This window comes from Pagrus pagrus (genome assembly GCF_965226575.1).
Source record: "Pagrus pagrus genome assembly, chromosome: 23".
Lineage (NCBI taxonomy): Eukaryota > Metazoa > Chordata > Actinopteri > Spariformes > Sparidae > Pagrus > Pagrus pagrus.
Genome location: NC_140205.1, coordinates 17,458,755 through 17,747,112, shown reverse-complemented (window position 1 = coordinate 17,747,112; position 288,358 = coordinate 17,458,755). Strand labels below are relative to the sequence as shown.

Here is a 288,358-nt window from a genome sequence, read left to right as displayed (position 1 = left end):
ATTTAATCCATTTTAACACATAACAAATCCATTTTGTTGCACATTACATCTATTTATTGAATGTTTCTTTTATAGGGACCAAGTATGGACGAATATCCAATGAGGTTGAGCTTTATAATGAAGGTAACACAACCTTAAAACTCTAAATTATCAAGATTATTAAAGGCAATAATGAACATTGATTCATATTTTCACTTGTGGCTACTATGCAGTTGGCTTTTTATGCTTATTAGGTACTTGAACTTAGCATTTCCAATACAATACATGCCTACTTTGACATAAAGTTGCAATACAGAACTATATAGAATTCAGCCTATTTGCGTCCTCACTGTGTTTGTGAAAATTAATAACATTAAAAGTAGCCTACTTTGATAATAAATAAAACATATAATGGCAGAATATAGCTTGAAAAACAGTAAAGTATATATAATAAAGACTAGTTTTAATTCAGTTTCAGTGTGAGGTAAATCTTGTCGTTCTTTCCTCAGTCACATATATCAGTCAACCCTCAGGCCTGAGCATTAAAATAATGATGTCAGCTCAGAGTCGTTTAATTTAATGGCAAAATAACAACTCGCTAGAACAAGTGCGATACCTTCTGTAGGCTACATATCTTTACAGCTGGAGAATGTAAGTACGGTTAGTGGCCTATAAACAATGATAATCTTAAATATTTTTTAGTCAAAGCCACAGGGAGCCACTGCAGAGGAGGAAAAGATGTTGCTGACCCCCGACCTAAACAGTGATGTATTAACTTAACAGGGCAGTTTTAAAACAATGAGGAACTTGTGAGATGTTATTGCTGTTAGTGTCACAAAGGTGGACCAGGACAATCCGTCAGTCTTCAGACAGTCTTCTTTCCTCATCACTGGTAGACTACTCTCATGGTCATAGCTGCATTTTAGCTGTATACATGTAAATATTTAAATGTATTTATTTGTTTATTTCACAAAGACAATACAGATGAACATTGTCACATAAGGAGACGCAATGGGATAGATGTCATGCATACATATACAGCGTGTATGTACGTATATGTAGAATTTCACAGTTGTGCCTTTATCGATCTCACTTCACTGTGCAGAATGATGTATGTGCAGAATTTGAGACTCATCTGCAGGAGGGAAACTTTCTCTGTTCAGTACGAGACATTTGTGACACCACCACAAGTTTGGAAGCCTATCATGGTCCACTTTGCAATTTGAATAAGTGTGATATGGAAAATCTTCAGTGCATATAAACTGAGAATGGACTTAAATATGACTGATGAAGACGTCATGCATTCAAGTTCTGTCATTAAAAACATTCACATATCGAGGATTTTTTTGTGAAAGAGAAGGATAAGTTGTCATTTTAGGACAATTGTTAATGAGGTAATTGAAATGTCTTCTTTTCAACCAGTGGAGACAAAACATCCAGGTGTTTGTTTAGGTTAAGATTTCTGTTCTGGCCATTTAAGATAATGTTTTATGCAATTTAGTGCATATCGAATTAGAAAGCTTATTCAAACATACAATATCACAAACCTTGTAATACAAAAAATGGTTCCTAAAAACATGGCAAAAATGTTTTTTTCCTGTTGTCTGTTGATGGTATTTTAGGATTTATGGAATTTCCCACTGTAAAAATGTTTGACTCTAGTATGTCAACAAAATCAAACAAGAACTTTGAAACTAGCTTCATCCAATGTTCAGATTTCTGTTTATTTGTGCACTTTTAATTAGATAGTGCCTCATTTGCATTTTTACCCTCTTCACCTGCAGCGTGTTGTTTATAAGTCTTAAAACATGTCTGCAGTGGCTCTTTAAGGCTTGTTTGTATAAGTACATTATTTCATTATTTTACATGCTGATTTAATGTGTAGAATTTGAGTGACAAGAGCCCCTGTAGGCCCTGGTACCAATATGATTACAATGGAGGCTAACAGCCTGTCCTGGCTGCAGTGTGGGGACCGTGACCTTTATGTGAAATCATCATATTTCCGTATTCCCTCGCAGCTTGTGGACAGTTTCTGTATCGCCTCTCTATTAAATGCAGAGGAGGCTGCAGAACAAATCGTTCTCTTCAGAGGACATTGTGGATCATCATCAGCAATTCAGCCCTCGGGCTTTGTGTATAATGCTTTTTTCCTTGCGAACAGAAACTCTTGGAGCTGGAAGTCTTTTGCTAAGCGTGAGTCTCAGAAAGCACTTTCCCAGGAAGAGACACATAACAAACCAGCCCCCTCCACCCTCCACCCTACACATGGAAAATCTGTTCAGATTTAAGTCCAGTGGGAGCAATCATATTAGTATTCCAGTCCAAGGTCAGTCTTATGACCCTTCTGAGACCCTGACTGTCTACCCATGACAGACAGGGGAAAAAAAGAAGTGCTGCTGTCTATGGGAGGTCAACTGACATGCTCAGCAGCAGCACATCAGTGCAGTTAAAGAGGGTTTCAGGTTCACTAAGACTACATCTGAAGCTTGAAACCGCCCGTCTAAATCACTGTCTGACTACCAATAGATAAATAAATGAATGTCATGGGCTTTTATAAAAAAAAAAAGAAAAAATATAAAATAAATTAAAAGCAATGTTGTGAGTTAATAAGTTGTGTAAAATGTCCGTTTGATGGACATGTAAGAGCAAATGTGAATGAGACATACCAAAAATGTAGGATTTGCAAGTGGTTAACACTGTTGCCTCACAGAAAGGATGTTGCGGGTTCAAATCCTGGCTGGGGCAGGATCTTTCTGGGGATTCTCTAGAGGTGATCCACTTCCCCGACCATCAAACACATGTATATCAGGTCACGTCTCCGGTCAGTGCCCTTGACCAAGGCGCTGGCTTAAATGTGGAGTTGGTCCCCAGGCACTATACGTTAGCTGCCTGCTGCTCTTCCAGGATTGGTTAAACTATGCACTAAACATATGCAGAGGACCAATTTCACTGTGTTTTATGATTGCATATGATAAATTAAGCCTCTTCCTTTTTTTTTTCTTGTTTTAAAGTGTATGTCCAAAGACTTTCCCCTGCAGTTTGCTTGAAATATTTGTTTTTTTATATTTAGCAGTCATAATGTAGTAGCCATCATTCATTTTATTATTTAAACATCTGCTCTCCCTTCTGAGACAAGTCTTTAGAGAAATAGATCTTTAAAATTCACATGTGTTTGTCTATTTTCATCACTAGGTGGCAGTTGTGTAAAGGTTGGGGTGTGAGTTCCCTGTTCATGAAACAGATCAGTCTTCTGTCTATAAAACATTCAACATCATTCTAATGATTTCTATACTTTTGATGTAAATATTGACTTTACCTTCCATTTGTTGTCATACAGCGATTCAGGCCATATACACATAATAAACACTGATGCATGTATCTGACTCAACAGCGTCCAAATGTTCACCGTAGGCCTAAAATTCAGTAGTCCAGTACTCTTTCCACAGCACTCTGACTTGTTTTAACAGGAAATGCAAAGGTGTAACTAATGACATTAACAATGACTCCACTTCATTCAAGTTTACAATTTCAGGGCCCTGCCAACGACCCACTCAAATAGAATGCAGCCACCATTAAAGGTATTAACACCTGTGCTATTTATCCAATGAAACGTCCAAATATCTGCAATAATAAATAATGCATTCTTGGTGTCTGGTAGCTGATTCTTGCTTTCTAGGAAGTCACATATTCCATGTTTCCGGCTTGTTTGTAAAGACATAAGAAGCAGAACTAAGTATTTAACAGTGATAATGAATTGGTCATCGCTTGGAATACAAAGCAATAAGCAGCTGAAGAAATTACTTCTCTGACCATCTTAATCAGGGGCACATCACTGATACATTTATCAGAGAAGGAACACAGGATAACCCCAGCAAGTGTGACTGTGTAACACCTTACTTGGGTATAAATGTTGACGATTGGCACTTACTCCTGTACATGAGTAAGAAGCAGCAAGGTAATTACATGGCCTTTTTTTCCCCAGAAGACCATTTGACATGAAATGCACAGGCATAAATAAGATATGAATGATGGCTGAATTCCATTTAGCTGCAGTTTCAGGTTCCTGGTATTGTTTATGCTCCGGTTCCTTGTCATGCTGTCATGACTTACTGGGACAATTGAGTAGAACTGAGTCAGTGTTTTAGTAACAACTGTGTTTTCCTGCTAGGAAAAGTCAAAATGTCTGCAGTGAAGAAGGACTATAGAGGATCTATGGTTTGTGTGCATTGATGTTGTATGGGATGGATGGTAGATATGTTGACAACTTGTGATCAGTCATGCAACCATCTCTCATACAAGATGGGCTCTTTTATACTATGTTATACTCAGAAATTACATTCATTATACTCATAACATTTGAGTGTAATTACACTGAATGACAGACTTCGAGCCGTCCACATTTGTTTGCTTGTCAGGCACTTCTGTATAATTTACTGCAAAGTTGGATACATCAAAGCTTTGAGAAGTTAGTTAGAAGTCAGTTTTCCAGTCGTCGTAATTATGACTTGGAAGTTAACATGAACAGTGGTTGCAAGTAAGAAACTCAATCACCGTAACGCAAATGTGACATGAACATGGCATAAGGCTGAGAAACAACAATCTAGTGACAGTCAAAGTCACATTTTGGTGGACCCTCAATGAATGGTAATGAAGTTTATCCGACATGCTGTTACTGATTAGCAGTGTATCAAGTCAGTGAGGCTGCAGAGGTTGAGGACTGTGTTTGTAGAAGACAACCTGCAGGTCACTGAACTGAAATGTTTAACCTGGACAGACACAGAGTAACCCAATACTGCCATACCAAGAAATGTACAAAAAAAAAAAAGTATGTGTTCTGTTAGCTGTTATATACGTTTGTGTGTGTTTTCTTATTAGTCCACAACAGAACAATATCCAGTTTCAGGGAGCTTAAAGGGGTCAGCTGGCAGGGAGGCAGGCCCGGCAGCTGCAAGACTGGCTGTTTCCTGAAGTATTTATAACAGAAAAGGCTGAAGTGGAGGCTGCCATGGTTTCACTCCACAATGGTAAGGGTGCGGCTGAAACTCTACACAAACCTGTCCTCCATCCCCCTCACGAGACTGGGCAGCCCTGACAAAGTCCCTGAAGAGATAGCTGGGACTCATCTTCCTCATTGTTAGGCTTGTAGGCCGGTGTTGGCTCAGTGATGTTTATATGGAGAATCTGTGGAGGTCAGCATCTTTTACAGTTTCCCCCAAGTATTATATACCTGACAACAAAAAGAAACGAGTTGTGTCTCACCTCATTTTTACAAAAAGGTTTATCTATAGTGTTTTCTGTCCCATATTGTCACAATGCTTTCATTACTTGATTTTTTCATGCTATGCTTTTCTTTTCTTTTCTTTTCACTTTGTTTTTCTAAATGTTGTCTCTTTCTTTATCTTTTCTTTTTCTTTTCTGTTCCACTTCCTTCTCAGCTCGTCCATGGTAGTTGTAACCCTTGACCTGTGTTGAACATGCATCACTTTTAACAACAACAATGTCAAAAAGCTGTGAGTGGCCTGACATCCAACTTAACCGCTGTGTTTTGTTGACATTGGCCTCATAACCAAAAATAACTGCAAGTTTTTTTAAATTGTTTTTTGTTTTTACATCAGACTTTACTTTTTTTTTTATAAAGTGATGCTCTTCCTATTACCACAAATGGAACCTGCACATTTGATGATGAAGGTGACACATACATAAATGAGCATTAAGTATTATTATTACACCAAACATGGAAACATTTCATTTTTCATGTGTAAAATATGTGAACTGTCCACTATGTTGTTCTATTCTGAGCCAGTAAGAGAGGTTAATTAACAGAAATACAAAAGTAACCAGACTTATTTAGGATTTTGGAGGGATGGTGCTGCATAAAAAGTACTGTCAAAAAAGATCATAAATAACAGAGCAGATGAAAATCCATTGTATTTAACAAGGTTTTATAGCTAGGGGCTTTAAGGTCCCAAACACAAGTGATTTATCATTTTCTATCGTGGACTAATGCAACAAGTCATCACGTTCATAGACGATTCTGATAAAGAAAAGAAGTCATATAATATCAAGCTGATAAAACAACGTTTGTGTGTGTATTTAGCTGTTAAATGGTCTCTGAAATAATGTGGGGTTAAAAAGAACACAAGTGAAGGGGACACAAGTGCAGCTATTGTAGTAGAAAGTGGTTGGATTCCTTGTATTTGACCTGTAGGAGGAATAGCAAACTATACATCTACATAAAAACAATGTGAAAAATATAAAAAAGAACAACTTGAACTTTATTATGTGCTTTAAGATGCTCTCACAGCTTTATTTGCACACCTGTATTTTGCTTCTTTGCATCAGTTTTCATCCTTCAGTAAAATGACACCCAGGTGAGCCCGTGACCCCGCCCCCCAGCGGACGGAGCGCTCTGATTGGCCGGTTCGAACACCGCTGGCCACAAACACAGAGCAGCGGAGAACATGAGTAACTCCCGAGAAGTGGAGTACCACCTCAAGACTTCCACAGAGAAAAACGCCTCAAAGCAACGCAAAGTGGCCGGACTTTCTGCTTGAAGACTCTACACCTCTTCAGTGGTGCTGGTAGGTGTGAAACTTTAACTTTATGTCAGAGGGGAACTGACGGGGAGGACGTTTATCCGAAAGTTTTCGCCTGTGTGCGGAGGTTTTCTCCTGGTTTCTCCCCAAAATCCATGAGGGAGCCTCGTGGAGCTGCGACAGCAAACATACTGGAAAAACCGTTATTTTTGTGTACAATGAAGTCAAGCGTGCGTTTAAGTCTCTTTACAATATAAAAGTGTCTTGGAAAGCTGTCAGGAGTTTAAGAATAACACAATATTTGAAGTGTTGTTGAAATTAAGTACGCTATTTTTTAGTTTTTTGCCTGAAACTTCTTCTAACAGCTAGCATGAAGTCTGTCCCAAGTTGCGTTCACGTACACACATCTCTTAATTGTTAAATAAACGATGCACTTTCCTTTTCACACTAGCCGCAGTGATTTTAAATGAGCAGGGTGCAGTTTAAACCTCTTCACGGCCCTGCACTTTCACGCCTCTCACTCTTACATAATGGCAGCTAATTGACATTGACAGGTCCGTGTCTTGTTTGTGTTGAGTGAGAAACACACAGCTTCCAGTCTGCAACCTGCACATTTGTCCTTGATTGGCAGGTGGGAATAAATAGGTAAGAGGATCAGTAGTTTACTGGGAGACGTCCTCATCCTGAGGTGTTGCATGATGATAATGTGATGGTGGGATTAAGTGAGTATTGTGTGTGATGCGTTCAGGTTAGGTGCAGGGTGAGATTCACTCTACTCATGCTGCTGTTTCTGGATCAAAGCGTGCACTGGTGTACCTATTGTGCCAGGACAATAAAGGGGGACACATTAATATTAAGTGTTGTAAATGTGACAGTCCTGGTTTCCTGTTTGAGGAAAAAGGATGAAGTAAAGGCCGGGCAGGTGCTTCCTGCAAAGAGGGTTAACCTTGGGAAAGCCCATTCACACACAGCGCACCTCAGACCCTGCCTGTTGATGAGTTAATGATGGTTATTTTTGTCCTCACAACAAGATCAAGTAAAGTACTTACCCTTGTGATCGCCATTTCCTTTCACTTCTTTATTTTATACGAGCTAATAAGAGACACGGGCGGTGATTCAGAGGTCTGCTTGTGATTATGTCTGTGAATATGTTTTTCCACTGTGATTTGTGGTGCATGTCATTGGATTTTACCATCACAACATTACACAGAATGTGATGTAACTGTAACTCATGACTGGAGAAAAAAGAAGGAGGGTGAATGAGAGCAGGCGTGTCATTATCATTCATACATGCATGCTTGCTGCTCATGAACACTGAACTCGGAGTCCCACAGTTGTATAACTGATCAACACCACATCCAATAATTTCCAACATCTCTATTGATCCTAACATCAATCAGTTGATGGGTAGGCTGACCCTGCTGGTTTGACCTGCTGGGAAATTGACTTGGATCAAATTGCATTAAATTGGAGTCAGTGGCCATCAGTCAGTTGTGCTCCCTGTGTTAAAATGTTACTTAAAGCTGCTCTATGCTCGATCTTTACATTAAAACGCACCTGTGTTATGAACCACAGTCCCATGGTCAAGCTTCACTAATTGAGACACTACTACTACTACTGTCATTAGTCCAAGTAAATCCTGCTGTCAGTCTGGACTCTCTCCAACCACTGAGTCAAAATTAACTTAATCTGTTTATAAAAAGCACTAAGTCAACACTGGTCTGAAAAAGCTGGGCTCACTGGCATCAAATATGTGTTCATTCTTGTATTTAGTGTCTTTTGATACAATCAGAACAAAAAAACTGCTGAATGCTACACTAATAAATATTTTTATATGAACAATAGGACAAAATGAATGAATGCGTGCTATGTGAGCTGAACTGATGTTGGCCATATCAACAATGACACATGTTGTTCGATATGAAAACGTTTTTTTACTATACATAATGCCAAAAAAGATGCTTGGGGGACTTTTGAATTATCAAATTTCCTGTGAAGTTTACTGTTTCAGTTCACTTATTTATTTATACATTCAACTGTAAAATATCCTGCCTCCATTACATATCTTTTTCATAAGTGTTAACCACATATATTTATGAATATGAATATTAACCGATATATCTGTACCAGAATTTTTTATTCCCCAACATCGACAATGTCCCCAAAAATCCAGTATTGGTTTAGCTCATTGTTTGTGTTTTACAGCCCGAGCCAGTTATTTTCCCACAGCAAAAGAGAGCTAACTCAGAGGCTGTTGGGATCACCGCAGAAATGAGATGTTGCACTCTTGATCATTAAAGCAACATAATGTGGAAGTTCGTATTTTGTGCGATTTGGCGTATGTAAGGCTGTGATCCTACCCTCTCACTGAAGTTATAGTGCAGAAACAAGTGATAAGGGGGCGGAGTGGCCGAGACGGAGACACCATTCACCCTATGACAAGACACTGTACCATTTTAAAATGATTTTGAGGGTTTTATTTTAAGGTAAAGTTACATAATGTTGCTAAGTTGACTACTTATGTATGTCTGATTTTGATGGCAAGAAAGTTTACTAAAAGTTTCAAAGCCAATAAATTAGCTACTTCTGAGTCCATGTGACCTTTGTTTACCAGTCAGGACTCCAACTGAAGGTGTCATTATAATGCTGTTGTCCTTTCAGACTGTACAACGATACGTCACATTGCAGGAAATACAGTACCTCACTCTGTTTCAGACAAAGCTGTCACTGCCCAGCTCTCCATGAATGACACACACATAAGTAGCAGCCCCAATTCCAACTATCTTCATAATCACCATCTGCTTGATCTTTGGCATCAGGCCTCGCAGTTTGGGCCTGCCAAGGCTCCTGAAAGAAGTTAAGACCCTACACACACACACACACACACACACACACACACACACACACACACACACACACACACACAATACCAGATGAGACAAAGGAGCTAAATGAGTTAAAAATGCACGTGGGCACATATGGGCTACGGAGCTGCATGTGTGGACACAATAGAGCTGCTAATGAAATCTTGGATTACCCCTCATTTATTTAGGGTACCGTTTACAGGAGGGGAATGGTAAAGGGTGGGGGGTCATGAGTAAGTGTGTGTGTGTGCGTGTGTAAAAAGGGATTTGCCATTCTGTAGGTGGCTGTGTGTAGATGCTGTAAATAGTTGGAAAGTAAGGCTGACATCATGCATTATTTGTAGGTGGAGGTTGGGATGAGTAATATTTTTCCGAAGGAAGATAACTGAGTAATCTGTGTATTCTTATAACACTACAGGCATTATGTGAATGCAGTTCACAGAATTAAAAGCATGATAGTAGGTATAGTAAAATCCCATTTTTGTCATATCCCTTCAGCACTGCAGTTTGAAGGACTGCAAATTTTCCTTTGTTTCCATTTAATCGCACTGTTTTGCTGTTTACGGAGGGTGTGTGTTTTTCACTGAAGATCTAAGGCAGCACAGGTTTCTCCCATCATGTCTTACCACTTATGAGGCTGATTAAGGTGAAAGGTGCCCCAGTTTTTAAATCCTACCCCCCTCCCCACGCACTAACCAGGATTATTATGCGACAAACAAACGTGGCTAATTAGGCTGAGCTCAACGACCCCTCGACCTCTCACATCTTCTTGGCTCTGACCTTCTGGGAAGAGTTGACGGGGCGACGTGGGTGTTTGGGCTACAGAGGCTTATCTGACTGATAAAGCCTGCAACACGGCTAAACTGGGACTTTGAGGTCCAATTTGTGGGAAAACATCCTTAATTATTGCCAGAACTCTGACACAGGCTAACCTTATGACTTTTTTATTACTGAATTTAAAGTATCACACTTGAAATGTTATCAGAAAAGGAAATGGGGATGATTAACCAATGTTGACAATAAAGGAGGTGCCCAGTTGGGCTTGACAAACTATATTTACACTGTTAAGTTTTTAGTAGACATCCATTGTGACAGCCTGGCAGATTTGGCTGTTTGACAGATTTGGCTGTTTGACAGTTTGAAATCAAAAGGTTGCTTCCTGATGCGCCTATTGGTCTCAACAGTTTCACATCCCAGGCCATTAACTTAATGAATGCATGATGTGATGTGCTTCTGTTCGTTATGAAATGGCCATCAGTTACTTTTTGAAATAACAGCTGAGGAAAAATCAACGGTCAAGCTGGTTTGGTCATTTGCTCAGGTATTTCCAACTGCTGGGCCTGTCGGACGCCTGTGCTGCGACTCAAGCAGTGATGTCATTGCAGTTATTTGGCATGTCTGGTCAGCAGTAACAGATCAGAGTGGGCATCCTGCCAGGCCTGCTGCAGCTTAAAGGATGCAGTGCCTGTGTGTTGGTCACTGCTGATTGACACAGTCAACTGACTGCTGACACCATGTAGGCAGGGAATTCAGAAATGAGGAAAAATTGAATGGAACGTGTTTCAAAAATTGGCTCATATCAGGCTTTGCCGTTGGCGCAGAGCTCACAGTCTAGTTGTAGTTTTGCTTTTGATCTATTCAGTAATGTTCTCAGTCAGTAGTCTGAGGAAAATATGTCTTTTAAATACAAACATCCCAGTGCTTATGATGTGTCACCTGACTATACCACACAGCACATTCATTCATACATTTCCCTAAACAGCTCATTGCTCACCATAGAGCAGATTGCGGATCTCGTCTTTTAGCTCCTGGAGCCAATGTTTGGATATTCTCTTGGTCGATTCTGACAAGGATTGTTTATTTAGTTTGCTGCATGCGTAAGGTTTGAAATGAGGTAGGAAATCTCTTGTCAATTCAAAGAAGTTGTGTTCAGTTAGCCTCTAGTAACTTATAGAGCACTGTGAGAAACCATGAAGTTTTATGTGTAGCATCTTCTGCTGAGAGCTTATCATCTACTGGCTTTGTTTCCTTTAGGACTTATTGGATTCAACATATTATCGTGAGTGTTTTGTATTGATTTTAATACAGTGACAATGTGCTGGCCACGAGAGTTTGAGATATTCTGTAACATTCTCCTGAAACTTGTGGTTGTTATTTTACTTGTGGTGCCCTGTACTGGGTTCTTCTTAAAAAACAAACAAAAACAAAAAGCAGTCTAACATTTATTTGAAGATACATTTGGATAAAGACACAGAGCTTTAAAGAAAGCATGTCAGTGGACCGTCTTGTTTTGGGTAAATACATGGCTGATTGTGTTTGATCCAATCTTGTGTGGCAGCTCACATCTAAGGGGCGGTGTGCTGCACACTGAAGCCTCTTTTTTTTACCGACCTGGAATCAGCTTGCATCGGTTCCTCTGCAGGCCAAGGGTTTGAAAGCAGGACATGCCTGATCCTGAGTCAGCACAGAGGGGCTTTGAAATCCAAGAGATGACCCAGTGGCGTGTGGTGAGCTGTGGATTACCATCAACAAATCAAAATGGGATTGGCAGGTGGCTCCCACTCATTCAAGCCTTTAAGATGGACTTTACTCCCACTGTCTCACCTCTGAGGAAAGACCCCTCAAACAAGGACAAGAGGAAGGAGGCCAAGAAATGCTTTAATCCTGCTTGAAAGGGTGACAGTCTTTTACCATGGAAAACCATGATGAGCAGGCTTGTACAGGCCCAGGGGCGACTGAATTGCTTTAGAAAGTAAAGTGTAATTGAAGATGTTGACGTATATTTACTTTTTCATTCTCTTCAACTGAATGAATTTCCCTCTCAACACTGTGAAGCCGGGCCCCATCTGTAATGAAAAAGGGAGGCCGGGCTCCAAATGAACCGCTCCTCCGACAGGGTAATTAAGTCCAGACACAAAGGGCTCAGCAGGAAGGAGTTTAATAGAGAAGGAGTTAGTATTCTCCAGGGAGATGCTGGGTCCAGCAGAACGCATTTGGTCTGCAGGGAAGGGAAAGGACGCAGGAGGTTGACTGGCCTGCAGCCACCTCACACCGCGACTACTGAGGACACACACAAAAAGATATTACTCATTCGTTTCTGTCTGCTTGAGTTATCAAATTAAATGCCAAAAATAGGGCCTCTTTTCACATCTCAAACCTCTCAAATAAGATTGTGTCCAGTAGAATCTTAACTGAGAGGCTTTCAGGTATAAAATATATGATGCTGAAGAAGCAGAGGCAGCTAGATATATGGGGTGAAGAGCCCACTGCCATCGAGAGGGGTGAGACAGGATAAAGCATAAAAATGGGGATAAAGATGCACAGTTTCAGTCAGTGTTTTTTTTTTTTTTTTTTTTTTTTGGCTTTTTCAGCAATCTGACAAGCAATTTTGCCGTATCACTCAGCCTCCCTTACATGCAGAGTGAAAATTTAGACACATTTCCCCTTTTTTAATCTGGTTTTCAATCATTAAGCATTCCTAAGAAAACCACATTCAGGTAAAATGAGTTAAAAGACATCATGAGGCATTGTAAGTGGAATGTTTTTCCACATAAAAGTCCCTTTGGATGACCTCCAGCCTCACAGGTACTGGTTAGGTATAGAGACAAAGCGAAGGAGGGAAAGCTCTGCGGAAAGCACGCCTTTAACACATGCTCCAATTGTGCCAACCTCCAGCGAATTAAATAATGAAATTTAAAAAAAATGTTTTTGGTTCCAGACACGTCCACAAGAAACACCTCCATAGATCCCCGGAGGTCCTTAAAACTGCACTGGCCGACTTTGGTTTTATTTTTAACTCGTGTATACTTTATTCCCCTGACACACACACAATGCGATGTACTGGAAAATCAAAAGGACATCACCGCATGACATTCTGCTTTCAACTCATTACATAATTCGTTCTCATTTCTTTTTTGCACTTATGCACGGGTGCACGCATGCACCACCGGAGTGCCGCGAGCTGCATGCCTGCGCCACGTGCTGTGTGTGTTGTGGTGACGGAGCGGCGAGGAGGTGGATGCGCTCTGCTGTCTGGAATAGCGCTGATCCTCTTAAATGATTACTAGCTGCTACCAGAGCGAGAGGGAGAGAGGCGACCTGCGTTGTAGCATGCGGACAGATGTCTCACCCCCACCCTCAACAACACACACCGCATCTATGTTTAGTTCAGGATACAGGGAAGCTCGGACTAGATCCCTATCCTTTTAATAGACTCCAGGTCTATTATCCCGCTCATTTGTACCTGGACAAAGGCAATTCATTTAATTCATTCAGCACCTTTTCCTGGCAGGAAGTTGATTGTATGTAGAGATCTATAAGAAGACAATGGACCTCTTAATGAGAAGAGTTAGCTAAATAAATTGTGGCAGTTTGGTTATATCAATACATCCCTCCTGATACAGCCAATTCGTAAGTTTTCAGTTGATGATTTTTTTTTTTTTTTTTTTTTTTTAAAGCATCTTAGTAGGTCCATTATGACAAATTGACACTGTCATCATTAAATGAAGTGTGTTTGTTTGCCAATGTATATGGCATACCTACAGGTAGAGCTGCAGCGATAGTCAATTAAAACAGTAGTGGATCTAGGGCTGGGCAAAACGATTATTTTTGTAATCGAATAATTTAGCAAATTTTTTTTCGATGCATCGATTAATCTAACGATTAATTTTTCAATTCGATTCTATTTCGATTCGATTAGCGATTATTTCCCCATAATTTGACCTATAGCAATTTACATATGCTAATTTATGTATCTCAATGAAAAAACACAAATTTCTTCATTCCAATACATTTTTATTGCTCTTAATTACCAAATTCCAAATTAAAATTCAAGTAATGAATAGCAAGCGGCCTCATGTCTTTCAGCACTTTGAGGTGCTGGTGCATAGCCATCGTGCTTTTATGATAGGCCATTTCCATTTTACAAAGCTGACAAACAACAGAGTTGCTCCCTTTTACTGTAAAATAGTCCCATACCTTCGAAATACGTGTTCTTTTTTTTGCTGAGTTCAGCGTCAGCTCCGGAGGTATCAGAGGCGCATTAATGGCGAACCGAACCAGTGTGAACAGATAAGCCGGCGGCACGGAGTGAGGGCGTGTCGGTCTGATGGTGTTCACTGTGTGATAACTAAACAGGTCCAATAATACCGCAGTTATTCATGGATAAGTGTCTGTCAGCCTGTCGGTCCGACCGACTCTTCGTCACATTTCTGGCCGAAAAACAGCATCTGTCCCCGGCAAAAAACTTTTAACTCACCAAGTGTTTGTCACAGTGAAAAAAATCACCGGGACGGTCAGCCCTCCACCGAGACTTCAGTGAACTTTCCCCCAGAAAACAGCCTCCCTCCCCGGGAGTGAAAGAGTCAGACAGCGTCCTGTTTACTGATGGTGATTATTTAATTATGTAATTTAGAGAAAAACGTAACTTTGTCACTTTCCAGGATGTTTGGTGGGTCAGGATCTCATCACAGCACATTATAACAGCATCCATATGATGATAAACAGTCAGCAGGTACATGTTTAGATTAACAGGTGGACACCGGGGAAACACGTTGAAAAAAACCACACGTCATCACCATGACGTGTACCGTCACGCCTCTTTTGGAGCCGCGGCGCCGGCTTTCTGTGTGAATTACACTCTGGTTCGTCTTTTACGTCCGAGCTGCTCGGCTTTGTGTAAACAACCAACGGCGGAGAATTGGCGAACCGCCGCTGCGGCGATAATACGGCGTCTGTGTGAAAAGGGCTACTGGCGTTGCTGCTACTCGCTGCCACCATTTTTTGTTTTGGTCGGTTGACGCGTCGACGTACAGTTTTTGCGTCGACGTATTTTTTGCGTCGACGTAATCGATGACGTCGACGCGTCGCCCCAGCCCTAAGTGGATCGAAAGAAAATTGGGTACAAACTATTTTGTTAATTGATAAATCATTTCAGTCATAAAACATTTGCTGGTTCCAGCGTCTTAAATGTAAGGATTTGTGGCTTTTCTTTATCATTTATGGGTTTTGGACTGTTGGTTGGACAAAAGATGCAATTTAAAGACCTTAGTTTGGGAAATTGCTTGGTATTTTTCACAATTTCTTTCTAACCTGAATTCCCAGTGGAAATGCTACAATCAGTATAGAATCTGAACGTAACAAAGTACCTGAAATCGGCATTGTCTGTAATTGCCAATATGTGTAAAACTGCAAAACTGCTTTCACAAATCTAACATCTGGAAACACCATCTGAGGTTAATGCTGAAAAGGGGTTGAGTTCATTCAATCTGGAAATGACATTTTTCCCTCAGGGGATAAAACCTGCAACAAAGCTTTTTATTTCACTCATAACAAGAAATACAGGTTAGTCAACCCAAACCTGACCGAGGTCTTTTGTGTACCAGGTTTCTGTGCCTCATTACTCAGTTAATCCTAATGTGGCTTTAGAAGCACTGCAATGGCTCACATGTGCACCTGAACAAAAGCTAATGTTTCAGTAATTCTAAAGGGGAATCTGGATTCTGGGAAAGTTTTAAATTCCCACTCTGTCGAGTGAAACCCCAAAAATAACATTGTTCATACGAAGTACAGCTTGTTCATCATGAGCTCGACAATCCACCACGTAAGTTGATCCACAGAGAGGCCAGCTGCATATGTGGCCCCAGTGAAATCAAATAACATAATCATGAAAAACGTCCTAGTCTTCAGGATGCTAAAACTTGTAGGCTGATGGAAACGGGGAGATGGCTGAGGAAATGGCACATTACAGATGGATGTCAGAAGAGTGGCAGCATTGTCGCATGTCTTTTCCCTCAGAAACTGTTGGGGAATGTACGTGGTAGTACTCAGTGTCACAGTGTCGAGCCCTGGCCTTTCCAGTGTGCCACTCCCAAGTTCGACAGCACTATAAAACATGTTTTGTCTTCGCCTCCCCTCTTTGGCTCCGATTCTCTCGCCCTCCTCTGTGCTTGACATTTGACTGTGTGTGGGTGCCTTTGGTCCCTGTAGGGAGCCGCGCTCTCAGGCTCTGCTGAGGCCCCAGATGCACACAACTGGAGTCCAGAGCCAAAGATTTGCCCTTTGTCCTGTGTTGTTTTGTGTGACCCTGCACGAACGCCTGTGTGCTGAAAAGAAGCAGAACCATTCTGGATTGTTTGTCTCCTCTGAAAGCCTAAATGTCGTCGTTCCATCACTTTTTCCTTGTAGTTCTGCTTTGTAGCCTTCGGGACATGGCTTTGAAAGACTTCACTGACCCTTTGAAATCCTCTCAGACAAATCAGGCTTTTCAATGCTGGTCTTTGACCTTTTTTGATCAGCAAATGATATTTCCATCCACTTTTCACTCAGTGCATGTTGAGATTTCATGACTTAATGTAAACGGTTTGATCTGCTGTTCAAAGTATACCATGAATAGAAGAGTTTGCCCACTTGTCTTTGACCGAAGATTGAGGGTACACCAAAGACTTCAGGCTAATTTCAGGGATTTACTCAGTTTTCTGTTTCTCAGTGTTATGCATGATATTGTCTCCCATGACATCTGATGTAATATCTCACACAGTATGTTCCCAAAATGAGACAATTCAGGGATGGCGGGGTAGATTTACTGGTACATACTAGAAATCATCTTCCCTTGCCTTTTAATATATTGCTTCTCAGTCAACCGGCACTGTAGTCGTTAGAGCAGAGCTCGTTGGAACAGCTGTGGAAAACCAACATCTGTGCATCTAAGTCTATCATATGATGTCATGTGTTCTGTTCTTTGTTTTCTTGGAGCTTGCTCTCTCCAAGGCAAATTAGTTGGAACCCTTTCCACATGGATGCAGGTGTCATCTCTTGATAGCTACACCGACATCCACAACCATCGAAAATACTCCAGAGCGAGAACTTCCGCACTTATTGTTTTCCTACTTCCCACCCAAACTTTCTGCTGAGTGCTGGTGTGGATATGGGGGAGTGCTCTGGTAGGACTAGAGGGAGGTGGGGGATGAAAAGGAAGTGGAGGTAACCCCCCACCTCACCTCCCCTATTCCATCTCATTCCATTTCATCGCGTCCTGGTTGGAGTTCCTGGTTTGGCTGTTGGTTTGGAGATGAGAAGGAGTGTGTGTGTGTTATGTGTGTGTGTGTGTGTGTGTGTGTGTGGTTGGGAGGGTGGCAAGCTAACAAAACAATGGAGGCTTTGTGAGAGGGTCCCGCCGTGACAGGATTGTTGGGGGGGAGCAGGGGGGCGGTAAGGGCTTAGCGAAGCGTAGCCACTTCATTAGTCAGGGCTCTCCTTTTGCACCTCCTCCTCCTCCCATCCATCCTCCCTCCCTGTCATGCTCTCGCAGCCTTCCCTTCCCCACTCACTCGTGGAACCACAGAGGCAGGAGCCGCTCTAGCTGGACAAGACCAAGCGTAGCGCAGGGTTTTGAGGAGGATGTGCTTTTGAGGCTGATCGGAGTTGTTCGGTGCAGTTTCCTCGCTCGGTACCATACTGTTTTTGCTCTGAGGTAGGTTGTCTTGTGTTGTCATCTCCCCTGTCCCGTCCTTGGCCGCTGACTTGCATCTTCCCTCCCGCGAACTGCAGTTTTGGTGTCAGATGACCAGACGCAGCACTCTCAGGCCAGCCTTTGATGAAAAACTGAGGTTGTGATGTCTCCTCTGGGGTCATTTCTAGATGTCTTTGTTCCTCGTATAAATTTCATCACTCTGTGCATGATGACATCAGTGGAAAACACCATACGTCCAGAAGTTTTACAAACCCATTTTGGTGTCGAATTTAGGTTTATATGAGGTGGTATTTCTGTGTCCGAGGAGGAAGGCGGGGTGGCAGTGGTGGGGGACTATTGCCTCAGCTGTGTTGACCAAATTATCAGTGTTATTAGGATCTACGTGCTTGTGATTGCTTTCTCCCCCCCCACCCACACTGCCTCTCTTTGTCAAACGCACACCCTAGGGGACAGTTGAGCGTCAGGGTAATCCTTCACATCCTGTGTGGGAAAGGGCAGAGAGGAGCACTCAGACTGTCCCATCACTTCCTCGTGAGAAAGTCTGATGCAGTAAAAATCAAAGAAAAACAACAGCATCCCGGTTGGCTTTCACCCAGAGGGCTGTTCGCAGCATCCTGAGTGCCTGTTTGCCTCTTATATCCGGTTACACTGTCCCATGTAATGTTCTTCCATTACTACTTATCACAACGCAGTGCATCACAGCTACATGGTATTTAACTTTCCCGAATAATTACTAGGACAACCTGCAAAATTTGGATTCATGTCTTGTAAAGTTGATTACGCACTCATTACACAGCGAATTGGAAGAAGACTAAGGGATAAGGTCTTTTTGCAGAGGAATCACTTTGATAGTGAGAGTTGATATATATATTGTACATGAGCCACGTCTGAAATGAGTTTAAAAGACCAAATGAACTTGATGGGATAATCAGGTTATGTCCTAACTGAAGCTTAAAAGTCGCTGTATGGAACCAGTTAAGCCAGCAGGTCATTCACAGGGTTTTCTCATGTGTTTATCTTGTCTCAAACAAATTTATTAAGTTACCAGCATCATTAATCTCTTACTGACCTGACTTTACACTCAGCGCAATTGAGTCAATAGATTGTCTAAATGTCTGAAACCCAGAATACAACAACTAGTGATTTTTAGATGATCATGTGAATCGGTACAATCACAGAGAATTGAACCAATATGAGAAAGGAAAATCATATACTGTTTCTGTGTATATATATTCTTGGTAAATTCATCTTTATCAAAATCTAAATTGTGATATCTAAAATCTACATTTTAGATTTTAATTGATGTCATCCAGCCCGGGGGATTGGATGTTTGTACATGCATTATAATATAAAAGATATTGACTTTACTTGAAATGAGGTGTTAGAGCTAGAGCTGGGCCTGATTAGTTTAGTGTGGCAGCTGGAACAGGCACCTCTAAAACTTCAAAAACATGGTCTTTGGGAAACACTAATCGACTTTTTTTTTACCATTCTCTGGCATTTTGTAGACAAAGAAAGGAATCCGTTAATTGAGAAAACAATCGATTAATCATCAATGAAAATAATAATTAATTGAAGGCCTAGTTGGTTTGTTCATACACAAGCTGAAATCTAAAAAGACCTGTTTGTGGTCTTAGTGGGAGTTACGCGGTTGGGCTATTTCTTGAGAGTCAGTCAGTCAGTCCAGCCACTCAGTGTCTCTGCTGGTTATCTGGCAACTCCAAGGTGATGACAAGACTCCAGCCGCTTCTGGCTGCCTTTACCAAGAAATAGTTACACTGTGTAATTCCCCTGTTTTCCCCTGCTTCTTGCCATTTATAATAAGTACAGCTAATTGCCTCCTGGCTCCACTTAAAGACATGAGAGTTGTATTGATCTTCTGATCTAACTCGAACTGTTAACAGGGAAACAAGCAATTGTTTTTATTTTTTTTATGTCAAAGTATTTTCCTTATAACTTTCCAACTTGCCCGTAATCAGATACCATGTGCATCTTGATAAGCGCTTTTCAGTGACGCAGAGGCGACTGTATTCACACTCTCTGAAATGCAGCGTGACAGAAGTACAACTGACATGTTGATATGATTTCTTTTTCACTCATCTCTCCGTCTTATCTTTCCACAGAATGAAGAAGTGAATCATCTGTGACCGCAGTCATGGCTGTCCAGACTGGCATCCAGGTAGGCTTATCAACCTCAAACAGTATTTGATGTAATTTTCTCGGCCAATTGGGAAATTTGGTCCTCCAGGTTGGTAATCAAGGATTAAGAGATTTCACGAGGCTGTTTGTAGATGTCATTAAAATTGTGTTTCTGGTCCAACCTTTGGAATTTTGGCCCGAGTACTGCCTTTGATTGGTTGCCATTTGGTTAGCTTACACAAAATTGGCAGCTAACTGTGCCATTTTCACAGATCCTGCAGACATTTTAGACCAAAACTATTTAGCAAGTGCAGCTACACATCTGTGCCAAGTTTCAAATCTCAAATTGCTGAAGTGCTGAACCTGACTGTGGGTACTTACTATTTGCACCGACAAATGGTCAGTGAGCACTGTTCTAAGTGCCGGAGCAGTGAGTCACGAAGACTATCTGTGTGCCCAATTGGAGAAAAAGTTCCCAGACTGTGCTATAGTTACTCAGATTAAATAAAGATCTGCAGACATCTGTCTCACACTCAACAGCTGCGGCAAGCCCACCTGTGTTACAGCATGCCGTCTTGTTGTTGTTATGCATGTCTGACGTTCCACTGTTCGGACCCCGAGGAGTTTCTCCGCACATTTTTGAGGGGGAGTGGGTGGAATGTGCTACACTTTTTCCTTTCCCCTCCCAGCAACGAAGTGTCAGCCATCCCAAAACCCAAAACAACAAACGTCTCGTGTTTCAGATTTGTCACATGGCAGCACCTCGTTGAGAAAGGCTTTTCTCTGTCATCTGGTTCGGAAAGTCCTGGCTCTCCCCACCCGCCTTGGACTGCGGATATGCAAAATATGCATCCCAGTGTTGTGCTCATAACATGTGGCAGGAAACCTCCCAGACTGATGCCCATGTGTTGACAAGGATTTGAAAAGCCTCCCCACAGTTGCTGATGAATTGTGGTTGAATGCTTTACCTTCAAACGCACCAGATTACCCCCAGTGATTGTGTTAATTTGAGCGTTTTTTATGTTGAGATTGATTTTATATGATATATTATCTCATTTCCCCAAAATCATAGTTACTGTCTCAAACATGAAAGAAATAACCCTCCATGATTATTTTTTTAATTTTTTTTCTTTCTTCTTTTAGTTTGTTTTGTGCATCTCAATGTCAAAGATCAGAAAAAACAACACTTGTGATGTTTAAACTGGCATCTCTCTCAAGATATAGAGCAAATGGAGCAATAGTCTCATTTGTCTGCTGTGGTTTAAACAAATTTAGTTAATTCATATGTATTTGTAGAACACACTAGACAAAAGAAGTGGATACATTTTTTTTTCTGATATTGCGTGTGATCACAGGCACCCCGTGAGGATATTGATCCATATCAGACTATCATGCTGCTGCAGAGACTGTAACACTGCAGCTACTTCCAGAGCTCAGCTCAGAGCTTCACTGCCCATGTAGAGCACAGTCACATCCGATAACTGGTCACACTCTGACTGCTCCGTTCAACCATGCTGATAATGTATGCACTCATGGAAGTATAAGTGGCATATGTGCACATCTATTAATGCAACAGTAAAACACAACCATTGTAAAAAAATACAGTGTCTGCAGGTTTTGGTTGCATGCTTTGGATATCTGATAAAATCTCAAATCTTTTGTGATGGACACAAATTGTTGCCGTGGGGTGAAAACCATGTCTCTGCGAAGCTGAAAAATCTTGTCTTGTTAGACTGACAGTGTGTTTGAGTTTTGGAATTTCTCAGCATATAATCCTGCAGTTTGAGTTCAAAAATAGAAAGCAGACATGGAGTGACATGGTTCATACAGATGTTCATCAATGAGCAGGCTCAGGTGTTGTCTCCCTGTAGCCTCTATCATGTAGCAGTAGACACTCGCATACACAACATTAATGAATACTTTCATTTGTTAAAACAGTGTTTTATTTCCTTAGTCAAGGAGGGTAAGTTTTTACCTGTGTCCGTTTTGTTAGTTCGTTTGTTGGTTTGTCAGCATGATTACACAAAAACTACTGATGGGATTAGTGCAGTTTTAATAAAACTGTTCGTCAAGTATGCACAGTATATTTTTGTTTTGGTGATTTCTAGTGCAGAAGAAATGGTGCAGCGTTTGTCTTGTTATTGTTCTAAACTACTCTAAACGTGCAGGAGGTTCGGTAGTGTTTGTTTGTAATGAAAAGAAGAAGAACTTGGTAGTTAGCATGAGAGGCAAACCATAGCTGAACAGACATAACATGAGCAAGACCTAAAATAAAGACCTCAACAGGAAGTCCAAAGAAGAGGTCACTGATTGCCCACAGTTAGACAGGCAAGTGAGCAGGTCTAAACTTCCTAATAAATAATAAAATTGCCAGCTCTTTCTAAAATTCCTCATTAAAACCAAGGCTACGTTGGCTGTCTTTCCCAGCTTTACAAAAATCTTGGATGAAAGTGACCAAATAATAGCCCAACCCAGCAGCTCTTATAGTGTTTGAAAAGAGCAGCCTGACCCTGTTAGTTCACACCTCTGGGTTTAGTCATGATCCTGGAAGGTCAATGGTCAACAGCCAGTCCATGGGAAGATTTAAAACACTGGGATAGCATGCAAAGATGGGAAGCAATACTTCACATTTAATTAAGGAATGGAAAAGTGTCTCTGTATCATTTAACTTGATCAAAATTTAACCCGTAGTTCAGGATATAGCTGAATATTTAACAGAGTAAAAACACAGTGAGGTTTTTCATTTCTCTTACTTATTGTTTACAGGCTTCTATATTTTTTTCATTTAAACACTGCATTGTCATCATGATTTCCACATCGCACTTTTCCCTTTCCCTAAACTCTCCCTGCTATTGATTGATTCAGGGAGTTTAGTCACTCTTGCTATAAGTGGCTCTGGATTAGAGCATCAGGTAAATTCCTAATGCATCAACGGTAAACATACGGGCATACACTGCTCTGTACACTGCATTTCTTACCAGGATTACCAACCTACATTCCAGCGCCTAATGGGGACATACGTGGTGAAAGAAAAATGGATTATCTTTCTCGATAATTAGTGCAGTTTTTAGTTTTCAACACAAGTTCGCTTCAAGACCTGAATGCTCCCCGTGACCCTGTATACAGTCAGGTGACGGAGTACGAGGGGGATTATCCCACTGTTCAGTCGTCTTTTCTAATCGGCACATCTTTTACGTAACTTGTAAACCTTACACTACGCTGCCTTATGTTCTAATTAGCTGGACGTAGAGAAAGGCACATATGTTGTTGTGGACGTGGAGAGCACCGCAGGCGGCCAGCCCTTCTGAACTGTTATGTAATGTGTGTGTTCGTACAAGTGTTTTTGAGCATGTGGGTCGGCTCTTCCCTTTTAAAGTGAGGTGACCTTTTCAGAACTGAACATGAGGTGTTTTTGATACTTTCTGCTTTTTTTCATGTGTGTACACGAGCACCACATATTTGTTCCCATTCCCCCTCCCTTGTGGGTTCACAGGTCACCCCCCTATGGGGATGAGTGTGAGGGGGGAAAGAAAGAAAGAACTTCCCCAAATCAAGGACATCCACTTTGGTGTTGATTCTTAACATTTGTTTGCATGTCTCTAATCCAAACAGTGAACTAACACTGTCCTTAAGGGTTCAACCGACAATCACATTACACAGTGAATTTATTAAATTAGTAAGATGAGTCAAAATTGCCTGAAGTCGAATGTTAAAGGGACATGCTGTCCCACATCAAGCTCAGTCTACTTGTCACGAGGGGAACTACTTAGCCATTTAAACTGGTTGTGTAATGTCTTCTGTGGTTCTGAAGAGAGCTTTTACCAAGTTTTACCAAAAAAACAAACCTGATGACATCATCAGGGTTATCTCGGATCGAAGCTGAGACATTTGAATGGAGTTTTGAAAGTCTGAAGAATAAACTGGAGGTGTGAAGTTTGAAATGGAGCTGGGCGATATGTCCATAAAAACTATTGCAATTTTTTTTGTTAGAGCATTATTGTCTGGTCAAGGAGTGCATTTAAAGCATAAGTTCAATTAGAACTCTTATCCAATGACACAACTCCTTATATAAATGTACGTTTATCCTCCATACACACACGCATATCTCCTCAAAAGCGCATAAATGCTAGGACTGGACTGACCAAATAAAATATCACTATTTTTGACCAAATAATGGCATTGCAACAATATTAAAGTGTAACTAAACCCCTAGGTTTTGGCTGAGGTGCATCTGGGCTGGAAATTCAAAAAATGCCTTGATTGTGGGCGGGGCTCCAGGAGCCGTTAAGACAGGTCCAGTCACTCTGTGCAGCCTCCAACAGAACACAGAGGGGCGGGGCGAACAGTGGTGGCTCGTGATGTAAGCTGCCTCCAAAACGTCATCGGCCTCCATCTCAGCCAATAGCAAAATTCGATTGTAATAGCCGGGCTTCAACCCATAGAGGGCAGTCACTCTTACATTTTTACAACAAAATACACCAAATTGAAATATTTTGACTAAAATGTCAAGAGTTGGACCAGAATACATCAACACTACTTCATACCCAAATACATTTGTTTTCATTAGAAAAAAGTGGTTTGGGGGTTAAGTTACACTTTAAAGGAATGACTATTCATAATTTTAAAAAATATGAACCCAATAAGATTTTTGATAATAATCACGATATATGATATCCAAAATCTAAGATGATATATGGTCTCATTTTTATGTAGCCCCTTAAAGTTGAAATGCAGTGTGAAAACACACATGCACAGAAGGTGTTTTTAAAGTGGCATTGAAATGTATGAAAGAAGAGTTTTATCAAACTAAAACATAAACGGTGAACAGTGATTTTTACACCCATTGTAACAGATGTTGCCCAAACAATGTTTGCCATTGTCCTATAAACATTCAGTATCTTGATTTAATGCTTTATTGAAGCTATATCACGCGACTCAGTACATACCCACACACACACACACACACACACACACACACACACACACACACACACACACACACACACACACACACACACACACACAGACAGACACACACACACCGTATTCTTAGCAGTGTTGTTCGGAGGCGCTCAGAGCATCAGCCGAAGTATATTACTGTAAAACAGCAGCCTCTCTGTTCGACTAGCCAGAAGGTTTCCTGTTCGCAGGCCGAACCAACACAATGAAGTCAAGGCCTGAACAAGACTCAGCCTTGTCTTAAGCACAATAACTCCTTCACCACAGTGGAAGCAATGTCCCATTATCGCCCGATGACATGTGATGGATACGAAGATTAAAGGCTGTATCTTAAACAGATGTCAACAAACTGGACAGAGGGAGGGGAGGGGGGTCATCCAGAAGCGAGTTATGTAATGTCTGGACAAGTCGTCATAGTGCACATCTGCTGCTGGTTTCCAGATTACCACTCCTGCAGGCTGAGAACAATGAAAAAGTTAAAAATAAAATGGCCAATAGCCATTTTGTTAATCTGAATTAAATGAATCTTTGAGGAAGAGAAGCTTTTGTACTCTATACTTCATTAAAGCTTGACAACCAAGAGCTTGGTTTACTTTAAAATCAGGTTATTCTACTTGTATGTCAAATAATTTCAGAAATGTAGAAAATCGGGAAACCTAGCACACCGACACTACAAAGGATTATTTCCCGTCTCCTTTCATATCAGAGATGTGGTGAATTGTCAGTGCAGAACTGAAGTATGAGAGAGAAGGGAATGTGAGGGAGGGTGTGACAGTAGAGATGGATATGTTGGGACATCAGTGTCGAGAGCCAAGATCAGCGGCTCGCTCTAGGCTCTGAGCCCCGGACTGTGAACAAGTACTAGACACCCATTTAAGCAGTCAAGTGCAACAGCAGTCAATTGTCTCGGTTTTCCTTTTAACTAAAGAATAACTCAAGAATAAAAAAATGACATGAAATGTCAGATTATCTTCCAGTGGACAATGAAAGACATTACAAAATAAGAAACATGTTGGGTGGTTAGAGATGAAAGCTGAGGATGTGGTTTTCACTATAATGAAGTTGACCACAGTGGTTAACTGGCCGAGTTGGAGCGCAACGGCAGCGTCAGAGCGTGCTGCAACTCCAACAGAGCATAGCAGTGATGTGTGGTGTGACGGCATCCCTGACGCGTCCGCTCTGCATGGATAGGTCAATAAAACTCCTCTGATATTCTCACAGTGCAAGGCTGAATGTTAACTAGAGTATGATAATGTAGTCTTGGCTTGTAGAGAAGGTCGCTGTGGAGAAGCACCCAACCGATATACAAGCAGTCCATAATAAGGTGTGTCCCGTACGCTTAGCTAAACCGGCTATGATGGTAGCTTCTTATTTAATATACAGATATGGATTTTGGTATCAAGCTTGTCATCTGACATGAAACACAAAGAAGGCTAAGAAGTGTTTTCCCCAAAATATTCCTATTCCTTTTGAAGTTGAATGTCTTAAAACCGTGACTGAGGGAGTCGCTCTCGGCTCAGATTAGGCAGATGTCTCAATAAGTGGGCAGCCACACTAATCTGTTACAACATTCTGTCAGGCTTTCAGTTTGTGCGTCTAATCCTTTGACTCATACATGGAGATGAAGTAGACCCTATTAAATCTTTCATCTTTAGAAATCTTGGTGGTTGCTGCTACTTTTTTCTGAGAACAATCAAAATCAAAACTGATTTTGCTTTGTTTTTTGTCCAGAAAAGTTTAACCCCCATTTTATTTCGATCAACATGGACATCAGTAACCTTCCACTTTTCCCTCCTCTCGTCTCCAGGTATGGTTCGGGGAGAAATTCGATGCCCCGTTGCTGAGCCCTAGGAGCCCTCGCAGCCCATTAGCACAGCGGCACGGCCCCGGCCTTGCAGACGTCTTCCAGTATGACCAGTGGCTGGCAGTGCGACATGAGGCCACCCTGGTGCCCATGCAGGAGGATCTGGCCATCTGGCTCACAGGCATGCTGGGTAAGTGATGCTTGTCATCCTAGAAGTACTGTTTTTAGTGGGTTGAACTCATTATTTTTTTTTTTGCCTACTCTGACTGTGCAGTATCATGTTGTTTGGACATATTTCTGGGAAAACGGATGTTAATATTTGGATTACTTTTACTGTATTTAAGTAACGGAGTAAATGTGTTCAAACCTGTGCATCTGTGAATTATCATCGTGAAGTTGCATGCTAACAGTTTGCCCCTCGAGGTTAGGAAAATACCGCAGCACAATTGACACAGGTCTCCCGTGTAATTGGATTTAGTTGCTGCCATTTCCAACTTGTCCTTTGCAAACCGCAGAAACAGGAGTGGAACAAAATCCCTCATTTCGTCCGTCTCCACCATTATACTGACATCTATTGTCCCACATGACACAATGGAGCAGTGAGGAAACTGAAGCTGACTGGAAACTGACTCTATTGTTGACTGGTGAAACCGTTTTCAGAAGCAGACTTCAGTTTTTCTCATGAGGAATGTGGACAGGTACTAAACGCTCAACGTGAGTTATTGGTACCGTGACCACGATGACCTGTATACCACATTTTAGACTTTTTAAACTGTGTTACCCATCTGATAGTCAGTCCTGAGGGGCCGGATGCTGCAGAAACAGGTGGCGTGCAGCGGATAAAGTTTCAAGCCTCGAGGCTCGGCCGTTGTTGAGTGAAAAATAAACTGTTGTGGAGAAATCTTTGTCACTTAGTGTTATAGCTTTTGTGGATTTTGTTCCCAATGCAAATTTGGTTCACATGGCCTTTGTTGAGTTTCCTAAGGCGGTGATTTACAATAAGGGGTCGTGGGAGCGCCATAAGTCCTTGGGGAGTTTATAGGGGTGTCCTCTGTTGAAGTGTTTCTGTAAGGTCCAACAACAAAAGACATTGTAGACAAAAAAAAAACTGCTCAGTGAGTGAAAATGAATTATGTGTTAAATCTGGGCTGTAATTGTATTGTATGATGTACTGGAGATGTGGTTCTGACCTGCAGAGGTGATACTAAGTGGGACAGTATTGAAAAAGTAGGATTATTTGCATTGAGCAGTACGTTTTATTCTGCATCTTTCCACTGTCATTTTTCCAGGAGAGGAGGTGAGAGCAGAGTTTTTCATGGAGGAGCTGAACAACGGCGTGAAGCTCTGCCAACTTATCGGCGTGCTGCAGACCAAGATCGCCCAGAGCTGCCCCTCTGCACTCTGCAAGGTGAGTCAGACAGCACTGATGAAAATAGCTTGGATGATTGTCCAAAGGGCAGCTTTCATGCTCACACATGGGGGGATGTTTGGGGAGAACTGTGCAGGTCACAGTGTGGACTAATCTCTGACTGAAGACCAGTTTTCTGTTAACTCTCGGAAGCTGTCAGGTGGAGTTTTGCCACTATCTACAACATTTTGACAGTATAGATGAAGTTAGTGTTTAAAAGAGATTATTAGCATACATTAAAATCATGCTGTTTACCTTGTACAGAAGATAAGAGCACAGAAGCTCCCATATTCTCACATTTCACATATCCTTTTTTAAAAACGCATGCAAACCTTCACATTGTTTCATGATTATAAATATGCTTCATGAAGTTTATTTTTCCCAACAGTTGTTCCCCACGAGGAAGGTTGCATGTAAGAGGGACGCCTCTCCAGGTTCTTTCTTCGCTCGCGACAACACCGCCAACTTCCTGGCCTGGTGTCGTCACATCGGCGTGGAGGAGACCTACCTCTTTGAATCAGAGGGCCTCGGTAAGAGCTGCAACAGATGTCACTTAAACTATAGACTGCTTTCATTTATTCTGGAGTAAATAAATCATTTTCATCCCCCTGTCTGTTGCTCTCCCCCTGTATCCCAGTCCCTGAGCAGCGGCCATAACTCTGTTAAAATGTGTCTGAGTAAATTTGACCTTTGAGTTTTAGGAAACAAGAACTTTGTTTGATTTTGGCTTATATGACCACGTTATGTACACGTGAGTCTGTTGTAATGCAATAACCCATGGTAACTTATTTAAGTGCTTCTTCTGGTGTTTGGGCAAAGACGGAGTAAGTTTGTCACAATCCTGTCTATTAAACAACCAGACAAAAGTTACGTAACAAAGAGCTTTGGTTATCCAAGCAGAAATTTTCAACCAGGAATGTAAATCTTTTATTCCAGGGTATCGAAGTGCAACAAAGTGTCCAAAAAAACTTTCCTCCACCTGTCTGGAAATAGTATCATGATGAGTTTTCCTGCATGCACTTGGCCACTGTCTATCTACTGGAAAAAACTCTTGCTCTTTTTCCTCTTCAGCTTTTATTTCTTCCAGTTGAGTCGAGAATATGAAACATAAATGTTACCTGTCAGCTGTATTTTCAACAATTAAGGACTGTGTCCTTTTCCGTTTAAATAAGAACCTCAGTAAATGTGAATATAATCTACTCCACACTTTTTGGAGCCAGTGTTGGACTTCATACTGAGGATGTTTACAGTATAAAAAGGACTGCCATTGTAAGCTCATAATAACTTCGCAGAGCTCTGTCGTTTAAGCCTTACTTCTTAATGGTTTAATAGGATCTGTTGTGGAGAGCAATCACCCTGAGTACACCGTATGGGGGATCACTCCATTACAAATAATGGCTCTCCAAAAAACCGGATTGGAGCGATTTAGAAAGAAATCCGTTCGTCTGCCGCTCCAAGAATGGAAACCGATTCTCTAATTCTTCAATATATTTTTGTTTACTGAATATCCTTAAATTACTTTATAGTTGTGCTCTCCAGCCCAAACTTCTGTCCTCTTCTGCACGAATCACCCAGCAACCCCTCAGGGGAAAAACTGACTGAATCGTACGTGCTCATAATGTCACGTTTTGGAATCTAACACGAGAGTTTTGTCACACCTCGTCCCTCCTCTTCTCTTCTCTCTCTAATGAAAGCCGAAGTGGCAGCTGCTTCTTCGGATCATTTATTAATAGTCTGTTAATTGTTGTGTTTCTTTTGCCTCAGTGCTGCACAAGGAGCCTCGGCAAGTTTGTCTCTGTCTGCTGGAGATCGGCCGCATCGTCTTGAAGTAAGTGAACAAAGACGAAGAAGAAACATTGCAACATTTTAGACACAGAGGAGCACATGTAACCTCTGCTGTGTCTCTCAGGTACGGTGTGGAGCCTCCTGTGTTGGTGAAGCTGGAGAAGGAGATCGAGCTGGAGGAGACTCTGCTGATGACAGAGGAGCCGCCTCCAGCCGTTAAGACCTTCAGCGTCTGCTGTCAGCACGGCGGCCTCTACCAGCCCGGGGTGAGTTCTGACTGACAGCGGGAACGTGCTGTTTTTAAACATGAAACTTTCCACCTGGAGGCAGGAAGCGTGGTACAACCAAACAGTAAAACAAACAAAAAAGAACTGCTGAAGCAAAGTGTTGAAGGGCTACAGCTGATCACGTTAGCGGCACATAGGTGGTACATGTGCGACCCAGTTGAAGCAGAGCCAAGACTCTTGCCGCTTCACTGGCGCCCCACAGGGTATGATACATCACCGCCGATCACGTGACGCTCTGCCGGCACGCGGTGACTCGCTGTAGCGAAGATACATGCCGTCATATAGCCATAAGCACACGCGGCAGTGAACTTGCTGTTTTTGTACCAGTGTAAACTCTCCATCTCTCTCAGAGTGCAGAATGTCCTCCTTCAGCTGTGGTTATTAATCATTACTGATGGGCATTGTGTTTCCAACACTGTCAGCGTTTGTTGGGTTTATTCTCCAGTGGGTCAAATGAGGCTCCAACACATAGAGGGTTGGGGGTTTTATTCCCAGAGGAGACAGCAGGGCTAAAAATAACTGAACTCATTGAAGCGGAAGGCCGTTTGGATAAAAGCGTCAACATACTTGCGTTTTCCTTTTCCACATCCAAATAAGCAGGAACTTATTTAAGTTGAGTGCGTCTTCATCGCCTTGTCACTTAAATCTCATTGTAGGATTTCATCATGTCTCGCTGCTTGATTCAGTGGCTGTAATTGGATTATTGCTCACTTATGCAGCAACAAAAACTGGAGGCCCTTAAATATATTGGCTTATTTTCTAGCCAACTGTAAACATTAATGATATCATTCACAAAAGGCACATTTCCACCCAGCAGTCCAGTCTTGTTTATTTCCATTTTCCAGTTTTTTTGTTACCTAAGAACACACGAGTTGTCTTGTTGTCTGTGCCCTGGTGAAGGATTTCTCTTGTTTCGTAAGCAGTCTTGTCCTGAGAGTAAAGTAGCACAGAAGCCCCCTCACACAAGCAATCCTTAGCATAAAACAAGAAACATTAGCATAAAACAAGTAACCTTATAATAAACGTATTATTAGCGTAAGACAAGTATTAGTGTAAAACCAGTAATGTTCGCAAAAAACAAGTAACATTAGTAATAAAACAAGTACCGTTAAGTTACTTGATTTAGGCTAACATTAGTATAAATAATATAGTTGGCATACATTAAAATCCTGCTACTCATCCTGTTTACCCAGTATAGAAGTGAAGAGCACAGAACCTCCCTCTTTCTGGATATTTGTGCTGCCTGCAATATGTACAGGCAAAATACTCAACTTCTCAATAGCTCTCATGAGCTAACAGGACGTCCTTTCATTTATGATATGGGCACAAAAAAAAATCTGTTTTCAACCCCCCACACTTGCTGCCTTGAGTCTTTTCTTAATCAAAGTTTATGTCCTTGCTGTGATAAACAACCAATTACAGAGAAGAAAGACCAGAAGACATTACATTTCCTTCATTGTGTTCTTAATGTAATAAGATTAGCGTAGTTCAGGGTGTAATGAAAACAAGGCTAAAGAGTCCAGTATTGCTGCCAATGAGTCCGCCAATATGGCCGCCTGATGGTCCTCTTTTATCCTTTGTAGGAGCACGGCATGGACGACCCACCCTGCAACTGCTCCAACAGGGTGTCCATTGAGTACCTGTCAGAGGGACGCTACAGGCTGGGAGACAAGACCCTCTTTATTCGGGTGAGTGCTGTGAACACACACACATAGACACTCTCTGCAGTGGCAGCAGACTTGTGTGTTGGCACGATTCACGTCAGTAATCCAGACAATCCAGTCAGTCACTGAGTTGTCCCATTCAGAAGTGGCAGCTCAGTTATGTCACAGCCTTTGAAATGCACTTCATCATGTCAGTGTTTCATTTTCTGTTATTCTGAGACAGAAATTCTTGTTATAGGAGTAAGTCTACGCTCCAGTTCTGCAGAAACACTTCAAATACATAAAAAAGACATTTTTACAATAGAAGAGTAGGGGGGAGTGTTTGGGTACTGGAAGACCAGAATGATCTACACGGTTGACCCTGCAAGTCAGCCATTCTGTTGTTTACGCTGACCTTCGACCAAACAAAAATGCTATTTCCCTGTTGGTGTGTGAAGAAACACACTGTTTTAAAAGCCTTGATGTATGAATTTAAGTATTTTACAAACCTAAATTGAACTCAAAATGTTTCATTCAAACCGAAGAAGCACATCATCATTGAGTCTGTTCAAATAGGCACTGGTTCATTTACTAATACTGCATGAAACCACTACAGTGTGCAGTACAAGCTTAAATACTGTGTTGATATCACATTAAATGTGTGGCAACACCAGCTGCTGCCAGTATGTATGTGTGTGTGTGTGTGTGTGTGTGTGTGTGTGTGTGTGTGTGTGTGAGCTCTGGCAGACATGCAGCGTACAGGATTCTTCACTACATCACTGGAGGTTGTGATTGGACACATGTAAGCTCATTACCCAATCGTGGTGGATTGTGTTAGGCGATTACATCATAATTACACTGCTGTCCACGCCTCAGGACAGACACACTCATATATAGATCCACAGCTGCTATTTCAGGAACTTCCACGAAGGTGTCACTGTTGATTTCTGACTGTTCTTTCATTTAAAGACATTTAAGGGGTTAGGGGCTTTCTTTTTGTATTATTCCAAACTAAATGTATTTTTCATTTGGAGAAAATGTGTTACGAAAAATGATTTTTTTCGCTTCACAGATGCTTCATGGTAAACACGTGATGGTGCGTGTGGGTGGAGGCTGGGACACACTGCGTGGATTCCTGACGAAGTACGACCCTCTGAGAGTGCTGCAGTTCACCACTCTGGAGCAGAAGATCCTGGCCTTTCAGAAAGGCCCCCCCGGCCTGGGAGGACACCATGGCAACCATGCAGCTCCGCCCCCTCCTCCTGACATGGACCCCCTCGCCGCCGTCAACAACCTCATCTCCTCCTCGTCCTCCTCTTCCTCCTCCACCTCATCATCTTCCTCTTCCTCAGGCCCGGCCTGTAAGCCGGTGTCTGTGACCCCTGCAGGTCAGACGTGTCGGTCCTACACCGCCTCCCCGGCCTGCACGCCAACGCTGCCCAGAAAATGTCCTGCCGCAGCACCCAAGAAGCACCTCCAGGGGACACCCTCATCCCCCAGGAAACCCACCCAGCTGCCCCTGCCCATCACCACCAAAGGTTCCTCCTCTCTGCCGTCCACGCCTGTGGGAAACTCCAAACAGTCTCCCAGCCCGACGTATCACGGAGCACACGTCTTTCGCAGAGCTCTGACTCCATCCTCTGCTCCATCACCTACCCCTGCAGATCCAAGCACCACCTCCAAACTGAAGCTCAAACCGTCGCCCCGCGGCCCCGCCTCTCAGCCCAGGAGCCCCGTCTGCCCAGAGCCATCTTCCAAATGCCCCAAACCCTCCAGCCCCTGCACCTCCCCCACCGCTTCCTCTGTGCCTCGCCCCATCACTGCTCCAGTACGGGCCCCCGCCGCTAAAGATGGCCGGCCCCCAACAGGTGGCAGCCAGCGCTCTCGCCTTGCACAGCGCCGCCCGGGCTCCCCAGCCTCACGCCTCCGTCTAGAGGCGGCTAGGAGGGTGCGGACGGCCTCAAAAGCCGCAGTGACGACCTCGAAGTCCACAGTGACGACAACGCCAAGAGCAGCGACAGCATCACCCCAAAGTCGGACCCCAACTCCCAGCTCTCGGACAGCCTCCCCGGGGCTGCCAAAACCCGCCTGCTCCTTGCCAAAGAGCAAAGAGGTTACAGCCAAAGCCAAGGGGCCGGCCCAACCCAAGGCGGCTGCTGCCCCTCCACGCGGGCCTGCTGCTGTCCCCGGGCGGGTCCCGGGGGACAACACAGGCCCTTCCTCTGCCAACAAAGCCAATCAGAAAACACCAGCCACAGCACAGAGAACGGGGCGGAAGCAAGCAGCTCCCACTAACCCCATCAACGGGAAGACAACTCTGAAACCTGTAGCGACTCCAGGACCAGCGCTGGCCCCGCAGAAAACCAGCCCCAACGTCAGAGCGGTTAAGACGGAGCCCAGCGTCAGCAAGAAGATCCCACAATACAAGGGCAAGAGCGGGGACCCTTATTTCGAAATGAACAGTAGGAGGAGGCAGAAGACGTAAGTGGACAGTCTCTGAGGACTTCACCAGAGCCAGCAGGCTGGTCCCACATGGCTTATTACAAACCAGCACTTGTTGGAGCTCAGACTTTCCAAACAAATGAATCATGTCACTAATCCCCATCAGAGAGCTTCTACTTCTGACCTTTCTTCTGTCTTCAGATGTTTTTTGTATGTTATTTAACTTTTGTTTATTTAGATTTTTTTAATCCTAAAGGGTCTAAAGTGTGATGATTTGTATGTCTTGTCTTTGTGGTGATTCAGTGGTCTGTTTTGAGAGGTCAGCTCCACGTACCTGGTTAACACTAAACTTGCACAATGTTTACATTCTCACCTTCGTTACACGTACAGCCGTTACAAATGGTTTGTGTCAACTGACTTTTTAAGAACAAAAGATAGATTTTAGTATAAAACCATGATCAAACACTAACCTCAATGCTTTTTTTGTTTTTTTAGCTCAACACCAGATTACAGGATTTCATGATTTTAGTAAAATGCACTTCATGGCTAAGCAGCTTCAGAGTTCTGTTTTCGCCAACAGCTTACCAAAGTTGTGAAACGTCTGGAGTTCAGTGACACAACTGGAACACAAATGATGGCTTCTGGTTACTTTTTCCTCTCCAGTGAGAACATCCTGTCCACTGGTGGATCGTCACATAGGTCACTGATTTTTTTTTTTTTTGTATAAATGCTATCTAGGTGGAAGGTTCCTGTCAGTGGTGCCGGACAAAGCGCCATCAGGAACGAACCTTCCTGTCGTGTGCCTTCATCAGAAACCCTCTCGTTTCTTGGTGGCATTAGAATGTATTAGATGATCTGGGGGTGGTGGTGGTGGGTGGAGGTCTTATGGTTTTTTTGATATTGAAAATTGCACAGTGTGTACGAGCACTCATGACTTTTGGTTTCTCAGAGAAAAGCCAAGAGTCGCAGATGAACTACTGATCAAACGCCTCTTTTCTTTCGAGCAGAAAAACAGTTGCGGCTCCTCCGGCAGCCAAAATCATTTTAGAGCAGAATCTACTTGGTATAGACTTTGTTTTTATATGGTTTCTAATTTTTCTGTGTATTAAAAATCTAGTTTTCTATGTGGTGTTTGTGTACGTGTGAGTGTGTGCGTGTGTATACAGTATATATATTATCAGTGAGGCTTTTTTCTTGTTTGGCACTTTACAGAAACCGCCGTGTTTGTCAGAATTTGAATGTTGATTACGTCGATTGTGTCTCTTGTTCCAGCTACCTTTTTTTTTGTCTTTTTGATCAATAAATGGACAAGTGTTTTAAAGCTCATCTCGACTCTGTTGCTTTCGTCTTCTCGGACACATTTTTGCTGTTGCACGTTGGCGCTCTTAAAACTGTCTTAGCCTGGATACCAAACAAAGCCCTCGGAGCATTCAGACTGTGGAGAAGGAGTAAGGAGAGCAACACCGGTGCTTGGCAACATGCAGGAGAAATGTAGAAGAATCTGTTATTATGCTATTTAAATTACTGTTTGCTTAGACAGGCAGGGACTGAGTGGAGGAGACGTGATTTAATGTCGGTGAACCACAAGGATGATTTCAGGTATTTTGACTGATGAGATGAGACGTGTATAGACTGAGCATGATCTTAACATGCCCCTCACTAATGTTAGCTTGTTGCATGTGTTGGGGCAGGAAAATGACGTCTCTATTATACATTTGATTGCAAAACTGAATCAATGGACACGACGTGCCAGGGCCAAGGGGTTAAAGTGTAAGCAAGACATAAAATGTCAAATGAAACACATAACTTATATAATAATAATGGGTTTTTAAAGGATAAGATCACCCAAAAATGATAATTCCATCATCTACTCACCCTCCTGCTGAAGGAAAGTTGGGTGAAGTTTCGTAGTCCACGAAACATTTCTGGAGCTTCACAGCAAAACTGTTGCAGCGTTCTCCCAAACAACTGAAGTAGATGGGGACTTCTACAGAAGCCCTAACATGCCAAATTTGATTTGAAAAGATCTTATTTTCACCCTCAATGTGTGTTTGAGCTTCAGACAGAGTGGTTCAGGTGTTCAGGAGAAGTCTGAAATGTTGTATTGCTGCGAAAGTCCAGAGATGTTTTGTCGACCACAAAATTCACCACTCACCTTCAACCATCGGCAGAAGGGTGAGTAGATATGGGCTGAAATTTCATTTTTGGGTGAACTGTTCCTTTAAGGCCTTATTAGCTGCTTATTTAATAATTGTACATTTTAAATAAAGGTTTTTGTTATAAAATGTACTTTTGTGGATATTAAATTTTATTATAACAATGTTATTTTGAGCTGCTGACGTCATAGCAAACAAATAAAATATCTTAGGAATGAAAATTCAACCACCATTTTTGATGCAATATAACCACAGGGGGAAAAAACAAGTGTAACTTTGTTTTAACATCCAGTCCACAGACAGAACAACATGAGTCAATGTTTTTTGCTTTTTTGCAAATGATGTGCAGGACCCTTAATGGAAATGAACTACAGACTTGTGTGACTTTGCTGCCATCTAGTGGCTCTAAACAAACACTGCAACTGCACTGGTGGTCAAAAGTAATAATTTATGTTGGATCATAAAGAGATGGGATGAAAAAAGATGGCCTCTTTTAAACTTATAAAGTCAACTACACAAGCAAAACTCTAAATACATTCTCACGATAAAAAGTAATTTACTTTTAGTCATTGTATGGTGTCACTGTGCTTCTTTTAACAATGCAAACCTACACTCCAGCTCAGTAGAGAGGTCCACAGGGACGATCAGCAGCTTAGATGGAATCAGCTATTGTCAACTGATTAGTATACTGATGCACTGAGCCATTTTAATTAGTCACAAAGGCATTCTGGACACCAAAGCTTATGTCAAAAAATAGTGTTTCTAAGCCTTTTAGAGGCAGCAGTGGAAGAAGTATTCAGATTCTTCACTGTCATGAACCAGCTCTGGGTTCAGACAAAATATGGGAGACCACACCGAGATTTCAATTGATTAACAAAAGGAGTTTATTGTACAAACTAAATAACTATAAACACAAATAAAATAAAGTATGTAGGTCAGTATTATCAATGGTGTTTGAAGTGTATGAGTGTGTGTAAGTGTAGTGCAGTGTAGCAAATAACTCTAACCAAACATAACCAAACAAAAGCCCTGCATGTTGGGAAGGAGAGAGAGACAGAAGGAGCCCTGATGTGGATCAGTTTCAGGTGAGGCATCTCCTCCCGACACGCCTCCTCAATCACCTGCACAGAAATGGGTTAACACACACCAAACCGGACAGGGTCATCACATCACTAAAGTAGAAGTACTAATACCACAGTGTGAAAAACACTACAAGTAAATATGCATTCAAAACCTTACTTAAGTAGAATTATGTAAGTATCACCAGCCGAATGAAGTGCTGTGTTGTTATATGTGATGGTTTTTTATTAATATTACTGCTGCATCAATGTGTATGTGTCATTTTACTGCTGTACATGTTTAAAGTTGAGTTTTAACCACTTGTTGGGTAGTTCATCCACAGAAACGTGTCATATTTATACACAAAGATCATCAGATGTTTGCAGCCCGGCTGTCCTGAGAGAACCACGTATTTGTAAAAAGTCAACCTTTCATGACATCGGGAAAAAAAATAGCTGTTTTCAGCTTTGTGACGATGCATTTTCCAGCTAATCCAAGAGGGCTTTATCAATATTTAGCTGAAGAAGTAGGAGAATTTTGTCAACAAATAAAGGGACAGTTAATCCTTCTGTTTATGTGAAAAAAAAATCCAATTTTAAATCACCAAATTTGGAGATACATGGTTCTCATGGCACAGGAGGGATATGGAAACTTGTAACCTGGAAAAAAACAGTAACTAAAGCTGTTGGACAAATGTAGAGGAGTAAAAAGGAACAATATCTCCCTTTGAGATGTAGTGGAGGAGTAGCTTAAAGTTCCATATAATTTAAGTCCTCACAAAATTAGCCTGACTTTGTACTTAAGAACAGTTCTTGACTAAATGTGCTGCTGATTAGAGGTTAAGACCCTTGTAGGTTTTTTAGGAGGGAAAACAACACAGTAAAAATCCTTAAAGCTGCTACAGTCAATATTTCAAATTAGCAATTGCTCAAATGACCACATCCCCACCGTTCTCTTCAGCTGCAGAGGGTTTTAGCTTCTTTTAGCTTGTTGTTTTGGTTTTAGTGTCCCCCACCCCCCCAACCCTGCTGGTTCGATTCTCCAAGTTTTCCACCTCAACGAGTTACTGGAGGTTTAATGAACATAGATTCAATGAAGATACAGAATAACATTACATTCATTGTGCTTTCTCATATAACTGCTGTGTTTTTAATACCACCAACTCATTTTTTAATTTCAACATTATTAAATAAGTTTTTTTAATGAACACTTTTGGAACACTTGGTATCTTTTTTAGAGGCGAAAATGTTTTTTTAAAGTGCACACATGCAGATAAGTTAAACACAGAATGCTGGACAGGAGCAAAAGTGAAAAATACAAAAAACATTTATCTTTTCATGTGTAAAAAAGATATCGTGTATGGTCAGTGCAGCAAGTCTTGTGTGTGTTTGTGTGTATTAACTGTTCACATTTTAACACGACCCGAGGAAATAACAAGTCAACTGTTCACCTGAAGGCATTTATTAAATATCAAAACATGTTAAATTACAAATACAATTGACCTCATTCTTCAGAGACACTTCTGTTTATAAAAGTCGTGAGGACAGAGAGTTCAGCTCAGTAGCTAAATAAAATACTGACAGACATTTACAGGCCTAAAGACCGAAGTCGAAGGTTTCATCAGTTGTCTCAGTGCAGTGGTCTAAAAGCTGAGTGTGAAACCCTGAGAGAATCATGGCACAGTAGATTAACAGATTAAAACATGATCGATCAGCACCGTTAAAGCCAGACAAATTAAATAATATTAAAATCCAGTGTGCAAATAACAAAAGAGGGCAGACCGGACTGCCGAGTGTAGTCCAGTCAAGAACACACGAGCGAAGAGGAGGTTAAAACATCTGTTGTACAGAGTGAACGCAGAGAAGGCAAACACTTTGTCGTTTTTTTCATATTTTGTGGCTAAAATGTAAAAAATGTGCAATATTGTGTTTAATTACTTGGTCAGTTTTTTGTTTGTTGCTTGTTCTTGACCTTCATCCTCACTTTACTGACCTGCGTGACCCCATCACGACTGAAGCAAAACCTTTAGGGGATAAATGGCACATGTAATCTAAAATGTAAAAACATCACATAAAATTGATCCGTTACATTTTAGTGGAAGTTTAAAATCACTGTCAAAGACACAGTATTTTTAGTCAAGGTCTGGCCTGAGTGTGTAGTTTTGAAACAAAACTACAAAAATATGAATGCTGACACATTTTAGGACAAAATGTCATCAAACATTTTTTTTGTTGCATTTATCGAACTCTCCGCAGATAAAATGCCTCGCTTTGTAAATCATTAGTAGTTTGTGACTTAAGTGCAAACAGTAAAACGAGCAGAAGCAACAGACACCAGAGCGCCGACAGTGTAGTAATTAAAAGACATTCAAAGACGATTCCTTAGTCCTTCTTGACCAGTTTCAGTGATTATAAAATGTCATTTAAGTGTTCAGTAAAAGTGGCGTTCAGGGAAAAACAGTCAGTCTTCATACCAAAACTTTTAATTTTAAAAATCCAAATCCACCTGAAGAGTCAGTGTCAGTGATATAATCCTTCTTAGGTCGTGTGTGCTGTATTTCTGAGATGTTCCAGCACCAGTTATTAAGAACAATATTCCTCCAAGCACCCAAATCTCTGGCTGCCTTGTAACTGAGCCGCCACAGCTCATAAAGGCACCCCAGGGATCTTTTCCCGTCTGGTTCAGAACCCGACTGTAGTTATAATAATCCAACATTAGACAGAGCTGATGAGGGCGCCTGAGGTTACAGGAGCAGAGGTGTGTGTTCTCCGGCCGGCTCCGTCCTCTTGGTGAGCTGCCGCGCTCTCGCCAGGAGGCGGTTGGGCAGCGGGGGGAAGTGGTGGCTCGGGTCGAGGACGTTGGTCTTCCGGCGCTCACGCTCCTGCATCCACATGAGGTACGGGCTGGGCGGGAAGAACGGGCGGGATCGCTCGCGGTAGAGCTGCAGGACGATGCCGCAGACGCCGAGCACCACCCACACTGTGATCATGACGTAGTCTGATGAAGAGAAGGACAGAGGACAAAGACAAGATTGTAAACGTCTGAGTCTGACAGCATCACTGAGATTCTGTTCTCGGCTGTGAAACTCACCTATGGCTTGGAAGGGCACGTCAGTGAACACCGAACTGAAGTTGTTGTTGAGGAAGCGTTTGAGGATGTTCAGCGTGATGTAGGAGAGGCTGGTGTAGATGTAGGCGTTCACGGCCAGAACCACAGCGTAACCGCCGACAATGCCACACGTGATGATGTTTCCCTGTTATCAAAGGAACACAGGGAACATCACTCTCTGATTCTTACTTTTTAGGCATTTAATTGGCTGTGTCATCGCTTAAACACAACATAATAGTACATATTGGCAATTTTATGCAACCTTTTCAAAATAAGACAATATCTTGAATTTTCTGTTCATGTCTGCAATTTTATTTTTCACAATGAATCATGAAAATATTCAAATAAACACTAAGGACAAGTACGGGGGGACTACTTTCAAAGAGCCAGGCTAGCTGTTTCCCTCTGAACCAGTCTACACTAAGCTAAGCTAAGCTAAGCTAATTGTATCCTGGCTTCATATTCACCACACAGACGTGACAGTGGTATCAAACTTCTCAGCGAACTCCCAGCAAAAAAGTGCATTTCTCAAAAGGTCGAACACCTCCTTTCCAAATGATTCATTGTGCTGCCTATTACGGTGTCATTTTAAATATTAACACCAGGTGGCGCCACAGTACAGCACTGCAGTGCTATATGTACAGTAGTGAGTGGGTGGAGGTGTTAAATCTGTTACCTCTCTGGGCCAACGCACAAAGAAGAGTGGAACAGTGATCATGATGCAGCAGAACGTCACCCAGAAAACCACATCTGAACGCCTCAACACATCCAGGTCACCTGAAACCATACACGAAACATACTGAATGCACATTATACATACCAGCATTTATACTTTGACCGTGACTGGCTGTTATCTACAGTAAGAGTTTATTTTTCGTACCGAGAGGAGTGAAGAGGACGGTGGAGGCTATGAGAAAGCCGAGCATCAGTCCAACCACGATGACGCAGGCCATGACCGAACCAAAACGCCACCAGCTCATCACCAGGAGGACCCCGCCCACCACGCCGATCACTGCAGACACGGCCAGACAGACTGCGGAGAGAAAAGCCGGGGGCTCCAGATTCAGACATTTTCTAATTCTGCACACTGTGCCTTTAATCATGCAAACAGACAGACAGCTTTACAACTCACTGTCATAGTTCAGGTCTGTGGTCCGTGTGATCAGCACGAAGAAGAAGAAGGCTGCGAAGCTGAATCCCATGCAAAACAACTCTGCATGACAGAGAGAGGGAATTAAAACGTCAGACATTACAGTTATTAAATCAGGTCTGCGTTGGCGTGATCACTCTAGACAAACATCACTAATGATCCTCATAATTGAGCTGCTGGATGAGGGTGAAACCACATGCTGCAGGATAAAGACTCTTCAGAGGGAAACACACTGTATCATCCTCTGACTCTCAGATCTATAAGATCTACTGGCAGCAGTGGCACATCGCAGTCATGGGTTCAGTTTGGAACAAATACATTTCTGCATCACATGCGAGGGGGACCACATGAGAAGCAGGCCACTGACGCACCCAACAAGTTTCTGAGTTTCATTAGACAAATACTTGTAAATGGAAACATTATCAACTCTCTGTGGTAGTGTGTGAGCACCACACCAGAGCTTTGCTTCAGTCGGGGTCATTTTTATATTTGTATGGAGAGGTCACGACTTGCAAACATGACCTCTGATCCCCACTAATCTATTCTGTTGACCCTAAGTGAACTGGGACTGGAGAAAGCTAAATTTAAACAGAGATATGAATGTTTCTTTAGAGACCTGTCTTAAAAGCTTTAATGTATCATTATGAAGTAAATGGTGATTTCACAATATAATTACCAGTATGATGGCACCATCAGCGTTAACACTGGTTCCCTATAGACCTCGCCTTCACTATACTTAAGCTCAAAATCTCGCAGAAAATGCAGTTGACTGGCGATCCATTCAGGCTGGCAGTCTGGCACCATTTGTATCTATCAAAATGTTTTGTGAATCACACTCACACAGAATAATGAGCTTAAAAACTTACATTTTTTGATTACGCTGCTACCTCCATGATGGAAACAAACTACGCAGAAACATAAACTACACCACCAACAAAGTACAGCTTCAAATCACCAAATTTTGAATTGATTCTGGTTTAGAATCATGAGTGAACTTTGTGGACTCACTAAGATGAAATATTATTGCTACACAGTGGAATATTAATAATTCAAACTACTCACCACATTTGAAGTATCGATGGCCACAGAAGCAGACAAACAGACCTGCCAAACCAGCGATGGTGAAGAAAAGCTTTGTAGATATCTTTCCTGAAAAAAAAAAAAAAAAAACATGTTCAAAGCAAAGTAGCTAAGGGTCAACGCTTTCCTTCCTGCTCTTTCTGAGGGAGGAAGATGTAAAGTATTTAATCTGAGGCCCACACTGCCTACAAGCCACTTCAACCAGCCTTTTATTTAATTTGTTGCTTTTCATGACTACTTCGTTGCTAGTATAATATCCAGAGGAACACAATCAGAGCTCACCGAGTGTATGACAGCCGTCCAGAGTGGATGTAAAGCTGCAGGCGTAGGTGTGGACGGGGACGTAGGAGGCCGAGGTGTTCAGCAAAGGGTCTCTGACGATGATGGAGTAAATAACACCCTGACCTGGGATGGAGTTAAACACCGCCATGCTCATATCTGATGATAACAGCCTCATGACCTGCAGGGAGCCCAAATTGAACGGTGAAGAAGAAGAGTTAGCAGGAAGCTCATCAGCTGTTGTACTTCTAAACACGTTCTTCTTCTTATTGAAGTTTCATATTCATCAGATAAACATCATGGAGCAAATCTCCCCAAGTGAATAATCATGTTCTTTGAGTCTCACCCATTTGCCGTTCGCCATCATGCCCTGGATGTCAGCCACGGTTTGAATCGAAATGAACAAGCTGCGCTCTGATAGGTCGTTCTCAGGCAGGAAGTACTGGTAGACGTCATACTGCAGCCGCCAGTGTGTGTTGGTGTCTGTCGACTGGTCGCAGGCCGGAGGAATTCCTCCCCTGATAGAGAGACAGGACAGGACACAAATCTGTGAAGTTGGCTCTGTGTGTGTTTTACAGAGAGTGAAAGGCTCATGTGCACTTCAGCTTCATGAACAGAAGCTATGGAGATGACAAAAGTCCTGGATTAGATAAACAAATGTATCTTTTATGCACGGAAACTTAATTTCATGATATTAACGTTTAGATGTGATTTAACTCACTGAACAGAGGCAGAGAGAGAAGAGTGTGAGAACAAAAGAGAGTGAGTGGGTGAGGACACTAAAACTGAAACTTGACATAATTTGGTCCTTATGTAATTTAATTCTCTGTCATTCTGTGGTTTAGCAGTGACAGCAGTATTATATGGAAGAGGTGTATTCAGTGCACATGAATCTGCTGTAGGGTTAAAGATAAACCTGCTCACTGACACAGGAGCTCTGCTTTACTTCTGTGTACCACGCAACAATGACACAAACAACCTTAAACATCTAAATCTTTGACTCAACGCTGTACTAATCTGCCTCGTAGACATTTTTGGTCAGTTCCTAGCGCTTTCATACTAACAGGAAATAATACGTGGGGCCGACAAATGTCAAACTGACACACTTCAATCAGAGTGCAGCATCGGAAGACTGCTGCCAGGAGAGACAGATTTCACACCCCCTACACAGCTGGTTTGAACTCTGTCAGAGTCCTTTGTGTGCAACACCGTGGGACATAAGATGTGTCACAAAACTGAACAGCAAGTTTTTGAATATTTATGTGTTGATACCTGAAAATTAACAAATTAAGTGTACTCATAAATAGAAAAATTAAAATGAATACACCTTATACACCATTGTCCCACAATGCATTGCACAAAGGAAATGGAGGCGCTGCATACACATCTTATAGTGGATAAGGGTCAGACAGATCTAGGAACAGCTCAAAAAATAAGCATTCAATCTTTGGAAAAACATTTTGATTTCTTTTCATGTAGTTTGATTACAAACCCCACAGAACCTCAATGGCTTCACTGCTACACAGAGATCTATAGAGCAGCCATTTATCTGAATATGTGACGGGTGCATCGGTGCTTCAGGTGTCTTTACTCTTCTATGACAGTAACCTGAGTTTCTTAGTGTTGTGGACAAGCAAAGACATTTGAGGACGGCAACTTTGGCTTTAGGAAACACTGATCAACATTTTACAAACCAAACAAGTACTTGATTAATCAAGAAAATAATCAACAGATATAGTTTGTTGTATGCCTAAAGACTAAAGAGCATGTGCAGTGGGCTGTATTTTGTCTTATGCACAGAGCATAGTACAAAAAGTTCTTAAAGTACACAACAATTCATTCATACAAAAAAGTTTAACATTCTGATTTCTTCAATTAGTGTTTGTACATTACTTAATACAATTAGAATGTAGTATGGAATCGGCACACTCAAATATCAAGTTTGCCACTTTGTCACCGTGAACATATAGCGGAGGTTTGAATATAAGAAAGCATGGTACTGCAGGTGTGGCCATCAAGTTGACTCTGCACCTGATAATAACTTGGCACCAGTCAGACAGGTCAAACAAGTTGAGTTTTAACTGAAGTGAACTGACTGGAGACAAAAACACAAGTGTTTGTCCAAACCAACGTTGGTAATAAGCGGAAAATGACATTTTCTACATCTTATGCATGCTGGCATTTCCAAAAAGTCAACACAGAGATGGGACACTGTCTGACAACTGGTAGATACCTCAGTTGAGAATAGCTGGTATTCATGGGCAGTGGGTTTCATCATCACATGGCTGTGATACAATCTCTAAAGACATTCGTAGTAGCCAAACCGCACCAGCAATGGTGAAAAAGACTGCTAGCAAACATGCAGAAGCCTTTCATTCCTCAAAAGCATTAACCATTCAGTTAAACTAAACCTGACAGGATGTTTTTATTACTGGAGCTTTAGACTGTGCAGCCACAGTACACACTGGCAGGTAATGGCACGACAGGAACCCTAACCCTAACAAGCGAACCAGTCCTTTGTTTATCTGCCAAAAGACGACTTTGACACATCACAGACATTCTTTAGATAATGAGGCGAGTACTAGCGACCACAGCGGAGGAGGAGGTGGGAAGGCTGTGTGTGTGTGTGTGTGTGTGTGTGTGTGTGTGTGTGTGTGTGTGTGTGTGTGTGTGTGTGTGTGTGTGTGTGAGATCATTTCAAAGCAAATGAACAGTGAGGCGGTTTGTCGACAGGTCGTGCTAGATGAGTTTAACACTGAATATAGTTCAACAAGCTGAACAGGAAGTTGAGCAGAAGATGCCAGCCTGTTTCGTGTGTTACCTCTCATAGCCTATGTTTGCAGGTGCAAAGCGGATTGTGGTCTCGTAGAGGTTGTAGTGAATGTAGACATTTGGGTCAATTTCCAGGTTGAACTCCATGTTACAAGCTCCAGGAACTGGATCTAAAAGAGAACAGATTGGTTATTAGATGCTGTATCAGGTCAACAGAAGACAAAGAAATCCTCCCTCAAGGCTCAGTGGCACCCTACCATGTCAGGAGGACTTATGGTACGGGTGTTTCAACAAACTAGAAAGGCATATGAGCAACCACGCACAGTCAATGCTTGTACTTAGTCATGGTCTGCAACAACTTCCTCAATCAAATCACAATAAACTGAGTTTTTCTAAGCTTGAAAAGTCAGCGTGCTTTGGTTTAGGAAACAGTTGCAACTTCCTCTTATTCTGACTGCTTATGCAAGACTCAGGTTGAGTGAAACCAATCAGAGGAGAAGCACGCACCCTTGGCTTTTAATGGCCTGTCATAAAAAACAAGAAAAGTGTTGAAGAAAAAGTACCGGTGCCAGAGAACGGGAGGATGACCCCCGTGCCCGCCACAGTTTCACCGTCAGGAGAGGACAGGAACAAGGAGAGGGACGCTTGGCCCGGCTGAAGAGCTGACAGGAGCCCAGAGTCCACTGCTGTCAGAGACTGACCCTGGCCTGGCATCTGAAGCAAACACAAATATCACCTCGTCAACAGATGAAAAAAAAAACAGTATGATCACATATTAAAGTCCAAGAAAACAAGACAGAGTATACAGCCATGCTAGCACCTCTGTGAGGCTGTATTTCAGCACAGCTGGTCTTTGAACTAAAAGCTAACACGAGCATTGACATGCACTTCACTCTAGTACAATTGAGACTGATGGGAACGTCCTTCATTTTGTAGGTATTAGGTCATATGAGTTAAGAACAAGTGGAAATTAAGAACAAAGAACTAAATTACACATCACCCATGCATTCAACCTGCACTGAATGTCTGTAACAACGTTAATGGCAATCCATCCAATGATTGTGACATTTTCCACTCAAAACCACAAGTGTCAACCTCACGGTGGCGAAGGCGGAGAAGTCAGGGGATAAAAAAGCCAGTAGGCTTCTTCTTCTGGTGACCACGATTATCTATTCAAAGAATGGCATGTCAACACTTTAAAGTTGACTGATGAACTACTCGCAGCTACGCGTAGTTTAGGTGTTATGACCAGCAAGAGAAGCAACTGTTGATTTAAAAAAAACAACAACTTTAAAAATAGCAGTCATATCAGAACCAGAGAGTATATTTAATTGAAAGTAGGGCAAAGAACAACACTGAAGGCTATTCTCGTTGGCAGAGTCTAGCACTCTTCTACTGTTGATCTGATTGGTTGAAGTTAGCCTGTGACATACAGTGACAGACAGTTTGTTTGTCGAATCACCTGACAAGTATTTTTTTTTGGAAATACCTGCCCTTTTCCAAACAGTTCTCAAAGACGATTTCGTTTTTTTTTTCTTTTACACAGAACCATCTGGAAAGTTAAGTTACTTCAAGTGTAGGCATGTGGCTAAACTCCATGGTGGGACATTAACATAACTTAAATTAGATGATAGATAGAAAGGCAGATATATGAAAGTAAAGACAGTATGGTTACACCGAGACTGAGACAATTCTCTGCCAGCAATAACTTATAAAAACATTTTCTCCTCAGAAAACATTACAACATAGTTGGTTCTTTGTTCTGTGGATTACATGGATTATTAACCAACTGTACTCATTACCTGCTGAGGATGGTGAGTCACTGCAGTCACAGCACGTCGTCAGGGAAATTTGGCTGAGCTTTGGATCAGGCTCATGAGACCGTTTGTGACCAATAATGTCAACAGTCTGTCAACAGTCTGCTGTCTGTGTTCGGAGAGTGACCCCAGTCAGTCACTATAAAATTAGTCCTGTTGTCCTGGACTCATCTTTGAACAAATTATATTACATCTTAATTAATTCTTCCCACAGGCAGAGCAAGTGAGTTCAAATAAGGCCAAGGATTCACAGACAGCTCTACTTTAAGGGATAAGTCAGGTGATATTCAATATTAATAGCAGCAGTGATAGTGTTGCTGCAAATGTTTTCATCTCGTTAGTCTGTGTGTGTCATCATAAATGTCATCATTTTCAAAATGTCTTCATTTTGCCAGGTGTTTGTTTCTCCGGGTTACTTTAAAGGTGTGTAGTTGAGATCATAATAAGGCCAAGTCCGAAGATGGGTGTTGTTGACTCATGAGTACTAAGTACACATGTAATAATGTACTAATGACAACTGAGCAGTCTTGGGTTGCAATGTGAACATGATGACTGGTGACACGGTTGTTGTGATCCAATCCCAAGATGGTCTCTAGTTATTATTGTCAACAAATTCTGTGAAAAGACTGAAAGTAACAAAGAATGTGTGCAACTGAACGCTGATAAATACATTCATGAGCCAGACTGTTGCTTTATTATGATATGGTATTGAGAGTAGACCAAACAATTAGTGGTTTTGTTTTTTTCAGTTGTTGACATTTAGCAAGAACTAAAATAACTACATTAACCTCAAAGGTTCTCAGTCATACAGGTCATGGTAATTCTACGTGCTTCACTTCTCATCCGAGAAGCTTCTTCACTGAAGAACTGAAGAAGCTTCTCGGATGAGAGGTGAAAAGTCTTCAAGAAACTGAAACAAGTCTATGATATATAAGTAATGTGGTATTACATTGCTAAGGAGACTTCTATAAGTAACTAAATCCTGATCAGTAATTATAAAAAAAATGCATTTGTGTGTTCTTGACAGCCAAACACTTAAGTGTGTGAAAAAGTCAACCACATCCTGAACTGATAAACTGCCAGGTCACATGAACTGACTGGCTGACAACAACAGGATGTGCTAGCAAATGGAAAAAATGACCACTCCACTCTGTCTTTGGAGAAAAAAAACAAAAATTTGATCAACGTTCACCATCATTAGGTCAACGGACCATACTGAACACCAAGTGGGCTTTTCCCTTGGAGATGTACATCTTGCTTATGTTGGCATAGACGCTGCTTTTGCCATAGTTCTTCTATCTTAATCTGCCACAACAGTGCACCTGTTGGGGTACCAATACTTCCATCTTCATTATGTTTTCCATGGAAGTATTTTAAATCTTTTTAAATCTCACATATATTTGGTTGCAAAGATTTGTTGCACACTGGAACTAATTTACAACATTAAATAGTTAAGAAATGATGCTTAAGATTGGTGTTGAAGCCAGAATTGTGATATTGTGACAGACAGCAGAGGGCATGACATGCCACATATTTCTCACATATGTTTTGCCACATATATTTTAGTGAGCAAATGCTTAATTGTTGCAGCATCGAGGCACTGTGCCCACATAGTGTGACTCTCAGTCCAACTGCACTTACAATAAGTCCATTGTATGGCACCCATCTTGTTTAGACAGTGGTGGAGAGGGTAGATACTCCATTCGATGTGGTTTCAACTGAATTTATCGAATGCACCACTGAAGAAGAGAAACTTTAATCCACTATAATCACACAGATTTAGAGCTCAATGTGACAATTGATTTGTCACCATCAAGAAACACACAAAACGGTGATTCAACCTAGCACAGGCCTACTGTGGGATCAGTTTATGAATGCATTTGCATGCTGAAATTATGTGGTAGATTTGTCTATTTAATTAAAATCATCTGTAGTAAAGAAAGATGATTTTTATACAAGGGATTTGTTCACCAGAAGGAGAAATGGACAGGCAGCAACAACCACACTGGCCGACAAAATAAATATCAACAAACATTAAAAAAAGGATGTTGTGGTTTACCACTTGAAGTGAAAATGATCAGAAAGACAGAATGATAAAAATAAAAGGGAAAAAGGAAATTAGTGATATAGATAATATAAAGGAAACTAAAGTGTGTAGTATTAACCCGCTTCAGTTTGAAAACACACTTCCTCTCTTCTCTGTGAATTTCCTGTGTAGATCTGCTCCAAGTCAAGTTTTGACATTCAATTGCATCAACAGGCTTTTCTTTTCTGAGCAGACCTTTTCTGCCACTGAGAAACTCACATGGATCTGTTTTCATTTCTCTTGTTTTCTGCTGTTTAACCAGCAAAAATAAGGCTGAACTAAATCAGGCTTGTCTGCCTGTCTGGGCAGTGTGGACCCCGAGCCATCCCCCTGAGACTTCTGGGACTGACGCCAGAAGGTTTTCCCTCAGGGCCGCCCTGTCTGCCACTCATGACCAGTGGACTGTACATCAGCTGACTGCGACTTCTCTCGGTGGGTCAGACGACATCGCTTACAAAGCCTCATTCATTCATCGGAGGTCGAACTAAGCCGGTTCATACAGCATAAAGCATACCTTTAATTACACAGTTTCGTTTTTATTATTTCACGCAGGCACACCAAAGATAGAATCACTCAGTTAACTCTAGCAAATGACTAAGCATTTGTTTTGCTGATTTCACAGAAAATTATACATCTTTAACTCTTACATCAATACGCATTATAAATGTTCAGAAGCCACTTTTAGAGCTGTGTTATCTCTGTACCATGAAGAACACATGATGAAAAGCTTGTATGTTCAGTGCCTGTTTATGAGTATGACGTGAATTGGTGTCAGCCTAAAAAGGTGTAGAAAATGAGTCGTAATGGGTTATCCTAGCTTAGCTGTATGGTATGAACAACGTGACTTGGACTTTTACAGCAGTACGTGCAGTACTGGAGAAATGACTGTTGATGTATGCAAAGAGAGTGGTAACAAGACTAGAAAGGGTGAGCCAGCTCTGCAATTAATACTAAAATCCTTCAGCTTCCACACGAACAAATATTTACCTACGGCAACTCACAGAAATCTGGGGACATGAATTTGAATCTGGGTTGTGACATTCTGTTGCAGCTTCTCAACAGTGCGCATATGACTTTTTTCTCATGTGATATGAGGATAATATTCAGGACTGTCAGTCTATGTGTCCTGTCCAGATAATGGGGGAGAGATATGTCTGTCAGTTGTTTGTCAGAGGTGCTATTGCTGTAGTCGAAGCCGAAAAGTGTAGACAGAATATTCAGACCACACATCAAGATCACTGCTGTAATGCCTGTTTAACGCTGTCTCAAACTGTGAGACAAGTCAGCACTTCCTCACCCTTGTGTAAGAGAGCGTGGCATTGCGGTGCTGCGTGTGGAACTGCAGAGTGATGAAAGTGACATCTGCAGGGATCCTGGACACCACGGCCTGCACCGTCTCATTCTGGGAGACACTCACGTTCTGAAAGGTGCCTGGCAGGAAAATCACCCGGTCTGTGACACAGAGAGAAAAGTAGGACTTATTTTCATAACAGTAAAATCACATGACTTTATTGGTGTAGACTGAGTGCAGTGTGCTGCCTGTAAATCACTTTGCTACAGTGTCACCATAAAGCCAGAGATGGATAGGCTCAGGTAGCATACTGACTATAAATGCTTTTTATTATGGTTGTTATTCTGTGATCACACACATTATAAGCAATTACACTCATACATTTTTGTGCCCACAATCAATATGTTCCTATACTGTACATATATTACTGTTACAACATTACTCACCCTACGGATTACTTAATATTAAGTTAAAGACATTAAATTAGCTTTCCTTTGCTTCAGTTAATCAAGCTTCCTATGAAGAACAACGACTCACTGTCGAGGAAAACATGAGGTAAACTGTAAATTCCCTGACATGACAGGCCACAGACAGTTGGTGCCAAGCCAAGTAGGCAGGCTGAAACCAGGTCAGCAGCCCATCAAGGAGGGGCCTCACAGAAAAGGCTGAATGAAGACGTACGCTCTGTATTGACTAATGAGGTACTACAGTATAGTGAAACGCTGAAGCATGTGATCGCCATGTCAGTGCTGGAAACTAAGTACATTTACTCCAGTACTATACTTAAGTGCAATCTTGTTGTAATTGATGATTCCATTTTATGCTGCTTTCTACATCCACTCCACTACATCTCAGAGGAAAATATTGTACTTTTTACTCAACTGCATTTATTTGACAGCTTTAACGGTGCTAAAGAGATGCCCCGACCTACAGATCATACTCTTCAGAAATTAAGGAACATGCTTGTTTGGTAAAAGCCTAACAAAATCCACATCAGTATTGCCTCCACCAAGGAGGTTATGTTTTCAACCGTGTCCGTTTGTTTGTTTTCTGTTGTTGGTTGGTTTGTCAACAGGATTACACAAAAACTGATGGAGGATGGGTCTCGGCCCAGAATAAATCCCATTAACTTTTTGTGGTGATCCAGATAAAGGGATTTTTTTTTTGGACTTTCTTTGACATGGCGAGAAAGAGTGTTTATCGACTTTTTCATTAATTTCGTATTTAGGCAGCTGGTATCTATGAGTGAGTACAATTTGATGCACAACCTAAATCTGGCGATTTTAAATTATGGTTAAGCAGTTATGTTTAAACTGTGGTTTAAAATTTAGAGTGACAGGCTTTATTTAAATTAAAAGGTGACTGTTGGGCCTTGGCAGAGGTATGCCATTCTAGTTTTTAGATTGTTTTCAGTTAAAATGAAAAGAATTAGTGGGAAATTACCATTCCCACTAAAATCATGACTCTTACCGCCATCACAATATCTATCAGAAAAATCTAGTTATTTAGGTTCAGATTATTAATAGAAAAAACTATCAACAAATAAGCAATGTTGTGTTAAACTTAACATCATCTTTACTAGCTGCAAAATTAAAAGCCATATGTACATTAATACATTCTGAAAGGGGCCGCTCACGTTTTGTCCTGTGTTGTTGGATAGTTGTTACTCTGAGGAAAACAGTTCATATTAGTAAAATTAAAGTAAAATTTGGAGTGCAGGACTTGTAATTGCGTATTACTTCCTGAAGAGAATCTAACAAAATGTCTTCACTGTCAAGACTGCAGTGGGCTGAAATTATTTTACCCGAGTGAACGCTGCTTAAAGTGCAACATGTCGATTTCTCGCCTGTAAAGCTTTTGGCCTTTAAGAGTTTTCAAACACCACCTTCAACTTTTATCTGAGAACCTTTGGACCGGCCACTAACACATATCTTCCCTATCATCTGCTTACATCAATGCTGCTTTTAATGACACTGTAATAATCAATCAACCATTGATCAGTTAACTTAAGTAAGCATTAACGATCCATCTGAGAGGAATGTGTTGGAAAAAAAGCTACGCTTGATTTGCTGTGTAATACCATGACCGCTTCAAATGCCGCAGCAATGATTCGCCAGTTAGATCAGACAAGCACGTGCAGTTTGACGGGGATATTATAAAAAAATCTGGGGCGAGTGGTTTTACAATAACTATGAAACTTACAGTGTCATTGTAAAAAAACTTGTCAGTAGTAAACAACACAGTTGATTCTGAAACATTCACAATGAATGTAACTTTAACAGAAATCTGGAAGATACTTTCCCCCTCTATCATTTGAACAGTCTTTTAGTCCTCAACTCTATCTTTCTGTGAGCATGAACTTTCCTCCCTATTTATTTCTTTGACTTTTCACTCTGATTGATTTCACTGGGCGTGAAACTTTGAGATAGAGTTGATAACTGCTTATATAATTTGATTTCACTCACACATCACTTGCACTGCATTATCTATGACCTTTTTTCAAACATGTATTCTATATTTAAGTATTTTTCCTTGTTATTGAGTCATATAACAGTAAGAGCTATACTGTTTAGATCATATGTATGGACTGGTTATTTTGTATGTTTGCTGCCATGTGAGACATGTGTTTGTGAAAGAAGAATGCCAAGTATGAAAAGTAAAGCTCTATGGGTTTGTTGCAGGACACACGTGCGTCCTGAGACCAGACTGTTTGCAGGTCAGAATCCAGCTCAGGAGTGACCTGCTGCCTGGATTTTCATGACATGTCAACAAGAGGTAAAGTGTGACCCAAAGAGGGTTTACAAGAGGAAGAAAGCATAATCCAGGCTATATAGCTGAGTTTATTTAATCTTTTCATCTCTTTATATCCTTATAGATGCACATACTTAAATAAATTTGTGGCTACGTTAAAGTTATTAATGCTTGTTTGCAGAGTTACGCATGTGAATAACTGATAAATGTTGGCACCTTTAAGAACTGCTCACAGTAAAATAATTTATTTAGTTCCAGTGCAGGGTTTATTGTCCCATGAGGGTCTAGATGCCATTTCTGAGGCTCTTCCTCCCAGACTTATTGAAAATTTGGCGAGAAACCACTGAATACAATCAAATTCAAAATAATTGAATACTACTGACATAAATCATTGGTTACTTGATGCTTGAAGCTCATATGTGATGTGCACATGTGAAACTAAATAAGAGATGGCAAATCATCAAGCCTGCTTGTTATGTTGTCTCAACTTGCTATCGCTGGTAATCAAATATCCAGCAGCAAGTGTTTATTTACTTGGTTTCACTACCTTTTTTTTTCTAGGATCCAGCATTGGTTTTGATTCAAAGGGTCTCAAATGTTTGCAGAAGTAATTACTCTATTAAATTCTTAAAAGAAAAATCTGATTTTTTTATTCTTATATGCTGAATTGCACATAAACCAGTCACCAGTTCATTTAATGCCGCTGTATGTGCATACTGTATTACATGTTTGCAGGAAATTGACCAAAAAAGAATAAAAATGTGTGATAACCTAACAACAGCCCGATATGAATATCACAGTAATAGTATAGGCATTTAAAGTTACAGCTGCACTGTGATGACCCCTACAGCATCACCTTACACACTAATCAATATCCTGTTCATACACATGCAGAAGATAACCCCTTTTCTCAAACCACAACTCTGTATAGCTGAATTTAATTCACTGACATGCATAAACTGGACTAAATACACATTTGAGCCAGAGTCTGTGTGACAAAATTAAATATACAACTGCTAGCTAACGTCAGCTAGCTAGACAACAAGTTGAGCCGAGTGACACTGAAGTGATTTGGTACAGTATACAGTACCAACGAGCCACAAAGCGGCGTTTAGACGACCCTTTCTACAGAGTTAACTAACACACACCCTCTGCCTGTTAGTTTCAAAGACGAGAAAGCTAAAGAATAATGTTGTTTGAGTTGAAAAGATGTTAAATTGCTAACTAGTAACTCACTTTCCACTTGAGCTTCAACTTCACGCAGCAGGAGCAGCAGCAGCAGCAGCGGCAGGCACCGGATCCAACGAGACATTTTCCTCTGCTTCGTTTTATTTCGCGACAACAGGCTTGTATCTGCTGGTCAGTGAGATCATTGGTATCCCCGCAGTCTCCTGTGTTTGGCTAGCAGAGGTCCCTGCAAGGGCAGAAGCGACATGCTTCACTGAACTGAGTGGTTTTCTGGGACACTTTTCTTCCTCCGACCCTCTGCCTGCCTGCCGCCCGCCTGCCGCCCGAACAGCTCAACGATGCTTCCGCGAGAGTCACGCCCTCGTTCCCGCGATAACTCCTCCCGCCAGCTCCAAACACCCACTCCAAATCACCAGCCATTAATAAATAAATATGATGCAAGGTGCTGGTAATTTTCGAGCATAGTCTGGTTGTTTGGATGCCCACTTATAAGTGGTGGGTTATCGAGAATTCATCTATGTACAATCACAACATTACCAATCACAATATTAAAGGGGCACTATATAGTTTTGGAGAAGAACTTCAAACTCAGAGACATTTATATTTCCATGATGGAATCAACAAGCTGTTCTTATTGGAAAATAGGGTCCCCAGAACACTGAAGCTAGAAAGGTGGCAGGGACCGCCAAATATAAACAGTATGAAATAGTGTTGTCCTTTTAGGTCAGTGTCTTTATTCAGTTCACCCAGTCATTAGTTTATTTATTTAGTCTGTTTAGGCATATAAAAAATCAGTCAATGAAGATCTTTCTCTTCTGATTAAAATTCCTTCCCAAAAACTACATAATGCACCTCTAATGTAATTTATCCTGACTAACATTATATCATGTGCACAAATTATTTAAAACAGTTTTAAAATAAGGCTGCCATTCTTGTTTGTTTATATTTACAGAAATGTTGTTGAGCTATTGAAATAGACATGTGGGATGAATGTGTTTCAACACCAGGAACTGGCTTGTTAGTACTCTACAGCAGAAGAGGTAGTTGGATGTTGCAGCACATCCTGCGTATTGGATAATGTTTCTATTCCTGCTTTTCAGCCGCTGAGGACAATGTTACAATAAACACGAACAGTGAAAGTGAGAAGTTCAGTACCCGCACAAGCCACCTAACAGAACTATAAACATGGGGATCTGTGCTGTGTAGGATGTTGAAAAGAAAATTAAATCCATATCAACGAGCCAGAGACAATTTCATGTTTACAGTTTTATTTTACCTCAAGCCCTTCTTTTACCCATTCACACATTAAAACCTTGCAGGCACCACAGACTCATGCATGCTGTCAAAATTAGCAAAATGAACACAAGTACCACCAAAAGAAATGAGAATCACCGGGCAGAGATGCAACTCTGGAGCATCATGCTGTAAATGGTCCAGGAGAAGGTAGAGGATCGTGGGAAAAAATCTCTAGGTTAAAAGTGAAGAGGTATGTGGCAACAGACTGTACACACTGTACACAGTAGTGGCAGCAATAGGGGGGGGACAGAGGTTGGGCGGTCACCATGGGCTATCTAACTTTTTCGTAAGCTGACGTCGGCGCTGGTCAGCAGCGGCGACAGTGACGTGCTCTCTGATGCGTCTTCTCTCTTCAGAATCAGGAAAGCCTCGCGACTGATTCCCAGCAGCTCTCGGAGTCCACTGTTCTCCAGCTACAGAAACAGAAATGTACACACATACATTCAGTTTCAAAATTACCACCACCAAGAAATTATAAGTAATATATATTACTATTAATGTGTTACCACCGGACTATTTATTTAACACTGCATCTGGAATATGTGCATATTGGTGGTCTCAAATCATTTACATCTCCATATTTACCACCAGCATTGCCCATACTTGAAATTATGGTTGCAAAGAGGCTTCTCTATGGTGAGAACTGGGTTTCTTACATAATCATGTTAGTCACAGTCTGTGTTTATCACCTTCTTTCAAGTTACACCGCTGGGAACAGACAACAGATGCAGGTATTCTGAATATTTACCATCTCTGGAACATTTCTGGCATAAATATTCAGAGTTATTATTATTATATGATTATTCAGGAGGATTTTCATACATGCTGATGTTACCAACACATATGCAGAATGAGGGGGCTTGTGTGATTTTAACCTGTGCTGCTTGCAAATGGTATTGGTCAAAACTTTCTCACTACTTCAGGTACTTTCCAATAACTTTTTGACTGCTACTACAGCAATGCTCCCATCCCATCCTGAGTCCTCCAGTTTCCTCAAATGATGAATACAGACTACCGCCATCTGGTGGTATGGAGAGGTATTTCATCTCAAGCAGGTGCAGAACGCTAGTTGTAGTCTTTGTGGTGTGTTCAAGTCAACTTTTTGCAGACATAGTGACATAACAGCTAGCTCTTTAGTGTCGGTGTAATACTGTACCCTTAGGATTTTCCTCCCAAGTTTTGATTTGTCACTTCTGTGCACAGACAAGTGTCTGTACCTTGAACCATAATTTTTGGAGGACAACAAGGGTCTTCTGCATTTGGATTTGTTGGAAGTAGATGTGGAACAAAGCAGGACTTAATCTTTTACCTCTAGTTGCTTAATCCTCTCCTCGTCTTCACACGTCCGCCCCTCGTCCACCTCTATCGCCTTCCTCATCACAGAGGCCATTTCATTGATCTTGTCTATATGTGCTTGCATTTCCTACAAAGATGAAAAACAAATATGTAAACAAAAGGCAGTGGAAGATGTAAAGTGTGTATATACTATATTTAAATAAGAGTCAACTGTGGGCCTCACTGACCGTGGTGTGCTGCTCCTTCAGCTGGGTCACGATGGCTGGGTCGTCCCTCTTGCTAGCCATGAGGAGCCTGAACACCTGCTCCCTGTATTTGGTCATGATGAGCTCTAACGCAGACTGGTGCTCCTCCAACGACGTCCGTAGTTCTGCAGGAAGAGTGAGCACAGGCTTAGTTTGTGCAGGAGACAACACTACATGAAGCTCTTACAAGAATACAAGTCAGCTGCATGTCACACACCACCACATCCCTCTTATTTTACCAAAATACACTATTGGTTCTGGTTGTGACCATCAGAAGTCATCCAACAATAAATTTACATAAAAAAATAAAAAAAATAAAATTATCTGTCTACCTTTGTTTTCCTGCTGAAGCTCTCTGATCTGACGGTTTTCCTGTTGGATTCCCAAGACTAGACTAGAACGGGGACGATGTCGTGCAACCTGGTTCAATGAATCGATCTCCTCCTGGTACTGCCAGCAAGATAAAACAAAACCACATCTCATCACACAACTGAAAGAGTCAACAGCTCAACATCGTAGGAAAAAAGTTGCACTTGAACACACCACAAAGACTACACTGTGTCACATGATGTTGGTGCATTGAAAAATGCATTGAAAAATGCACCAACGTCATGTGACAGTGACACCATACCTGTTTCATGGCATCCACTCGCTTGTTGAGCGATGTTGTCTGTTCGATTAACATCTCAGCAGCGTTGTCATGGTTACGTAGCCTTTCCACCAGCGACTTGGCATCTGCCAGGACTTTCTCTAAGGTACAGTTCATGCCTGGGGAAATACAAGCAACCATTAAAAGAAACAATGAACAATTAATGTCAACAGCATTGTAGTTTTTGTAGAGATTAGTGGGCCCCTTTCTTTATAGGTGGACAATGTTGTCATTTAGAGATGGGGGATATTTTTAGTGCAGCAAATACCAGGTCAGCCCACACACTAAACCATTTAATGCTCTATAAATGATAAAGAGAAATCTTAAAATCGTGACGTAAATGCTGGTTTAATTTGTTTTCTTTTACTCTGTAAAGAAATGAGTGCCTCTGCCTGATGACTGGTACAAAAATCTTTCATAATGTGAATAAAAATAGCCTGAACATGATCAAACAAAGTGGCATTTCATATCATCAAACCTGCCCAGCCCTCACAATCACCATTTACAAGTCTGTACTTTGTATTTTAACCAGGCCTTCAGGTAATAAATCCGGCTAGATGGAGCACATTATGTCCCATCAAGGTTCTCATTACATCACTTACTGACCTCTAGTGAAGAGTGACACTAACAGAAATCCAAGCTCCCAATGTGTATATCTTTAAATTGTGTCCAACTAGACTTACTAAAGAAAACAATACTAACAGTAATTGCTCAGGACAGTGACAGAAATATAGTAAAACACATGCTTTATCAGAACACTAACCAAAAACACCATGTAGTAACTTAGCTCGTTGCTAACCCTACCCTCCCTCTCCTTGTCACACCTTGGATGACAGCTGCTGTGCCAGCTAATTCGCTCAAGCTAACATTACCTTGTTTGTGTAATATTTGAGTACTGATATGCCATATGTATCTCAGGTGTAGTAAACGTAAATACAATTATGCACTCAAAATGTTAAGTCCAGTTATCTGACAAGGAATAAAATGACAGTGCCAGCAGGACAAACACAATTCTGTGCTAACTTATTAGCTGACTTAGCACACCAAAGCTGTCATGCAAATCCACTTACGGCTCATATTACACATATGCTGGTCAAACTGGTCGACTGGCATTCAAAATAGCTCTTTCTTATTAACGTTAGGAAACCATTGAAAATTAAACTGTCTTACCTGGAGAACTCAAGGTGCAAGACATTGCAAGCTTGCAAGCTAGTCCGTTAACTGTTACTTCCTGTTGATGTTTGGTAGCTAACATTAGCTACAGGCTAATTAGTCCCCATCAACAGACAACAAGTGGAAGTTTTGATGCAGCTCAATTTCCTTCCAAAACACAAGAAGATGTCCGTAGATATTAACACGTTGATTATACAATCGTCCGCTATAAAGTCAGTTTCGAGGTGATTAAAAGTGGCTACAGCTAACACTAAACGATAATATGCAGAGCAAAGCTTCCAAACTCCCGTCCAATCCCGCGAGATTGTTTTGATATCAAGCCACTCTCGCGACAACGACGGCGTTATTTTGTTCAATTACAGAAAACATGGCGGACAGGCTAACACAGCTTCAGGACGCTGTCAATTCGGTAAGTGAAATTTAAGAGTTTTTAAACGATAATTACAGAAAAATAACTATGTTTTGACCTTTTATATCAATTGAAGGTGGTAGCTATCGCGAGGCAGTAGTTCTATTCTGTATTACTTGCCAACACTGCTGCATAATGCGTAGCTTACGACCATAGGCCTGTATCTCAACAGCTTGATGTTATTCAGTATAGCACACAGGAACATTTGCGACAGTATACCAGTGTTAAAACATTGGAAAGTCCAGGTCACTCATAGTTACCAACTAGTAAACGGATGGCAGACTAGTAGCATTGAAAGTTAGTGTCCTGCTTGAATGAAAATGTGATCTAAATGTTATTGTTTTGTGTGTCCAGCTAGCAGATCAGTTTTGTAATGCCATCGGGGTCCTCCAGCAATGTGCGCCCCCTGCCTCCTTCAGTAACATCCAGACGGCAATCAACAAAGATCAGCCAGCGAACCCAACAGAAGGTGGTTTATTTGTTTTTTTACTTCTCTTTTTCCTCATTGAACATATATTGGCTCTCAACACTGTCTGGTTCACATTATTGATGTACTTGATCCAACATTGAACTTTAATATTAAATTGATGGGATATTTCCAGGTCCATGATAACACATAATATACTATATCTCAGTCACAGGCCTTATTTGCAACACCCCAGTTTTATATACATCTAAACAATAGGCAGTATTTAACAATATCATAGGCCTGGAGAGAATAGAGGTTTATGAATTTGTTACTGATAGTAAAACTTGATGGATTTTATTATAGGTATGACAACATCCAACCATCCATCCATTGGTATTGGTCAATTTCCTTAGCCTGGTTCCAGACCTCTGAATCAGTGCACACATGTCAGATTTTTTCTGTGATACCCACATTATAATAATGAATAATGAAGGGAAACAAAATGGCAATTCGGTCTTCTTATCTCGCTATCATACCCCAAAAATAAACACATTGATACATCTGTTGTCTACAGTTCACTCTTCTTCCCACACACATCTCTCTTGCTTTATATCTTTTTGCTACTGACTTACAGTAATGACCATACATGATTTGTTAACAGAAGGATTCAACATTTTTATCACCTTGTAGAATATGCCCAGCTCTTTGCAGCCCTGATTGCCAGAACAGCCAAAGATGTGGATGTACTGATAGACTCTCTGCCCAGCGAGGAGTCCACGGCAGCTCTGCAGGTCAGCACATTCACAAGAAACTTTCAGACATGCTTTGACAAGAGGGGACAAACACTCACAAAAGTAGTAGTAGTACTTCTAGCTTTCAGTCAGCAGGGGGAGCCAAGTGAACATTTGCACAGCTGCTTTCTACATTGATAGCTCAAGACTCTAAAAAGGAAAATGATATCTGCTCTGCTGAGGGGTGTAAAGCAAACGACCAGATGATTGCAGTCCATTTTAAGGCAGCTGGTTCTGGAAATGTATTGTAAAAAGCCTAGAGGCTGCTAATATACTCTTGGATTAACATTTTTTAATAACTGATATATAGACACTTATAAATCTGTTTTATTATATACTGCATATGTATGTTCATCTTTGCCACATCACATTGTAACATTTGCAAAATAACTGTATATGCTAAAGTTTAAGGTTTGATAATTTAAGAATTCCTATAAATCAGTGCAGATTCTAATGTTCTTGAAGTGCAAACAATTTTCTGATGAGCTCTGAAATTGAATTTAAAATTCATTTAATTTAATTACTGAATTTGTCTACATTGATAAAAGAAGAAGGAGGATTGAAGCTATTTCAGTGTTTATACCTTTCCTGAAAATAGAAAGTCATATTAGATTAAATTCCAATGATCCCTGTGGGGTGACTGGGTAGAAAATAATGCAAGTGATATGACTGAGTGACCAATGTATATCTGGAATGACTATGAGAATAGATGTATTGCATGTCCATGTATTTTTGAGCACTGATATTTTCACTCAATTTAAAGTTACACCAGCTAGAGTCTTCATCAACATGACTCCAAAATATGTTATTTTAAATATCAGTCTACAGTGATAAGGATGACACTGAATCTCAATGTCATTTCTGGTTTATGTCACTCAAAAGTTAAGAATGAGAACTGCATATGTGCAACACACTTCTGCAAATAACAATTTCAAACACTAAAATCTCAGCAGTGTAGATAAGAGTGGCTCAAAAGAGTTCGATTCTGTCCCTTCGTGAACTTCAGAGCATGAGAGAGGAAAGATCAACATCGTTGCTGCTAGCTCCTCTTAAAATTAGAGGACATGAGGATACTTCCTGTGGGTATTCTCAATTTACTCTTGTACTAAAGAAGCACAAGATGTTTGAAGCTTGTTCCAACATAAAGATAGAAAGGAGTATAGCCATGTTTCCACCACAGGAACTTCCCCATGGGCTAGCAACAGCTATTTTAAAAAAAATCTGCTGCTACAAACTTAGTTTCTTGTTTACTGTGTTTCAACATATCAGCATGGAGTTACAGAAGGAGGCACATGATAGAACAAGACAGCAAAGTCCTGCCTGCGTCGTTGTATAGTCGAGTGTAAAAAACCAGTAAAAACAGCCGTCACTTTTTCACATGTCAGTGGACTAATTCAGCAGAAAGGAACCTTTTAAGTTTCTTTGATAAGTAATTCTTGAGACTCAAAGTCATTGGTACTCTGGAAATCCCGCTCATGTAATGTGCATTGTTACAGCAGCCAAGTGGTGTATGACAGACACAAATGACTGTAAACAGTAGAAGGAGATTCCAAGAGGTTATTGATGGAATAACTGAGAACACAAATGACTCAAATATTAAGTGGGAACTAGAAAAAAAAAACTAGAACCATACTATTACTATTACTAACTAGCTGGTAATGTTCTCTTCATGGTTAGTGCAAGCCATGTAGACGCTGCATAGTTTCTTAAACAAAGAAAAACAAATTGATAAAAGAAATTTATAGTTAAAATTCATAGCTGTGATATGTGACTCAAAAGCCTGACACAATATGGTGTTTGATGACGAGACAACATATGGCATCCAATAAAAAAATGGTGTCACCACAGCCAATTTGGTGTATCCAACTAAAGACAGTTGAGTTGTCATAAAAGGGAAAGCACAGGTGTTGCTCATAACATTAACGATGCCTCTGCTCTGTTTAAGTGTCCCAGTGAGCCATAACAGTTTGACAGTGAGCCAGCACACCTGAAACTGAAGCAGATAAATAGAACTCAGCCATCGTTAATTTGATTGATTACACCTGTGCTTTTACTGCAGCGACATGTCTAAATGTCTTCAGTTCAAAATGCCTGTAAGATTTTTAATACCAACAGTTTTACCACCTTGACACTTCAACAGTATCTTATCCTCATTAACTGAGGTGCTGTAAATTCACAATATATGTCAGTATCTGTCAAGCCTGAATTTGGCAATATAACTTGATTGATATGTAGCGGTGGAGGCAAACATAAAAGAAAATGTAAATGAACCGTGCCAACATCTCCACATTACTGTCGCTTGTAAGCACGACAGACAGATTTACAAGAAATTGAGGATTTATGTGCAGACAGGGAAATGTTAAGCTACAGTGTCAGGAGAGGCTTTTATAACAGGAGTATATAGGAAAGATTCATTCAAATGTAGCTGTGTCAATACAATGTTTAAAGTGAAACTGTCGGCTACGTGGAAACATCCCAGGGGAGACTCTGAGCACACATGTGAATCATTTCCTTAACATCTGTTTGATTTCCATCTTGAGTTGTCAGTTGTCTAGACAGCACAAACAAACAACTGTTGATCAGTAGAGTATAATTCAGTAAAGGAAGTGTAATAGGTTACCTTATTTTCTCACTTTATTCTAGTCGTACGTGGCCAATTTGTTTCAGATTCATGTGCAGAGGTTCATGACTTATTGCCTCTGAAACATTTTAAGGAGGTTTTTTTTTTTTTTTTTTTTTTTTTTTATTACTTAGGGTAACCGTCCTTTAGACCAGGTATATTTTCTTGTTTCTCCATCAACTGTGGCTTAAAGACGGATAAGTTCAGGGGAAAGGGAGTGTCATCAAGTACAGAATGTCCTCTCATAAATGAGTCATTAAAACAAAGGATGTTGCCTGAAGCTTACAATTTGTACTTTTTGCTTTTGTGTTGCTCATTTTAAAGACGGCTTTGTATAAATGAATAAATAATTCCAGCTCAAATTGATCATTTGATGCTGAAAAACACAGAAAATCCCTCAACATGTCATAGTAAATGATTGTGTGCCCTCTCGTCAGGCGGCCAGTCTCCGGCAGCTGGAGGAGGAGAACCACGACGCAGCAGCCCGTCTGGAGGAGGTGGTTTACCGCGGCGATATGTTGCTGGAAAAGATCCAGAGTGCCCTGGCCGACATTGCCCAGTCACAGCTCCGCACCCGCAACGGAGCACCGAGCCAGCCTTCACCAGCCGAGTCCTGACCTGCAACATGCATCATGATGGAGCTCTGGACAATTTTCAGTCATTTCTCTCTCATTTCAACTTTTTTTTTTTTCACTCTCAAACATCAGCTGAAAGCCTCAAAACACACGGAAATATGCTGAGTTTGTTTCTAAAGGAAATGTGAGGTGCCATGCAGTCAGCGAAACATCACTCTGTTGCTTTGTTACAATAATAAAAGATGCCAGTTGGAAAAAGAGTACAAGATCTTCACATACACGCTGTTTTGTGTGTGCGGACGTTTCTGCTGATATAGAAAGTCTGGAAGAATATTACCATAGAGGTTTTCTGTGGTCTGAATGTGAGAATGGTCACCCTGTTTTTTATGTTTATGTACATGCTGTATATTGATTGAGTCTGTTTTTGTAGATATTTATGAATGAGTTGATTGAAATCGATCACTCAAAAAACCTGAGAACACTCAGACTAGTTAACAAAACCGCCTAGCTCACTGCAACTCCATATCTGATGAGTTTTGTTCTTTTTTTCAAATAAAGCTCAAACAATCCTCTTTGGGAGTTCAATTTGTTCAAACTGTAACTTTCCATGGACCAATTTTAAGTATGGGTTAGTTGTTTTCATACATTCTTCAGATTGTTTTCCAATGAAATTAGTATTAGAATTTAGGAATGCATTATCATATTTAATTTAATTATAGCCGATAAATAGAGCTGATAATGCAAAGCCAAAGTGCTTTAGCTGACTTCACAAGTGCAGCATTTACCCACAGTAGGTGGTGGTATGCACCTTTCAAGTTGGTTTGCCAGTTGCCAATAAACACAGAGAGAAAGAGCAACAATAATGCTGTTGTTGCGCTCATCATGTAGAACTGCTGCACCTGTGTAGAGTCACGCAATGTAGAAAAAAATCTCAGCCTTTCTGACCCTCAGATGTGCTTAAACTACAGGTTAGGGAGTTATTTTGAAAATATAAAAAATATGAAATGATCAGTGTTGTGCCATGAGAGGCAGGTAGTTATCGGCACTGGTTTATTAGAAAACAATCAGAAGAACCATTTTTCCCCTTCAGAACATGGAGGATGTTTCTTGTTGCAGTCTGTGCTTGCAAGCTGACTGCAACTGTTCCCCTCTCATCGTACTTATTTGCAGAATGACAATAATCATGCCCAAAATACATGGAATTCATATCATAAACTTTGTCCATCCTCAATCAGAAACATCTGTGGCGCCTTATTGTAAAAAGTGTCACATGATAAATCACAACTTAGCAGGAAATGCAAGCGCTGCAAAATGATCTAATGCATGATGCACTCAGTGCTTTTGTTGAAGTGATCTCATTAATATGACCACACTTCTGCTTTTTAGGGATGGCTGTGACCTTTGAGCTGGTGTTTCATTCTCTTTGTAAACTGGTAATCAGTGACTGGAGGTTTATTTTGCTGTTTTCAGTCATTTGAGACAGGAGCATCAGCTCAACACCTGAAATAGCACATGCTGGCGTTGCTTGGTTAGATCCCCCATAACATGTCAAAAATGTTTTTAGGAACAAAACTGTGATTTGAGTATATTTCCTGACGTTTGAGAGGATTTCATAAGTAAGATAAAAATAGCATGGGGGTGATGACAGTCTGCTGAGGGGTAAAATAGGGAAGAGAGCTGCTGATGACTTAAGAATGTACTTATATGGGAAGTTGGGACTATTCAAAGATTCAGTGTGAGAAATCAGAAGATTCCAGGAGGCAGAGGAGAACAGAAACACATCTGAAACAAAGCCATGGGTTTATTTTGTTCCTTTTTGTGAATCCCTAATACTTAAACTGCATAAACCACCCAAATGAATGTGTTTGTGTGACATCAAAAGCTTGCATAAAGAGAAGAGAAAGACCTTTTTGTATGTAATCGGCCTGAGATGACCTTGGTGGTCACACAGTGATTTACAGAATAGGATAATTTAATAATATCCCGCCAATTAAGTATTTATTTTATGATTTTTTTTATCCGATAAAATTGCTCGCTGCGTACTGCCTCCTCTGATTAGCTGAAAGAATCTTCCTTGTTTACATTTGAGAATCAAACAAAACTCCAGTTACAACATTTACACAGCAGTGGTCATGTGGTGCAGTCTTGATTTCATTAAAAATGTGACTCAGTCTGTTTCAGACTTCACTTTGTGAAGCATAGGCTGCGGGCCAGAGTGTTTACAGCCCAAATCTAAATTTAGGTGCTGTGTCACAGCTCAGTGGGCCCCATTGATGTGAGAAATATAAAAACAGCCTTGTCTGCTGGACACCACACCCAGACGTGTTAGCAGGGTACACCCACCTCTGTGTATGTTGACATCATGGTTCTAACAGTAAAAGCTCTCAGCCCGTCCAAATAAGGAGATTTATGCCGGAGAATCTTCACTGACCAGCCGGAGCTGCTCTCTCTGTGTTTTGATCAACAAAAGTTAGTTGTTGGTGTTATCACTTTTACTACCTGCGTTTTTCAGTAGTCATTGGGCTGATTACAGCATACACCTGTTCTTTGTCCTATAGACCTTTGTTATATGGAAACAAGCGAACAAGGAAATTAAAAATTCCAGATAGGGTGAATACATGTTTAAGTGACTTGCTGGGATGGTGAGAGGAAAAGTCAATTTCCTCTGGAATCTCAACATTGTTATGTTGAAATGGGAAAACATAATCTGCAGTGTCTATTTTAACCAATGGCCACATTAGACTTATTTTTGGCCAGACAAGCTGCAGTCCTTGGCACGCTAATATGATTTTATTTTTATCTCATTATTCTTTGTGGTGTTTTATCTCCTATTTTGTCAATAGGAAAAAGTAGCCCCTGATTACAGTTTTGCTGTTTTATTTGTATAGTAGTGATATTTCAATATAAATCGTTCATATGCATTCTTGGTCAACTATAGCAATTAAAAACCTGCAATTTGTAGTTTTGATCACAATGTGACCTTTTCTTGACCTTACACCTTGTAGTTTATATGGAATTTTACTATTTATGTGAGCATTAACTATTTACTTTACAGTGTTGCTTGTGTAATATAATTCAAAAAAAAAATCACAACAGTATTTTATTTTAGTAAGGGTTTTATCTAAACATAACCACTAAAATTATGCAACAAAGCTTACAAATACTGTAGCTACAGTATATTCTCTCATAGCTACAAATGCTTGCTAGCCAGATGAACCTGCGTCCTGGAACACAATCCTTGTGGGAGGGTTCAGATCTTCTCATTGGCTGGTGCACACGTCATTCTCATGCACATCCCACATATGATTGGCTAGTGGAAACCACAGGCTCTATTCCTCATCGGTGACTGGTTCTTGCTCACGTCACTCAAGTGCTACGCCGTTTGCGTGGCTGGAGCGTCTGATGAGACCGACGGTCCCAGGAAGCATCGCTGCTTATTTCATATTTTATGGCAATAAAGACGGAGGGAGCGCGGAATTTTGAGGTCAAGGGGTAAAAATGAAGACCGCAAAATATTTTCAGATTATTTCAGGTTAGCTCGCTGCCACCGTTGGAGGACTTTTGTTATGATTTCGCATTGATATCGGCGATGTTTACTGTGCAGCCTGATAAGTTCCTCTAAAGGGTGGCCAATAACTGGAGCCTCTAGCCTTCAACTGCCTTAATATTAGGCAGGGAGATACGAAAAAACACACATTATATTTATTTCTTCTGGGTTGTGTGGTGGCGGCAAGCCAATAATTGACTCTGGAGCAGGAAACGGAGGTAGGTGAAAAATATTTCCCTCACTGCTCTTTATTTTTATGCTGTCGGGTTTTTATTTGTGGCTGTCATGGAACCTGCCAGACAGAGACGCTAAGGGAATAACGTTATAGCGGACACATAGCTAGCTAACGCGACACAGCATCAAACCGACCCGATACTCCTATTTGCTGACCTAATATTATTAAAACTTAATTGTATCCCAATAAATTAATATTATCAACCGTCATGTGCCAGGCAGCCGTGACAGCACGGTATCAGATAGTAGAGGTTTGACAGGCTGACAGAAAAAGTTTCAATTTAACGTTATGTGAGTTGTGAAACATTAGCAAGACATGTCACTGATGTGTATGTAGCTTGTTTAATGCTGCGTTCAGGTGCACACCATCACTGCAGGTGAATGTCTGTAATACATAACACTGGATTGAAAGCATATGTAAAGCACTTGCTTTGATATTAGCCATAAAATAAGTTATTTATTTTGTCTACTTTCAATGTGAAATACATGCAACTGCAGATATATTTTTAAAAAACATTTAAAATAATGTCTTTTTTTGGCATTTCTTTCAATTTTAAAGCATGTTCTGAAGTATGTATTAATACTGAAAAAACAAACACTGACTCTGGTGAATAAGGATATATATAATGAACATGTTGGCATATGGCATATAAGATGATAACACATAATGTTAGGGATAGTATTAAATACTTGAAACACACCATATCTTTATCTGAGTGACTTTTCCAATGAAAAATTGTCATTTATCTCATACGCTTTGTGTGTGTGTGTGTGTGTGTGTGTGTGTGTAAGAGAGAGAGAGCGCGCTCACATTTGTGTGTGCCCCATTCCTCTCTCAGGCGTCATGACTGAGCCCTTTCATTCAGGACGGCAAGGGTTTCCTGTCCAGTCACTTACTGTACTTAAAGGGTGGAGTGTGTCTCTGTGCGTTTGAGTGTGTGTCTGTGTGTGTTTGAGTGTGTCTGTGTGTGTTTGAGTGTGTGTGTGTGTGTGTGTGTGTGTGTGTGTGTGTATGTGTCCCTCCATACATACACATTAACTCAGTAGTTTTACACCAAACTGAGGAATCCAACATCTGGGAGAAAAGTCACATTCTGAATCCACTGCTTGGTTTACACGTTGAAATAAAAAACAAAAATTCTTTAAATACTTCTGACTAAATTCCTTTCACCTCTGAGATTTCAAAAGCTGTACAATAAAACCAAAAATATCTACATGGATATGTAACACTACATGTATGTAGGAAATGGCTGTCATTTGACAGCTTCAGTGAGATAAGGCGTCTGAGTTTAGAAACAGATTTTTATTAGTTGTGACCAAATATTTGACTTTATTTGTAGATAACAGGTCGGCCAGATTTTTGCCCCTGTTTTTGGCTGCAGGCTTTAGTCTCCAAACCGTGAGCTTGCTTTTATAAAGCCTTCCTTGTAAGTGCCTGAGTGATGTAGCCCTGTTTGTTTAGCCAGGGGGTGGATCTGGTTAACTTCAAGCCAAACAGAATCCCTCCAGACTTCAGCTAAAAGCCCGGCTGGCTCAGCTGTGAGCTAACAGTCTGACACTTTAATGATGCTTCATTTTCCACCTTGGTGAGGAAACGAGAACCCATCCAGGCCCATGGCTCAAGTCTGCTCATTATTTCCAATGCTCAAGTTCAGCTGCTCACAACAAACTGTATCCGGGGAATTAAAGAAAGAGAAAAAAAAGTAATAATATTGTTGTGATATTATAAGGATTGATTAAATAGCTTAACAAAACTATGATTTTGTCTAAATTGCCATTTTGAAAGATTTGCACAGATCACTAAAAACATTCTGTGATTAAACATTATTAAAGAGGCAATAATCAATAGTTTAACATTATGAATGACTACATGTATATGAAAGAAATGCTACTAGTGACAAAACCACAGGGAGTTACCAGCTGACTATGTGGCTCCAAACAGCTCTGCACTGTTTTGGTTTCGTGGGCCACAACTTTAGTGTTTTGGTTCGCTCTCTCTGCTTTTATGATATTGTTTTTGGCAACAACAGGCATTTACTTTCAGTGAAAATGCTCGCTCAAATTCCACTTAAAAGCTACATAATGGCAAACGGGCAAAGTTAGCAGCTAGCCAGTGAACACAGTTGAGCATTTAGGAGCTAAAGAGGCAGATATTCCATTTAGGAGTTGGTGGAGACCAAAAGCAGAGCTACAAGGAGAGGGAACATTGGACATAAATGCATTGCTAAATAAATGGCAAGCGTTTTCAATATTTGCTTTAGGCAAAAATTAAATTAAAATACAAATGTAGCATCAAAATAATTATTGAAGTTACGGACGCCAGTGCCTGGATAATTTCCCATCTATCTCCATTCAGTCCACATCCGAACATCATTCAGTCTGTAAAGAGTTTTAAAGAGAGACTGAAGTTTAAAGATGTATTAAAGTAAGCACCCAAACAGTGTCTCTGGCCTTCGTGCTGCTCTCCATTGTTCCCTGTTTTCCAGTGCGTTCGTGATGTCGAACTTAACGCACCAGAAAAAACTTGTTCACCTATTTTAAGTGGGTTTATCCACGCTTTAAAATCCTACGTATTTTTTTAATTTTGGTGCAAAATTGTGCAAGAAAAATAAGCCCCTTTCAGAATTGTCAGGAGTGCCTATTTGCCTAATTTTTTTGTGTTGTCTGTGTTGCCCAGCCGTAGTATTCTAGAGTGACGTAAAGGGAAGTGTGAGAAAATAGCCTAATTAAGCGATGTGTTGACGTGTTGTGGGGCTCACAATATGTAAGCTGGCCTTGTAGATTCACAGAGCTGATGCACATCTTCTCAGAAATGTTAATCACATAGGGAATATGTGGGCTATGTGAGACAGAGGTGCTGTGATTAGTCTGCTTGTGCTTTGTGTTTGTTCAAAATTGTAATTTGATTTGTGATCATCAAGTTGAGCTTCCTAGAAGTGTTGTGCTCAGGTAACCCTGTAAGGACCTCAGTAACTCAACACCCTTATTTGCCCGTGTCCCTGCTCTCCACCCAATAGAAACCTCCCAAACCAAGCAGTTTTCAGCAGTGATTCAGTGATTCTCAGAAGTCAGGAAGTGTGTTGTTGTTGTGGGGCGGGACGGAAAGGGACCGGTGACCAGACGAAACATGGCTCCTATCTCTGGTCTGCAGGGCTGTTTAATCTCCGTGTGAGCTAATCACGTCAATCCAAAACCTTCTGATGAAGTCCTGCAGAAATGTTTTGATGATGTACACATCCATCCTCTTCCTCCTTCTCTCTATTATACAATACAGTATGTTCAAAATCTGCTCATGATAATTATATTCTATTATTTCAAGAAGAAGAGGATTAAACTTCTCCTTTTAGTGCTTACTTACTTTTTCCTTGTTTTCAAGTTTCTTTGTTTTTCAAACAACCTCCATCCCACTAGTGTGTTTTTTCTCTTCTGTGCTTTTGATTACACCCACACAAGGGCTACACACCAAATCCAAGAGGTCAATATGTGTCCTTGTAGAGAAAATAGCTTCAAATTGCCTGGGAGGGAACAATGATTTCATAAAAGAGCGCAGGGATTAAAACAAAAGTGTTGCTATGTGATGTGTTGTGCTTGCAAATGAATGATGGACCTCCTCAGGTCACAAGCACATTTCCAGGATTGTTATCATTCAGTTTGGAATATGTCTTCGTCACTTCGATATTATCCGAGATGGTATGAAAATGCAAAGGAATGCCTACAGAGAAAGATCAGTGGCGATTTCACTGATGAGTGCCTGGAATGAAACCCTGCATACCATGAGGCATCCAGCACATGATTCCCTGTCCCTGTTATAGGGTCGTGAGAATATTTTTGTACCAGGGATCTGATTTAGGTACCTCCTGAGGTCAAGGGATCTGTTCCAGAGCTGCACTCATTGAAATGCAAAAATGGATAGCACTTGTTTACCTCGCTCATTGAAGGGAAAAATAAAGCAGAGTTAATGATGCTTTGAATGTGAAAGTTTAAAAGACTTCATTATCCATTATAACACGTAACTCAGGGCAGAAAGACAGATGGTGCAGGGGTAAACTTATCAGCCACCACATTCATTCCATAGCTTACTGTGTTGGTGGGTTCTTGTCATTATTGTGATGCTGATTCCTCCTGCAGCAGCCATTGTTACCATAATTGAAGATTACAGGATAAAGGACCGGACTATAAAGTGGTTCAGCAATGTTTATCAGCGGATCCACCTGAAGTGCTAGTGTTAGAAAGTTGGTAATAGCTAACATTTGAGCAACCTTTTTATATCTCCTCACTGATTTTTACTCCTCCACACATTTGTTAATTTATTATTTAACAGTTCATACAGTAAAGAAGGAGAAAGGAGAAGGCTCTCTTAACTAGCTGGCTTGCTAAAATAGTATAGCAGTAGCACAAGAGTCATAAAGTCGGTGAACGGACTCAGTCATGTCATTTATAGTACACAGAAATATTTAGCTGAAGTTTGCTAACATTAGTCACCGTACGATAGTGGTCATACCAGACCAAGTAAGGCTTCAGCAGCAAAACTTGGGGTTGATCGATATGGCTTTTTCAAGGTCAATACCGATTATTAGAAATCAAGGAGACTGATAACCAATATTTGGAAACGATATATACATTTGCAGTAAAAATTTAAATCTTAGTGTCAAAATTAAGAGCAACTTGTGATGGAATTAAGTACAGTTGACTCAAGTACTGTTCTGAAGTACAATTTTGAGGTACTTTACTTTATACTCTCTCCACTAAAATTGGGACTGGGCTGTGGGCTGTAATCTACAAAAATATTTTCACATACTAGCTCTAAGACAGGGCACTGTGAATTTGGCAAACATCACAAACATGACTGTGCTGCACACACCTCTCTCACAGTGGACACTAAAGTTGACAGCACCTCCTCAATTCATGACTGCTCGCTGTATTTGCAGATGTTAGCTTCAGGTAGTAGGAGTTGTGAAGCAGATTTTATACACAATGTGCGTCTTGTCCAGCTCATGCTTCCCGGCAAGTTCATAAAATCTGAAATGTGGCCAGCTGTCCAAATGTTTGCCCACAATTTAATGCAAGAGAGCAACGTTGCCGTGTAACTTCACAACTCTATCGTCCAGCTGACATTAGTAGGCTTTAATTTTGTGAAAGCTGCAAACTCCCGATTATATTATATTCTGTCGCTGCATCAGTGCAGAATCACTGCAGTGCATCTTAGAGTTGAGGCATTTTCGAACCTTTATTTATTTGTAAGAGGGAGAAGATTTTATTTCGTCTTCCAAAAGTTACACAAGTTCACTTTAGGTCCTCCTAGTGAATCTCCTCACTGGCAGGATAAAATAGTACTGTAGAAGTAGAGAATATTGTTGGTAAAATTCATCAATAGTCAATTAAGATACCACAGTAGAATCAGTGACTGGACTGATGTGCACATTTGTTTTCTTATGATCTCTCACAGGATAGTATGGCCATGACGGGAGGGACTGCAGCTACCCTTCCCATGAGCAACCACACCCGAGAGAGGGTGACTGTGGCCAAGCTGACACTGGAAAACTTCTACAGCACTCTGCTCACCCAGCACGAGGAGCGTGAGATGAGGTGAAACTGCGCGGTGGTTTTATCACCCACATTACCAGCTAACATGACACCACCTTCGTTTGTCTTTATCAGTGATATTCCAGGCCCTGTTGTATGTGTCTATTTAGCAACAGCTACAATTAACACATTTTACTTTACATTTTCCTTCCTGGAGATTGTAATTTTGAATAGTTACCTCATGCAGTACAAGTCTCTCTTCACCTTCACCGCAGAGCAGCCAGTTCCCCTCTGCATGTAAATGCAGCTGCTGTTTAAAGCATCAGCTGACACTCCATCCGCTGCTGCAAAAAGAAACGAGGCAGAGGTGTTTCATCTCAGGTGTGAGCACAACAAAGGCTGTGTCATAAACAGCCTCTTGTGTTCTCACATTACCAACTTAGAGCTTATCTCTACTCCAGGTAACATGGTAAAAGACAGCTGACTCACTGTTTACACCTCTGCGTACAATGACCGGAGATTCATTTATAAGACCTGCATCATTGTAGGACATTCAGTCCCTCCTTGTGTGTTTCCACTCCACTCTGATTTGTATGCCTTTTGAAAGTTTTATTATATGTTGTTGTTGTTTTTTTTGTTTTTTTTATTAATAGGCAGAAGAAGCTGGAGAAGGCCATGGATGATGAGGGTTTACCAGATGAGGAGGTGCTGAACTCTTTGTCTTCTCCTTGCAGAAGAAGGCATTGTTTTCTATTTCATCTCTCTCTTGGACTTCTTCAGATGACTCAATGTTTATGTCTACCCATGTTTTGCAGAAAGTAATGCGCCGCTCGCAGCACGCCCGTAAGGAAACTGAGTTTTTGCGACTGAAGAGGACGCGGCTTGGCTTGGATGACTTTGAGTCTCTTAAAGTTATTGGACGAGGCGCTTTCGGAGAGGTACAGTATAAGAAGAAGCGTACAAGATTGAGCCATTCTAAAGTTTAATAGAAAATACGACAGCTAGTTGTTGTTTATTGACATTCCTTCTAAATGTAACTGCTGTCTCCTTCAGGTGCGTTTGGTGCAGAAAAAAGACACAGGACACATTTACGCCATGAAGATTTTGAGAAAGGCCGACATGCTGGAGAAAGAACAGGTAAAGTATTTTATCAGCACCACAGTTCTCCAGGCTAACTGTTAAAGCTGCTGCATCCATGCGTTTGTACTGTAAGTGTCTTAGGTTGTCTACCGTCTCCCTGCAGGTTGCTCATATCCGGGCAGAGAGGGATATTCTGGTGGAGGCAGACGGCGCCTGGGTGGTCAAGATGTTTTACAGCTTCCAGGACAAGAGGAACCTCTACCTCATTATGGAGTTCCTGCCTGGAGGTTTGCACTCATAACTTAAGATTGAGGCTGTTTACACATGATATTAACATCCCTCTTGTGTGATCTACTCACAAGTGGACAGCTCTCAAGTCTGTCACTTCACACCAGGGAGTCTGGGGACTTTCTCTATAGGCAACAAATGAAGTAGCCTATATTGGTTACTGTTAACACTATTTTTTCAAATTTGACGTTATCGTCCACAAATGTTTTCTTCTTTCATACATTTATTGTAAATAGTGAAATCAGTTGGGACAGTGTTCAAACAGCTGCTAAATGTTGGCAGGTAAGACACACTTTGGACACTGAAGCAGGCAGGCTGGTACAGTGATGCCGTGTATAAATCGAGAAAGACAACTTCATGTTTTGCTTTTGATGCTGAATTTAAAAGAAGGCACGAATAATTTAGAATTACTAAAACTTTATTGAACTGGATACAGGATGAATCTGTGACATAAACCAGTACAAAAATGTTGTGTATCATCAGTTCTAACTTCTGACTTTGTTGCCAGGCGACATGATGACCCTGCTGATGAAGAAGGACACTCTGTCCGAAGAGGCCACGCAGTTCTACATCGCAGAGACGGTCCTGGCCATCGACTCCATCCACCAGCTGGGCTTCATCCACAGAGACATCAAACCAGACAACTTGCTGCTGGACTCCAGGGTGAGACAGATGCACAGAAATATCCCGCCTGTCTCTAAATCCCACAGTGTGGCGTGTGAGTGCGTGGTGGCTTATCAAATGTGTATGTGCTCACAGGGACATGTGAAACTGTCAGATTTTGGCCTGTGTACGGGACTGAAGAAGGCTCATCGCACTGAATTTTATAGGAACCTGACGCACAATCCGCCCAGTGATTTCTGTGAGTTCAAAAACACATTTACAGAAAGACACTGTTTTGATCTTTTGCAAAAACACATACTGTCACTATTTACAGAAAGTACATCACTTGCTTTTCTTTCCTGCATCTTGCAGCTTTTCAAAATATGAACTCCAAGAGGAAAGCAGAAACCTGGAAGAAGAACCGGAGGCAGCTGGTGAGGCTTGGCATTTTACTGAACGTGCATAAGAATCCAGAGAGTAAGAAGGAAAGAGTGTTGATACTGACTGCAACATGTGGGGAAAAGAAAAGAAAAAGTAGCTTCCTTGTTTCTGTAAAGATTAACACAGCAGCCTCTAAATCCTATAATAACTTCATGTGAATTATTAACATGAATGGAGTGTGTTGGCCGCGTCGGTTGTATTGGTTGAGTTGTTTTTAATATACTCTTATCTATAACTCTCACTTTCTATCTCTCTGTGTGACTCAGGCTTATTCTACTGTGGGAACGCCAGACTACATAGCCCCCGAAGTCTTCATGCAGACGGGATACAACAAGCTGTGTGACTGGTGGTCTCTGGGTGTCATCATGTATGAAATGCTCATCGGTAAGACCCACAAAAAAAAAAAAATAAAGTAAACCTGCAACTATCACTCGGCTGTGACAAAATACTTGTTGGCTGTGTTCAGGTTATCCACCATTCTGCTCTGAGACGCCGCAGGAGACATACAGGAAGGTGATGAACTGGAAGGAAACTCTTGTCTTCCCACCTGAAGTCCCCATTTCAGAGAGGGCCAAAGACTTAATATTAAAGTATGTGAAGATGCATTTTTATTTCAGATTTCTCTTTTCATAACCTGCACGGACAGCTGTGTTATCAGTCTGCTGTTGTATATTTCAGGTATTGCACCGATGCTGAGAACAGGGTCGGAGCTGTGAGTGTGGAGGAGATCAAGAGTCATCAGTTTTTTGAATCAGTGGACTGGGAGCACATCAGGTACATGAAGCATAAAGCCCCATGCAGACAGACACCATGCTACAGAAATGTGATGGCAATTTAACACGTTGGTCTCATGTCTGATTAGCGCCCGAGTCACTTATACATAGAAGTCAATATGACAGTCTAAATAGGTCAATAACAACCAGTGATGTTACTCAAGTGCTGTCGGATTAATGTCAAAGCTACAGCAGCACACGGTAAAATATACATAGAGAGAATTAAGCCTGATGAAGATCACTGTAATTCATTTCTTAAGTATCATCGCCTACGCTCAGAGAATCTAAAATCCATTTAATAAACCATTAAACATTGTGAATGTGCTGATTTTACATGGGAGATTTAGCTTATGTCATACCGCTATGACTGCCAAATGCAGTGTGCCAAAAATATGTCTTACTGCTCACGTTTTGCAGGACCCAAGCCAGCATGCTCGTCTGGCTTTACTGACCCACAATCCTCTGTGCGGTGGAGGATGCGTTACATTGACTGAGCTAACGAGAGCACAGACAGATGACAGCTCATTGAAGCTTCAAAATCATTTTACTTTCCTTTTTGTATTTACTTCAAATTTCATGATAAGCCCTAAGGGGCTGAACACACTGCCAGCTGGAGTAGCCAAGCAAGCCTGCAGATACACGTCATCTACAGATTTGTAGTCTTGGTTTTATTATCAGCAACACGTGCGTGGCTCTCTGCAAAAATAGACCTGAACACAACTTGTAGTCATATCGACATCATACCAGCGTTTTACTACAGTTTCAGTGTCTGTATCTGTAGAATATGTCACAGGTATGAAGAAAATACACAAATCTTCCTTTCTTTCCTTCCCTCCCTCCCTTCCCTTTTTTCTCCCTCCCGCTGCTCACTCTTTCAAAGGGGGTAAACGAGAATCCCCTCATTGTATTTATTGATAATTATGAAAGAAAAACTCCTTGTAAAAAGATGCATCAGCAATGCTGTGTGAGCCGCAGCATTTCAGCAATGCAGCCGTCTCACACTAAACACGCAGGATGTGTGTTCCACCCACAAGCCCGACTGAAACTCAATATTTGGGGCCGTTGCTGTTGGCAATATAAGGAAGATATATCAAATATATTGTGCTCATGTTGAGGATTTGGTACTTTCTTGCTTCCTCCTCAACCGTCCATGACCCTTCTCTGTTGCCTCCACAGGGAGCGGCCAGCAGCTATCTCCATTGAAATCAAGAGTATCGACGACACCTCAAACTTTGACGACTTCCCTGAATCAGACATCCTTCAGCCAGGTATGTTCATGAATTATTCTGCTTGCCACACTGCAGGAAAAAAAGCACTGTGTGTCAGATTCAGACAGAGAGTGACAACATATGAGACATGATCAGTAATTAGATTCTCAGCAACAGGGAACTTGTTGTCAAAAGCTCCTTGCTGGTCTCTATTAATATAATCATAGCTTTAAAGGTGATTCTTATTTATATAGTATGAACTGTAGCACCCTCAAGTGGCAATTAGAGTAACACCTCATTTTGTTCTGTGTCTATTAACAGCCAGTGCAACGGAGCCGGACTTCAAATCGAAGGACTGGGTGTTCCTCAACTACACGTACAAACGCTTTGAGGGTCTGACTCAACGAGGCACCATCCCCACATACATGAAGGCAGGGAAGGCCTGACACGCTGCACTGTGGCGACAAAACAGACATTTACGGACACAGGGTCGGGCCGTGGAGCCCCGCTGGTGCTGAAGGCTGCGCTGTCGGCCTCTCAGTCTAAATTTAACCCTCATCACAAGTTATTTAGGTCTGCTCAGCCGCCGCAAGAACCGCCAAGAGCTCGGAAATTAAGGAGCGTTACCGCATTACCTCGGTTGTTTATATCGTATACACGTGCCGTCTTTAGCCATAGCTCTCAGGCCAGCGCACTAACTAGGACACTAAATCAGCATATCTGCATGTTCAGACGGCACATTGCTTCTGGAGAGGATTTTTTTTACTGCCTAAAGGCAACCGTGCGATTGAGGTGGGAAAACAAATCACTGCTTCGACATCTCCACAGCGATAGTTTCTACACTGGTGGCTAAATTAGCTCTGAATAGAATTTTTAATGCTGAAGAAAGCTCTAGAGACCTGTAGTCAGACTCTGAAAGAATAGTGAGTAAGGACGGGTAGCCCTCGCTTGTTCTCACCCCCCTCTGTTATACTCTGTTCATGGATTTTAAAGGAAGGTTCCAGCATGATTTCAAGGGTTTTAGCTCACTTTCTGGTTTATATTGAAGCTTCTGCCAGCTTTGCCTTCTTTAGAAAGAAGGCAAAGCTGGCAGAAGCATCTTGTTTTGGTTTATCTGTTGGCTAACAGAAAGTGGAGCCTGCTGCAACCTCAACCGCTGCTATTCTTTAAGTCAGAAGAGAAAACCACTGGAGATCGTGGTGGTCCAAGTTCTTTGTGGCAAAATGCAAGTTAACAAAATGCTAGTGGGTGCCACTTGAAACTCAGTTAGCATCAGCATTTTCTGAGGCAATGGAAGGAATGTTTATGTGACTGTATTGTAATGCCTAGACTAGGCCTGTTGACACATTTTCAACCATGCTAGCTGTATAGGTCTAGGGATCGCCATGCTAGTCCTCCACTTTGGTCCAGCATGAAATACCATATATATTATAGTTTGGTCAACACTTTGGTCAATGACCAAATAACCTTGAAAACTCATGACTTTCTCATCAGCCTCAGAGGTGTTTTATGTTTATTGATAATTAGCAAATGTTAGCTTGCAGACATGCCAAATAAGAGAGCGGGGGTGGTAAACGTCAAACCTGGTTAACATAAACATGCTGTCTGTGGTTGTTAGTATGCTGATGTAAGCATTTAGCTCAAAGCACTTCTGTGTAACTACAGCCTCATGGAGCTGCTAGCATGACTGTAAAAAATGTAACAATACATTTATATAATTATAATATTCTCGTCTGTAGCTCTGCCACAATCCCCTCCGATATGACAGCCAGGTCATAAGCACATAACGTTAACGTGATATGACACGTTTTGTAGAACTGTACTGCCAACATTTTGATTCAGGTGACTGGTCTGGAATTCTCCCAGTTTTTATCGTAATGGTAGTTTTTGCCTCTTATTCCCAGTGTTGGAGAATGAACTGAACATGTCTAGTTGTTTTCAGATCTAAAACAAAAGGGCAGAAACTCGAATCACGCTGGAACCCTCCTCGAACTCTCATGTTTGTGACTCACAGTGCGACTTTGTGTCAGTGCTGTGGGGCAACTCTTCCTGTGGCACCGCCCAAGTGCTGCTGCTGTTCTCACAGAGGAACAACTTGTTGCCAGGAAACATCTGAATGCAGTTTACCCTGTGCTTGACATCCGTTACTGTGGAGTGTTGCCCATTCACTTATGCCAAACAAAGCGCTGTGAGTGTGTCACTTCCCTTAAGAGCCTGTTGTTTTGTTCAGATCAGTGTGACAGTAATTGATATTTCCCCTGAATTTAATCCTAAGGAGCCCGAAAAGTCAATAGGTTCATTCTTAGATGGACAAAAAAATTGCAAAGTGCCTTTAAAAAAAGCTGATAAACACTTCGCTTGATATTTTAGCAATGTTATCGGAGATTAAACAGAAGGTGATAATTACTAGTAGAAATAATAATAAAGCTGTTTGTAGGAGAAAAGAAGCTAAATGTGAAAAGGAAAAAGGTTAACTTGTGGGGAAGTAACAACTCTGTATGTCTGCAGAGTGATAAAACAGAGGGATGAAACAAAGGCAGTATAAATTGTGAGATCATAAAACAAGGGGCTCATAAAAACTCAAGTCAAACACAATGAACAAAGTGTCTTTGTCAAGTGAAAATGAAAATACGTGGGAAACTAAATGAGAATAGATTAGCATGGTGGATATCTTAGACACACGCATGCTTTTTGTTTTAGAGGGTCTTCACTGTCTGTTAATTTTGAGTTAAGTATCCATTGGATGTATTTAATGTTTTTTTTTTTGCAAGTAACCCTTAAAAAGCTAAAGCCAGGCCTGTCCTTCTCAACAAAACAACCCGTTTAACCATCACGCCTGCTCAGAGTCATGACTAGACACAGTGCTACAAGTAGTTACCAAAGAACTCAACACATATTCAGATGTAGCCGTCGCTTAACTGCACTTAACTCAAAACTACCTTTCCAAGAGAGCTTAACTTGGTTATGGAATAATTTGCCATTTCTATTCCTACACTTGTCAACAAATGAATCTGCGGCAGAGACGCATGTTTCTCAGTTAGGACATCTGTTATGTGTCAAAATGGCAGAAAGAGCTATAAATGTACATACAGGGACAGGAAGTATACTGAGGACTTGGACATATTTGGAAGTTGAGCTGTAGCCATCACAGGGATCCCATGTTAAACTGTGAGTGGTGCTATTCCTCAGGGATTGACAGAGGAAGTGGTCTTGCAGATTGATAAATTACAGTGATGTATTATAATACACCCGCACCTCTTGTTATATTTTATCTCTTTAACTGTAATTCAGTAAAGAGTACTGAAAGAGTAAAGCTCTGGGACTCAAGAGACAAATTTGTAAGAGAATGGTAAGAATTAATGCAGCAGAGACGAAGATATCGTGAATTTTAGTCCCTAAGTATAGCTTAAGATCCAGAAACAGTGAATCCTACACTTCCCATAATGCAACATGATTGCAGCTTTAATTCGACCCTCCCTGTCTACTAAATGCCTATGTCTTTCAAACTCTCCCATTGTAAATAATGCAGGCCTTCTGTAGCTATCTATTATCGCTAAACCCAAGCCGAGATAACCCTAATGACATCACTATGACATCATCAGGGTAATTTCTCCCGACTTTAAAGCGCTCCCTCCAGAGCCACAGAAGAGATCACTCAACTATTTTCACAGGCTGAGTAAACTGAGCTTGATGTGAAAAATCACTGAGTGCCCCTTTAATGCATCACATCAGATATACAACTCTGATTGGCCAGTATTTCCCCCCTGAATAAAAATGTTACAGTATGACTGTAACCCAAATACAAATGGCATCAAAGCTAAAACCAGGATATAGGACAGATGCATGATGGGGGATTGTGTTGATGGCTGCAGATTCCCGGTTTAGTCTAACCCCTGGAACACTCTGACACAACCTGGAAGATGCCAAACTGCTGTAATCAGAGCATCCTGTTTCACAGCCCAACCGTTTTCAATAGTTTCACGACAAACAGGTGTGCGAGTGTGTGTGACCATGTGAGTGCGACTGTTCACGAAGTAGCTACTCAGTGCTTTTTGTTGTGAGGTGATGTGTGACTTTGTTCAATGTCAAATCTCATGTTCTGTGTTGTAATAGAGGAAATATCACCCTTTTTGTTTTCTAGAGTAGATGCACAGGACATGATAAAAGGAGGGTAAATACTGTATTTTGGATCCATACAATTCTATATATGTACGAGATGACTTGAAATCCTTTACTGTGCCACTTTATCTAAAAAGGAGCTAAATTATTTAGATGCCGTTTCTCCATGAGAGTGAGAAGAGTTCAGGAAATGTTTCACTTTTATCACAAGTTAAGCTTGACAATTCATTTCTAATGGGCCAAACCAGCTTATTGACTCAACCCTGTGATTAGTTTCACATAATATTTCATGACTGATGTTTAGAGATGTAACCTCCCTGACTCGGAGAGCAGGGCAAGATGTATTTATTCTTCTAAAGGAGCAAATGACAAAGATAAAGGCAGTCCATTCACATCTAATTAAAATCTAATTTTACACCTAAACAGTCGACTTCTCTGCTTCAGAAACCTAAAGGCCCTGTGACTGAGCAAATAATATGTAATTCCCCCCCCTTGTTAAAGCAAGAATTCACTTGTAAAAGGTTTAAACTCCCCACCGCCCCTCTCCACAGGCCAGGACTATGTTGTGAGGTATTTCTGTGTAACGCTGTGTACATATCGTTGTAGACACTCGAAGGAAACTGTCCGTGGATTGAAGGAAGAGATGCTCATTAATATATTCATTCACGTTGATGAGTTTTTATGTTGATAAAATGCTTAAAATAATAAAATTAAACACTTAAAAGTCTTTTGGCATTGTTTTTTTTTTGTTGAGCAGTTGGATGGGTCCTAAATTAAGACCACATATCCCATTACCACATGGAGGGAGAAGGCCTGAAGAAAAAGCTTAAAGGATACTGACTGAATTTTCAAAAATGAAAAATCAGTCATATATATACCACACTGATGGAAGAGAATGCTGCAATGCTGTTTTGGGCTGAGTGGATAATGACTACATTTTCATTTTTGGGTAAACTCTTCCTTTATGGGTAATTCAATAATCTTGTAGAGCATATCAGTATTATTATAAATGTTTTTTGTTTTTTGTTAGCATGGCATGATGATAGCATTCTGAATTAGAGAGCACAACGTTTGACATTAAAAAGCAGTAACTTTGAATGTGACATGTTGTGGAAGGGATTGATCTTTATCTTGATCGTATCATCGTCATCAGGAATTATACTGATGGAGCGAATACAACTGTAATTCACTGTCCTCTGAGATGGTTTAATCAGCCGTAAGAGTTATGTAATAGTGACTCTAGTTTTTTTTTTCTTAACACATGCATTAGTCATTATTTTGACACCATTACCCAAGTGAGGTGTACAGTACCTAAACATATTTCCTAATTACTTCAGAACAAAAGGAATAAGAAATGTGAGTGCCTATTACAGTAAATTGTAGTGTAGTTTACTGCAGTTTCTAATGATTATACTTACAGCTAATTGTAATATCTCAGGCTTGTGGTAGATGAAATACAGTTACACATGATCATTTTACCTTGTATGAATGTAGGATCTACTGGAATTAATACAATTTACAGTAATACAGTATTATTCAATAAATAAAAGTTTTCAAAAGTCTGTCATTGCAAATACTTGATAAATTGCAGTTTTATCACTTTTTTTATAATCTTGAGGAAATGACCATTGCAGGCTGATTTGATGGTAGTTAGTGACCATTTAATCTTAAAATAAAGCATAAAACAGCGATTTCATGGCAAACATGTTCAATGGTGTGATGATAATCTGATAAGATTAGTGTGATGTATCACTGAATTTGATACAGATGCTTTCATTTCTACTGTTTCCTATCTCCACACTATGGACCTTTGCATTGAATGGGAAAAAATGACAACAAATATAGCCTATAGGAATAAAAAAATGACTAATAAATTGCACGTAAAACTGACATGAGTGTCAAAACTGAGAACATGTTCACTGACTGGTTACAGTATATTTTTTATAAGCAACAGCAGTTCATCCTCCCTTTAAAATGTGGCACAGCTCGTTGCTGTGATTCACCGAGGCCACTAGAGGGAGCTCTTGGATCATATTTGTGTATTTTCAGCTGAGCAGGTTTTTGTGAATGGGTCACAGATAAACAACTGTTGTCATGTGAAAACCTTTATTTTCCTCCCTCCTTGACAGTTGGTGGATAATTCATAACAAATGTTTCTCTGTGGAAGACACGGGACTGTCTGATTCATTGTCATGCAGCTTTAAAACCTGAAAGAATCTGGTTATGAAAACACTGCTGTTTTTCTGTATTCCTAGAACTCAACCTAAGATGTCATCTGACAGGAATAACAACAAATACCTTTGACAATTTTTACACTTTTATGAGTTTGGTGTTAAACATAATCTGTTTGTGTTTTAGAAACATTCATAGGATGCTGATTGGTCTAATTTGTTGCTTAAAATGCTTCTAGAGGCACTGCAGTGAAAGAAATGCTTCCACGCTTTAGCAAAATGTGTGTGTTTAATTGGCCAATAATCTAATTTTTAAATAATAATAATATATAACAATAATCAATTTTTTAAATAATAATAATAATAATAATAATAATAATAATACATTAACCAAATTATTGGCTATAGCATATTAATGATGTGACGTAGCTCGACGTTTTTCCTCTGTAGGACCGGTTGAACTTCCAGGACATGATGACACATGTACTAACTGTGTGTGACAATATGTGAATATTTGTTTTAAAGCTCGGCTGTTAAGAATTATTTTTTATCAGTTTTATTCAAACTTCAGATGTATGTATCTTATTTTACATGCATCGAGGCATCTTCGTGTAGCTGAATATGTTTCCTGCACGCGCTCACGTGTAGGTTACGGTTACAAACATGGTTACGTGCATGAACGGTCAAGAAATCAACTTTCCCCCCCTCCCTCCTCCAGTAAAAGTCTAGCTGTGTTAACCGGGTTTTTTTTAATCCCTTACCTCGATTAAGGAAACCGGGTTTCTGCTTTCCATTAAGAAATCAGGTTACTGCAGAAAGCCGACAACAACCAGGTTACTACGCGCACGTGAACGCACCTGAGGCACAGGTGACAGTGCCATGTCATGACCCTGTTATCACCAGAAACACATCGATAATCATTCCTCTATTACATTTTTATTGACAGGATAGGTACGTACATGCGTCATTTGAAAGTTTACAATAGAGGAAGATGAGGCACAACCTACGTTTACTTTCCAGCTCTTAAAACTGATTTTTCTGGTTCTTAATGCACAATTTGGCACCCAGTATCACCACTGTGTGCCAGAATAAACACGTGGAGTCACGTGAATACCTGGAGTTGAATTTGCACTCAAGTTATGAGTCAATGTACCACAATACAGACCTTCTAAGTTTAATTTGCAGAAAATTAACCTAGGATGGCAAAACCCCTCGTCAGCAGTTTCCAGGTGGTGTCAAACTGACCTAAATTAGAAGAGACTGGGTCTCACACTCCCTCTTTGGCTTATATAAAGTTATATAAAGTTGTTTTTCCTCACGCCCTCACGTTTTTCTTTTAAACATCAGTGATGAAATTAGGGCGTCTGCAATATTCGCTGGCACTGTAGCTGCAATCCAAGCCTCAATCAGCAGCCCGGTGTCCTTGACAGAGAAAAGGGGGAGACATTCTTGTGACATGACTTCAGGCAGAAACAAGTGTTTCCTTCAGGGGAGCCAGGGGGAGGAGCTGACTGGTGGAGGACGGTCACCAAACAGGCAAACATACACACCTGGAGCAGAAAAACGGACCTGCATTGTTGACTCACTGCCCCCCTTTAACCAAACAGATCTGTGCCAGTCTTCCCATGTTGTGTTAAACGTGAAAATCATGTAAAGGGGCGACGTTTAATATGTGTTTTTTCACGCCACAGAAGTGAACACAAAGGAAATAAAATAATGTATTTTAATCTGAAATAATACGTATTGAATGCACGCGAGATAGAAAAAAACAACTTGTGTGGCATTCAATAGAAGCCAGCAAAATAACGGACTTTGGGCTACCGTGAAAAAAAATCCCCAATATTGCTCTGACATACAGCCCATTTATGTTCGTTTTCAGTATATGACATCATATTACCGTGGCCATTATCTTAAATGTCAAAAATAAAACCACTAAAAGCCTGCTTCAAAGTTACTATCTTTGTTTTTCGGGGTTCCTGTACACTTCCAACATTTCCGGGTTGCTGAAGTGCACGGGGACACTACTTTCTCCGCAGACTGCCTTTAAATGGGTTAACGAGCCAACCGTCGCCACGTGACCAGCGCGTTATATAATATATGGGTCAACACGTTTCTCGCTGGCACGTGCAGCCTTCCTTCTTACGTAAAGTCTCGTGCAAAGGTCTCAAATTACACTATGTAGGTGAGGGCCGGAGATCGTCAACATCGGAGACGATGTATCACTTTGAGTTTTTCTAAACTCGGATGAACGAGGGCATCGTGAGAATGATTATCAAACACATTGTATTGTTTTTGTCGTTAGTCACGCAGGCTGTTGTTTGAGACATTCATGAAGTTGAAAACCTGAGTGCTTTAAATAGTTTAAGTAGGCTAGTTTATTGTCACAGGATCCGGACACAAGACAATGTAAAACAGGAAATTAGCTACAGTTTTCTTTCATTTTCCCACATGGGGGCTCTGACAATCTTATAGACCCATGGAGTCACAATTACAGCCTACAATCTCACTATGTTCAATGTAGATTTACCTAAAACACAGAAATATTTCTCCAGTTATTGGCCACCAAAGGTCAGGGCTGAATATGTCGTTAACTACTCATGTAGAAACAATTTAGCACGTTTGAGTAACAAAACATTAATACACTGTATGTAGCCTAGGCTATATAAACTTGTATTTCTGTAAAAATTGACAGGATGGCTTTAAGTAAGCACAGAGAACCTTTCTCCTGTCAGCCGATGGACGTGAAATCAGTCATTATTGGCCGGGTAGTGTAAACATACAAGGGATTTGTCTCAGACCTACATGTAGGCCTGTGAGCTTATGATTCTTGTCTTGGCAAGTGTGGTGTGGAGACTTGAAATCCCCACTGCACATATCCAGAGTGGATTTTACTGTGAAGTAGGAAACATTGTGTGTGCTTTAGTGACACTTTTGAAATGAACACTGTCTGTATATTCAGAGATTCTGGATCAAATTATTGTAATGTGCTTATATGCATTTTTTTTTTTTATAAATACAGGAAATCACACAATGTGTTAATTTCTATATGGTCGTTTTTATGTGGTTGTGCTGGACGTATTCAGTGCCGGGAATAAAGGACAGAGTGAGACTTCCTCCCTATCTCCGCTATGTTTGGGGAAAACCGAGAAAGAAGCAGAGTCAGATCGGTGACGCGCGCACGGCGCTATTTCAGGTCACCAAAACGAGCGTAGCACCGGAGGCATCGCTCCATCACCGCCTTATCACGGCTCGGCTGACTCTGTTTAACATGAATTCAAAATAATTTTGTCAGGGTTGGCACAATCTCATTGCATGTCTCCTGTCAGACCCTCCGATTTTAGACATTAACAGATGCGAGTGACGATTTTCAAGATATGTGATCAGGAATGCAAATGAGAACATTTTGTTCACTGTTCTGAAATGCTTAAAAAAATGAAAAAATGTTTCATGAAATCAAAACGAAAATCCACGAAGAAAAGCATTTAATTTTCACAGCAGATGACCACTTTGAAACATTTTCATATGCTGCGTCCACAAAACATTCAAAGCAGACACGTCACATGCTTATTGTGCTTCATTTCCAGATTACAGGAATGTTGAATCGTGACTGAGACGATCTGAAATGAATGGATGCAGCTGTCCTAGTGACACGCCGTTAAATCTGACATGTAATCCCGAGATGAATGAACCAAAACGGCGACGAAGGAGACAAGTGTGAACTCTTCCCTCGTTTTTTCCGTGATTCCTAAAAGGATGGGTGTTACGCTCTCACCCATCTCTCACGTTTCTACCCCCCTCCTCCCCACCCCACCCCACCCCACCCCGCCTCCCTTATGAAAAAAAAAACTACGGGTGGAGGAGGGTGAGGGAAAAAATGAAGTCAATTATACAACAGCCCGGCTCTCCCTGCAGCTCCCTCCTCTCATCATCTCCTCTGTACTACTACTAGTACAGCTGGTGGCTCCACATGCGCGGCGAAGCCTTCACCGGGCACACCGGCTCCAGTCTGTAGGCATGTCGGCTGGTGGCAATGACGGGACGGCGACCAGGCCAGCAGGTGAGTGCTCTGGGGAGGGTCGCTTGGGGGAGGAGAGCCATTTCTGTGTTAATTGTGTGTAATTCAGCGAGCTGATTTGTTATCAGTTTGTTGCTTTTTTCCCCATCCGTGCTGAAAGAAAAAAAAAAGATCAGAGCGGGTTGAATACTTCCAAAAAGTACCTCTGAACTTCTGTAGTCCATTCATGCGACTAATTAGGATGCAGCTTTGCGGCAGAGAGCGACCTAGCTCGTTAATAGTAAGCTTTACTGTTTTGTGTCAACTTTTTGCCGACGTTAATACGGGCTGACAACACAAGAACCACTTACTTTAGCGACTGTACTGGCCGAACGGAATAAGTACTAGCCTATCCAAAGTAACGCGTTACTATCTTGAGCACCGGTGTCTGAAGCAGCCAGGCACCTGCCTGCCAAACCTACCGGTCGGCAACCGGTCGCACCGACGGAAGCCCGTCCATTCATTATTCCGTAGTACGTGCTCGTCTCCGGCTCGACGCGCGGGGAGGGTGGGGGGGGGCATTGTTCCGTTTCGTGAGGGAATGCTCGAACAAACCTCACGAGACCACGTGACCGTAGCCATGGCGACCATTTCCTCTAATGTTATCAAAATATTTTTCTCTCACTCACCGCGCCGATAAAAGTTCGTTTGACTTGGCCGCCATCTTTGCCCGGCTTGCGAAACCGTTTTGTGATTCGCCTCACCTTCACCAAACCAAACAGCCCCCGGGAGGGCTTAGCGTGTCACGTGACTCCGCGAGGTTCGTCCCGGTAGTCGCTCTCGTGCAGCTTCGTTCAGAAGTGGGTCAGTAGATCAGTGGAGCAGCGCTGTCCCCGCTGAGCAGCAGAGGGCGGTAGTCGCTCCCCGCCGCCCCGACACCGCACCGAGAGGCGCCGCAGCAATGTCATCCGTCGAAACTGTGCGAGGCCGGCGTCACAAAATGAATATCAAACCTCAACCGAACGATAAATAAATAAATATCAGAGGAGTTTTAAAAAGACCAATAAATTATCAGAAAGTTATACTTCTGCCTCACAGCGGTATGTGTTGAAAGATATGACAGAATACAACAGGAAGTTGTAAATCATTACGAGGTGACAAAATGATTTTTAATACTATATGAAAAATAATTCCTCATTTTAAGCGACGCATACATACGATAAAACTATATATAAAATTCTAATATATCTGTAAGACTTTCTTTTAAATATAGTTCAAGTGCTTTAGGGTCAGCATAAATTACCTCTATCGACAAAAAAAACCACTAACGGATATGACTAGACCTTTATTTAGCTGTGAACCTATGTTTTATACTACCTTGATTTTCATTAGTACAGAAGTCGAGTCATGTCAATACTGTTATAAAGGTGTATGTCACAATTAATTAATTAAACCTTCATTAATTAAAAGGAGAAATTATAGTGGAAAAATTCTATGTTAAAAGTACAAATTTGTATTTAAATATTGGGATCAAAACCATATCCCTGCAAAGGTGAAAAAAAAAGAATAATTCCCATTTAATTGTGTGAAGTTATTGTTGCATAAATGTGTAATTTAGCCTGTCAGTTTTATAGCTGAGTAATCTGATCCACTTTGTCATGATGAATGAAGTTGTGGAATGTTGTCGCTCGTAAAATCCTGCAAATGAACCATTACCACACAGCATCTGCAGTTTGTTACTAAGAAGCACCTACTTATTATAGTTTTTTCTGTTTTTTTCAATCACTCTCTCTCTCCTCATGTCTTTCATACTCGCACAGGCATTTTACCAATTACTTTTAATTTGAAAGGCAAAATTTGGGATGCTAATATGTCGACACATTAACTGTTGAAATCTGAAATACATTTTAAAAGGGCAAGGAAGTAAATTATTAAACTGTCAAACAGTCACTGAACACAGTCACTGAAATATTGTGAAGATAAATGGAAAACCTCTATTACATTTTTATATTTTAGTATGTTTTGTGTTGGGCTTGTGGAGGATTTTATGACATTTTAAGTTATTAGTGTTAAAGTTGAGTTGCAAGTTTTGTTTTCTTCTCTACAAGTTTAATTAAAACCCTACCTACCAGTACGTAACGGTGGAAAATTCAGTATTTCCTTTGATATGCTCGCCAACGAAGTAAGAAAATGCCTCACTTAATGAGAATATTCCAATTGCATTATTAAAAAAACAAAACAAACCGAGCTAGCCCATATTTCTCAATAAAACAGGACAATGGATATTTAAACACAACATTTGATGCTTTATAAAGTGTTGGCTGGTCTGATGGCTGCATTTAAAGTGATTTAAGTAGCCTATTTAAATGGAACACAATAAATTCTACTTGGAAGAAAAAGAAAAGAAAAACCTACTAAGTGGCTGGCTTTGCAAACAGTATGTTTCTGTGCTTGCTATTATATCCTTTAACTTTCATAGTCCACATTCATCTTTTTATATTCCTTTTGTGTACTGTATCCGCAGCTCTTGACTGGAAATGGAATTTGAATGTGTTTTGAACCAAACATGTTTTGAACCAAAGTGCACTGTGCCTTTTTGTGAGTTGCAGGAATTGTAGGTCAGTCAACCAGAAATAACCTAGAACATACTGTACTATAACCGTGGGATTTAAGGCTTGCCCGCCTTCCTTGCATCCAGCCATAACCACAATACTTAGCAAACACATACACTAGACTCTGGAATAATGTGACTATCTAGATCTAAATGTCTCAGGTTGATCAGAACACACTGTAAAAACAAAAAAACCCAGCATACTGACCTTAGGCTGAAGACATTTAACTTAATTATATCCTACAACGTGGTTACTCAAAGACCACCTATAGACAATGTCCTCTGAAGAATATGGTCACTATGGATTGTTTTCCCTCTTCCTGTATGCACAAATATATGTCATAAAATTGTTCAGAATTGCTGATGGTCATTTCATTAATCAGCAACCACAAAAACAACATATTCTATAATATTCCAAGCATAACAACATAAACACGAGCAATTAATAAATGCAAAATAAACACCCTTAAATATTCTAATATTAAATCATATCAACAAATAGCTGCTGTTTGTAACTCCAAAGCCAGCAGCCATGGCCAGATTATGAGACAATGGGCCCCAGGGAACAGACATGTAAAAAGGCCCCCAACCCCTCCTACACAAGAACAAGAAATCCAGACAGTGAGTCAGCTAAAATTAGTAGCAGGAACATAGGAATTATAATAGCAGTGGCAGAGGTACTTGTATTTGTAATAGTACTAGCAGTATTGACTGACAGGGGCATGGCCACAGGGGTGGCCTGATTGAAAGTGATTGTTTTGTTGCTCTTTCAGTGACATTTTGTTGGTGAAGCAGATCTCGCGGGTGCTGCTGTTGGCTGAAAAATTGTATTTAGTTGACACTAAAGATTGTGTCCCTTTGTGGTCACTTTACATCTCTTTGTAGATACATTCTGTCTCTTTGTGGTCATTTTTCATGTCCTTGTAGTTATTTTCTGTCTCTTTGTGTTTGTATTGCATATCTCTGCGATTAAAAATGTCTCCTTGTGGTTGTTTTGTGTCTTTTTGTAGTTATTTTCCGTCTCTTTTTTTAGTTTTTTTTGAATCTCTTAATGGTTATTTTGTGTCTCTGTAATTGTTTGTCTTCTCTTTGTAGTTACATTGTGCTTCTTCGAAGTCATTTTGATATATTCGTGGCCATACTGTATCCCTTTGAAGTCGTTTGATTGACCTTCCAATATGAAATGTTGACAGTCATTTAATCACAGTTTTATGGTTCAGAGGCCCTGGGCCTGTACGCCCTCACAGTAATCGTTCATGATGGTGCCAAGCCAACGACCTATCACCTTCCGACACTCTCAGGCTTGGAACCAAGGCTGGCCAATCAGATTCCAGGGGGGTGGGGACAACCCTGGCCACTCCCATGACTCCACCTCTATCTTGCTTGTGGCAGTTAACTAACCGTGGCACCTTAGCTGCTGAATTCAACCAAAGTCAAAAGTTTAAAGCTGCTGATTATAAAATCACTTTTTCAAGAATTAATTATTCACTTTTAGTAGTGCACATGACAGCATTTTAAATGTGGTGATTGGATATTTCCTGCCAAAATGAACATTGTTAATCATAGTCACAGTATTTGCTGACAAAATGCACTAAAAAAAAGTCTACACAACGGAAACGCTATAATGCATTTTGGAAAGGTAACGAATGAAGGTGCAGTGACTACCGAGCAAGCAAGTCACTTTTTACACCCATAGGAACACATAAGTGGTCTGAGCATGGAGCACTAATGGGTTGACAAAACTGCAAAGGGCAATGATCCTGGCACTGTTGATGGACCTTAATAGGTTGGCCTTGAAACTGCCAACCGTGTGGAAAATCAACAAAAGGAATTGCTCTTGTATACTTGAGCACGAGGCTTTGCTAAATAGCTGTGTGAATACAGATTATCCATCCTTTGAAAAACAGTGACAAACGCTAAATATTTGTAGTTTTAAATGATGTTTGGATGATGAAGATTATTAGATTTTACACTTATACATGCAACTGTGTATGTTTGATATAGTCTCTGTCTTGGCCAAGGTATTGATCTAACAAATGGCATCCTGTTTTGGCAACCATACACAGTAGCTACGCTTTTCCATCTTAACATGGGAGAAAAGTTGGACAGTTGCATTTATAGGCCAGTAAAAAAAAACTGACTGAATCAGGTTTTCCTCCAGGATTTCCCTATATTTTGCTGCATTAATTTTACCCTGTACCTTTACAAGCCTTCCAAGGCCTGCTGCTAAGAAGCATCCCACAGCATGATGCTGCCACCACTATGCTTCATGGTGGGGATGGTGTGTTTGTGGTGATGTGCAGGCGTCCGCCAAACAGTGTTTAGTCTGATGGCCAAAAAGCTCTATTTTGCTCTCATCAGACCAAAGAACCTTCTTCAAGTTGACCTTGGAGTCTCCCGCAAGCCTTTGGGTGAACTCTAGTGGAGATTTAATGAGCTTTCTTCAACAGTGGCTTTCTCTTTGTCACTCTGGTGGCCTCCCTCAATAGTCTCCTTCTTGCACGGTCACTCAGTTTGTTAGGACCCTTTTCACAGCAGACATTTTGACTTGTCAAAGCAGGTAAAAGCACAGGTGTGACCAATAATGTTATTGAGGGCACCATTCTATTAAGTGTCCATGAAAGCCATGCCGGTGAGCAAGCATGCACAATACCAGAGCTCTGGACCTAGCTCACCTAAATGGAATGAAGCCATCATTGTCAGACATTCCACCTGTGCTTTTCCTTCTTTGACAATATGTCAATATGTCTGCCATGGAAATGGGCTATTCCTTCCATTTCTTTATGATGGATTAACACGGAGTTGCTGGGAGTGTTCTTTTGTCTTCATGGTCTAATTTGTAGCTAGGAATACTGATTAACCAGTGACCTCCAGACACAGTTGCCTTTAGACTACAATCACTTGAGACACATTCACTGTACTCAGGTGATCTCCATTTCACTTATTGTGAGACTACAAACACCAATTGGCTGGACCTCTGTTGAATTAGGTCAGTCACTTTAAAGGGGGTGAATACTTATTTACATTATATATATTTTTAATTGATTGACGTTACTTTGTTTTGAAATTTGTTTTCACTTTCACATTTTATAGCTTTTTGGTATTTTTTTGGTTTGTACGTTTTTATAGGCACTGTATGTATGAAAAGCTTTTTTGAGTGTGGATAGTTAATAAATTTACTTGTATATAAATTAACTTACCTATGTTATTATTTATGTTAACAATATATAGGAAATAAACCCATATGAACAATACACACATATATACATATCTTTTTTTCTCATCAAAACAGATGTTACTTGAGACCTTAACCTATTTGCAAACCACAAATTTACATAAATACAACATTTTGTAGGTCAGGTCTTTCTCAGAATGGTACGTACGTTATTTTAGAATACGTATGTATGAATTTGTAATTTGTAGAGGGGCATGTTTGCAAATGTTTTTACAGAAACATACGATTTATATCAGTACTAAACCATATAAACTCCTAATTTTGGTAAATTCATTGTTCTTAAATGTTATTGTCTGCCTTGTTTAATGAATAGTGGTTATTGGGTAGAAATTCAAGCTGTACTGAATATTTTGAAAACCATACTCTGGGGTTCGGTTCCAGAATTAATTAAATACAAATCTAAGTTTCATGCCTTCATTAATATTTAATAGTATCCTACTTTCAAAGCAGGAAAAAGCAGTGTTTTTTTCTTTCAAATTAAAAAGTAGTCATATACTATATTTGCACAGGAGTATCTAGATCTTTGCTCTGGCTGCTTAACAAAGACTGTCACTGTAATTTATGCTGTTTGGACACTCTGCTTAACATCCCCTGCTTACCTTTCACAACCTGTCATTGTGTTTTTTTCCATTACTGGGATCTGTGTTCGTGGGAGCATATGAGGACTTGCTTTGCTTTCATGGAATTGTTAAGCAGGACATTTTGAGCTTGAGAAAACGACTGAAATGAGCTGTCTGCATAAATATCCCCTGTATTTTCTGTATAAAAGTATTGTACATGAAAAGCTAGGTAGCGATTGGCAGACGCTTCCCATTTATTTTTTATTTTAACTGTGATGTCTGCATATGATTGTGGCTCTATATGGAATTCGCTGGCCATTTTGCTGGCCTTGCCTTTCGCTGTAGTCCAAGTATTTGTGTTTTTTTGCTGAATTTGCTTACTTCTATTGTATCAAATTAGGGAAATGGATTCATTGGTGTTCTAGTGGACTTTCCCTGGCTATATATCATGTCTATAATTCAATATTTTTTTTCTACTTTCCACTACCAAATACCTTGAAGTTATTCAAATGGCATGAAATGTACACTTGTTGTGCACACAGCCGTAAAGAAGTGCATGTAGGTCATATCGCACATGCTCTTGTACTCTTGCTCACACTGAGTTTGCTACACTCCTGTGCATCTCCACCATGGGTGGTTGTCTATGTTTCTGTGGTTCAGTAACATGGTATGTCATCTGTTGCCCTGCAGGCTTGGCCTCTCGTCGGCATTCTCGTCACGACCGCAGGTTTTGGCTCGGGTGTGACTCAGAACGTGACCGTCTCTACATACAAAGCATCCACTGTGGCTTCATACATTTTACCCATTTAGCTGGCACGGCTCCCACAGGTGCCTACATTTCCTGACTTCTAAAGAAACAGGAAAAACTGTGTGACGTTAAAGGCGGCGTGTTGTGCTTCATCAGCGCTGGAGAGCTGTGGTGGGTGGAAGGGAGAGCCGGCAAGCATTCACTCCCACATTCCACTTTTGCGTCAGTGATGACCCACTAAACTGGACTGGAGAAAATTTGTCATTAAAATTCACCCCACTGCTGATTGAGTTGTAAAAGTTATGTCTAAGCTTGCTGTGTTTATTTGAGGTTGTACTTTTTAAACTGTGGAAAAGGTCACTGAGACCTTCCAGATATGTCACCCCAGCATGTTTATTTCTAGGTTTCCTTTTAGGAATCTTTATTTGAAGTGGTACTCATGTATCACTGTGCAAAAATTGAGGATAAATATTTAAACTTCCTTTTAAGTTTAACAAGTACTGTTTTAAGTTGCCAGACTTATAAACTTAGCAGACAATTATGGGTTAATTATGAAAATGTTGCCATTATTTTGAATTTACTTTCTCCTTAAATGAGAAAAGCAGGAAAAATGTGGGTCAGTCACGATCGACAATCACGTTGAAAAGCTTTGCTCACTTTTATCAACACTTTATACCCCAAAAGGATGTCACAGCTTCAAAGTGTGGGAGAGGGAAGTAGGTCATTGTTACCACATTATATAAGCGTTAGGTAAGACGATAGCCCAAACCCCATTTACTCTCACGTGCCTGCTAAACTGACAAACTAAGAGCATAGCTGGCGGTTTGGCGCCATTCAATGGCAACCTTCAGCCAGTGCAGCCGGAGTCCGCCTAGAAACAGATGACTTCACAGCGAGACCGAGCCAAGGCATTTTGGTGTGTTTGTGTGTGTGCGCGTGACGAAAGAGAGGAATTCTCATCTTGCACTCAGAAATGTTTTTGGCAGGAATAGGTCAGCTTTTAAAGTGGCATATGCCTTTTCCACAGTTTCAGATGAACATTCCTGAATGAGATGTAAGCTTTTTAAAAATAAATGCCACCCACTGCTGCAAGCACATTCATGAGTCATCCCGTTGGCTATCACATAAAAGTCGGCCAGTTTTTATGATAAAAATTGTTTTCAAGTGTTGATGGAATCTTCTCTGCTTAGTTTCAGAATAAAAAAAAGCAACAAATTTAACAGGTTTGACCTAAAAACCCTAACTCAAACATACACAAAACACAACACAAAATAGGCTACTTTATGATTGGCAAGTACAGATCTACTGTATGCCGTACTGTATACTGTTCTTTGTAGGACATTTATTGAAGCAAAGAAAGGCCATAATAATTAAGGGTATGGTCCATGCTACTTTTAATAATTAGAAAATAAGCGAATTGTAATCAATAAAAACAATTTTGATGGATGGTTTCATAGAGTGCATGAAACAAAAAAGAAATCCAAAGCCTATGGAAGCAAGAAAGGCCATAATCATTTCAACCTCATAAGCAACGGAATATGTACAGTAATTTTGAAATGTAATCATGACTGAATACCTAATTTTGAAATTTGGATGCAACTAAGTTTATTGCATTTGAATTTATGGGGATTTGATATTTCCAGAGGGCTTTCACAAGTTGTACAATTAAAGAAGCTTACAATATCAAAGTTCACGTATTCTCATTTTACAACACAGGGTATAAAGAAATGTAAGTTGTTGCCCCCTCATGCTAAACAGACAGAAATTTAAATACATTTATATTTTAAAAAGCATATATACTTTATATAGTTACTTATAAACATATACTTCAATACCTACTGTATATACCTATACTAGTATACATCCAGAAAGTATGTACAGTATGTGCGATGTCACCTTTAAGCTCCATGTCATTTATTTATGGTGGAGTGTTGAGGATGAGTTCAGGAGTCTCATGGCCTGAGGAGCGAAGCTGCTCTGTGGCCTGAGGAGCGAAGCTGCTCTGTGGCCTGAGGAGTGAAGCTGCTCTGTAGTCTGGTGGTCCGGCAGCAGATACTTCTGTCTCTCAAATTCTTTTATTCAGGTCATTTTTGGGTGAGGAAAAAAAAATCAGGTTGCCTAAATTGGAGTCGTAAAAAAGAAACATTAAGGTCACAGAGGATAATCAAAAACAAATGGAATCTATGTTTCCGAAATTGTCAAATAATTTCAGTGATGAGAAATTCAAACCAAATTAATTCAAATCGATGGTTTTAAAAAGGAAAGTAATTCCATGCAATCAGATTGGTGGAATTGATCCATCAAATTTGAATTAGCATGGCATTGGTTTGGTCCATGGAATTTGGATTCTTTGTTTTTTAGGCCTTTCTTTCTCTTCATTAACGTGTAGCAGTGACAATACTATGATGAATTATTTATAAACACACAATTTTGGCTGCAGCAATTCTGTTATTACTTATAAATATTTATAAAAACATCAAACAAATTGGGTGCAACAGGTCGATGATGAGTTATAAATATTAATGAATATTTCAAACAATCAGGCTGTAACAATGTACCTTAGCGTGATAAAGAATAAGAACATGCATCTATTGTTGCTGGATGCCACAGATGTGCATGCTGCAGTAATCTGTAAAATGATCACCACTGTGCATCATTCAGAGTGGTTTAAATATGGTAATGAAATGTGTGTCAGTTGTTGCACACAGGTGCAGCCTTGGTCGTTGTCAGTAATGAGCCTGAATGGGGATTGATTTTGTTGCCGTCATTCTTTGTTTCATTCAAGTTCATTTGTGTATTTTTAGGACTGCGCAACTAAAATATTTAGGATCAATTGAACAAAATTAAAATAACATTCAGTTGGTTTTCTATAGTTGTTCGATGAATACTCATTAATACATATAAGAACCAGTCTTATCAGCTTCACTCTTCTTGGTGAATTCCTTTTATTTGCTGCTCAATCTGTGCAAAAACCTTGTGTCAGAGCAAGTCTCTTTCATTCATTCATGGTGAATTATTTATTGAAACACCTGATGGGTCAGCGCTACAGAGATCTCAAGGTTGATCAATTTATTCGCACTCTCTCACATCGCTGTGATGGTTGTTTTCATGTGTCAGATCCCACTGCAGAGGAGGAAGGCCCCAGCCAAGCAGCCTCGTCGCTGCCAGCTGTCGAGCTGCCAAGGAAACGAAAGGGAGATGTGGAGGAGAGGTCAGACACCCATGTACAGTAAGAGGAGTGCTATGTTGTTTGTGAGGAAAAGCAAACACATACTCATTTTCTCTTTGTTCTCTGGTTACATATGTTTACTGCACTGTATAAAAACACATTCCTCTTATTATAAAGTCAGTGTTAAATGACCCACAATATGTCCTTTCGGTCTCACAGGCAAAGCCTTGACTTCCAAATGGATGATGACCTCAGCAGGTACGCCGACTTCTTGGCTTTGATCACACAGTCTTATGAGAGAACACTGGCAAAGAACATTTCTGATTTTTTGATCCCTTTATTTGTAGATCTGAAGGAGAGGATCAGCAAGTCAAAATGAAATGCTTCAGGTGATTATATATATTTTTTTTTTTACAACACATTAGTCCGCCATCTGTGTCTTGAAAAGCCGTTGTGTATTTAATTGTTCTGATTTAGTGTCAAATTGAATCAAGGTAATTCAAAACCATGAAAATAACTCCTTCAGATAATTATTTCCCCCGAAAATACATACAGTGGGTTGAAAGCTGTGGCACTGACTGTCTGTTCTCTGACTGTGCCTACAGGGAGCCTCACAGCCAGATTGAGAAGCGGCGAAGGGATAAAATGAACAATCTCATTGACGAGCTGGCCGCCATGATCCCCGCCTGTCAACCCATGGCTCGAAAACTTGACAAACTCACTGTGCTACGAAAGGCTGTGCAACACCTGAAAGCCCTCAAAGGTAACTCTTGACCCACCTGTATATTGAAAATGTCAGTAACGTCCATTCTTCTCCATCTAAAAGCTTGTGTCTGCTTGTTTATTCAGCTGGGACAAGCAGCGCCTTTACAGACACCACCTACAAGCCTTCCATCCTGCCTCATGATGACCTCAGGCAGCTTCTGCTCAGGGTAGGTATCGATGTACGATCCCGCATAGCACTGTTTGATTACACATCTATCTGTCTATTAACATTATCTATCTGTCTATCTACCAGGCTGCAGACGGTTTCCTGTTAGTTGTAAGTTGCGACCGGGCAAAAATCCTGTTCACCTCCGAGTCTGTTTCCAAGATCCTTCATTTTAGCAGGGTGTGTTGCACTTCTACATAACCTAATTATTTTGTTGTCATCAATAAATTGTTGCCAAAAGAAAGCCATTAGAAATCCCTTTAGGAGTTTGTCAAAAGGAAGGGACACAGCAAACATATGGAAGAAGGTGCTCTGGTTAGATGAGAGTGAACTGTAACTTTATGGCCCCGGTTCAAAAACGCTATGTGTGTCACACATCCCTGCAGTGAAACACGGTGCCTTTCTGCAAGAGATTTGAGACTGGAGCAGAAGTTGACCTTCATCCAATCTGACCGAACAACAAGAATGGGCAAAATTCTTGCAGATTGCAGTCTGTGGATGTTACAAAGCCAGTAGAGAAACAGCCTCAAAGAGCTATGCATGTACTAATCTAATCTAAGTCAATTTGTATTGCAGGCTTTAATGCTGCAAATTGTTGGAAAGTGCAGGGGGGGTGGACTGTAACAGTCTCAACCTCATCTGCTCTCAGTATGTGCGTCAGACTGCGCTGTTGCCACATAATTCATTTGCGGCTGAGGAACCACATTTTACAACTCAGTCTTCACGTGCAGTACATTGTCTTTGTGGACACAAAATTCTGTGAGTCTCCACGTTTTACAGGAAAACAAACAACACACAAGGCATTTTGTTCAGCAGATATTTTTTCTGCAGGGCCAGCAATATGAGCTTTTTAAACATTTTTTGAAAGTCAGTTTATAGCGTTTGGCAGCCGTAAAGATAACCTCACCTGCTCTATATTCTCGAGCACATTTTTCAGCTTTGAGACAGATGGCAGGCAAACACAGAGGAATGGAGATGGGAGGGATGCAAGAGAATGGCTTCCACGTTTTCTGGGCCGGATGAGTTATTTGGGGGCTTACCAGTAAACCTTGACTGGATACAAGCTGCAGTGATTCTGTTTTTGGTTCTACTCAGAACACTTAAGAGTCCAGATACATTTACCTTAGGTAGAGCTGATAAACAGTGAGTTGTCTTCATATCTGTAAAGTTAAGCTTCGACACATTGAGCTGTATGCTTGTAGATTAGCTGGTATTGCACAAAAATGTGTTTATGAGTCTTATAGATGGTAAAAAGTTGAATAAATGGATGGATGTCCTTTGGGTTCACAGTTGGAGCTGACCGGGCAGAGCTTGTTCGATTTCGTCCACCACAAAGACATCAACAAGGTGAAAGAACAGCTGGCGTCTTCGGAGCTGTACCCTCGCCAACGGCTCATTGATGCTGCGAGTGAGTCTGTTGCCATGTCAGGTTTGAGAAAAAAACTCTAATGGCCCCCGTCACTAAATATGGATCAACATTGGAGCTGGCCAAAATCCAAATCAAAGCAAACTTACAATTAGTACTGTATGTCATCTTCGCAAATGCTGTCTTTCTGTATGCAGCTGGGGTTCAGGTCCAGGCGGATTCCCCCGTCCGGCCGTCCCACTTGACCACTGGAGCCCGGAGATCCTTCTTCTGCCGGATGAAGCACAGTCGGGTGGCGGGGAAGCACGAGGACAAACCCTCGCTGCTCATTACTTCCAAAAAGAAAGGTGAGGTCGGACTGGAGGCCAGGCAGAGGGACAGTAGACAGGAGAAAAGTGGTGTGTTTTTTGAGCATTAAAGCATGTAAACCTGTGCTAGTAATAAAATTATAGTATAATACGTCTCCTTAAGTAATAGTAGGAAGTATCAGATTGTAACGGCTGTATACCTGCTTGATTGATTGTTCATGTCTAGTCAGCTGATGGCCACACAACTGGTGAATGAGCCAATGACTGTGAAGCATGAATGAAACAGTTGATGCTAATCAGCTAATGTCTAAACCAAAGCAATGGCACTCCATGAGGCTGGAGCCTGCTGAGCCATTGAATTACAAAACTACACTCTATATTTAATACAGTAAATATGCACAGTTAGAGACACAAAACCTTGGCTTGGCTTCAGTAGTTACCACTAGTTGCACTGATCTGCTTCTGTTGCTCAATCCAGTGTCCTAAATTCAAGTAAGTACTTCCAAATGACTTGAAATACCAGATGGATGGAATGTGCTGCAGAAGGCAGATGAAACAAATGCCAGAAACAAAAGACTGTTTGGTTTGTGAAATGGACTAGTTTTTTAGTTGTGTGTAAAAAAAATCAACATAATATTAGCTATTAGCTATCTGACTCCAGGATGCATTTCATATTGGTTGATCCTTTCATTGATTTACTGACACAGCTGAATGGCCTCTATGCATTAACGCCCACTCATCTGCTCCTTTGTGTGAGGTTGGATAAAAATCTAATCTCAGAAATGTTTACCATTATACTGCTGGGGCCAGGTGTGTTATACTAAAAGCCTTTTTGCCCGTGATTTTATACTAATAGGATCACAGAGATAGGTATCACCTACAGCAGAGCATGACCGAATCTAAATACACAGACGACAAATAAACACAGAGAAGCACGCTGACGCTCTCTAATCCACAGCTCTGATGCATTAGTGCTATTTTGGATCATTTTAGCAATGTTACCCCGCCCTCTCTCTCTCTCTCTCAAGAGAGCACTTGAGAGGAACTGCTCGCCCAATTCATTGCCTGAAAAGATTGGCATCATTCTGCTTTATGTACACAGTCATATTCAGTCCTGGACCTGCAGGGCTCTTTGGCCCAAACAGACGAGAAGTAGGAGGCGGAGGGGGAGGATGTGTACCGAAAGATTAATAAGATATTTAAATGTGTTCCTAGGCAATTAGGTCAGTGTTCAGGCAACCAGTGGAAAACAAACAGTGGAAAATATAGGCCCTGCCTCGCCTGTGTAAGAGGTAATAGAGAAATGATCTGATCTTGATCTGGTGGAGTGGTGCCAGAGGGGGGTTGGTGACTCCTCCGTACCCTCCCTCCACCTGTTGGTCAACATCTGCTGGGGTTGAGTTAAAGTTGGTGAACGTAAACCTTTATTTCTACGGCAATGTGCGACCTCGATTTCCCCGGAACGAATTAACAAAAACTACAGTCTTATCTTTGTAGCTTCTAATAAGAAAGTATTTGTTTTCCCAGTACTTCCTGTTTCTGTGAAGATTTTGAGAATCTCCAAAACAAATAAATGAAACATCACATCGAGAGTTACTTACATGTTGCAGAGACAAAGATGTGATTACATACCAAGAAAACAAACTTTGTTGTTAAAGCAGACACTGTTGTGTCTTTTTCTAATGTAATTTTCTCGGTGGAAAGAATTCAGACTTTTCCACAAACACATGCCACAATTTAAAAAACGTGGTCATGCACAGGAAGTAGGTCAGCATCGCAGCCTTGTATAACCAAAAAGTAAGGAAGACTGCAAACTGCACTTACTGTAAACCCAATAGGAGTGACAGAAAAAAGGAAGTGTGGCGCCCCTTAGTGGCCAACCTCAGCAACTACACTGCAGTATATGAAGAAGAAAGGTGACTTTTTGGTGACTTTTTACCTTCATATACACACATACATATAAGAATAATGTAACTTCAATTACTTTATCAAATTAAAAACTACGCTAAATGTTCACCTGGTAGTCACTAAACGTGTCTGTCTGCTGTTTTTGGAACTTTTTTCGCTGTATAAGCTCCCTGCTGCTGCCAAAATTGACACTATGAGCGTTGGATCTAAACAGCAGATTGACAGAATAGACAGCTAAACAATGAGCCGAAACTGGCGATAAAGCTCTGTTAAAATCGAATGGAACAGCAGATTCGGATGATAATTTTCTGTAGGATCATCTCTATGAGCGACCTCTTTCACAGTGTCACATTGTCATTTGATACATTGTTGTGATTTACAAGGAAGCCAGTCACTAGGGGCGCTTTCTGTCGTTGTCATGGGTTAAAAGGTTAGAAACTAGGATTTGATATGTAAATGTTTATTTTTGTTTTTAAGAAGAAAAGATGAGCATCCAAATTTTCACCAAAATTACCAAAAATCTGCATCTTGCAATTTAAAGTTCATGAATACAAGTAATTGCAAAATCAGAGAGGTTGAAACAGACAAATAAAAGAAAACGAAGGAAGTTGTTCTGACTCTGGCTTCTTTCACTCAGTGTCACAGTAGTACCAACCCAATCACCAGAAAAAATAATAACAGTTACAAACGTTGAAACACAGCTTTCAACACTGATTTCTGGCTTCTCAGCCATCTCCCGTATCTGTAACGTCAGTTGAACACACCCCTGGGTTGCAGAAACATAAACTGCCAATATGTTACTCTGGACAGGCAGTACCAATCCAAATTTGACCAAATATACGACAAAAGAAGAAGCCAAGACTAAACATAATCTGGAAAATACATTTACAGAACCACTTTTTTAAATTAAATTAATAAATTGCATCTTGTTGAAAATTGATTTAGATAAACACATTTGAAACAGGAGGCTGGAGTTGATGAAGGGCATACATGTATGTCATTTGATGGGTCAGACAAAACATGTTGGGAACCACTGATCTAGAAGAACCAAATGTTTATTACTGCACAGCCAGAAATAGTCCCTAACCAATACATTATTTAGTACTGCTGGGGTCATATTTTGCATTGACAGGTGGACTTACCCAGTGTTGTTTGGTGTTTTTGTCTTTTTCATGAGATTTGTTTGCAATAAGGAAAAAATAAACAGTAACAGTAATGCAAGTATTATGCTTTGAAACAAGTTCATAGAATATTAGTTATTCACAAAGTGGTCCTGATATATTTCCTGAAAGAAATCCGATTTTAGCAGCCTAGATAACACATCAATCAGTCACAAATGCATGTATGTAAACTGTGCTGAAAACTTGCCCATTATTTCCCCAAACGTTAGGCTTTAATATGTGCAGTTTTACAGGCAATCATCACAATCATTTATTTCTGAACAGTCTGACACACTTCCTTGTTATTGTGTTCACAGACACTTACAGATACTGTACCCTCCACTGCACTGGATACATGCGGAGTTGGCCGAGCAGCCAGCTGGACTCGGAGGGGGACACTGAGAAGGAAACCTCAAACCTGACCTGCCTGGTGACGGTGTGCCGCCTCCTCCCTCACGCATCCCACCAGCCTTCCAAAGACGTCAACATCAAGCCCGCCGAGTTTGTCACGCGCTGTGCGATTGATGGCAAGTTCACTTTTGTAGACCAACGGTGAGTTTAAAGACTTTAACCACATCCAACTGCACCATTTACCATTTACTTCCCTCCCGTGAGTCATGGATTTGTTCTGAACACACGGTTCCGCTGAGAAAGAAATGGCAGAGGCGGCGTTACGGTGAGGAGGTCCTTGACTCTACAGAGTTGAGGCAGTTCACCTGTCAGTGGAGATAATCCTTTCTCTTTACTGTTGTTTCTCAGAAGGAGCTGTGCAACTTGATGGCATCACATGAAACTCTCTTCTCATGCTTTGGGAAGTAAATTCATACCACAAGTATAGTGAATCGTTTTATCAAACTTCCCATATGTGTGACTGCTGAATGTTTCATGTGGAGCGACTCATTAATACAGTTTTCACTTTCATTCAGTTTAATTAAACTGGCACAATCCTGAGAGACAACGAAAGAGAGAGATAAAGCCAGATAAGTGAACCTTCTCTTTCCCCTCTCGTTTCCCCAGAGCCACGACGGTTATCGGCTATTTGCCGCAGGAAATTCTCGGCACGTCGTGTTATGAGTACTTCCACCAGGACGACCTGCAGCAACTCGCAGAGAAACACAGGCAAGGTGATGGAGCAAAGCAACCACAGTCAACTACTTAGACCCTAAATGTGATCAAGGTTCAAACTTCGTTTAAAGGTCCAGTGTGTAGGATTTAGAGTGGTGGCAGAAATTTAATATAATGCTGCTTTTCCACCAAAATTAGTGGGTCTGATGTTTTTTGTTTAAGTGGGATTTTTTGACCAGTGGAAAAGGGGTATAATATGGATAATTATGTTTTCTTTTACTTAACGTATACTGACCTGAAACTAAGAATCGTAGCTTAGAAAGAGACTCCTATATCTACGGTGGGAGCGGTACCTCCTTCACGGAGTCCGCCATGTTTCTACAGAAGCCCAGAACCAAACACTGGCTCTAAAGAGGGACTTTGCGGCCACCATAGGGGCAGGTGATAGAAGGGATATTCAGATCACACATCCTACACACTGGACCTTTAAACAGTTGATATCCATGTTTGAAAAGTGCAGCACTTATGTTTTAGAAAATGTTTTTTGTTGTGTAGAAGTTAAAGAAATGGACATTCTAGCTTGAAGCAATGTTTGCTCGTCTTTTTTTCAACTTTGTGTTGACACTCGCGTCCAATCTCTTGGCAGCCCTTCGGAGCAAAGAGAAGATCGAGACACAGTGCTACAAGTTCAAAACAAAATACGGCGTCTATGTTTCACTCCAAAGTCAGTGGTTTAGTTTCACCAATCCATGGACCAAAGAAGTTGAGTTTATCGTGTCGTTAAACAGGGTTATCTCGTAAGTATTGATTAATTCGTCTTGTTCTACGCCTGCATTTTTCCAGCTTTAAACAGTGAGAACAGCTTGTTTATTTAGCTCATTATTACATTAATTACCTCATTAATATTGTAAACATTAAAATTATAAGTTTAAAAATCTTCTCCAAAAACTACATAGTACACCTTCAAATTATAGTCATTCCATGGCTGCAGTAGCATAATTACTTCTTTGCACCACCAGGGGGCCTGCTCACACAAAAGATGAGGAGGCAGGCAGCTCAAAAGCACTTCAGGGTAAGAAATACATAATAATCATATGAGCACGTATCTCTTGTGTGTATTTTTATTTTATTATTTTTAGATATTAAGGTTGATTTCTCTGTCTTTTTCTCCCACAGAAGATGCAAAGCAAATACCCATAATTCCCAGCCTTTCCAGTGGTGTTGGCACAATGATCTACGCAGGCAGCATAGGGACCCAAATCGCAAATGAGCTCATTGACACTTACAGGTGCATTTTATATGTACAACATGGTCAAACTAAACTGAAAAAGCTGTATTCCCTGACTGTTTTTGTATAACTTGGAGGTCTGGAGGGGATCACATTTGTAGAGAAGAATGGGTTAAAAGTTGGCATGGACATGGATCAAATTCAGTGGTACAAACAAAAGAGCAGTAGAATACAAATAAGGTATACACTGTATGTATATGTGTATATATATGTATACATACACACACTTACAGAATATTTATAATAAATAGCATGTTTTAAAAACTGTTGCTATGTGTTTCTAAGCAGGATGAATTCGTCTCCATCGAGCGGAGCTCCCAGTCCGTTTGGTCCGGCCCAGGAGAAAGGTCCACTGGTTTCCCCACCAACCAGCAGGAGTGTGAGTGACCTCTTCATCGTTACAAATTTACTTTGTAAAATGACTTTTCAGTTAATGCTTCACCATTTTCGAGACGTTAAACTTTATTTACATTATTGATCTTTTTGTCAATTTCCTGTTTTACTGTCAATTCTAGTGACATAAGCATGTTTAATTTAAATGCATGGCCGAGGAGTTTACATGGAAACGCGTTGATATTTGGGTAGATTTGTTTATGCAAATGTAAAGCGATGTAATTTTATGCTAATGTTGTTGCTATGTGGTGTTATATGCATAAATTAAAGCTAGTCTCTCATACATTTTACATTTTTCAAGCAAATTAATGGTGACGTGGAGTTCTGGTGATGTAGAAACATATTTGAGAAGTGTCCAAAATGTACTGTACTGTAACTGTACTTAAGTACTGTTACTTGTAATAGAATGATTCCATGTGCTTAATCTTTAACTAAAGATTTGGCCTGTATTTTCACCTGAACATGCTCACGTGTCCTTAAAGATTCGATGTAAGCTTCTAAGAAAGTAAAAAGTACTTATTATTTGCAGAAAAACACACACATTAAGACATCGGCTACTTCTACAAGTTGTTTTCCTGGTTTTAATTACACACTGCAGTGGAGAAAGGTGAAACATGAGGCCCTGTGCAGTGTTTTAACGTAACACAACTCGTTCCAGGCATCCAGCAGAGAGGAGGCAGCGGGCAGTTCATCACAGTCTCATTCTGACTCAGGGACAGCAGCGGGCGCTAGCAGTGCAGCTTCTGAAAGCACAGGTACTGTCTAAAGGATTATTATAAATCCATTACTAAAGTCATTATTAAAGGACCTATTTCAACAGTGAAATACTCAGAGCCAGACTAAAACATTAAACTTTGTTACATTCAGGCTCTTAAGTGGCTTATGTGTGCAGACTTTATGTTCCCACCCACTCTTTGAGTAACCATCCATGGAAATATATCAAATACCTGTTCTTATGCCCAGAAATGTATGAAAAGTTGACTGTCCGAGTCCAGCTCAAAGTAAATTCAAAGCTGTTGTTGAACCATTTGCAGTACAGGCATGGCTTTGGGCTCTTTTGAAAGGTTATAAGCTGGATTTTTTCCCAAGCTGTCAGAACCTCTGTAAGGTTCTGTAGGCTCTGTAATTAATAGGACTTTGAACAATGGAAAAATAAACCTACAGATGACCTGTAACTGCCCCTTTTTTGCCCCCCCCGGGGAAAAAACTCATTATAGTTCTTTATTTCCTTATTTACACTAAGTAAACCACAGATAACATTAACATACTATTTATTGCTTGATTTCTCATTGGCTACATGATGCATCAATCATCCGGTGGCTGGCATTCAATTGGCTCAGGAGAGAGGAGAAAGAAAAGAGAGTGGGTCGCTTGTCACAATCACTAATTGGCGGTTGTAGGCTCCAGGATGGGCATAGAAGCTCTTAGAAGACCACACTCTCATAGACCTGGGTCTACATAAGGTCTGCATTTGGACCTTTTTTGTAATAACTGAACAGGTGAACACTTTGTAACAAAGTGAACAACACAGCATGAAAATGGGTTAATCTGAAGCAATTCATCACCAATTAATAGAAGGCATTGATTACTGCAGATAGGTGATATTCCAGAGTTTATCAGGGTTTTTGCATTTTGTGTCACCCAGGTGAGCCATCCCAGCTGGACTTGGACAGCATGGTGGTGCCAGGACTGAGCAGCTTCAGCAGCGACGAGGCAGCCATGGCAGTCATCATGAGCTTGCTGGAGACGGATGTAAACATGGGTCAATCGGGGGACTTTGAGGACTTACACTGGCCTTTCTAGAGGGCAAACAGACTTCCAGCCCCTCTCATATGCTCTTGTGCCGTTTTCTTACCATTTGTCGGGAACTCAGTTGTTCATTCTGTGACCGACTGATCTGGCCTTGCACAATTAAACCCACTGGACTTGTACCAAAGGCTGCAACATGTCGCACTTGAGGAAGCCTTACCGATAGAAGGCTATAGGAATTATTGTGACTGTGATTACCTTGTTGGTCCCCTTGGCCCTCGCCTTAAGGGAAGTGAGGTCAAAGTGTCCCTGGAGCCTGTGGTAATTCAGTGTCTTCCTCAGTGACACTTCAGCATCCTCAGAGGGGCTAAAACCCAGACTTTCCACTGCAGAATATATTTGCTCTGCTTGACCCCAATGAGTGACAAAGGTCTGGAGGAGGATCAGACTTCTGCCATGTGCAGTGCTGCTAGAGAAACTCCTCAAACCTTTGGACATTTGCGAAACCTTTCGGTACCCAGTGATGACTTACATGTTTTTCATAACATGATTGTTCCATTTTTTTTACTCTGTTTTATAAAGATCCCCTCCAGACACATTTTAAGTCACGTAAAAGTGCTCTGCTAAGTGATATTTGTCCGTTATTGTGTCCAGTGAGTACTGAAGAAGGCTATAAAGAATGTCTACCCCTTCTCTCCTTTACTAAGAATTGCAGAATCACTGAATATGCAAATATGCCTCGGGCCTCACACTACAGCCACCACCACTACTGGTCCAGTTACACTCCGTTTGGAAGATCTAGCAAAGCCACACAAACCACATGTACAGTATCATTTGGACCGGATGATTTTAATCATTTCTCGATTTTGAGTTATTCAGAAAGCATGTCTGATTTTGTCAGCACACTGCAACCATCTTGTGCCATGTCTTACTTTCTTTACTTTCCACTTCCTGTGACTGTGTTTTTTCCCTCCCTTTTTTTGATTGCCCGATTAGTTTCACTTGCCTCTTATTATTATCCCCTCCCTTGTGTATTTAAGTCCGTGTCGTTCAGTCTCTCCGTTTGGTGGGAAAAAAACAAAGACAGGAAGTGGTAAGTGAAAAATGACACAAGGGGATATTTCATCCAAAATGCAACAGGAAATGACTTAACCAAAACCTAAACCATCACACATTACCGATCTGGCTGTGCAACTCTGATACACATAAACCCGGCTGAGTCATAATAATAATGACTAGAATTCCCATTTAAAAACAACTGTGGCCAAAGGATTTTACACCTAACACGCAGTATCCTATTTTACAGCAAACTAGCGCTGTCAGAACCTGCAGAGGAAATGGGTTACATGGAGAAAGCTTTACTTTGGGACTGTTTTTAATTACATGAATACTTGAATATTTACTCCTGTTTACAGTTTTGGTCCAAGGATAAACAGTTAGCATGGAAACGGCCTCTACATTCAACTTGTTGGCAAAACTCAGGTTCCTCTGATGTTCCTCTGTTAGTAGAAGGGAGCTGAAACTAAACATTACATCTTTAGTTTTAGAAGTTGAACCACTTGATGCAACCTTTAGCGAAAAGTCAGGTATTTGTGCATATATTGAAGGGTTCCCGTTCGAACTGTTGGACCCTAATTGAATACCAGTTGTGATGCCACAAATCATGCTGCTATGGAGATGTCTGAAATTTAGAGAAATCTTCTACTTAAGCAGAGGAATGTGACCTGCTAGGTTGTAAGTTAAAGTCCAGAAAGTATCCCTGGGGGAAATCCCATCCTTGAGTGGAGGGGGTCTTTACATGGAATGTTGTCTGTTGTAGTCTGTTTTCAAATTGAATGTGCACTAAAGGACTGAGCCCTAGTATGCCTATACCATGTGTTCACATATCACATATTTACTGTACTCCAGACAGTTCTGTGAAGGTGATCTACTGTGCACTGAACTCCTGGGAAAATATGGAAGGTCCACCATGGATGGGAGAATGTTATTCAGTGTTATTAACAGGACAAGCCAACATGTGTTTAGGACAGATTTTAATACTGTTGTGTCATGTCTTATTGCGCCCTCGTCCTTCCTGTCAGCTGCAGAACCACTGCACAGAAATTAGCCATAGTAATTGTGTTGATGGGGAGACACAGCAATGTTGCAGTTTATCTATTTGTGAATGTCCAATGACCACAACTGCAACTTTTAAAAGAAAATCCACCTTGAAGCATCTCTACACTGTTTAAACAAAACATTTCTACCAGAAGAAACTGGCCAAATTCATATAATCCCAGCAACTACAACAGAGTTTAATAGCAAAACATGATATGCTTGTTTAAAAAAAGAAAAGAAAAGAAAAAAAAAAGACCACAATGCAATACAGCCAAAATATCGATCGCGATGGCCATGATCATAAGTGATCACATTATCAAACTATTTATTTCGCCTAAAGGTAAATTGCATTTATAACCACTGGAATGTACTGCAGACTCATTTCAACAGTGTAAGAGTGTGTGAGGGTGGATTTTACTTTTACAGTAAGTGTCTGGCCTTCATACAGCACATGTTAACTCTGTTTATATCACTGGCTCCTCTAATCTTGAAAGTATAATGTGATTGTGTTGCCTTGACAAGGTTCAATTGTAAATCAACCATTATGCGCTCTCTTTGGCTTTAAAAAGCAAAACTGTTGGTACTGGACAATATTTTCTGTTGCCATCAGTGCCATTTAAACTGGGCACTTAAGCATATTTATCATGCCCTGCTATCAAAAGTCAAAATGTCTGATATTTGTATGTATGTGCGAATTGTTGTTGATGTATCTGCTGTAACAAGGAATGGAGGTTGAAGTCTTTGAAAGTAAAATAATTTTTTCAGAAATGGTCTCAATTCTATTTTGTCTTTACCATAAGTTCAATTCTGTCCTACCATCTTTGCAGAAATGTTTACTGCTGACATTATATCCTGCTGACTGGGCTGAGTGTTATACAATAATTGCTGTGCTGCCTTATATTCAGGGACCTTAGTTTCATCTATACAATGTTCAAAGAAAACATTTGTTTGGACAAATCATTTTTTCAAATTATTTATTTAGAGAGAGGTGTTGAACTTTAAAAATGCAGCACAGTTGGAGGTATCACTTATGAAATGTTACATTATTAAATAATATTTAAAAAGTAAAAAAAAAATGAAACAGCTATCCGTCTATATTTATATCACGTGTGTGCTACAACTGTGTATTACTATATGTACAAACTCAGAGAAAATAAAGGCAACAAAACAAAGAACAAATCTGTAAAAGGACAAACTGACTTTGCAAACATAACATCACCTCCAGGCTGTCCCACAATGTTGCCTTGTTGATCCGAGAAATTGTTGGTTTATTGCAAACAATATAGTATCATCTTCTCAAGTTGGCCATAGCAATTGAAACATTTGCAAAAAGTATAAGGTATCTAGATACATGTGTTTGACTATTGTCTATTTGTAAATTTGTCATTATGCTGATGATGTGGTACTATTTTCTTAAGATTTAAAATAATAAATATCTAATATATTCAATATAAAATCATAGAAACATATGGTCTATCAAAAAAAAGATGAACCTTTTGGCCATTTTCAGTTAGAAGACTGATGAATACATAGGTGAGCAAAAAGTGTGGAAATCTAACGGAAAAGACTACACAAAGTTGACTGGCTTGACTGACTTCCCCTAAGTTTCCAGTAAATAGGGCAGTGGTGATCAACTGATCGTGTTGCTCACAGCGTGAACACTCATTTAAAAATGTGATTTTCGTTCATTTGTTTGATGATTGTTTACAATATAATAATGTCAAAAAAGATAAAACAATAACTCACACATTCACTGTGTCTCAATTTATTACATTTCTTTTCTGTTCCACTGAGTCAGCACATTTGTCTTGCCTTGGAGAGATAGAACAGAGGACCTATGAGCACACCAAGCCTGGGAAACATCGCAGATGATTCAAAGAAATTACAAAGGGCCTCTCCCGAGAAGATATCCGTATTGATTAAGTATACAGCCAGGGGAACCATCACCACAACTGGTAGGTAAGATATCACTGCAGGCACCACAACAACCAACACATTACCCACTGCCCGTCTCTTAAGAGGTGACTGAGAGCAGGCTTGGTTACCATTTGTGGTGTGGGCAGGACTTGGCTGCCACAGTGAGTGGACCACACCCCCAAGGCAGGTGAGCATTAGGAAGAAGAGGCAGGAGTCAATGATTGAGACAGGAATCATGATGATTGTGATATCGTCCACCAAACCTGTAAGAAGAAGTGAAAATGGAAATTTCAAAAAATTAATTTGTACTTTGGAGCATAAATGCTCCCTTATATTCCTTGGTTTTTCAATCAGATTTTGAGGAGAGAATGAATGAAAAGAGGCAACTGCATTAGCAAGAACAAAGTAGTGAATCAGAGAAATAGATCTTGGATTATTTTGGGGCGGTTATGTTTTAAAGCACAAATAAACATGCTCACTCCTCAGCGTAACCATCAGGAATTTGTGTAAATGCAGCTGAAGTGCAGGCTTCCACTGGGCCACTGTTACCCTCTCTGGCCTGCCTTTTTGTGTACGTGTAGCCCAACCTCACCCTCGGTCAAACAGTCACACAGAGCGGCAGCTCTTTACACATCCATAAATGACTAAGAGTTGAGGAAAGAGACTGAGACAGCAATGCGACATGGTCACTTTTTTTTTTAAACCTCACACCCTGCGCACTGTCATTGGCTGGGTTCTGCACACCACTGCTCAAAGTTTGACACACAGAAATGTCCCAAACACAGCAAATAAGAAAATAACAAAATAAAGACAAGGGTCTGCTGTGGGTTCTACTGGCTTATAAGTGATGATTTTGTATGAGTCATTCTTTTTTTGGAAAATCCTGCATAGTATACATTTATACACCTGCCCAGGCATTTCAGAAGACCAAATATTCAGTGGTTAATTGGTACTGATAAGGTTTTAAGACTGTGAGACTGAGCAGGGGGTGGTATTAATTTCCTTCGAGGCTTAATTTCAAGAAGAGGGGAATCAGTATTTTACATTAGTTTCTTTGCTGAACTCTTCACCCAACACTTACCTGTAGCCAGACAGAAGGTCAAGGTGACACACCACACCACAGTGGAAACAGCTATTCGGTACTCCCACTTCCTCACTTTCAAGTACAGCACAGGTCTAACCACAGCCAGGTAGCGCTCGATACACATACAGGCCAGAAGCATGGGACAGCCAATCAGGTTGAACATATTGAAAACTTGTCTTGCCCCATCTATTGGATGTCGAGTGTTGGAATCTTGCAAGGCAACGGTGGAAAAGTCTGTTGAACAGACAATTAAAGGTTTTGCAGTCACATTTGAAGGTTTGAATTAACCATTAACATCAGACGAAGGTGGGGAATTAAATATTCACTGAGCTCCTTAACCCCAGTAATTTAACCCATCGTTTCAGACAGCATTAAGGGAATTGCAGGAAATGTGGACACAAAAGCCAAAAGAGAAGGCCAAAATATCCACAATCCAACAACTAGATCTGACTGAGAATCCGAGGATATGCTGTGGTAGGAACTTGTCAATCATAAATTGCTCAGCCCTAAGGCATACCCTGCTTTATTGTCTATTTTACACTAAATGGGATCATAATTTACAAAATGAACATCATGCTTTTTTGAAGAAGACTTGAAACTAGTGATTAAGACTGTAATGTCATTAGAAAATGGTTCACTGAGCTAATAAATCAAGTGAGGAGAGGGGTCATTATCTCATAATCTTACATACACTCTGACTTCTTTTTGAAACCAGTGGAGTCACCCCGTGCTGGACATTAGAAATGAATGCAGATTTTACACACTTCAACATTGGGTTCATTTTCCAGACCCGGAAGCTCTGTCCATGTATTCTACTGTCTAATGCTAGTAGTAAGCCAAGATTGTCTAGTTTGCAGTTTAAAAATACAAGGACAGCCCAAGACTTGATGGTCAGCAGTTGACCAAAGATGTTGGTCATCAAGTTCATCAAAGTTAACTGAAATATGGAAATAATTCATTTCAGTCCAGTATCTTGAGTTATTTTGAAGAATGATGTCCCTTAGGGATATAGAGTTCAGCGTCTTGTTTGTCACTGGAGTGGTCACTGTGACCGATCTCTGGCGGTGTTTACCTGAAAGATTGACTTGACCTTGTTCATGAGAATTGTAAATCAAGCTGACAGGCATTATGCTGAGGTAGATAAGATCCATCACAACAAGATTCACACCTAGAACCTGAAAGACAGAGGTGTAGACACAGGGTTAGATTAAGTGTGTTCAAGTTTAGGGAGGGATGAAATGTTAACAGTTAACGTTCCTGCAAACCACTGATATGTCTACATTTGTCCGTGTTACATGCAGAGTATTGACATTTCAACAAAAAGTGTTTTTTCAGTTTCACATTTCATGTTTATGACCTAACCCTCATATCTGGAAGATATCTACACAAAATAATTGTTGTATGCAAGTTATCAACTGGAGAAATTTTATGGTTATATTTTGTAAAATGTTTTACCCAAATCACAATTTTTGTTTAAAAATGTATGGAATTGTACAATACATATATTCAAAATGAGCTTTTTTTCGTACTGTGAGCCGTAAATCTGTTCCTCAGTAGCACCTACATACATCAAACTTTTAATACTATCTATATTCTGAAGGTTTTTACAGAGGTGTTGGTTCATATATCATTCATAGCCTGATTTAACATTTTATTAATTGATTTATTGACATTTTATTCCTAAAAAATCAAAAATGGATTTTTCTTTTTGGATTTTGACAGTTTTTTCTGATTTATCGAGTGTAACATTTGACTCTTATGTGTCTTATATGAAACAACATTAATTTTGAAACTGGCTCTGTCCAATGGTTAGATTTCTTTTCTGAAAATGCATGCAAATGAATGCATATTTTTATTAGATAATGCATCATTTGCATATTAAAACATAACATTTAAACTTATAATGCGTCTTTTTTATGTAAGTAAGTTTAATGGTGCCTTTCTCTATCTGAAGTTCAAGTTTTAGTTCGGAATAATGCAGAAATTTAGAAAAATGTCCACCTGACCTCAACTCAGCTGGATTGTTGAACTGTTACTGTACATAACATTAAAATACCTCAGAGCCTGTTGGGAACGGTGTATCTACCTGTGAGGCCGACAGTCTTTTCCTTTCCCGCAGAAAAAGCCAAAGCAGAGCAGTGTTAGCCACCACCCCTGTGACCAGGATGAAGACGTCTGTGACAAACCAGATGTCCTCCAATCCCTGTGAGGGACATTGCGTGAAGACAGCAGAAATCTCAGGCTTCAACTTGCTCAAAAGCTGAGGACGCATGCTGCAACCTCAGTGTACAGATACAGATACAGTGTCACTCCTGAGCGAGTCCTGCCAAGTCAAAGAGAATGATTAATGACAATTGGCTTCATGAAATGATAGGAGACATTACATTACTCATAAGTAATGAAACTGTTGTTTCTTTCTGTCCTGCATCAGTCCTGCAAATTTAGAAGATTATTTTTGGAAGTAGAGGAGACTTTGTGCAAATTGAGAGTCATTCACTGTCAGCATTCCTGCTGAGTTTTGAAGAGATTTTCAGACTTTCACCGGATGGTCTCGGTGCTCTTTCTGTAAGAATGCTGTGAGCTCTACAACTTCTTTGAAGTGGAGGCATTAATCTCATAACTTTTAAACAAATAGCTTGAATGAGCAAATATGTTTTTGTTGTTATCGGGTGAACTGACCTTTTAAGTGGGTCTTATTTATGTAGATACAGAAACATAGGTATAAGGCTTGAACATTCTACATAAGCTGAACTCCATTGCAAATTTGAGTAATCTTAGTTGCATTTCGTACAAATTGATGGATCTCAAACATCTTCAAGTCTGAGAAAAAACGTTTGAAAGTCATTTTTTATGGTATAAATTCCAATCACAATCAAATCAGAATAGATGTTATCAATATACTCCGTCCATTCGATCTCAAAGTCCCTCTCTGTCCAGCTTACCTCTTTGCATGTCTTCTTTGTCCTCTCTCCTCCGCAGTTTTTACTGTAGTCAACTCTTGCTTACTCGCACACTGAAAGCCTCTTCAACCCCCTTAACATGCATAAACACCATAAGACTACTCTACAGGGCAGGCAAAACAAATGAGCAGGTGCTGATTTTCTACGCTTAAATGCAAAACTGTATGTTGTGTGTATATCTTTGCATTACATGTGATTTTCATGGCTTGCACTCTGTTCCACTGCCTGATTTTACTACCAGTTTGACTTTGCATGCAGATCGTGCTCATATTCACCGACTGTAATTAGTACACATCTGTGACCAACAACAGCTTTCTTTCTTTCTTTCTTTCTTTCTTTCTTTCTTAAGTAAAAATTGGCCACCTGTCGTACTAGCTAGGACAGTTATCACCAGTTAGCATTTAGTCCGGTGATATGCTACCTTGTATTTTTTGAGAGTATGAATTCAAGTTCATTGAAGTGGACTATTCTTACAAATTGCACCTTTAAACAAATAGATATATATATATATTTATGACACTACTGAGTGTAATGTTCAGATTATGTTCTCCAGCCCTGATTTTATGATTAAAACATTTTTGACAGGGTTTTTTGGTTAAAAAACCTACTTTCCCATGAAAGAAATCTACCAAACTTTCACATTGAAATTCTCTCCACTTCACTCAGTTGCAACACTGAAGCCAGGTTGTATATTTCAGCGTAATGGATTATTGAAATACCAGACTGATGGAGCAGAATCTGAGACCAGCATGCTTTAAACATCCCCATTCTTCTCCTTTATTATGCAGAGAATCGGCATGTTACGCGTCTGTTTCTCACTTTTGATCAGTGTCAGAATGAGCACATCTGTCAGTAAAGCATCCTTGATTCGGTCAGCTCTCCAGTTTTCATAGTCCCATAGAGCAGGTGTCAGTCAAGTCCAGACAGACGAACCACTCTGTCTTCCTCGTGCGTCAGTGTCGCTCTGCAGGCAAATGAGGTCATTTTCTCATTTTCAACTGTCATGACACTATGATGAATTATGTCCCACCTCACCCTCCTTTCTCTCGTCCTTCATCTATTTCCTTCCTTCCTTCATCTATTTTATCCTCTTCCTCTCTTCTGTCAGAATAGCACACATTGAAAACACACGAACCGTTCGACTAAACAAACGTCTCTTTATTCAGCTTGTATGGCAGTCTTATTGTTACACAACACATAGCTCAATAATAAGCTGTTTAACCCCAACCCCCCCTTCAAAAAATGTAAAGTGCAGATTCGTTAGTGTGTTTACTCAAGTCCTTCTATTAAAAATAAAGAACAGCTAGAGTGTAACCTGACTAAAAATATAAAGATTAGAAATGCATGTACACAGAACTGGGGACGATAAAGGGTTATGGTTCATTATTCAGTTAGAAACAATGAAATTAGGAGCAGAAATCCACAAGTTCAGAGAATTCAAGTGAATCAGAGTTTGTAGGTCGACATGGTTTAGAGGTTCTCCGCCCTCCTGCTCAAACTTTACGTATCAGTGCATGTCCGTGCAGTTTCCAGTGCGTCAAGGACGAAACAGCAGCCTCGCAGTGTGTCTGTCTTCCTCATGTTTTCAGAGAACCTTAGTAACATCACACAAGAGAAAATAAATTTTTGGTGCATGATTAAACAACTTACTGTCTGATCCTATCTCAGGACTCAAACCAGACTTTAATTAATTCAAGTTGTGATAATTATTTGCACTTATTATTCCACCCAGGTCTAAATTCCAGACTGTATTTTAGTCATGTGCATCCGACATGTTCCTGAATCCATCAGTGGCCCTGAATGACTCCGCCGGAGTACCTCACCAGTCAAGCTGCCGACCGCAGAACAAGCTTTTGTCATAAATAATTATGTGACAGAATGTGTTGCGGCAGCACAGACAGACAAAAATAAACAGACAGGGACAGAAAAAAAAAAATACATTTAGTCAACAACTTTTGGAGAGAAAGAAAGGGATCAGTTCAAAACGATCTCTGTATCATTAAATCTTCACAAACAGCACAAAATTGGCCGCATTCAGGAGTTTGCGGCAACGGCGGCATTCTAATCACAGTGTGTTTGCTACCCATTAATCCCTACCGTCAGACTGTTTTCTCCACACAGTGCGGAAAAACACCTGGACATATTAACAAGAGCTGTAAAGTGACCCACAGATTTCAAAAGTTCATGTTAAGTCTTTAGTTTTAAAGCAAAATATATATATATATGTCTAGATTAGACTATGTGGAGTTCAGGAGGGCTGATAGGCGTCCTTTTCTTCACCATAAACTATTAAAAAGTCAATCACTGCTGAGAGATTTGAGCTGCCTAAACAGTCAAAGTCCTTCATGATCCATCACTATTCCTTCATAAACGTCACACTTCATAGTAAAACTTCCTGTGTTCCCTTGTTGACCGCCTACTTGAAGTTTTCTTGTACTTTCTGATGACCAAAAGAAAGAAAGACTTTCTCCAGAGACCTCCTCCTGCAGAGTGCAGCAGCAGCAGCAGTCCAGTAAGACTTAAGGAAAAATTCCAGTGTTCAGTTCCAAAATTCAGGAGAAGATCACCAAGCATGCAGCAAAAGGGGGAGCTTCTACACTGGCTGCATCTCCTTTTCTACACCGTCTTCTCTTTACTGCTTTAGAACCTAGAGGGTGGAAGACGTAGCTACTGCCATGGCCGCTGTGGTGTCGGATTAGGGTTGGGGTAGATAGGCGCCGGTGTTGGGTGGGGGTAGGCGGGCACAGCCGTGTTGGGGTTGGGCGGGTACGTCGGCGTGGGATACTGCGGCATCATGTGAGGCTGGTTGTGGGCGGCTGCGTGGGCGGGCGAGGAGGCGGAGGAGGAGGAGGAGGGGAGGTGGAGGTAGAGGGGGGCGGATGGAGCGGAAGGGGCGGAGGGCGCCGTGGGAGTGGGGACCCTCTGCAGGACGACGTGGGGGTAGAGCTGAGACTCGGAGCGGTACAGTCCGGGCATGGAGGCCTTCAGCAAACTCTCCTGACTCCTGTGTGAAAGACAGAGAGAGACAATCAGACTCAGGCCCAGTAGACGCAGTTGGACACAATGTCCGTGGCCGCTTGAGAATAGATTTCTGACTTTACGAGATGCACTTGAATGCATCATCAGGTCCCTGTCACGTGCATCAAATTGGGCCTGGTTGTTGGTTTTCTAACTGATTCTGACTTTATGTTCACATGTTGTGATATTATTATATTATTTCTGGTGTTTCCCATGTTTTGTTCTGTGTGACGTGCCACTTTACCTCTGGTATCCTCTGTTCTCATATCCACTGAGTCCTCCCGTCAGGTAGAGTGGGCTGTCGGGAGCCAGACGGGGGTTCATCCTCTGGGAGAGATGGAAGATCTTGGGAGGGGGGAACGCCTCCCACTCACCCTCTTCTCTCTCCAGCCAGCACTCGCTGCGACGGGCCGAGCGCTTGTCTCTGCGCCTGAGATAGGGAAAACTTCGTCAGCTCAGGGGTTCACGATTGAGAACAGGAAGTTGAGGGTTACTTATGACACCCCTTTTCTCCAGGCCTACCTGCTCCTTCCCTCCTTCTTGGCTCGGTCCCGACTGGATCGCTCCTGCAGGCAGCAGATGAGGAAGGACAGGGACATGGCGAGGATGACGATGCCACTGACCACTGAAGCCAACACGGCCACTCTGAGGCCACGGTCCTCTGGTCTGGGGATGGCTGGGGGATGAGGGGAAAAATAGATCATGTTTATCGACAGAAATCAGTAGCAGTCTGCAAGATGTTTCCAGCTACCGGCTGAGGAATTTGACTGATTAAATACAAAATGTGTATATTTACCCACTAAGAACTAGACTAGATTTCGTCATCATGTCTCTGCTTTAGCTCTCTGATTGCCCAGGATCTGTTAGATTATCATACAAATGTACAAACATGTCAAATGTTCCAGGAAAGCAAATCCCAACATCCTAAAAAGCAACCATTGGTGTACTTTTCATGCATGTCTCCAACATATTCTCCTGGATTGATAAATATATCGTCCCTGTGCGGCCTGTCTGACCTTTTCTCTGCTTTCTGAGTGCAGTAAAGATCGGTCCTATTTCCTCTCCCCAGTCAGCGGGAGGTTGATTTCACACGTCAGAATTTTTGAGAGGAAAAGTTAGACATGTTCCCCGAGCATGAAAAGGTGCTGTGCGAGTTCACCAGCGATGTTTTACATGCAAGCTGCAACCAGATTTCACGCATAACCAGGTGTGAGAAATGAAAGCTAGTCCACACTGAGTGCTGGAGAAAAATAGCAGCTGCTGTGAACTCAACAGCTCACTTAAGAAGAGTGCTCATTTGGAAAACATCAGTGAGGCTGAGAATCTACTTGATTTTCCTCATCAACCTGCGCTTACCTTCGCAGACAGGCAGGTAGTTGCTCCACTGCGGTTTGCCGTTCCTGACATTGCAGTAGATTTTGTCGCTGCCGACCAGCTGGTATCCCTCTCTGCACCAGAAGGCCAACACGCTGCCGATTGACACGCCTGTGCCGGTCTCCACGTAGAAGGAGCCCCGACGTGGTGGCAGGACGGGGATACAGGACAGACCTGAGGAGAGAGGAGACAATGCAGGTCGATTGATTGATTGACCAAACACTGTGTGACTGAGAGAGACATAAATAAGAAAGACCAGCGGTTTCGATTCATGCCAGCTCAATATGTTAATTCGCTTTCTTGCCAAGAGTCAGATGAGAAGATATAAACCACACTCACATTTGTAAAGTAAATATAAAGCTGGAGCCGGGAGTCAGTTAGCTTAGCTTAGCACAAAGACTGGAAACGGGGAAACAGCTAGCCTGGCGCTGTCCCAAAGCAATAACATTTCTCAATGTAACTCCTGTTCTGAGACTTTCCCATGTGAGGACTCCTGAACTGATAAAGTTCTTTAAATGTTAAGCACAGAGAGAAACAATCAGCAGCAAGTACCAGCTGGAGAGAGGGTGATTGTTGATTGTTGACCCTTAGTGGATTTTGGCATTTTTGGAAACAGGCCTATGTTTGAATCAGGCTGATGACTTTCATTTCTATCAGGCTCTGTTGTAGTCATTGCACATTTTTAACCTTGTTGAAGATTTAAACTCTATCCACTCTGTCCTAATAACTCTTTCTGACTGCCCTTTTCCGTGCCAGTTTCTACACCTCTTCCCTACACTGTCCTCTCTTTGTTTTCCCGTTCTTCTCTCTTTTCTCTCCTTCTTTCTTGTCAAACAGAGACACAGCTTGGTCCAGAATGTCTGTTATTTACGCTGAGAGCTGAGATTAGCGGTAACGTCGGATAGATAGACACAAAGAGATGGAGGGAGAGACCGAAAGGACTATTTTTATCCTCCTCATGCTACAATACGCAAATACCTCAGAGAGGTCTCGTGATACAGCAGCTATTGTTAGACCGTGCTGCGGGGATTTTTGATGCTCTCAGGAAATCTCATGTAAATCTACAGCGTCGCTAGAAGCACAAAACATCCCACAAAGGATCTTCTTCAAAAGGAAAATAAGCATGGTTTGTTTCTGCACCATGGCACATGATAACTGTATGATCTGCAGCTGTTTCACAGGGTTAGTGATCAGTGATGACTCAGCAGTTACTCGGCCAGATGCTTGGATTTCTGGCCTTAAAACATTCACTTCTCTGATTCTCTGTTTGTTAAGGCCATTATGTTAGACATCAATTCGTAACCTGTACAAAAAAAATTATAATTAACAAATTATTCTGTAAGAAAGTCTTTCTAGCACGTGGTAAACATTGTGATAGAGGCGCAGTTTGATTTGATTTATGCGCCAAAACTACTTGGTGAGGTTTAGGAAGACATCATGGTTTTGGGGTTATGTGAGTTACGTACGTATGTTGCATACATCACATTACGTACGCGATGATATTTTAGGCCTGAGATGTACCTGCTACTTAAATATCAGGCTCTGGATTTGCTAAAGGCACTACGTTCACTCGCTAGTTGCTAACTGTGTTCTATTCATAGTTTGGCTGGTGGCATTCAATGGGTCAGCTGAGTTTTTTCCCTCTGTAAACAGCTGGCTGTTGTGGCAGGAGAAGGGGTTGATGAGACCGCTAAGGACTGAACCAAAACAGCAAGGCCAGGGGTCGCAAATCCAAAACAATGAGCTTAAAGACACTACAACATACTTAGAATGGATTGATAATTCTCTGCAGGATTTTCTTTCCATTGTTAATATAAAAATAATGATTACTGCAGCTTGAAAAGAGCTTTTGCTCTGAAAAGAAATGAAGCGAGAGAAAATTAAAGCGTGGTGTTGGCTGTGCTAATAGGATGTTTTAATGAGTAGTGGCTTGAAGGGCATGTGATGCTGCAGTTTACTTTGCTGTGTCAGTATTAGTGTAATCTGTGTGTGTGTGTGTGTGTCTGTCTGTATGTCTATACAGAGAGCGAGGGAGATGTCATCCCACTGTAAGACCCTGCGAACATGCAAGCTGCTCTCTGCTGATTAGGAGCGACAGATGGGAGGATTTCTGCAGCGGTAGACACAGAGAGGGAGAGGATCCCGTGATCCTGTACGGAGATGACAGCATCCCCTCACACACACACACACACACACACACACACACACACACACACACACACACACTTGCACATCAAGGCACACACAGCAGACACGTGCGTAATGGCTACAGTACAGGGAAACAAGGACAAGCTGACTTTTAAAAGGGGAAACTAAAAGCCATTCTGTTTCCCTTAAGAGACCTTTTACTGATGCTATCACTCTGTGTGCGTATGTATGTGTGTATCTGGTGGCCACCACCTTAGACAAAAGCTCACAAAAGTGTCCTATAGCTGCATATTATTCTATTCAAAACTTCTCTTCCAAAACACAACAATATTTTTTTTTCCACATTTCAAAATCTTTCAGAATTTTGCCCAAATTATTTGGATTTTGTCGCTAAAGTAAAGTAATGATGGTGGCAAACTCAAATTCCTTTGAAGTTAACAAAGAAACATATAGTTAGATTTATAAAAAGCTGTTTGATAAAACATTAATTGTTTACGTCCTGGTCTGTGCCATGGCCCGGCGTGCACATACAGCACCTGTAATATACTACAATAAGACTTAAAGCAATGATTGATCTCATTCATTAGGTTTGCTAATGACTCCCAAGATGACTCCCAAAATGACATACATTATCATTCCCAAGATATTATGATTTAGTGATACTTGACATACGGGAGGTACGTGAGCTAGTCACTGTTTGGGTAGGTTTAGGCAACACATCTACTTGGCTAGGTGTAAGAAAAGGTTTGGGTTCAAATAAGTTAAGCTATGGATATAATGCAATTTAAGTATGTACATAACTCAACATAACTTACATAACTTTAATGTGCGACATGTAAGAATTTTAGTTGAATCAACTGAATGAGAAGGAATAACAGTTTTGACATTATGACGTCTATGTATTGTGTTGCAATGTATCTAGTAAGTTAGCATGCTAACCAGCTAGCCCTTGCTCGTCCCAATCCAAAGCTCCTGTGCTAGTGGTTTAAACACCAACACTCCCCTGGTGCTCTGAATCATGATTCTTCCAGTTAAACTCTGGATACAGCATTGGAGGTGGAGCCCCGTTCATTCCTATGAAAGTTGCTCAGTGGTGCACAAAGCCAAATATGCTCGACTCCCCAGGGATAAAATGTATCCACCATTTTACAGCCGCTTTTTTCACAATGTAAGCTTATGGGAAATAGTCTGTTTGGGCCACAGTTCATCACATGATTACACAGTTTGGCCACTGCGAAAGTTGGCTTCAAGGCCTGGCGCTCTTCCTGGGGGTTTGCTCTGCAGTAAACAGAAATAAGTGGTTACTCTGGTGATACGCTGCCTGCCTTTTGTTTTGAGTATGAATTTGACAGGTGGCTGATTCTTACATACAGCACCTTTAACATATGAGGATTTTTCACATGAGACATGTACAGTTGTCTCCTGAGAGAAAGCCCTTGACTTCCTCTCTGTGAAGACTTTCTTGCTCTTAATACTACCTCACCTGACTTCCTCTTTTGCTTCAGTCATAACCGCTATGGCCACTAGAGGTCGGCACCAATGTAAACATTGGTCGTTTAAACCCCCTTCAACAAACAACCAGTGTTGTTGTTTTTCTGGCTATACAATATACTATTCCTGATAAAACACATCATGTTTAATGAAGATTGGACATACACGTGAATGTATCCCTTCTGACAATACCAAGCTCATTTCTTTGTTTTCACTGCAACAAAAATGTTGCCGTGTGTCAGTGTTATAATCCTGTCATCTGTGTTTGAGAGATGCAAATCTTTTGCTAAAAGGAACAAGAAGGAGTGAAATTTTCATTTGAATGAATGTGATATGATATTGTTTAATTAAAATTAGTTTTCTTTTTAATTATTATTATCTGATATTCATCTGGTGAGTTCATCAGACCTCATTTCATTAACAGGAGCTGTCCCAAAATGATCTTCAGCAAAGACTGACACACGGCGCAGAACAACAAAGTTATCTATTTCCTGCCCACGCGGGGACATTATTATTTGGCACGGTAAATTAACTTTCAATATAATTTTTATTGGGACTACGTCGGGCTTTACTGTGTAGCTTGTTATATCTACAGTAGAATTAGTAAACAGTAGCCCAATTAGAGTATGTTGAATTTAATTGGGCAGCCCAGGGCCACACTGGCTGTTATTAGCTGACCACCGCTGTCGGATGTGTTCACTATGAGCTGTGAACTCCTGCTAACAATGTGCCAGTTGTGTTTTTAACAGTCTGTTCAAGTCCACCTGAAATCACATTGTTATCCCCCTTTTTGTATTCAAACATTGTTTTATTCTTATGTATTGTTAAAGGTGCAATATGTATGACATTATGCCATCTATGTAATTTGCTGCAAAGATATATAGTCTTCTAAAGTAAGCATGCTAACCAGCTAGCCCCAACATGTCCTGGTCCAAAGCTCCTCCTATGGACAACTAGCTGCACGGCTAACCGAGCTACCTTTAATAGTTTATTATCAAAAGAAAGTATCGGGAATAATCCTTTTGGCCGAAAGCTGAAGGGGCGTGTCACATGTTCATTGGAACTTTGTTCACAGCTGCATGCTGTAGAACCAAAACATCGGGCTAAAAGATGCTAAAACGCCCCGTAAAGCTGAGGGGAACTGCAGAGTTGTGTGTTAATTCTCTGTGGTTTCATCATTACCATCCATATAAATGACTTTATGTTAATGTTACACTCTGTCAGCCTGTTAGCTCACTAACAATGCCTTGTAAGACACCATTAGCTCATTAGCTAATGTATGTACCGTGTACAGCACTGGTCTGGAGACTCAAACACAGTCACAGGACTTGAATCTGGAATGCAGCTCCATAAGCCACCTCACACACCCACACACACTCGCCTGCCCAAGAGAACGCCTTTACCTCGATAAAGGCAAATTAAATATTAAACACATTACGTGACACTCTGTTTTAAGAATCCAGCTGAGGTGTTTTTTCGTTGGCTGTTGCCACGCCTCAGCAGGAAACTCCTCAGCCATCCCTACAAACCCCAAGACACTGAAATAACACCTACCTCCCTCTGAGTTGACACGCTATAGTAAACAGAGAAGAACATGAACGCCAGTGTGAAGTGGACAAACAGAGCACCCCGAGTGGAGCCCAGCATCAATAAACAGAGATAATGCCGAAAAGAAAATGTGTGTTGGTTCAGGCTGAAATCTGTACTGAAGTCCAGGTAGTGACACCACATTAGTTCTGTGTGTGTTGACTCTGCGCTCTGTTTGCTCCTTCGTGTTAGTTCACCCCCATTCAGAAAGCTTCTCTGTCATCGTGGAAACTGTGGGTTGCCAATCAAAGTGTTCAGCTGCCAGTGTGGTGCTAATTTACTTCTGGACCCCCCCAAACCTGGCAACCCGACACCGCCAGCCAAACATCCACTCTGCTGTATTCTTCTCTCGTCTCTGTCGGGGAAGCACTCGGAATAGTTTGTGATTAAATAAAGATTAGGCTCTCTGCATTAAAGATTCAAACACACACACACACACACACACACACACACACACACACACACACGTTCACATACTTGCAGAATGAGTGAACAGAACAAACATATACCTGCTAGGTGCACCCATGGCATGCACATGTATGAAGACAGTGCAGTGACATAAAGCTTGCATGCCATCTCCACCCTTCTCCACCCTTCACTGTTTATGTATACTTGCAGGGACCTTTACTAACTCTATTTACTTTCCTGCCTCATGAACCCCAGATTTAAGAACTTACCCTGTAAACTGGTCCAAATCCGCGCATAGCCGAGGCTGAGATACCAGTGTCCTGACTTGTAACCCTGGGATTGGTCAAGCTCCACAGGATAACACTGGATCAGACCACATTAACTTATTTTCTGTTTTACAAATGTAACTGTAACTAACCTATGAGAATGAATGATAACTGTAAGATATTTATGAATGGCAACATGAAAAGCAATGCCTGCCAATGTAAATTAGCCCAATGGGGACAGTTGAGACAGTCACCTCTCTTTGCAATCCATCAAGGTCGAGTGTCATGTCAGATGTTGAAATGCGCAGCACAGAGGACAGGTGTTTATCTGTCAGTCTTGGCTTGTTGTAGTTCAGTCATGTCACCATCTTGACAACCGCTCAAGGATGTTATATTAAATGCAATCGCTATTGAAACTTGTCGCTTGTTGTCCAAAGGAAGTGTAGACAGCGCCCTCTGTCGGAACCAAGGTATTAATACTGTAACAATGTGGACTCACAGTAGTCCTTTGCCTCAGGATTCATTAACGTGCTGCCTCTTATTGATTTTTTGGATTTTGTTTTATTTTTTTGAGGACTTTGCGGGCCAGATTGAGATGATTGGCTGTATTTTGCCCATGTCTGGTATAGATTATATTTGAATTTGCCTTGTTTTTTTGTTTTGTTTTGGTCAATAAGGAGGCACGGGCATGTTTACGAGCATATCTCAACTACAGTATTTTAAAGCAGTTTAAATCATTGTTTTGGCCACTTGGAGGCAGCGGAACAAGCTATAATTACAACATTGTCATATTATCACATACTAACACTCAGTTGATGTAGCGAACACGTTAGCAGTGAGTTGCGTTTTTGCACATCCGGTAGACATAAAGCAACAATAGCATTCACTTAGAGTTTGTATAAATGACGGCAATCTGTCTTTCCAAAATGTAAATAATATATCCCTCTCCTTTTAGCTCTGTTTGGGTCTCCACCAACTCCTAAGGGAAGCTAGTTAGCTGCGATGAGATTGAACCAAAACAGCATACAGTACATGTGCTTCTTTAAACCAAAATACTCCATGGGTCTAATGGGAACTGCTGAGTCAGGTGGTTATTCTCTGTGGATCATTCGACCAATTGTTAAAATATAAATCTTGACTAGTATAGTTTTAATGCTAGCATCCCCAGATTTGAGGTGTTAAAGAAGCCATCGTCACTGTGTTTTCTCACAACACAGTATTTGTTCTTCTACTTCGAGGACTTTTTATGTGAAAGCAGTATCCTGCAACCAGAAGTTAGAAGTTAACAAACTGAATTAAAGACTCTTCCTCCTCCATGCTTGGTCACTTTTCCCTGGATAAAAATGGTTAAAAATAAATTTAATCTGAGTCAGACTTTGCCAAACGCTAAAAGTCTGAGTTGAAGCTAATGAAAGATGGCACTCGTGGCTGACGGCTGACTAGCTTCATCTCGTTCGTCCTCGTGTTCCTGTCGGATTCTTCTCCTCCTTGAGTGTTTTTTGGTCCCTTTGCTCCAGCTGCTCCAGCTTTATGTGATCTGCCTTAGCACAACATCAGGCCTCTCTGTCCTCCCCATCAGTGTATCTATTTCTGTGGCACCTCACTGATGCGTGGTATCACAACAGATTACCTAATCCCCTCGGCTCTCGCTCTGCTTGCGAAGTGTGTGTGTGTTTGTGTGTGTGTATGTGTGTGTGTTCCTCTGCGAACACATAAAGACATGCATGTTTGCCCCAGCCTTGCATTAGCACTTGTGTACAGTGAGTCCCAACTGCTATCAGAGTGAATCAAAGTATATTAGACCATTTGTATGGGCACATTTTGAGAGTTTATTTTCTTTTGGGTTGATGCTTTATGATGATTGAAGAGACCAGAGGCAGAAGCTGAAAGGTAACTGGCAGCTCCTTTAAGTGGCAGCTTTGGCAGGATCAGATGGAGGATAATCTGTCCAGTTAAACAGAGCAGGGACAGTAGGGCTGATTTTAAGCTACGGACATCACCAATTGACCCTTAAACCTTACCAGGAGGCAGTAACAATGGTCTTACAACCTTTAGCCTTCCACAAGCTTGGCTGAGCCTGAATGTTCAATGGAAGCCGTAAATACAAAAGGTTTACTGCATCTTCAGCCACAGTGGATGTCACTTCTGGAAATGTAGGTAATAAAATCAGAGGTATTTAAATAAGTATTGTCATTTCCAACAACCTGCTATTGAGTGCTGTAGTAACGAGTCCTAAAACTCAGAAATCAGTTAGCATTTTTGCACTTCTGGTTCCCTCATCTAAAAGTCAGTAGATGTTTTGAACGGGCTTTTGGTTAAATTCCTGATATAAGGTCTGTTGTTACCACAGGTATTTACAAGTTTGCTTCTACAAAATAAAATACATAATTAAATGCCCCACAATTGAATTATTCGGCACTTACGGTAAAAGGTAAAATCCCATTGGCTTTTGGTCGAGTGAACCAGGTCGAAGCTAACTTATTTAAAGCAATAGTTTAACAGTTTGGAAAGTGCAGTTATTCCCCTTTCTTGCTGAGAGTTATATGAGAAGATCAATAGCACACACATACTTGCACGCTAAATATGTAGCTGGAGCCAGCAGGCAAGTTAGCTAAGCCTGACTAAGCTAACGCTGGATTTGTGGAAACAGCTAGCCTGGCTTGACCCAAAAGTAAGAAAATGCACCTACTAGCATCTGTGACGTTCAATAATTATTTATTTAATCCAAACAAAAGGCCGAAATGTTAAAAAAAAATTACCTTTATAGGGGGTTTATGTGCCATGCCTTATTATTTCTTGGCTGGAACAAGTATGCTAACTTCCTGGAGTTTCGACTGGTTTCCTGGCACATAGGCTAACTCCCTCTAAAAATGACAAGCTGCTAATGTTAGACTTTTGGCACATTTTGTAAAGGAAGTGCTGATGTGCAGATTTTGTCACATTCTGCCAGTTCCAGGCTAGCTCCTTCTCCGTTTCCTGTTTTTATGCATAGCTAAGCTAACAGGATGCTGACTCCAGCTACATTTCTAGTGTAGATGTAAAAGCATGATGGGAGACGTGAGAGACGTATCGGAGACTGTTATTTCTGTCAAACTATGGTGCTTGTGGTTTGATGTGACACTCTGTGCCAAAACACCGTCCGGATGAGATTTCCGGAGGAGTCTCTGCTGCGTCTTCCCTTTCATTCCTCCTGCCCCTTCAGTTGCTGCCATCCAGCTTCAACCATCAGGACAGAGAGAAGGCTCATTTCAGACTCTCCCCCAGTGACTTTGTTCAGCAAGCGGTGCTAGTTTTAAGCCGTGGGAAGGTAATAATGAAGTTGAGTCGCTGCCAGCAGCCATATTGGATTGACAGGCAGAAGACAGAAGGAACTCTTTGTCTGAGGCTCGCCAAGCCTGAAGGCTCAGGAGTGACGATAGTGTGTGTCGATGACAGAAATACCCCTGGCACAGAGTGTACTTATGTGTGTGTGCCACTGAGTACGAAAGCATGGGTCCCCGCAGAAAGTCTTCCTGTGGGTCATGCATGTTTGATATCAGGAAATGGCCTATGTTAAAGTTTAGATCTTTGCCAAAGTGCTCGTCTCCTCTGAGTTGCTGCTTTCCAAAAAGAAATCTTGGAGAAAAAATTATCACGAGTGAAAATTCTGTTACAATATAATTATAATTTGTTTCTTTTGTATGTGAGATGAATATCAAATTGTTTTGCAGTGCGAATGTGAAACACATGAGTGAAGGCAGATTTCTCTCCGAGCTCCCGACGCACTCCTAAAAAAAACAAAAACCTCAAATAGACATACGTAATTGGCTTCAAAATACACTGGCACCTACCTGCTACTAGTTAGTGTGCATCTGTATTCTGAGGTGTTAGCGTGTCATTAACAGGATTTCTTGTGCCAGAAATAGCCTGGAATAGACAAAGGTAATTGGCTTTGCGTGTAAGTTAATCAGATTAAAGGCAGTGTAACATTTCACATTTACGTTGTAGGCTTTTGGCTGACGATCGTATCGAAAGAGACTAAGAGTGAAGAATAAGCAGCTTATTGTCATCGTGATGCTGTATCCGAAATTGAACGTCGCTATTTGTTTTTGTTCAGGAAGCTGGAGTCTTTTTGAATATTCATCCACTCATAACTCCAAGCACTTGGTTGTGGTCTCTGACTTCTTAATTGCACACCATTGCTTTACACTCCAGTGCTTCCTTTTGATAGGAATGAAACAGAAGAGAGGGGTTCGTTCCTTCAGGGACTGTCTCAGAAAACTGCATTAAGTAAAGACAAAATCTAATTTCAGGAAAAAACAATACCACAGACGGTCAGGATTCACCCTAAACTCCATCTTGGCAAGATTAAGAGGCAGACTACCTGCTAGGTAACTGATATAGGCTTCATTTAGGGATTTACACTAACATTAACTCTCACACACTCTTAGGTTAATAGGTTGTGTTACCGTGTTAGTTTTCAGGCTTACGGCTTTTCTGAGGCTGAAATGCCCGCTGCGGGCATCAACGGGAGGTCAACCTGGACACTAACTGCCCTGCTGTGCCTGCTCACTCTTAGCACCAATACAGGTAGTCTGACTTTGACTTACGATGAAAAGAATATTGCAAAATGTAGCACACAACTATACATTTCTGAGGAAAACGAAGCTTACTGATTTGTATTTAATATTCTTGAGTGGTTTATGCCTTTCCATTAATTTTATTGAGCTCCGCTTTTGATTCTGGCTTGTTTATTCGTCTGTGCAATACACATCACAGATTACTGAGCTAGTTTGTTGCATCCCTTGTCCGCCTCCTTGTTCCTACTTTATCACATCACATTTATATATCTAATAATTATAATTATTTCTGCTTTCTCGTTATGTTCCTTTCATTCAGTGTTTAATTTGTTTTTGTGCTTGTAAAAGATCTTGAAAAGTTAAAAAAGGTCAAAGTCCGCACCAACAGAAGCTCCTCTCTCCCGCAGAAAACACTGCTCCTGAAACGCCTCGTCAGTAGCCCCGCCTTTAATTCAGTGACTTTTCGACATCACACTATGACACTGTCACACATTTGCATAATGTATGCCTAGCAGGTAGTTTGGTACATAAGAAATGATTTAGCAGAGCTGCTCTGTTGTTGTTAGCGGTGCTGAGTCAGGCGTGTGTGTGCTGACCAATCAGGGCAGACTGGGTATTCGGAAGGGGGGACCTTAAAGAGACAGGCGCTAAAACAGAGCGTTTCAGACAGAGGGGGAATACAGTGCTGCAGCCAGTGGCGGTCCTAGCTTGCATGACGCCCAGGGCGAACCTCACCTTCAGCCCCCTATTTTATTTTTAAATCTATCTATCTATCTATCTATCTATCTATCTATCTATCTAATTATGACTGAAATGTGCTTTATTTGGAAGCAATTCGTGATGTGATTGACTTTAGCCTACTAGTTGCATTAGTTGTGCACTATAAGATGAATCCCCTTGCTTTACTGCTCCCCCTTACCAGTAGGGAGAGCTGAGGTCCAGTAGATGAACCTATCCAATGCCAATTTTTCAAACTGCAATTAATTTCTTAATAAATAAATGTATTGCTTTTGTGTGTGTACTCTGATGTATATACATTGTAGTAAATCCAGCATGAAAGCTGTTGAATACTGCGAGATGTGACACAGCTAGATGGACTCTATCGATCTGAGATGGAAACGGGTAGTTAATCCAGTTGTAAGATGAGGAACAAAGATGGAAAAAGCTAGATTTAGATGGACATAAAAACAACTTTTCAAAAGATATTAAAACACAGGTTACGACTGCGTAAAACCAAGGAGGAGCACCTGAGGACGTGTTAATCAATAGCAGAACTCTGATCAATTTACTTACAGGAATGGCCGGCGGCGAGGATTCCTGGATGAGCTGTATAATGAGTCACGGCTCATATTGATGGAGTCTGAAAGCTGTGGTTTGATCCAGTGCCTCGGGGCTCTGTGTGCTAAACCCTCACATGTCTGCTTCAGTAGTTTTATTGATTTTACAACAGTAGACTCGGTAAGCGGATGTAAGGAAGGAGGAGACATTCAGATTATGTCTCCACCGCAGACACTGGATCTCTACCAGTTACACCTGACCTCTGACCTCTCGGAGGGATGGCATTGAACACGCTTTTTACATTTTTATAAGCTTAACTTGTAAAAATATAGGCCTTTTTGATTAATGACTATACAGTATGTCCAGATATTGAGTGAACTGTAACGCTTGGACACAATCTGCTTTCACATGCCCAGAAATTCAACTGAACAATTAGCTTAAAGTAATGAATGAATTGGTTGAAATGTTCACGTAATGAACATACAGTTCATACTGCTGGCCAAAAGAAATGGATAATGAGTAAATACTGAGACAAAGATAATGGCCAAATGTTTAAAGGTTTAAATAGATAGATAAAAGTAACAGATAAAGAGTTAAAATAGTTAGGACGTGGATAAATGCTTGCTAAAAGAAATGGTTAAACCACATTAAAGTGATGGATGTATGGAACCTGCTAAAGGTAATGAATACATGGAAGAAATCATGTATCCACTGTATCCATGTATATGTATGTATCCATGTAAGACTCTACACTAGGTGTCATTGCTCTGAAGGCACAAAACCCAATAATCCCCCAAAAAATTCTTATTCGGCCCGTTATCCTGACGGCCATTGCTCTGAAAATAAACGCTCTGGCATCACCAACTTACGTACGTACATTTTTGTTGTATTTGTAGAAAATCTCTTAACATCCTGACAGCAATCAATCGATCAATAAAATGCTCTGAAAAAAGAAAAGAAATCCAGTATCTGTGGCTGTCGCAGGTGTCTAATAAGCCCATCCAATCATTTCATCGGTACCTGAATGAATTAAGCAGCAGCTGCCCCAGCAGCACATAGCACACACCTACAGCAAAGAACAGTCAATGCAGCGCCAGGTAGCTCGGTACGTTTGCGACAGCTTTTTTGCTTGTGATTTTTTAGACTAAAAAAAGCACAGAGAACTTGAACAAACTAGAATGTAACACACAGCTCCCAGCAGGCCAGCGAGAGGCGCAGTCAGGTGGTGTGAATTCATTTGTTTTGGAGGAGTGGCTCTGGAGGGAGGAGGAGAACTTTTTTGGTTGGATACTTTGAAAATGTAGCTTTTCTGCTGGTTTCTACAATCTTACCAACCCCAACTTTAACAGACGTAACTGATGTAGGTATATTAACCCAAACCTGATCTTTTCCTAAACTTTACTGAGTAGTTGTGGTTCCTAAACCTAACCAAACCGCTGTTTCTAAACAATAACCAGGTGTTTATTAGTTTTACTGTGATGACAAAGGTCACCTGACTTCATCCTTGCACGTCTAAATATACTAAGATATTAAGGGCAAGGGTGAATTTGAGTTCATCTGATAGGCCTGTAAAAAAAAAAAAAACAAGGTTGGGAGCCATTGTCGTATAAACTCCTCCAGCTTTGTCTTCATTCAGTGGTTCTGATTTGGATGCTTTATAAACCTTATGTGTCCAAAAGCTCTGCACGTATAAAAGCCCTCTATATTTAACAGGATTTATTTTTTATGCTGTAAATGACGACTGAGGCTGGTTTTATGCTCCAGAAGCTCAAAACTAAAATGGCCAAAATACAATACACAATATTGCTGCTGTAATCCAGACCTGAAGGAGAGAGTCAAATAGGCTTAAAACGTGGTGGAAAAAAGTAAACAGAATGAGGAGCTTTTATCTGTTAATGCTAGCCGGAATAAGTAGTTTATGCTGTCATACACACACACACACTTTGGTTTAGGGAGCGCTGATATTAATCACACCTCCAGGATTTAGACCTTTTTGGAAGCTCTCTCGCATAAAAGCTGTGGTGTGGCGTAATTCATGCATGTGGTGCTATGTGGCAAGCCAGCTGATCACCTGTGTGTGCTGTTTGTGTGCACACGTGTTTGTGTGTGTGTGTTATTAAAGTATAAAGTGCTTATTCCTGCTCTGTCAGACACAGAGCTGCCGTTATGAAACGAGCAACTGTGTTGTTTATTCTCTAAACCTTTAAGAAGATTGGTGCCGTTTGGGCCGAGTGCGTCCATTTCTAATGTGTGTGTGAGTGTGTACTCGTGTGTGAGTGTGTATTATGAGTGTATTAGGCACGTGAGCATTGCATTTTGTCATCTGCTGTAGGCTATTTATGCATACACGTGAGTGAGAAGGGGCGGGCGAGGGACATAAGAGTAAATGATGAAAAAAGAGAGGGAGACAGTGGAAGGACATAAAAGAAGAAATAAGAAGTGACAGACACTTAGAGGAAATAAAAAATAGAAAAACAAGGAGTGAGAAGCAAAGTGACAAAGGGAGAAAAAGCAATTAGTAGAAAAAGGGGGAGAGAGAGAGAGAGAGAGAGACATAAAGACAGAGAGGAGCACAGGAAAGAGAGAGAGAGCGAGCGAGAGAGGAAATGGACAGAGGGAGCGGAGGAGAAGAGAAAGGCTCATGCTCCAGTGGAGAGGAAGTCATGCGAGCGGCGCTGCAGCTTTCTCTTCAGGCTGAGCTGCTCCAGCCTGGACATAACAAACTGTCTTTAACAGCATCACCTGCCACCTCACACACACGCACACGCACGCACACACACACACACACACACACACTGGGACTCAAAGTGCTCATTTGCTCACACTTCAGTATTCCCAAACACAAAAACGCAGTCCGACATAAATTCACACGTGTAGAAACACTCAGGTTGTACTGCTGTACTTGTATAGAGCCTTGACATTTTGACATAATACATAATAAAACCTTCCCAATACTTTAAGGTCATATTGATAACATTTTTATGTGGACGAATCATTTTTTTAAATAATACATCTACAGAGCTGTTAGAAAGGTGCAGTATTAAAGTACCTCTTTTCCTTACAAACACTATTACGACTGTGAATTAATCATTTTAAATGTTTGTCGGGTCTAAAATATTTCTTTTGTTTGTCTCTGTGTAAGAATTCTGTCGGTTGGTTCCAGCTTCTAACAAGGTTTGTGAGCCAATAGCACAACAGCGTTGGTATCAGGTGGTTTCCATGTTTCATCAGGAGTCTTGGAAGCTGCGAGTTTGTGGAAAAATAACAAGACTGGCTGAGTTAGCTAGCTAGCGTAAGCAACATTTGCCAGCGTTAGCAACATTAGCTGGTGCACAAAGTGGCAACCAATAGAGAAGGCAGATGACTGCAGATGACAGCGGTGTTGTAACGTGAATGCAGACAGTGGCTAACTGTTATCAATAACACCCTTGAACCCTCAAACAACACTTTCCACACATGTTATCACCCCCATACGGGATACTATTTTTACACCTAAAAATGTTGATTGACTCCTTTCCCATTGCTACTAGGTGACTTTGCATTTCTTTTCTCCTGGCGTGTCACATTCAATGTCACGAACGTGCCAAAAAACAGAAGGCAGCATGAAGGCCAGTGTCATTGTTACTGTGGTTACTTTTTTAATATCTTTTACTGCTTTTAAGTGAACAATGTTTGAGCGCTGCTGAATGGAGACGGATGGGAAAGTACTTACAGGCCAATGTGCATCGTAGCATCACACCTGGATATGGGTGTCCATCCAGGTGTCATAATTCCATCACAGCTGATAAATAGGGACTTGAAGCAGCGACGGTTTAAGGGTCGCTGTTGTTAGTTAAAGTTGCTTATTGGTATTTACTTTCCACAACTGCTAACCCGTTGGAATGTAGCTATCCTTCCAGCATCACTGCTTAAAGCCCCGAACATGTGACTACTGCTGAGTCGAGAATGAGTGCTGATTGTACCCTTTTTACACCGAAGACAAAAGCTAGATGTCCGTGGGTGTTAATGGGTTTTCTGTCCACTGTGAACAGGATTAACAGATGCACAAGAGGACACACACATGCATGCACTCAGCTGACACGCATATCAAACTTGCTTACATGTACGCCCGCACGTGGATTTACTATTAATCGAAAGCGGAACAGAGTACACACATGGTAGCAACACGTGTGTACTTGAACACTTGAGCGCTCCGTGTCTTTCTCAGTAGGTTTTCAGGGGAAAGTTGTTTCTAGTTTTGTGAACTCTTGTCATGGCCTGCAGATAAAAGAAACAGAGCGGAAATTTTTGGGGCAAGTAAGTTTACTTTTGGATGGGTGCTCAAGCAAAGAGCTGCAGACCAACTTTGAACGAGTCCATTCTGAACACTGAATTCAAGGCAAGTGTTAGAAGGCTATATTTTAGTTGAGTACTTACAATACAATACATATATACTTATATATAAATGCTGTTTTCTGTGGTTAGGGTTATGGAAAGGCTTGGTTCGTACTATCATGAAGGATACTTGGGTAAGGACTCCTCAAAGTGAGGAGAAACAGACTAGTGATTACATTGTAACTGCTGGTGTTGCAACAGAATCTAATCCTGTTACAGAGTCAACAACATCTACATCTAAATATCTGAATCCACCTAATGGAGTCAACATTTTTGGCATGACCAGTCAAACTGTTGCATTTGACCATAACGAGAACTATCCAAGGTTTCCCAAGCCAAAGTTGACATGTTTGAATGGGTTTCTGTCAAAACCAACGATCAAAAACCCCAAAAAGATTCAGTTGGCTACCACAGATGACTGATACAGCATGCAAATATTCATACCTGAGAGGCTGAAACCAATTATTTTTTAAATTTTTGCTTGAAAATGAGTTAAACAATTAAACAATAGTCAAATTGATGATGAGCCATCTTCTATCAATTGACTAATTGTTTAATGGGGTGATCGTCTCAGCTCTAGTCACAGAGTAATTCTCTCTTCGAAGGGCAGTTATCATCCTGTATCCAGAGTTAAGAACATGCACCAAACACTCTTTTCACTCTGACATGAGGTGCCGCAAAGGAAAAGTTGGACCCAGACTTCATTGCACGAAAGATTTCTTTCAATGTTGTTGGAACTTTTGGTCTTCAGGCATGCAGCTGCAAACTTTCCAGTCAAAATCATCATTAAACCTCACACATGACTGACAGACAGACAGACTAACCTGTATAGTTGCTGGTGGTGCTCTGAGTTGGTGCTTCTGTCACAGCCTCTGTCTGTGCCTCCTTCTGAGTCTGGGCTTCGGTCTGCAGGTCCGGCTGCAGCTGGATCATCGTGCCGGTCGAGTCCTCCAGCAGCAACGTGGCGGCCGTGCTCTGTGCGTCCTCGGGGCTCAGAGTGGAGCCACTAGCCAGGACCAGAGCACAGAGCAGGGTGCACAGCAGCATCCAGAGGTGGGTGCCTGTGCTTAGAGCGGCGAGTCCAACTTTAAGAGGCATGGGGTCAGGTAATGAAGAAGAAGACCTGGATAGGAAAGAAGAAGAAGGGATTCACAGCCTCATGGTGAGGTGCTTTATCTTGACCAGGGTCTGAGATGGAAAGATCCTTTGGAGAAAAGTTTCCCTCTTCTTTTCCTCTCCTCTCCTCTCACTGCCTCCTCAGTTTTTCTTCTTTTCCCTTCTCGTCTGTCCTCTTCTTCACTCCCTTGGCGGAGAGAGGACAACTCCGCCTGTGTTGCCACTCATGATGCTGCTGTGCTGCAAAGAGGTGCAACGGAGAAAGAGAGGAAGTGAGGGAGTGAGTGTGTTCACGTATGTCTGTGTGTGAGAGTGAATGTTAGATCCAGCTGTAATCTGCTCTGCGCTCACTTGCTGCAGCTTCCTCTCCAGCCCTCTCCTCTCTGTCCCTCTGCTCGTTCACTCGTGCTCTCTCTGCTCACTCGGTCCGCTGCTGTCTCTCTCTCTCTCTCTCTCTCTGTGTGTGTGTGTGTCTCTCTCTCTCTGATCTCCAGCTGGGCTAACTGAACTGAGCTCTTGCATAACAGTAACTCATTCGCTGAGCTGTGCTGAGCTGTAACTCATGCAGCCTTAAGTCCTGATATTCCTGGTTGCTGCTCTTTCCCTCTCTGCCCCTCTCACCACGCTTTCCTTTCAGTCTATTGACTGTATAGAAGGTTGAAGGCTTTTACTGGAAAACCATTTATTCTGATCAATATCTGCTTTTGGATTGCTCGTTAGATCACAAGTTGGGGGTTAGATTTTGGCAAGATCTGATTAAGCGTTGGTTGGTTGTTTACAACAGGTTTTTGCATGTCATGACTTTATGACTCTTGTGAAAGGGTCTATTTTAACCAAAAACATGTTTTCCAATACCTCACTTAGTACTTTTGTTCCCGACACCAAAGTATTTAAGTTCAGTAAGTCTAGCCAAACAGAGACAGATAACTGAAAATATAAGATCTCCAAGACTTTTGGACTTTTATTTTCTAAGTTGACATGATGCTCTCGGAGCCACATGTTTCATGATGCTGTGGGGAAAAAACACCAACACGAGTCGCAAAGCTATGCAGTGATGTTCCTGGAACAATATTGATTATGATGTTCTAGGCACACACACCGACACGCTGATATTGGATAGACCTTAGCTTTTGACCTCCAGTTCAGCCAACAGGCTTCGAAAGCTTGTAGCTGTAACACCCAGAAGGACATTTATCTTGTTTCCATCAACGTGTCCACAGTTTTTATGCAGATTTTGAACTACTGGAAATGACTAAATGTGAAAAAATGTTGAGGTGTTTTTTGCCTTTTACAAAAAAGAGTTAATGTGCCTAATGGTACACTTTTTCTGAACAAGTTCTGGTGTAGTGAACATTTAACTCACAAAACTGAGCTGTATCCGCTCCGAGAGAAACAGAAGAAGAAGCCATGTCTGCTGTTACGGATGTTCCCATAAAATGTGAACTTTAGGTAGAAAAGTTTATTCATTCCAAACGAGTTGATGGAAATGCGCCTCATTTGCATTATGTTTTTAAATTAGCTCATGGCCCAACATAAGATGGACAAGATCTCTACTATTCCTAGTCCTTCTTCTGAAAACTAAGGCAGAATTTATAGTAGTGTGTTAGAAGGTTAAAGTATAGCAATACTGCATTCATACACAGCCACCATAGCTGGAGGCTGTCTGAACTTATGTACACCTTTACCAAAAACTTTGTCAGTTCAATGGCTACTGGAGCGAGAAAGAGTCAGTGACCTTATATATATATTTTATAGCACAAGCTCAACTCACAGATAGACCTCTGCCCTGCAAGGACAACATTACTGACGTTGCTCATTTGCCTTTTTCAATCAAGAACTTCGCTCTCATCCACAAAACTCTCAGGTAACACAAATGTTTTCTTGCGCTATGTCATCATTATCATGCAGTTTTGTGTTGAATCTTGTACAGTATCTGACTATGAACTGATATAGAGATAGCCAAGGCTTTGTGGCACCAAGGTATTGTGGCCTGTATGTGTCACAGGTAGATACTCAGGTATAATCTGATGACCCTTATAGCTCTTGTTGATAGCTCTCTAGTCAGAAAGTCCATGCAAAGACATGAATAATTGATGCATCCTGGACCAAAAATAGTAGAAAGATGGAGAGATAAAAGAAAAGGGACAGAGGTGGAGGGCGATATAAGAGTGAGAGAGGAGCAGGCCGAGTGAGCGATGACACGAGTGAGGGAGGAAAACAATCAGAGAGCGAGGGAGAGACAGCAAGAGATTGGAAAAGAAAGACAGATGAAGTGAGATCCAGCGCTTTTAGCCGGAGAAAACTGCCTTCTATCAAATGTTCGGCCAGTAAATGGGGACGCGGTGGGCTCCGCCGCCGCAAACTACATTATTTACAGCCACAGCTTTGCCAAAGTGGACACAAGAAGGGCTTCAAAGGACTGATCCAAGACTTTATTTTGAGCCATCAAATTACAGCTGCAGTGGGCGAGGTTTTTATGGTAAAAATACACCCATCCTATCAGTGTAAATCAGAAGATGGGGCTTGAACAGAGAAGGTGGTTTCAGGTGTCAGTTTTTAATCGATGCTGGGAAATGAACCTGAAATGTTGGCGCAAAGTACAACACAGTGATGAGTTAGCATCTCAATTTAACACCAAATCCACCATCACCCATCATGAAGAGGAGCTGTTGTTATGTGACATCTGGGTAGAACAATGTTTATTTATTTATTTATTTATTTATTTTAACGCTGTGCTGATCAATATTCAGTGATGGAATGTACGTTTACTCTAGTACTGCACTTTTAAGGTACTTTTACTCGCTACATTTATTGGAAAACTTCAGTTACTAGTTACTTTGCAGGTTGCATGCTGCATCAGAGCCACAGTAGCACATTTTCAAATTAATTTATTTTATCTACGGATAAATAAAAAACCCACCGATTTTTATAATCACAATAAAAACAGTACACAACAATAAAAACTATGCTGAAAATTGGATCGGGTAACTGGCAAGGCCGACCCAAAGTATACATACATATTCATATATACATGTGAATATATGTATAATCTTACTCTTACATGTACTTTTGATACTTACAGTAATTACATTTATTGCCTGAAAGTTACTTTTGATACTTACAGTAAGTACAGTTCACATCAGATACTTTAAGACTTTTACTCAAGTACGATTCATATGGTTGACTCTCACTTTTACAAAAGTTAATTTTTAACATGATGTCTTTACTTTTTACAACACTGTCAATATTTTATGTGTAACTGGAAAGAGTATCCCTCATAGCATGAACACATAGACTCAACTCTGCAGTTATACCCAGCTCTTTAGAGCTTTTTGGTGTCTTTTAGCTCACGGCTCTGGTTTTTAAGTCCACAACGCCACTGTCATCAAACTCATCTCCACAGCAGCTCTGATAAACCCACAACCTGACCACCACCAACAGCAGACAGAGTTAGCATCTAGCAAGAATGCTCCTAAACCTGAATAATATCAGCAGATCCTACATGCCTTAATAGGATGCTGCTACATTCGGATTAAGGCATAATTCAGAATATCCAAACAGCATATGCTTTTTAAATATTTTCAGATTTGTGATAACAGTGCGAAATTAGTGTGCATGTAAACATACTGTAGTCTGTGTCTCTGAACTACAGTGTGTACTCAACTGCACCCTTCCTTCATACAATGGTGTGATTGCAATCCAGTTTTTAATCTGGTTTAATATGTACAGTATCTCAGTTGAATTATTCTAAAATATATCTGAAAAGCTGTGATGTCTATTATTAACTGCATAACATTAAACCATTTTCATCACAAGCATCTGTCATATCTCAGCCTGGATTTATAGCTGAGCAAAAATCAATCTGATTGGTCAAAGATGTGCTTTAATTCTGCTCTGCTTTAAGTGATATTTCATGTTTTTCCCTTTTTAAAAAAATATTTTCCTCTATGCATTACTTTGACATTCACTGCTTCGACAGCACACACGTATTTATTATGTAAAAGCCGTAATGCAAAGGCGGATGTTATTTACTGCAGTTATGATGATGATGCAACTCAATGAGGCACAGGTCAGTGTTATATTTCTTTTTTTATATACACTATGTGTTGAGTCAGTCCCACATCATGTTTTGGTGCATTTATCTGAACTATTTTTGTATTTTACTCATTTTGGCAAACTTCCTACTGTTGCAATTGTAGTGGTGTGATGTTGTTGCGCCATATTATGAACAAGGCAGTGAGGCGCAGACTTTTATTTTGAAGGCCAATGTTTTTACTGTCATGGTTTTTCATTATTCCATGAAGTAGGTTAATATGTCATGAAATTGTGCAATTGTAAATGTTATAATAATGTTGTGAGTTTATAGGTCAAGGAAAAGGTCGTAGATTAATAGCGGAAGTAAAGTTTGTATTTTATTTTGTAAATCTGTACTTACCGCGCTACGTAGTGTTTTACTTCCTCTTTGATCGGTGACTTTTTCCCGAAAAGGTACGCAGTTCTGTTGTGCTCCGTGTTTTCGTAGTTTTTGGTTGTAAAAGTGAAGCTAAGTTAGATAAAAAGTCTTGCAAAGCTGGTGTAGTTATGATGTTAAGTTGTAGAACTGTTGTGTTAGTTCTTTTCATGCATAAACTTGTTAACTAGTGGAGAAGTCGTCGTCTGTGTGTGTTGCAGGGCTGCTAAAGTAGCATGTCATGCTAGAGTGTGTTGTTGAGATTTGGTGTATCAGGAGATATGTAGTGACTTTTCTCATGGTGTTACAGAGCACAGAGAGCATGTATGAGAAACCCTGTGGACATCTGTGAATGTTTCTTCTCCATAATGCAGGTATGTGAGTTTATGCATGTTAATATTATTTTTATTTATTTTTGATTGAAACTTTTTGTTGACTAAATGTGCACTGCATTTATGTTTGTTTATGCTATGATGTATAACTCTCTTTGATCGGTGACTTTTTCCCGAAAAGAGCACAGAGAGCATGTATGAGAAACCCTGTGGACATCTGTGAATGTTTCTTCTCCATAATGCAGATGCAAAAAGCGTATCCTGGAATAAAGTATGCTGAGACCGTTCAGGAGTGTGTCTTTGTCCATCACAATAACACAACGCAGAATTAGACCCACTACAAACTGGTGCCGTGACCCGTCGACTGGTCAGCTGGAGCTGACCACCTTGGTTGCTGCAGTACGAGAGACCAGGATCCAGTGACTCATCGATTGACGAGCGGGAACCGTCCAGCACAGTTGCTGTAGTGCTGATCACTAAATCGGTGTCCTGGTATCGTCGGCTGGCTGGTAAGAGTGAGACACTTCTTTATGCTAACTCCTCGACCGGTGGACAGGAGATATCTTTTGGCCGTGGCAGTACTACAGAGTTCTCATCCTGGTTCCAGCTGGTTCAAGAGACTTTATTCTTCGCAGTGAGTTGAAGAGAGTGACTATTCGCTCAGCGTGCATTGAAGACATATGGGTGCTCATACAGGAGAGTTTCTCTAGGACAATTTTTTTTATTTTTCTGACCTGTACTGTTATTTTCACTGTGTTTTTGGGGGTACGGTGATAATATGGAGACGTTTAAGATACACGGAGTGGGGGCTGCTAGTGATACAACTTTGAGTGCGGGAAGGGGTAGGGGTGTTCTGATGTATACTCCCCTGTCAAAGTCTACACCTAGCAGTCAGTCTGTGTTGCAACCAGGTCGTTTTGCGGTGGGGGGAGACAGAGATGTGGGGTTAGGAGATGATGTGGTCAGGCCCCTACCATTCACTCCAGGAATATCACCTGTACGTCCCTCTCCCCAGAACGTGATCGATTCTGGCATCGGATCACCTTCCAACCAGCTTGCTGATTTGGTGAGGTCGATTGGAGCTGAAATTGGAGAATCTATCAAGGCTAGTTTACAGCAAAAGGGGTCTCCTCACCAAACACCTTCTGTCAGCTCTGACCGACCTCAGCATGTCTCTCATTTTGATCAGTGTGCCACCACCGTCATTGACGCTTCAAAGTTGAACTTAGTACTGCGTTCTGAAGTCAATGTTCCACCTTATTTTAGAGGGGATGGCTCTGATAAGTACTCTATCTCTGAGTGGGAGGAGTTAATGCGGAGTTACTCCCTAAAACAGGGTTACAGTGGGATTGAATACATTGAAGAGGTCATGAACAGACTTTTGGGCAAGGCTAGGGATGTCACCAAGGTATGGTTGCGCAGCAATCCTAATGTCACAGATGTCAATGTTGTCTATAGTGTACTTAGGCGCCATTTTGGTGACGTTGTACACTCCGACCTACCTTTGGCTGACTTTTACGCAGTACAACCTTTAACTGGGGAAAGCACCTTGGATTACTGGATTAGGCTCAATAAAGCAGCTGAAATGACAGAACAGTGCCTAGTCAGTAAAGGTGAGCCTGCTACGGATTTGAGTCGTCATGCAGTCATCATGTTTGTTCGCAACTGCCCTGATAAGGAGCTTGCTCTGATCTTTAAAACAAAGCCACCACGCGATTGGTCCGCACAGGAAGTTCAGGAACACATTGATAACCAGAGAAATGTGCAGGTGTTTTGTGGGAGCCAAATATCAGTGCAGAAAGAGATGGCAGTCAGGCATTGTCAGGAGGGGATAGACAGTGATACTCAGGTGGGTCAGTCCTCCACATCTAGTTTTAAGGTCACACCAGACAACCTTTCCTCTAGTGATGAAAAGTGTACAGTAGACAGAGTGCTGAGTTTGTTGGAGAAGACATTGTCTAGTACTGCTCAACTGACACGCAGTCTACCTCAGAGCAAAGTACGTCAGAACATTCGAGACTGTAAAGTCTGTGGCAGTTCAGACCACAGCACCTCTGCTCACTGTAGGATGTACAAACTGTGTTTCAGATGTTACTCACCAGGCCATATTGGAGCTAACTGTAGTCAGTCAGCTTCTACTCAGTCTCCGGACCAGTCTCGGGTCCCTCACACCCCGGGAAACTAAGTAGCTCCTCTTTGGCGGAGGGCAATGTGGAGCTAATTGGTTTTCCCTCCTGTGAAGATGATATTCAGTCTGTGTTTTCTGCTGCTTGTGAATCAGCTCCGCCGGACAAAACAGTGATTTTTCAGAATACAGTGAGAACAGGTAAAAGTGACAGTTTGTTTTTCACTACTGTACTAGCGGGGGACAAAGTCGACATTAATGGGATGCTGGATAGTGGGTCCATGGCCACATCTCTGCGCGCAGACCTGGTACCTCAGTTGAGGGAGGCGGGAGTTGTGAATGGCGATTTAGTATCTCCTACAGACATTATTCTCATTGGGTGTGGTGGGAAACAGACAAAGCCAGTGGGAATTTGTGAAATGAAACTGAAACTGTTTGACTCTGACTATCTTGTCCCGGTTTTGATCGTAGACGGACAAGTAGATGAGCTGGTCGTGGGCACTAACCTGCTCAAACCAATCATCAAGAGGTTCAAGCTTAACGAGGCCTATTGGCGTGTTTTAGGCAGACCTGATTCATCGCAGCGGCAAGAGGCTACTGGATTCATTCGTTTTTTAGCCAATTTGGAAAGATGGAGGGGGGAGGAGATTCCGGACAAAGTGGGGACAGTTAGGCTAAGGAAAGCAGTAACACTGGAGCCGATGAGTGAACATGTTGTGTGGGGCCGTCTTCCTCCAGGGACTGAACTTTCGGTTGGTAGTACTGTAGTTGTGGAGCCAAGCTCATCACGTTGCATGCCCCGAAACATACTAGTCGGCAGGGTAGCGACACCTTTGTGGGGTGATGGGTGGGTTCCTGTAAAAATAATCAACCCAACTGATTCCAAAATCACATTGCGAAGAAATGCGAAAGTGGCTGATGTCTTCCCGTGCATTGCGTTGGAGGATTTTGAGGAGGGCACCGAGCGGGCAGTTCATCAAATGGGGGGGAAGGTAATCAGTGGCAGTAGTCATGGCAGTTTGACAGCACAGAGCTCTGTAAGGCACAGTGGGGTGAGTGGGAGCCCTAAGCTCACGGATTTGGGTCTTCAGGAGTTGCCGGTGGAGGATTGCGAGGTTTCTCCAGTCTGGAAAGAGAAATTGACAGATTTGATTGTGAAGTACGAAAGCGTGTTTTCCAGACACAGTTTGGATTGTGGGGAGGCTACTGGTTTTTGTCATCGTATTCGGCTGGCCGATGACCGCCCTTTTCGATTACCTTACCGCAGGCTCTCACCAGTTCACTACCAGAGGTTGAGAGAGACACTAGACGAGATGGAGGAGCAGGACATAATCAGGAAGTCTACTAGTGAGTATGCTTCACCTCTGGTTTTGTGCTGGAAGAAAAACGGTGACCTTAGACTGTGCACAGATTTTCGCTGGCTGAATGCCCGAACGGTCAAAGACGCACATCCTCTGCCTCATCAGGCAGACGTTCTGGCGGCGATGGGAGGCAACGCCTTTTTCAGTACGCTGGATTTGACGTCGGGTTATTATAACGTGCCTCTCCACGAAGACGACAAGAAATACACGGCGTTTTCATCACCATTGGGGCTACATGAGTACAATCGCATGCCCCAGGGTCTTTGCAATAGCCCAGCGACTTTTATGAGGATGATGCTGACGATTTTTGGTGATCAGAACTTTCTGTCTCTGCTTTGTTATCTTGACGATGTGTTGGTTTTTGGCAGAACAGAAAATGAAAGCTTAGAGCGGCTAGAATTAGTTTTCCAGCGTTTGAAAGAACATAATCTGAAGCTCTCGCCAGCTAAGTGCAAGCTTTTGCGAAGATCTGTCAAGTTTTTGGGGCATGTGGTTTCTCAGGAGGGGATAGCCACTGATCCTGACAAGGTACAAGCGATAGTGAGGTTGAGTGAGGCAGATATCATGGAGAGTGATGGGGTCACACCCTCAGCTGACAAGATTCGTTCGTTCCTCGGCATGGTAGTGTATTACCAACATTTCATTGAAAACTGTTCTGTGATCGCTAAGCCACTCTTCCAACTTACCTCAGGGCACAAACAGCCACGTGGCGCTCGTGGTAAAAAGCGGCTGAAAGTTGTACGCAGACTCGCTCCTATTGACTGGACCACAGAGTGTAGACAAGCTTTTCAGGCGTTGAAGCAGGCTCTTGTTGACCAAGTTTTGCTAGCCCATCCTGATTTTGCTAAACCATTCATTCTGTCTGTTGATGCGTCCACCAGTGGATTAGGGGCCGTACTTTCACAGGTTCAGGATGGCCATGATATCGCTCGGCCTGTTGCGTTCGCCAGTAAGTCACTGAACCATGCTCAGTCTAAGTACCCAGCTCATAGACTTGAGTTCTTTGCTATGAAGTGGGCCATTCATGACAAGTTTAGTCACTGGCTGCAGGGGCAGAAATTTACTGTGTGGACGGATAATAATCCTCTCAAATACATTTTGACTAAACCAAGACTGGATGCATGTGAGCATAGGTGGGTGTCTAAGCTGGCCCCGTTCGATTTCGACATTCAGTACATTCCCGGACCCAAGAACATTGTGGCTGACGCTCTGAGTAGAGAACCTTTTGTGAGAGGTACGGTAATGCACCGGTTGACGAGAACTCCCTATCATGTGTTGCTGGAGGAGGCAAGTGGCGTTTCTTTGCCTTATGTACAGGACATGTTTCGTCTCTCCTGTGAGCAGCCAGAGGTGGGGAGGCAGACTCCGCCTATCTCAAGTCCCTCTGAAGCCGGTGGGGGTGGGATTTGTAGTGGCGGTAAAATATCGAGGGAGGAAGTGTCTGCTGTGTTAGATGTGCATCGTCACTGGGAGGATGGTGGTTCAGTAAGAGCAGTCAGTCATGTTCAGCAGTTGCAGCAGGTGGCATCGATGGGTCAGAGACCGCTGCCTGTTTTCACTCACGAGGAACTGCATAATATGCAATCTCAGGACCCTGTTTTGAGTAGAGTGCGTTTTTTTGTAGATAGAGGCCACCGGCCATCTCGCAGGGAGAGAGTTCATGAATCTGGGGAGACTAACAGAACACTGAAGCAGTGGGGAAAGCTCATAATCCGGCTGGGTGTTCTTTATCGCGTTTCCAAACATCCTGTGAGCAAAAAGAACATTTTCCAGTATGTTGTTCCACGTGCTTTGAGGAGTCAAGTGCTTAAGGGTGTGCATGATGAGGCTGGCCACCAGGGGCAGCAACGCACTTTATGGCTCGCCAGGCAACGTTTCTACTGGGATACAATGTCCAATGATGTCAAGTTGTATGTCACTCAGTGTAAGAGGTGTGTGTTGAGCAAGGCTCCAGAACCAGAAGCCAGAGCTCCACTCGTGTCCATCGTCACTACTGCACCACTGGAGTTAGTATGTGTTGATTTCTGGTCAGCAGAGGATGGTAACAACAAGTCAGTTGATGTTTTAGTAGTTACTGATCATTTCACCAGGCTAGCCTGTGCCTATCCCTGCTCAAACCAGACTGCTAAGACAGTTGCTCGTGTGCTGTGGAATAACTTCTTTTCTGTTTATGGATTTCCTGCGCGTCTTCATTCAGATCAAGGAGCTAATTTTGAGAGTGCACTAATAGCCGAGCTTCTACAGTTGGCAGGTGTTGCAAAGTCCCACACTACACCATACCACCCTATGGGTAATGGGCAGGCTGAGCGTTTTAACCGCACTTTGGGCTCCATGATCAGAGCTTTACCACCGCGTTCAAAAGCAAAATGGCCCCAGATGTTGAACACACTGACTTTTACATATAACTGCACCGTTCATGAAACCACAGGGTTCCCACCTTTTTTTCTGATGTTTGGCCGCACTCCTCGATTGCCTGTCGATGTGATGTTCGAGAGTGTTCTGTTGGATGGAGAGACTGTTGATGTTGACAAGTATGTTCAGTCTTTGGGGAAAGATCTAAGGGAGGCTGCAACACTTGCTCAGACACGTATTAGCAAACAACAAGCCAAGCAAGCCGACGTTTATAACAGAAAGATGAAAGGCTTTTCTGTAGAGGAGGGTGACAGGGTCCTTTTGGCAAACAAAGGGGAAAGGGGGAAGAAGAAATTGGCGGATCGATGGGAGAGTGCAGTGTATGTGGTTGTAAGTAAGAACAACGAGCTTCACACATATAGCATTCAGCATCCTGTTACAGGTCGGATTAGGACAGTCCACAGGAACCTGATCATGCCTGTTAATTTTCTGCCGTTGCCTTCATGGGGGGAGTCTGACCAGGAAGCGGATTTTAGTAGTGACCTGAGTCAAGATACTGTAGACACGTTGGATCAGATGGAGCAGAGTGATACTCGGACTGCGCGCTGGGTATCTGACCTCTCTGAGTCTAGAGGTGAGGACGAAACCGATCAACCTGTTTTTTTGGAAAGGTCTGGTGTTCGCAGAGACTTAGAGGAGGGACCGCAGGTTGATGTAGAGAATGTCAGCAGATTTTCTTCATGTGGAACAGAGGTTGAGAAAAGTGCTGAGCCACAAGCTCATGTGGACATAGAGTCGGTTGAACCGAGCTCTGGCAGTTGTCAGCTGTCTGATCAGTCTGTTGACACCCACAGTGTTGGGTCTGCTATTAGTGACTCTATACACTTAGACAGGATTTCATGCGGGGACTCGGTAGCGGGAAGTCAGTCACAGGCCATGGCCACTGACCAGAGGGGGGTGGTCGTGGGTCTCTCAAGGGGGAGAATTAGCACCAGGCTAGGTAGGTTGGTTAGGCCGGTGAATAGGCTTATTCAGACTATGACCACACAAAGGATTAAGATGGTTACTTAAAGCGTAGCTTCTATCTGGAGGTAGCTGTATAGTTTTGTATGGTATATATGTATTTTGTGTGGCGCTGTGCAGGACAATTTTTTTGATGTGCCACAGTTGTTTTTTTGTGTTGGGTGTACTTTATTGGTACTATATGTTCCATAGCCCTGAAATGTGTATATGGCATATTTTCCTGGGGTTAAACGTGTGATTGATCACCTCACGTTTGCCTTAATCCTTAGTTGGATAGTTTTTCATAACTGGTTGGGCTGGTTTATGTTTTGTAGTAAGGGAACTATATAGTTACACCTGTAGACACCATATATGAAGTTTCATTTGTTTTGTTGTGCCATCCGCTTCGTCAATGTGAGTCGTGTTCATTATATGGCGCAAAACAGTGGGGGTGAATGTAGTGGTGTGATGTTGTTGCGCCATATTATGAACAAGGCAGTGAGGCGCAGACTTTTATTTTGAAGGCCAATGTTTTTACTGTCATGGTTTTTCATTATTCCATGAAGTAGGTTAATATGTCATGAAATTGTGCAATTGTAAATGTTATAATAATGTTGTGAGTTTATAGGTCAAGGAAAAGGTCGTAGATTAATAGCGGAAGTAAAGTTTGTATTTTATTTTGTAAATCTGTACTTACCGCGCTACGTAGTGTTTTACTTCCTCTTTGATCGGTGACTTTTTCCCGAAAAGGTACGCAGTTCTGTTGTGCTCCGTGTTTTCGTAGTTTTTGGTTGTAAAAGTGAAGCTAAGTTAGATAAAAAGTCTTGCAAAGCTGGTGTAGTTATGATGTTAAGTTGTAGAACTGTTGTGTTAGTTCTTTTCATGCATAAACTTGTTAACTAGTGGAGAAGTCGTCGTCTGTGTGTGTTGCAGGGCTGCTAAAGTAGCATGTCATGCTAGAGTGTGTTGTTGAGATTTGGTGTATCAGGAGATATGTAGTGACTTTTCTCATGGTGTTACAGAGCACAGAGAGCATGTATGAGAAACCCTGTGGACATCTGTGAATGTTTCTTCTCCATAATGCAGGTATGTGAGTTTATGCATGTTAATATTATTTTTATTTATTTTTGATTGAAACTTTTTGTTGACTAAATGTGCACTGCATTTATGTTTGTTTATGCTATGATGTATAACTCTCTTTGATCGGTGACTTTTTCCCGAAAAGAGCACAGAGAGCATGTATGAGAAACCCTGTGGACATCTGTGAATGTTTCTTCTCCATAATGCAGATGCAAAAAGCGTATCCTGGAATAAAGTATGCTGAGACCGTTCAGGAGTGTGTCTTTGTCCATCACAATAACACAACGCAGAATTAGACCCACTACACAATGTCTCATTTTAATATCTGCATTCATTCAAACTCCACCACCAGATTGACTGAGACAGAGGCCAATTACCAGTATTTACTATACAGCATGCGTTGACATTAACAATAAATAGCATGTAGTGTTTTTAACTTGCTACTTGCAGCATTTCTTCCTCATCAATAAAAGATTACCACATTAATTATGCAACATACTATATGTATAACTACTGCAAACAAATGAGGTCGTCACTGAGCAGACTATCAGCCTCGACTCTGCACTTTACATTGTGTTAAATCAGAGTGTAAATCTGCTGAGTCGCTTCGTGGCATGAAACAGGAGGAGGGGAACTGAGGCTCGGATGGTTGACAGAGCGAGAGTCGAACACGGGGAAGAGACACAGACGGCGGCTGCTGCTGACAGATGTCCATCACATGTTCACACTTTTAAGACAGCAGTGTTTACTCGCAGGACTTTGAGTGGATAGCACTTGTGAGAAGGATTTACGAGGATTAAGGAAGCAGCCGGGCAGATATGGACGAGACAGATGAAGCGTGTCGCTCTGCATTCTTTGTCAAACTGGAGTGTGAAACTGAGGCTTTTTTATTGTTTATCTGACAAAGAGATCCCTGCCGGAGAACAGTCAGCACAGCATATGTGATACAAAGTCGCTGATGTTGGATCTGACGGTGTAACAACTTACTGAGAGACTGTTTGTAGTAACAACTAAAACAAGAATAAATCACCTGCGGCAAAACCTGCAGGAAGGTGCCTCATTGCCAGATTTTATGTGAAGAAGCTTTGCTTTTCTGCCCTGGTTGTGTGTAGCTCAGCCCCACCCTCAGTCAAACGGACACACAGAGCCACAGTGCTTTATACATTGATGACATACTGAGAGCAGAAAAGAGAGAGACGTAGACAGCGATGTAACCTGGTTGCTACATTTTTACAAAGTCCTGACCTCACTCCTGCCTATTGGCTGGGGGCTAGACACCCACTGCCCAAAGGTTGATACCCAGAAGTATCCTGAACACAGCAAAGAAACTAAGGAAATAAGAAAATACAAGCAGATTCGATTGTCTCTGTAGATGGACGCCACCACACACTTCTAGTGGGTCATAAGTGATGATGGGGAGGAACTACTTCTGTTTTAGTCTATGCATTGTTTTTTTTAGGGAAATCCTGTATACCTTTAAGTTGTTTAGCTAATGTGTTTGCAAACAGGTGACTATTTGCACATTGCAACAGACACAGAGCAACATTAGTATTCATTTGGAGTTTTGTGTCTGGCAAGCCACATATGGATGTTGAATATTTTAGCTCTGTTTTGTCTCCACCAACTCAGCACTTCAGCAGTTAAATGCTCACTATGTTCTCCAGCTGGTTGTTAACTGTGTCTGCTGCTGGGTGCTCAGTTCACTTTTGGTTTGTCAGAGCTTTTTCATTGAAGACAGCTGCCTGGTCATAGACAAGGTTAATGAGCAGGATGAGAGATAACAAATACAGTATAAAGTTGTGGGCTATAAAACCGAAGCTGAAGCGCTCTGTGGAGCTGAGGGGAGCTGCAGAGTTGGGTTTGTCACAACGACAACAGCTCTTACGATACACGTGTAGCTTTAAAGAGGCACTATGTAGAAATCTGTAGCAATTTACATGTATTAATCACTTTTCTATTGGCCATATGTGAGCGGATTATAACGTGATGTGAAAAAGGAGACTTTCTCTGACTCTCTCAGTTGCCTATATATGTGACTTTATGTACGTTCTTTGAGTCCCTCGTCTCAGCAGCAGCAGTCTGCTTAGATAAACTAATAACCAGCACAAAGAAGGTCCTTTAATATATAACTAAGTAGAGCTGGCTCTGTGTCTTCATCACTACAAAGGCCCTCATTAAATTTGCACATTAAATATTGATTAGCGCAGCTTTAAAATAAATTCAACCTAGATATCGCATAACAGCTTTCACAGTGGGTGGTGGACTTGGTGTTAAAACTGAGCTCTGCTAACTCAAAGACTTCAGATTCACACTTCCTGCTTTTTAAGAGCCTTTTCCCAGCATGAACTAAAACCTGACCCCTGAACCACCTTCTCTGTTGAAGCCCCATTTTGTGGGTGTATTTTTTATATTTTCTTTTACCATAAAAACCTTGCCCTAGTGCAGCTATAATTAGCTTTAAATGCAGTTCTTTCGGTGCACTTTCACAGGTGCCACTGCCGACATATCAGCAGCAGCTCTTCACAGGTTGGAGACGGTGCAGAGGGAAGAGAACTGCCTCCCCTTTTTAGAAATTAGAGAGAAAAAAGGAAAAAGTCTAACAGCCTGGGGAACAATTAACAGCAAATTTTGCATACCGCCGTCCAGAAAAAGTTCAAACGGTTTCAAGTTCTGATGTCTGGAAAAAAACATGCAACCTCAGCGCTTACAAAAACAGACAGACAGTGCTCGGATGTGTGCTTATCAGGCAGACAGAGGAAACACACAGTTGTTCTGATTTTAATGAATAATGAAGCTACATGCATGTACAGTGAAGTTATTTGATGAGTCAGAAGTCTGTCTCATCAGACACACACACACACACACACACACACACACAGGCAGTGGCAATCTGCAGCTCTGTCACTATCAACCTAATCCCTAATGCGACATCTTCGATACTGTTATATAATAACAAGAAGACAGCACACCGCAAGCACACACACACACACACACACACACACACACACACACACTCACATGCAACAGTCGTGTCTCAGACATGCATACACAATGTATTCTTGTATCTGCACCTTTACGTATCTGCATGCGTCAAACTGTGCGAGTGTGTCCCCACTGTATACTCTACATAGTTGGCTTATGTGTGTTTGTTTATGGTGTGTGTGTGTATGTTGAGCAGAGCAGCGTATAAAGACAATCATCAGCGCTAAGTATGGAGGCGCAGGGTCACACAGGAGAGAGGGGCCTTCCGCTAACGAGATGCTAATGAAAGGACAAGCCAGCCCCTGTCACTGGGGTTCAAGTAATCTGTGGCAGCAGCTCAGATAAAGCAGATCTGGAGGAATTCTCGTGAGGAAGCGGCGGATAATGAGGCCACGGAAAGCTATAATTCTGTTTATTCCACTGACACTTTGATTATATTTCAGTAAGAGACTTCAGCATTTGTTACAAACCGCTTGAGAAAACCTAGCTTGCGTGGAACAGTGGACATTTTACTTGCCAATAGTTATCTGTACTTTTATATTCGTAGCTACTGCAAACACAACACATATCGAGTTGTGCTTTGCAGTTGGACCAATAAGTTGATTCTGGTTTGCAAAGTACTTTGTGTTCATAAAACAGTGAGCCGTGGTCACAGTATCACATCACATGAATGTAGCATGTCTGCTACTTCAGGCTGTGGCAGTCAGGGGTTTGTGTTGTATGTGCTTGATGTCTTTTTCCTGCCTCCCCCCCTTTTCCCTCACTTGTGCTTCCCAATGTGTGTGTGTGTGTGTGTGTGTGTGTGTGTGTGTGTGCGTGTGTGTGTGCAGAGAGATGCACCTGACAGTCATCAGCTCATCACCTCTTGCTATATAACCCTGGTCTCTCTCACCGCTCTAGTGCCAGATTGTTCTGTCATGTTTGATTCCCCAGCGTCTCTCTGCTCAGCTGGCAGTCCCTGCTTCATAGTAATTTTGTAAATAAAATAACTGTTGGACTGCACTTCTGTCTCCGATCTCTGCATTTGGGTCGAACTAAAACTCAGCCTTAACAAACCAGCCACTAAATCCTACACAATCCTACTTGATTAAAGGGGCACATTGTAGTTTTGGAGAGGAAATTTAAACTCTAATTACTGACAATATCAATAAAGTAATAATACGAACTTAGAAATATTTCCTTTTTTCACTAACTGAATAAACAAGCTGTTCTCAGAGGAAAATAAGGTCCCAGAACACTGTTTGAAGCTAGAAAGATGGCAGGGTCCGCCACATATAAACAAAGAAAGACAGTATAAAACTGTGTTGTCCTTTAAGGTCAGTTTGTTTATTCACTTTATTCCGTCATGAAAGTGAAGAGAGTTTGTTTATTTAGTTTGTTTGGAAATTAAAAGAAAAAAAACATTCTTCCCTAAAACTACATAGTGCACCTTTAAAGCTGCACCGGTCAGCATCTGCATATTAACGGGATAAAATGATCATATGTGATGTGAAAGAGGTCTCTCACAGTCACAAACCCAACCGGACTTATCACTCAACTAGTGTCTTTCAGCTCATTGTTTTGGTTTTACAGCCCATACATAATATAGCTATGATAAGCTAACTATATGCTACCTGCCCAGAACCAAACAGCTGGCAGACACAGCTATATTCCTCTCAAGAGTTGGTGGAGACCAGAAACAAAGCTAAACTCAGCTGGTCTGCCAGCTCTTATACTGTTAATAGTTTACTACATAGTGAAACTGGTGGACACAGGTCTTTGTAAAGAGAACAGTGTGTCCATTAATAAAAGAGCAGGATTCACTAACTAACAAATGTCTGTCCTTGTCTCTATGGATCCTTCTCATTATGCTAACGCGTCTCCTCACTCCCCTCACTCACAGCTCGTCTCAGCGAGGACGTGAGAAAGAGAGCATCCACCTGTTTACTCAACACAAGCTCCTCTAAAAGCCTCTCAATGAGTGCATTTAAAGGACACTGAAGATCGTCCGTGATGGCAGCGGGGGAACGAAGATGCTACTGCCCCTCTGTCTGATCCTTGGACTTAATTCTCTGCCTTTTTGATACGTCTGCATGTTTAAACGCCTTGTGACTGTTAAATCCCTGAACTGATCCTGTCTGCCTGCTTTTGTCTGCTTGTTTGGGTCCTTTCCTTGTTGCCTACTGCTACATCTAGTTGGCTAAATCACTTTTGTGACAGTTACATTAGCATTCAGCAGTTGCGAGTAAAAACAGATGTCTCACCAAAGTCCTCAGAGTCAGGTAAAAATGTCCAAATCACCAGAAATCGTGTAACAGAACCATTCAGGTTCAAACTAGCTCAAGGTAATCAAGGTAAAAAGTTTTTTTGAGTGATTTCATATCGCATGCTCGTCCTTTGTGATGTTTTATTTTTAGGGAAAATCTTTCGCTCACTTCCAGCTGGGCCCTCTTTCTTCTCTGGACCCATCTGCTCCCAGACTCCGCTCATTACTTTCAGCGCATATAACTCTGCTCTCACATCCACAACATCATCATAGCGAGCGGTAAACAGCTCTCAGGGTCTTACCGCAGCACAGTGGGGTACTGTAGATTGAAGGATCTCCACTGATTGGATTCATGTTTCTCCCTCTTAAAGTGTTTCTCTGTGAGCACCGTTAAGTTAAGTCTTTGCTATTCTGATTCCTGCTGTGACGGCCACGTTCGACCCCAGAGCAGCGACGCAGGGGTCAGACAAGAGGAAGGGGATTTGAAGGGCAGGGGTCAGGGCTTGAAGGTGGCTGGTTCAAATCCCTGAAGCAGCTGGTGAATAATCCTTCACAAGAAACCACTGCTGGAGAGTCCTTAAATTGTCCTTAAGCACTCGCTGAGGTATTTTGTTCATCGTTATTTTGGTGAGAAGAGTCACGTGCCTTAAAGATAATTATGTGTTTGTTTGTAGGGGAAGCTGAGAATTGAAGTGCAGCCTCTAAAACGGCACTCTTCCATCACTGAGGTTAAGTGTGAAAGATGAAATAAGATGAAGTTATTGATCTCCGTGAGGAAACTGGGTCATCACGGCAGCGAAAAACAGGAAAGGAAAGAAAAATCTGGGGGCAGAGAAACAGAAAACAGCAGTTTAAGGTTTCTGCTTGCAACCGCCTGTCCTCTGGTTCCCACACACGTGCAGATTACGGCTCAAATCTGCAGACAGAAACACTGAACTACATGTAAATCTGTTCTCTAAGGATTTAAGTGAAGGTCCGAGCTTTGGGTGACTCCCCGCAGCTTTGATGTTAATTTGGGAGGTGGCAGATTAGGAATAAACAGTGCGGTGACACTGTGTGAGGCCGGCCAGGAGACTTTGGGAACCCTGTAGCTCGTCTGATCTTCCCTTTGATGGACGCTGCGGGGACCTGGCTGCAGCAAGAGTCAATAACTAAGTGGTTCGTCGGTATCGTTCTGAGAAAGGTTAATGACAGGGCAGCAGCATGAGTAAATCACATGTGCAAGTAGATTTACAAAGGATAAATTGATACAAATGGAATAGAAATAATAAAATCAACCAAAAAATGTTTAAAGTTCCTTTCAAAATAAAATTAAAATTAAAGAATGACAAAACCCACACACAAAAAACCCAGCAAAAACTAAAGTGGATGAAAAATATGAGAAATATATAAAGTGTAACTCGTCTTGCTTCTGTGAGGGCTGAATGTCAAAAGATTAAAAGTGCTCCTGAAGCTGGCAAGCAGCCAACTTCTATGGATTTAGATTTGTTTCCCAATCTGAAGTGTGTGTGTGTGTGTCTGCTCGTGCTAGTGTGTGTGTGTGTGTGTGTCTCATGCGTTTTGGATGTGATTCCTAATCTGAGTTCAGGGCTCGCTGCAATCTGGCATCACATTCTCTATTTACATTTCAGGTCTTTCACTAAGCTGTAATCCAGAGGGAAACGGCTCCCTCTTCTCCGCTGGCAACACCAAAGACGACCAACAGAGTGCTAAAAACAACATCTCAATTAAAAGGCTTATACATGATTAAAAACAGCACCCCCCAGTGTATTTCATTTGCACATACCTTTCACTCTTTTGGGGAGAATATGAAAATTAAAACGCTGTTTTATAACAATTTGAAGATGAAATGGTCACTGAATTTATATTTAATTTTGAGTTGTTCCAAAGTAGAAGATAATCAGATGTTAATTCAACTTTAAAAATTAAAACATAAACAATGCGGTATAATTTTCCATTTGTGCAAGCATTGAAAATGTGTTTTTTTTTAATTTTCAACAATCTGCAGCAGCTCCTCTACTCCATTGCATTTACATTGAAATGAAAATATAAATCAAAACAGCGTTTGGGAAACCATTTTCAAGTGCTTGAACTTAAACTGTAAAGTGGACAAAATTCACAGGCAATGAGCGAAATGGTACCCCAGGTCAGTGGCTTTTGCATTTATTTATTTTTTGGTAATTTCATTGTTATTGATTTTCTTTCAATCACTCATTCTACATACAAGCATAAGAATTAAAAATGTTTTATTTCAGCAATTTCTACGCCACCTTTTCTGGACATACCCGCTCCTTTGGGGACAGTTTGAAAATGAATATGGTTAAATATATCGGTCATTGTCAATTTAATAAAGTCCCGAGTGCGCTTCCATAAAAAACTGAAGTAATATAATGGCACTTAAAACATCAACTGGTATCTCCACTGACATGGTCAGCTAATGATCCCTGTATACAGGCAGTTCATTTCCAAACTTGACTTTTGAGGTATGATGTATTTCTGCTCTCTCTCTCATGATACACACTGTATATATAATTACAGCCTCATACATTCATGAAATTCAAATACATGTTCGTTTAGCCATTACAGTAATAAGACTCACTGCTCCCATGAATTAAAGCTTGTTCAGTATTTACATTTTGGATGTAAAGTACCAAGCAGTACATCTCAGCTCTAACTCGCACCCTGAGGCAGTATGCAGCACCATCTTGTGGTTATTAGTTGATATTGCAACTTGATCTTAACTCTTCTTCCTTTGAGCACCTTCACTCACACATATTAACTTTTTACCTTAAATACTTGTGTTCCCTGACAAACCCCTCTTTCAAATCAACATGAGTACAACTCAAAACACACGGGTCGACCAAGTTGCTCATTTTTCTTTGACGTAAACGTGGAGGCAAAGGAAAACAAGCTGGTGCTCGTGAAGAGTATTCAGCACCACTGCAGACTGGACAGCTCCACGTCAGGCTGAACAGATAACGGGCTAGTGCAGGTGGACTATAGCCGGGTGGATTTATAGTGATTGTAAGATATTGTACGAAGATAGAGGATGATTGGATGAGAGCTGAACACATCATGAGGCCGTCAAAAACATCAACATCCTGAGTGGCAGCCTCAGCATTATGTAAGCAACCTCACAATGTAAACCAGGCTACACACACAGGGCCACAGCTATGATCATTATCGTTTCTGGCAATTTCAGGATTTTAACATCCTGAGGAGTGTTTTCTTTTTGTAGAAACCTGCTTCAACTGATTTTTTTTTTTTTTTGCCACTTGCAGGCACAGGAAACAAGCTGTGTTGAAAAAACGTACATATTATCAACCTTTAAAGGGTAACTCCGCAAATTTTACACGTTAGAGTGTGTTTACAAGTCTTGGTGAGTACTGCTGATTATATGAATAAAGTACTATAAGGCCGTTTGTGGCTCCAGAGTAAGCTGCACATAATCTGATGAATGTCCTCCAGTGGCACAGTTGCATTGTAGGTAATGTAGGCACCAGGTTTTGAAAAGCAGTCCACTGGTCAAGCATTGCGCTCTCAGGTGTCGGTCTCATTATAAACAGTTTAAAAACAAATGATCAAAACGCATTCTTCTTCCTTTTCAAAATCTGGCACCTACATTACCCACAATGCAACTGAGGCACTAAGTGACATCACTGGAGGCAATTTATGAGCTTACGTACATTATTTTTTAATACACATGCAGTGATGCTGCCCAAGACCTGTAAACACACTTTAATGTGGAGTTACCATTTAAGTTGATATGGCTAAAATGTTAGCCAACACTTTTGTATTTACACTCAGAGCAACATTAGCATTTAGTCCTCGTCATGTCACTGAACTCATGGCAAAGGTACGTCCAATATTCACTCTCCTTTAGCTCTGTTCTTGGTCTCTAGCTCTACTGACTGGCTCTTAAGTCTCTTAGTACTCCACTGTTTGGAACTCTGCTTGTGTGAGGTGTGAAACCATTGACAAAGTTTCACATAGTGTAAGACCAAAAGAGGTTTAGAGAGAATTAGCTGAGAGTGTTAGGGTTATGTAAGTTCAAAGGTCCAATGAAGAGGAGACCAACACACACACAAAACACACACCAAAGTGAACTTCATTTGTGGGGCTAGTGGACCAATCATGAGCCCTCAGCGGTAAAATAATGTGTGTGCGGTTTGAACAATATTTCAGCATAAAGTAACGTATTTGGTGCGTTCACTTGTCACTATAATTGTAATAAATCTCACTTCTTCTTCTCCACGTTCACACATTGAGTGGATAATCCCTCGAAATTGCTTTTACCAGGCAGCCAGGGTTTTTGTTTGTTGAACGAGAAGCTAAGAATTAATCCTCATTACACAATGGAGGGAAAGCTGTTGGGTCGTTTGGTGCGTTTAAATACTGCGTACGGTATGTGTGAGCTTTTGTCATCGGAGGGCCCTGCACATGGTTTTTACATATATCACTTTCATGTAACACTCGATGTGTTCAAGGTGTTTTGTAACTCTGGTGAGGAACAAGTTAAACTGAGCTGCAGTCAGTGATCATACGGGAAACAGCAACACATATGAAGAAAAGTCATGTCACATATTAATATGTGGGAGGTTGACACATGTTAGCATCAAAAATGCAGAAAAACCCAATCCCAGACCCCCCCAGGCACCTGCCCTGGGGGGGTCTGGGAACCTCAGGGGCCCTGAAGTGAACTTTGAGCTTTGTCATGACATCATATCGATGTGCTTACATTTTAAAAGAAGCTTACATAAAAGATGCTTAAGCAGATCCTAAGAATTGTAACTAACACACCCATGCTCTATAAATCTCAAAACTTAAACTGACCACACCTGCCTTGTGATTTCTCCTTATATAATCCAAGCACTAATGAGGGTTTAGTCAGGAATACGGGCCAAAAGAGAAAATCAAACTTTTTGAAAGATGGGATCACAGTGATGGTAGAAGAAACTGAAAACAGGCACCATGCATTATTTGGCCTCAAAAGACAGTTGACAAACAAAGCCAAACACACAGGTTGGGAGTGTGTCGCTGATGCACATTGTTCATAAAACTTGTACAAATGTCACCACAGGTTGGACACATATGTATCCCAAACTGCAATGCCCCAACATAACCAGCACTTATGTCAAGTATTAGACTTTAGTTAGAGATAGAGATGAATAACTACTTAGTTTTCTGCCAAATCTGGTCTTCGATCAAAAATATTCGGCTTTTATGACAATGTAAACACAAGAATCATGTAAATCCCAATAAACATGACCTCATAACATAGTTATATAACAATAGTTCCCCCACATGAAGAGAGGCATGCGACCTGTGGCCAGTACTGTGCATTCATTTGCACCACCTACTGTGCTGAAATGAAGTCTAATAAAACCACTACTGTAGATAAATAACACAGACAAAACAAAATAATAAAAAAAATGATAATGAATAAAACAAGTACCCAGTGAAATCAAACACAGTTTTGATGCCAGGGCATTAGACTGCTTCACCAAAACAGATTGTTTCTCACAGACAGAAAGAGGTAGCAGCTCAGAAAACATCTGCTTTTCTAAGGCAACAACAACAACAACAACAACAACAACAACAACAGTAGTTTAATCCAACCATATTTGAAGTAGGCCACTGTTAATTCTGTGTTATATCTTGTAGTACAACAACAAATGGCTTGTGTGTGTGAGACTTTTTTCTGCCAAACGCGCATTACATAAACTGCTTGAACTCTATTAGCCCTCACTTACTAATGGTAAGTTACATCCATCCTCTGGTTTTATAAATCATAACCATCACTCTTAGATTAATTAAAAGAAATAAAAGGACAAATTATATTTAACACACAGGCCTGCATTTCTTCTGAGTCTCCATTGAACAATGTGTTGAACCTCATTGGTTACCCCCGCTCTAGAGGCTGACCTGGCCCTCAATATTAATACAAAATACAAAAATACATATGGCTTTATATATAAAAAATGTTTTTAATATTTTATATTGATTAAAGATGCAGATTAAACCAAGATATTTATGTTAACAGAAGCCATAACCGATGGTTCCCCTTCACCAGGCTCCTGTCTGAGAGATGCACCTGCTCACACTGACTCAGTAAATCCTGTAGAGGGCAGTGTGGGACCGCAGCCTGAGGCCAGTGGTTCCGTCTCCGGTCCATTTGTTTCACTGTGAAGAATTCCTGTCATATAATTCAAATAATTTGTATTCATGTAAAGCATTAACTAATTATATGGATAACAAAAGGGTCACACTTAAGCCTTCACTAACACCACATAGCCTGTTGTATGATCAACATGGCCCTCTTTAATCTGCTGTAGTATTATTATTGCTTACATTTCATCTATTAAAGTATTCTCTAAAGTTCTATTTATACTGTATCCTTATAATCCTCCTCTTAGATGATTCCATGTTGTCCTTTATCTAGCAGATCCAGCATCACAGCCACAGTATTTCCTCCTCAGCTCCATTATTTTCCCTGCAGAGACAGTTTCGCTGCAAAAGCCTGCACACGCACTCACCCACGAACTTGTGCAAACTTTACTTATCCCTGATTGGTCGATACACGGCCAAAGAGGGTGGGCCAAAGTCCTGATTAATTAGCATACCTATCCAGGCTGATAAAAGTGCCTGCAGCCTCACCTGATGCTGCACACAGCAACAAACTCACAGAGGAGGAGGAAGGGGGACTCCGGGTGAGGTGCATGGCACGAGAGTCAAACACGGTGGAGGTTAAGTCCAGATTTGAAAAAGCAAGTTCAGGCACTCACCTCACGGAGACGCACACAGGTCCGCTCACCATCCGCGGTCTGTGCGTAAAAGCGCACAGCCAAAAGAGAATTGTGCGCGCTCCCAGGAGACTGCTTCCCTCCTTCTCCTTCCAACGGCGGGCGGTGGTTTGAGACTCTCCCCCCCGGCCTGTTTGTGACTCTCACACCCGGTTCTGCTGAGTTGTGCCCGGTCCGACCCAGATCCCCGGGTCACCCATGAGGCTAGAGGCCGCAGCCAGGATGGATCTGTTCAGGAAGCTGTGGAAGGCGAGGAAGTTGATCGTTGTGGTGTTCATCCCGCTGTCCCTGCTTCCCCTACCGCTCATCCACCCCACCAGCGTGAGTACAAGCTAAATGGAATGCTTTTTCTTAATTATATGTAGAGAAACAGAAAATGAGTGCACATTACAAGTGTATGGTGGAATTAAAGGGAGATTACGAATAAAATTTGACAAAATAAAGTTGTTAAACTACTTGTCACTATAGGTGAAATGTATGGCTATGATTATAATTGTGTGAAAAAGCCAGTAGATCATCGAGTGCTACAGAAACACTTTTCTGAGTACCACAAGCTCTGTACTAGAATATTGTAGATGATAAATGTACCAGTGTGTACAAGAAAGGCTTACAAACCACATAAAAACTGCAACTGTGTATGGTATGACAGATATATCACCAAAAACTACAACATACTTTAAAGTAACATACATGTTGCTGATAATCATGTTGTTTTTTTATTCAAAATTAATTATTAAGTGATTCATTTTTCAATAAATATATCAATAAACCATTTAAATACCTTGAAAACATCAGACACAGCAGTAAACAAAACTTCCAGATGATCTGTTGAAGGTCCCCCTGGTTGCTGCTTACAGCTGTAGTACCCTGATGGGATTTGTGTGTATGTGTGTGTGTGTCTGTAAATGTGTGTGTGTGTGTGAGAGAGAGCGAGAATCAATCAAAAGGCACACTGTCTTCTGTTGATGAATGCTTGTCCTGAGCTGTCCCGCTCATCAGCTGAGCTGTGTGTGTGCAGAGGAGATGTCGCGACATGTTGATGAGATGGAGATCAGTGAGAGAAGAGGGAGCAGCTTGACGCACATTCAGGCTCATGCTCAGTTTAATTGTTTGCTTCGAGAGCTGTTGTAGAGGAGGAGAAATCTGCCTCATTGTGCCTCGTAGCTGCTCATGTTCAGAGAGTTTCTCAGGCATGTGATATTGCATCAGAAACGACCGGATTATCTCAATGTGCATAAGTCCTCGCAAGAATTCACCTGTTTGAATAAAACACGGATACTGGGTGATAATGTGCAGAAATGTCAGATGTGTAGGGCTGCAACTGACGATTATTGTCATTATTGTTTAATCTATTGATTATTTTCCCAATTAATCGATTGTTTAGTCTAAAAAAATGCGAAAAAAAGATCAGAAAATGATGTCTTCAAACTGCTTTTTTTGTCCTACCAACGGTCCAAAACGCAAAGAAGCATACAATCCTCACATTTAAGAAGCTGAAACCAGCAAATGTTTGAGAGGTTTGCTTGAAAAATGACAGAAACGACTGATCGATTAAGAAACTAATCATTGCTGCAATGCAAAATTGTTTGATGCCAAAAATGTGCTGTCTCGTTCATTATCAGATTTCCTCTTGTAGCAAGTTGCTTCCAAACTAAACTAAATCTTTCTGTCTCCAGATTAAATGTCGCAGTTAGGTAAGGGTGTCTGTCGTGCGAGTTGTACGAGGATTTTGGAATTAAGACTGGATCACAGTGAGGCTCAGACGTGTTATTTGTCTGGTTAAATGGCAGGTGTGGGCTGAAATTCCCTCACTTGTCAACTTGCCTCATGCCAGATGAAATGATTTACTGTGAAAAGCACCCAGTCAAACATTTGACTGGGATTGCAGCAGGTTATCTGGCTCCAGTAACTGACGGAGATGGTGATGAGCTGAAAACCCAAATTCAAGCAATGAAATGTTCTTTCAGAATGTATATTTCTTAAGTCCATGGTCTAAATAGTATATTTTAGCACCAGTTTAATTCGAATCATTTTATTTTGAAAAAAGCAGTCTCTTAAATAAGGTTTTAAAGATTGCAGGGTTTTCTTTTTTAAGAGAAACTGATGCTTAGAAATTTAATCAATTTGATGATAATTCATGGTTATCATTAAATTGTGATATTTATCATTTTTAATATCGTGATATTTTGAAATCTCCTCATAAATGTTAGGACTGGGCAATAAAACAAAATATCACAATATTGTGGACCAAATACTTCAATATTGATACTGCCACAATATTGTAGGGATGACTGTTGGTACTTTCACAAAATATGAACACATTGAGACATTTCATCAATAATCATCAGGTAGGTGGGTAAAGAAAGGTATGAGAACAAGTACAAACAGTCTGGGAAGTTCAGAAAAGGACTTCACTTCACTATAACGCTCCCTTTAAAACCAGGAAAAGACAACACTTATTCCATATTGTGATATATCCAAAATCTGACATGATATACAGTTTAGTCACATGTCTCGATGGCGATATAATATCAATATATTGCCTGGTCCGAGGCTGAATTAAACTGCGTGAACACTCACCACTGTAAACAATATAAAAGCATGCAGATATTCATCAAATCGTGTATTTCATTTTGAACTTAATATCATGTTGATACTGCTTTTGATCAGCACTTAAAGTTGCACGTGACATACAAGACATTATTGAAGCGTTTGAATGAACTTGAACATGTGACAGCTGTGTTTGTTTGTAGCTGATGTTCTAGTCAACAATAGTGCGGTCACATGTTCCTGAACACACCATTAATATTATCATGCCGACACTTGCTAAATAAGGTATAGGTGTGTCGATGTGTTATAAACAAGCTCTTGCGTGTCGCAGTTACTTGTGTTTCTTATAACTTCATTAATATTCGGAGGAGCCGTTTTGTGCTCACAAGTTGTCCGTCGGCCAATCACGTTGTGGCCCAGGAGCCTTGCTGTTATGTCAGGACCGGTGGATGTTTGGCACGAGTAGGTGGCGCAGGATGAGGCCAAGAAAGAACAAAAGAACAAAAACTTCACTACAAAGAAAAAGAAAGAAACAATCCAAGCAATTAAGTTACATAATCAACCCACCACCACGCTGGATTTTGGCCCCCACGTGGCTTCCTTACGACACCAGGGACCCCAGACTGTTTCAAGAATGTGGCAGGGGTTCGGAGCAAAGAGTGTGTGTATGCTTGTGTGTGTTTGGAGTGGTACTGTGTCCAGCTGCAGCGGGACAGAACATCTGTTGGATGCAGTCAGGCCGGGTCAGACAGACCAAACAGAAATTCAAAGCCAATGGCAGATATGCAGAGTGCAGATCAGAGTAATGCTCGTGCCATTTTGGATGCGTGTGCCCTTCGACATGGGTATGAAGAAATGTTTCCTATCATGTTTCATACATTACATTTTTAGCTGTTCTGGTGGCGTGGCTCAAGGGCTGGAAATAGCTTTGGTCCACACTGGAATATCTCAGCAACTATTGGATGTAGTGACAAACTTTGTACAAATATCATGGTCCCCAGAGGATGAATACTCATGACTTTGTTGATCCCCTGACTTTCCATTTGAGGTTGATATTTGTGGTTACAAGTAAAATGGTTCCACCATCATTGATTAGATTGCCGTGAAATTTGTCACAAACATTCATGTTCCCCTGAGGATGAATTGTAATAATTTTAATGATCACTTAACTTTTATCTACTTTTATTATACCAAGTGCACCTTTCAACACCATGGACGCCATGAATGCAGGATTTTAGTTGCCAGACACTTTATGAAGGATGGATTAAACCTCCTGGAGCTCTTTACAAAATACTATATCAGAATGACAGCTAACTGTTAGCGTACTGACAGGTTCTGTCAAAAAGAGCACAACCTATGACGCTTGCCTATGACTTTTAAGCTAGCAACAGCCTAGTCAATGGTACATAGATTGACACATAGAGACAAATCAGTGTAAAATTCAGACATGCGGTGAAAAACAAATTGGGTGTGTGTGCATGTGTGTGTCTGTGAGCACACACAGTGTTATATGTCAGTTTAAAAGCTTGTTTAACCTCTGCTGATTGGTGCAGTGAATACAGGTTTCAGCTGTGACCTAATCTGCCTTCCTTAAACCATTGTGTTTATTCTAAATGCCGATAAAGGGGAGTTGATGAGACAATCAATGGGCCTCTCTTACATGTTAAGACAGATGTAGAACTGTCAGGGTTTCAGGAAAACGTCCCTCTCATCTGACTGGTGAATGAGGTCATGGTGTTAAATCAGACCGTAATGAAGAAGCAAAAATCCAGAGAGGAACACTGAAGAACATTGTATTCTGTGAGATACAGCTTGTCCACTTGTTTGGCTCTGTGCTCTGCTCTGTGTGTATGTTTGTGAAGCCCCTCCCTCAGTCAAACAGACACACAGACCAGCAGCTTTTAATACACATATCTGACAATAATATATATTCCCTGGCCAATCAGAATTCTTTATAGCCATGGTACAACATGGATGATCCGGTTTCTCATTCTTCGGTGTATAGAGCTACGTAGTCAGGCATAATGTTTATTAAAATCACGATTTTCCACCGATTGCCCTGGACTGAGTAGTCACGGAGATCTTTATGCATTCCTGCAGCATTCTGTATAGTGAATGTATTTTACTTTCTCCTCTTTAGAGATACAAAATAATATGTATGTTCAGAGTCAGTATGAGATTGAAAGTCATCTGAGTTCATTCATGTAGCGCAGCCTGCTGAGACATACACACACAATCACGCACAAACATCTCACCTCAGGCACTCCAGCATCACATTCTTCTACAGCCTGCGAAAATCAAGTGAACTTTCGCCTAGATAAAAAAAAAAAAAATCCCAGAATTTTCATGCTTCCATGCCAAGCTGTTAACTCTCTGTCATCCATATTTTCCTGAAAATACCAGTAAATCTGCGGGTAGGGTTAAAAAAACCAAAAAAATACTGGAAGCTCAGCTCATTTCAATTCTTAAAAGAAGCTGCAAACTCCGAAAGAAGTTTATTTACATTTGATATAAATTAGACTATGTCACCACACTGTATGATGACTGGTCACTGGTTATTACACGACCTCAAAATCAGGTCTGACCTCAGAGCAAACACAGGCTTTCTTCCACTAGAATTACCAGCGTGTATTGACGTCTGCTCCGCGACACGTCTCAGTCTGGTTATCACCGATGTTGCATCAGCCACTTAAGTGATTCCTGCCTCTCTGCTTACTCAGCACTTTGGCTTTAGCTTGCAAAACTAGAACAAATAGAAAGACGCACAGTTGAACGTTCGAAGATCTGATTGAAGCTGCAGTCCTTGTGTGACTACTATCATCAGATGAACTGTGACCAAGAGTCAATGATGAGTGACTGAACTGCTGAATCAGACCATCTCTGGTGTGTTTATTTAGTCATCTATGTTTGTCTTTTTTTATCTGTCCATTTGTTTCGGTTCCCTTATGCCACCTCTCTTTTCCTGTTTTCATTATTGTCAGTGTGAATGATGGATCAACGGTCAGACACTTCATCTTGTTATCAGACTCCGTGATTACCTCATGTTTCCTGACTGTTTAGACGGACATGCTGATTAAAACAACTCTTAACCAAACGGAGAAAGATACTGGCAGTCTAGCTGGTAATGCTAACTATTTTTTGTCTTTACTATAATGTATATTAACCACATGCTCCCTCATTGTAAAGTTTGTATGTGTTCTGAAAGGATTTACTGGAATTTTCTGTAAATTGTTGTAATATTGTCTTTGGCATGGCCCTCTTTGATTATGAACCCAAACACCTTGTTCTGTTCTCAGCCTAATCCAACAGCTGCGGCCAATGCCTGGAAATGCCTCTTTGCTCTGGCCAAGTTAAATCCACAGTAAAGCATCTAAAAGGAGTAGGGTTTGTTAGAGTGACAACCTGTGCCACCAAAGCCAAATCGATGCCAAGCCACAGCAGATAAAAACAATTTTCACGTGTCTTCTGTTTACTCTGGCGGTCTGTTCAGTAAAATTTCCCTGCTCACTCTGGGTGAAATTCCAACCTGATCTTTGTTTCCATCACCTTCTGGTCAGGGTCTGCATGGTTTGACACTGTCACTTTACAGGACTTCTGAATATTATAGATGTTTTTGACAGCTACCTATTGTCTCTGACTGAAAGCCTGTTCTCACTCGCATTGTGTCAAATACAGCAGCCTGGTCAGAGGCCCAACACTTCTAAGTTTGACGATGTAGCTGCCCCTCTAGTGTCACTTTTTGGATGGGCCATACACTGGAGACCGGGGTTCAGAGTCAAGAGTGTTTTCTTTTAAGTAATATGACGTAAATGAGTTAATGTACCTAAATGATGTAACTTACATCACTTGAGTACTGTGACTGAGCGCAGTTATTTTAACCCAAAGTATGCTGTTTTCCTAAACCTAACCAAGTAGTTTGGTGCCTGAAAATAACTGTTCTTTTGTGCATAACTAATTTATGAAACTGCAACTGTTTCACAACTTTATAACAGTCCAAAAGTCATAATATGTCATAACTGTCAGCAAGCTTTAGTAACTAGATGTTGCATGTGTATTTTAACTAACTTGCTGTATTTGACAAGTTGGCAGTGAGATGTTGGTCCTCATTAGGCACAGAGGAATTTAGCATATTCAGATGTGTATGTCGAGCATACAGTGACTTTTGAACACCAGATTGTTTTGTTCTTTAGTGAAGTGAGTATTATTTATTCGATTATTTATATTATATTTGATCATTTATAGATACAGAGCTATCTCAGCAACGATTGGATGAATTCTGTAAAGTTACTTCAGCTGGCCTCGTGGCTAACTTCCAGATAAGGGCTAAAGTCCAGATGACGGTAGCATTTAGCTCACGTCACTTGTTTAGTTAAATACCTGTGCCTTGTTGTTCGCTAACAGTGTCTAACGTTGAGAAAAGTTTAGAGTCTGCTCACACAAACTAATGATCAGCTTCCAGCACAACTCAGTAGTTCAACAGAGCCAGAGTTTGCCTGTGGCCCAGGGCCCACCATTAAGTTTCAGTTTGGGCCCTCCAAGGAAAAAAGTTTGGAAATGTGTATGTGATTATTCACTGTGTGTGTGCTGACGTCTACAGTGCCTGACATGTCCATGGCAGGTGGAGGTACTAATGTGTATTCCCTGAAAGGAAAAGCATCATTAGGTTTAATTTATGCACCTTCTCAGTCACACCACTGCCCATGAAAAGGTACATGGAAATGTTACAACTCACAATTGGATTTAATTTAAACAGTACTAAGCTGAGATGAGGATGGCTGTGAGGTCTGAGCAGGTCTGGACGTGCTTCATCCTGGTGGCCTGCGGCTTACTCTCCCCCCTCTGGTGTTATTAATTTGAGATTAACTGACCTGTTACTGGCAAGATGTTATACTTACGTTCCTCTTACGTAAAAGTGCTACAAACTCACACAGCGTGAGGCAGAAGCAGGAACTGCATATGTTTAATACTCATGTGGGGGGCAGACACGTCATGCTTTAAATTTTTTGGCTTTTAATGTGAAAGGTATATTGATGAAGGTCTCCGTAATTTTAATTTAAGGACTTAGCGAATGTCACAAGATTCCTCTTTAGTTTTTAAGGTTAGAGAGCTTGTCACTAAGCCAGCTGGTGTTGCGACAGAGCTGTATGAGTGGCTGGTATGTCGATATTATATAACCATAACCAGATTAATGCAACATCAGTGCGCGAATGTGTGTGTGTGTGTGTGTGTGTGTGTGAGAGGGGAGACTGTGTGTGTGCAGCCCAGTTGGATTCTGAGTACAACCCAAACTCCCCAGGATATACATGTCACACTAATCTGACAGAAACGTATAATAATTGGGTATAATAATAATGATGATAATAATAAAGTCGTATTTGAAAGAGTCTCCTTGACTCAAGGCAGGAGATGGTTAACTTAGTTTTGTGTCAAGAGGGTAAACAGCTGTCCTGGCTCTGTCCAAACATCTGCTTAACCCCTCTGTAAAACCACAACATGTCGCGTTTCCACTGAAATGAGATGCAACGTGTCGCAACTTTCAAGGTGCTGGTAGGCTTATTTTTAACCTTTGGACAGAGGCGATTTCCCCGCTGCTCCCACAAATAATGATAAGCTCAGCAAAAAAAAAAGTATTGTTGTAAATGTCTGTTTTGGTCGGTATGGTTAGTGTGAAAAAGAGTATGAACCTGTGTTTTCCCGCTCACAGGAGGCATGCTGTGCGTACGTGTTGATGGTGACAGCAGTCTACTGGGTGTCTGAGGCTGTTCCCCTGGGTGCCGCTGCTCTGGTACCCGCGTTCCTCTATCCACTCTTTGGAGTGCTGAAGTCCAGCGAGGTGAGTCTCTATGTGTTGTTAGCCGTCTGTCAAGAGTTTGATTTCTGAAATTATCTCTAAAACTCCCCTGAAGTTGGTGAGGTCAGTGGGCAATGAATCAATCTTGAATAAATTAATCTTAAATAAAGACAAAATTAAGAGGTAAAGGGAAGAAGGCTATGTAGTTTTAGTGCACCTATAAAAATCTGGTTAAACTACAGTAAGTGTGACATAGCCTTTACTATACCTTATATTTATTCTTTATCTTATCATTTTTGGCCCCAAATAAGTGTCATATTGTTGTCCATACCCGTTAGTGGAGCAAGCAATCTGGAACTGGAAATTTTCCCAAAAATTTCAGCTGTGTTATTGTTTTGTTTTATTTATTTTGTATTCATTTTTTGGCCATCTTGGAGACAGAAGAGCTATAAAAGCTGACAATAACATTGACATTTTATTAGTATTTACACATCTAGCAGACACAGAGCAACGTTAGCATAATGTTACATTCTTCAACAAATTTAAATGACTAATATCTGACTCATAAGCCAGCCAGTGTTTGAATTTCTTTCCCAGCTAATGTTGGTTGCAAACTAATAGACTGGGCTGTTAGCTTACAGACTGGGCTATTAGCTGGCACTGTGCTGTTAGCTGGCACTGGGCTGTTAGCTTACAGACTGGGCTGTTAGCTGGCACTGGGCCGTTAGCTTACAGAGTGGGCCGTTAGCTGGCACTGGGCCGTTAGCTTACAGAGTGGGCCGTTAGCTGGCACTGGGCCGTAAGCTTTACTTTTTTAGCTTTTTTGCTTAAAAGAAATGCTTTCTGCTTTTAGAAACAGTGAACTAAAATGAGCTAAAAAGCTCCAAAAATTGGGATAATGTGATAATTTTCAGAGGGTCTTGTCACTGTCAAATGTCGTACGTCTACATCTTCGACAGCCAGGTAACAACGTTATATCACCCATCACCCCTGCGCTTATAGATGAAATAGGCTGGCGCTGATAACATTATCCCTTCACAGTGACTTCTTCTTTGAAACCCGTGTGGAACATGAAGACTTTTAATTTTACCTGCAATAATTGCAACAGTTGCTCAAGTATTTAGCTTAAGATGGCAAGTTGCCACCGTATTGTGTAGTTGGAATTGACCTAAATCTAGTTAAGCCTATGCTGACATTTCTCTGTTTACTTGATGTACTTAGAAAACTGTTTCACTGATATTTCTGTTTCTACATGTTGCTCATTTGATTACTGAAGTTACCCAGTCCCGATACTATTCATCAAAACTGGTCTCCACAGATTTTTTCTGTAAGGGATGTGAAACTTGTCCTATAGTCCTATATTTAAAAATAAAATGTCTTGATATCACTTTCGAGTTAGTCTGCCAATGATATGAGAGGAACACAACTCTCCCTCTCTCAAACTCACATTACTAGCCAATCAGAAGAAGAATGGGGCAGGTCTTGGAAAAATTTGCTTCAACCGAGTCCTATGCTGCATAGATGCCCCAGCAGAGACGTCACGTAGGAGAGTAGGATGGAGAGTAAGTTCATGAAGCCTGGGGAAGATGCCCTCCTAATTGATAAAGGATTCAAAAATAAATGGCGCTGGGCGTGGATAGAAGAAATAGGGAAAGACGGTAAGCCTTTCGGTAGTTGGTGCAAGAAGTTAAGAGAATGTTAAGAGTATGTATCCACGTATCCGTCTATCCCCCCGCAGGAAGGAAACACTTTTGTTAAACCACGCAGGGCATCAGAACAATGCAAGGATCCAGTGGGACTAAGTTTGAATATCGGGATATCTGGTTGTGATGGCGTGTTACTGCACTGGTAGTAAGAGTCAGCTGATCAGATTACTGTATATATGGATGTACAGTAAGTCCAGATCAGAAAGAAAATGGGTGAAAGGCCTTTCTGTGCCCTGAACTCTCTGATCCACTTGCACATTTCTGTATGCTTTTAAGTATGCAAGAGGTTTCCTGGATGCACATAGGTTTCCATTAGGGTTTTATGATGCGGTGTCACTTATCGCATTACGTGTGAGGGTTAGCCAGAGGCGTCATCTGTAAAGGTTTTATCTGCCGTGACTCTATGGCGCGTGTAGAAACCCTCATTAACCCGGTGCTCATCATCATTATCCCGCCGATGTTCCTCAATGTTCTTTCGCACTGAGTACATTCAAACAACCAGCCACTCAAACACTTTACCAACCGTCATCACCACCGCCAGATCTGTCACTCACCCTGGTAAAACTCTGACTGGGGATGATAGCCGATGGCGTCACCTCTCTTTTATTCTAGTAACACAAATTTGCTCTCCATTAAACTTACCACCCTCTTCTTCACCATTCTTATCAGCATTACATAAAAAGTGAGCTGTATGCCTCATGTGACCAAATCGCATTGACAAACGGTGACAAAGCTGCCTGTTAACGCTGCTGTAAGCCTCTTGTGATGCCGTTCGGTAAATATGCCAGCAGAGCTTTATGCAATATTTTCAGTCTATTATTGTACTCCGGTCTCCCCTAAAACCCTGTCTCTCCTCAATGAGCCCACTAGTGAGTACTGGCAGAATGCCTGCATGGCACATTACCGCGTGCTGTGCATGCGATGACTGTACGTGTTGAATCAAACAGCATCAGAACATACGTAGCCCCATATTTAATCTGGTTATCTGGTTAAAAGTGATCCGTTCACAGTGTTTACATGCCCCAAAGCATCAGAACTTAACTATTGACGTGCACAAAGTGGTTCTGCCCGCTGTGAAGCAAGAGCATAAGGTGCAGTATTTACAGTAATACTAATTTAAAGCACATTATTTGTGTGTTGTGGAGCGAGCGTTATAAAGTCTGATGGCACCAGGAAGGAACGATTTCCTGTGCTGTTTCTTCAGGCAGCGGGGTTGAATGAGTCTGTTGCTGAAGCTGCTCTTAAGCTTGTCCAGAGTTTTGTGGAGGGGGTGAGAGGCATTGTCCATAATTGCCAGCAGTTTTGCCAGCATCCTGTCCTCCGCCACCTCCTCCAGGGTGACAAGCTCCGAGCCAACAACAGACTCTGCCTTCTTGATGAGCTTATTCAGTCTGTTGGCATCCTTCGCTTTGATGCCCGCACATATAGCAGAAGAAGAAGGATAACAAATTAGTTCTTTCAGTTTAATTGAGTAAATAAAGTTGGAAAAATTGTGGGTTCATCTTGTAAATGTTATTGTTCATACAATTTACAAAATGGACCCACATCGTGTCCTGGGAGCAATACTTTGGTGTCTGGCTTTGTCCTTTCATGTTTGTCCAAATACACAAGAAATCAGGAAAAAGAGAGTGAGAAGGCACCCTGTGTAAAAATGTCCACCAGGAGGAAGTGCAGCAGGTTTTGGGTGAGAGGTGAGGAGACGCGTGCTTATACAACACTGTAAGGCCGTGAACACTGCGGGTGGGAAGTGGAGCAGATTAAAAAGAACAAATGGCAAACTGTAAGCGCTGATCCAAACGGAGGAGGGGGAAGTAGGGAAGTGGGTGACGGAGGGAAAAGCAAAAGTTCCTCGACCCCGTCACTCCTTCTGGTCCCCTCGGGTTTTTTAATCTTGTGTCATCAACCATATTAAAAACATTGTCACATATTTTTATATTATATATTTTATTTTGAAATGCGCCCCTTTGTGTGTCTTTGTGTGTGTGTCCAGGTGGCATCAGAGTATTGTAAAGACACCACTCTGCTGCTGATGGGAGTCATCTGTCTGGCCGCCTCCATAGAGAAGTGGAACCTGCACAAACGCATCGCCCTGCGCATGGTGATGATCGCAGGGGCCAAGCCTGGAATGTGAGCAGCACACACACACACACACACACACGCTTTCAAACCCCCAGCAAAAAGGACCTGTTCATAAATACACTAAAGTGAGGTCTGTCAAAAATGTCTGTACTCCAACCTCTAAAGCTTATACTGGTACAATTCAGAAAATTAGACAAGCGGTCTGTGCCACCGTACCTAGTACAGGAGGCGTGTTATCCATGTGTCCACCGAAAACCAACTCTAACACCATGACACAATTTGACCAAATCAATGACAAAAACCTGCAAGAGATAATACAACATTTGAAATCTTCCTCATGCTGCCTTGATATTTTACCAGCAGGGTTCTTCAAAAAAGTTTCAGACTGCATGACTCCAGATCTGCTACAGATTGTCAACATGTCTCTACTTTCAGGCGTCTTCCCCCAAGCCATGAAAACTGCAGTTATTAAACCACTCCTGAAGAAGAACAATCTAGACACATCAGTAATGAATAATTACAGGCCCATATCGAACCTCCCAATTTTAAGTAAAATCATTGAAAAAGCTGTTTTTCAACAGCTGAACAATTACTTAATAGTAAATGGCTGTTTTGATGTCTTCCAATCAGGATTTCGACCACATCATAGCACTGAGACTGCTCTAGTCAAGGTCCTCAATGACATTCATTTAAACACAGACAATGGCAAAATTTCAGTCTTAGTATTACTGGATCTCAGTGCTGCGTTTGACACAGTCGACCACAACATACTACTGGACCGACTGGAAAACTGGGTGGGACTCTCTGGTACAGCACTAAACTGGTTTAAATCCTATCTAAATGATAGAGACTACTTTGTGTCTATTGGTAATTACACATCTGAAAGGATGAAAATGACAAGCGGAGTACCCCAGGGCTCCATTCTGGGGCCTCTACTATTCAACATTTACATGCTTCCTCTAGCTCAGATAATGGAAAACAACAAAATATGTTACCATAGTTATGCAGATGACACACAAATTTACATAACCATCTCACCAGGGGACTACAATCCCATACAAACGCTAAGTAGATGCATTGAACAAATCAATGATTGGATGTGTCAGAGTTTTCTTCAGTTAAACAAAGATAAGACTGAAATAATTGTTTTTGGAGCCAAGGAAGAACGACTCACAGTCTCTGCTCAGCTTCAATCTATAATGTTGAAAACTGCAAACCAAGCCAGAAACCTCGGTGTAATAATGGACTCAGACCTGAACTTCAGCAACCACATTAAGTCAATTACAAAGTCGGCCTACTATCATCTTTAAAATATATCCAGGATAAAAGGACTTATGTCTCAGCAGGATTTAGAAAAACTTATCCATGCATTTATCTTCAGCAGACTCGACTACTGTAACGGTGTCTTTACAGGACTCTCTAAAAAATCCATCAGACAGCTGCAGCTGATTCAGAACGCTGCTGCTCGAGTCCTAACAAGAACCAAAAAAGTAGATCACATCACTCCAGTTCTCAGATCTTTACACTGGCTTCCTGTCAGTCAAAGAATAGATTTCAAAATCCTGTTGTTGGTTTATAAAGCACTGAATGGTTTCGGGCCAAAATACATTTCTGATCTGCTACCACGTTATGAACCATCCAGACCTCTGAGGTCATCAGGCTCAGGTCTGCTTTCAGTCCCTAGAGTCAAAACTAGACATGGAGAAGCAGCGTTCAGTTACTATGCGCCACACATCTGGAACAAACTCCCAGAAAACTGCAGGTCTGCTCCGACTCTCACCTCTTTTAAATCAAGGCTGAAGACCTTTCTGTTTGCCACAGCCTTTCACTGAAGCAATTTTAAGTCTTTGAACTGCACTGTGACTTTTATTTTTTCTCTATTTTAGCCTACTTTCCTATTTCTTAACTTGTTTTAATGTTTTGTTTTAATGTCTATTTCTTAACTTGTTTTAATGTTTTGTTTAAATGTCTATTTCTCAACGTGTTTTAATGTTTTGTTTTAATGTATCTTAAATGTTTTACTGTAATTGTATGCGCCTGTAAAGCACTTTGAGTTGCCCTGTGTCTGAATTGTGCTATACAAATAAACTTGCCTTGCCTTGCCTTGCCTTACAATCACAGATAGAAATGTAAAAACACACACTCAGGATCAGACACAGCAGTCAATGTCCCTGTTTCTCATCCAGGTTGGTGCTGGGCTTCATGTGCTGCACGGTGTTTCTGTCCATGTGGCTCAGCAACACGTCCACCACAGCCATGGTGATGCCCATAGCCGAGGCCGTCCTGCAGCAGCTGATCTGCACCGGCCTGGCCGACAGCCACAACGACTCTGAAACTGCCGAGGCCACCGAGGATGAGGCTTGTATGTCTGGCTCCGTCTCCCCCGTGGTTTTATCGCAAGAAAATATTATATACATTCTTTCGACAACGATACAATATTTGCTGTACTAGTACTACTTACTATATCATGCAGTGAGTCAGTTACAGAGGAAACTGCCACTACTTTCTTCTTCTCACACACTTAAACCATGGCTTAACAACAAGAAGATTTCACAAAAGTATAACACTTGGAGAGGAGAAGATATTAGTATTGCAAGAGAAACAAGTTGGTAGACTGCTGAGTGAGATGTCCTGTTTATTGAACCGTCTTTTCTCCAAAATCCAAAATATTTCCACTGTTGATATAAAACAGAAGGAGGAGCAACTATCCTCTTGTTGTTTTCTTGATTGCTTGCCATTATATGCCTTGCACAGTTTGAATGTTTAGGAAGGGCGTACACAGACTAGGACAAAGTGACAGATGTGCCATGTGGATTTCAAAATAAAGGCATATCATGAAGACGATGATATTAAATCCATATATCCATCCAGATTGATGGATCATTTCACCTATATCTCCAGTAACTACACGGGGAAGTCACTGAACTATAAAAGCTTCTGTGCAAAAAACCTTTGACATCAGACAGATGTTGATAGCAATGCACAATCCACATTAGATTGTGCAGATAAATAACCAGGATGAGTTGAAGTAGTAGTTCAGCAAATCCAAATAGACTGTGTATCCAGCTCCAGCAGAACAATTTCACCGGTTAACAAACAGACTTGGGAAGTGTTGCCAACAATTCTCCTGTTACATGATGAATGTTGTTGTCTGCAGCTGTTTCAGACAAAGAAGAGAACCTGGACAAGAACCAGTTGGAGCTGCTCTATCGCAACAACAGGTGAGTGTGTGTTTGTGTGAGCATGCTGTGTGAACTGTGTTAGGTAAATATCAATGATTTTGGACATTTGTCCTCATGTTCTTCCAAATTGCCATCACAGTTGAATCCCAGCATGCATCACAGTCCTTGTCACCTGCTAGATTTTTTGGCCTGGTGAAAGTGTAGCGGGATGATCACAAGGCTGGCAGCATACTTGTAACATGGGCAAAGGTTTTAGAACCAACATACAAAGCTGCATTTGGCTTCTATCGCGTCAGTTTGCAGAGAGCTTCTGTCCGAAACCCAATCTGACAATAACTTTTGTAGCAGTCTACTGATGCTGATCTGTTGTGTCTCATGCATGTGATTGTCTGTATTATGAGTAACCCTAATTCTTCTCCCCCCAGCAACGACTGCACCAAACAAGAGCTCTCTACACTAAGTGAGGTGAGACCTGTTGAGGCTTTTTTTTCCAAGTAGACAGAAGTCAAATAATTAGCAGCAGAGCAACTAAAAATGTTCATACTGAAGAAGAGGTCTTTTCCTTTGTTCTCAGGTCCAGCCAGTGGAGCCCAATGGTTTGGGTTTAAGTCGAATCTCCCACCACACCAATGGACACCTGCCTCAGGTAAGGAGCACACTCATACTCGGAGTATTTGAGGTTAAAGAGGTGGATGTTTGATGGTTGCAGGAAACAACGGTGTGAAACTGGTTACCATCATTTAACGTCGGTATTCTCCTCACTCTATCTAAGGTTGCGATCGAAATCCCAAACGTGAAGCGGGTGAAGGCCAGGAGAGACTCTCAGTATCCCACCAAGAGGGATCACATGATCTGTAAATGCCTGTCGCTCAGCATCACCTACGCCGCCACAATCGGAGGTCTCATCACCATCACCGGCACGTCAACCAACCTCATCTTTGCTGAGCAGTTTAACACGTAGGTACACATGCAACCACGCAAAAGCTTGTGTAACAACTTCAAGATGGACTAAAAATCTGCTGACAGTAGGAATAAATATTAAAGCAGCTTTAAACTAAGCTTCAAAAGCAGACAGTTATTTTGGTTTGGTATTAGCTCAGGTCGCCTGTAGACACCATCTCAACTTTCAACACATTTACAGCCTGATTGATTTCTTGGCTGCTGTTCTGGTTGGACTGAAACGGTTCATGTTAACTCAGTGTCTGGGGGGCAGGCAGGATCTGAGATCAAACTAATCAGCCCCCACAGCCCTGACAGAGCCGATTTCCTCCAGCCGCAGCACTAAGCCCGGCAGAATGGCCTCCTTCATGTCGCAGCTTGTTGGACAAAGGTCAGGTTTTGATTCTGTGTGTGTGTGCAGTATAGTAGTAGGACCAGCAACCAATCCAAGATGTGATATAAATCCCAAAGAATTATACCATTGAGTTTGAATTTTTGAATTTTTGACTCAGATTTTTGTCAAATAGCCTGAGGTGTGTTCAGGTCAGTCAGCCCAAGTCGTTTGCCTGCAACAAGTCCATGCAAGTGCGGCCAGGCCAAGTGAACTTGACCCTTGTTTTTGAGTCTGAAATCAATGCATATTGCTCTGCCTCCTGTGTAAACGTTGGAATGTTGCTCTTGTAAATCATGTAAGTACAGCCTGGAGCAAAAAAGTTGTAAAAATTGGTATGAGAAGTGGTCTCCTCGGTGAAATCCCGTGTTTAATCCATTCTGCCAGTATAACTTGCTGCTTATGTGGACCTTGTCCCTCTTTATACTATGCCACCGGACTTCTTCAAGGCTTTCTTAGCAGCAAACCTCATAGCAATCCTCTAGCATTAATGCAAAAATGGGCTATGGACTATCACTTTCAGTGTACGCTAGTGTGAGACCAATTATACTAAGTAAAGGAAAACAGTGTTCACTCAGAGCAGAAGGCTGAGACAGTCATGGAGCTCGCATGCACTGCTGTGTCCTGCAGATGTAGTTCATCCCAGTGAAGTGGGGGAGTATGTTATGTCTTTTGTTCATTTTCCGCATTTTTGCTGCACACATTTCTTAATCCATAATCTCTGTTGATAAATACTTACAGTGTATACCATGGTAAACTGGTCAAAATGATAAAAGTTTTAAAACCAAAAATGCACGCAAAAAATATTTTAGAAGTATATTTTTGCAAAAATAATTGTATCAGATGTTGCTAATACACTACGGGTAAATATCTTCACTGTAAATAGAAATGTATTATTTTTCTTTTCCTCCCTTTTTCCATATAAATCACCTGAAGCGAGTGATTGTGCTGGATCACTGAGGATTATTGAAGGGATGCTGAAGCGTTGTCTCTGCAGCATGCGCTGTACACGATCATCATCTCTTGGTGTCACCTTTACCCTACTTAGTGTCCATACATCGGGGAGCTCAGTGAAGCACGTCTGAGCAAACACACTTTATGAGCTGCGCAGCCTCTTAAAGTGCACTGAAGAAGAATGGCCAGTGTTGCACTGCACACAGTCATTTTGAGCTGACTCCTGTGAGGTTTTTTTTTTTCTTCATGTGGCACAAAATAACAAGCCTGACTTTCATCTGTGCAAACACTTCTCGCTGTGCCTCACACTGACAGTGACTTTAATGGTGTGGGATGACAAGTCAGTGACCCGTGTGGCCCCTGCTGTCTATGAAGTGGAGCTTTCAAGGAAATCCAAAAACTACAGGTCACGGCAGTAGGATTAAATCGCTGACATGCAATAATTTAGATGACACTATTGCAGTACTTCTGCCACTGCTCCTCTTCTGCTTCATCCTTCAAAAGAGTAGTTTGGGTAAATATGTTTAATGTGAAAATTAGCGGTTGAAGTTTCTGTTGATGTTTTGGATGTTTTTTTGTTTTGTTTTGCAGATATCGATAAGGTTTTTAACTGTAAATGTTGCACAAGTTGTTAATATATGACGTTTTGTCCACCTGTCCAGTAGTTTAATAAGCAGGGTCATACCTCGGTTATCCCTGCTGGTCTTATCGTCACAGAGCGTGACTCTCACACTCGCCTCTTATCAGTGCGGAGATTCAGCTGAGCCGCAGCACAGATACGCAGATGTTAATTGCAACAGCTGTTAGTCAAAGCAAACACGAGAGAGCAGGGCAGGGTCAAGGTAGACAGCTGATGGGGGAAAAATGGTTATTTAAACTCTGATAAGGAGCCATTTTTATCAGTACAGGTGCTGTCAGTGGTCAATATAGATATACAGTGTGTTCTTTATCTGTGGTGGTCACAAGGTTCAGCCTTTAAAGAGACTATGTGTTGTATTCAAACATCAGTTCATCACACATTAACATATCAAATCAGTGATATCACCAGAGGTGATTGGTGGCCCTGTGCTACTGTTTATCTACATTAAGACCCAGATCCCATCAGCCCTCTTCCTTCCTGCTGTGACAGCCATTTCCAGCCAACATTGTTTGGAATGAGTGTTCATGGATAACAACCAACACACACGAAAAGAAATCCTAAAGTAACTCTCGATATCTATTTGTTATTCCAGTCGTTATCCAGATGCAAAGGTGATCAATTTCGGCACGTGGTTCATCTTCAGCTTCCCCATCGCCATCATCATGCTGGTCCTCACCTGGCTCTGGCTGCACTTCCTCTTCCTCGGCTGCAAGTAAGTGTGTGTGTGTTTGAGTGTGCATTTTCCAGATTGTGACCTACTGTGTGATTATGTTATGTGCGTGTATCCTACCTGCTGGACATCTTATTATCGACTCATGATAATCCCTCTGTCTGTACGTCGTTGAGCCGTGACGCCTTTTGGTGTCCTGTGGCTGCAGGTTTGGAAAAATCAGTGCGTCAAGTCACCGTGTGGTTGATGTCTTGCTTTTTGTTGTGGGTGTGTTCAGCTTCAGGGAAACGTGCTCGTTAAGTAAGAAACGCAAAACCAGGAGGGAGATGATGTCAGAGAGGAGGATTCATGAGGAGTACACAAAACTGGGACCCATCAGGTGTGTACACATGTTTCTGTGTGTGTGTGTGTGTGTGTCTGATGTCCCTGGAATTTTTTGTTTTATTCATGCGAATTTGGTGATTTTCAGTCCAACCACAGTGAAAACAACAAAGGAAGACCATTTTGAAGTGGTCTTAGTTACAGAAAGTCATGGAAAAATTATTGATTTTTACATCAGGGTCATTGTGTTGCCAACTTTATATTCCATTCATAGATATTTCAAAAACTTGTCTCAGTTTTTTTATAATAAAAGAAAGATGCATCCAATTATTCAACCTGCGTGGAGGATTTTAAGACTTTTTAAGTTCCAATAAAAAACTTAGGATTTGTGGCAGTCACCTGTGTGTAGTGTATGTGTGTGTATCTTACTCACACACCCAAACGTGACACATTGTCACTCATGTAATTGTTGCTCACATGCGTTTGTGGTTTCTGCGTGTGTGTGTCCCAGCTACCCGGAGGTGGTTACTGGCGTTTTCTTCATCCTGATGACTCTGCTGTGGTTCACCAGAGAGCCTGGTTTCGTACCCGGCTGGACATCACTTTTTGAGAAGTGAGTACCCATAATGTTGCGACACAACACCGCAACAAGCACTGGTGATCAGACAGGTGTGAGTGAGTGGCTTTAGGTAGGTAGAGCAGTTTGTCAGTCAGAAATACACAAACACACACTGTCACACACACAGAGAGCACGTAGACACGTGCACAAAGAATGAGAACTATTAGAACAGCTTATGTTGAACTTGAAGGTTTTCTCTCTTCTTCTGCATCTTTCATATCTGTGTTATATGTTACATGTGGGTGTTTTCCTTTTCAGGAAAGGCTACAGGACCGATGCAACAGTGTCAGTCCTTCTGGGCTTCCTGCTCTTCCTCATACCTGCCAGGCGACCCTTCTCTTCCTCATCCTCCTCCAGCTATAGAAAAACAGGTCAGGACCATGAACTCGTACCACTAGCTGTGCTGTATTCAGTTTATCTCCTCGGGGCCCCAGTCGTGTGGGGTTTAACATACCGCACAACATAAAGAAGGTCACTGAAATTGTTCAGCACTCAAAATCAACCTCGGTTACCCTTTATGTATTAACTGTGAGGGGGCAAACATCACATTGTGGTTGTTATAGTCTGCCTTGTTCATCTAGTAATCAGAGAAGTTTGAATCAAACGTTAGAAACACAAAAGTAAGTTTGGGTTAGTTAGAAAAAAAAGGCCAAAAAAACAACCCAAACACAATATTAGCTGTATATTTTTGACTTTATTCAAAATCATAGAGAGAGATTTAACTCTCTGTCCACTTCAATTCAAAATGTCATTCACAACCATTGTGATATTCATTCTGATCCCAAAATCTGTGAAGTTACACAGTCACTTGCCCTGCTGCAATCAGCTGTTGTTTCAACAGGCTCTGTTCTGTGTAACGAGCCTGTGTAGGTCAGTGAAACCTGCTTAAACTTAACAACAGTTTTGACAACAAAAGTTCAGCCACTGGTGTTTTGCACGTTGATGCCACAGTTAGTAAAACACTGGAAAAGTCTGTTTTTTATTGTATTTTGCTGTGCTGCTCCACAAATTTCAGTTCCAACACTCATGAGTCCACAAACTAAACACCATAATCTATAAGATGCAGTTCAGGCATGCAAAGAACTGCAAGCCATTCGTCTTTCTACCATTTGTGATGTTTAAGACGCAGGGAGCTAAACACAGCAACTGGAAGCATTTTGTTCAGCAATTTGACTTTTTTGCACAACTCTGGTGACTCTTTGCTGGGTCCTCAATTCTCAAAGTCCTTTATTTATAATGTTCTAAGATTACATAAGGAAAACAGTGGTTCAACTTCTATTATTAATGTTGTTTAATTGTTAGCTTTTACAAAGTTTTTTTTACTGGTTTTAAGTCAATTTGCAGCAGGTCACCTGAAATGCTAACTATGTAATAAACAAAGGAATAATATCTGAAACTGGGTTTAGAGGTCCTATATTGTACAACGTGACATTTCCATGTCTTTTCGATAATAAAGCAGGTCTATGTGCTCTATAAATACAGTAAAAGTATTAAACCACCCATAAAGAAATGCACACGTCTCATATCTGAAACTTCGCTCTCAAACGAGCCTCCAGGAATTCTGCAAGGTTGTGATGTCACAACTGTACAGTCACCGCCCTCAGCACAGTGACAAAAAAAATAGTGTGTAAAAACAGTGGGCGGTGCCTGCTCAGGCGTGTGAGAGCTGACCAATCAGAGCAGACTGGGCTTTTTTAGGAGGGGTCCTTAAAGGGACAGGCACTAAAACTGAGCTTTCAGAGAGAGAGAGAGGGTGAATAGAGGTGCTGCAACAATGTACAGTATGAGAATTATATTGTGTTGTTTGAACAATAAAGCATGTAATTATTTCTTTGTAGAAAACCTAAATAAAATTATGAACCTGAAAATGAGCCTAATATGGACCCTTTAATTGAGCTCTCCCTTTAAGGAAATTGCTATTTTCTCTATGATTAGTGTCAAATTACACAGTGGTAGTTGTATTCTGGAAACTTTGTAAGAAGTTTTTTAGAAATTACCCATAAAATAAAGCATTAATTAAAATGTCTTTTACTGTATATACACACTACAGTGCTCATCTCTAAATCTCACTAATTACCAACAAAATAAACTATACAAAACTAAAAACCATCAGATGACGATGACCCGCTGGCCCCCATGATCACCTGGAAGGACTTCCAGAGACTGATGCCGTGGGAGATCGTCATCCTGGTGGGAGGAGGCTACGCACTGGCAGCTGGTTGTAAGGTACGAGGCCTCAGATTATCTGCTGAAGGTCAGGAGAGCTTCTAGAAGCAAAGTTCAGATGATCTGATTTTTAATTGTCCAAATTAAACATACAGCTAATCTGTTACTGTCTGTCTACACAACCCTGATGTAAACGACTTGAGGTCAAAGCTGCAGAAGTTCAAGCAGACATGATTGTAGCTTGAGGGTGAGAGACTGACTGACTGCTAACATGTGGTTTTTCTTTATGCGTGTGTGTGTGTGCATGCAGGTGTCAGGCCTGTCAGTGTGGATCGGCAGACAGCTGGAGCCCATGAGTGGTCTTCCTCCCTGGGCCGTCACCCTGCTGGCCTGCCTGCTGGTGTCGGCAGTCACAGAGTTCGCCTCCAACCCGGCAACCCTCACCGTCTTCCTGCCCATCCTGTCAGCGCTGGTACGACACACACTCCCTCACACACTTAGAGCTAGAAGACACCAAAGAGGAGGAAAGAGAACTAACATGAAATTCAACATCAAATCCAACATTAAAGGCCTCCCTTTAATGTTGGATGCATTCTTCACATGGTTTGTCAATGCTCAAAAAAATATGTGGACAAATATATGGACGATTGTGACTTTAAGGAATAGTTTGACATTTTAATAAATATCTCTTGTCTTGCTGAGAGTTAGATGAGAACACATACTCATGTTTGGCAAGCTTTGAACCAGATTTAACTTGTTATTCAGTGCGCCTTAGAGATGGATTTTGCTACTTTTGGACAGAGCCAGGCTAGCTGTTTCTGGCCACTGCTAAGCTGGCTGCAAGTTCATATTGAGGAGACAGACATCAACCTTCTCATCTAACACTGCATTCCCCTCAGATGGTCCCATTTCCCGAGTTCGGGAATCTCTATCTTCCTTGCTGCATTTGAGAAGTTGCTCTTTCAACCCACACATTTCCCAACAAGTGTCTGTTTTCACATTACAGTATCACTCTGGCTTCCCCCATGTGGATTGTTGGTTTCTTCTCTCAGATTATTCACAGAGAAAGCTAATGACGTGCATGTGAGAGCATTAATACCCCACATTCAGTGTCAGTGTAAGTGCTCTGAAAAAGAAAAGTGTTTAACTCATTTAACAGTCCCTCTTATTCTTCTTCCTTCTCCTCATCCTCCCTTTTCCCTTACTGTCTCCTGTCATTTCACCCCAACTTTTTTGCCTTAATTTGCCATCCCTCTCACTGTCTCTCCTTTCCCTTCCTTCCCTTCATCCCTTTTGTTCTTCTGCTTCTACTTCCCTCCATCCAGTCAGAGACGCTGCAGATCAACCCCCTCCACACTTTGATCCCGTCCACCATGTGCGTGTCATTCGGGGTCATGCTTCCAGTGGGGAACCCCCCCAACGCCATTGTCTTCAGTTACGGCCACGTGCAGATCAGCGACATGGTACGACACACACACATACACACACACACACACACACACACGCAGACAAAATCACATGCTCTTTCTGCACCTGCAGCATCAAAAGGCTCAAGAGTACAATGTGTCAAAGTTGTGTTATGTAATCAGAGGGATGGAGAATTTTCTTTCTCAACTCTTGGCGAACCAAACCACAAAATTCTGATACTTTAAAATAAATAAATTCCGTACACGTATTACCCTTTGTGTTTTCTTTTCCTCTTCTCCAGGTGAAAGCAGGCTTCGGAGTGAACCTGATTGGTGTGGCGGTGGTGATGTTGGCCATCACCACGTGGGGGGTTCCTCTCTTCAACCTGACTGAGTTCCCAGCCTGGGCAGTGGCCAGGAACGTCACCGGGATCTTATAACCACCGCTGAGTGGATGAGAGGGGATGAATCAGTGAAAGACAGAAAGAGACGGGGCAGTGTTTCTGTGAGGAAAGACAACAAGAAAATGACACGTGTTAAGAGGACAGCCTCGAGTGAATCCGTCTCTGAGACTGATTGAACTTGACCTGAGGAAGGAGGATGGATGGAAGGATGAGAAGAAGAGGAGAGCGAAAAGCTATTACCTGTTGCTTACATGTAATAATTAGAATTATATATTTTTTGGCCTTAAGAGGGTGTTACAAGGAATATAGACTGCCTTTATCAAAGCGGCCCCTGTGTGGAGCTCTGACCTCCAGCAGAAACTTTTTTTTTTAACCTCCGTTGATTAAGTTTGACGGAGATCCTGTTTTCACCGAATCACTGAAGAAATTACTAATAAGCTACACGTATATTTTTGATCAAGAACTGATATTTTAGTTTTTTGATTGATATTAGAATCAATGATAAGTTTTAAGAGGCCGCCTGAAAAGTCTTATCAGAGCCACATCATGCCTTGTCATGTGAATTATTTCACATTTCGATAATAATCAACTACATGGCCACTGTATAAGCTCCTTTTTACTCAGAAAGATCATGTGATCATGGTTACAGAGCACTGCAACATGGTGGGCTGGTGACAAGTTTGCTTAGAGGATTTGAAATGTAGTTTTGATGCACACTGTCCAGTATAAAAGAAAGAGCTGACTGATTTATTGAAGCATATGTGCATGTAAGGGGCTTCTACTGTGGCTGTTAATGTACTGTATACACAGAGCTACGTACCCAGTGTCTGTTTTTAAGAGCATATATGATCTGTTTCTAAAGATATAAAAGCATTTTTACTAAGAATTAAGTAACAAATTGAAAAGTGTATACACTATCCATAAATGTTCTTCGCTGCTATCTGCATTGCTTTACAAATCTAGGCCTCTTAATGTCTGCCTGATGTCTTTACCAAAGTTGCTCAAGCTGATTTTGTGCCCCATCGTACTTTGATCATTTAAATCGCCTTGCAGGACCACGAGTGCCTTCACCATAGTGTTGCCTGCCTAACCCTGACAGTGTGACTTGCTGTGATCTCAGAGCAGTGCAGAAGCTTGGTTCATGACAATTCTTCAGTGCATTAGTGTAAGGCTTTTTACTGTCCTATTTCTCAGATATCCTCTGGTGCTTGATACCATTACACTACTTAAGAATGTAAACTGTACTGTATTTAAGGTATAGGAAGTCAGAGTATTATGTATTTTATGCTGACCTGGTTTCTCTGCCTTCCTCTCCTTGTAGCATTTCCCGACTGTATCTGCAGTATGAAAGGCTTGTAGATTTAAGAGATTAGGCACTCCTGCCATTTTTCTTTGTATGAGAAACAAGGCCCTTAACTGAACTCCCCTTAAAGGTGCATGTGTAAGAATTGGCCTCCTCTCAAATTCATATAGATGGGGGCCATCTTATAACCAGAGTGACCGCAAACTGCTGCTATCTGTAGATGCTGTTAGCTAGTTACCTCAGTTCGTCTTGCAGCTAGCGGTCTGGACTGGGAGCTGGAAGTGGTATTATGAAAAAGGACAGGTTGGGGCTAGCTGGTTAGCATGCTATATTTAGTAGATATCTCTGCTACACAATACATAGATGTTTTTATATAATGTCAAAACTTCTATTTCTTTACATTCTGTTGACAGTTTTAGTTTAGATAAGTTTGGTGGAATGTTTTTAACAACATTTCTTACATATTGCACCTTTAAAGGTGCAATTTTGGCTAGTTTGCCCTCAAAATACAAGCCTGTTTTGCTCTAGTGTTTACAAATAAAATATAAACATGATATGTAGTACATGTAAAAGTAATCATTTGACTATTCCTGAGCTCTGTCTCTTTGTTTGTTTATAGGCCTGTAAAAGGTTGGATAGTGCACCTTTAATCACTTTATGTCTTCAATCTGTTGAAAACCTCAGAATCCAATTCTGCAGTCATAAAATCTAAGAAAAACTTTACCAGCTGAGGTTAAGAGTTATGCCAATTTAATGACCTTTAATCATGAAACAGAAATTCTTAACTTAAACCTTTTCATGCATCCATAGCTACAGTAATTATCACAAAGAAATATATTTTTATGAAATTTGTGACATCACCATGTCAAGCAACAGGATGACCATATTTGGTCCGTATTTGTTGTCACCTTGGAGGTGACACTTTTCTCCTGGCATGTGAACGCAGAAATATTTGGGAGTCCCTCCGAGTTGAGTCTTTGTTGAACGCAGCATCCAAAGCCTTTGAGATCGAGAGACAGTGAGGTAGCACAGGGTTGTATGGTACAGTAGTTCGTTCAATCAGCTGTCAAATTACATTAACTGTTGTCTGGTGGTGGAGAGGTTTATGTAACATTCACTGTACTGTGCAAAAATATAAGATGTGCTTTATATTTTTACACAAATTTTAAATGTAATTTGTGACTTTTTTTTTATATCATTGCACCTTAAGTTTAGGTCTTAGTGTAGGCAGAATCAAAAGCCTACGCTTTTTTTTTTGTAATTTATTCAGTTCTGCCGAAGGTCTCCTACATCATACATTGATGGTGTTTCAGCAGTGACCTTTGACCCAAGGGCCACACACTTTGTAAATACATACAGATTTGTAATATAATGTGCCTTTACCTTTTTCCAAATGAGTGTAATATTCCTAAATTATGTGTTATACTTTGATGTTGCATTTATATCCAACGCAGACAAAAAATAGAATTAGGATGATAGGACATTATACTTGTACAACAATAAAACAACTAAAACCAATGATTGTATTTATTTGATTTATTTACATTCGACACCACAAGTCAGTCACACTTTTGAGATTTTGCCTAAAGAGGCTCTGTATTAGAATTTAAAGGTAGGTAGTTAATTAATCAAATTATGACTGGTTTGTCCCACAATCACAGAAAATTAACCTTGGACAGTGTTCATATAATTGGGAAATAGGATCAGCAGCACTGATTACAAGTATTCCAACATCATTTTAAATTTCACAAGGAACAACAGAAAAATGTATCCACAGTGAGACCATCACGTCATTTCCAGGTGACGTCCAACTGACTCAGAAAACTGGATTCACTAACAGTGGATCTTGTCCCAGTTTTGTCATTTTGTATCCTTTGTTATCAAACCTCTCAGACCAGCCGGGCAGATTAACATATTTCGATGCATTTCTGAGGAGGGCAGCATAAATAAATGCTGGCAGTTGGAGCTGCTAATATGCATGGTTCGCATATTATCATGCAGCTTACATCAGTATAAATAAATAATGATAAAGGTAACAAGCTGTCCATGGTAGAGCTGGGAAACTCCTCTCCAAGTCCTGCACCTCTGGGCCTGGTCTGAAAAAGGGTACAAGTCACTTCAGTCTGCAGATTGTGATGGTCTGCTGTCCAGTGGTTAGGAGGGCTGATTGGGGCCTTCAGCTGGTGTGAAACCTTCTGACTCCATCTTCTCTTTGTATTTAAGGAAGCCTCTCCTCTTGGTGAAATATTTCACCTGTGGATGAAAAGGGAAAAGATGGCCTTCTTACTTTAACTCGAGTGAAGTGTGCTACTTTGAATGGTGAGAGTCTTATTTTAATTTAAAAACAGCTTTCAAGATTGACAATTCTCATTTAAATACATTTATATAGTCATTTCATCTTCTCTGACATCACGGTCCACACTAAATGCAGACCTCACTAAAGATAAAAAGATGGGACAATTTACCCATTGTGCCGGGCAATTTGCCTCAAACTCGCTCTGGAACTTCTGGCAGGATGCAGCTTTGTCATCATTGTCATCCAGACACTTCCACAGTTTGTCTCTGGCCTCCCAGCAGGCTTTCCTCGCTGCAGAGTTTGGAGCCGACATCCCTGCTTGAACCTTGCAGAGACTTTAAATGTAAATACTGGGCAAGTAGATAGGAATGAGTAATCTGCAATGTGAAGGAAAAACTGTTGATTAGCACCATTATGAACAATTGGGGTATGCCATACTAAAAACTACAACCTATGTCTCAAAAGTTCCCATTACAGTGAGTCTACTATTACCTAATGCTACATTTGTTCACTGTTTATCCTCATATACTGTCCCTCTGACTTATACTTTTTGCAGGCTATAACTTTATACTACGAATTTACATACATACACCAGCCTTAAAAGACTCAACATTTTCAATTAGCCTACATAACACCACTCTACCATGTTTACTTGGATACTAGACAACAAATAACTGACTTTGAATCCCTCTAAATTTCCATTCAGCTAATATTTAGCAGGTAAGCTGACAGTAACTGAGCTCTCCTGTAATAAACTCAACAGTCACTCACCGAATAAGACGTTTAATCCTCAAAAAGCATTTAATACTCCCAAACACCGCTGCTCTGAGCTTCTGTCACTCTATAAAACCCGAAAAAACAATAAATAACACCGTTACTACACTACAAACACGACACTTTTGTAACGTGTTGTTGTAGCACTGAGTGGAGTGAAGGACCATGGATGTATTAGATCCATGTGAAGGACGCGCACAGAAGCACTTCCGTGTCGCTTGGTGATGACGTTGTGTCGGCGTGATTGACGAAATGCACCGGGTGATGGCGCAGTTGGTTAAAAAATGAAACTCAGGCGACACGTTTGTTTTCCATTAATTGTGACTATTAACAGCTAAATAAGTCAAGGTAAATTAACCAGAAATACAACAGACGACGTCCTGAAACAAAATATGACGTCTCATGTAACTTGTGTTTCGTTTGTTGAGGGTTTTGCTCTGGCTGCCATGATAAATTCGAGTGAAAGGAAGCAACAGGTGAGGAGGAGTGAGTTATTAGCAAATGTAGCATCCTTCTTTAGCTTAATTATATGCGTGAATTATATTTTAACACTGCTTCTTCTCTTCAGAGCTTATGTAACTTCTAACAGGGCTCCAATATCCAAATTATTTTATGTACAAATGCTTTGGCATGGTAGTGGATGTCATTTTCTCAAAAGAAGAAAAAAAATTCCCCCTAGGTTAGAATTAAACTGTTAAAATGAATGGTATTCGACAACGGTATGGTATAAGTTCAAGTTTGTGTTCGCTAACATTTCCCACCTGTCTTCCCCAATGTATTCCTAATTGTAGTAGTGGTGACTACAGGTTAAAAGTTACAATTGTGTATGTTTTTGTGTGCATTCAATTCAAATCAAGCTGGAAAAACTTTGTGACTGTCGATTTCCTCCCTGAAAGCCTCTTTTCCTCCACAGCACAACAAAGTGTGTGTCACTGAGGTACATGAATGTGCGATAAAGTTTGTGTGTGTATAGCTTGGCAGTGAGTAAAGGCAGGATGAAATTGTGTGTTGTTGATTAACTCTCTCCCTGTCTTCCTCTCCCTCCCTCGGCCACAGTGATGGAGAATAGCCCCGTTGGTTGCCATGGCGCCCAGCAGCGATCCATCTCGGTTCATTTGCTTGTGCAGACTAAAGGGAACGAAACAACAAGTACTGGGTGAGGCGCTCACCCTCTTCTTAGGAAAGTAAGTGTTTGTCGCCCTGTGCGTGTGTGTGTGTGAGACTTGAGTGTGTCTCTTTAGCTGCTTCAGAGACAGAACTTCATTCACTATTCATATCACACACCATTTACTGACCTCACTTCAAGTTTGTTTCCTCCACTGAGTGTTTTTATTTTAGTCTAGAGAGAAAAAAGCTCCTTCGCAAGAACTGTTAAAACTGTTAAAAATGTGTCCTTTTGTATGGGAGTGCATATACACACAATTCCTGCAAATGAGCATGTCATAAGTAGGCGAGTTAGTGTAGTGAGGTTAGCATTTTCATAAATACTGTTTTCTGTACCTGCTCTTAATTCACTTCAGAGTCTATTAAAGGCAAGATCGAAAGGTTTTCAAAAATGTTTATCAGTCTCAAAGGTTCAAATTGTCAGTAACAGTAAGCATTTCACCACCTCAGTAGGAAAAGGCCCATCATGTTCTCCCTGTGTGTGTAGATAACATTTTAAACTTTAGAAAGAAAATTCTACTTGACAGAATACCAACAGCCCAGCTATATCATACTCATATCTAACAGGATTCACATTACGCCAGTGTCAAAGAGACTGCTATCATTGTGTCAACAGAAGCCTATTTCACATTACAAGAATCATGTGTAATGGAGTGGTTGAATAACATTCAGGTAAAATGATAAGGAGGTGCATATCAGATAGCTGCTGTGCAGATGTAGCCAAGTTTAAAGGGAAAAAAAAAAGCATCGTGCTCTCAGGAAGATGGCAAAGTTTGGAAGTCATGTTGTAAATCTCTGAGTAATGAAGAATGGGTGTCTTCCCCATGTCTGTCATGTGTGATGCACACATTTGCATTGTCATTTCAGTTAACTGTGTTACCACACCACTTAAATTAACTCATGTAGTGTAATTCATCAAGAGAGAATCCAAGGGAAAATATGTCACAACACCACCTGCACTGTTTGATCAGCACATGATCTGTGACAGAAACACCACAGGAGGAAGCCATGAGTAAGAACGCTAGGGCCCAATATAACAACACAGACACCAAGGATTATGCCACCATGTTTATTTAAGGTACAGTTGGATGCTTGTAAGCAGAATTAAATAAAATCCCATTTAACGCTTTTTAAGGGGATACTAACATTGATGTCACACCGCATCCTGGTACAACTATGGTTAATGTCTTTAAGCCGCCACTCTCGCCTAACATAACTTATATACATATAGACACACACACGCTCACATTCAATGTCACAGAAACTTTTTTTGCTATTACAAATTCACACATCCACTTAAAGACAACCACTCTTGAAATCCTCAATGGTTTACACAACTACATTTTGTTCTGTCTTTGTAGTTGTTTTTTTGTCATGGCACCTTAGGTCGACAGTCTTGTTTTGCACTGCTTAAATTTTAAAAGAAGCACTGATGGCCACCGAAGAACAAAATGTCATCCAAACTGTCTTCTTGTATATGGACGGGTTGACATTAAAGCTCTCTGGAGTCTTGAGTCTTCATATCATGCTTAGGATGTTACTTTAATAATTAAACATCATCACAGTGACCTTTATCCCCCGTAATGGTTGTTCTTTGCAGATCCATGACCTTCAGCTGAGGTACATCTCTCCTAGACATTATTTTCAGAGCTATTAGCACTGAAATATTAGCATATAACCTGTTCAAAAGGTCTAAGAGGTTTGAAAGGAAAATGTATTCCTTATAATAAGACAAAAGCAGAAAAAAGAGAGAAGGTTTGTACTTCTGTTTAGGGCCTCAGGGTTGCTTCACAGTACAATTATTTTTATAGAAGTTTGTACTTATTCAACATAGGTAGCATCAGTGGGATTTGAAGCTTGGTTCCTGGCACCATAAGTTTCTCACCCTGTTGGGTATTGCAGACTCCCCTTCACATAGTTCTCACAGGTCACTGGTTTTAGATGCTGTGTGAAAGAGGCTTTCATTCGACTATGAGAGCTGTTATTTTCCCAGTTTTTTTGAACTCTTGTTTTGTTGTCTTTTCAAGAAAACTAGTGAGGTAGTGTATCCACAGGCGTTCAAGGCTTTTAAAAGCAACAAAGCATTTCCTCTTTCTGTCTGCAGCAGTCTTGTGAGGGGGCATTAGATTATTTGTGAAGAGGACTAGAAACATGAAGAGGGCAATTAGATTGCAGCAGTATGATGTATTATCCATTCACATCATTGCCATCATGACTAATATTAAGTGGAAAGATCGCTCGATTAGTGACAAAATGACTTTTTGTTAAATGTTAAATGAGCATCTGTCCCATAATGAAGAACCAGCTATCACAGTCTGGAGCCAGAGCCTTACTATCGTGAAGTATTAAAAACAACATTAATTTATCAGTTGGCCCCTTTACAAAAGGGATTGTTCATCATTCACACAACACAAAGGCAACCCGACAACACAATGTCACTCACTTCATGGACAAAGGACGAGCTGCAATGGTCATGAGCCTGCTGTCACCTGTCGGTCAGTGTCAGCTCAGCCAGCATGTCAAAAGACGGATGACAGTATATGACACAGAACAGTTAGGTCTAAAGACTGATATACAGTGGTTGCAAGTGGTTGTTAGGCATAGCCTGAAACCCCAAAGGAGCCTGAGATGGCAAAGTACTGTATATTTACTGTTAAGTCTTCGATGTATGAAAGTAGTTAGATTTAACTCACAGCAGTCAGTCTGGTTAACTGTGAGGCACCTTATGGTTTCCTCAGCTGTACTGACCTCACTTTAACTGCAGTCCTTACTGCAGGTTTTGGTTTCCAGTTGGTGCAGCTGCTCATCATCATACACTTCATGACTAGTAAGTAGTGTTTTCAAAGCGTAGAAATCTTAGCTGTCTGGTCGGTAGTATAGCTATTTAATGTATTAAGTACACCATCAAAATCAAACTGTAGAGACCTGAAACATATATGCAATATTTTTTCCAAAGTAACATATCTTGTAGTAATGCCTTTTAACCCAAGTTAACCAATGGCTGCCTAGAAAAGAGGTTGTCCCTAAAAATGATGTGCTTTGGCCTCAGTGTATGAGATTTGATGTAAATGGCCTCAAACCAATTTGTATTTGTATTGTCCATGAAGCATCTCTGTAGAAACACTGTTTGATCCACCTACAGTATATGTCCATTTCTCTCTCTCCACTCTCTTTATGTGTCTACTTTCTGGGAACTCATAGAAACTGATATATAAACATTTTCCTCTGATTCACTGGATTAAGGTTAATGAGATGATAATGTGTGTATGCACAACAGGATCTACACATCTAGATTCCTGCTCAGTCCCTCCATGTATCAACATGTGCTAACATACGTAACTTATTTACATAAATTCAATGTGTGCAATATGATGTCTTTTTGGGAAACAATTCAAAAATTTAAAGAAAAGTGATAATGAAAAATGTCACTGGCATGATTCTTTAATAAATTGATAAAGCAGTTGATTTATGAAAATCCAGTAATTAGAGAAATTGTGGCTGATGCGTGGATAAAAAAAATGTCTTAAATGGTGGTAGTCTTCAGTGCTCACATGATAAAGTAGAGAGTGTGTAGGTGCAAGATCAGTCACATGACTTGTCTCTGGTGGAACCTTTAGTATGCAGGAAGGTAAATGTCAGATCACAGTCAGACACACATAGTCTGTAAAAAGGCCAAAGCACACACTTAAAGGCGCACACTTATGCTCAGTTTCTTTTTCGGAAACACACACACATACACACACAAATATGCAGACAGGCATCTCTTACTGTTTTCTGAAGCTGCTTGATGCCGATGATAAATGACAGCCATGACATTCTTTCCACAACATGGTGACTCTTGACTGTCTGATTCCTGTTTTTTTTGCTTGCCTTTAAGAGACAGATGATCTTCAGGTACAATGGCTCTACTATAATAAGGGTTTAATGAATACTAATTACAGCAGATTTTCCCTAAAGGAACATTTTCTTTCAACACTGGCTCAGTGGTCAACCTGCCTGTTAATTAGAACACAGACAAAGTGCTCACAGATTCTTGGTCCATATGTGCAACAGTTAAAATGTTGCAGGAACCTGAATTATCAACAACAAATGTGCTGATGCGCGAGAGCGTCAAGTGTTCTTTATAGAGCTGCCATTTTCCAAGTTCATCAGTCAAATAGGAACAAATGTACAACAGAAGAGTCAGAGATCGTGTACCAATACACACTAACTGTTTCAGGCGTAATCGTGTGATATGTTGTTTTGCCTGAACTCCAGTTTTCCTCCCTGAAAGCCAATCATAGCTTGTTCCACCACAGTAGCATACACATACGACTGTCTTCAGCACTTACACATTTGCATACACACAAATGCACATGGGCATTAATTAACTACAGTACTCACCCAAACACCGCACATATGCAGGACTAACAAGCCACACACAGAGCTGTGTTGCTCCATAGCAGGCATCGACCACCGATGGCATCTATCCCTCTGTCTTACACACACACACACACACACACACACACACACACATCGACCAGTATTTGTCAGCCCGGTGGTGTCCAGGATACTGACCTCCAGTTGCCACCGCTGGAAGTCAATATCACTGTCAACTCAGAAACGGCATCCACGGTCGTCCACTGTCATGGCAACAGGGATTCAGCCGCACACACTACACAACATACACATATTCAAAATGTGTGGGGGATGTAGCGATTTAAGAGAGCAATTTTTGGAATGTCCACCGATGACTTCATTAATTGAACCTTGAGAAAGAAATGATTAGACAGCAAACACATCACTAGAGGATCATTTTTTCCAAGAAACTTGATATAGTCTTTATCTTGTGGTAACCAGAGTATTATTTTGCTAGTATTCTTGTGTATTTTTCCTGTTTATTGCCCCGTACAAGTAAGATAGAGCTGTAGCAGCTTCTTTGTGCCTACAACTGCAACTTTTTACTTTGGACTTTGACTTTTTTTTGTTTTGTCAAACTCAAACACATGGTTTAGGCCAAATTCACCTCTTGCCCCAACCACTTAGCCCTATCTCTCCATTTTGCATGTTCATGCCTAGTGGTACGGTGTCCTGATTCTTGTTGGGATAGAGGGTAAGGGGGTTGAGTTAGGGCACATGGCCCTCCAACAAGCATAAGCAATGGCTACTAGTTTGCTGATGTCTTGGTTGTTAACTAGCTAGTTATCTAACATTGCATTGTTATTGCTGATTTTTGCTTGACAGTCCGACATTTGGACTTACAGTATTTTAATGTTGCACCCCTTTGATGGCATATGACACCCGAAATGTAACTCAAATCAAGCATTGATGTTGTTGCAGTTGGTACTGCTCCTCTAACATCAGTGCAGACAGACAGTCAGGGTAGGAGCATAGGAAACTAATGTTAGCTTAATGAAATGAAGCTGCGTTCTTGTTTATTTGAAGACTTGTTTCATAGTGTGAATGAATTCCAAGCGTGTGTCCATGTTTTTTCTATCTCCATTAGATAAATGGCAAACAGTACTGTGATAATATCGGGATTGCCAAAGTAACACAAGATAAATCACCTCAGCTGATGATGACATATTGCAAATGTCTGGTCACATGTGGAAGATTTTATCACTTGTAACTCAGAGCTGAGCTCCAGTAAAAACTGGAAATGGGATAGAGTCTCAGTCTATATATAATATAGATTATTAAACAAATTGTCACATCATCCTTAGAGGGACCAGTGTAGTGTCAGAAAAAATGGACAGAAGCTATAGTATGCATCTTTTCCCAAAGCTTCATGAAAATCTGATCAGTGTTCTCTTAAGATATTTTGAGCCGTGGAGAGTGGATGACCTAAATGAACTCCTGTTGATTTGCTGACCTTGCTCCACTTACGATATAAACACGCAGATAGAGAGAGGAAAAGGAGAGCAAACACATAATCCATAATCCATAGCTGCCTGTGTGCAGTAAAAACCAAATCAGCTTTCCACAGCAACAGGATCTGAAAAAGCTGTGGATACTTTGCAGGAGGCGACAGCACACTGTGATCATTCACCACACAGCAGTGTCTTTACACCTGTCAGAGCAGACAGGAACTCTGTGTGTGTAAGGGCATATCTGTTTTGATGACATTTTTTCATTTGGTTCAGCAAAAAAAAAACAACAGTTTGTGTGAAAGTATGCTGGTGTCTGTCATATAAACTGTAATAATACAGCAATACTCTCCAGTCATTTTTCTGCTCTATTCACCCTGTTTTTCAGTTTTCACAAAAACTGATGCTGCAATCAACATGTTGTTATTCCACCAGCCACACTCCCTTTCTCCCACAAACATGCGCACACACACACGCACACACACACACACACACACACACACACACAGGCTTATATACCGGAAGCACAGAGGCAGGGAGGATATTGTAACAAGCATCCGAAAAAATGTTGGTCCAACAAGTGAGACAAGGCTCCCGCCTGAATTAAAGAGGATTATCTCTCTTAATTTATGCTAATTAATGCACACAGAGTAACGAGAGCAGCATGTTATTGTGTGACTGAAGCCTGTCTCACACACACACACTCACTCTCTCAAACATTTACAAGCTCCCACAACCGTGTGTTTTTGCACCATTGAAGCCTGTTGCTTGTGAAGCTACACTAATTCTTTTTCACAGGACGCACACACACACACACACACACACACACACACACACACACACACACACATACACACACTCAGTACTATGCTATTGTGAACTTCATGGGAATCTCCTAGTCCAACTATTGCCAAATCTCCCCACCATTGCAAATACACACACGCTGTGGGACAGTCCTGCTGGTTGGATCCACATTCTTGTTTCTTTTCACTGCTTTATACAAAATGTAAAAAAAATGTGAGGTTTCTCCATGAGTCTACTTAAAGCTTTGTGAAGTACTCAAATGAAACTTTTTGTGAAGGTCACCACGATACTCAACAGTTGTGGTACTCAACAGTAAGGTTAGACATTTGATGTAACCTAACCATGCTTTTTGCTCATTTCCTACGTCACTGCTGTCTTATTCACCTGTAATGACTCTATGATATCTATTATCCTTATTGATATCCTTATGTATTGTCAACTGTTGGTCTTAATTATTATTTTTCTTATCTTATGTTATTATTACATTTTAATGACTTAAATTCACATTCCGTAACTTTAACTGGTCAGTTACTTGCTGGTCTTAATTTTCAGTCATATATAGTATTTTAAAGGTTCAGTATGTAAGAACTGGCCACTTGTCAAGTTCATACAGAAAACAAATGGGGGCAGCATATCATGAGAGTTACCGCTAAATGCTGCTAACTTTAGCTGCAGCTAGATCGTTAGCGCCGTGCAGCTAGCAGTCTGAACCAGGAGTTTAGAGCACCGGGTTGAGTGTTGGTGTTTACATCACTAGAATAGGAGCTTTGGACTGGGATGGGCCAGGGCTAGCTGGTTAGCGTGCTAACTTCATTGGACATCTCTATATCAGTGGTGTTTCACGCCAAATCGCAAAAAAATGACAACTTCTACATAATGTTGCTTTAAATTCTTACATATTCCACCTTTAACTGTCTACTTTTGTCCAATGTTTTACCCTCAACTATCCACACAGGTTTGTTTTGGCTGCAACTGGTAGCTCAAGTTCTGTGCAGCACATTGTGCATCCACCTGGAATGAAATGTGCTAGGTCTATATAAATAAAGTTTTGCTTGCTAATCAAGCCTTGCTATGTGATCAGATCAAATCATTCCCTTTATGAATTCTGCATTATAGAGGAGGTCACTAAAACTCACTTTGGAGCACCTAACAGTGATATATGGGATAAAAATGTGACTAATTTGGATACTGTCTGGTATGGACATATTATATTGTCATTCAATTTACACTTGGCATTATTAGATAACAAGAACACAAAAACGACCAAGTATGGATACAATTTGTTTTCATCATTAATGCATTTTCTAAAATATTTCTTTATTCTTTTTTTGTCCTATTGCCATAAAGTATAACAAGTTGTCTGAACACATCCACAGAGAAGCCACTGTAGGAATATCATGTAAATCCGTCACTGCTGCCCGAGCAGATAAAAGCCTCTAAATCGCAGCTGCATGCTGCTGACACACTCCACGTCCCTGTGGTAATATCATAAGAATATTATAGGAGTGATACAGTGATTTCCATTAAGGGCAGTGGGCGGCGCGCGCTCACAGCCCGTCTCCTATTGCGATATACGTGAGTGCGCGTCCGCTATCAACCAACCAGCCAGCGAGCCAGCACTCTTCAAATCAAACCCAGCCGAACCACGCCGAGCCGAGCCAAACCGATCATCCGAGGATTTAGCCCCTGGCGCCCCACACAGAGGCAGCAGAGGAGGGAAGATGACCTGGTAGCGCATCTTTACGCACCCGACCCGCCGTCCGTCTCTTATAAACCCACACTCTGCCTCTTTACGGCTCATTTTCTCTCCGAGACCATGGAGACGGCAGTTCCCAGGACCAATATTTTCATCTCCCAGCTTCTCCTTTTCAGCCAAATAGGTAAGAAACTGGAGTGGAGAGAAAAATCCTGATGTAATTGATCGTGGTGAGGGCTGACATGTGATGCTGTGGACGTTTTGAACGCTGTCAAAGATTGAGCGGTGCTGTCGGTTTAATTCCCTCGGACATTGAGCATCCTGCACACTTCAGCCTGCGCTTCAAAATCTGCAATCGGCGGCAAAGGAAGATGAATGTTGCATGTAGATCGCATTTGTTAGAACATGCGTGGAAATGTGTTTCTACAATACAGACTCTCGCTAAATATCCCACTCAAATTTAGTTCCACGTGAATGATGTGCTGTGTTTTAACTGTCATGCTTTAAACAGGTTGAGTCGATCTTCCAAACACATGTTGAAGTATGAATGAAATTGTGCAGTGTTTGTGGCGACGCTCTGTGTTGTGTCGTCTGTCCTGAATACTGGGTTTGAGGAAGGTGCTCAAAGTGCTCCCACAGCCTCTCATGAACTTTGATTGGATACAGGCGGTCAGTCCTAATGTTCCTGTGCATTTCCGTTAGAAACTTGACAGTGGCACCAAATAAAATGTTTTTCAAAAGACATTCTAAAAGTAATTGTTACTTAGTCGTAAATTTTATGACCTTATTTAGCTTAATTATTGCTTTATTTCCTCAAGATAGGCTTAAATTTAGGTTATCTTCTTTCCCAGTATTGATGCTGAGTATCCATCTTAAGTTTACCAGGGCTCTCCTTGTGCAAGGGATGTCCAATGTGTCTAAAACCTTTCAGAAATGACATGTTTTATTTATTTATTTATTTATTTATTCATTTATTTATTTATTTATTTTACAATCCACGTGTGATGTTTTTCACCATTACCAAGTGCTATGGATGGACCTTTCCAAAGTCATTTTGTAAAATCGTAACAAGCACTCAAGTTCTGAATCCAAGCAGCTGTCAAAGCACAGATCCTCTTTTGGAAAGACATCTGAGAGAAGGAGTTGGTGCTGATTTCAGCAATGGGTGCAGAAGTAAGATTAAAAAAAACAAACACTTTCTATAGATTGTGTCTGTATACTCATTTCTAAAAGAGACACAAATAAACATTTTGTAATTCAGTCTCTACCGAGATGAATCATCCCTTCAGGTTTCATGAAAACCAGACTGGTAGCCTGGAAGCTATTTGCAGCTTTTAACAGGTAATTATCACCTGGCAACCAGGTCAGTCAATGTAATGTTTTTACACATGTAACAAGCATGTATCATTGCTTCAGACGTAGCTAAAATTAGACCAGTGGCATTGGAAACATCAAGTTTGAGGGAAAAAGTTTGATATAAAACAAAATTATTTTCTCTTGATGGGAACCTTCATGTATCAATTAATAAGCTTTTACATGTATCACCATCACTGTAAAGATATGTGATATACAGTAGAAGCAAAGAATAAATCAGTAGAGTTGATATTTTGATCAGTATGAGCTTATTACTGATATATCGGTGGATATGTCGATCACTGAGTAACAAAGAATTGCAGCATAGAAGTACCAAAGATATGTCTGAGCTAGTTTTGAAACAGTGACGCTCTTGCATAGTTTGTCTGATAAGTAGAAATGAGAGATCAGATCCCCATCCGAAATGTTTGTTGTATATGTTTGTAAGAGCAGAATATCAGCCAACATATTGTCATTGGAAAGTTTATGCTCTCCGATATTGATACCGGTATTGGCCTCAAAAATCAAAACCAGTTGACATAAACTACTTGCGCAGACGGAAGGACAAAGCCTTTTTTACTTAAGCTGAAAATTAAATTGAAAAAGTTCCCAAATCTGCTGAGGACTCAATTGAACTTGAAGAACCCCAGGTAGTCCCTGTTCACCCATCTTTAGTAAAGCTTTGGCTGACCTTTTCATCCAACCTTTGATAAATGGAATAGCATGCTAAAATGTTTAACACTGATTCTCAACATGGTTATCTAACCATTTTTTATTCCATCAACTGTGTGTTCCAGAAAAGTGCAGGATATCGATCTCATGACATTATATTCAGAAAGAGATCAGAGGTGTTTACATGTCCTGGACAGAAACCTGCATGATTCCCTCTGATGAGATTTTGTATGATCAGATTAACTCAGATGAGCCCATGAGATGTTTTTTTTTTTTTTTTTTTTTGTAATGTAATGTAACTTAGTACAGAAATATACAAATTGTGAAAGATGGGGTGTGTGAGCTGCATTAGTCCTCAAACCTGCCCTCACTTTTAATTGGTTGTTTCTAATTAGTCTTATCAGTCTTGTTTCATAAAATGAAGATCACATTTCCCATTAATGCCAGTGGCCTTGAACTCTTTCCTTCACCTGCTGTCTCCAGAGCAAAAAACTGTTCATTAATTAACTAGAGATGGTTAGAGAGAGTCATCTCTGGATTCCAGACTGGCTACAGCCAAGTTAATTTTCTGGTAAATTTGAAAAGTTCAAAGCTGGTTACACTCCGACGTTGCAGCAGTTGAGCTGCTTTTAGCAGATGTGTGAGAAATTTAGCTTGTTCATTTCACTTTTCTGTGGCTGCAGGTTTACATGTGCTGTATCCACCCATCTGCTGCAAGTTGCTTCATTTAAAATGTTTGTGTTGAAGATGCTGTTTAGATACACAGAGAGAGAAGGAAATGGAGCATCCTCCAGCCATCTGTCCCACAATATGCCTGGACACCACTCAAAATCACACACAAACACATTTCGGCCTCTTGCTTGCACTCTCCCATACAAACACACCCATACAAGTTGCTGTGGTGTCGTCGGTGCTCTCATTTTGGCCTTGTTTGTCCAAACGCAATCTTCTAGCTGGAGTGCTTCACTGTGCCATATGTTTTTTAACAGCATGGTTGCCTCTATACATCTGACTTCTCAGTGGCCTTCACACCTTCTGTCTGTGGTTCCATATGTGCCGTTCAGCAGGAAAGGGATTTTGTTGTAATATCGTGACATTGAATATATGTATATAAGAGTGTTTCAACCCCTGTAGCTTTGAGTTTTACTATCCTGTGATCCTTGTGGTGAGAGATTTAAAACTAATCTAATTCAGCTCAGCGTGATGGTTGTATCTATGCTCGTCTCTTCTCATCTCATAGCTCTTCTCTCTCTAGACCTCTTTTTGTTCTGTTCAGCTCTCAGACATAAAGGACTCCATCTGACTCCTTCTACCCATAATCACTCCTAACGGACTGCAATTCAGTACTCTCACTGGATGACTCACTCTAACATTTTGAGAACATGTGGAGCAGTAATGTGTACCACCAGAGCTCAGATGGCATGGCAAGTAAAATGTGCCTTCTCTTGCTACAGTCAGTATTCCTGTTTGGATATATTTTTTATTGTTGTCGAGCCACAGTGAATTGAATTGGAATTGCTGGCGAATGCACTGCTGGATTAATAGATTGGTGGAGCATGGTGATTGGTTAGATGGAACTACACAACCACAGCCTGCATGCTATTGATCATTCAACAGCTCAGTAGAGCTACAGTTTGTGTGTGTATGTGTAAGTATAAACAGTCAGTACCTACAAATCGTAGTAAATTCAACTAAACTCCATCAAATAGCGCTATATAGTCCTTTACATCTCGCCTCCAAAGAAATCTTGCCAACATACCACCATACAGTATGTCATAGTTAATGTGTTTTACTTAATGTGAGTTCAGTGATCATATGCTCTCCTTGTGATATACCATCTGGCCACCCAGTGCACTCGGAGCATTCGAACCAGAGGGGTTGTATCCGGTGGCATAATAGGATGCCTGATGGTGTCGTAGTAATTGCCTACAAAATTCTGGCATGCACATTCTGGCACACGTAGGATACTGAATGTGTAATTCCATAAATATTAAGTAGAGCGCAATGATAACAGAGAGACACATGCATAGTGGATCACAGCAGGGATGAAACTGTCTCAGAAGAGTTTCAATAAAAGATGCTTACCTTTTAAACTTATACAACAAACTCACTGCGGAGCTTGCGCGAGCTGACGTAATAATGTTTAACACTATTCCACTGATCTGCAGGTGGCGGTGATGAGGCAGCAAATGAAGCAATGCGCCAACAAAGACGGGGAAAATGAAGACGACAAGCTACTAAATATGAATATAAATACTACCGGATTTTTAATACTTAAAAAGTGAAGGAAATGCATTCAGTATTTTGTTCGAGCTTAAGGATACTCCATTAACTGGTTGCAAAAATAAGTTTGTAAGATTGTATGTAAGCTTATGATAAAATGACCCTACTTCTGACTTGATTTATTACCTCAGTAAACAGTTTCCTTTTGAGTTTATGACCTTAATCACTAGTTTCAAGTCTTCTTCGCAACAGCATGATGTTCATTTTGTAAATTATGGTCCCATTTAGGGTTAAATAGAAAATAAGGCAGTGTGCTCAGGCCATTAGTGTTGACCACAGAATGATGTTTACTTGTGGCTGGATGCATGTTTCGATATAGCACTTCTTTGAAGCTTTTACAAAACAATGGCATAGGTATGCCGACATTAAATGGGAGAGGAGACAGCACAAACATTGCAATTACAGGTAAAACCAGAAAGTGTATCTATTTTTCTGTTTCTCTGCAGTGCGTGTGGGATTGTCAGTAGATGAGAGGTGTAGAGCGAGGGGAGTTAAAAAGTTGTTAAAAGATCATGGATGGCGTTGCTCTCTTGGATGGATAAAAAGTCAAGTAAAAAATGTTAAAATGGGTCAGCAAACCCGGGTGGCCCAATCAAGTAACATTTATGTGTGGGAAACACTTGGGCATGGCTACCTTGTTATTGACACGTCGCTACCATGGTATTAGTTGATAATCTCAGCTCCTGTCATCGTAATGCCAAACTGTTACAATTTTGAGTCTCAATTGAAAATCACTTGACATGAGGCAATAAAAGTGACAGATATGTTTAATAAGGTGAGTTTTTTTGGGAGGGGGGGGTTTGATGGATTGGATAGGCCCATTAACTGAAATGTTAATGATTCAATTAAATTTACATGTGAGTTAAATACCACTGTAATTAGGACCTTGCTTATTATCACATGAGGCATCATAGTCACCTTTTTGGCAGAATTGACAACTCTGAAAACATTTCCTGACATTTACAGTAAGAGACAGACCTGTTAAACTTAAATAGGGACATTAACACCAACATCATATATCACTGCTGGTTCATGCCAACCCTCAAACACACACAGAACAATGTTTTGACTCCTATGTGAACCCGCACTGTTTGTTTTTATTCTTCCTATTCTCAACCCCTCTTTTTTTTGACTGTATATAGCACAAGTTATAATTGTGTCTCCCTCCTTCCAGCTTCAACTCCATGCTTAAGATGAGATTATGTGTACGCTAACTTACAAACATGCGCACACACATACACACAGCCTGATGGAGTCAAGCTCTGTAAATCAGCCAAATAAAAATCTTCACTGACGGAAATAAATCTTGTTAGAAAGATTTTCCAAAGCCGTCTTAACTGTCTGGTTTTTAGCTGCAAAAAAATATAATCAGATTTTCTTTTTTTTTTTTTTTGGCATACAAAATTGAGAGATTATGATATTGTACGGAAAAGTTTCATTATAAGACAGTACAAAAATATGTAATTTCCTAACACAGATCATTAATCCTCAGAATGGAGCAAAATACTGTGTCATTTTGTAGATCTGAGCACTATGCCCCTTTTCAGTACTGTCACGAAGTGTACTGATTGTGTGTTGCATTATACTCACCACAGTGTTGGCAATTGCTATAAACCACAGATGTTACATTGAATAATTGATTGCCTGCTTTCCTCTGTGATATTTTGTCTTCCTTCCCTCTGTCTCTTCCCCTCGCTCTACTGGTATCTCGTCTGGTCTCTCCATCTAAAAGCATTTTATTCATAAGTGCTCTTATTCTTTAATCCATTTAGCTGCAGTCTGCTCTCACTGTGGCAGCGTACGGTCACAGTTATTTTAAAGCTCGCCTGTGCCACGAGGACAGCTGAATCTCTTTGATGCAGAGCAGCCTGGACAGGAAACTCAGCTCTGTGAAACACTTATGTCACTCAAAAGTTTCTTTGGAAGTTTGTGTCGTCGGCAGTGATTGGTAGAAGCTAGGAAGTCTTAAAGGTGAAAGTGGAATCCAATGGTGGAAAGCTCTCTTACATTAGACAAGCCAAGACTCAACAGAAATGTAAACCTAATACTTAAAATATTAGACAGTATTTTCACCGGAATTGCTCTAATACAGTATGAGTTGTCTTCCAATGTTCCTGGTTTGAGTAGGTCACTTTAGCTTGATTTAATATACTTACCACGCTTGCCAACTTGCAATGTGGCTCTTTCATGATGAACAGCAACATTAGGCAGCTTCCTATTGGTGACCCAGTGTTGAGGGTGTCAAAGTAAAAGCATCAAAACATTCATAGAAACTTCTAAAACAGCTCTCCATCAGAATGCATATCTTCACTGGTGAGCTTTTACTGTAAATCTACAAATTCAGGTCGAGCTTCTGAGTTATGAGGAGGGGAGGGAGTGTATTTAGTTATCATGAGGAATGACTATGAGTGTTAGGAGAAGTGGATTATGTTGCAGGAGTGGTTTGATAAGTGTTTGAGAACCCCATTGAAATCCATTCTACCTACTCTGAATCCATGTTAATTACAGTTGCCATCCTCTACAAAGGAGCAAGCTAAAAACTTTGCAGAGCCACTTTTCAAGGCTATACAGGAAGTTAGTGTTTGATACTTAAGAGACAGAATTTCAGTGGAGTGTTTCTTTCACACCACCAGTACAACACTCAGGTTACTGGACAGAAAATGTGGTTAAATACCAGGGATGGGCATTTCAAGCAAAAATGCGATTCGATTGTCACTGGGAACTGATCGATTATTTGAAGATCTGGTGTTTGCATTTACTGTAGCTTATTGCGACATGGGTGTCACAGTGTTATTCTACCAAGGCCTCTTCAGACACTGGTAAAAAACAAGTGGAAAACTATATATGCAATATTATATGTTTTTCGATAAACAATTTTTCCTTTTCGATATTTTGAAATCATGACCCATACCTGAATGTGAAACAGGAAAAGGCACGGCAGTGTTCATCATAGTTCCTCAGTTCTCTCTTCCTCCTTCACATGACTTTTTTTTGTTATTGTCGGTTAAATTGACTGATAGTATAGTTCATAAGATGTGTCGTCTGACCATGTAGGAAGGCCAGAGTGTACTTCTGAAAGACCACATTTGAGGGCAGGGTGAAAAGCTGGTCTTCATAGAAAGGGGGAAATGAAATTGTTTAAATATGGTTGACAATGGTTGACGTTTTCAGACATTCGCTCTCGGAGGGCACTCATAGTGTTGCACTTGGTTGTACCTACAGTACAAACAATGACAGAAGTTGTTGAATAAAGAATGAAAAAAGAGAGGTTAAGACAGAGAAGTTCAAATCCTTCTACTTTATCTCCTCGGGCAATTACTTTGCCTAGTGAGCGCAATGAAACAGATGGGCACCTTCCTGGAATAATGACCACCTTGCCAAAGAAAAATCATCTTGGCTCTGAACTACTTCCTCTCCTAGGAGTTGGTCAAAATGTTATGCTGTGTATAAAATAATGATTTGTCTTGCATGTCACTTTCTGTAATTCTCTAAAAATGTAGTATAGATAATTACAAAGGGAGGTAGAGAGTGGAGTTGGTGGGTTTCATGAAGAAGAATAACCAGAGGAATGATTCAGCATATGGGACTTGAGGAACTACGGCTAACCAGCAGAGGAGCATGACGCAGAAAAGGAGGATAACACAGGACAAAAGGTGAAAAGGAGAGAAAGAGTGAAACTTAGTCACTGAAACCACAAAATGCCAACACTCTCTCTGTAGTCTCTCCAGTTGAGGAGGTCTGTCTGAAGTTACAGCTGCTGACAATGGCTGTCTGTCTCTGTCTGTGCCCGCATACAAAAGCCACTGTTGTTTTTAAAAAGGCTGGCATCAAGGACCGAGGCTACCGGAGAGGGAAAGAACCTTGCTGCTGCTCGATGGGCATACAAGACTATAGCACATACCAACATGATAACACATGCAAACACGCTCATACTTAGCTTTTAGGGAATTTTCTCACTCAATATTTATGATCAGAATATTCTCTTAGTCTCAATAAGAACTGGTAACATGCTCTCTTTATAACTATATCCTTTGTTTTGCTGTTTCCCTGCTTTGGAGCAGAGCTTGTTTCATGATAAGATGTCCTATTAACATTGTGTCACAACTTTGGAATTTCTCTTTTATATAGTATTGTTCTTTGTGTCATGGTGGTACTATGGTTTACCCATGTGACTGTTGTCTTGCAAATGTTGCAAACACTGCTTCAAAGTCCTTTGTGTAACAGCTATAGACCTATGTCAGAGGTCAGACATATCATGGGAGCACCAAGGCTCACCCTAGTGCAAACTCTGCTCCTCTGTGTGCGAGTTGTGCTACTGACGATATTGCTGATGGTATGAACTGAACTTATTGCCATTAACATTACAAGACTTCATAGAAAACAACTTACTATACAATGGTTGCATTGTAGGGGTGTACAGTGGAAAGTCACACCCTGAACCTGTGCATGTTGGCAGTTTGCCCCAATGGGAATACAGTTGCCTGCTGTAGTGCCTCATTCAATACCTTACAAGGAAACTTTAGTAGCACGATGTGTCAGGTGAGGGAGACAGTAATACCTGTTTAAGTTTAGGACTTAATTTCTCCCACATCCCCTGAAATGTGACCTGGGTATTCTTGTCCAACCTAGATAGATTCATCTTTTTGAGTCCAGCATTGTTTTGTTTTTATTCTCAAACTTTGACTCAAACATCGTCACCACTGACAACTAGAAATATACTTGACATACATGGAGCATGGGATGCTCTTTCCTGTTGTGACTCCAATTTGTGACTTAATCTACTATTACATCATGTGAGAAAATCTGACAGAAAGGAGAATTCTTTGAAGTTTACTGAGATTGAAATTTTCAAATTAAAGAGTCTCTTTTACCTTAAAGCTTTGTTGTATGTGAGAACCCACAGCGAAAGACACTATGAATGAAGTTTGACAGGGAGATGTAAGTTAGTGCCAGAAGTTGCTTTTCTTGAAGCGCTGACAAATATTCCCTTTTATTGTTCAGAGAATTGCTGAGAGTTCAAAGAGAGAAAGAAAGACAAGGAATCACGATGAAACTCAAAGTAATTTCTCAAAGTAAGGCCTTTTCTTTTTCTCCAGAAACAAAGTTGAATTTCTGTCGCAGGGCTTTCATCTGATGAGCCACACATAGGTTTGTTCTTTTAGGCAGCGACGAAAGTGGGAACCAAAAGCAACTGTTTTGATGAAAGTTAATTGAGGCTTTGTCTTTTGCTTTGTCGAGCAGAATTCAGAGACTAGTGGAGTGAAAGTTAACTGGAACTCAGCACAGGACAAACTTTCTTTCCCAGTGTGGAAGTTCATCATGGGGCTGCGACTGTGACCAATTGGTTGGTTGAAAGTTGATTAACCCCCACCCCCACCAGCCAACCAGCCCCCTTAGTCTTATACACACACATTTCAATAGAAATCTTTGGGTGGGCGCTTAATCTTCCCTCCCTGGTGCACAAACACCTGAAAAAAGCCCCCTAACACCCTTGTGCGAGTGTATAAATATACATGCATACTTTTATTTGTGCAAGGGTTATATCGCAGGTGTGTGAGTGCATATATGTGTCTCTGAATACATGTGTCTTTGTATATTTGTCCGTGTGTGTGAGAGTGTGTGTGTCCATGTGTGTCTGCCAGACAAGTGAGGAATTGGGGGCGTGACCCCACACTGAAAGATAGAGAGGAGAGGGGATGGTTTTGTATCCATGGCAGAGAGAGAGTCGGAGCAGGAAGCCGACAGGAAGTCAGGGTGTTCCACGCGCCATCGGGGGCTCTTCCGTTGTCATGACGCTGTGAACTGTTGTCATGGAAACTCCGCTGATTCAGGCTGAATGCTGATGGAAACATGTCTACTCAATTCTTCAATGAAAGTTTATCATCCACAGGCTGAACACTTGTTGATAATCAAGTTTAGTGTCTGTGAGAGTGCTGCCTCTTAATGGACGAATTAGTCTGTAAAATCTACAATACATAAACAGCATTTCCAGTCGTTTAACTCAGAAATTTGAATGTTAATCAAAGCTGGTATGGAAAATCATACAGCAAAGTAATTTCTTCAAACCCTTTGTTTGAAGCCAGTTGTCTTTATGCTTTCCTTTCGTCTTTGTGTCCTTTTGTTTTTGTCTTCATGCTGATTAAGGCTCTGCTCTCCTCGTTGAATAGTGATCAATGCTTTAATCTTTTAGTCAGTCAGTCAGTGGTTTCCATGACTTTAAAGGACATTACATTAATTTCCTGGAGACATACCCTCATTTAAACCATGACAACTACTTGACTAAGCCTTACTCTTAAACCAGGTCTTCACCCTAGATGTTAGAGTTCCAATATTATTTTTGTTTTCAGCTTCATAATTTTTGTTGGGGTATCTTCTGGAAAATGTTTACATGCTTTTAATGTTCAAAAAACACATTATATTATTCTGTACATTACTGCAGCAACTCTTTTCACACTCTGAACGCTCCGTTTTTTTGCCTGTCTCTTTAAGGCCCACCCTTCTGAAAAGTCTGCCCTGATTGGTCAGCTTTCAAAGGCCTGAGTAGGCATCAGCGCTGCTGGTGATTTTGCAACCGCAGCTGTGCTGGGATCTGCGGGCGGTGACTGTACATCTGTGACATCACAACCTTACAGACGTCCTGACACCAATTTGAAGGCAGAGTTTCTGAATATGGGCTGTATTTATATCTAGTATTTATACTGCACCTAGACCTGCTTTGTAATTAAAAAGACATAGAAATGTCACTTTATGGGACCTTTAATGATTTATGCTATGGAGACTTCTGTTTTGACCACAAAAGGAAGGCAAGTGCCCTTAATATATAATCTTCCACACACACACACAAACACAAACACAAGCACACTGTGCAGTATTTTCCCATTTTGTACCGAGCAGATGGAAATGGTGCATCTCGCTGCTCTAACTAGGCTGGCAGATTAGTGAGCCACACACACACACACACAGTTCCCTCATAACTGAGGTGGACATGTGCAATCATACATGCTCAGTGGATAAACCAGAACTCACTGCCTGCATGCACAGAAAACACACTTGGGGGTTAGGGTTTGACACACACACACAGAGGCACACGCATGCAACTGCCAACTGGCTGACTTTCTTCGGTCCTTCGTGCATTCCCCCCTTGTATGTCTGTGTGTGTGTGTGTGTGTGTGTGTGTGTGTGTGTGTGTGTGTGTCCTAAATGTGATCTCACATCACACAGTCCTTACTGTTTATACACATGTATCATGGTTGAAATTATCATCTTTGAGTCTTGTGTTTTCATGTCATTTTGCAAAAACATGGATCATGATTTCCCGCGTGTGTTTGAGCATTTGTGTCATGTGTCTATACGGGTCATTTATTCATAGCTTCTTGTCCTGCCTGCCTGGTTAGAGTTTTTTTTTTTCTTGCCCAAAGCCAAGATTTGAGGTCAGTCCCCTGCAGGGTCTCTGACACTCATGGCTCAACAAAACTATCTCCACTCCAGGCTAAAATGTGGAGGAACCATGTTCATATATCCCCTTAACACCTGGCCTTAAACCAAGCCAGAGTTTGTCAGTTTTTAATTGGACCGCTCAAAGTAAACACATTGCAGGTGTAACAGCAAAGAACGACACAGTTTTACTGGCTCAACAACACTAAAGTGAAGCCCAAAGAGAAAGAAAAGAGCTCTCTTGCCACTAATGCAGTGAAAATATGAAGTATGAACCATCTAAACGTGAGCACATTAGCTAGCCTTCTGACCCTCTGTCATCACCCAAAGCATGATCAGGAACAGCCTAACAGTGCAATTATACTCACTTACACAACATTAGGTTGCATCTACATCCTGAGTGTAGAGAGAAATTGTTGCTAATACTTGCTAATGAATGTATTAGTTAAAGCCCTATGCACATTGTCCACATAGCCTAAATTAGGCATTAATATTAGTGTAGTCACTGGAGAGTCGTTCAAATTTACAGCTTTACTTTAGTTTTTCCTGTATGTTTTGTATATTGTGCTATATTTGTCTGTATCCTTGCAGGGAGTTGTGTCATGCAGAGCTTTTGTGGTGGTAAAGGTTTGGACTGGATCTGCACAGCCTCCTTTCATTCGCAGGATGGACAAAATACTCAAGTACAAATGCATCCCTTTAGGCGCGCTACACTTCCAAACTGAAGCTGAAAAAAGGCAAAAAGACACATATTTAACCCAAAGCAGCTGTGCTTGCATCGCTCGCTGACTCATGCTGTCAGTGTGGGTATTATTCTTTAAAATGCTGCCTCTTATTAATCCGTTTGACTGCAGCTCGCTATGAGTTAGGAACACTACGGGTTATTTTTTAACCGCTGGCGTTCTGGAGTGTAATTGGGTACAATAAGGATCAGAACTGGGTCTGCCTTCATAAATGTGACACCAATACACCAAGCCAGTCCCCATCTCTCTGAATAATGTTCAAGTAACATAGCTCCAGTCTGTTACCCTGAAATGTACTAAAGCTTTTGTCACATAAAGACCCAGCAGACCCTGACCATCTATCACTCTTCAGCTGTCAGTGTGAGCGTACGTGTTTTTGGTTTTAGCTGAGCAGAGTCTTAAATAACAGAACTGTTTGGTTTTATTAGACTTTTATGGAGCTAAAGGGCTGCAAAGGAATTTGTGATAGCCCATCTGGCTGGATGTAGTGGGGTGTTACCTGACACTATACGTGTGTGTGTGTGTGTGTGTGTGTGTGTGTGTGTGTGTGTGTGCACATGTGTGGGTTTTTTAACCCCCCCAGCTGTTCAACTGTATTACCACCTCCAACACAGGGCCCCAAATTCTCACGGTCCCCTCAAAACTGACTCCCTTGTACCCACCAGAACAACTGGAGTGCAACACACTCCACACACTCCATTACACACACACACAGATCCAAATGATAGGCTTGTCTGATAAGGTTTTATATTGCGGCTTTAGTGCTGTCGTGTCCCTGTGGAACAATGCAAGGGTTTGTATGGCACTCAGAAACAATATCCTCTGTTTAATATGGAGCCCAATCTCATTAAGTCATAACCTGTGCTGCTGGACTTCACTGTGAGGCTTCGTTCATTCAGCCGGACAGAGGACACTAATGGGAGACGTCTCCCATGCTGCAGCATTAGTAGCACTGCACAAATGGACGAAAAAGGGGTCTCAAAATGCCTCAGCTTATACAAACCATATGTGGACAAAATTTGAGATTTTAATGGTGCACTAGACAGAGGAGAGAATTTACTATTGTTATTCCATATCCACAAACCAATAATCCTAATCTCCTCCACAAGTAATTAAATGGATGGGCTTTGATTAAATGGCCAATATTGTCCCAGCCATTAGATAGACATTTAATTAGTTGGCTAAATAATCATGATGCACATTGTCCTATCAACACTTAAGTAAGATTGTTTACTATTCAGTCGAAGAGTTATAGCTCCTCTCTCTCTCTTTCGTATTTGTTTTTGTGTTGTGATTTTGTTAATGGTCCTGTGCATAGTTTTTCTGCAGATCAGACAGAGGCTGACAGGGCAAATACAAGGCGTCAGAAACAGTGAGACAGTGAATGAGAGACAAGTGAAGCGTACTAATTTAACCAGCTGACACTCAACACAGCTGAATGCTATATAAGTTATAGTCTGGCCCCTCGAGGTATGTGCCTATATGTATGTGTAGATGAGCGTGTGTGTGTGTGTGTGTGTGTGTGTGTGTGTGTGTGTGCGCGCGCGTGTGTGTGTGTGTGTGCGTGTGTGTGTGTGTGTGTGTGTGTGTGTGTGTGTGTGTGTGTGTGTGTGTGTGTGTGCACGCGCGCGAGAGAGTGACACTGAGGTCAACAGGTGTCACGTTTTATGTGACACGAATGCCGTGTGCTCATCACTGATCAGTTATGGCAGTTGTTGTCTCTGAGTCCTTTCATTTATGGCAAAATATATTTAACATGGAGCTTAATTAGTACTTCCACTGTAACACTGCTACCTCTTGACAGAGGGCTTTATTTACAGTATATACTTCATGGGACAGATGGTCCCAGTTCCCCAGATCGAAAATACATATTTTTCCTCTTACCAGTAGTGCTCCATTTAGATTGTTTGCCGTGAATTGCAGAGTTTTGGGAATATTGGCCATAGAGCTATCTGCCTTCTCTCGAATACAATGGAAGTAGATAGCATTTGGCTTGTGATGCTCAAAGCGCCGAAGTAAATACAGTTGAGACCTGGTTACTCAAGATAATCCACAGACCTTGTTGTTAGACTTGATTAGGTTTCCGTATTGCAAAGTTGATCGTGGCGTTTCCTTTTGGTTCATTCATAGTTTCCACAAAATGTATCCTAATGACTTCAGTTGTCACCTGAGTTTTTGTCTAGCACGGGTGTGTTAGCATGCTGATGGTGGCATTTAGCTAGGCCAGACACTTATGGACATTTAATTTTGATTTGGGTCTTGGACATGGAAAAATAGTCACCATTCTGGAAATGTAATGGTGGGTGTGTTGTATATTGTGTCAAAATCACATGCTTTGTGCACCCATTCATCCACTTCGGCCTTCACAATCGTATTTTTTGGCTGCCAGATGCAAGTATTTCTTCACTCATGCTTTGGCACTGAATCAGCTGAGAAAACAGATTGTTTAAAACTGATTGAAAAATGATAAAAAATGCAGTCATGTCTCTAGAGAGGTCACACAGCCTTGTTTATCAGCCTTCAAACTAAACCCTTCATAAATTCACTGAACCGCACACACACTTTCACTCCTGTGGGTTGAACACACAGGCGTTCTGTCCCTGGAGAAACACAGGGCTTCATCTAATAGGAAAACAGTAATCACATCTACTGTTAAAAATCAGTTTGTGCTGGTGTAAATGCAGCCGATGAAATATTCTCTCATCGCGGGGATTCCAGGCTAAATCAGCCCCAGGAGTCATGTAATCCAACACGGTGCTATTCATTAGTGTTCAGCTGGGACCGGCTCACTTATCCCAACACTATCAACATGTAACCGGCTTCAGTGAATCCTCCCTGCAGCGACTCCATCCCAAAAAACTACCATCCAGAGCTGTTGCTGCATGTAGCCTAAGGGAAAGAAAATAATTAGTCACTGTTAGACTTGAATTCAGTGCAGTTAATAAAAGTTTTAATAGCAATGATCAAACCTGCTCAAGGTTCACAAGGTGAAGTAGACCAGCTAGCTTTATTTTTTCCCCCTTTAATCTATATTTCACCACCAAGTTCATGCCCCGTCTTTCTGGGTCGTTGAAAGGTGGCTGGGAAGCATAAGAAATTGGTAACTGAAGAAGTGCAAAGGTCAAGACCAAGTGGATATGCCAAAACAGTAAATTCCAACACTTCATCACAAAATCACTCCTGGAATGAGCAGAACGTGATGGATGGATGCAAGAGGATCTGAGGGGACCTCAGCCTGTTGGGAGAGTGAGAGTAGATGGTTGCAATTTCATGACCCTTGCCTTTGTGTGATTTGGCAACACCTGCAGTCTTCCCGATAACAGTAAGTGTGGTATAAAACCACAGAAGACATTCCTTGAACAGCTAATTTGTCAGAAATACATTATGAGAACAGCTTATCTGTTTACAGCTCTTGTGCCTTTTATCTCTGCAATATATTTGAAATGGATTCACTGTAAAAGAAAATGCAGAAAATGACCAAACCTGCAGTACTAATTTTGGTGATAAGTACATTGTCTGAATGCTTCACAATAAAAGCCACCATGTGTTTAGTCTAGAGGTCAACCGTTATCGCTTTTTCAGAGCAGATACAGATTATTATAAATCAAGCAGACCGATGACCAACATTTAGAATCAATATACTGCAGTTAAACTGTAAATCTTAGTGTCAAAACTAAGAACGATCAGTGATGGAATTACTTATTAAGTACAATTTATTAAATTACTGTTTTTACTTTATACTTCCTCTCCACTACATATTCAGATTATTCAGTTGATAGACTTGAATTGTGACATGTAACTAATCAGATAGTGCTGTGGGCAGGACATTGAGTGAGAGGATGCTGCATCAGAACCAAAGTAGCACATTTTTAAATTATTTTATCAGACAGAAAAATCACTCACTCCAATAATGGGAAAAATGCTGAATATTGACCCAAATAATCGACCAGGCCGATAATCGGTCTACCCCTAGTTTCGTCAGTTAAATGCAGCAGTGGGAAAGGTTTGGTTGTTTAGCATTCACTAGTTGCAGCTCTGAAACATAATTCGGAGGACGGTGAACAGGAAGGCTGACATCATTCAATTACAAACAGTTACACAGTCCATCATGAACAATGAATGCTACTATACTGAGTATAGAGAATTAGTAATATATATAGAGAATAACAGAACTTAAATTTAGTAAATTGCGAATTCTGGAAATATGTCAACCATTAAGATGGTTGAAAATCTTAAGGTTTATAACTTTAACTAGCACAAGACAGCTGTTCACCTGCGTGAGATGTAAATTATTGGAAGTGTAAATAAAGCATTTAATTTCCAAATTGGTGCACATTTAATTTGAGAAAATGACATAACATAACGTGAGGTAATCCCATTGTCAGCACAAGAGGATCAGCAATGATGTTTTAGTGTAATTAAAAATCTCATCTGTGTTTACATTTTGTCTGTCAAACACTTGAACTACCCACTATACAATTTAATGAACATGCTGATGAGATCAGTTCAGATTCCTCTGTCATGATATGAATTTTAAAATCCACCTGATTGGCAAGTGAGAGCTAATGATCTACACTCCTGCATTGCCTCAGCATGTTTTGATCATATGAGTGGTGCTCTTGTGGTAAATGATCCTCAGTGAGTGACACTTTAGGATGAGAGGAGTTTTTAGTCAGAGTACCAGGTGTCTGGCTGACACACATCCTCATTTAGCTTTTCATTTTGTATCATTATTCTGCCTCACACTGTCAGCTGTGGAGTCCTACTCACTCATGCCAATACACAGGGCATAATTCAAATCGAGCTCTACTTTTGGCGGAAATCAGTCCTTCACTCCATCAGGTTTCAGTCGGTCTGCCATTGATTCAGTCACTGAAAATGAGGTGTATAAATGTGTGACAATAAGCCAGAGCTTTGTTGGAAAACTGCATGTCTGTTGACCTTTCCCATATGAATAAAACACCATCCATAGAAATGCCTTGTTCCAACCGCAGTCACCTGAACCTTTAATGTCAGGTCTGTGGAGCCCCCGGGAAATCGGATGAAGCAGATAGAGTGCAGATGGGTGGAATAATACAGTGATTCAGCTGTGAGCTTCATGCATGACCAGCCTGTGGCAATGAAGTCCCATCACTATCCACTGTGCTCTTAAACCTGAGCACCGGTGTCTCTTTGCTCCTGGCTGTTCAACTGTGCGGCACTGTCTCATCACCTTGTTCCTCTGCCACCTCCAATGACTGACAGCAACTGTGTCTCTGTCAAATAGCTTTTAAAGTACTATGAGCTCACCACTGCTTCAGTGATGTGTACGACCCAACATGTCCATCAAAAACAAGCAGCTGCTATTTTAGCTTTCATAAAGCAATGGAACAGTTTTGTCTGCTCATTAACCAAGTGTGGTAATTTCACATTATTTATTAACTTTAAACGTTTTGGTTATTTGTGCGCAATAACCCGTTTACATGGCATACTATGTGCTCATGATAGACAGATATCTGATAAGGAAGATGTTACTGTTTTCTTTTTTCATTATTGGTCAGCATCTTAAACACTAAGCCATGGGGGCACCCTGATTGCTATACTTTGGATTATTTGTTTTCTGTTACATAAAGTTCTTCTCTGCAGTTCTGCTCTGCTGTTGCAGAATTAATACCAGGTCTCAGTGACCTCTCACTCTTGAACTGTCAACCAATGGTTATCTAAGAATCAGAGTCAGGTCAGAGCTTACCGTGCGAGGCAGATTGATTCATGAGATCACATGATCACGCTATCTCATGAATCCCTCTTGAATGGTGGTTTTGACCATTTAGCATCCTATTATGAACAATAGACATCTATGGGCGTGGTTATGGTGGCTCTTGAAGAGGTTACCGTAGATGCTGCTATAGCATCAGTTACATCTGAACTGGAGAGTATTTCTTTACTGAAAGAAGAGAAAAGTAAGAAAAGAAAGTTTGATTTACCAACTGCCTCTGCTGGTAGCGCTTTCCAGCCGTTGATCTGATTGATTGAGAGTCAATGATAGATGGCGGTAGACAGATGATTCATCCAATCACCTGTAAAAAAAAAAATACCTGAAAAGTATTTTTTGAAAGGGCCTACCCTTTTTCAAAAAGTTTCCACAGACAGTTATTTGTAGCAAACCATCTGATGGTCAGGTTAAGTCAGAGTATCATATAAATATTAAAGACAAGTTTGGAAACTTTCATTTCTCACATTTCCAACAGCCTTTGTGTCACCTCACTGAATTAAACTGCTCACACACAGTGGTGGGCTAAGAGTTGTAATCCATCAATGTAAAGAAACTGTCTTGGCAAGCTTGTTCCTGTGAGTGCAGCTCCACTTAGATGTTTCAAGAAACTTTACTTAATAGTCACAACAGGATACATCAGCTGACTCGGCTGAATGGAGGGCGACTGATGTCGAAGTCGGTCTGTCTGGTTTCGCAATTTCAATTAAAATCAAGTCAAGGCGACCACATGGGAGAAAAAACATTGACATACAGTTATTATGTGCTTTAAAATGTTTAATATTTTAAAGATATTTCAAATGCATTTCCACTATCTGATTATGCAGTTCTCGTGAGTAAATTAAATTCAAAATTTATTTCAATTGTAGTTTTCCTATTTAAGCCAAAGAAATATTCCGAGTACATCCCCTTTTCAGATGGAAATTCTGTCTAATAAGCTCTGAAAAATCACATTGAAACAACAAGTGATCCTGAGGGTGTAATTTTGTGAATTTCTGTGTGTGTGTGCGTGTGTGTGGGCATGTGTGTGTTGCGGTGGCACGCCAAAGGCAAATTAGATTAAAATCCCTCACAGTGTGATGTTAATGAAGCCATTATTGACGCTACAACCCCTCAGTCAACTCCATTCTTCACTTTTTCCCCTTTTGCCTACACCCATTCATTTTCCTCAGCAGTCTTTGTCCAATGTGCTAACATGAATGTAATCTTCAAATACACTGAGTTTATACGTGGAAGTCTGAATGACAGTGGAGTCTCTCACACACATACACACATCACTCTGGGAAACAAGGCTGGGGAGAAACTCCTAAGTTTAGTCTTGTTGATGTTTAGAAATGTCCTTTGGACTTTTTCTGTCAATATTAAGTCTTTTTTGTTTTTTTGGTCTCTTTTCACTGTCCACTTATATTACACAGATATAAAAGAGCATAGAAATTTGCATGTGGTCATGCATGCCATAATATTTTAGTCTAGTATTAGTTGTAAAGTGCTAAATCTTATCATTTTTCATTTGCATGACTTTCAGGTTCCAGTTCATTTCATATTTCTACAATTTAGTGTCTTTTAAGAGCTATCAACTTATTCACAATGAACTTAATCTAATGGTGAAGAAGCATCACAAAGAAAGCTGTGATCACATGTAATTATAATTTATTTGAAGGCTTTCAGTACCTCAGACTTTTAAAGACATTTTTGATCCTTAGGCAGTCTGTTTTTAGCTCTTCAGTTAGCTATTCTGCAGAGAGCTCTCTGTAACCTCCAAACGCTGAAAAGAAAGAAAAGATTTTTTTACTTTAAGCACGGGTCTCTGTGGGATAAACGAAAGAGGCAAAAATGAGTTGAACAAGTGTGAAATACACATTAAATCCCCCGTGGCTGCATCTGTATTGGGATTTGTTTAATATTCATTGAGGCAGAAGATTTTAAAGATGATACAGAAGGGTTTTGTCTGGCAGTGGATACACTGCATTGCATGTCTTCACGAGTTCAACAACACATAGTCTGATTAAACTACTGTATATGAACGAGCGCGTGCTGTCACACATCACCCAGTGTTTTAATCCATCGGCTGTACACAGTAAACAATAGGATTATACGATGTCCCTCTGTGACACATGGACAGACCTAATGTTGTGGGTATGGTGGTAGTTGCCCATGACCTAAATCTGACTAGACACAGGGCTTTCATCTTCTCGAAGGAGAGGATTGTGGTTTTCTCTGTGCGCAGTGAAATATCAAAAAAGAGAGGATGTATTGTCTTATTCCCCTTACTTTTTATTTATTTATGTTGTTTGTCAGTCCTGTTTATGATTAATTTCTATATTGTAATCTGTATTAGCATGTGACCCCTGCTCCTACCTCCTCCTCTGTTTGCGGGGGATAGAGCAGGCTCTTTCGGATTGGATGTGTTCTCTAGGTGTTTGTCAGTACAAGTTTTGATCATGTAAAATATGCCTATATCTGGTTGTATCTTAAATGTACAATATATAACATTTCCACATTTAAAATGTCTGAATATGCCAGGCCTTTGCAATATATTTTGTTGAGTTGTGTACTTACATTACCCCAAAGGTTTCCAACAATGTTCAAACCCAGAGACATCTGTCATTTTATTCAAGGTAACAGTGCATTCGATGTGGTTGCCTTTCAGTGGCGTCATATGCCCTTTACACACTCTTGTTGCTATAACTTCTGGGAAAAAAATTATAAATTCCAGATAATCCATCAGAGAGTGAGGAAGGAAGTCAGTGAACTAGCTAATTAGCCACTATATTGTTTACTAATGCTCACTGGAGATGAAGCATGATTATTCTTTGTCGCTTGCTGCATGTTCTGTTAAAAGACAGCAGCTCACATGATCCCACGCTATTTCATGACATCGTTGAACTAGTTCTTTGTTTTAATGGGGAGAGTAATTACATACTGTATATTTAAGTGTTTTACAGTGTCACTGTCAATACCCGGGCATAGGCTGCAAAAACTCTTGTTTGAAACATGAAGCACATGTTTTTAGTATGTGTTGCCTCAATGGGAATGAACTCTTGACAGGGGTGGTGTGCTAATGTTGGGATTTTTGGATGTACAACTTTCCCACCAGCAAGTGACACTTAATAATAATTAATGTTGCTGACATTATCCACATGACATGACAGGAGCTCACTGTTCTGCTATGAATTAAATCATGAGAAAGTATAATGTTTAGTGCACTGTTCATGTCAGCTTTGTCAACTACACCATGTGTGTTTATTATCTGTTATGTTATGTGTTGTGACTATCAGAAAGAGATCTGACCCATTCCTGCTAGCAGGAGGAGAAACAGTGGAGACATGAATATAAAGAAAGCCAAGAGAGAGAGACACTTAAGTACAAATAACATAAGGAAGAGAGCTGTGCATCTGTAGGTGTGTGTGTTCAATGTGCTTTTAAGTCATAGGGCAAAAGAAGACAGCAAGAGACAAAAACAAAAGATGTTAATGAATGTACCGCTGGTGCGAGAATCTGTTAGGAAAGTAGCACTCACACACAAACACACACTGAATCATCCAACTGTGACTTCATACATCATTTTATCCTCGACCGTCCCTGAGTGAAAATTGCTATCATGCAATGGATAGTTTTGTCTGTGTCTTTGTGTGTATGTGTGGGTGTGTCACTTGAGAAAAATTATGTTAATAGTGATGCAGTTCCCTCCTTCACCCTCTTAAGTGGTCTGCTGTACGGTGATAACCAATGATAGTGTAACCTCGTGTATGCATGTTGGTGTTTGTGTATGTATCTATTTGCCAGACCGAAGGTTAGTGTTGTGCTTCTGCTACAACTCACAATCTTGTGTGGATTGCACACATATCATTTTCCACCTTTGAAAAAAAAGCTAAGGTGTTGTGTGGCTGTACAGGGACTCATGTCACTACATGAGCAGCAGCAGCAGCAGCTGAAAGGACGTCCCAAACTATCCAATTAAAGTTTAACTGATGACTGCGACTGTCTGTTGTACTTGTGTAATGATTGTTACCCAGACTCTCAAAATTATCTGTTCACGCAGAAATCATCATCTCACTCTGCTAGGCTGAAATACGCACAACACAAACAGTGACATCACATCTGACAGCGATGCCTGACTGAAGTCAGTCTATTTCCAGGCAGGTTAGTTAGTTCTGAAATGTATCCCCTGAATGACAGGAAAAGCCTGCCACTCATCATGTGGTGGAGTCACAGCAGCTGGTCACGGTTTCACCTGTCAGTCTGGGAATTTGTGTGTGTTTTTGGAGATGCAAAATGGCACTAATAACCTTTCTGTCATCCTCTGTGCTGTAGTCGTGGCAGCAGAGCCGCTGGTCCGAGGCCTGAGGAAACTCCCAGAAGATATCGACTGGTCCTACTCAGGTATGTATGAGCCGTTTGCTTTTTAAAGTTTGCCACTAGATGACAGAGAATGAGGTGTTTTTCTGATTGGAGGTGGAATGTTTGGGTGGCCTTGAGAGTGAGTATGATCCCAGAATGAGGTACTGGTGACATCAGTGATGATTACATCTTAATATTTATGTCATCTGTTGGGGGTTATATAGTGACCCACAGTGTAAGTAGGCCAATCACATGTGCTTAACAGGTACAAATTTTAACTTTTTTTTAATGCATTGTTACACAATTTTCTTTATACATTTTTCAGAAAATCTTTTACATTAATAATAAAAAAGAATAAAGGAGCAATAAAACACAAGCAGAATAAATTATTGTACACTTGCAAACACAAAGGAGCTGTTTCTTGCCTTTCAAAATCACACAGACACTTCCTAAAATAGACATTATAAGGGAGATTTCCATCAGGCTAGTAAATGTCAGCCTGAACAGTCTGAATATCACATGAATTAAAGGAATTATCTGTTAACATCTCCCATGAGAGAGCCCTGATCTGCCTCGGACCATATGGTTAGATGACATCAGCTAACTCAGCACAAAGCCCCCACTGGGCTAAGCCGAGGTCCGACTGAAACAAAGAGTGGACACAGACAGACAGTAATGGTCCCAGAGGGAGAGATTAGCCTCTTAATGGTCGGTGGGGGAATCGTGAGGAGCGATCAGGCTCAACAGGTCAACAGTAGGTTAAATACAAAGCTATTAAACTTATTAACCGGCACCCGAGTAGATCGGTGGCGATAATTGACACAATGCCATTTGCAGCTCATAATATCTGCTGCCTCTTTTCTTTCTGGTCATTAAATATATAATATGTCCACATTAAAATGTCTAAAAACAACTAGACCGTTGTTATGATTTTTGTTGAGTTATCTTCTCCCATTACCCTCAACATTTTCAACAATGTTCAAAAGCTTTTGACACAGTTGACCATGTCATTTTTGCAGCTAAACAAAAAAATATTGGATTATCTGGCCATGTGTTTAGCACATGACTGTAAAATACTTGTCAGTTAGATCACAATGTGTACATTTGGCTGGGTCCTTCTCTCTCTTCCTTCCTATATAAAAAGGTGCACTGCAGGGTTCAATACTAGGACCACTGCAGTGTTCGATTTATGTAAATAATCTCTTTAATAATCTATCAGTTGCTGCTTTCCACTTCTACACATGATGAAGTTATCTTTTAATCTCAATGAGTCTTTTACCTGGTTAGATAAAAGATGTAGATAAACCCAGAGAAAAATTTGTAATTTGGCTTAAGTTAATGGTGCGTTTTATGTGGTTGCATGTTGCCATAATTTCTGGAGACAACATTAGATAATACGTCGAGAGTGAGGAAAAAAGTCGGTGATTGTGATTAAACATGACGTGAATAAAACTTAACTTTTTGATCGTGAACATTTCTGCGTGAGTCACCTGGATAGATTTTCATTAGCAAAGGTGGTTACGCTTTTTCACATCATCAAACTATGTCTTTTGCTTTCAATGTTTTGATTGAGAGACCCCTTGTGGCAGAAATGACACAAAGCGTGTTTTATTGACCCGCTTGAACCTTCTCTAGCATGAGGGCAAATTAGACCAGCAGCTTATTAGCTGTGAAGTTGTTGTAATGAAAGCTGTAGTAAATAAATCAAACTGATAAATATGTCAGATAATTATATTAATTTTAGGCAAAGTGAAAAGAAGATCTTACTGATCGTACTTGTTTTTAATGTAACTTCTTTATTTTTCTACTGTTTTTATTTCTCAGAAACAAGTGTTGATGACTTGTAGGGACATTATGAGCAGCAAGTAATGACAAGAGAGTTGGCAGTGCTGTTCACCGGTGTGCTGGATCCAGTATTTGGATCTGTTCTTTAAGGCTCTACCTCTCAGCTACTTAAAAAAGAAGCTTACTCTTTCAAAGACACACAGTTAATGTCACTCTTTCACTCAAAAATGCGACACTATCTTCAAAATGAAACAAGGAAATGATGTCTGGGCTGCAGAGCCAGAATTCACTCAATGATGAACACATCATTTTATTTCATTAACCAGGAAGTGTGTGAAGATTCTTCTTCACCACTCAGTGTACTTTTAGACATCAGTCCATTACCTGCATTTCTAAAAATCCCCATTAAGTCGTGACAAAAACTGACTGCAGCTCTTGCAAAATGTACCTTATGGATGTTGGGTTAATGTGCAAAGAAATGATCAGGCTTTAATGGTAGGTCATAATGATGCAACAGACAAGATGTACTGGACATGTTTTCTCAGCTGTCTGTTGCAAACAACTGAAGAACACTTATACATTTTTGGAAATAAAAAAAAAAACATCTATTAATAAATAAAATGGAAACAGGGAAATGTAAAAACTACATTAACTCCATGGGCCTGAACATCCAGTTGAATTAACACAGCTTAAAATATGTATCCTGGCCTTGTTTTAAAGGACTTATATTTATGCAGTGACTCACACACATGCGACAGTACAGCTGTGAGATTTTGTTGCCGTCTCATATTAGTCAAAGCAGCATGAATATCAATAGATGCACACGTATTTTCATCTCACAGGTTTGTTTTCTTTCCCTTCGTCAAATCTTTACAATCAATGCTCGGGCACATACACCCTGTTTGACAAAGTGTAATAGGGTTTTTTTTGTGTGTGATACACTGAAGTAGTCATGAATGATAAAAAGCCTGTCTGCAATATAAATGAAATGGAGACGGCCTTTCTTTTCCCTCCATGTTTTTCTTTCTTATTTTCTTTCTTGCTTTCTGTCTTTCTGTCTTGCTTTCTGTGATTCATTCTTCATTCTATAGCTACGCCATACTTCTCATTTTCCTCTCTGTTGGGTTTGGAAGTTCATCATCACAACTGAAGGCAGCTCAGTGGCAGTTCATTTGGATTCATTGTAACTGTAGCCATTTCTGCTTCGAGCGTGTGTGTGTGCGTACATGTCTGTGTGTACGTGTGTACAATCTTGTTTTTCTGTGCAGCTCTGTTTCTTGCCTTGTGCTGTGCACTGAGCCATGAGTAAAAGCATTAACATGTGAAAGAAACGCACTTCATTGTGAGGCACCGTGCACAGCTTTTTAGTTGGGTCAGAAGTAGGAGGGGAGGGGGGGCAAATGGAAATAAAGGGAAATAAAAGGAAGAGGTGGGCAAGAGAGTGAGCGACGGAGAGAAGGAGAGTTGAAAAAGAAGAGCTTAACTGAAAGGAAGAGAGGCAGACGAGGAGGGTTTAAAATTAGGCGACATCAAAATCACAATGCACCTTTTGAAAAAGCTTGCGTCAAACAATCCATGGTTGTTTGGTTTGATTTTGATCAAAAAGTTTGAACTTTTAAGTAACTACAACACATTACACACATAGACTTTATCTCAGTGAGGATTTAGCACTTTAACAAGTTATAGTTTTTCAAATGGGAGATTATCAGCGCCATTGGCAAAAATAGAGTGAGGAATCAGTAATCAGTAAAATTTGCAAAAAATTCAAATATTAAGTCAAATTTTGTGCAGCTAATAAAGAAATGTATAGAAGTACAACGTGATAACAGAGGTAGAATTACTTTTTCTCTGTACTGAACAATTGGCATAAGCTAATAAAGAGAAGTCTACATTAGTATTTGTGAATATGAGCAGCAGCTTTGTCGATTAACACGTCTCATAGGAATTATATGAATGCTCAAGTAGACTGATAATGAAAAAACACAAATGTCTGACCATATTTATTTAGAATTTAACACCCCCATTCCCATCAGTCACTCTCATGTTCGTAGTCTGGCAGTGAATAAAGTTAATTTACACAATGTATATAACACAATTTAATACCTTGCACACTATGACCAGGAACTAGAGGTGTTGTTGTTGACCTTTTGTCATCTGTTGAGTGTATGACTGTATGAATGTTTCAGGTTTGTTGGTCACTTGGGGTCAGTGCAACAAGTTGTCAACACAACATTGCCACATTACCTCACAAAGTTATGTTGAACTTGCTAGCACATAGAGCTACATTAACATTGGTCCAATATTCACTCTCCTTCAAGCTCTGTTTTGGTCTTCAACAACTCCTGGGAGAAATATGTCACTCTTCAGCTGCTAAATGCTGCACTATGTTCACCTGCTAGTTGCTAACTTTGTCTATACAGTAAGCGGATCACTACAAGCACTCCTTTCACATAGTTCATAAGCATTTGATCAATTGTTAATATACAGAAATATGTATTGGAAAAGCTTTAAAATACTTAAATTATCTAAATCCGATGCTTTTTGAGTATGTTAATTTGATTAATTGTGCTTTTGATGCAGATTTGAAATCATATTAGATACACTGTCAGAATGTTTATACCTGCTGATAATCCCTTGTTGAGGCAGAGATGAGATTTTGTTAGTGTCTTCATTAATGTAGTCAGGGAGTAAATTTAGTCAGTTACCGCAGTGCCAACATGGTTTCTTTAATTTGGTTTATAACTGAGTCTTAATTAAAATCTTGATAAAAGGTATATAACAGTATTAACATTAAGCCTGCAGGTACACTGTGCATGTTTGTGCGTGAAAGAATCCCTGCTCCTCCATTTTGTTCCCATCATTCCTCTCTGCTTTGTCTCCAGGGGGTCCCTGGGATCCTCCTGCCTGGAAGACACCCCCCAGGGCCCCATCTGTTATGCGTGTATGTCTGCTTGTGTGTTTGTGTGTAATCCTGCACTGTGATAGTTTCCTCTTCCAGGCAATTGCAATGGGGAGCAATACATTTTTCAAAGGGATCCTGTCCAAAATATCTCAACAAAACAAAGGATACTATACTGCTACTTTATATGTATTGAAACAGCACACAATTCCCACAGAACAACATCAGTATGAACTGTCAGAACAGATGAAATGTCATTAGATAAAATGAAACTTAATTGTATTCATCTTTGGAGCAGCAACCTTAAAAGTAATCTGATGAAGGAGAAACACAAAGAGAATGTTAGAGTATCAAAATGATGAATACATTACTGGTCAAGTTTATTGCTTTTTGCCCGTTTTACTTTTTTCTCTACCTCTGTATCTGTCTCTCTGTCTCTTTCATCTTCTTCATCCAACTAAGTCCTACCCAGGGGCAATGCAGGATTGAATACTCCCCTGGTGCTTTGTCTGGGGAACATTCACACTCACATACACAGCTTAAATACCTGTTCATAAATCCTGTCCTCAAACCATTTCTTAATGCTCTAAATGATCTGATCAGAAAGAGAAGTGGAATGTGGCAGACACTGAATGATTTATATGTTCACATCACACTCCTCGTTAAATAGTGCGCTATTTTTCTTCATTAGTACAGAAGAATCATTAGCACTAGACTGACATGGATACGTTAGAAGCTGTGTGACAGCTCCATCTAACCAAACCTCAGAAGAATTCTTTATGCAAAATTTACACTTATTATGGCAATGCTAAAATGCTAATTTTGGATCAGTGTGCAGGTTTGAACAGTTTACATTTATCTTACATTCATGTATTCACTGGTGTTTAAACATTAAGCATAACATTCACTAATGTTTAAAACATGAAGTGAAGGAACCATTTCCAAGATACTGTAGCTGTTGTACTGATGCTGTAGCTGCAGTTTTTCTAAAATACTGGAGGAAAAGGAAGTCCAGACAAACATTACCACGGTGTGAAAAAGACAACATTGCCACCTCATTCATTTCAATGAGACCACTGTGTTGATGCTGTGTCAGTGCCGGTGCAGACGTCTCCAACACAAAACAGCGGTGTCGTCCATCAATGAGTTTACCTAGCTTAACTTTAGCAAAGCAATGTCACGTGGCAACACACTGTATTTGACAATCATCTATAGTTCAGATTCCTGGTAGATCTTCTGTTTACCTCACAATCATTCAGACACAGGATAAACTTTGCTGTGTAAGCTGAGTTGTAACATCCTAGCTCATAATATTTAAATGTCTGATAAGTCTTCAAACTCAGGGAAATTGATTTCTCCAAGTGGCCTCTCTGGATCATATTTTATCTTCTCAGTGTTACCTCAAGCAACACGCCCACACCAACATAGCACAGAGGTTTTTTTAAAAATGCTGTTCTGACAAAAGGACTGACACCAAACAGTCATATGTATCTTTTGTAACAAGGTTTGTCAGATGTATATTCTAACATTTATGCATGTAATATAAATGTAATTACAGGTCATTAACATAATCTTGACATTAAGGAAAAAGGTAAAATCACTTTACACATGTGACTAAACCTGCCAGGATTTGCACAAAATTAGACTTGAAAGAATACACCTTCAAAGTGAGCGAACCAGTATTTTTATATTAACAACAGATCAAATGACTATTTATCGTACTATAAAAAGTGTTGTTTGTAGAGATGAAATCCCAAAGAAATATCACCTGACTTTGCAGTGCCCCTCAGGTCTACGGAGCATTTCCAGTATCAACTTGGCCAATGATTGGATTTGATATTCAGCATTTCTCTTTTTTTTTAAAATTAGATTGCCGATAAATCACTAATAATACACACAATAAATTTCATCCCTTCTTATTTACTTTACAAAGTTTATAATTCCTACAGAATCATTGCAGATATCAGCCAGTCTTCATCCTGCAGTGGGTGTTGTTACATAATTATTGCAGAATTGTAGCTGGAAGCGCTCAACCTGAATTAATTTCAACCCTTGTCAGTGTTCATTATTACTACGTCTTTGTTGACTTTATTATCACACTTTTAATTAGAGGATTTTCGTCCCAAGAGGGTCTAAAAGCTGTAGTAGAGACTTTCCCAATATGTCAAGAGGAGAACGCCAAAGCTTTGATCACAGCTTTCTGACTGTCTCTCCACCAGGAAGCTGTTCGGCTGTATTTTTTCCTCCTCTTATCTCCTGTGTCTGTCGTCTCTCTTTCTGTACACATGTGAATGTGTTCACCACCCACTATGTTCTCAACTGCTCTCTTAGTCACCAAATACTTCAGGCTGGCTTCTCTTCTGCTCCAGTTGTTGCTCAGTCTGTGTGGCTGCTCCTGGAGCCTTGTGGGAGACGTGAGGTAATGATGCAGAGGTGTGTGTATGTGTGTGTTCCTTTATTCGCAACACTGTCCCCCATTTTCTTTTGTTGCTCCTGCTTTCACCAGTCTGTGGCTGGGTTAATGAGTTCACACGACCATGAGAGGTAACTGTGTGAACTGGGAAGACTTCAGAATCTAAAAATTATAGTCGCACATCAAGCAGATGTTTACCAACCCAGCCAATAATACCTGTCTGCCATGACAGTCACAGGTGGGCAGATCAGGCCCTACGTTATACAAACATTTACTTGTAGGCAGGAGTAATCTCATTGGTTAAGGTAAACAACAGTGGGCGGGCCAAAGAAGCAAAGATTTTATGTTAAAGAAAGTTTTTTTTTTTTTAAGTGACCCTTCTCGGTATACGTTCAGATATACAGTAAATCAGTTGAGAGACTCAGACAGTTCAGTCAGCCATTGATTAATATTTAACTAACTCCATACAGAGACTGTTCTCTCCGTCGTCTCTCGCTCCATAGACCTTTTCATATTCACACGTCTAGACGGAGCAGAGATCACATGAAGAGCATACGGGGGCGCTGATTCATATCCTGCGCCTTTTTTTGCTTTTTGAATAATCTGACAGGTCTGATTGTCAGATACGCTGGCTGCTGATGTGTGTGACAGTCCATCATTAACATTGTAGAGTGATGTGTGTGTGTGTGTGTGTGTGTGTGTGTGTGTGTGTAGTCCTTTCTCTGCCATTCATAATAGATTCATTTAGTAGCTTAGATCTTGTCAGCCTCAGGCTCACTCCTTTTTGTCAGTCAGTGTGCGTTGTGTGTGTGTGTGTGTGTGCGCATGCACCCATGAATGTATTCATGGACATTGATTCTGCAGAATAAAAATGACTGAAGTCTCCACTCACACAAAGGAACAAGTCTTATTTCTCTGCTCAGGCTTCTGCTGAGTTATAATCAAAGAGTTTTACCGCAAACTGAGAAACTGATTGAAACACATGACACCAGCTAAGACTGAACAATTGCTTTATAAGAGTAAATCCACCGTTGAATATTGAGGTTGTAGAGAATAGGAACATTTGTTCTAGTAACTGTACCTCATACTAGTATTATGTTGGTGCTTAATCCAAAAAACGATAAATCTCATCAGCTGTATGGCCTCCTATGCTCCTCCAATTTATTTTGAAGGAACTCTGTCGGTTTTAGCTCCACCTTCTTCCTGTTTGGTGCTATAAAGAAATCCAACACATTTTCCTCCAAATCAGACTTTCAAGAAACCAATACAAGATGTAAGGCGAGAGTCACGGAACCAACAGGGAGGCGAAGCCAACACTGCCCTTAGCCAGCTAAAGTGCAAGCATGGTTACTGCTGGCCACCACTATTGGCTTCGCATGCTGCGTATTATTCTTACATAGTGATATTTTAAATGTCAAACTGGCTTGTGTGTTAATCAATGTTGAGGGTTTCAGTTGGGAAAAGATGTTTGCAGTCTGTTTCTTTAAAGGAGCCTCTTTTTCGGTGTGGGTGTAAGGTTACAGACACACATATTAATGAATATTAGGGTAAGATTGGTAATATAATTGTTATACAGAAAATGGCAAGTAAAGATGGCTCCATTCCATTTAGGCGTACCAGTAGCCATACCACTAAGCCAGCAGCACAATACCACAGCCCTCTGAGTGGGACAAGTAAATGACATGCAGCTTTTATTAAAGATTACTAATTACACCTGTGCTTTCTTTGCTATGGCTTGTCAATATGCCTGCTGTGATAAAGGCCTATGAGAGGCTGCTGGAGGCTAATTAGTGCTGTAATGATATGTCAATTAACTGCTTAATGATTTATTGCGAAAAAATACCAGACATTCATTGGTTCCAGCTACTCAAGTGTAGGTTGATTTGTTTCTATTCCCTGTTTTATGTTATAAATTAAACTTCTTTCTTTGGGTTTTAGACTGTAGATTGGACATTTCTGTCATTCTATATGCTAAACAGATTAATGGATAATGCAAATAATCAGTAGTTCAAAACTAATCCATCCAAATTTACAAAATGCTTCATTTAGAAGCTTTTCTGGATTTTTTTGGTGAAATTAGGTTAAACTATTCAACTGCATGTGGTTTATTCTGCCAGCCTGACAATGATGCAGATTTAATAGCACCTCTGTGAGTTACACTAAATCAGCAGCCGCTTTTTGCTTTTAATATTTGATACATATTCAGCTATTTTTGCCAGCAGTGATGCGAACATGAGCAGACAGTCCCCCCAAAAGTCAAGCCCTACATTATTCAATTTAATAATCCTGCATGTTTTCTGAGCAGTTAGTCCGCTCAGCAGCGCAGAACCTTTTCATGGATGGGGAGATCAGCTGTGTGTGCGTGCGTGCGTGCGTGCGTGCGTGCGTGCGTGCGTGCGTGTGTCTGAATTTTGTCTCCTTTCTGTTTGTCTTCCTCCTCTTGTCCCCTACACCTATTTTTTTCTCCATCCCCTTGTATCTTTGCACTCTCCTACCTTTATGTCCTCTGCTGCTTCATCCTTTCTCCTCTTTGTCCTTTATGCTCCTTTCTCATCTCACCTCTCCTCCCTCAAGAATGAGGGGTGAGCTGAAATGATCAGGGTGTCAGGGGTAAAAAGAGCAGCAGCAGCCACATCAGGTGTGAATGGTTTCTGCCTGGACCACTTTAACACCTGACTGCTCTTTGAGCTGCTGCAGAGGACAAAGTTTCTTCACAAAGTTTCCAGACATCTTTACTTTTTTCCCTGTCTTTTGCATGTTGCAGCTTCAGTTCACAGATCACAATTACTAAAAATGTAAATTTTTAAACAAATCATAATGTCAACTTCTGTTATTTTAATATCGAACACTTCAAAAATGAGCATAAATTAAATCTTAGAGACCTGAAGATGAGAAGACAGATTTTAAGCAAATCTCTTCCTTGTCCTCCTGTAGAATTTGAAATGTGTATATTATTCAGGTGCCGAAAAGAGAGAGAGAGAGAGAGAGAGAGAGTAAAAGGACAAAAGCAAGGAGGGGAAAAAAAGTAATACTGATGAAATGTTTTTTTCAAAATTGGAGACTCTACTTTAAAAGTCTCCCATATGAATTTGACAACAATGGGTGCTCTGGCAGCATCAGCAGACTTTATTCTGGGACTACTCTGAAAAAGCAAGTGGAACTGAGAGATATGAAATGTAATTTCCATATTTAATCGTATAAATTTCACTCCTTGACTGAATGCGAGTGTGTGTATGCGTGTGTGTTTATGGATTTAAATGAAGAGAGGAAAGTCTAGCTTCAGGGGATATTTTGTCTTCCTTTCTCCGACCTGTCAGCTACTTGTTGCCATGGTAGCGTTATGTCAGAACAGTAACTCAATGTGCGTGTTTGCATTTGTGTGTGTGTATGTGTGTGACTTATGATGGTGACGGATGTGGCTACAGGGGCCACATGTGGTCATTGACACACTGACAATCCCCTGTCGTTTCCCCAGTGCACAGATGCACACATGTACAGTATGAGCACTTTGATGCAAAATATAGGTCATGATGCAAATGTGGAACTGACGAGATGTTCAGTAACACATACAATAATCAAATGTAAAGATGTAATAACACAAGATACATAAAGAGCTTTGCTTAGAGCATGAAACACGTGCAAAACAGTCAAATATGACAATAATTCTGTTTTAATGTTTAATCACCTACAATCAGTGTATTTCCAATCCAATGCCAAACATCAGCTTTATGATGGTGTTGAAGTAACACTAGAGGTTGAAGATGGGTAATCCTTTACTCATGAAACTAAAACTGTATCTAGGAATCACTTAGCTTAACTTAGCTTAGCTTAACATAAAGACTGAAAGCAGGGGGAAATAGCTAGCCTGGCTTTGACATTGATCAAGACTCAACACCTTAAAAGCTTGGTAATTAACATGTATCTTGGTTATTAGTTTGTACACAAATTGAAACGTAAAATCGAAAAAGTTGTGGCTTTATTATGTGCTGTGACTATTTTTGGCGATCAGACCATAACAAGTCAATGTGTCTGGCCATTGTAAGGTTTTAGCAGCAAGAACTCACTCCCCATCTAACCCCACCATGTCGTTTTTCATTTGAATGAATCAGGCTAGCTGTTTCCTCCAGCATGGTTTCACACCAGTGAATCTGCATGTACATGTTCAATGTGTGGGCAACATGATAAAGGCATCAATCCTTTCATCTAACTCTCAGCAAGAGGTGTATGTAGGAAACACACTCTTTCTCATCTTGCTGTTCCTACAAAATCAAACATGCTCAAGATCAGTGTGAAAAACTTAAAATGGGTCTAGTCACATGATTGACAGCCAGCAGGTGTGTTCTCTTTGGCTGTCTTCAACACACTGTTATTGCAGTAAACATGGCAATTCCTCTGTGTGCTGTATACTTTATTTTGAAATGTGACATTTCTTCACAGTAAACACAGGTTCCCCGTCTCCTTATTTACTTAGTGTTGGGCTAATATCTACTCACCCATAGCTATATTTTAGCTGGAGTTGCCGTCTCTTCCTCATTCTCTGATGTGTCTGTTTGGTCTTTGGTTGTTTGTGTGCAGGCTATTTTATGAAACTGCTGAAGTTTTAATGTAATACTAGACTAGTGCAGTCTAATTCTATGGTTGTTCTGTGACCATGTCTGTCTGTTGTTTGGGTTTCTGGGTTGCTAAGAAAAAAAATCTCAACAACAATCCTACTGGTACTTCTGTGTGTGTTGAGTTTGGACCATAAGCCATGACTTTTGACAGTTTGGTTGTTGATTGTTGTGTGAACACTGTCTCAAGGTTTATAGTTGGATTTTTAACAAGCTTTATTGTTGGAATTTGTTTGAATTTTCACATCCTACAAACAGACCAACAGCAGACTGAACGCCACTCAATGGTTTTCAGAAGCAACAGTATCACAGGAGGAAATTAAACAACTGTTACTTGTAAACATTGTGTATGTAACTAGTAAACAACTCCTGTAAATAAGATGCTTCTGAATGTTGCTGAACCAGTGGACTTATAGCCATTTTCACCATAATCCTCAGTATGTTTCCGCAAGTTCAGCTGTAGTTGGCAAACCAGGCAGCCATAGAGTTGGAAATGACTTGGTTGAACTTAGGGTTACACACACACATACACATGCACACACACAACAAGGAATGTTAACCCAATACCTGTTAAGTCATGTGTGACCTGTTACAGTTAAACCATCTGCTCTGACCTCATTAGACCCATTGTCCTTTCTGTGTACTGTAAAACACACACACACATACCGGTGACAAAGCACTGGATACAAAGCATCTAATGACACGTTTCCATTATCCAGTAAGTCTTTGCTCCCCACAAAAAAAGTAGGTATGAAACTAGCTATCATGCGAGTCATAAGAACCCCTGAATCCAACCAAATTCTTGGTGATATTGCTTCATATTATGAATGACAATATACACTTTGAATCTTCTTTTTCTTTTACATTTATATATTACATTTATTATTGTCACTTTTCCAATGTACTACTATGTTTTTATCAGAGTAATATTAGTCTGCATAATAAATGCAGTTCTGTCTCTGAGACTTCCCTGACTCTGCCTGGAGGAATGTTAAGAGTGGATGAATGCATGTACTGTAAATTAGCACATTCACTCATGCAGACAATGCAAGACAAGAAGCTGCTCGTGCTCGCACAGCAGTTCAGTGTGTACGCAGGTAAGTTGGACATGTGAATTAATATTTTACACACACGCACAAACTGCATGTCAAAAAATTTGAAGGCACTGTTTATGTATTTATATACTCCCTAAAATAAAATAAGAAGGAATACATAAAAAACATGCACACTGCAGATAGTGTGACATGCAATACAATTCTGACATGAGCTCATAAATAAAAAATCTTGTGGATGTCCCTTTTGCTTTTCCTTCTTTTGATTTTGATTTTTTGTGTTGCATGTTTGGCTGCAATTTTAGCTTCTCCTGATGCTGTTCGTATTCTTTTACATTATTCATGTGAAAAGCCTTGTTAAAACGCACAGATACACACCCACACACACCCACACCACATCAATAAGTTTAACCAGAATTCATGCTGTGCAACCCTCTCCCCAATCAAAAGCACAATTGACAGAATAAATATACAGAGAATACAAGACATGCATTCACAATGCACACTCACACACACACACACGCTCATACTGCAGAGTGTGTGGATAAACTGTGACCTGAGGCCAACCAGTAATGTTTCACTTACAGTTTGACCATCTGCCCTCGTTAGAGCCATACTCATTCAACACAGGAATACACAATTATAAAATATGTAGTTCAGGTATATTCAAGGCATCCATAAATCATTACTACATTTAATGTTCGATTGCTTTTCCTTTTATAAAGCTGTGCGTACGTATGCCTGATTCTATTCTATAAATCTCAGTAATTGTTGAAATGGATGCACTTGCACAAGCTTCATATACACTCCCACAATTATCTATAAAGGGATGTAGAAACGCCCTTATACTCCCATTTGTATATCAGCCACTTATTGGACCTTTTTAAAGAGAAGAACAGCAAGAATAAAAAGTAAAATTGATTGCGATTCATCAGCAAGGTTCTCCAGCAGCATTTGAACAGCTCTCATTTGGCGTGACCATTATGTGCAGCTGTGGCTATTTAAAGCACTGCGCTCACAATGTACCTGCAAACCATGATCGCAATAACATCTCAGTCATTATTATTATTATTAAACACCAGAAGGATGATCAGTAATTAATCTATAGAGCTCATAATGACACTGTCTATGCAAATTGCTTCATTATTCAGGATCAGATGCTTCCAATGTAAATTTAAAAAATGAGATGAAAGAATGAAAGAGAGAAACAAGTGCATTAATGTGCCCCTTTTTGACAATTCTCTGAACGCTCTGTTGACTACAAAAAAATGACACGATCAGTGAAATTGGCAAACAACCTACACAAACAATGTTTCAACCTAAGGTTACATTCCTCACCTTATATTTCATGTCCACTTCATCATTTCACCCACAGCTGCTCTGAAGTATGCTGTCTTCCTTGATAAACACCATCTTATGTGTGGGAGGAGGTGAACGCATGTTTTTTGTGCGTACACATCATTTGATGTGCTTTTATTAATATGTACCTTATGTGTAACTGTGTATCTAATTAGTGTGTAAACGTCCTAAGTGGAGCTGCCTGAGGGTGCAAAATGAATTTCAGTGTAAACTGACACATTTCTTTGTATCCTATTGTTTCTCTATGGCCCCAGATTTTCTGCCGATGATGATTTCAAATCAGCAGTCCATGAACATGTTCCTCTCTTCATTAATCTGCCATTCTCTCTCATATACAGGTACCCTGAACCAGCGCAACTGGGGTAAGAGGTACCCGTCCTGTAACAGCGCCAGGCAGTCTCCTGTGGACATCGATGAGACGTTTACCCAAGTCAGGCTGCAGTACCAGAATCTGCAGTTTGAAGGCTGGGACAAACTGACGGCAGAGTCCAGCACCATCCACAACAATGGAAAGACTGGTGTGTTAATCTTCTTTCACTCCTCTTTATCTCTATTTCCTCATGAGAAATAAATCTTACCAATCCATCGGAATTTCAAGCATACTTCAGCCATGATTAAAACCTTTTCCCAAGTGCAAGTTTCTCTTTTTCTTTTTCTTTTTCTTTTTTTTTGCATTTGCAGTTCAAGCTGTAGAAGCCACGTTTGCAATACCACCCCACAGGAAATCAAAACATAGGCTGTTTCTGGTGAAGATGAGCGACATGTAGAGTTTTCTTTCAGATCCCACACAAGCGCATAATAAGGCAGCAACCAGAGGAGAAAGATAGAGTGTGCAGTAGATTCAATCTATGGAAATGATTTTGACATTATTCCGGTGCTGTTTAACATGACATCTTAATCCCTAGACGTGGAAAGAAGCTTAACTTTCCAGATGCAGAGAGAAGACGATTCACAACTCGGGGGTTAATGAGAGACAGGAGCAGCGAGGATTTAAAGGACAAAGAGTCAGACAATGAAAGGGAAGGAGGCAAAGACCAAGTAATTGAGAGAGAAGCAACCAGAGGGACAGCAGCACCGAGAGATCATGTGGAGAAAGAAGGACGATCGATGTCGAGAGGCAGAGATGAAACTGTGCAACAGAAAAGAGCCAACAAAGTAGCAAGAGGAATAAATGTATGCATATAGAGAGAGAAGGAGCAGGGGAGGGAAATGAGGATGATGTGAAGAGACAGTGAGAGCAAAGGCAGCATGAGGAGTGATGTCTGGCCTGATAAACAAATGAAAACTGTCTGAGCTATCAGCACCATCTTTTCAATACAGCCTGGGCTCAATCTGTGTGTGTGTGTGTGTGAGTGTGTGCCTTCTATACATTAATGGTCCTAAAATTAATCTTTTTTTTCCGTGTGAAGTCAGAGAGGAAATTGCGTATTAAAACAGATATTGCAAAGCTGTCATGATGTTACGAGAGAAATACATGGCCTGCACATCCTCACTGAACTCAGTGTTATATCCTGTTGTGAGTCAATGGTCTTTCAACAAAGTAAATTGAGCATCAGAACATTTTGATACGAAATTGCTCACTTAGAGTTCACCTCCAAGTGGTAAATATAAAAGATGAGAATATAAGGCCCTTATTATTTCCTTTATGTGGGAATAATATGTTATATGTTTATAGCTTGTTTTGGTTGCTCCCAAATGACCAGTTAATGTAGGTTGAGATAACATGTTTATGGTCAGAATACATTTTTAATAGCCCAAAATATCCGTATTTAATGCACAAACACATGAACATATTGAAGTTATAGCAGCCAGACACTGCTGTGTCCTTTTTGAGGGGAAGAATCACAATCTCGCCAGTTGCTTAGTGCCAGAAGATCCCAATTTAGCTGGGTGCCCAGGTTGACCACAGCTGAGTATTGAGGTCTGAATGACTTGTCAATCAAGCAAAGCCCTCAAACCCGTATTAAGCCTGTTGTAGGAAAAGTCTGACTCTGACAGTCTGGGTTTCTTAAAACACCCTCAAGGGGCCACTGGACGAACTTCATCTCAATGCACTTGTACATTAGTTTCAGCATTCAGCCATGAAGGAAACCGTTTTTGCTCTGTAACAACATCAAGGTTTACATAAACCTCAAATCTAAAGCGTGTGTGTGTGTTTTAGTGTCCATCAGTGTGGAAGGGGAGTTCTTTGTGAGTGGAGGAGGGCTGAGCTCCAGGTTTCGTGTTGCCAGAATCACCTTCCACTGGGGCCGGTGCAATGCAACGTCAGATGGGTCTGAACACAGCCTGAACGGGATGAAATACCCTCTGGAGGTACAGAAATACATACAATCTATTAATCTATCCATCAACATATTTACTGTTCACTCATTTGTTACCAATGAAGCCTGAGTTCAGCTTACCTATCTGTTTTTTGTTCTCATTCAGATGCAGATCTACTGTTACGATGCAGCTGTCTTCCCAAGTCTGGACGATGCTGTTAAGGGAGGGGGGAGGATTGCTGCCTTGGTTGTGCTGTTTGAAGTAGGTCAAACTGTTGATTTGAGCCTGAGTTAGAGATCAGTCACTCCCTCCCTAAATGGTTAGAATAAAAGTCTTATATTTGCCTGTCTGTGAAGCTCATGTTCTTTTCCACAGATCAGCCTGGACGACAACGAGAGCTTCAGTCCCGTTATAGAAGCTGTCAACACTGTCAGCAGGTTTGGTAGGTCACTTCTACATACTACCTCTGGGTGAAAATGAACATGTGTCTTCTGCAAAGAGTGTAGCTGGGTGCAGTTCCTGTCAAGGGATGCAAGCAATTGGATTTTTGCCGTTATCCGATATGCATCCATTTTCTAACTCTTTTTCCACTGACTGCCGATGCTGATACACGCACATATTTTTCCACCTAATTACATAGTACATAATGTCTCTCCAGTAGTGGAAATAACATATTATTCTGCCTACTTTTATTGTTTTGTGCGTCCTGCTTGGCCTGCTGCCACCGCGACCCGACCCCAGATAAATAGATGGATGGGTGCTCTTATCATGATGGCCCACCGATAGATGCAGACATGCAATTCTTTTCAAAATGTACGCATTCACTGGCCACATTCACATTCACGGTTTGCTTGTGCATGTATAAGGCATCATCTTATCAGCCTGTCCAATCGGCATGAATTTTCATTTCAGGCTGATGCTGATATTTCATTTTTAAAGCGTCTCAGTGTTATCGTGCATCCCGAGTGGTGATGTAATAAAAGTAAAAGTCAAATAAGTATTGATTTCATGTTCACCAGACAAAATCCTGATTGTGTTGAATATTTCTGGTCAAAGAAGTAGAATAACAGTGTCGATGAACAAATGAAAAGCAAACTGTAATGTTTGTTACCAACTATGATTGGGATAAAATCTAGTTAAACCAGTTAATACATGTTTAAAGGTAAATCAAATGATACCATGAATCATAAAAAGATGCTGACTAGCTTTTGATGAACATCATGATGCATATCACAGACACTTTCAAAATGCAAAATGCAATTGTTCCCAGGTAGTTTTACAGTTTTGGACAAAATGTCTGTTTGTTGTCACATTTTGTTGTTCTGATGGGACTTTTTTTTTTCTTACCAGGAAAGAGCGGATCAATGGAAGCCTTCACATTGCGGTCGTTGCTGCCTAATAACACAGATAAATATTACATCTACAACGGCTCACTAACTGCACCTCCCTGCTCGGAGACGGTGGAATGGATAATCTTTAAAAACACAGTGGCCATATCAGAAACACAGGTCAGTACAAGTTATATTGGGTATCATGATTTCAATTCAAAATCAAAATCCAAATAAGCTTCAATTTCAAAAAGCAGGAGTGGCGATTTGTTGTTGTATTGATTTGTTTGGGAAGAGGGTTTACTCAGGACCAACTTGAGTCACAGATCCTTGTAACGAACTATGTTTTGTTGAACTCTGGAATCTTTTTGTTGAATATATTATTCAAACTTGAAACAAATCCAGATGCAATGGTCTTCAAATGGCATAGCTGTCCCTGCTGACATTTTTTTTTTTTTTATCGAAAAACGAATCAGGGATTTCGAGAATTATGACACCTCTAGTTTTATCACACACACACTCACACTCACACACACACACACACACACACACACACACACACACACACACACACACACACAGGTGTCCTCTACAACTAACGCATGCTAATTTCTTTCTGAACACCTCAACTTGTAGAATAATGTTTTAATGTTCATTCACTCTTTTAAGCTGAATGCATTATACAACAAGCGCAGCCGACTGCCATGATGCTTCTTTTGAAGTCAGTGACAGCGGCTCTAAGTGCTAAATTGATGTAGCATTGTGTCTGATGAAAGCCTGCAAGCTTTGTGATGCAAATGTTTAATTCTTAATACTGAACGCATGCAGTCACAGTGTTTCAAAATACTGAAAAAAATAAAAGTTTATATTGGATTTCTTTTGTTACGTAAAAGTTATAAAAGCATGGACCTTCACTGGCTTTCAGTTTAAAAAGTGGACATTTTTCAAATGGATTTCTGTGACGTTAAACATCAGTGCTGCCGGTAGTGTTGTAGTTCGTTGCTGGTTTCGGGTCAGCCTTCTTTGACATCTGTGCACAAAATAAAAACAAAACATCACATTGAAGTGATGCAATGTGAAGGGTTTAGTCAAAATGTGACCCTACAGAATAAGGTTTTCTGTTGTGGCATGATTTAAAACATTTTTTTGAAAAAAGGCCCATCGTGCAGCAACAACACAACAGACACTGTAACGTTACTGCAGCTGGATTCCTAGCTGAAGACCCTTAAGGACATCTGAGCATGAAATCATCTGTGTGATAATTATTAATTATGTAGCAGATTTAATGGAGAGTGAATGAGGTCATGAAAGTGATTGCGTGTATATTCTGTGTGCATATTTGTGCGTGTGTGTGCGTCCTTGTGTTTGTCTGTGTTTAGATGATTGAAACGGGGGTGGCAAGGCATGACATGGGCACAGTGTACGAACCAAAAATAGAGCAGCACTGTCTCTCTTCCTCCGTCTGGCACCAACACAAACCTCTTAAGCAAACGCACACTCACTAGTATCAGTGTTGGTTTTATTTGGCAACTGTGTGGTGAACGGAGAAGATGCAACAGACTCATGTTTATTTTCTTTGTGTCAGTTGCTACTTTTCTTCTCTTCTCTGTGTACCCAGTTGGAGGTGTTCTGTGAAGTGATGACGATGGAGCAGGCCGGGTACGCGATGCTTACCGATTACCTGCAGAACAACTTCAGGGAACAGCAGCAGCAGTTCATGGGTCAGGTGTTTGCCTCGTACACCGGAGTGGAGGACGTGCGCACACCCAGTACGTCACCAAGCACCCAAAGTCTTTTAAGTCTTAACCAAAGGAAACCACATTGTACATATAGCTAACATAGGAAGATGCAGTAATGTCTAAATGAGGGGTTATTTTACCAAATGCTCACATCTATGTTTCCATGATGAATGTTGAATGGGTCTTCAGCATCACAATCACAGCTGGATGCAAATACACAAACACTGCCTTGCACATGGGCACGTTGGTGTTACCCTCAAATTTTGTGGCATTTCATTTAACCTAAAAACATAACAATGAAAAATAGAAAGAATAGATTGAAAAGAGCTAAAACGGTTAGTCAATAATTGACTATTTAAATGACAGAAAATGCCTTTTATTTAGAAAATTGATAATTGTTTCAGTTTTCGTTTTTAAAATGGCAAAAAAACTGTAAACAAGTGCTTCTTTGGTTCCAGCTACTCAAAATGAGAGACCTTGCAGCTTTTATCTGTATCTTGGGTTTAGATAAAAGAACTGATTTCCATCCTCTGACCCCTTTTTTGCTTTTACGCGTCTCTTCTTCGGCTGCTCTCAGTTCTCAGTTTTGTTTTCCTTTTAATCTCCTCGCCCTCTGTGCTGAGCCTGGTTTGACATGGGAGTGGGCTCAGTGCCCACAGGCCATCCAGCAACATGCTAGGTAGAGAACTGAGAAATGTATGACATGACCTCAGCTTTGGTTAAAAGCTTATTCTTACATTATTTTTCCTTATTATGGTTTTGGGTTCACGTCCATGGTTAGATAACACATTTACACTGAGCTTAATTGGATGTCATACATTGGAGTCCTTTGAGCTGAAAAGTCGTGTACTGTCACTTTCCTGCTCACCATGCGCTTTAACTCAGTGCCAGAAAGTGAGTTTGGAGCAGCAGAGATCTCAGCAGACAGGCGTTGGCTCAGACTCTGGTATTGATCAACCAGCAGATGCATCATGTTATGATTTTTTTTTACTACAAAAAATGTCTTCCTTATTAGGCTTAAAAAACTTCAACCTTGAATCTCAACTTCTCCAAGGCTCTAAATCCTTTCACTTATCTAATTTATACCAAAATTTTGGGCAGCACAGTGGAGAAAATTGACTCTCCCCCTCCAGGGATCAATATAAATATTACATTACAATTTTTTGCCGTGAGTGAAAATATTGCCCGTCCTCTGCCTCTTCTGTAACTATAACGCTGTCCTCCACGGTCAGCCCAGTCATGATCATCAAAAGATGTAATTCACGATGCTCTCCATCTTCATAAAGTCGACCCTCAAGTAAAGTGGGTCTTTTGGGTTGCTAGGCAGCTCGTCTTTGTAGTTCAGTGCCCCTGCTCCTCTCAGCACAGGCAATTTATTTTGCAGCTCTTTTTGAAATTGAAATAAAGTATTCAGAAATTCAGAAAAGGCTCCTTTTGCCTGTAACAAATTCATGCAGCCAGACACACACACACACACACACACACACACACACACACCTCCCACTCATTGCCACTCTCACCTCCTGAGCTGGGCTTTTTAAAATCTATTGCTGTTTTCTTCCATTTTCAGTGCAGTTGATTGACATCAATTTACCTTCAGCAACACTGAACTTAATGTGTGATGTTGCACTGTGTGGTTCATGTTTACATGTCCCGTCGTACCTTTTCCTTTCGTGTTTTTCATCTATTTCTTTCGGGGCTTTTTATTGAGTTTTCTGCCACATCCACACTAATCAATGACTTTCTTTTTTCTTTCTGCCGTCTCCAGCATGCAGCTCAGAGCCAGAGAATGTTCAGGCCGACGCCCAGAATGACACGACCATCGTGGTGATGTGGGAGCGTCCGCGTGTGGTTTACGACACAACCATCGACTGGTACACCGTCACCTACCAGAGGCTGCAGGGCCGTGACCAGAGCAAGCAGGAGTACAGGACAGATGGGGACCAGGACGTGGTATGAAAGAATCTCATCACATCTCTCAACAAAACGGATGAAAACATCACATTACAAACATATTTACACTCACCTTTGAACCATTATCTGCAGTCCACACATGTACGTTTGACCTATAAATACATAATAGATAGAAAATTACAGTCATTCCCTTTTCTCCTGCAGCAAATTTTAGAACATAATTTGTCAAAATTGCCTCAATCATCCGTCCACTCTCACTGTCCATCTCTCACTGACACATAACGACTGCTGCAGGGATCTGGATTGATCAAAGTAATTGATTGATTGATGGTGACAGTCGATCTTGGCCTCTTAACGGGTCATTGAGCATCCCCTAACGTGACCAGCAATATCTGTGTATGTGTATTTACATGTTTGTCTGCATGAGGGTGTGTATGTCCACAAGCCTTTGCATGTATGTAAACAAGTCATCAATAATCAGACCAACATAACACAGCACAAATGAAGGCTGTTAGAAAATGTAAACACCACCTTTTGTTTGCAGACCCTACATTTGTCCATACAAGTGCATCATTTCTTTTCTGTTCTGATATACTCTTTTTTTTGTTTTGTTTAGTTTTCTCAGTTTGGGTTTTTTGGCTTTTCTATAGTTTTTGTTACTTGTGTTGGACTTGTTTTTTTTAAGGCTCTTATATTGATAAAGCATAAAAAACAATATAATGTCTTTCAGATTTTACTTTTGATTTACAATACACGATTTATTAAGCTAACTCAAGATTAAGACTTCAACATACCATACAAAAAATGAACCATCTAGTAAGAATTATTTATTAAGATTGGCACACACTATTGTAGTGCAATTATCACTAGATTATGATTTGATGCCATCAATAGAGATGCACAAGTCCATGATGTAAAATACAAAGCATGAGGTGGCTTTCACACAACAGTTATTTGCATATGTGCAACTTGAAAGTACATTAGCATTAAGATAATGTGCTGTAAATGTCAAATACAGCACGGTTAGCAGACTCTTTCAAAAACTTGCAAGACTCAAAAATAAGGACATTTCACAGCAGAAATATTTAAATCTATGATTCTCACCCAGGAGAGCTCGTACCCCAGGGGGTTCTTCTGCAGTTACCAGGCAGCATGTGGTAAGATTATTGAGTAGTTCAGCTACTTGATGATGCTGATCTTGAGTTTATAGGTAAAATTCATTGAAGCGAAACTAAAAAAGGGGAATTAATATAATTTTATCGGATGAATTATGCTTTTCTCTCCTAAATGATGAAATCATAAACCATTGCTGAGGCAGTTGTGACAGCTCAACGCCACCTAATGCGAGCAGAGAAACAGATGAAGATAGTTGAAAGTGCTAGAGATCTTAGTATGAATGCAAACTTGACCAAATACACCAACAAAAAGATAAAACAGACTAAAGCTAGTCATCAACAATTCTAGATAATATTTGCACCAATATCCTCTTTCATAAAGTTAATAGTGTTAAATTACACGCAGTTCATATTGCATTCAAAGGAACACATTTGTATTTGAGGGGTTGGTGTTGATGAATGGGTACTTGAGCTCCTCTAAGAGGGTTGTTGATGACAAAAAAAAAAGGTTTGGGAAACACTAATTTAAACTATGTGATTTTACAGGGTGCCATCATCCCCAGCCTGCTGGCGAACAGCAGCTATGTGGTTCAGGTGGTTGCTATTTGCACCAACGGACTCAGAGGACGATGGAGTGACCAGATTATAGTGGACATGCCCTTAGAAGACCCTGGTACAAACAAATATACAGACAAACTCCTATAAAGTAAGAGCATACATTTTTACTGCTACACTTAACAGTCTTTTTTCTCTGCAGAAAGTGATTCAGATCCTGAGGCTGTCACAAAAGATCTGGAAGGCAACAGGGAGGTAGGACCTGACACCACTCTGCATGTTGAACTCTTTTTGCGGAATTATTTTGCAGTGATGGAGTTTGCCTTGTGTTCAGTCTTATCAGAAAACCTAATTATTATGCAAATAATTGTAATTATGTCAGTAGAGGCTTGTCACTGAGTGTTTTCAGAAGAGGATAGAAGGTTATAAGGGACTTTCCAGCATGTTAAGGAGAGATAAAAAATAACCAAAATACGACAGTAATGCCAACATGTTTTTCTCACTGAGAGAAGCAGCACAGCCTGTGCCCCTTGCTGCATTAATGGAGATTATTTTATGTCTTATTATCAGTTAATTTGAATGTTGAAGAAGTAAACAAGACCACTGCACCACTGTGTCTTTGGTAGGATGTTTATATTCACTCATTTAAGGAGGAAGCAGCAACAGTATTACATGTTTTTATTCCTCCTTTAACCAGGACTAGCCAGACATGTTGTGACACAACTCCACACACTTGTGATTTTTCCTTTGTGATAGGTCTCATCCAAAACCAGATTGGAGAAGCCAGAGAACCAGAATCAGGTGGATTCATCTGCAGAGGACCACAGCCCAGTGGAGGAGATCCCAGTGGAGCAGACCAGAGTTTACCAAAACCAGCCAGGTAGCGAAACTCAGGAAAACCCGAACCTCCCGGTCCAAGTCAGCCCCCGTCCAACCCCAAAGAGTCCCTCGGAGTCAGCCGTTCTTCAGAAAACTCGACTTAACCAGAATGTGAAAAAGAAACCAGGTCGGAACAAGTCTAAACCCGATGATATGGATCAGAACTGGATTGATGATGATGAGAGGATTCTGACACAACGGCCATTCACTAATGTGGGTTTTGACGGCAACGGTGCAATATGGGTAACTGATGTAACAGAGCAGCCAGGGTTCCTGTTTCCAGTTGCTCGGTCGACTACCCTGCCGACAATTCGCCGACAAATTACAGAAGAGGCCTCGTTGTCAGAGTTGCCACTTCAGGTAGTAAACACTAAACACGTTGTCTTTTTTTCACAATGTTTTATTTACCGCCATCCTTAAAACTGATACACATGATGTTGAAACAATGAAAGTTTCCTCATCCATGAAACCTAATGTTTTTGTGGCCCTTCTACTTGCAGTCAGGTGATAATGTTCCGCCAGACCAAGCCGGTGAAAGCGTCCTCCCATCTCCCCAATCGGACCTCTTCACCCCTCCTGTGGAGGACATCCAAGTCACAGATGTCTTCTATGAAGACACAGTTAACAACTCTCCACTAGAAACCACACCCATTGCTGCAACAGTGCCTGCTGCTGCAGTGTTGCCAGGTCAGATTTGATTGGAGAAGCTTTTTCGGTTTATCAAAAACATCTCGGTTTGGTACTGCAGCTCTTTGTGCAATGCCAGGGAGGAATTTAAGCTCATGAATATTTAAAAAGGTACCAGCAGAAATTTTTTTCTTCCGCTGGACACTTGCTAGTGAATCTGCTCAGATTAATACCAGTGTTAACACTAACATGTTCAAAGTGTGTGTGTATGTTTTATATATAATTGGAACATTTCACAGATGTTTGAATAAATATGAACAGCTACTGCTGCTCAATCATCATAACTAATGACTGTCGAATAGCTGTTCATTTATGATGTTTTTAAGTTTATCTAACAAGCCCAGAAAAGGATACAAGATGTCCTATTCAACTAATATTCACGCTCATTTCTACAGTAAAAGTTTTCTCAGCAATTTAGAATTTTTTTTGCATATTTGCTTAAAATTACTCAAATTGTTTTCTTTCATTTTGGACTTTGTTTGAAAATGCATTATTCTGGATCTTGTTTATATGATTTTCTTGTGTCTAGTGTTGTGGTTTTCATTCATTCATTCACCTCAATCAAGTTTCCATGTGATGTGATGTCGTTGCATCATACAGTAGGATTTACAATACATTACAGTATGGCACGTCAGATCATCGGTCATTTTGTGTCACATATGCTGTGACATTATTTCATGACTTATCATGTGACATCACATTGAATAACATCAAGTTTGCTCACGTTATGTCATCATGAAAAATCATATCACGTTGCTCGATATCGTCATCATGTACATGCATTCTGTCCCGCAGGTGATAAAGTGAGCGAAGCCTCCTCGCCAGCCTCAGAAGACAGTGATGCCCCTGTGAACAAACCTGTACCAGAATCCATCACCTCAGTTCCCTCCAGCCCCTCCTGGATCACAGCGAGGGCGGCGACCGCCAGCAACACACTCGCTGAGTCGGTCTACAAATCATTCACCTCCTCCTCTCTGCTCAGGGTGCTGATGCACACAACACAGCCCATGTTTAATGGTAAGATGAAACAGCTAAGAAGCATATATCATGTACTATAAAATTGTGACCTTTACTTCCTATTAAAAGTGGTTATGCATTTATAATATGAGGCATTTAACAGAGCAGCAGCATGGTATAAATAAATGTGTTTTCGTGGTGGGTAGACAGCTGGACTTAATTGCGGTGGATGATTGCCTGTCTCCTATAATAGCCCACTGCTGTTTGGCTAATCACATCGTGGTGGCATGTTGTATAGTGGCACGATGTAGATAATGCAGTTGGTGGTGGTGGTAATGATGATGGTTGATAAGAAAAAGCTGGCGTTGATGATGATTAGAGTGATAATCAGCAGCTGCCTCACTCTCTGAACTGGTTCAGAAATAAAATATGCTTTGACCCTTCCTAAATTCTTGCAGCATGTTATGACTCTATATGAGGTCATATTTTTCCCAGCTCTTCATAATCTACTTGAGTCCACTCAAGCTCAGTGATTAGCATCTACTTTTGGGATTCCTCTTCTGGGTCTGCATTCTTTTCTGTGGCTCAGTGGCGCACTCTGGTGGTTGTTTTATCCTTCATCTTAAGAGGACCTTATCTGTGCTTCTTCACCACGCTGATTTGTGACATCTCTTCATTCTGGATCTCAATAAATAATTCCAATTCTTGGCTCTCTTTTTGCATTTTGTGTATGGTGTGGGGCTTGATGATGAATGAAAATTCAACCTTTACTTTGTCTGAAATTCTCAGCTTCAGTCCAGCTTTCATGTTCTTCATCTGCGAAGTTCCTTTGTCAACTTTTCTTTCATCTTTTCCTGGAGTGAGAAAGTTTCATTGCTGCTCTCCTTGAGCATTTTTCTTTCAAACTTTGACTTTGACTTTACTTGCAGCAAAAACACCCACATCCAAGATTGACGACTTAGCCTTTGATCTGTCTTCTGGCTTAACAAACTCTCCTAACGGTCTTAGTGGAGTGATCGTCGAGCCTGCGGTCTCTGTCCTAGAAGGAGGATTCTCTGTCGACGGAGATTCATTCAGTGTAACGCCTCAATCGCTCAACCTTTTTAATGAATACACCAGCAATATCCGTCCTTTTCCTTCCCTCCCTGAAGATAAGAGAAGTGGCATTATCTTTCATCAAAATGACAAGTCCTCTGAAGAGCACTCTATCGTCCGTCAAACCTCTACGACTCTGGGTTCTCCAGATCGCTTCATCACCACTTATTCCGTTTCTCTATGGCCTGGTAATCCCTTGAGTACCATTAACTTATCAGAAGCAAACACAGTTGAGGGAAGTAACCCAAGTGTTGATGGTCTAGTTCAAGATGGTCTGAATAAGTTGCCACTTCCCAACAAAAGAGAAGATCAAGAGGAAGCCAGGATGGACAGACGCAAAAAGTCCAACCCAGGCCCGTCAGCTGAGGGAAGTGGATCAGGCTCTGGCCTCTATAGCAACAGGTTAAATCAGGAATTTGATAGAGTTACTACAGTAAATTATCTATCTACCTTATCTACTATTAGCTTCAAGGTGGATAATACCGGGAAAAAGAGTAGATCTACAGGTATTAAGATGGATAGCGAAACGGATGATGAGGCAGGAAGCAAAATAATTGGCAAGAAAGAAAGCGGAACAGTAGCAGAGAATGAAAGTGAGCAAAGTAGTGAGGAGGAAGAAAAGGTTGGAGAAGGAAAAGCAGTAAATGCCACTGGGAATCAGAACGTGAGGAAAATGGATGATGAAACAGATGAGAGTGCCAGACAGCTCAATAGCACAGCAGGTTGTGACACGCTGAATGAGAGAGAGAGTGTAACTGAAGTTGAGACTGTAATAGGAACGGAAATGAACACTGAGACCGGCAGTGGGGAGGAAATTGAGTCAAATTTCAGAGTTTTTAGCCGGCCTGTGAACATCCATGGTTCTGGAGATGGTGGAGATAGAGAGGAAGGTGGACATGGAAAAGGAATGAAAGTCAATGGTGATAATAAAGGTATCAAAGCTTTAGGTGGAAAGAAAAGTGGTGACAGAGGTGATGGAAGGGAAGACAACAAGAGAGAAGTTGTATCTGGCAGAAGAGATGGTCTCCAGCTGTCTATCAGTCAAGATAGACCTACAGCAGAGCTCCCACTGTTTGACAGCAGTGAAGGAAATGGTGATGAATATGATGAAGAGGAGCGAAGAGGTCTGAAGAGTGAGGAACACATTAAAGGAGGTGGTGAAGACGACACTGATGCAGCCATAACTAAAGAGAGTTCACAGCAGTCCGAAAGTGTGGACAGGTTATTGTTTGATGCTGCAAGGAGTCCTGTGTTGAGGCATCTCGTCCCTCTGTTCACACTGACAGATGGCAGCAAGGCCACAGAAGAGCGTATGGAAGGTAAATGTTTGTCAATGCTCAGCTTTTCCTCAGCTCTGCCTCTCTGTGACAGAATGTGTCACTACAGTTTAGTTTTTCCTCTCTCACAGACTTCTTTCCATACCCATAAGGTGACATTAACCTACCTAGTTTATGTTAGGTAGTGCTTATTATTATTCTAAACAACACAGTTCATGCTACTTAAGGCTCATATAATCAATATTTTTATGGTAACAGGATGACATTGTAAACAATCGACCTACTACCAAATGGTAGACAGAGAAACTACCTAAAGAAACTCGCTACACATACACGAACATAGTTGGGGCAGCTAAAAAGCCAGGTTTCCCTTAGAAGTTGGCAGACACTCAAAAAGAGCCAAAAGGAAAGTGAATGTTGGACTTGGTTTTTGTTTGGCTTGCTAACAGGTTGATCAAATCAGCTTTATAAAGCGATTACTTTGGTTCCTGAGTGGCCAAAAGAAAAATCAATTAAAGCAGGTTCAATGTGTGGCAGATTGTTTTGCTTTGGAAGGTTTGAGGAGCAGTTGGAAATCTTTCAGTAACTGGACACTGGCTGATTTCAAGACTTAAATTAAACTCAACACAAGCTTGAAATAGCTTGTTGTCTTTTTTTCAACTCATATTTCTTTTCCTTCCTTTTTTTCCTTATATATATGATTATATGTTATATAAATTTTATACATTTTATGAAGATCAAATTATAAATGATAACTCAATATTATATTGCATTGTATTTTATATTATATTACATTCTTATATATTTGTAAACTTTTAAAATCCCTTTTTGACCCTCAAAATAGTCTCACCACAATATCCACTTGTGGATCCACTTGTCGCAGAGATCATGACACTGACATCATCACTCTGGCTCCTTTTCCTCAGAGGGCAGCAACAGCAGCCATGAGTCTCGAATCGGGCTGGTTGGAGGTGTGGAGAGGGAGAAGAGGACAGTCGTTCCTCTGGCTGTCGTCTCCACTCTCACCATCCTCTGTCTGCTGGTACTGGTGGGAATACTCATCTACTGGAGGTACAAACAGACACACACACTGGATTCGATATCTGCCTCGATCAATTTTGCCTGTGTACTTCACAGAATTCTGATTTGTTTGTGTCACAGAAACTGTTTCCAGGCGGCAAATTTCTACCCAGATGACACTGCATCGCCTAAAGTCATATCTGCTCCATCTACACCCATGTTGCTGGCCACAGGTAACACACACACATGCAAAGGATTTTATTATAAACAGATTGGAGCCACAATGTTAAACACACACTAAAATGTTCACTCTGTGGTTGCAGACGGACACGAGCCGCTGACAGTGAAGCAGTTTGTGAAGCACGTCATGGAGCTGCACACCAACAACACCTTCTCCAAGGAGTTTGAGGTGAGCAGATTGTTCCTTATTGTAATAGACAAAATGTCCATGGAGGGGAAACATACACAGCCATTAGATAAATTCAGTAAAAGATTTTAGAATTAGCATAAAATAAAACATCATTTATTCTTGGTTTATGTGTGTAAGTCGACAGTAACGTAACTCATTTGTCATAGCTGCTTAATGCTTTTCCATATCTCTATTAACATCATGTTCTTAAGGGAAATCATTCAGAGCAGTGATAATGTGCAACTCTCATGTTCAACATGTTGTGCAACAGTATACAGGAAGGGGGTCTGGTACTAACCATGACAGTGTTACTTGGTTCTCATCCCAGACTAGTTCAAATGTACAAACACACCAAGCCAAAGGCAGTCATTAAAATTTGATATGCAGGTTTTGATCGATAAAAACGGTGAAAACTTTCAGGCAGGTAAACCCTTCACATAACGAGAGAGATAAAGGCTCTTATAAGGTTGTAACTAACATCAATAAGACTATATTATAACACAAATGTTAATAATAAGATAATAAAGGTGTTTATTGTAAGATATATATATATATATGACATATATATGCACTTATAAGAACCGTGTTTAACTAAGTTACCTGTTATACCACTGTTAAACCTTTAGGTAGCATCTCATTTTACAGGTCTGGAAATTTCATGGTAAGTAGTAATTACCATGTAACATTTTGGAATATGTTTATTTATATTTCCAATTAGTTAGCAATTATCACACACCATGAAATCTGACCTGTAAAATGAAGCTGACAGTTAACTAGGCTTTGTAGCTTTGTAATGGTATTATAACAATCATAAAGAACTGATAAGGTTTTATTTATGTTCTTATAGCAGTCTATAGACTGTTGACAAGTTTCTTATAAATGTCCTATGATCTAATTATAAATGTGTTTATGTTGCTATTATCAAATCTTATACAATCCTTTTAATGTTAATTAGCCTCTTTTAAGAACTTATAAGAGCCTTATTACAGATTAACTTGCACTTATTATAGAGTGTGACCAATCATCATCTGTGTTTTAGAAATGTCTCGTGTGACGTATTGACATATCTAAATGTTGTTGCATATTTTTAGCTTTTAGCTCGTGGGTTAGTTCCAACAGTAGGTACATCTGCATGACATTAGTCACCTCTGTTTCCTAGCATGAACCCTCTGAGTTAAACACACAGATAGGATTAATTCAAGTATACTTCGCCCCTGTAATTGCAAACGCATTTGTGTGTTTTACCCCAATTTATTACAGTGTTTTTGACTTTCCTATAGCTGCAGCAACAAACACACACTCACAGCCTTGGACTGTAGATACATACTAAGCTTTTTGTGTATGCAGTATGCACAAAAGATTTGCTGTGATTGATATTTCTATGTAGAATAAGAACACACAGTTAAACATGGTTGAATCTAAAAGTCCACAGCTCAGTTGGGAATATTTTTAATATTTCCCATTTAGCACCGCCTCTCTGTGTGTATCTGAACCCCATATTCCTGTACCTGCACTGACTCCCTGTCTGTCTGTCTGTCTGTCTATCATCCTGCTCCCTCCCCCCCACCCCTCTCGTTTCACCACCTCCACCACCATCGTCGTGCTTTCTGCATCCTCACCACCCTCCATTAGATTGTCAAAGAATCCTATGAGGTAAGACACCTACAGTATCAGCCCTCTGCAGTTGTAGAGGTTTGTTTAAAGTGAAATCTCCTTTGTGTGACCCTCTGGTGACAAACCTGTAGTCCATTTGTAGACGGCATCATCTGTATGTCAGTGTGATACTGAATGTAAACTAGGTGAATGATAAAGTTTACTTTTTTCTTTGTCAGAGTTTTTTTCGTTAATTAAAATCGTCTGAGGTAGAGGTGATTTTCTCTGCTTCTTCAGATTTCAGTCTGTATTAAAAGCTGATATACGGACATGTTTTCAAAGTGAGATGGAACCAAGGACACTTCTAAGTGGCGCTTAAACTATTTTATGAATCCATTTTTGGAAATGCAATTCTGTTTTTGTAAGACTGGTCTAACATCTTAAAGTATTATTAATATGAGGCTTTAACACAGGTCACATACTGTAGCATCAGTCTCCATGTTTACTCCAGTGACTCCAGTGCTCATTGTGATAATTTGCATGTTTAGCCGAGTGACTAACCCAAATCTCATTTGTATTTTCTGTTGTTTTTCAGGAGGTGCAGGCCTGCACAGTGGACATGGGCATCACTGCCGACAACTCCAGTCACCCTGACAACAAAAGCAAGAACAGATACATCAACATACTGGCCTGTACGTCCCTGTTCAACGTTTATGTTCAATTATAAAAGCAAGAAGTGATAAAACTGATAAACCCTTTTTTTTTTTCACACAGATGACCACAGCAGAGTGAAGCTCTCCAACAGTTTGGACAGAGATGGGAAATGTGGGGACTACATCAACGCTAACTTTGTGGATGTAAGTGTGTTTTTGTCAGCCTTGCCATAAACAGATCGAAGTGTGTTCTTTACTAATTTGTGTTTTCCTCTGCAGGGTTATGAGCGAACAAGGGCGTACATCGCAGCTCAAGGGCCACTCAGAGCGGGCAGGGAAGACTTCTGGAGGATGATCTGGCAGCAGAACGTTGGAGTCATTGTCATGATAACCAACCTAAAGGAGAAAGGAAGGGTAGGAGGTCACCACCACTCTGACACAAACAGCAGCTTCTTCACAGATTCAGTACAACTTCATCTGAACTTGAATTTGACTGTTCATCTTTCTTGTTTCTTGTCGTCGTCACATGCAGAGGTCAAGCTCAAGTTTTCTAAGCATGTGCTGCTTGTAGAGTTTGGCAGTGTCATTTTGTTTTAATGTAAAGATGTCGGTTTAATTCCGATGCCTCTGATCCATCAGTGGAAATAAGCAGGCAGGAAGTTTCAGTTTTTGAAATTCAAATGAGATGAAACATGTTAGAAATTTACATTAAAACTAATGGTAGAGATTTGCCGACTAGAATCTATCAAGTATCAATCCTGCATTAGTATGTGTACGTTAGTATTTAAAGCAACATAATGTTGATGGTACAGTGTCTTGTAATAGGGTGAATGGTGTCTCTGTCTCAGCCACTCCGCCCCCCATCACTTGTTTCTGAACTATGAAGGTAGTATCACAGCGTTACATACATGTTAACTTCAACATTACAAGTTCAAGTTTTCAACACATACCATGTGTTGCAAGCAAACAACATGCAAGTGAATCTGTCCACAATTGCAATTGTGATGGCCAAGTTAGTACAATTTTATTGCCATTATGTTGATCATGCATGGTAAAATTAGCAGTATTTTAGGCCGGTTTGGAAAGTTTCCGGTGATGATCTAAGATTTATTTGATTTGATTTGATTTTGTATTAATTTTTTTGCTGTTCCATAGTTTTTAAAACAGTATCAATTATCCTTTGGCCACTTGGATATAAGGCAAATGCAGAGACAGAAAAATGCTAGATTTCATTTGGAGTCATGTTACTGGTCACCTGGCAAATACATCCAAAATTAACCCTTAGTTTAGCTCTGTTTTGGTCTCTACCAACTTCTCAGGGAAATATTTGGCTCCTCCGCAAATGCCCAATCCCCATTATGTTTACCAACTACTCGCTAAGTTTCTCCATCTGCTATTTGATGCTGGACAGGCGGTGTACAGTGGGTTTATTAAAGCTTTTTAGCTAATAACAATGAGCTAAAAGAAGCTAAAACTCTCCACAGAGCACTACACAGTAGGGTTATAATTTTCTGTGGGTTTGTCATAATAAGCTACCTCTTTCACATAACACATAATCATTTGAGCCATTGTTAATAGATGATACTGATGTTACAGTTTTCAGTGTTATGCAGGCCTTTATATTGATATCACTTGTGCTTTTGATGAGATTGATTATGTCGACTACCATGCTGTGTCTTGTAAACTGTGACCTGTTAAAAAGAGAATAAATATGTAGTTTCTCAGAACAGAGGAATGTGTTCATCTGCTTCTGTTTTATCTTTGTATTCTTTCTACAGACTAAGTGTGACCAGTACTGGCCTGAGGAGAATCAGGAGGAATATGGCCCATACCAGGTGACTCTGAAAAGCTGCAAGACCCTCGCTTACTACACGCTGCGGACGTTCACTGTCAGAGATACTACAAATAAGGTACTTCACACACACACACACACACACACACACACACACACACACACACACACACACACACTCTTGAATTAGGTCTGTTCAAGCTAAAAACCACAGGCTTTGTAAAGCTCTGTAGATAAATGTTTCCTCACATGCAAAATCACACTCATAATATCTCCCCTTCTGGTCCTCCAGGTTTCTCAGAGGAGAGTTGAACACACTGTCCTCCATTACCACTACACCCAGTGGCCAGACATGGGCGTCCCAGAATACTCTCTGCCTGTCCTGTCCTTCATCAGAGCATCCTCTCGGTCACGGACACAGGAGATGGGACCCGTGCTGGTACACTGCAGGTACCGTGTGTGTGTGTTACTATTTCACATATGCCATATAATGAATATATGTGTTTGACATCTGATGGTGTGTTATAGTGCTGGTGTGGGAAGGACAGGAACCTACATAGTGATAGACAGCATGCTGCAGCAGATCCAGGATCAGGGCACAGTGAACGTTCTTGGTTTCCTAAAACACGTCCGGACGCAGAGGAACTTCCTGGTTCAGACCGAGGTAAGCAGACTGATGCAAAGACACACACACACACACACACACACACACACACACACACACACACACACACACACACACACACACACACACTGACAGTGGTGTTTTCTCAATGTCCATCCAGTCAATCCTTATTGAGAACAAAGTGTCTTGTCATTTCTCCTGTTGCTCACCTGAAGGAGCAGTATATTTTCATCCATGATGCCCTGGTGGAGGCGATCATGAGCCGTGACACCTCGGTGACCTCTGACCTCCTCCACACCTATGTGTCTGAACTCCTGACCCCTGGCGCATCCGGCAGGACACGCATGGACAGGCAGTTCAAGGTCTGGCATGTTTTATAAGCCTTTACTTTGTTCTCTGATGTGACGTTGGTATTCAAGGCATTTAGCCGGTGTTTTTGGATCATATTGTTACTTACAAGTGAACACCCTGAACATTGCAAATGTAACTGACTCGTGATATGTTTCAGTTGATCAGTCAGCGTCAGGCGAAGCACGCAGACTACAGCACTGCCCTGAGGGACGGCAATGCAGAGAGGAACAGAGCCAGAGCGTTGATGCCTGGTAAGCAGGGCTGGTTTACTAACTGCAGGCAACTGCTTCGAAAGGCCATGTAAAAAGCCTTACCTTCACTGTGTGGCAGGTTGTTTCATGGTTTGTAGCAGTTTGATGAGTTGTAACCTTGTTTGGGAGTTTGGGTTTATGCACCAAGTGAAGCACAATATCAACTGACAAGATGACGGCTGATCTTGAGTGTCCGTCTTGAAGAGAGGCCAGCAAGAAAAAATCACTTTTTAAGTTCATCACAGCTGATGTTGAATTTACATTGTACATATTCCCATATTAATGTATGTTTAATCAGATGATCACACAGCAAACATGGCTCCATTTTGGAGACATTGGGCCCCAGTTGTGCGTCAATTTGTAGTCATTTTTGTCCTTCTACAGTTGTTTATTGTTCCCATAGTTTAATCATTTAAATCTCTTTGTGGTTATTTTAAGTCTCTTGTAGTCATTTTGAGTCTCTCTGTAATCGTTTTGAGTCTCTTTGTCGTCATATCTGAGTTTATATGTAGTCGTTTTGAGTCTCTGTAGTTTTTTTCTCAAATCTCTTTGTTGTCATTTTGGGTCTCTTTTGGTCATTTTCAGGTCATTTCTGAGTCTCTGCAGTTGTTTTTGAGTCTGTTGTTCCTGTAGTCAACTGGCATGTCTTTTCTGGCCAATTTAATCCATTTGTTTTCATTTGATTAACATTTAGTCATTCTTCCATGGATGGATCAGAGGCTTATGAATTATGCAAGGTCTCTATTTTTTAGGTGTGGTATTGCTGACTCATGTCTCTGTTTTGTACAGTGGAAAGATCAAGAGTGTGTCTGACAGCTTCAGAAACAAACTCCACAGGGTACATCAACGCCTCCTACGTCACGGTGAGACAACTGGACAACAATTTGTTCCAATTTTATTAAAGGGCTCTTCTGTTGTTTTGAACACATGAACTAAACATTGGCTGGTAGTCTGACGCTGCTGGTGTTTCCGCAGGGACATCACCAGAGTAAAGAGTTCATAGTGAGCCAGACTCCTCTGAGCAGCACGGTGGCAGATTTCTGGAGAATGATCTGGGAACACAGCACACACTTTGTTGTCCGTCTGCAGGACACACACTGTCAGGTACAACACACACACCCACCCACAGGTATTCTGTATAGCACTTATAAAACGATGATGTATAAACACACACACACACACTCTGACATGTTTTCCTGTTTATGTCAGAGTGGAGAGGGGCAGTCTTGTGTTTTCTGGCCCAGTAAAGACCAGCCAATGAACTTTGAGGGTTTTACTGTGTCGTACTTGGGGGAGGAGCATCTATGTCTGTCCAATGATGAGAGGCTTTTGGTGCAGGACTTTACAGTGCAGTCTCCACAGGTAATACACACACACACACACACACACACACACAGTATACTGTATTTTATGTATAAAGACAAAGACAATTACAGTCCTTCCTTTCTGTTTTTCTCTGCTTCTGTCTAGAACAATTATGTGTTGGAAGTGCGTCAGTACAGCGCCACCTGCTGGCCCAACCCTGACAGTCCCATCAGAAACAGTTTTGATCTGGTCAACACAGTCAAAGAGCACAGCAGACATTCAGACGCACCTACAGTCATACATGATCCGTGAGTTCAACACAGACAGGCTCACTCATTTGTTTCTAATATATTGTTCTTTCTTTGTGAGGATAAATTTATGTTATGTGTGTGTGTGTGTAGGTTGGGAGGTGCTACATCTGGGCTGTTCTGTGCCCTCACCACCCTGTCCAGTCAGCTTGAGGAGGAGGGAGCAGTAGATGTCTACCAAGTTGCACGGATGACCAATCTCATGAGGCCTGGGGTTTTTAATGACGTAGTGAGTGCAGTAACACACACAATAAACATTAGCAAAGCTCTAATTCCTCACTGTCATTGCTATAACAACTTAAAAAATGGCAATGAGGCGAGCAATTTCACCTCAGGCATTCACGATCAGTTTTGAAAAATGCCTCATGTTATGAGAATCCTAATTTACAAAAACGTATGTGGTAAGGTTTTTTTCTAATGAAACCTATTTCAGTCTCAAAGCTGTGTTTTGTCCCCACAGGAGCAGTACCAGTATCTGTACCGAGCCGTGCTGAGTCTAGTGAGCAGCCAGGAGGACCAGAGAGCCCTGCAGAGCCCAGAAACCAACGGATCGGTACCACTGGGACAGACTAACATCGCTGAGAGCCTGGAGTCCCTCATGTAGACACATGCACACATGTAACGCACAAACATTTCACATACATAGGAAACGCATCGTATGGGCACACACACACCAGTATAGACTAAGTGGTGTGGTGGCTGAGGTTCAACCCGACATGTGATAAGAGGATGAACTCCATCATCATATAGCTGTGTCCACTGAGCATGCTAACGCTTTAATACAGTGTGTTCAACAATCAGAGATCATAACTACTTTAACTGTCTGGTATTGTGATGACACTACAGAGCTTTTTGCCCCCTGGACCAACCTGGCAGGTTTATACAGGTGATAATGTTCATTAATCATACTGTTAGCGTTAGCATGCACAGCAGACACAGAGCTCATCTCTGATGTTAAGAGACCAACCAGCCATGATATGACTGACAAGGTACCACTGTCTAGTAAGGCACTCTTTATAAATGGCGTGTTAATATTAATGATTACAGAGATAATGGGTTATAGAATATAAAATCCCTATAAGCACGTATTAATTAAAACAAGGATTTATAACCACATCTATACAGAGTGGAAAGGACAAACATCAGCCAATGGGATTTTTGGTAACAATAACTGTTCTTTAAAGCATTAGTGAATGATTTATTAAGCAGAAGACATTAGTGTAAATTCAGAAGTATTTATAACAGACTCATTATTAGAAAGTGGTACCAAAGAAGCTTCACTGCCTTTCCAACAAGAATTTACAGATGTTCCAGCTGTGTATCTGTTGCTGGTCAGCGTGTTGGCTGAAAAAGGCAGCAGTGCCAACACTTCCTGAGAGAAAAACGGCCAAAAACCTTTTGAGGGCTTTCATCTAAAACTAAATGAATATGAAATGAACATTACATTTTTCTAAATGATGGAAGACACCCGCCATTTAATTTAAAACACGTACCCACCTTAAATTCATTTAAATCTTTAAAATATGTTTCTTTTATTTGTGATCCTTCCTTTTTAGTTAGTTTTGGACCTTTTTCATGATTAATGTTTTCCATCATTCTTCTGAAAACAGAAATACTTTCTAATAAAACTGCAATTGGCACACAGGGAAATCAAACAAATAAAAGATTGCTGAAAATAGAATAAGACACCAATGAAAGTCAAACAACAGATGAATTTCATTTTTAAAAAGGGAAATTATTCAGGAAATGACTTTCTCCTAATCCCTTGTTTTGATGCACTGCAGATTTTGGGGCTCAAACTATCACGGATCCTTATTTCCAGTAATGTTTTAAATAACCAAAATCTCTTCAGGCCTCACTAGCGACAGTACAATGTCTGCTGTTGAACTTCTCTCTTCATGTCTCATTGCCACTGGCTCCATGCTCTCTGGTACCCCGTGCCTTTTGTAACTCATGTTCTTGTACTTAAAACTGTTTTGATACAACAACTGTGTGACTAATATGCCAAAATAATGATCTGTGACTTTTTTCTATTTTCTTAAAGTCTTGTTGCGCTCGTTACTTTCGTATGTAAAGGTCAGAGAGGAGAAATGTTGTCAGGCTCGGATGAAAACTCGGATTTAAAGTGATACTCCACACAAAATCTATCTTCTGGGTATCAGACACGACAGTCCCCGTAAGACTGACAGGCGGCTATAAAGAGTTGCAGTTTGAATTTATGTCAGTAACAATGGATTCAAATGATAATCAGCTTTTATAGACAGAAAATATAAAAACCTCTTTAACCGCTCCTGCAACAGAATAATCAATGAATATAATCAGCTTTGATCAACTGAGAAAATTGTCATATTGTTACAAACATTTAGTGACAGATTTGGGATCCCCGGGCCACTCGCTATGACTGTTTGCATTCTGAGGGAGTCCAGTTTTTCCATTGCGTCAGACACGATCAATCAACCCCTGAATCACTTTCGAGCAGCGTTGCAGCATCTTTCTGTGCCTGTTTTGTGTCCGCTCTGTGCCATTTTTTTTTTTTTTTCAGTTCGTCTGGGGATGCAAAATGGCACAAATCATAGAACCAGTGATTCGAAACCAGATCTAAGTGTAACATGTCTGAATTCTTTCTGTGTAAATATCCCTGAATACATCTAAAAGGCCAAATTACTGTATGTTTATACTGTACCTCTATATATTTTCTATTTTACTATCAAAAGTGATTTTCTAGTCATTTACACATATATAACTGTGTGGATTCTATTTGATAATCTTAGCCTGGAAATATTGATCATGTTTATAGTTTTAATGGAATGTTCTCTCTTTTTATCTTGATGATTACCGTAGCAGCTTAATGTCTCTACCTTTATCTCCACCATGAACTGGTGCGGTGTGTATATAGCAACAGGTTGTTTATGATTTAAACTTGTTTCTTTTCCTGGGAGGGAAAAAATAAAATGTTCTTGTTTAGACCCAAACGTATCTCTCAATTTTCTTAAACACATGAAGACACAGGATGAACCAGATTAGATTTATCATGCTTTTATTTAGACCATTATACATTGTATTGCATTGTCTCCCCTGATCGACCTTTACACGACATGATAGTAAAGACAGACGAAAGTTAAATAATCAATGCACAACCATGAAAGGTTAACAAAGATTAGGTCAAAACCAAAAAATATATTTTTCTATAGAATCATATTAATATTTGCCATTACACATTATACTGTAGCAGTCACATAAGATAAAGTGTATATAGTGCATCAAGAATAAACCTCGTTATGCAGTGAGAATATGAGTGTCCACCCTGGGAGCATTTCTGTATGTTTTTTTTTTTTTTACTAGTTTAAGCAGATCAACATCCTGTTTTCCAATCTACACGGATACAACTCTATATGAAGCACTGTCATCCAATTACATGACACTTCTAAAGCCTCCCACATGCCTGTCAGTTTCCTATTGATGTGTTTACACGCGCACAGTACTTGAGATAATATCACATTACAGAGGCTGGGCTTGTATTTCACATAAAGATGTTTACTCAGTATCTTGTGTCCTATCTGCTCTGGGTCCTTGTTTTTAGGCATGAGATTTTTTTAAATAGCAGACCTGATAGCTGACAGGTGTTGCGCTCAGCCAGACCTCTAGTTCAAGTAATAAATGGGTCTGGAAAAAAACATTTTTATGGTAGCTGGAGGACAGCTATGATGCTGTATGCTTCAATTTAAGCCGTAACATTCACCCTCACAGACTTTAACAGGCCTTTCTGTTAAGTCGACGTGGGATTGTGTGAAGTCTGAGAATTCTCAGGGCTCTTTGATAGGCTTTCAAACTTAGAGGAAGCCTCAACTACATGAGAATCAATGAGCAAAACATTCTGTAGACCTCCACTGCATAAGAAAAGAAAGAAAAAGAAAAACTATCTGTAGGATTTTTTTGCCCAATTCTTAAGTCCCCAACATCCTGATTAAAAACACAACACCTTATTTAGTTCTGATTTCAGACAATATCAAATGAGTCGTTTATGGCACAAGTTCTTCTTTTTGCAAGAAATTATAGCAATGAATAGGGCTGAAATGGTTCTATAATCTTTTGACATAAATTAAAAGCCATCAAAAATCAATGGGGGAGATAAGACTCAAGGTGGGGCCAAAAAAATGTCTCTTTTTTTTTTTTTTTTTTGCTTTTCCTGTTTTAGATTTTATCAGGAATAAGAAGAACACTGGAAATAATTAAGTTAATTTCACTCTACGTGGAAGCCATTAATGACCTGTGAGTAACACGAACCCACATCAGCTCTCACCTCTAATAATGCTTCTTGGATTAGACGCAACGATGCTGTACTTAAAGACAGCTGTGAAATCCTATTATGGCACATACAGATGTTAGAATCAAAAATGAAGTATCTTTGCCCTCTACAGCTGCTATTATCCAGCGTCTTGCTCAAGGACACTTCAGCAGTGTAGATGATGTCTTTAAATTTCAAATCAAGTCTTTTTGTCATTATGCAGCCTGCGTTATAACGGCAACAGTCTGTAACATAACTCGCATGATCTAATATCCTTTGTGACAACACATATTAATTACCGTAAATTCTCAAATAAAAGCCATAAAGTAAAGACAGGCCAGGACTTTCATGGAAAAGTCAGCGTATTTTTCTTCGTACACTTTTTTTCTTTTTCAAAATAAAAGCCTTTCGGAGAAGTAAAGGGATTCTGCCCCTGAGCTGCTGGGAATGATTTGAATGTTCGGAAAATAGGGATGGTTAAAAAAATAGTTGGAGAAATGTATCTTTTTTTTTTAATTGAAGTTATTCAACCCCCAGGGCCTTTATTTGAGAATTTATGGCGTACATTATTTGTTGAATAATTAAATTATTCCATGATAAAAGACGTGAAAGCAAAGTTAAAATATGTCGTCTTGTGCAATACACTGTGCAAATGCAAGTAATACAGGCAAGAAAATACTTTGTATATATCGTTTTATATCATTTTTGGGAAAATAGCTACATTCTCTACTTTAACTAAAATGCTACAGCACCACAACCTCCACCTGTTTCAAGCATATGGTGAGAAACTGAAAAGGAATCAGAGTCTCTGACTTTTTATTTTTATTGTCACATTGTTGTAAAATCACTTGAGGAGATGAACTCCAGTCACACATAAAACCAGTTAATCTGCTTCATAATTTGGTTTTGAAAAAAAAGTGTCCTCTCTGCTACGGTGCTCTGCAGCATTTAAAATGTCATGTTTTATAGCTAATTATAACTGCTTTCAACAGATAATGCTTCAGACCACTTCAAAATGTTGCATTTAGCACCCTTTAAAAGCAAGAGAAAGGGAAGAGACAGTTTTTGAGAGCCGCTCAGAACGTCTAAAAGAAGCAGACGCTGCAGCTCTTTTTACTCTGTGACGAGATAAGTGAGAAGAATCTGAATCCTCTCCTCACTTTGGGAGATCAAACAAGTCTGTTGTTAACAAAATATAATCTTGAAGCATAGTATTAAAATATGCTTAGCTCCTTTTCCTTGTCACTTCTCAACGTGTATACGTGTGTGTGGGTGTAAGCCTGCAGGCCGTGCTGATCGTTCTTTCTTCTTTTCTGCATCTTTAATTTCCCTGACAACCCTGTCGGACACAGAGGAGGAATTACACAGCAGTCCAACACATGGGGTTAAGATGTGTGTGTGTGTGTGTGTACATGTATTGCACATGTTGTGGGGACATAAATCTGTGTACAAATAGTGTGGACTTGAATGCAAGTCCCCTTAATCTAAGTCGTTAAGGATTCAAGTTGTTCTGTCCTCTGAAGTACTCTGAAGTGATGGAAACACAACTGTATGTGTGTGTGTGTGTGTGTGTGTGTGTGTGTGTGTGTGTGTGTGTGTGTGTGCGCGTCCTTACCGAGTTGGTTCGTTTGCGTTTCCAGCAGTCTGGGTTGAGCCTTTTCTGTTCGTCTGCCAGAGCTTTGGCCTGTACGGTGAACACCCGCCGCTCCTCACTTCGCATTTTCTTCCATCGCTCACCGAGGAGGACGCTGATCGCTCTGAAACACACACACACACACACACACACATATATATGTATACATGACCTTACAATAAACACTGAAGACTTCACAACACATGTAGACGCAGAGCCCACCCACCTGTTGTCCTTCCCTGGGTACATCTGTGTGTACTCCACCCTGAACTTCTTGGCGAACAACATGAAGGCGTTCATTGGCCGCTTGCACTTAGGGGGCGTGGCATTATTTCCTCCTGCCGTGCTGGCATGCTGGCTTTTGGTTGGTGCTTGACGAGTAGAGTGGGAGGGACCGGGACTGTCTGCAGGTTATGAACGCACCCATGATTTAGAGGCTTGCTTTCATGAAATACATCCTCTAAATTGCAATTTTTGTAAATTTTTTGTTCACACAGTAGATTCTACTAAAACTGTAGGAGCTCTGAAGTAAAGTACCATGTGTTGTGTCTCTGTCTGGAGAAGCAGCTCCCCCGCTGGACTGGGAGGCCCGCCGCCGCCTGGCCATACTGCTCAACACGTAAACGGCAGAGGAGTCCAGAGGAGTGAAGTCATAACTGAGGAAGACACACACATTAAAAAAACAGCTGTTCACACACGCATACTCCGACACACACGCTAACTAATCTGCTGATCGGCCTGTTGCTATGTGTGTCTATTTTACCTCTTGAATGTGTCAAAGACCAGCGAGTCGTCGGTGTGTTTGGCATCTCTGTGTCCTGGAGGAAGACACACGCCTCCCACCTCCATCTCATAACACGGTATCCCATGATGCACCACGGTCAAGCTCGGGTAAAATGATGACCAGCCTGAAGGAAGACAGACAGAGTGTAAAGAAGTCGATGTGATGATGTTTTTTTTCAACAGTTTTCTCATCATTGGTCACCTTTGTTTTTGACGTAGAAGGGGTGATCGAGTTGGCACCGGGCGGTGACGGGGGCACGTCCGAATGCCCCAGGGTCAAAGGTCAGCTGTAGGACAGCCTGACCAGCCAACACAATCTCTGAATGCTGCACCAGCTGCAGACCCTCAGAGCCATAACTCTGCAACAGAGCAAGCAGTGTTGGATGGATCCTTGCTCTTTGTGAACATATACATTGAATTTCATTCTCTGATTACATCCACTGGCTGAAAAACTACCTTCCAAGTTTTTCCTCTCCTTCTCCTGCTGCTGCTATTGTTAAAAATACATTAACACTGAGCTACACTGACAAAGTGTCTTAGCACTTAAGATGGAGGGCAAATCAAAGGTACACTGTGAACTCAGAGGCCAGACAGTCTATGTGTGCATTATGAACCTTCAGAGACGTAGACCGCTCCTCATCACCGGAGTCTTCCTCAGCAGACTCCAGGTCCTCGATGTCCTGCCACTCCACATTAGAGCCGCTGTGAAAGCGTAGATGAGTGCCTGGAGACAGAGAATAGCTGCTCTCAGATAATAGCCTCACATTTATGTCACCCCAGTAGAGAGTGATGACTCAGGCCTTGACCAAACAGACTGATATTTTTCTGGAGAGATATTTTTTCCTCTCCACTTTTAAAAAAAAAGTTCTGTTCACACAAACTTAGAGGTTTTAAACAGAACTAGATAATGAATACAAAGATGGTGCACATTTAATTCAATGACAAAAACATAAAATGGCTCAATCCAGCTCATCAGTCGTAATCTTAGTCTCAGAAGACAAGTGCACCCACTCCAGACGGGGTGCCTGCTAACGATTTTAGCTTAGCAGTGTGAGTGTGTATATATAACATCTTTTCAAATCAATTTGGAATCTCAGGGTTTCCAGAGACTTCACCCGACTTTCCATCAGCATGTGGGTGAGGAGATAATGCCGGAATTTTCCTTTTTGTGTCAACTAGTCCTTCATGCCCAGTGTATGAGTGTACATTTATATGTGTGTCTACCTTTGAGGAAGCAGTGCCAGGCGGTGGGTGGCAAGGAGAAGCTCCAGCCCATGTCTTCATCATCAGACAGAGAGGATCTGGTTGACACCGCAGAACCACATTCACTGCTCTTCTGGGGAAACAAGAAGCATCACCAGTGTCAGACTAAACATCTGCTGCAGAGCCAAGAATGTGGATTTTTTTTGAGGAAGCAGGTAAACATGAGCTCTACCCTGCTGCGCCGACGCTCCCTGACATGGCCTCTGGGGGGCGACATGGTGCTGCTGGGGAGAGGTGGAGGAGGCCTAGCGTAGGAATGTAAATTAGTGCTGGTGCTGGAGAGGCGGACCGCAGAGGAGCTGAAAGTGACACAAACTCATAAGTGGCACCCATTGACAACAGCACAGTCATTTGTAGGGCTGATGCAACATGAAGGAGTGGTATTCTTTTAATATTTAAGCTTACAGTGCAGATCTTAATGTGGAGACACATTACGACCATATATATATGTTTTAGCACATAGAGGAGTAAGACGCCCCCCTACCTGCTGTGAGCAGACTCCTGCAGCAGTGGACTCTGGGGTCCTGTGGCGATGTGAGCCAGCTGCGTCAGCCAATGTGTGTCGGGTGGTTGTGCATAAGCATGTCGCTCCTGGTGTGATACACCCACGGCCACCTGGTACACAGGTGGTGCTGCAAGCTCTACCTCCTCCTGAACCTCCTGCAGGTCTGGCAGGTCGTCTACGAGGAGAAGACAAACGGCAGCAGAAGAGTCTGATCTTATTAAATGGAAACCCACATACGTCATTGTGTTCATCCATCCACTGTGTTGAACCTGCCGAACGTTTGTAGTTTATGTACCGTATTCCATGTAACTGTCACTGGTGGGGAAGCCAGGTGAGGAGGGGAGGCGTTCCTCACAGCAGAGCAGCTCATGTGATTGGTCTCCATCTGCATCCATCATCGCCTCTGAAGGTAAGACCAGATAAACAACAGGACATGTGACTGGTTCAGAGTTTTTACAAGACTTTGAATTTGTTTATAGATGAATGTAGCCTTTATAATAACTTGTCATTTTAGATTTACATGGTGAACGGCACAGTTTAGTAACCATCCCAGAAGATATCAGGGTTTAACATATTATATGGTATACGTTATTTTTTATTATTATTATTATCATTATCAATTACAATTACCCTTACAGGCATGAAAGTAGTTTTTGTTATAATTTCAACAAATATTTTGTCCTCACAGAAATGAAACTTGATATAAACTTGAAATATAAATATAGATAACACTACTTCAGTAGAATTCAATACGACCTTTTCAACCTCTCAAATATGTCTTATATCATATTAAACTGAATGTCTTTCAGTTATGGACTGCCATAATAAGACATTTAAAGACATCACATTAGACTTTGAGAGTGTGGGATGGACATGTCTCACTATATTCTGACATTTCATGAACCAAACAATTCATCATTAATCTAAAAAAAGAATCTGCAAATTAATCAAAGATAAAAATAACTGTTAAATGCAGCCCTTAAAAGAATCGCAAACAGCAGCTTTCTCAGGTTCCCGGACTAGTCTGGCGGTTGGATGGTAGCAGAGATGTGGACTTGAGTCATTGTGACTTGGACTCGCTGTCTGTATTTCAATATTTTCAATTAAGGAGAATAAAGAAATGAATATGCCTTTTAAAATAAGTGTTTCTTCACATTTTTCTTTCACAGAAAATCAATAATTATGCTAAAAACTGAGTTCATTGTCATACTTTTTGAACAGGCTATATACAATTGGCTATTTATATCATTATAAGACAATTACTAATACCTTATCTTTTCTCTTTATGAAGACCAAATACTGCAGGTAGGTCTGCAGTGTCTAGGGTGGGGAAAACTTGACTTGACTTGAGACTTGAACTGAATGACTTGAGTCACATGTCTGGGAAACTCCACTGATTTTACACATTTATATCCGTTTGCACAGCTGTATATGCCTCTGTCACTCTGGAGTTTTCCCAGGTTTGATAACATAACCCAGATAATGTCATCAGGGTTATATTGACCTGGGCTCAGCAATTACACATTTAAATGAAAAGCCTGTGTTTCAAAGTGGAAGTGTAGGTGGGGTTTGAAGCATGCAGATACGGATGGAGGGTCTGACAGAAGACACAGGACTAAAGAGTAGTGAAGGGTCCAAGTCTAGCCTCATAATAGGGACCCGAGGCCCCCCAACTTTTTGAAACTGCAACACTAAATCACTGGATATGTCAGTAATCATACAGTACAGATGCAGGTGAGCTCTGCATTCCACGCTCTGTGCTTACCTGTGTGTTCAGGCTCTGAGTCTGGTACGTTCTGATGTTTGGGATCGTTGGACCGCACAGCCGGGGTCACCACCTCCCAAACCATGATGTCATCAGTCACTGAAACAGGCACACAGATGAATAACTGTACAGCCAACAAGTCTCAAATTTCTTTAGGGTATTACTTCTTTGTGTAACTGGTCAAATTAAAGGATATTGGGAATCAATCAGGTAAAGCTAAACTCAGAATTACTGGCATCAGTGTCAGTATTTGCCATAAGCTAGGATCCCACAGGTCAGACACTTAATCCTTCACTGCAGTAATGTATAGGCTATAATTGGTTGGGATGACATAAGGAGGCACAGGGTGACATAGGGTAACACTGGGCCGGCTGTCATTACCTAATAACACATCTATGTTTAGACACTTTCTCAGAGATCAGCTCACTATAGTACAATCATGGATAAATTGGAGTATAATTGACCACAGTGTGTCGAAACATTCAGTTTTCGACATGTAAACATGATAAGAGCGTGTTCCAGTCTTATCTATTTCGCAATATTCACGTCATGTGACCCCCTCTTGTTTATAAACTTTGAAGATCCTGCACGCATGCGCATAAACAGCCCATTCATTCAATAGAGACGGGCAGCGACGATACATTTAAACTAAGTAGTTAAAAACGAGTCAAAAGCACGAAATTAACTTGACAATATGAACTAACAACTGTGGCTTTACCGACTGTTGCTATAGGCGACGTGTGTCGGTGCGTTGAAGCTTCGGAAAACTTCAGACGAAGAAGCGTTATTTGTTGTCACGAAACAAAAGTGCCGTTGAAACGCTGAAGTTACGTCGACGAAAACGACAAAAAGCCTCAGTGTCCGTATTGTAACGGACACACAAACGACATTAACGACATTCAAAGTGTGAGAATACAAAAAAAAATCCTCAAAATGTACGAGCCATTTTATTACGCAGAGGCAGTTACAACAAAACAACTAACGTCAACAATGAAGCTTTAGCGAGAGCAGCGAAACTGCATTAACGGCGCAAAATAACCGTTGACAGTTCCACATTATTACTCGTGTGTCAAGTTGAGAGGGAAATCATTCAAATGCTGTAATCACATCTCAAAAACAACGCTTATAAACACTTAAATGATTTCAATGAACTTTCCTTAACTCACCAAAACAGTCGCCTTGTACGGGAAAGGGGGCTGGTATAAACATATTTCCCCCTACGTTCCTATTGGCCAGACCCGACGTCAATCCACAGCTTCTCCAGTCCTCATTGGTCAGTTCGGTGCAGGCTTGCTTTCTTCATTATCATCCCCACAACAATAAAACACTGGGTGGGAGAGTGATGAAAGATGGCTGAACCAAAAGTCCCGCAAGTGGCAGTTACAAAACATGTTTCTGCTTTTCGACAGAGTGGCTGAATTTTTGACACCAGAAGCAGAGTGAGAAACAACAAGAGAGGTAGAAAGTGTTATCTCTGGCTCTCACAATGTGACAAGAACACGTTACAGCCATTTAAAAAACTGAAATGTTTATTACACAATATCCACATGTGTGCCTACAAGTTCAATGACTAAGAGAACTTGACCAGTGAACACAAACATGGAAAAATACAAGAATAAATAACGTTGATGATTTCAGCTGCAGGCAAACAGCTTCCAGCTCAACTGTCATACATCCAGTGCAACTAGTACAACAGGTAGTTTCAGCAAGGTAACCTGGTTAAAAAGAGTGTCCTTCTCAGGTGTCGGACACATGTTTGTAACCCTTGTATAAATCCCTTAATATCCCCTAAGTACACTCTTTAGTGTAATCATAGGAGAGGGTGAAGCCATAATCAGAGTAAGGAACTCACTCACTCAGTCAGAGGTGGAGTAGTCAAATACTCAGGTACTGTTACTGCATAATAACAAGTACAGAAGTAAATAAAAAAGTATTAACATGAGTGGTGAGAAACCTTAGGAAATAAATAGATAAGTAACTAACTAAGAATATTGCCCCATAATGTTTAAGTTAATCACTATTTCCTATGTAAATATTACATCTATACAAGTACACCAACAAAGTATCATTTTTAAATAGCACACTTAGCTGATTGTATGGAATTAGAACAATTAAGTAAATGAAATATGGGCAATTTGTAATTATAATGTCAAAAAGTGTATATTAAAAGGGTATCATAGTGTCCTTACACTTTGAGCAACAATTGAGCACATCTGACAAATTAAGTCTTACAAGTTTAATATCCATAATAGGACACTGGGTGTTGCTGAGTGAAATACAGATGGGGCCCCATTCCCAGCCACCCTGTAAGACATTTTTGTATCAATATGTAAAAATCGTTGCGACTGTGATAACTTCAATTTTCTGGAGTCATGTCTTCTTGATGGTGGTGAAGCTGCAAGTTGGCATATGTGGAATCATGTGCTTTCACTGCCCTCTTGTGGTGACAGAGGGAACTGCAGCAAGACAGGATACGTCAAGTAAGACACGATGGCATAGCAACAGTCAAATATTTTCTAAATAAAACCTGAACCAGACGCAATAACACTGGGATTATTATTATTATTATTATTATTATTATTATTGTTAATACCGCTGGAGGGCAGTGAAGTTTGATGTGTAGCTCGTGAGATAGGAAAAAACCTTTAGGGGAAAAACATTAAAAACGCATTTTCTTTTGCTCATATCTTGTGACGACCAACTGACAGTCAGAGCAAAATGAAAATATAGCACTGTGTGTTTGCGCTTCAATGACAAACCTTATTATAGCTGTCGTGCGTGCTTTATTTTGAAGAGAAGCACCGGAAGTGTCTCTCTCGTCCTGGCTGGCAGAAGTTGGCCGGTGAACTTGTCATTCTTCCCGAGTTAGAAGCGCAGCGGTTTCTTCACACAGACACAAACTAACTTCAGAAGTACTTTTCACTGTAGTTTGTGGTCTCTTCATGTAGCATAAATGCCGAAGCTTTCGCCCAGAGCTCCGGGTTTCGTTGCCGTCCCCGTCTGCGTTCATTGGTGAGTCATAAAGAAGCTTTTAAGTTGTTGTTTGACAGAACTGACGCCTCTCTTCCGATTATTATGGCAGCTGTACCGTTACATCCAGCACGCACCTACCCGGCCCCGCTATGGCTGCTTTTTTAACAGCTTCATCCCTCCACAGGTTGTGTGGCACTGTCAGTTTTAACTAGTGACACACACAGAATAATGTTTATGACACAGTGGTCGGAGCAGCAGACTGTCTCTGAGCTGTTACCATGCTGGCTCGCTGTTTCTTTTGCTTCCTGCTTTTCAAAACTTCCTCTGCTGATGTGAAGAAGCAGAAGGGAAACTGCAGCCATTGAATCCTGTGACATGACACACTTCATATCAGTACTTGAGCAGTGTGTTCAGATACTTTGATATGGCTGTCATCATGGCGCACTGCTTTGTGTGTGATTTCTTCATTGTAGAAAGGAAATAAGACACTTTATGTTACTGTATTCCTCTAAAGTAAGATGACAATATAGGACAATGAGACCAGGGCTTTACTCTGACAGTGTCAGTCAACAAATCACCTTTTCAGCTTACTCTTCATATTGTAATAGAAGTGTAGTCAAGATAGCCTGTACATTATATATTTCTAAAAAAAAAAAAATTCTTATAGTAGCCTGTTATAATAAAATCCAATTGGGACTTAATGCTTATTCATTCTTTCCAATACTTGTTTCAAATTCAAATTAACGAGCAACTACATTAAAATGGATGTAAAGTCTTTTTTAAAGTAAAAGCATGAATTATTCTCTGTGTCCTGCATCTGAGAATATGCTGATGTACTGTCATTGTCATTATTTTATATACATTTAATGAAAATAGTCTTATAGGATAATGAAATTCCAGTCCTTAAGTTGAAATCAGGTGAAGTTTCATAGTCCACAAACATTTCTGGAGTTTCACAGCAAAACAGTGTTGCAGCATTCTCCTAAGCAACTGAAGTAGATGGGGACATGTTTAAAAAAATAAATTTAAAAAAGGTAAGAGTGAAGATTTCAGCTGTAAAAGGGTGTAAATAATGTCTTTCCAGATCAATTTGGGATCTTGGAGCTCCTGGAGACTTTGATTATGCTGAACTGTATGGAACTATTATATGTTTAATTTCTGTTGCTTTCTTTACGTTTAAAACAAGTCCCCTTCAGTTGTTGAGGAGAATGTCAGCGAATTTCAGTTATCTGTTAATGAGTTATTTGCATAACTGGCACTTCTTTTATGAATGTGCCTTTTAAAGGGAGATGAACACAGGATCTGTTTTCACTGTGCGTCTCTTGCCTCCTCTCAAGCTAGGCGATGGACGGGAAGCAGATCCAGCTGAGCGACGAAGAGCCCAAAGTCGTGCGAGAAGAGACCCGAAGGAGAAGAAGAAAGAAGGCCATCACGTCGTCCTCCAGCTCCTCCATGGATCAGATCACTGTGGAGTTCGTCCTGCCCACAACGGCGCGGGGCGGAAACAGCCCCGACACTGTGCTGCTGGAGGTGGCTGGAAACTGGACGGTGGAACAGGTCACCTGACTTACTGATTTATCGTTAACACTCAGGGTTATTCATTATGGATGTTAAAATGGTACTTGAAACATGAAGTATATTGATCCAGTGCATATTTCTTGCCTCCCAGGTGAAAGCTCAGGTGTGGTTAAAGGCGGTGACTTTAAACCTCTGTCACGACTTCTACCAGCGCTTTTCTCCCGACCACTGCATCCTGCTCTACCAGAAGAAAGGCAACGTGTGTGAGATTTATGACAAGCACCAAGTCTTCCAGACGCTGGACTGCATCCGTTACTGGAGAGGTACCAACCAGCAGAGCTTTTTTCACAATTTTTAGAAAAGACTCATCGATGAACTACTGACCCCACAAGTACCATTTTATTGCTCTCTTCAGAGCCACCAGACTCCATTGATAAAAACAGTAATTCTACCACACAGAACAGGGGAGTTGCTGGTGTGCTGCTGCCTCGACTTATTTATTTCAAAGGGTTTATAGATTAATCATAAAAAGGAGGAGAAATAATCAGCAGATTAATCAGTAATACAAAAAAGTCTACCAATCAGTGACAAAATATAAAGCCAGATCCTGAGTTCTCCGATGATGTCAAACACCTCTGTTGTGTTTTAAAAAGCCCTGAAGAAAGACGTGGGTCGGATCCAGCTGGTTCCCCGTCCTCAGCCCTCAGAGGAGTCCCTGCAGTACCAGCGTTACCTCAACTACCTGATTGGTTACGACGTGACTGATGTCAGCAACGTGCACGACGACGAGCTGGAGTTCACGCGCAGGAAGCTGCTGACGCCGCGACGCATCGAGCTGTCGGACCGCGACCCGAAGCTCTACTCCATGGACCCCTGGGTGACCCGCAAGCCACTGCCTGATCATCTGCACAGCAAGGTGTGTGTGTGTGTTGTTGTTGATTGATTTTATTACATGAATGATCGATTCGTGAATCACCTCTTGTGTGTACTTCAGTGGTTACAAAACACATTCTTTGCTGCTAGCACCTAGGGCTCCTCAAAATAATATCATGATTTTTTTAAGGCTAAATCGATCTTGATATTTTGAAATCTCAAAAGCGCTTCATAAAGGGTGGGCAGCAAAATCAAATATCACAGAATATCAACATTGTGACTATATTGTAGGGATGACTATTGGTACTTTCACAAAATATTAACACCATGACATTTTTGATAAGTAACATTATTAATGTGGATATCATGATTAGTGGGTAAAGACACAAAAGTGATCCCAGTGTAATCTAACAGCAACAAGTTTAACGAGGAAGTTGTCAACGATCTGGTTTTTAAAATTAATTCCCTTCCTCCTTGAAAAAGATTCAAATCTCATTTCTCAGTGTAACTGTCGTTGATCCTTGATATCATCTTCCCTTCACCCCGTGGGAAGATCCAGGCTTCAACTGTGGCAGTTACTGTTTATCTGTCATTATATGTCTTTTACAGTCCTCTCATTTCAGATCAGCCTCTTTCAACTAACTTTTTAAAACTTTGTCTTAAATAAATACTAATAGTGTTCCTCTTTATCTTCGTGTATTTTGGAAATAGTGGACGAGTCCTGCATTCAAAATCTTGCTGAAGTAAAAGTACAAACGTATTAGCATTAAAGCACTGAAAGTGCAAAAGGTGCTTGCTATGCAGAATGGCCCATTTCAGAACCATTTACATTATATCACTAGATCATTATTAGGGATACGTTAATGCATCAATCTCAATTTAATGTTGCTGCTGGTAAAGAAAGAGCTAATTTCAGCTATGTTATATACTGCTGGGTAGATTCATCTATAATAATGCATCATGTTTTATTAGTTTGTGTTAATTATCTGCAAAGTAACTAGTAACCCAAGTCATCAAATAAATGTAGTGGAGTAAAAAGTACAATATTGGCTTCCAAATTGTATTGGATCAATTAAAAGGAGCATTTAATGGAAATACTCAAGCACAACCAAACTGGAATGAAGTACAGCACTCAAATAAATGTACATGGATACTTTGCACCACTGATTGTATATGTGCTGATAAGATAGTATTGTTTGACAGTGGGGTAGGTTCACTACTGAAACCATATTAATAGCAGTAAGGTCCATTCATTACGTTACTTTGCCATGTTTTGTTCCTCCTTTCAGGTCAGTAACAATCACATCCTGGTGGTGATCCACATCGGCACGGTCAGCCAGACCATCAAGGTCTCCATCGATGACCCGCCAGCTCAGGTAGACAAGCATAGTGATGAACACCATTCAGTATTTTTATGGTTTTCTGCTCTGTTTTTGTAATATTTTCTGACAATGTTCCATCCTGTTCAGGTGCTGGCGAGCTTTTTTGCCAAGACAGCAAATAAGAGAGTTTTGCTGGGCATTCCTGACAACATGTGTGAGGAAGACTTTGTTCTTCGAGTGTGTGGAAGGTAAAGTATAACAAATCTACAATCACGCCACAGCTTCTGACACATGGAGCTCATGTGAACAAGTTTGCACTGAATGTAAAAGAGTAATTCACTGGATTATGTAAGTATCCAAGTATTTGCTCACACAGGGAGGAGTATCTGTACGGGGAAAAACCACTACAGAACTTCAACTGGATCCGTCAGAGTCTGAAGAACGGGGAGGAAATCCACCTGGTTCTGGAGTCACCACCTGATCCCGACCTGGATCAGGTCCAGAAGGAGGACTGGGCACAAGTGGATGACTGCACCGGAGTAGCAGGTAAATGAAGAGAAGTGTTTGTGTGTGTACTCGATGATGTGTCAATTCTAGTTTTTTTGCGATACAGTACGGCCTAAAGCAACACGGTCCGTATTTCAGTGGCAGTAATTCTCCTCCTGACTTCTCTTTGTCAGGTACCCACGAGCAGTTGACCATCGATGAGAAGGACCACGAACGAGTGTTCACCATCTCCATGTGGGACTGTAACAGGAAGTTCAGAGTGAAGGTGCTGGGTATTGACATCCCATCCCTCCCCAAAATCCCAGAGTTCATTGTCTTCATAGAGGCCAGCATCTTCCACGGCCAGCAGCTTTTAGCCCAGGTAATCCAAACTTCCAAACGCAAAAACACAAAAATGAATGCAAAACAGATTTATTAGAACAATATTTGAACATAATTGCTGTCAAAAAACGCTGAAAATGACAATGTCTTATTTTATAGACAGATATATGATGAATGATCGCGGTCGGTGCTAACCTCAGTGACAAATACTTTGCATTTCTATTGACTGCTCCACAATAAAAGCCTCCCAGTATTTCACTTGTTTGATGCTTTTAATACATTTTTGTAGAGTAAACAGTGATGCTGATATCAGTGAGATGTCACTAAAGGGATGTCATTAAATTAAGCTACTACTTAGTTGTCATGAGTTGTGGACTTACATTTTACCCAAATTTCCAACGATGTTCAAATCTAGAAAATCTAATTTTCTTCAAGTTTATGGTGCTTCACATTTGGTTGCCTGTCACTTTAGTCTGAGAAAGAAAGCTGGCAAACGTTACAAAACTGAACGTAAATAAAATTACCCCCAAAATGACCTCGCCTGAGTCACGTCAGATTTTCATCAGCAATGGTGGTGGTTTAAAAACAAAGACAACAACTGTCACGATCCCACACAACTTCAAAAAGCCATCAAACTAAGTCTTTTATTTTCATTATTTTGTTTGAGAAACTCCTCGTGGAAGGAAATACATAGTATATAAACACGTGTATTTATAGACAGTAACGCTGGATTGCTTTCTCTACTGTTTCCTGTTTGAATCCAGCAGAAAAATGGCCGACCCCGCCACTAACAGTAAAAACCACTATAAAGAGTCTATGTAAATACATTGAATGGATGTTTCATAAGAATGGCGACCTTAAATTGTATGAAAAGTGAGGTTTGATTTTATGGAAATCTTCATGACGGCAACTTAAAACTAGATGCAGCAAATCAGAACCGAGAACCTCAACTATCTCAGTTGTGTGTTTTTGTAACCACCAGTTTCAGGAAGCACTTACTTTCTAGAACACATAGACAGCAGCTGTAGCAGAGTTTAACCACCCTGCCTTTACTCTCCCAGGAGAGGACGTCCTCTAAAACCTTCAATGAAGAAGTGTTGTGGAACTGCTGGCTGGAGTTTAACATTAAGATCAAGGACCTGCCAAAAGGAGCGCGCCTCAACCTCCAGGTAAACACTTCAGTCAAAGGACAGATGGGTCTATTTTACAATGATAAGTAGTTGTGATCATTGTAGTGTATCTCCAAATTTATATTTTTGGATAGAAAACAGATTTCAATGGTAGGAAAAAGATTTTATGTACGCTGACAATCAGCTTATCTTTCCCACCCAGGTGGTTTGTGGGAAGCAGCCCCAGACGCCAAACTCCAAGACAAGCTCGGCCTACCAGGATACTACAGCAGGAACAGGCAGCCATGATGGTGAAGTCTACTAACATTCGCCTACTTTTATCACGATCATGATCATGACAGCGAGGCTTATACCTGTCTGTCCACTTTTCAGGAAAGACCAAGAGTCGTCTTCTGTACTACGTCAACCTGCTGCTGATCGACCACCGCTCTCTGCTCCGCCAGGGCGAGTTCATCCTCCACATGTGGAAAATGCCCGAGAAGAGCGAGGAGAGCAGCAGCAGCATCAACGCGGACAAGCTCACCTCAGCCACCAACCCAGACAAGGCCTCAGCGATGGCCATCGCCATTTTACTGGATAAGTACTGTTACCCCGTGGTGCTGCCCAAGAGTCGGGATGTGGGCCGAGACGTCGGGGCTGGAGGGGAGGAAGCGGAGGGTGGGGAGCGTGGTCAGAGAGAGATGCCAAACCACCTGAAGAAACAGTTTGCGGCTATCGTGGCTACCGACCCCCTGCACCCACTCAGTCCTGAGGACAAAGAGCTGCTGTGGCACTTCAGGCATGAGTGTATGCGCGACCCCAGGTACTTATTTTCATCCAAAGAAAATAGGTGTTATGTCATTGTTGTTTTTGAGCTCGTATTGCATGATATTTATTTTATTTCTGTCTTCAGAGCCTACCCGAAGCTTCTGGGTTCAGTCCGGTGGGGGAAACAGGAAGATGTTCTGGCAACACACCGTCTGTTGGAGCGCAGCAGTGCGTGGGACAGCAGGTAAAAGGGCTCTCACACTGCCACTACATGTGTCTGTCCTCAGTAGGTTCAGTGTCCCATCACCTGTCACCATGTTGTTCCTGTTCAGTGGTCTGGACGTGGGCCTGGCCATGCAGCTGCTGGACTGTCACTACTCGGACGCTCAGGTTCGCTCGATGGCTGTCAGGAAACTGGAGACTCTGGAAGATGACGATGTGCTCAGATACCTGCTGCAGCTAGTACAGGTGTGACTTTTCTATTCATTCTATTTCTTCATTTACGCATTCACAGCTGAAAGAAAGCTGCTTTGTGCTAAGCTAAACTAACCATCTGCTTGTGGTAGCATCATATTTAGTGTCAATCTTCTCAGCTAACTCTCGGAAAGAATGTCAATATATGCATTTCCAAAAATGTCGAACTATTCCTTTAATTAAATTTTGTGCTTCTACTTAAGTAAAACATTGAGGTATTCCTACTTTTACTTTTTCCAGCCCTGACTGTGCCAAGTCATCTTCCAGCTCCTCTCATGTTGTAACACATGCATGAAGTCTTCACCTAATACAGGTTAACCTCCGAGTGTCACTGTTAACAGTAACTACTGTAATCAAACAGCAGTATCAGAGTTGTTTTTGTCGACACAAACTGATGATTTGAAATGCAAAACACAACACATCGTTCTGTCAGAGGAGAGCGATGAAGCACTTCTTCCCCTGAACACCTGATTCACTGTTACACTATCTCACAAGTTAATGGCAAGAGGCGCTCAGCAGATACACACTGAGTGCTTGTCTGCTGATGTGTTTCCATAGCGAGTCTGTGGTCAACTTTGCATGAGGTACATGGATTATCAGCTGCGGTCGACAAAGGGCCCTTTGGTCTGATAGGAACGTGACTCTGTACCTTTACAGATACTGTTGTGTCTGTATCCTGGGGACTGTAGCAACATGTGGAGGGTTTCAATCCAAAATGTATCACAAGATATGTTTATACTGAATGCTATGTTGTGTTATGTTGTGTTACTGTAGGTGCCAGGATTACAGTAAAATGTGTTTGTTGTTCAGATCACATGATCATACTAGTAGTGAAAGGTTGGATTGTCATTTCAGCCCAAACTGCACTGCTGTTTACATTCTTTGTTTGTGTGTGTGTCTGACCTGTTGAACCACTCTCTGCTTCCTTCAGTGAACACACTGAGCTCTGTGTTTTCACTGCACTTCCTTTACTGCCTCAGTCCACTCTCTGCGCCATCACACTGTAACCTCTGAGCTCAGTAGGTTCAAAGTACCCTGTGAAGTTTTTATTGTGAACTTTTTTAGCGTGTCCCCGAGGCCCTGACACATTGTGATGGCACCGTCTGCCTCATAAAACATTTACAAAGCCTGTCCTGAATGAGGCTTTGTTGACATCGCTTTATTGTCCTCTTCTTCTCTTCTGTTGGCACACACATTGCTCTATAGCACCACAAGTTGGTTAAAAAGTCCTCAAAGTTCCCATTTAAATACAAAAAAAGAGAAGAAAACCAGCCTTTTTCCATATTTCATGACAATAGTAATATAAAAAATGTCTATGCACGCATGTGTGTCCACTGAAACCTGTGATTTTAGATGCTTCCATCAGAAATAAACGTACTAAAGTTTGCCTGGCGTACGTGTCTCCTGCAGGCGGTGAAGTTTGAGCCTTACCATGACAGCGCCCTGGTCAGGTTCCTGCTGAAGAGAGCTCTGAGGGTAAACAGAACCAACATCTGTATCTATTTCTCACACTGTCTTGTAATATTTGCAGTGTATAGTGAGTATGAGTGTGTGTGTGTGTTCCTGTTGTATCTGTCCGCCTTCCTGTTCATCTGTTTGTATGTGTCTGTCTTGCTTGCAATGATGAAAATGTTTCTGTTAATGCTAAATAATCTTAGTGTTATTGCTCTAAAAGATACCTGTGTCCATTATGATTGACATTTACAGTTTGTTTTTTTGTCTTCTGAATTTGTTTTGTTTCCTCTCCGCAGAGTAAGCGTATTGGTCATTTCCTCTTCTGGTTCCTGCGCAGTGAGATCGCCCAGTCCATGCACTACCAGCAGAGGTATGCTGTCCTGCTGGAGGCCTACCTGAGAGGCTGTGGTGAAGACATGCTGCAGGACTTCAGGAAGCAGGTGAGCAATAAGTCAGCTTGTCTTGTACAGAGTGTGCCTTGTCTTCCTAATGAAAATGGTTGACTGTTCAAGTCAAGTCAGTTTTCTCGAACACCTGAAGGCTCTCACTGTCTGTACAGCTCTATCCTTAGACTCTAGAGGAATGGAATTGCAGTCTGTCTGGTAATCAGCTCTTTCAGTAACTGACTTGATGAACTGATCCTCTCCAGGTGGAGATGACTGAGGCTCTGCAGAAAGTCACCCGTGAGGTCAAGGCCATGTCTGCTGACAAGTACGACATTACAGCACAAGGTGAGACGGGGGGGTTAAACTAAAAACTCAGGTCATCCTGCAGCTCTGATACTAAAGCCTAGTCCACACGTACAAAGTTTTTTGAAAACAGAGCTTTAAAACAAAACAATCTCCATCCAGGCGAGCGTTTCAGCAATAATCTCCGTCCATACTAACACCTGAGAACACGTATCCCATGACCATTTACATACACTCGGCATGCAGTTGCCGTTGTAAACAGGAAGCAAATTGTAGACTGAACATATGCGATTATTGTTTTTACTTTTACTAACTCTTTACTTGCTTACTTTAGTCTGTATCATTACAGGTATCAGGGTTGGTACAAAGGTAACTTTTCCTGAAAATAGGACAAAAATGATGAGGCAGGTAAACGTCAAAGCTCTTCACAGAATCTTAGTGGATAATGATATTTTTATTAAAACTTTGTCAGCAGCCATTTTGTGATCCCATCATTGTATCATCGATGTCTGTTTGTGTCTTTCTAAATATAGTTTCCGTAATTGTACAAATCCAAATACTCCACAATATCACACTCATTTGCCAGTAATGCTACCTATACTGCTTAGTACTACAATAAGGAAGCAAAAGTGTGTCTGCATCATCATTTACAAAAAGCTCTGTTTCTATTCATCCAGAGGTAAACACTGACACCTGAGCTTCTGAATATTTCCTCTTTGGAAAGACTTTTCCCAGAGATCAGTTTTCAGCTACCTAAAACATCTCTTAGGTGTGTGTACGAAAAGAAGAAGTGTAAGAAATACCTGTGTGGACACGGCCTAAGCTGCAATATTCAATTCCCAGTTTCCTGGTTTCTCTTAGGAGTATCTTAAATAAACACAATGTATTCATAAGCAACAGTTTGAGGCATAACTTAATGACGATTCACTTGAAAGTCTGTGTGATTATTAGCTTTGTGTGTTAACTTTTTAATTTAGATTCTAAATTGAGACTGAACATTTGAGGATATCCGAAAATCTAACAAACAGATAATCAGTCCAACGTCAACCACGGCAGCATCTGTTACATGTTTCACTTCTGCTGCTGCAGCTGCCACATTTCACCAATCACTCTGCTCGATCTCAGACAGTGCGCTCTTTGTTGTGGTGCACGCTCCATCGACTCTGTAACGGGCAATAGAAACACAACAAGAACAAAGACTGACATTCAGTGGGAGCAGAGCGTGCAACTGTTCAATCTATCATGGTTTAAAGATAAAACATAGCTCCAAGTCATGTCACACTAAAGCTCTGTTTGTGTGTGCGTTGTGTGTGCTCGTCAGTGGTGTTTCAGTTGCGTCAGAAGCTGGAGAATCTGCAGTCTGGTCTGCCGGAGAGTTTCAGAGTGCCTTATGATCCTGGGCTCAGAGCTGGAGCCCTGCTGGTGAGGGTCGAACACAAACACACACAGTTCCACAGTTTTAGTTAAGTTTATTCAAGTGGAATAAACGTGTGAAGATAAATACTGTCTATGTGCATTCAGATCGAACAGTGTAAAGTGATGGCATCCAAGAAGAAGCCGCTGTGGCTGCAGTTTAAAAGGGCCGACCCCACCACTCTGTCCAAAGACCCCATCGGCATCATCTTCAAAGACGGCGATGACCTCAGACAGGATATGCTCATCCTGCAGGTGAGTGGCAGCACAGTCTCTGACACACACAAACGATTAAAGAAATCACTCAGTTTCCCGTCGTGTCCCTTCAGATTCTGCTGATCATGGAGTCGATCTGGGAGACTGAATCACTGGATCTGTGTCTGTTACCGTACGGCTGCATCTCCACTGGGAACAGAATAGGTCAGTGTAACAGATATTGAAAACAGATCAGATGAATATTACAGTTGATATTACTGTGTGATATGTTTACCTCCTCCCTCTGTTTTCACTGCTCTATTAAAGGTATGATTGAGATAGTGAAGGACGCCACCACCATCGCTAACATCCAGCAGAGCGTTGTTGGAAGCACCGGAGCTTTTAAAGATGAAATCCTTTATCAGTGGCTCCGGGACAAGTGTGTCAGCGAGGACAAGGTACATGTCAGCTCAGCCAGCATGCAAATAATTATCATATGGACTATATCAGGATTCTACATCTAGAAGCACCAGTTGCTTCATCCATCCAGTTACAACACACTTTAATGTTGACAGCAGTTAGAGCCCAAAAAGGCGTCTATCAATTGTTTCCTTTGTCCTGAACCAAAAAAACTCTACATTAACTATCAAAAATGACAAAGAAAAGCAGCAAATCCTCACATTTAAGAAGCTGGAACCAGCAAGTGTTTGACATTGTCGCCTGAAGAATGACTGAAACCATTAGTCGATGGTTAAAATAGTTTCTTTCAATCAGCTGTTTGTCTCCAGCAGCTGCTCTGTTTATCAGACGTCACAGGAAGAACTGTAGCAGTGCGACAGACAGGAAGGAAGTAACCCTCGGTTTTTCCTGTCGTTACACACACACACACACACACACACACACACACACACAGTTTTAGCTGTGACACCTGCTGCACCCCCAGAGTCTATATTTTGTTTCTGCTCGCTTCCTGATGACCTGTTTTGCAACACTACATCTGTAATTTAAAGATGAAAGGTTACTGTGTTTCAGTGTGCTTGGTGTCTGCAGCACCAAACTACAGCTTCCTGTTCTTAACTACATGACAAACTGTTTCTCTCTCTGTCTGTGTAGTTTCAGCAGGCTGTGGAGAAGTTTCTGTACTCCTGTGGAGGCTACTGTGTGGCTACGTACGTCCTGGGTATTGGGGATCGCCACAATGACAACATCATGATCACAGAATCTGGTAATGAGTCTGACGTCTTTATTGTTATCGTGCTTTGTACATACAGTACTGAAAATAATATATATATATATCACATACGAACAAATTAAAGATAAAAAGTGGCAATATAAAGAGAAATCTGGTGCAACTCTAAATAAAAGAATAAATCAACATGGAAATATCAAGGTAACTAACTATGTATAGTAAAGAAATAGAAATTAGTAATATGTACGTAGAAAAATACATAAATACTGTACATATTTTGATAAATATTTAAATTAATATTTCCTTTTTTTTTAGATTTGTTTTGCAGTTATTGAAACACATCTCGTGTGACTGTATGATTACAGTATGTAGAGATTGGAGTTTGGGGAAAACATAAAAACTAATCTCCTTTGTGTTCCTGCAGGGAACCTCTTCCACATCGACTTCGGCCACATCCTGGGGAATTATAAGAGCTTCATGGGAATCAGTAAGGAGTGGGTTCCCTTCGTGCTCACACCGGACTTCCTGTATGTCATGGGAACATCGGGGAAGAAAAGTAGCCCCCACTTCCAGAAGTTCCAGGTGCAGAAAATGAGACGACTTCATGTGAAAACACTAAACACACTGAACGTCGTCCGTGAGCACAGATACATCCACACCATGCATCCATATAGGGCTATATTAGAAATCAGCTAGTGAACAACACACCAGCTTCAAATCATCTACATGTATTTGTCTGTATGTGCAGTATGTACTATATGTGTTCTCTGTCTCAGGATGTGTGTGTGAAGGCTTACCTCGCCCTACGGCACCACACCAACCTGCTCATCATCCTCTTCTCCATGATGCTGATGACCGGTACGACTCCCTTCCTTACAACAAACAATTTGTTCCTTTTATTTATTTTCATGAGATTTGGATTGGAACCGTGACCTGAGTTGTAATCTAAAGTTCAGTTTGAAGTTGAGTTTTGTCTTCACTAATTTCACAGAAGACAGAACTACAGTGAGACGTGTTTGTGTGATAAAACAGTCGCTACTTCTGTCTGAAGAGTGACCCTTATTTCTGGCTGTCAACAGGCATGCCCCAGCTGACGAGCAAGGAGGACATCGAGTACATCCGCGAGGCGCTGACCGTCGGCCGCAGCGAGGACGAGGCACAGCGCCACCTACTGGACCAGATAGAGATCTGCAGGGAAAAGGGCTGGATGGTTCAGATCAACTGGTTTGTTCACCTGGTGCTGGGGATCAAGCAGGGTGTGGAGAAACGGTCCACTTAGGAAAGATTAAGATTGCAAGTTTTTTCTCAAAGTATTTCAGTTTTTATGTAAATACAGTAAGAGTCTTACAAGAGTGTTCCAGCAGAGGACTGAAAGTCTGGAAAGCTAAGAATTATTATTATTGTTATTATTTTAAATCTGAGTATACCGTCAAACGCCTTTAGACCATGTGTCATCTCAAATATCAAAACATTTTTGCAAAGAATAATGAGAGCAGAATGATGAGATGTTACTGAGTGTAAGTCTTGTGAAACATCGATCCTATCAATATCAATCATTTCAACTATGGACAAAGACTGGAGCTATACAAGCAAAACTACACTGAAAAAGAGAAGATGTATTAGTGAGTAAAAGTCATGAGGATTTTAACCTGTGATACTCTGTGTATGCAGACTTGGCATCAAAATGTATAGGTGCTAATTTACATATAATTGATGCTGTATTGTGAGTTACACAGCTTAGACCAAGTCAAACATCCGTACTTAAATCAAATAGTTTTTCTCTTTTGCACTATGACAGTCGTAAGTCTTTGCTCAAACTCTAATTTCTACATCTTTTCAACTATTTTTCCATCCAAACAGTTAATAGTAGATTTTTGTTAAATAAGAAACCAAACCAAAAGTAAGGAAATGGATCTCTGCATCCTCTGTTTTCATTCTTTTACGACGCTAACTACTTCCTCTTTCTATTTGTATTCATTTCCTGCTGAGGAAACCCACGTCTCTCACACTTCCTTCACATTGTTTGCATTTTAAAACATGGTACATGTCACACTGGTTATTGAATTCTCACTGAAGTAGTGCTGCACTGTCCCTCTGCTCCGAGAGGAGCCATTAGACTGAAGATTAAGAGTAACGCAACCAATTTTACACAAGTGTGTTTACAGGTCTTGGGGAGAACTACTGTATTTGTGAAAAAAGTTGGTGGACTTACCATTTAAAGGGCCAGTCTGTGACATAGTTAGCAAAAATAACTATGTTAATTAATATGCCATGAATTATTGAATTAGTTGGACTGAATATAATGTAATATTAATGAAATGTTCAAGTTGAGAATTTTATTATTTATATAAATTACAAGCATTGTATTTGCACTGATTGTTGAGGAATAACCTCGGTGCTCATGAAAATTAAATTCCAAAAATATATATTGCAAGTTAAATTAAATTAAATTTAAGTTAAATTATTTATCACATCTGTGGCATTGCAAGGCTACGGTGGCCTGAAAGTGACATTTGGCACATGCTGGTCAGTGCTGTAGTCACCTCTTTAAGGATGGTAGAACATTGAATTGATTTTTATGTGTGACTTTTGTTGCCTCATGATTTGGAATATTTCAATTACATCATCAAGACAGTGAGAAGTAAAATAATTCTTTACACTTTAAGTGGATTTTAAATTCGCTAAGTGATCATTTCATGTCTTAAACTGTGTTGTTATGTTACATCATGTTTTCAAACAAGCACTCGAGCCAACTTTGACTGAAGGCAACCAGGTCGCTCTCAGGTTTTTGTTGAAATTCTGGAGTTGATCATCGCAGATCGGAGATTTTTGTTACATTCAATTTTTTAAGTTACTTTCCAGTTTGAGATGAAAGCGACCAGAGAACCAGTTGTTGGAAAGTCAGTGGCCTACTTTTTTAAAAACATTTTATTTTTTTTAATGTGGTGTAAAGATCCAAACCTTCCATTTTTACTGAAATAACATTTCATAACGAAGCCTTCTGTGACTGTACATGCTTTCAATCATTGATTCTGGAAATGAAATAACTGTAACATGTCAGCTTTTCTTTATAATGATATCAGAAAAATTAAAGTTATGTTCTATATATATATTTTGGGGCGTTTTCTCTTTCACCAATCAGACTGCTGACAAATATTTCACTGGAATTTCGTAGCTACAATAATTTCCACCCCTCTCTCATGTCTTCCATCTGCACGTCTTAAGAAGTCCTCCAGTAAGAAGGATTATTCTGACAGGGAACCAAATCCAATTTATTTCAAAATATCAAGTGTGATAATCGACTCCGACCACAAGATGGAGCAACACCACAGCTCTCAGGACTGACACCATGTCGAGCGTGCTCATACTCCCCTCCTTCGCCCAATTCTTCCTAAATGTTCCTCCACCTTCC

General features: G+C 40.8%; 12 protein-coding genes and 1 long non-coding RNA gene across 22 annotated transcripts; 8 read left to right on the top strand and 5 right to left on the bottom strand.

The window, feature by feature from the left end:
• Positions 1 to 6,447: 6,447 nt before the first annotated feature.
• gas2l3 (growth arrest-specific 2 like 3) lies at positions 6,448 to 35,642 on the top strand. 2 transcript variants are annotated; one of them, XM_084345548.1, is made up of 9 exons: positions 6,448 to 6,560; positions 19,973 to 20,028; positions 26,755 to 26,941; positions 28,041 to 28,159; positions 28,548 to 28,689; positions 29,924 to 29,987; positions 30,069 to 30,210; positions 31,815 to 31,919; positions 32,947 to 35,642. In XM_084345548.1, the coding sequence occupies exons 2-9, from the start codon at positions 20,005 to 20,007 to the stop codon at positions 34,357 to 34,359; spliced, it is 2,196 nt and encodes a 731-aa protein (XP_084201674.1). In that variant the 5' UTR covers positions 6,448 to 6,560; positions 19,973 to 20,004; the 3' UTR covers positions 34,360 to 35,642. The 2 variants fall into 2 exon arrangements, with proteins under 2 accessions (XP_084201674.1, XP_084201675.1); XM_084345549.1 differs by lacking the exon at positions 6,448 to 6,560 and adding an exon at positions 17,693 to 17,849.
• Positions 35,643 to 38,976: 3,334 nt separating this feature from the next.
• tm7sf3 (transmembrane 7 superfamily member 3) lies at positions 38,977 to 55,369 on the bottom strand. The gene is made up of 12 exons (XM_084345177.1): positions 55,102 to 55,369; positions 51,121 to 51,275; positions 46,484 to 46,634; positions 45,970 to 46,090; positions 43,495 to 43,666; positions 43,152 to 43,329; positions 42,852 to 42,938; positions 41,772 to 41,852; positions 41,520 to 41,672; positions 41,316 to 41,416; positions 40,622 to 40,784; positions 38,977 to 40,528 (listed from the first exon to the last, which is right to left on the bottom strand). The coding sequence occupies exons 1-12, from the start codon at positions 55,175 to 55,177 to the stop codon at positions 40,275 to 40,277; spliced, it is 1,692 nt and encodes a 563-aa protein (XP_084201303.1). The 5' UTR covers positions 55,178 to 55,369; the 3' UTR covers positions 38,977 to 40,274.
• A 935-nt stretch (positions 55,370 to 56,304) lies between these two features.
• Positions 56,305 to 60,018, bottom strand: fgfr1op2 (FGFR1 oncogene partner 2). The gene is made up of 6 exons (XM_084345840.1): positions 59,710 to 60,018; positions 58,522 to 58,658; positions 58,223 to 58,340; positions 57,873 to 58,015; positions 57,659 to 57,772; positions 56,305 to 56,762 (listed from the first exon to the last, which is right to left on the bottom strand). The coding sequence occupies exons 1-6, from the start codon at positions 59,792 to 59,794 to the stop codon at positions 56,625 to 56,627; spliced, it is 735 nt and encodes a 244-aa protein (XP_084201966.1). The 5' UTR covers positions 59,795 to 60,018; the 3' UTR covers positions 56,305 to 56,624.
• Positions 60,019 to 60,037: 19 nt separating this feature from the next.
• Positions 60,038 to 65,088, top strand: med21 (mediator complex subunit 21). Its single transcript, XM_084345843.1, has 4 exons — positions 60,038 to 60,121; positions 60,476 to 60,590; positions 61,221 to 61,321; positions 64,379 to 65,088. Exons 1-4 carry the CDS (start codon positions 60,080 to 60,082, stop codon positions 64,556 to 64,558), a joined length of 438 nt encoding a protein of 145 aa, XP_084201969.1. The 5' UTR covers positions 60,038 to 60,079; the 3' UTR covers positions 64,559 to 65,088.
• Positions 65,089 to 67,914: 2,826 nt separating this feature from the next.
• Positions 67,915 to 83,059, top strand: LOC311252602 (serine/threonine-protein kinase 38-like). The gene is made up of 14 exons (XM_084345896.1): positions 67,915 to 68,281; positions 73,744 to 73,883; positions 74,474 to 74,525; positions 74,636 to 74,758; positions 74,874 to 74,957; positions 75,064 to 75,187; positions 75,697 to 75,851; positions 75,948 to 76,050; positions 76,164 to 76,225; positions 76,499 to 76,616; positions 76,699 to 76,822; positions 76,911 to 77,006; positions 78,182 to 78,273; positions 78,535 to 83,059. The coding sequence occupies exons 2-14, from the start codon at positions 73,750 to 73,752 to the stop codon at positions 78,657 to 78,659; spliced, it is 1,392 nt and encodes a 463-aa protein (XP_084202022.1). The 5' UTR covers positions 67,915 to 68,281; positions 73,744 to 73,749; the 3' UTR covers positions 78,660 to 83,059.
• A 5,299-nt stretch (positions 83,060 to 88,358) lies between these two features.
• LOC311252601 (basic helix-loop-helix ARNT-like protein 1) lies at positions 88,359 to 111,847 on the top strand. 3 transcript variants are annotated; one of them, XM_084345895.1, is made up of 17 exons: positions 88,359 to 88,560; positions 98,769 to 98,862; positions 99,040 to 99,078; positions 99,168 to 99,209; positions 99,426 to 99,583; positions 99,670 to 99,752; positions 99,839 to 99,931; positions 101,042 to 101,159; positions 101,315 to 101,464; positions 104,811 to 105,045; positions 105,511 to 105,617; positions 106,205 to 106,355; positions 106,578 to 106,630; positions 106,735 to 106,846; positions 107,132 to 107,225; positions 107,898 to 107,994; positions 108,885 to 111,847. In XM_084345895.1, exons 1-17 carry the CDS (start codon positions 88,518 to 88,520, stop codon positions 109,040 to 109,042), a joined length of 1,827 nt encoding a protein of 608 aa, XP_084202021.1. In that variant the 5' UTR covers positions 88,359 to 88,517; the 3' UTR covers positions 109,043 to 111,847. The 3 variants fall into 3 exon arrangements, with proteins under 3 accessions (XP_084202021.1, XP_084202020.1, XP_084202019.1); XM_084345894.1 differs by having other exon boundaries at positions 98,769 to 98,880; positions 107,135 to 107,225; XM_084345893.1 differs by having other exon boundaries at positions 98,769 to 98,880.
• A 6,336-nt stretch (positions 111,848 to 118,183) lies between these two features.
• LOC311252917 (uncharacterized protein) lies at positions 118,184 to 163,470 on the bottom strand. Of its 2 annotated transcripts, none has more exons than XM_084346563.1 (6): positions 163,380 to 163,470; positions 138,374 to 138,900; positions 121,421 to 121,612; positions 120,587 to 120,740; positions 120,309 to 120,494; positions 118,184 to 120,050 (listed from the first exon to the last, which is right to left on the bottom strand). In XM_084346563.1, the coding sequence occupies exons 2-6, from the start codon at positions 138,645 to 138,647 to the stop codon at positions 119,714 to 119,716; spliced, it is 1,143 nt and encodes a 380-aa protein (XP_084202689.1). In that variant the 5' UTR covers positions 138,648 to 138,900; positions 163,380 to 163,470; the 3' UTR covers positions 118,184 to 119,713. The 2 variants fall into 2 exon arrangements, with proteins under 2 accessions (XP_084202689.1, XP_084202688.1); XM_084346562.1 differs by having other exon boundaries at positions 138,374 to 138,905; positions 163,380 to 163,468.
• LOC311252621 lies at positions 142,979 to 151,618 on the top strand. Its single transcript, XR_014621542.1, has 2 exons — positions 142,979 to 143,956; positions 151,310 to 151,618. It is a non-coding gene; the product is annotated as an uncharacterized lncRNA (long non-coding RNA).
• A 125-nt stretch (positions 163,471 to 163,595) lies between the features above and the next one.
• On the top strand, positions 163,596 to 190,036 carry slc13a4 (solute carrier family 13 member 4; the record flags this gene model as incomplete). The annotated part of the gene is made up of 16 exons (XM_084346561.1): positions 163,596 to 163,718; positions 171,652 to 171,780; positions 175,435 to 175,571; positions 177,710 to 177,885; positions 178,681 to 178,744; positions 179,131 to 179,170; positions 179,280 to 179,351; positions 179,478 to 179,662; positions 182,222 to 182,341; positions 182,577 to 182,678; positions 183,132 to 183,233; positions 183,498 to 183,610; positions 185,353 to 185,465; positions 185,716 to 185,877; positions 186,731 to 186,868; positions 187,114 to 190,036. 16 exons carry the CDS (start codon positions 163,596 to 163,598, stop codon positions 187,249 to 187,251), a joined length of 1,914 nt encoding a protein of 637 aa, XP_084202687.1. The 3' UTR covers positions 187,252 to 190,036.
• Positions 190,037 to 190,058: 22 nt separating this feature from the next.
• Positions 190,059 to 191,752, bottom strand: coa6 (cytochrome c oxidase assembly factor 6). Of its 2 annotated transcripts, none has more exons than XM_084346565.1 (3): positions 191,586 to 191,752; positions 190,984 to 191,139; positions 190,059 to 190,771 (listed from the first exon to the last, which is right to left on the bottom strand). In XM_084346565.1, the coding sequence occupies exons 2-3, from the start codon at positions 191,125 to 191,127 to the stop codon at positions 190,673 to 190,675; spliced, it is 243 nt and encodes an 80-aa protein (XP_084202691.1). In that variant the 5' UTR covers positions 191,128 to 191,139; positions 191,586 to 191,752; the 3' UTR covers positions 190,059 to 190,672. The 2 variants fall into 2 exon arrangements, with proteins under 2 accessions (XP_084202691.1, XP_084202690.1); XM_084346564.1 differs by having other exon boundaries at positions 190,062 to 190,771; positions 190,984 to 191,191.
• A 9,264-nt stretch (positions 191,753 to 201,016) lies between these two features.
• Positions 201,017 to 262,872, top strand: ptprz1b (protein tyrosine phosphatase receptor type Z1b). 2 transcript variants are annotated; one of them, XM_084345129.1, is made up of 32 exons: positions 201,017 to 201,282; positions 223,647 to 223,715; positions 238,130 to 238,309; positions 239,953 to 240,104; positions 240,219 to 240,314; positions 240,429 to 240,495; positions 241,404 to 241,561; positions 243,000 to 243,150; positions 244,889 to 245,073; positions 246,696 to 246,822; positions 246,907 to 246,959; positions 247,461 to 247,943; positions 248,084 to 248,270; positions 249,066 to 249,287; positions 252,526 to 252,670; positions 252,761 to 252,852; positions 252,943 to 253,028; positions 254,661 to 254,681; positions 255,217 to 255,313; positions 255,396 to 255,478; positions 255,554 to 255,688; positions 257,053 to 257,184; positions 257,359 to 257,516; positions 257,595 to 257,730; positions 257,907 to 258,053; positions 258,200 to 258,293; positions 259,083 to 259,156; positions 259,269 to 259,397; positions 259,503 to 259,655; positions 259,764 to 259,906; positions 260,000 to 260,135; positions 260,367 to 262,872. In XM_084345129.1, exons 1-32 carry the CDS (start codon positions 201,219 to 201,221, stop codon positions 260,508 to 260,510), a joined length of 4,299 nt encoding a protein of 1,432 aa, XP_084201255.1. In that variant the 5' UTR covers positions 201,017 to 201,218; the 3' UTR covers positions 260,511 to 262,872. The 2 variants fall into 2 exon arrangements, with proteins under 2 accessions (XP_084201255.1, XP_084201256.1); XM_084345130.1 differs by lacking the exon at positions 254,661 to 254,681.
• A 2,124-nt stretch (positions 262,873 to 264,996) lies between these two features.
• Positions 264,997 to 272,986, bottom strand: LOC311252600 (HMG box-containing protein 1-like). 3 transcript variants are annotated; one of them, XM_084345891.1, is made up of 14 exons: positions 272,900 to 272,986; positions 271,307 to 271,467; positions 270,141 to 270,239; positions 268,671 to 268,778; positions 268,355 to 268,550; positions 268,043 to 268,169; positions 267,832 to 267,940; positions 267,222 to 267,331; positions 266,810 to 266,966; positions 266,588 to 266,732; positions 266,362 to 266,480; positions 266,051 to 266,228; positions 265,807 to 265,948; positions 264,997 to 265,530 (listed from the first exon to the last, which is right to left on the bottom strand). In XM_084345891.1, exons 2-14 carry the CDS (start codon positions 271,347 to 271,349, stop codon positions 265,513 to 265,515), a joined length of 1,551 nt encoding a protein of 516 aa, XP_084202017.1. In that variant the 5' UTR covers positions 271,350 to 271,467; positions 272,900 to 272,986; the 3' UTR covers positions 264,997 to 265,512. The 3 variants fall into 3 exon arrangements, with proteins under 3 accessions (XP_084202017.1, XP_084202016.1, XP_084202018.1); XM_084345890.1 differs by lacking the exon at positions 272,900 to 272,986 and having other exon boundaries at positions 267,832 to 267,943; positions 271,307 to 271,488; XM_084345892.1 differs by lacking the exons at positions 271,307 to 271,467; positions 272,900 to 272,986 and adding an exon at positions 270,859 to 271,091 and having other exon boundaries at positions 267,832 to 267,943.
• Positions 272,981 to 288,056, top strand: pik3cg (phosphatidylinositol-4,5-bisphosphate 3-kinase, catalytic subunit gamma). Of its 2 annotated transcripts, none has more exons than XM_084345885.1 (24): positions 272,981 to 273,152; positions 274,451 to 274,670; positions 274,783 to 274,954; positions 275,285 to 275,547; positions 276,794 to 276,880; positions 276,974 to 277,074; positions 277,203 to 277,372; positions 277,507 to 277,694; positions 278,716 to 278,823; positions 278,987 to 279,074; positions 279,157 to 279,586; positions 279,677 to 279,775; positions 279,864 to 279,999; positions 281,416 to 281,481; positions 281,757 to 281,900; positions 282,110 to 282,191; positions 283,471 to 283,571; positions 283,671 to 283,817; positions 283,892 to 283,982; positions 284,085 to 284,215; positions 284,871 to 284,982; positions 285,371 to 285,528; positions 285,723 to 285,804; positions 286,026 to 288,056. In XM_084345885.1, the coding sequence occupies exons 2-24, from the start codon at positions 274,458 to 274,460 to the stop codon at positions 286,223 to 286,225; spliced, it is 3,369 nt and encodes a 1,122-aa protein (XP_084202011.1). In that variant the 5' UTR covers positions 272,981 to 273,152; positions 274,451 to 274,457; the 3' UTR covers positions 286,226 to 288,056. The 2 variants fall into 2 exon arrangements, with proteins under 2 accessions (XP_084202011.1, XP_084202012.1); XM_084345886.1 differs by having other exon boundaries at positions 273,084 to 273,152; positions 274,455 to 274,670.
• The last annotated feature ends 302 nt before the right edge of the window (positions 288,057 to 288,358 follow it).

What these genes read in the sequence shown, in the direction of transcription:
- ptprz1b (XM_084345129.1), top strand. Translation starts at nt 201,219, where the DNA reads ATGGAGACGGCAGTTCCCAGGACCAATATTTTCATCTCCCAGCTTCTC. An exon ending in TGCTGCTGCAGTGTTGCCAG is followed by an intron (nt 248,271 to 249,065) that starts GTCAGATTTGAT and finishes TCTGTCCCGCAG; the next exon opens with GTGATAAAGTGAGCGAAGCC. An exon ending in ATACATCAACATACTGGCCT is followed by an intron (nt 255,314 to 255,395) that starts GTACGTCCCTGT and finishes TTTTTCACACAG; the next exon opens with ATGACCACAGCAGAGTGAAG.
- LOC311252917 (XM_084346563.1), bottom strand. Translation starts at nt 138,647, where the DNA reads ATGCCTCTTAAAGTTGGACTCGCCGCTCTAAGCACAGGCACCCACCTC. An exon ending in CTACCTGCCTGTCTGCGAAG is followed by an intron (nt 120,741 to 121,420) that starts GTAAGCGCAGGT and finishes CTCATCCCCCAG; the next exon opens with CCATCCCCAGACCAGAGGAC. An exon ending in GAGAACAGAGGATACCAGAG is followed by an intron (nt 120,051 to 120,308) that starts GTAAAGTGGCAC and finishes TCTTTCACACAG; the next exon opens with GAGTCAGGAGAGTTTGCTGA.
- med21 (XM_084345843.1), top strand. Translation starts at nt 60,080, where the DNA reads ATGGCGGACAGGCTAACACAGCTTCAGGACGCTGTCAATTCG. An exon ending in GCCAGCGAACCCAACAGAAG is followed by an intron (nt 60,591 to 61,220) that starts GTGGTTTATTTG and finishes ATCACCTTGTAG; the next exon opens with AATATGCCCAGCTCTTTGCA. An exon ending in AGTCCACGGCAGCTCTGCAG is followed by an intron (nt 61,322 to 64,378) that starts GTCAGCACATTC and finishes CCCTCTCGTCAG; the next exon opens with GCGGCCAGTCTCCGGCAGCT.
- gas2l3 (XM_084345548.1), top strand. Translation starts at nt 20,005, where the DNA reads ATGGCTGTCCAGACTGGCATCCAG. An exon ending in CTGTCCAGACTGGCATCCAG is followed by an intron (nt 20,029 to 26,754) that starts GTAGGCTTATCA and finishes TCTCGTCTCCAG; the next exon opens with GTATGGTTCGGGGAGAAATT. An exon ending in CTGGCTCACAGGCATGCTGG is followed by an intron (nt 26,942 to 28,040) that starts GTAAGTGATGCT and finishes TCATTTTTCCAG; the next exon opens with GAGAGGAGGTGAGAGCAGAG.
- fgfr1op2 (XM_084345840.1), bottom strand. Translation starts at nt 59,794, where the DNA reads ATGTTAGCTACCAAACATCAACAGGAAGTAACAGTTAACGGACTAGCT. An exon ending in TGAAGGAGCAGCACACCACG is followed by an intron (nt 57,773 to 57,872) that starts GTCAGTGAGGCC and finishes TCATCTTTGTAG; the next exon opens with GAAATGCAAGCACATATAGA. An exon ending in AGAGGATTAAGCAACTAGAG is followed by an intron (nt 56,763 to 57,658) that starts GTAAAAGATTAA and finishes CTGTTTCTGTAG; the next exon opens with CTGGAGAACAGTGGACTCCG.
- LOC311252601 (XM_084345893.1), top strand. Translation starts at nt 88,518, where the DNA reads ATGTCGGCTGGTGGCAATGACGGGACGGCGACCAGGCCAGCAG. An exon ending in AGGTCAGACACCCATGTACA is followed by an intron (nt 98,881 to 99,039) that starts GTAAGAGGAGTG and finishes TCGGTCTCACAG; the next exon opens with GCAAAGCCTTGACTTCCAAA. An exon ending in GTCAAAATGAAATGCTTCAG is followed by an intron (nt 99,210 to 99,425) that starts GTGATTATATAT and finishes CTGTGCCTACAG; the next exon opens with GGAGCCTCACAGCCAGATTG.
- pik3cg (XM_084345885.1), top strand. Translation starts at nt 274,458, where the DNA reads ATGGACGGGAAGCAGATCCAGCTGAGCGACGAAGAGCCCAAAGTCGTG. An exon ending in CTCCACTGGGAACAGAATAG is followed by an intron (nt 283,983 to 284,084) that starts GTCAGTGTAACA and finishes GCTCTATTAAAG; the next exon opens with GTATGATTGAGATAGTGAAG. An exon ending in CTCCATGATGCTGATGACCG is followed by an intron (nt 285,805 to 286,025) that starts GTACGACTCCCT and finishes GGCTGTCAACAG; the next exon opens with GCATGCCCCAGCTGACGAGC.
- coa6 (XM_084346565.1), bottom strand. Translation starts at nt 191,127, where the DNA reads ATGTCGGCTCCAAACTCTGCAGCGAGGAAAGCCTGCTGGGAGGCCAGA. An exon ending in CAAATTGCCCGGCACAATGG is followed by an intron (nt 190,772 to 190,983) that starts GTAAATTGTCCC and finishes TTTCATCCACAG; the next exon opens with GTGAAATATTTCACCAAGAG.
- LOC311252600 (XM_084345890.1), bottom strand. Translation starts at nt 271,349, where the DNA reads ATGTTTATACCAGCCCCCTTTCCCGTACAAGGCGACTGTTTTG. An exon ending in CGTACAAGGCGACTGTTTTG is followed by an intron (nt 270,240 to 271,306) that starts GTGAGTTAAGGA and finishes TGCCTGTTTCAG; the next exon opens with TGACTGATGACATCATGGTT. An exon ending in AGACAGAGACACAACACATG is followed by an intron (nt 266,229 to 266,361) that starts GTACTTTACTTC and finishes CATAACCTGCAG; the next exon opens with ACAGTCCCGGTCCCTCCCAC.
- LOC311252602 (XM_084345896.1), top strand. Translation starts at nt 73,750, where the DNA reads ATGGCCATGACGGGAGGGACTGCAGCTACCCTTCCCATGAGCAACCAC. An exon ending in AGGGTTTACCAGATGAGGAG is followed by an intron (nt 74,526 to 74,635) that starts GTGCTGAACTCT and finishes CATGTTTTGCAG; the next exon opens with AAAGTAATGCGCCGCTCGCA. An exon ending in ATCAGACATCCTTCAGCCAG is followed by an intron (nt 78,274 to 78,534) that starts GTATGTTCATGA and finishes GTCTATTAACAG; the next exon opens with CCAGTGCAACGGAGCCGGAC.
- tm7sf3 (XM_084345177.1), bottom strand. Translation starts at nt 55,177, where the DNA reads ATGTCTCGTTGGATCCGGTGCCTGCCGCTGCTGCTGCTGCTGCTCCTG. An exon ending in TGATGGCGAACGGCAAATGG is followed by an intron (nt 43,330 to 43,494) that starts GTGAGACTCAAA and finishes GGCTCCCTGCAG; the next exon opens with GTCATGAGGCTGTTATCATC. An exon ending in CGTGCCCTTCCAAGCCATAG is followed by an intron (nt 40,529 to 40,621) that starts GTGAGTTTCACA and finishes TCTCTTCATCAG; the next exon opens with ACTACGTCATGATCACAGTG.